At 38.8% G+C, this 288,358-nt stretch overlaps 1 protein-coding gene, 1 long non-coding RNA gene and 1 other non-coding gene across 6 annotated transcripts; 2 read left to right on the top strand and 1 right to left on the bottom strand.

Annotated features, from left to right (window-relative positions):
- Nucleotides 1–17,611: 17,611 nt before the first annotated feature.
- On the top strand, nucleotides 17,612–31,336 carry LOC139436624 (uncharacterized). Its single transcript, XR_011645905.1, has 2 exons — nucleotides 17,612–18,001; nucleotides 30,890–31,336. It is a non-coding gene; the product is annotated as an uncharacterized lncRNA (long non-coding RNA).
- Nucleotides 31,337–67,454: 36,118 nt separating this feature from the next.
- GAREM1 (GRB2 associated regulator of MAPK1 subtype 1) lies at nucleotides 67,455–271,442 on the top strand. 4 transcript variants are annotated; one of them, XM_004478997.4, is made up of 6 exons: nucleotides 67,455–67,985; nucleotides 136,281–136,421; nucleotides 232,796–232,926; nucleotides 249,111–250,283; nucleotides 264,746–264,912; nucleotides 266,285–271,442. In XM_004478997.4, exons 1-6 carry the CDS (start codon nucleotides 67,865–67,867, stop codon nucleotides 267,180–267,182), a joined length of 2,631 nt encoding a protein of 876 aa, XP_004479054.1. In that variant the 5' UTR covers nucleotides 67,455–67,864; the 3' UTR covers nucleotides 267,183–271,442. The 4 variants fall into 4 exon arrangements, with proteins under 4 accessions (XP_004479054.1, XP_058133582.1, XP_004479056.1 ...); XM_058277599.2 differs by lacking the exon at nucleotides 67,455–67,985 and adding an exon at nucleotides 99,012–99,263; XM_004478999.3 differs by lacking the exon at nucleotides 67,455–67,985 and adding an exon at nucleotides 227,288–227,347 and having other exon boundaries at nucleotides 136,330–136,421.
- Nucleotides 72,073–72,178, bottom strand: LOC111760657 (U6 spliceosomal RNA). Its single transcript, XR_002794284.1, has one exon. It is a non-coding gene; the product is annotated as a U6 spliceosomal RNA (small nuclear RNA).
- Nucleotides 271,443–288,358: the final 16,916 nt, after the last annotated feature.

Genomic DNA, 288,358 nt, shown 5'->3' with positions numbered 1-288,358 from the left:
TCTGATTTTATTTGCATCATCTCTCTTTTTTTTTCTTTGTCACTCTAGCTAAGGTTTTGTTGAACTTCTCAAAGAAACAACTTTTGATTTTGTTGATTCTATTGATTTTTGTTCTCTATTTCATTTATTTCTGCTCTAAACTTTACTATTTCTTTCCTTCAGCTTGAGATTAGTTTGCTGTTCTTTTTCTAGTTCCTCCAGGTGTGAAATTAGATCTTCAATTTTAGCTCTTTGTTCTTTTTAATGTAAGTATTGAGGGCTATGAATTTCCCTCTCAACACTGCCTTTTTGGTGTCCCATAGATTTGATATGTTGCTTTCTCATTTCCATTTGTCTCAAGATATTTGCTGAATTCTTTTGCAATTTCTTCTTTGATCCATTGATTATTGAAGAGTGTTGTTTAATCTTCATGTATTTATTAATTTTCCCTTTTTCTATGCATTATTATTTCCAGCTTCATTCTGTTATGATCAGAGAAAGTGTTTTATATAATTTCAATCTTTTAAAATTTATTGATACTTGTCTTGTGACCCAACAATGGTTTATCTTGGAGAAGGTTCCATGAGCACTTGAAAAGAATGTATATCCTGCTGTTTGGGGTGAAATACTCTATAAATATCTGTTAAGTCTAGTTTATTTATCATATTATTCAAACTCTCTGTTTCTTTATTTATCCTCTGTCCAGATGTTCTATCCAATACTGACGGTGGTGTATTGGAGTCTCAAACTCTCATTGGAGAGATCCTATTTCTCCCTTCAGCTTTGCCAGTGAGTGCCTCATGTGGGCACTCAGGTTAGGTGCAAAAATATTTAGTATAGTTATTTCTTATTGGTAAATTGCATCTTTTATTAATACGTAATGACCTTCTTCATCCCTTAAAACAGTTTTGCATTTAAAATCTATTTGGTCTGATATTAGGATCACTACTCCTGTTCTTTTTTGGTAACTATTTGCATGGGATATCTTTTTCCAACCTTCCAGTTTTTTTAAAAAAGGATTTATTTTATTTATTTATTTATTTCTCCCCTCCTCCTCATGTTGTCTGCCCTCTGTGTCTGTTCATTGTGTGCTCTCTGTGTCTGCTCATCTTCTTTTTAGGAGGCACTGGCTAGGAGCCACTGGGAATCAAACCTGGGACTATGTGGTATGTGTGTGTCCAACTGCTTCCCACCTTTCACTTTTAATCTGGTTGCAATCTTACATCTGAAGTGAGTTTCTTGTAGACAATATATAGATGGCTCATCTTTTTTTATCCATTCTCTCAGTCTATGTCCTTTGATTGAAGAATTCAAGCCATTAACATTCAATGTTACTATTTTTTTTACTTCATCCATTTTGTCTTTTGGCTTTTGGTTGTCATATCGTACTATTTAGTGAGTCTTTTTACCCTTTAATTTACCATTCCTAATAATCTTCATTTCTATACTCTTATCCAAGTCTCTTGCCCTTGTTTTTTCCTTTCAGGCTGCAGCATTCCCCTTAGTATCTCTTGTAATTCCAGTCTTTTGGTAACATATTCTATCAATTTTTGTTTGTCTGTGAAGACTTTGAACTCACCCTCATTTTTGAAGGACAGCTTTGCTGGATATAGAATTCTTGTCTGGAAGTTTTTCTCTTTTAGTGCCTTAAACACATCATACCACTTTCTTCTCTCCTCCGTGGTTTCTGATGAGAAGTTGGCACTCAGTCTTATTGAGGTTCCCTTGTATGTGATGCTTTGCTTTTCTCTTGCTGCTTTCAGAATCCTCTTAATCTCTAGAATTTATCATTCTGAATAGTAGATGTTCTGGGGTTTATTCTGTTTGGGATATGTTGTCTTGGGTATTGATATTCATGTCTTTCATAAGGGCTGGGAAGTTTTCAGTCATTATTTCCTCAAATATTCTTTCTGCCCCTCTTCCATTATCTTTTCCTTCCAGGACACAGATAATGCATATATTTGTGCATTTTGCATTGTCATTCAATTCCCTGACATCCTGTTTCACTTTTTCAATGCTCTTTTCTTTCTGTCCTCCTGTCTTTTCTAGTCCAGATATTCTGTTTTCAAAGTCACTAATTCTGTCTTTGAGCAATTCAAATCTCCTCTTATGTGCCTCTAATGTATTTTTAATCTCATCCATTGTGTCTTTCATTCCCATAAGTTACTTTTCTTTGTAGACTTTCAAATTTATCTTTATCCTCACCCAGTGTCTTCTTAATATCCTTTATCTCTTTAGTCAAATTTTCTTTTAATTCTTTAAATTGATTTAGGAAAGCTGTGTGCGTATCTTTGATTAGTTGTCTTAAATCCTGTATCTCTTCAGGATATTTGGTTTGTTCCTTTAGCTGGGCCATTTCTTCCTGTTTCCTAATATGACTTGTAATTTTTTGGCAATGTCTAGGCATTTGGATATGTCAGTGAATTTACTCTGATGGCCAATTTCTCTCTCTTACCTACTGGTTTTTTTTCTCTCTCTCACACAGCTTTTCTTTGATATTTGGCTCAATTTATTCTCAGTCTTTAAAATTGCCCAGCTTAAGTTATCAGAATCATGCCAGAGTCTCACTAATGGTGTACAGATTTTCTCCCAGGAGTACGGAGAGAACCAAAATCAGGTTTTGTCCATGCAGTTTCCAGATGGACCAGTAGATGGTGCTCATCTGTCCTTTTCCATGGAGGTGTTTCTTTCAATCTCTGTTTTCCTGTGTTTTGGTCTGGCCAGAACAAGATTCAAAGCAGGCTCTGCTGGCCACATTCACTGAAGAAAAACTCCCCTCCCTTTTCCCTTGTAATAGCCAACAGGGCAGAAGATGTCTGTTCCCCTCTCAGTCAGCTGCAGTGAGCCAAGGATTCTACCCAAGCATAGTACCTTGGAGTGGGGGAGGGGAGCTCTTCCCTGCTGCCATGGTTGCTTAGTAACTCATGTTTGTTGTTTCAGGTTCTTCATCTCTCTATCCCTCACCCTCTTGGGAATTGTGAAGCACTGTCCTGATCTGCTGATCCTTAAAGCAGGTTCCCTCAGATAGCTTTTGGTTCTTTCTTCATTGTTTTTGTGAAAGAGTTGAGCCCTACCTGTCTCATCCAACACTATCTTCTCACAATTCCCATAATTTATCATTTGTGATGTATCTGACTGATTCCTTTTTCATTTCTGTTTCTGTATATACTTTCTTTGTGGTTAGCCTTGGGTTTATATTACACAACCTATATCTATAACCTACTAATTTGAAAAGATAACAACTTAGCTTCAGTAGCCTACATGTTCTCTGGTTCCATATTCTCTGTTTCCCATCCGTATGTTGTTTTTGTCCCACTTTACCACTTCATATTTTGCATGTCTATTATCAGGAAATATGCCTTTTTCTTGTTAAATTGTATTCTGGCTCTTCCAGGAATAAAAGAGTAGAGTTGAATATTGAGGATACAACCCTATTGCATTTTGCATTTACCCTTTTAGTTACCTTTGTAGATGATCTTCATTTCTTCACCCTACTCCAAGCCACTTTGTCCTTCTTTTTCTTTCAACGTACAGAACTTCCTTTAGTAATTCTTAAAGGGGAGGTCTTTTGTTAATGAATTCTCTCAGTTTCTGTTTATCTGTGAATATTTTAAACTCTACCTCATTTTTGAAGGATAGCTTTGCCAGATAAAGAATTTTGACTGCCAGTTTTCCTCTTTCAGTACTTCAAATATATCATAACACTGCCTTCTTGCCTCCATGTTTTCTTATGAGAAATCAGCTCTTAGTCTTTTTGATGATCCCTTGCATGTGATGAATCACTTTTTCTTGCTGTTTTTAGAATTCTCTCTTTATCTATGGCATTTGGCATTGTGATTAGTATGTGTCTTGGGGTAGGTCTATTAAGATTAATTTGTTTGGAGTATGTTGTGCTTCCTGGACATGTATATTTATGTCTTCCTTCAAAGTTGGGAAATGTTTGGCCATTATTTCCTCAAATAGTCTTTGCCTCTTTTCCCTTCTCTTCTCTTTGTGGGACACCATGAAGTATATGTTTGTGTGTTTTGTGCTGTCATTCAAATCCTTGAAATACTGCTCTATTTCTATTTCTATTTCTATTTCTATTTCTATTTCTATTTCTATTTCTATTCTTTTCTCTATCTATTCTTCTGACTGGATGATTTTGATTGTTCTGTCATCTTTGCTGATTCTTTCTTCTGCCTGTTCAAATCCATTGTTGAATATCTTTAGTGTATTTTTAATCTCTACTATTTGCCTTTTATCACCATAATTTCTGTTATGTTTCTTTTTATGCTTTCAAATTCATCTTTATGCTCACAAATTGTCTTCTTAATATCCTTTATGTCTTTATACATAGTTTGTTTCATCTCCTTGAATTGATTTAGGAGATTCATTTGAACCTTGATTAGTTGTTCCAAATTCTGTGTCTCCTCTAAAGTTTTCATTTGTTCCCTTGACTGAGTCATATCTTCATGTTTCTTAGTATAGCTTGTAATTTTTTGCTGATGTCTAGGCACCTGATTATCTTGATGAGTTAACTCTGAAAGTCGGTTTCTTTCTCTTGTCTAGGGCTTTATTGTTCATTGGTTTTGTGTTAAATTTCTTCTTGGATGCTTGGTCCAACCTATTCTAAACCTTTAGAATAGCCTGTGTTTATTGATAAGATTTTCTCAGCTCTTCTTCATCTTGCCTTGGAAATGTGGTACAATTTTTAATGTTGTACTTTTTCTGTAATTGTTTCACCTTCTCTGTTATTTCTCTGGGTATCTTGATCTGTTCTATTTGTTTTTATGCACATACTGCCCCCCCCCCCCCCCGCCCCAGCTCCTGTGATTTGTTTAAATTCTCTCGCTTACTCAGTGCCCCATTTTGCTTACTCCTTTCAGTTCTGGGAGCCTCCTGTCTTACAGCAGTTTAATTTACCACCCCACCCCCACCCCACCCCTGCCCGTTTTTTCCTCTGTGAGGCTTTTCTGCATCTAGTTTCTTCTTCATTAGGACATCCCTCCTCAGGAAGCCAGGTGGAGTCAATCCAGAAAAGTGGGTCAGTACAGAAAAGTCCATTTTGTACTTAGATGGCCCCACCAACAGAAACCGGACTGAGTGAGTATAGCACCTGCCAACCCCAGTTCCACCATGGTCTCTCACTCTTTTTTTTTTTTTTTCCCTCTGAGAGCCCTTTTGCATGTAGCACTTCTCAGCAGCTTGTGTCCCACTCTCGGTCTCCACAGACTTGGGCTCCAGTGCTTGGATATGAGTGGAACTGCAACTCACTGCTGTGAGTAACTGTACAATCTCTGTCACCAGTCAGAGGTGTGGGAGCTGGAAGGGATCTGGGTTGCTGCCTCTAAGCACCACCCAAGCTGCATAGGACTGAGTGATGGGGAGGAAAGTGCATCAACAGTCCAGGATGGAAATTCCTTACCTGACATTTTCTTTTTTCTTTGATTCAGTGTTTGTGGAGTCCTTCTCCAGCTCCCAGACTTCTAAGTAAAAGGGGTTTGTCCTTTTATTTGCTGAATCTCTGGTGAGGTTTTTTTCAGAGTCTTATGTCACTTTGTCAATGATGTTCCTAATCCTTCTTTTTTTTTTCAGTGATGCAGATTTTTTTTTAAATTTATTTTCCCCTTTCCCTCCCCCTGCCTTGCTGTTTTGCTGATTGTGCCCATTTGCTGTGTGATCTTCTGTATCTATTTCTCTTTTTGGTCTTCTCTTCTCATTTTTTCTCCTCAAGTATTCATCAGGATTTGATCCTGGGAAACTCTGGTGTGGAGAGAAGTTCCCTGTCAGCTGCACCACCTCAGATCCTGGTTTCTGCTGTGCTTCACCTTGACTCTCCCCTTCATCTTTCTTTTGTTGCCTCATCATCTTGCTGCATGACTTACTTGTGTGGGCACTGGCCCATCGCATGGGCACTAGGCTTGCAGCATGGGCACCGGCTTGCCATGTGGGCACTGGCTCACCATGCAGGCACACTTTCTTTTCTTTTTCACCAGGAAGCCCCAGGGATTGAACCCAGTTCCACCCATATGGTAGGCAGAAGCCCTATCACTTGAGCCACATCCACTTCCCCCTAGCACTCCTTGACACTCTCATTTAAAGAGTTCTCCGCCCTCAGATTATTCTGACGAATCTATTGAGGACTTTGGTGGTGGTAACTTAGATTTCATGCCACCCCAGCTTTTATATTTGGAAAACCATGCAACATCCTAACTTAATATAGTTTCTTATTTTTTCTATTCCAGTGACCTTTACTTCCTCTTCACTTCAGTCACATAGTCATACAGACATTCCTTAGATCTTGTTTCCTTGCCAAATGCATGACCTCTTCTACCCTCTTTGTGGCTCCCCTATTATCCTATTGATAACCCTTCTATGAGGAAAGAGGGGACTTTCTTTTGGTCCTTTCAGGAGAGTCTGGACCATAAAAGGGAAAAATAATAATGCCCTGTTACATAAGTGTTATCACTAGTTAGGCACCAAATATCCATGGACTCTCTTACCTTGGTGATCTTGGCTGAACCATTTTGGAGAACCAGTTTGCCTGTCTATATTTAGGTCAAGATTAAAGCAAATTTCAGCAGATTCCATCCACCTTTCTTTTCCTTAGACTCCATACAGATTGCTATGTTTTGGGAAGTTGTTTCCTCTCAAGGGCTCTTTGCTGTGCTAGAAACATTAAAGAATCACCAGATTGGTAGCAAGGGATAATAGAAAACAACACCCAAAGGAAAGCAACCCAAAGACAGAGAACTCTCCCAAAGAAGAAGAACATTCCAGTTCTATCTTTGGTCTTTACATAAGAATGGCTTTGGGAAACAGACTTTGGCCCAGTGGTTAGGGCGTCCGTCTACCACATGGGAGGTCCGCGGTTCAAGCTCCGGGCCTCCTTGACCCACGTGGAGCTGGCCCATGCGCAGTGCTGAGGTGCGTAAGGAGTGCCGTGCCACACAGGGGTGTCCCCCGCGTAGGGGAGCCCCACACGCAAGGAGTGCACCCATAAGGAGAGCCGCCCAGCGCGAAGGAGGGGGCAGCCTGCCCAGGAATGGCGCCGCCCACACTTCCCATGCCGCAGAGGACAACAGAAGCGGACAAAGAAACAAGACGCAGCAAAAAGACACAGAAAATAGACAACCGGGGGAGGGGATGGGAATTAAAATAAATAAATAAATAAAAAATCTTTAAAAAAAAAAAAAAGAATGGCTTTTACATGGGGGTGGAGTAGCATGGATGAGAGAAAGGGCTTATACTTCCAGGGTTGAAAGTGTATCACTAACTTTCTCTGAATATTGTTCCTTCTTCTGTAACCCCAGTGGACCTAACAGCTAGTTCTAAGGTGAGCTGCAGATGTTAAGGTTCCTATCAAGGGAGAAGAATAGTGGAAGTAAAACCCTACCTGCCCCTTTGTTGCAGTTACACTATTTCCATTCTGGACCAATGAAATAGATGCAAGGATCCTCACTGGCCTCCTACCTCCAGGTTTCTGCCTCCCAGTCCACCACTCTCACTGATACTCCTTCTATGGTTTCCTTCTCTGTACTTTTATTTCTGTCTTCTCTGCTTTCATTGCCCTTCCTCTCACCATTCTCTTCATCACCTGACATAAATTCTTTTGTTATTCATTTTTTGAACCATTCCTGACCCCCATGAGTTTGGGTTAGTAACTTAAAATTTCGGTGCCCATAGTATTTATATATATATATATAATTATCATTTTCACCACTACATTATATAGAAAGTATCTGTTCAGAATTACTTCTTTTTCTTTGGACCTTGAGTTATTTGATACAAACAGACATCCTATTAGTTTTTTATACCCTGCATTGTACCTGGTGTATAGTATGCACTTAAAAATGTTTAACCGAATTACCTAAAGACAGTGTTATTTTAAGAGAACTTTAACATATGTTCACTATTTCAATCATTGATTGGACACATGTTCTTTGAGTTTCCACCAAGTACTTGGTATATGAAAAGACACTCAATTATATTCTTCTCTTCTTTATAGAAATGCTTTCCCCTCCATGTATTAAATTTGACCTTTGCAAATATTTAGCACAAGACTATTCTATTGCAGTTAAAATAAAACCTAAAATATTCCCCTACAATCAGCTGTGCATTAGCATGTACTAGCCTAATTAAAAAGCAAGAACTGTAACAAGAGAGAGGAGATGGGCCATACATGGATTGCAAAGAATTTAAAAAAGAAAAAAACTAAGTTGCATAATAAAGAGGAAACATTCTAGATTACAGATTTAAGCAGACATCTCATAAAGGTGTCTCAGCAAATCAAGGTTATTATTTGATTATCACATCATCTTCCTTTTGTCACTCATTTACCCTATTATATCTCTGTGAAGACACCATGATAGAGGTATAAAAAGTTGTGAAAATATAGTTTCAGACATTGAAGAACTTATGATCTAATAAGGGATACAGACCAATCAAAAATTCCAAAACAAATAATGAAAACCAGGAAATTCTCAAATAATTCAATCTCATGACCCCTTATACCCTTAAAAACTATTAATGTTCCCCAAAGCACTTTTTAAATTTGAGCTACATCTACCACTGTTAAATAGTATAAGAAATTAAAGTTGAGAAAATTTTAATGCCCAAGAATACAAAGTACACATTCCATTAGTGATGAAATCATCACATCACATTACCTCTGACAAACTCCACTGTATACTCATCAAAGAATGTGAGTGAAGAGGTTAATAACATCTTAGAATTACTCTGACAGTAGTTTGACCTCATAGACTCCCTGAAAGGGTCACAGACATTCTCAAGAGTCCCCAGACCAATTTTGAGAATCTCTGACATAAACACACCATCATGTCTATCATCAGCTACGGCTCTGAAAGAGCTATATCCAAACTCAGCATATAAATGCATTACCTTCCCCCCAGCATGGGACATAACTCCCAAGGATTAGCCTCCCTGGCACCAAGGGATTACTACCAAGCATCAGCTGGTAATGCAGTGGGAAAAGACCTTGAATAAAGGGGGGGGGGGGGGGAGAATGTAAAGACCAATGAATTTATATGGCTAGGAGACTTCAAAGTGAGTTGGGAGATCATCAGAGAGTTAATGTTTATGCACATCTCAGCAGGATCTCATAGACTGCCCAAGTAGATACTATCCCAAATAGTGAGGCTCTTGACAGCTCTGGAAACACCCAGGTCCTATGGTCTTGGCAAATAGCTCCAGAGTTTTGTGCCTTGCCAGTGGGTCCTACTTTGGAGTTTGTGCCCCCAAGTGTGACAGAGTTGGTTTCACTTGTGACTTCTCTATGCATGCCTCTTTTGTTCCTTCTATTTGAACCTATTGTTGGTGCTGGAGTTGGTAGGTATACATCCAGAAGTCTTGAATCTTTGGGCTGTCCATGTGCCAGCTGGGCCTTGGGTCTCAGTGGAGTTGCAATACCTACTCTCCAGTTCATTGGACTCACCCAGGACAACTAAAAAGGAGGTGAAGATGGACAACCACCACACCAAGGAACCAAAAGAGTCTACAACTACAAACAAGAGAGTCCCATCTATCAGCCATATGGGATTGAAGTTTCCTCTTAATTAGAGGTGGAACGGGCATCACCATCCCAGAATCTTCAGGATTGGGGAATAAAATATGGATTAGAGTGGACTTACTGGTATTCTACTATAGACTTCTTGTGATACTAGCAATGGAAGAAATTATATCATTGATGTGGAGACAGTGGCCCCTGGAGGTGTTGAAGTCAGGGAGAGGGGAAAGAGATGTAATAAGGGGGGATTTGGGATTTTGGACCTGGAATCATCCTGAATGACATTGCAAAGACAGATACAGGCCATTATATATCCTGCCCTAACTTACAGAATGGAGTGAGAGAGAGTGTAAACTACAATGTAAACTACAATCCATGCTGTGTGGCAATGTTCCAAAATATGTTTATCAATTGTAGTGAATGTACCACACTAATGAAAGCAGTTGTTAATTTGGGGAAAAGTGAGAGGTGTAGAAAGTGGGGTATATAGGAATCCCTTATATTTTTTATGTAACATTTTATGTAATCTAAGTATCTTTTAAAAAAAATAAACATTTTTAAAAAGTAAGAGCTAAAAAAAGAATAATGTGAATTTTATATTGAGTAAAAATAAAGAGATCTTAGGGACAGAGTCAGAATTCAGAAGTGTACAGAGCAAATGCCATTTGGAGTGATGTTAGCAGCCTTAATAAATATGCCAATCTTTCTGTTACACTTCAGGTTTATTGCTTTTCTCCATGGCTTATATTTGAAGCAAATCCCATGTAATAAATTTCCATATTTTGCAACAAATATTTCCTTTTAAAAAGTAACTTTGGGAAGAATTAGCTTATCAAAAGTTAGTGATAAACTATGAGCCTTTAGATAAAGACGAAGTCAGGATTTGTTTGTGTGGTTAAACCAAGTGTGTCCCACTTGTCTCTTTTGGTGAGTTTCATTCTACTTTTCATGCACAAGCAAGAAAGAGAAATGACTTACCAAGCCTGTCCTCTCCCTCCTGAATTCTTTCCTATTTTTTAACTTAAGTGGAATAACCAATAAAATGAAACAACCCATTAGTTTTAACCCTTCTCCATTTATTTTATGCTTTTTCCCTCTTCATAGCATCCCCTTACCCTCCCAAGTACCCGGCCTTAAGTTTTTACCTCTTTTGTATCTATACTTAGTCCCAGGAAAGGAATTAGTCAGCTGTATTAGTCACCCAAAAGCATAAATTTTCAGACATAACTCAAAGCATAAATAATAGGCATGACATTCGTATTTTAAGATAAGATCAAAGCCTTAATCTTCATTGTGGAATGTCAAGTGTCAGTGAAAACAATAGGGGCATAATTTCTGAATGGAAGTTTTAGAAGGGTGTTAGCATCTCAGAATTAGAAGTGGTTTCAGGGAAGTGGGTGTGGCTCAAGAAATTGGGCTCCTGTCTACCAGGTGGGAGGTCCAGGGTTCAATTTCCCGGGCCTCCTGGTGAAGGCAAGCTGACACATGCAGCAAACTGGCCTGAGCAGAGAGCTAGCCTGAGTGGAGTGCTGGCTCCCTTCATCATACTTTCTTCTAAATATTCTAGACAGACAATGTAATGTAGGTATCAAGCACACAGGCTTTGGAATAAGACACTCCAAATTTAATCTCTCTCTCACACATTAATTTTGTGTCCATGTAAAGACACATACTAAGCTCTAAGACTCAGATTAATTTATAAATGGAGATCCTAATAACCTCTTCCTTACGGGATTGCTAAAATGAAATTAGATGATATACGTAAAGATCTAAACACATGTGCTCAATAAATATAAGCTATTATTATCTGTATTATGCTCAAATCCAGATTTTCTTTTATTTGGGGCCCAGAAATGAATCCAATACTTAGGTAAACTGAAGAGATTAGACCCAGAAAAAGATTCTACCATAGACCTTACTTTTAGTAATTGTGATCTGATGTAGGTTAATCTAAGTAATCAAGACAAATAATTTAAATAAGCGATATCTATGCATGATTATTCTGTGGATTATTTAAAATGATATAAACTGACATGTTTCTATAGTATATTAAACAGGACAATAAATATATTTTGAATATCATTATTCAATATATCCGTCATCAGCATAAATAAATACATCTTTGTAAATAATCCTAGATGCATCTTCTTACAATTTAAGGTTGTTTCAGCTACATTGAAAATCTATTGCTTAGTGTTTTAGTGTATAAAGCCACCTTCATCAGTTATCTTAGTTAGATCTTCTGGATAGCTTGCCGCAGCTTCTACATCAGCATTTGCTGCTTCACCTTGCACTATTATGTTATGGAGGCAGTTTCTTTCCTTAAACCTTATGAATCAATCTCTGCTAGCTTCAGACTTTCCTTCTGCAGCTTCCTCACCTCTCTCAGACTTCACAGAATTAAAGAGAGTTTGTGTCTTGCCTGCATTAGGCTCTGACTTAAGAGAATGTTGTAGCTGGTTTGATCTATCCAGACCACTAGTATCAGCAATAAGTCTACTTTGCTTTCTTGTAACTTATGTGTTCACTGGAGTAGCACTTTTAATTTCCTTCAATAAACTTTTCCTTTGCATTCACAGCTTGGCCAACTGGTATAAAAGGCCCAGCTTTTGGCATATCTCAGCTTTCAATATGCCTTCCTCACTAAGTTAATCAGTTCTAGCTTTTGATTTAAAGTGAGAGATATGCAAATCTTCTTTTCACTTGAACACTTAGAGGCCATTGTAGGATTATTAATTGGCCTAATTCCAATATTGTTGTGTCTTAGGGAATAGGGAGGCCCGAGTAGAGGGAGATAGACAAGGGAACTGCTGGTCGGTGGAATAGTCAGAAGACACAACATCCATTAGTTAAGTTCACCATCTTATATATCTGCATATATACCATCTGCATATATACCATCTTATATAACTGCATATATCGGTGCAGTTTATGACGTCCCAAAACAATTGCAATAATAATATCACTGATCATAGATCATCATAACAGATATAATAATAAGGAAAATTTTTGAAATATTGTAAGCATCACCAAATTTTGACACAGAGGAACAAAGTGAGCACTTGCTGTTGGAAAAATGGTGCCCATAGATTTGATTGATGCGGGGTTGCCACAAACTTTCAATTGTAAAAAACACAATATTTGTGAAGGAAAGTAAAGCAAAGTGCAATGAAATGTGACATGCCTATACATTTATCAACGAAACTGTATTCTCATCATGGACATGGATACCAAAACAATGATTCTCTATATATCAAAGCAATGATACGTTTGCACTCTGATAATCGATTTATGTTTTCTCTGACAATGTACTTCTGCGGCCAGATTTATCTTTTTGAGATTTAATTTCTAATAGTTTACAATTCATTAGGGTGTGACTGAGACTTCTCAAGATTTACTCTATAGATAAGAGTATATAACTTATCTGTAAAGTATAGACTAGGGTCATAAATTCATGGATATACCATAATATTCAAAGGTACAGGTATTTTCTGAAATACCTCACGTGACAGTTCGAATTTTGTGAATCCCAGAAAAGATTGTTTTTGAACTAATTCATTCCCATGGGTGTGGAGCCATTTGACTGCATTCCTTGTTCAACTAGATGGCTTTAGGGTTTTTGATTGGATTATGTCAGTGAGGCATGGCCCAAGTTGGGTCTCCGCCCTCTTGCTGACTCCCATAAACTAAGGACACTCAGAGAGAAAGATACACAGAAAAGGGAGATCTGCTATTTTGGCCAGCCCATGTGAGAGAGAGGACTCCAGTTTCACTTACAGGTGAGAAAGATAGAGAAGCCGCAAGAGGCTCAAAGACAGGAGGCCAAGGTAGAGATGCCTGATCACCCACAGCTGAGCTCCAGGGAAAAAGTAGGGAGAGACTTGCAGATCTGCCATCTTGTCACCATGTGGCAGGAATCCAGGGTCTGCTAGCTGCTGATCTTTGCCAAGAAAGCATCTCTGCTGACACCCTCATTTGGACATTTTCACAGCCTCAGAACTGTAAGCTTTTATCCCAAATAAATCCCCTTTATAAAAGCCAACCCATTTCTGGTATTTTGCATAGGCAGTTTCTGGCAAACTAAGACACTTCAGCTCCTCCAAAACTGTGTACTAAATATAGCAAGGTGTATGGGGTAGAATGGAATTAGGAGAGAAAAGTTAAAACTTAGTAATCAGAGAACTAATGAGATCAATAGCAATCTTTAAAAACATTACACAGTTCACAAGACATGCTAAAATCTTAATAAGTGAAGTATTACTACAGACTACAGACTACATAGCATATTACCTTTAAAAAATTATTGCAGTTTGAGGAAGTGGATTATAGAGACAAGGGAAAATTGCACAAAGATCCAAGAAAAACACTCTCAGAAAGCAATTCCAAGACAGAACAGGTGACCAAATGAACAAGAGGAAAACTTGGTGTGAGTGTCCAAAACTGGGTTCCTCTGTGGTTTGCTGCTTTCAACCGTCTTACTTTATATTTAGCTGCAGTTTCTTGGGAGCACAAAGCATTAATGTGCTCAGAAAATCGATAAATCATGGATACCTCAGCATTTTACTGACACAATTCCCCAATTAACCCATCCCAAATAAACTAATTGAGCTAAATCTCATTTCAAAAACACACATTTTAGCAAAACAAACTGGACTTAAAGAGATTGACTTTCCTTAGCCCTGACTCATTTCTAGACTAGTGAATATTTAAACAAGCCAGTTCAGTAATTATTTATTAACTTTTAATCATTTTTAAAAATTCTAATCAAAGAATAAAACCTTATTATATGGAATCTTACTTCATTTCAGCCTCAACATATATATATATTTTAATTATTAGAGTAAGCTATCTCATTGATTTTCAATCCTCGATTACCTAGTATATACAGCACAGGCACTCAGGCACTGAGCTACACCAGCTCTGCTCAACATATATTTTAATATTAGGTTTGGGGAAACAGGAGGACCATTTGAGTGTTCCATCTCCTAGTGGTTTCTCATGCTATTGAGTTGTGTTTTTTTTAATTTTTGAAAAATACTTAGACAAACAGATATACCCCATCTTAGTCTAGAACTTCAGGTTTATCCGAATAACTTTTGAATCATAATAAACATGGATTTAAAACAAAAGACTTTAACATTTCATTGATCCTTTTCTGTGCTGCAATAGATAACAATCTTCATTTCACAGAAATCAAAATTTTACATGAAACAAAAATGAAATTGTTATATGGTTATTTTTAACTTTTTAATGTGTTTTCACACCTCTCATTTTGTCAAAGTAACTACTCTCTGGAGGATCTGAAATACAATCCAGATCTAGTTCTGCTACAATTTTTCTAATAATTAGTCCTTCAATCCTCAGTATGAAAATCACTTGCTCCAACATGTGAAAATAGACTGCTGAGGTATGTAACTTAGGCTTTATGGCCTAGTGTCTGTAAGCTCCTACCCCAAATAAATACCCTGTATAGAAACAAACAAATTAAAAAAAAAAAGAAAATCACTTTTTCAATGTCCTATGATTCTTTATGGCAACATTTTTCTTTAAATAATTTTATACTGAACTAATTTTTTTTTTAACTTTAAGTGACTTTAAGAGTTCAAAGTTATCTTTTTGGGCTTGGTTTCTAAGTTCCTTGACCTTTTAAAGTTGTTTGTTTTTTAATTCCCCAGACAGGTATACTTCTTTTCAACTCTTTAATCTCTTCTTCTCCGGAAATCCACTTCTCTGCTTCATTAAGCCTCCCTGTAATATCCAGAATTGAATCGCATACCTCATTTATTGTTGTGATGTGGATTGCCTTTTTTAAATGCAGCACTGGAAATGACTTTGAAAGGAATGACCTGCAGTTTTTATCATTCAATTTATTTTATTCTTTACTTCTGAATAATTGTGGTATAAGAAGTTGTTACCTAAAAAAAGGAGGAAATTGTTGAAAGTATTGGAAGGGGGAATGGAAAGGGCAATGATGGCTCTCTTCCAGTCGTTGAGGAGGGTTATCATATGAAAAAAGAAAGGCTTTTTTCTGTATAGGAAAAGACAGAACCAGGAACAAACAGAGTAAGTTATACAGAAATAGATGTCTAATCAGGCTGTTTTTGAGGCTGTGAATTATTCCCTTCTGGAAGTATTTTACTTTGGGGATTCCTGAAGTGAATAAAATATTTGATCAAATGAATTTATATATCTGTAATCATATCAAAACTTCTGTGAGCCTTTGGTTTAAGGCTGCTTATAGCAAAACAGTATCCAGTAGATGTTTTTGGGGATAAACTGTCTGGGTTCACGTCCCAGCTCTCCTATAGGGAACCTGTGTAATATTGGACAAGATCTTTAACCTCTCCTTGCCTCAGTTTCATCATCTATAAATTGGGAATGGAAGTAATGTCATGGAATTTTTTTGTGAGTATTAAATACATTTATGTAAGGTATGCCTGGAACTTATAAGCATTATGTAAGTGTTAGCTGCAAATAGTAAGGTATTTTGTATGGATTTCTTCTGTGCTCCTTTCAATTCTTTTGAAATAGAAAATAAAATTTAGGGTAGTCCATTGTTTTGAAAAGTTGTCCCTTTGGTTATTTATCTGTATGTACAGAATACAGTTTTATGAAAATGCATAAGCTCCACAAGGGCAGAGATCATTGATTTGTTCATTGATGATTCCCAAGTGTTAGGAACAGCTAGCATATAAAAGGTGCTCAATACATATATATTGAACAAAGGAATGAAAATATCCAAATGTCTCATATTTTGAAGAACAAATAGATAGATGCATTTAAAATGATTATATTAAGATAAATCCATTCAGTCATAAATGAAGACTTTGGCATAGCTAAGACATTCAAAAAAAATTCAGGAAACATGTTTAATTTCTCTTTGTTTTGTTTCTTAAAATCTGCATTAATAAGCATCAATGACACTTTCCTATTCTAGCAGTTTTAAACATGGGATGGTTCTTCCTGGTAGGTACTGCAAGCCTTAGTGGACATAAAAAGGTGCAGAGCTGTCCCACGGTAAGGAGAATTGTTATTTAAATGGAAGCAAAAGAGATCAGTATATAATCTGAACTCTCCAAACCATGTGTCTGCTAACAAATGGTCAAGGTGTAACCCTTTTAAGTGCATTGATGCCTTGGTGGATCCAGGCACAAGCCTAAGATACATGGTTTTCAATTTGATTCCTCCATCGAAATCTGTTCCAACTGGAATTATTACTGTTTCTCCTTTACCTTCCATTCCTTACTGAATGTGGGTTTCTCAACCACCTCCCTGACCCATGACAAAGGAATTATTCACTTCCAAACAAAAGTTAAATAATTAATTTGACATATCAAATTGTGTGGACTTTCTCCAACTAAAGCTTTCAAAATTCATACATAATACCACAACATTGCACTAAATGTTATCTTTTTTACTCTTATGGGACCAAACATGTTAACGTAGGTAACACTCAGATGTTTGTCCCTGAGCAAGGCTCAAGATGATGAATGGGATGACTTAGAAAATATCAGAAAACCACTCAAAATTTTTCCTAGTGTCTTAACTAAATTTTGTTAGCCCTGTGGGTTTCTGTAGGAACCCATCATTATCTAGGCATTATAGTATAATGGTTTAGAGAATATATGCTTTGGAATAAAAGAGAGCTGGGTTCGCTCTTTCGTTACTGTGACTTTGAACCAATTACTTATATTCTCTAGGTTTCATTCTACTTCTCTGTAAAATGAGATTTAATCCCCACCTTGTACAATTATTGTGAGGGGTAAATTAGATAATGTCTGTAAGAAAACTGCCACATAGAGAATGTTTTAGAAAAACATGTTAGTTGTCATAAATAATACTAACCATGTATGATTTATTCAAAATATATTTGCTGAGGAACAAAAAAGTGTTAGACACTTTGTTTGACCCTGGTGATACAAGAAAGATTCCTTTGACTCTAGAAAGAAATAAACTTTCAAATAAACAGTGCACTCAAATATGCCAGGTCATGTGGTATAAGACTTCAATGGGTACAGTGAGATCACAGAACAATTCTGCTCCCAGAGGTGGTGTCATAAAGAGCCTAACTGTATTAGTCAGTGAGCCAGCAAGAGACCAATGGCTCACTCAAAGCCATAAGTGAGAAGAGCTTACAGAGATGCAGGCTGAGATGGTGAAGCTCCTAAGGACTGACAAGTTAGTGGAGACATTAACACCCTGATACAGGGAAGGACAGGGAAGGTTTGTTACCAGTGGCTCTGGGAACCATAATCTTGGTTGGAGGAACAAAGTCACAGCCAAACCAAAATCCAGCAGAGATGAAAGTGAAGAGTGGAGGGAGCATATACCCATATCTCTCTCTTCCTGCCCTCCAGCCTTCTGCTAATGTCTCCTCCAGCCAAACACAGTTGCAAGTCAGTGGTCAGGGGAACACGGAGATGGGGAGACCTCCAACATCAGTCCATGGGACACAGAGTGGGATGGGGAAGAATGAAGAGCAGAAGGAGAAGGACAAATGGAGAGTCATACCTGGTGAGCCTTGAAATATGAGAGGGTGTGTTTCAGATGGGTAAAGGGCATTTCAAGCAGATAGCACAACAAAAACAAAAACACAGAGATTGAATAAAAACATGGCACATGTGGAACTGGAGTGTGGGATACAAGGCAAGAGGTAAAGTAGAAGTCAGATCGCAGAGGGCCAAGAACATCATGCCAAGGGATTTGGACCATACCCAACACAAGCACTGGCAGCCTGTGGCAGCCCCCAAAATGACAAAGAGTCTGTTGCTAATTAAGTCTGTATGTATATGAGTGTGTGTGAGAATGTGCGGTTGAGAATAGAACATCACATTGAGAAAATAGCTTACCCATTTCCCTAAAAATCTTCTGAACCAAGGCTGCTAATATAAATCACATATGTTAGAGAAGACGCTGTACCATTCCTAATTATTTTAGGGTAATGTATTTAGTTACACACTAAATTAACACTAATTGAACTTGGAAGAGATTCAAAAAGCAATTAAATATTACTTGGAATGGAATGGTGAAGTAGGATATTCTGTTCTCCCAATACAGAATTCTAGTTGAATGATTATACTGAGCTAAATTGACATTTCCCCCTGAACTCCCGTAAGTGATTCAGTCTCATTCACTCTTCTAAATCACATGGAAACAAGGAAAAAGATGCTAATGTAAGTATATTTCAATAACTTAAATTGCCCTTATATTAGGTATTTTGACTAAAAAGTCAAATTAGCCTTACAATGAAGCTTGCAAACTCCAGTTTTGCTTCTTGCCTATTGAAATACAAGGGAGGTGTTTGGATGTTTGCTCAAAGAGCAATTTGAAAAATAATTATTAAAAATATCTGTTATATCCTGTACCTTTCTCTTTTTTTTTTTGATCCTGTTTGTGTCTTTTGTGTGAAAAAGAACTATAGAAAATCTACAAATTTTCTCTACATTCATCCTCTCATCTGTTTATAGTTAGGGAACAACCTGGGGTCAGAGAGCAGAATGGTCCACTTTATGAAACTATAGGAATTAAACTCTTTATTCTAGTTTCTTTGACTACTAAATCCTGAACTGAAAATTGAACTGGTTTGTGCATTTTTCTGTGATGTTATGTTTCATAACGTAAAGGATTACAAAATCAAAATGATTATTTTGTCATTTTGGCCTAAATCAGGTTTAGAGTATTAAAAACAGCAGATTAGCTTGACTCATAAGAAATATGGGATGATATGTCATATTTGGATAAAATCAATGTTTAATTGATTCGCTGCATATTAAAAAGAGTTTATAGTTTAAAACACCCAGCTGGTCATTTATTTGCTGAGTAACTTCTTGAAAGTTTGACTGGAATCAGAGGACAAATGAAGTTACTGTGGATCTCTACTGTACAATAACAATTAGTAAACCCTGAGGAAGATTTGTTTGCTCTGATAAGTGAGACTTTGTATAGGAAAAGAATTAGGAATAAAACTTAGAGGAAATTGCTGTATCAAAGGGGAGAAGGAAAGGTTTTACCTCAAAAGCAGGATGATTTTCCTGAAGACTAAGGCTTTCCTGAAGCCTAAGGAAGAAACAGAGCATAGATATTAAATAACTCGGTGCTTGTTTAAAAAACAACAAAAAAATTGTTTTTAATGAAGAAAGGGGAATTCTTAAGAATTTGAAAAAAATAAACAGAAAACCTTCGTAGAATTATCTCCTGAAGTTAGGTAGAAAGTAGAACTTATAAGTGATGAACTTAGACATTTAGGTGAGGAGACAAAGTGTTGAAGACATTTCTTTTTTAAAGATTGATTGATTGATTTTTATTTCTCTCCCCTTCCCTGCCCCACCGTTGTCTGCTCTCTGTGTCCGTTCGCTGTGTGTGCTTCCTTGTCCGCTTGTATTCTTGTCAGGGGCATGGGAGATCTGTTTCTCTTTTTGCTGTGTCACCTTGCTGTGTCAGCTCTCCCTGTGTGCAGCACCATTCCTTGGCAGGCTGTACTTTCTTTCACACTGGGCGGCTCTCCTTATGGTGGCACTCCTTGCGTGTGGGGATCCCCTATGTGGGGGACACCCTTGCATGGCACAGCACTCCTTACGCACATCAGCACTGCGCATGGGCCAGGTCACCACACAGGTCAGGAGGCCCTGGGTTTGAACCTTGGACCTCTCATATGGTACATGGATGCCCTATCTGTTAGGCCAAATCTGCTTCCCAAGACATACATTTCTTTTTGATGCTTCCTTGGCTAGGTAGCTCCTGTTTAGAAATCCTTCCTCTATAAACCATGGGTCTTCTTGTTCCAACAGGAAGATGAGTTCTGGTTTTGTAAAGCAGTACCCCACCAAGAGAAGGCGGCTGTACTCTCCAGCATCACATCTCTGCACAGCACCCTCTGAGCAGGCCCAGGTGCCGTCCCTCCTACTAGGTGAACTCCACAGGCACATTCCTGAATGACTCCCAGACCTTAGATATTTTCACTTTCTGTGGCTCTTAGGAGAATGCAGAGAATTGTGACAGTTCAGCTCACCCTTCTCAAACCCCGCCCAAACCCTCCCACTGTCACACAGTTATAAAATACTTACTGTGTTTTATACAAAAGGGATATTTCTATCCCTTAAAGACTACTGAGTCTATTGAAAGCAGTCAAATAAATAGTTTTAAAATGTGTTAAATTTTAAAATAAAATTTGTACATCATCCTGTGTGAACAAAGAGTAATGTGCTAGGAGTAGTATGAGAAGAAGTTTGCATAGAAGAGATGACACTTAGATCTGAGTCTCGAAAGACAAGAGTTAGTTGGCAAAGCAAAGGGAAGAAACAGCTGCGGTAAAGGGGCAGCCATGTGCCAAGGCCGGGAAGCAAGGAGAGAATCTTTTCCTCTGGGGAAGTCAAAGTCGTTGAGTGTTGCTGGAAGGTGGAATGCTTAGGGGAAAGCAGAATCAGATAAGGCTGGAGCCTGGACTTTGTGCAGCCTGCCAAAGCATTTAAACTTCATTCTGTGGATGCTTGATGAAAGGGTGTGAGCCAGGAAGAATATTAGTAAATGATAAACAAAAGTTGAAAACAGTAATCAATTTGGAATATTCACCATGAACCAATTACTATTAAGGAATAATTACAAAATCCTCAAACTTGAGTACACCAGGCTCAGAATAATGAGAAGGCGATTTTATAAATTAGAGTTGCAACACAACCAAAGGTACACACTAATTTGGATAATTGAAGGAAGGTTTAGCAAAAGGACTACTTACAAAGTCATAGAGTAGGAAAATCGGAAAATCGAAAGTAGCTGCTACCACCCTTAGGTCTGAAAGGATGAGGGGAGATAGCAGTTACTGGAAATGGGAAGGAGAGTATTGTGTAGAGGGCAGCACCATGAGAAGAGCAGTAACCTTGGGTTGAGGGTCATGGCCAATCAAAAGCAAACCTGGAGGGAGAAAGCTAAAAGATGCATACCCTCACCTCCCTCTCTTTTCTGCCCCCAACCTCTTGCCTGTTCTTATCATTGGCCAAACCCAATCAGAAGCCAGAAGGGAAGAGAGATTTTTTAATGTAGTCCGTACAGAACTGCCTACAGGAGCAGAGACCGTGGGAAAATTTGGAGAATAGATCTGGATCTGGAGAAATAAATGGAAGATATCCAAAATAATTCACCTTTTATTTTTATTTTTTTGCCCCTTAGCATCTCCTCTTCTTCATCCATTCGAAAAGTTTGTCCCCAAGCCACAGCACAAATGATATCCCATCATCTACTAAATCAAAGTAGGGTGTGATCAATCTGTCATTCCCAACTGAACCTAAAACATTAGCCACTAGTAATGTTTTTAAAAAAAGATAGCAGTAAGAAATGGAAGAAAAAACAATAGCATAAGCATAACTGCCATTGTTTGGGGGATATTTTGTGTGTCTCTGAAGTCTCAGCTGGTAATCAGAAATGCCTTCCTCTATCACCTGTTCCATGTGCCCTTACTCTCTGCCAGTGCCTTGGTTGAATGGGGTGCTTTACCTGTTAGGGTGACCCAAACCTTCATTTCTGTAGGAGATGGGTTTATGGTGTTCTTGTTTTTATTAACCTTCTATTTTCCATTGATAAGTCTAGTGGAAAAAGGAGTACTAAGCAAGACTTCCCCCAAAAGTAAATCTTCTGGGTTCTAGACATGGTCCTCCTAGTTCCATGGTATAGTAACAAACCAACGTTTCCCCTGGTAATCAGTTGCCCAGGCAGCACTGAGGAATCTGTTTCCAGGTCAAATCCTATGTGTGATTTTTCAGGCCTGACCATAGGCTATGACAAAGGGCCTTTACCTGGTAGGCCTCATAAAAGAAAGCTGCCCTCCCCACACCAGATTTGGTACACAGCCGAGGAACTGCGGTCTCTGGAGTTACAGTCAAGGAGTCAGGCCCTCCTGGCTTGTGGTGCTCTTACCAGGCTCCTCCTTATCAGGAGAGGCCCTGCCTGAGACACTGTCTAGGTGCCTCTGCAGAAATCTCCTAAGATAGGAGTCTTGAAAACCTTTTCTCCTCTCTCAGTACTTTTCCACTCCTAGCCCTTCTCACTTCCTCTTCCTCAATGAGACGAACCACCCCCATCTGTGCTGATACATCTGATTCTCACCCAGTGCTAATCTGTGAAGAAAAAATAGACCATTAAGGAAGCTAGCACTCTTTACTGTTTAGTCTCTTACTTATACCATCACAGTAAGTGAATAAAGTCTCAATTAATTGTTACTTTCAGTTTAGCTCATTGTCTTAATTGACCACCTCAACTCCTGGTAACTCTGACAATAAGGATCTCGTGTCCTATTTAGTTGCCTGGGGAGGCTAAAGAGATCGGGGATAATCTCTGCTTCCAATTTTACCTCCAACCTCTGCCAAGATGGTAAACCAGAAACAATATCACATCCTGAGTAGAATGGGAGAGATTAGTGCCACAATTTTGTTCCCATTTATTTTACCAGTCTGGCCCTTGGAAAAACTGGAGCAATCATGACAGATGATAGTAGATTACCACAAACTTAACTAAAAGGAAGACTCAGGTACTGAATACACTAGAGAATGCATATTTTTCTATACCGTGAGGAAGGAGAATCAGAATCGATTTGGATTTTACTAAGATGGTCAACAGCTTACCTTCACTCTTATCCTACAGCTCTTCTGTTCTTTATCATGACATGGTCCAAATGGCCCTGGGCCATCTGAACATTCCAGAGACCATCACATTGATTCACTATATTGTAGATATTAGGGCAACCAGATTTGATAAGCAAAAAGCAGTAAGTAGAACAGAAGAGCAGTGAGTCAAGATGAGAGTTCAGCTGCCGCAGCAGCAGGAAACTCTTTGGGCCAGAATTTGAGTGAAATCAAGGTTGAAAGAGCTTCTTGAACTCCTGCTGATCAGGATTCTTAGGCCTCTTGGCAAAGAGTGTGGCAGACAACCAGTGATGAAAGATTTCCACACATGTGTGCGCTGAACTGGAAAAGTAAGAAGAGCTTTCCTGCCTTTTAAATTACCAAACTGCTCTCACTTTTCAATGAATCAGTTCAAAGAAAGAATGTTGTCTTTCTGTGCCTGGTAAATAGTTTATGCTAATAAAAAAGCTATTAATTCATTAGCCTCTGGTTTTTAAAAAAAGCAATAAGTAGTCTGTCCAGATAAAATGTAAGTACTCCAGAGTGTTTTAGTTTCCTAGGCTACTCCAGCAAATACCATGAAATGGGTTGGCTTAAACAATGGAAATGTATTAGTTTACAGTTTAGAGGTCAGCAAAATGTCCAAATCAAGGTATCATCAAGGCAATGCTTTCTCCCTGAAGACCGACTACTTCTGTGCCACATGGTAAGGCACATGGTGGCATCTGCTGGTATCTTCCTTCTCTTCTGGGTTTTGTTGATTTCACCTTCTTCCTTCTGTGGCTTTCTCCTTCTTTGCCTGAATTTCATTCTTTTATAAAGGACTTCAGTAATAGGATTAAGACCCATCCTGGAATGATGTGGGTCACATCTTTACTGAAGTAGCCTCGTCAAAACTTACAATAGGTTTACACCCACAAGAATGGATTTGATTTAAGAACATGTTTTTCTGGGGTACATACAGCTTCAAACCACCAAATAGAGGGTGGAGATAAGCCCTACAAAAATTTAAGGGCTGCCACATCCATGAAGTTTTTAGGGGTCAATGGTCTGGGGCATGTTATAACTGTGCCTCCAAGGTAAAGGGCAAGTTATTGCATTTAACACCTTCTATATTATGGACCATAGCATTCAGTAAGCCTCTTCAGATTTTGAAGGCAATGTATCACACTTGGGAATACTTTCTTATTCATTCATCATGTGATGCAGAAGGCTGCCATTTTAGAGAGAGACAGAATGAATCCAGGCTACAGAACAAATAATTCTGTTGCTGACACCATATGACAAGGTAGACCTCATGGTATTAGAAACCATGAAGAGTATTTGGCAAGCCCCAATAGAAAAGTGCTTCCCAAACCCCTAAAAATCTGAACCAAGATTCGGTACTTGGCAGTATCGAAGCATATACCATTCCAAATGCAACTCCTGGTGTGGTACTGGATCCTAATAACTAACAGAGCTATGACCACAGGTCATCAAACAACTGTGTGATTAGAGGCACCCGTCATAAACTAGTTGTAAGATTGAGCAGGTCCACCAGCGATATATCATACAATCAAAATGATTCAGCTTGTATCAAGCCCAAGCAGATCCAAAGGGGATAAATAAGCTACACAATTAAGTGGCCCAGACCAGCATGTAACTCATGACCATTACATAGACATTTAGCCTTTCCTTTAAAAATTCATATGGCCTCATGGGAGTTCCCTATAACTAGTAAATAAAGGAGGAAATTCTCAGGACAGTTTTGTAGATGGGATGGCTCCATATTCTGGAATGAGCCAAGAATGGACTGCTATTGCACTACAACCCCACTAGTTGCTTTTAAAAGACAGCGATAAAGGGAAATCCTTCTGGTAGGTAGAGCTTTGCATGGAGAGTGAAATCGCCAAGGTAAGAATAAATATGGGGAAACAAATGTGGCTCAAGTGATTGAGCACCTGCTTCCCACATAGGAGTTCCAGGGTTTGGTTCCTGGTGCCTTATAAAAACAAACAAACAGAAAAAACAACAACAAGCAATCAAATGGAAAAAAGCAACGAGGGGAGCCAATGTGGCTCAGTGGTTGAATGCTAGCTTCCTACATACAAGGTCCTAGGTTCATTCCCTGGCTCTGGTACCTCAAAAATACATACATACATACATACATACATACATACATATGGACCCAAGGGCAGTGCTGAATGGTTTGGCTATTTGGTCAGGGACTGAAAGCTTGGAGACAAATAGGTTTGGGTGAAGAGATATTATAAGCTGGACCCATGGGAAAGGGCACATATTAAATACCCATAAGGGTACATCCACTGCAAGTGAAGCACAAAACAACTAAATGGACAGGAAGACTAGCTGTAGAAGCCAGCAGCCTCTGTGCTTAACTACCCAAATGTTTGCACAATGAATTGCACAGTTGTAGCAATGGTGGCAGAAGATGGCTGCTATGCATAGGTCTAATAGTTTGGGCTCCCTCTTCCTGAGGCTGATCTACTACTTCTGCTGCTAAATCTCTAGCCTGTTGGCAATAGATAAAATACTGAACCTCTACTACAGTGTATCCCTCAGAGAGACTGATCAGTGCCAGTTGCTGACAAGTTGATAATAGGACACCTTTGAAACTAGTAACCCAGAGAGGGATTGACATGTTTTCCAGGCATAAGTTTGGCTCATTTCAACCAGTACTCAATGCTTCATATAACTTTGTATCAGGGACACTTTCTGGCAAAGGAGGTTGGTGAGTGAGCTCATGACAATGGATTCCACTGGTCTTACCATATACATTATTATTCAGAGCCTGCCAGCCTCATAAAGGTGAACCTGAGGTACCAACTTAGAGATGGCATCCTTCAAGGATGATGCATGTTCTTTAGGATACAGTATGTGACTTAATCTAATGCCATTATATTATGCTATGTCCCTACTGAAATATATGGGTCAGGAAATCAGGGAGGTAAAACACATGTGCTCTGTTCACCATTACTCCTGATGAATTTGGAGAATATATGCTTCCCATCTCTGCAATGCTAGGTTCTGTGGGTCTAGAGGTCCTGGTTTTCAAGGAGGGTAGGTTACATGTTAAAAGTCCCATTAAATTTAAAGTTCTAGCTGGCACCTGGTCTCTTGGGGATTCTAGGGCCAGGAGAGTAGTAGGCACAAATGGATTAACATACATTCATCATGATGATATATGGTTGCTATTATGTAATTTTGACAGGGAAGAATATATTTGTCACTCAAATGATCTGCTATGCCATCTCTTGCTTTTCCCTTGTCCACTTTTAACCATTAATAGGTAAGTACAGGAGCCAAACTCTAATAAAGCCATGGATAGTCCACAAGCAGCAGTAGTCAAATCAACTCTGAAAAGGGTTAGGCCATGTTAGTAAGCCCATGCACAACCACTATTCTTGCTATCATGGCCTATTAAGCATGCACTGGGTAGCTGGAGAAAGAGGGTAACTGACATTGATTGAGTGAAATTCTTGTCCATTATTGAGGGCCTGTTCCACTATGAATGACCTCCAGTTGGCTTTATTACATGGGACACAAATACAAAAAAAAAAATTCACACTGTCCATTTCAAAAGTCCATCCACATACATCTCCTTGCTTCCACCTGTAATTGCATATAATCCACTTGTAATCTTTCTGAGTTCCTAAATGTAAAAACATATTATCACCTGCTCTTTACTGAAAGTACATCAACTTCTCAGGACATTTCTCCTTCAACAGAAAGTGGACAACATATTTACTGCTCCAAGTTTAGCCCACTGCAGTGGGATTGTGGTACAGCAGCCACCCATGTCCTGCTATTGCCAGCATACATGCAGATCTATCTAGATACTGAAAGCACACCTTTTTCTCTTCTCTTCAATCACCAGAGGACTAAAGGAGAGTAGGCACCATGGGAGTCTCTGTTTAGGCAATTTGTTGTGTCTGGTTTTACATATCCCAGGGGTTGGCAAATGACAGCCCATGGGCCAAATCCAGCCTATCAACTGTTTTGTAGTTTGAATTCTTTGCAAACTAAGAATGGTTACAATTTTTAAATGGCTGGAAAAATCAAAAGAAGAACAATATTTCATGATTCATGAAAAAATACGAAATTCAAATTTTGGTATCAGTAAATAACGCTTTATTGGAATACAGCCATATTCATTCATTTACATATTGTTTATGGCCACTTTTGTGCTACAGCAGCAGAGTTGAATAGTTGCAACAGAAACCATATGGCCCACAAACCCTAAATTAATACTATCTGGGCCTTTATAGATTAAATTTGCTGATCCCTGATATATACCGCTTCTATTTTATAATGGAACGCACTGTGCACATCTAATTTTATGGTTCAATGGGTCAGAAAACACAAGTTTGGCAATTTGGGTATTCTATGGTCAAGATTGAAATCTGTTCCAAGACCAGCAGCCAGTCAGAATATTCTTTTCTAATTAATAGCTGTTGGCAGAGTAGGACATAGCCTTATTACAAAGCTCCAGGGTGTCTATGTTGTGATTCTTCCATTGGGGCTTGCCAGATGCGATGTATAGCATTTCTGTCTACTGCAGACAGAGTAGACCATTGGTTCTGCTTGGCCAGAGGATCCACGTCATAAGTCTGCCTGAACTGCAGCCAGAATGGTTTCAGAGCTCTGTCTTGTTTAAGATCCCACTAAAAATTGTCAACTTTATGGGTTCACCCAGTAAATGGGTTGGTACAGCATGCCTAATTACAGTACATTTTGCCTCCAAAATCCAAAGAGGATCACGAGGCATTGAGTGCTACAAGGTATAGCAGATTTTCTCTCACTTTAGAAGGAATGTTCCAATATGCCTCAAACCACTGATGTCCCATTAACATCACTGATAAAGGCCCATGAACTTTCACAAAGTTTCTGTTTCAACTTCCGGCAAGCATATATCTTACTAAGGAATCTAGGATGCTCATTGTTTCCTGATCACCAGGTCCAAGTAACATATGTTTTTAATGTAATGGGTTAAGTGTAATGTTATTTGGGACAACAAGAAAATCAGTCTCTACGAACTTTATCATGACAGAGAACAAAAGAGTCAAAAGAGCTTGTGAAATGGACATAGAGTTGTACCATACAGATACACGTCAAGGAAGCGTTTGTTACCAGAGTTGCTTGGAATGATGTCTACAGTAAGTCTTGAGCTGTCAGCCCCTTTTACAGATTGCCTCGGCTGCTGAGAGCCACCACACCCAAAGTTATACTCTTCCCAGCTCAATGTGTAGCTCACATTCAATGACAGATCAAGAGAGAATATAAAAGCCTGGCTATTTCATCCTAATGTTGGATCTTGACAGGCTATTTTAATTCCATAACTCACCATGGGGTTGGCTCAAGCCTGCTGCTTCCATCGGTATAGATTCCTAATTCATACCCTGAACACCAAACTCTTTCTCTGAGTGTGCTTCCCAGAGAACCCAACCTGTGATTCCTTGGAGCAAGACTGTAATGGTTGTTCCCATTACAAAAAGGTAAGCTGTTTTTGGTTTTATCTTAGTAATGGAAATGGAAAAGAAGGTATTTTCATACAAGGAGCCAGGGACTCTGTGCGACTTGCACTAATAAAGATACTACAGTACCACACCTGCAACCACAGCTGTGCTAGGTATCAGTGTGATTAAATTTACAATTCACTGTCATTCTCCATGACATACTTATAACCCAGAAAGAAAGAGTCATGTAAAGGCTGCCTTGAAGAAGTGATCTTCATTTAAGGGACAAAGACAGCTGAAGGGGACACAACAGGGAGGAAGCTGGGAGAAGAAAGAGACATTCACTTCTCTTCCTTTTATCTCCCATTGGAGCTTCCCATTGGCTCAAACCAACCAAAAGCGAGGGAAAAAGAATCACTTAGTACAATAAATGCAGCCTCCAAAGGCAAAGAGCAGGATAAAGAAGGGTAGAAAGTGCATTCAGAAAAGGCAAATGGAATATATCTCATGCAAGGATTAAATAGGAGTTCCCATACTGAATGGCAGGTCCCTATCTCCCTTCCTTTGTCACAGTCCCAGAACACTGGTAGGATTCTTCTTAAAATTGAATATCCCCAAAGAAAACATCTATAGATAACGACTTTGGAAATCTCCCAGTGGACAATGTCGGTACATTACCCACAGCAAATCTATCGGTGGAAAAACCTTGTCCATGTAAAGAAAATGTCACTGAAAGTTTTTCAGTGTCTTTATCATAAATATTAAAGTACAGTAACAAAAGGTTACAACATGAACAATGAATCAAACAATCATACATAAAAAAAATACTTAGATGATTTAGAGACAAAACAGGTAATAGAAGAAAACTTCTAAATTTCTAGTATCCTCAGAGTATATTATCCTCAGACAATATCTAATATCTTCAGAGGACTAAGAGAAAGAAATTGCATCCATGAAAAAATAAATAGCTATAAAAAGCAACAATGATTAAAAAAAAGAGTTCAAAATTTAAAATTCAGTAGAAGGATTGGAAGATAATATCAAGGAAATAACAAAAAAAAGTAGAATTGAAAGACAAAGCTATGGACCAGAGAAATGATAAAACTGATAAATGAATCCAGAATGTACAATATGCCACTAATAGGAGTTCCTGGAGGAAAAAGGACCACAGGAAATTATAAAATAATAATAATAATAAGGGGGTGAAAAGTCTTGAATTTCCATTTTCACTATAATAATAGGCGGGAGGAATCATTACCAAGGCACATTGTTGCAAAATTTCTAAACACTGGTAATAAAGAGTAGATCCCTTCAGAGTGTACAATTAGCTCACATACACAGGTTCTGAAATGACCCTGGTATTGAACTTTTCAACTACAACACTGGAAGCTAAAAGACATTTTGAACAGCAATGCCTTCAAAACAATTGTGAAGAAATAATAGACATTCTCATATGTGAAAAGAATCAAATTTATTTCATTTGCACCCTTCCTCATGAAGGGATGGACAGTAAGTATACATCTAAAAAGCAAGGAAAGACAAAACAAGGCATTGGATTCAGAAGATAGAGCTCCAACACTAGAAAGCAATAAAGGAAATTCTCAGAATAATAGCTATACAGCAGACCCAGAGAGTAACTAGTCCAGACTGGAGTTGGAAAATGAGGTCTCTGGGAGGAGTGGCTCCTAAAAATAATAAGTGGAACTAATAAATCATCTCTGTCTTTGACTATATGGAAATTATTTTGAGAACTATTTTTATAAATCTGTTGAATTTGAGAATAATTATTTATAAGTGCATTGAAAACTAAGCAAAAGAAAAATGAGTCAATAATTCATGAGGAAAATTTTTTTTCAAATAGGGAGATGTAACCATCATATGTTAGTTATTTTATCAGGGGACAGTATTTACATAGTTAAAATAATGTAAACATTGAATATTAATTTAACATAATTAGAAGAATGTGTGAGAGGAAGTGCGAGAGTAAGATAACTAAAATTAATAAAGCAAGAAATAACAGTGTGTATATAGTATTTGTTACTTCCTGTGACTGTGTCCTCTGCCAACCCAAACCAGGCCAGACTCTAATCCTCGCATTGTTTTCTGCTAGTCCAGGCCAATCTTATCATGTCAGAATAGGTGGCATGGGGCAGTGGTGAGCTGGTGAACATCTAACAGCTGCCCTTACAGGAGGAAAAAGCCCTGATCTCTAGCATTTGCCCATTTTGACATGTAAATGCTCTCATCATAGCCAGTTTCAAGATACCATCATAATGGCATCAAACGTGGAGTTGGGAAGAGATGTGTGTTGTGCACTCTCATTGCATGTGTCTTTCCAGAATCTGCTGATCAACCGATTTGGGTTCCTGCATGGCTCGTCCGACCTGCTCCAGTTCAAGCCGATGACTATCAACACCACACCAACCAACGCCACGTCGACTCCTCCAACTCAGCAGCCGGCAGCGCTGACGCTCAACGACACCATGAGGAGGCCCTATCCGACGACGCAGACGCCCAACCCACACAAGGACTCTGAGCACTGTTGAAACACCCACCACTTTTCCTCCCAGTGCCCCAAACCGCCTCACAATTCCCCGCAACCTGGGTCTCCAATTGTTCCTTCAATCTTCCTTGTTACCCCTTCAATTCGTCTTCAACGCGTATCAACATCACCCTTAATCACACTCGAGTAGATCAAATAACTATCCCGGACTGAAGTTTTGTCCAACGAGCCTTAGCGAAATTTGTTAGTATGTTCCACCCTGAAACCCTAGCCAGTTATCTCATCATTGGTGCCTTGATTATCTTAGTAATTGCGGCAGCTCGCTCGGTCGGTAGAGGTGGGGTCTGGCTGCGGACGAGGGGTCGGTCCAGCTCAGGACGAGGGGTCAGTCCCGCTTGGGACGAGGGGTCGGTCCCGCTCGGGACGAGGGGTCGGTCCGGCAGCAGACGAGGGGTCGGTCTCACAGGGGTTGCGCGGTTCGGCTGACGGGGTCGCCCGGCGAAGCCGGCGACGAGGGGGTCACCCGGAGAAGCAGGCAACGGACTGGGGACAAGGGAGGCCAGGCCCTTGTTGGCGGCTCTCAGGACTGGAGGGCGCACGGCAGAAGAACTACCGCGGAGACAAGGTAAACACGCAAGTCTACTTTATTGAGGGAGAGGCAACAGTTTTATAGGGGCTGGGGAAGGCTGATTGGTCGAAGCCACGCCCTGTTCTGATTGGTTGCCGGAGAAAGGTCAGTGGGCGGTACTGGACGGGGGAGGGGTGGTGATTAGGGATTGGCTGTTGCTGTTGCTGGGGGAAGTGGCAGGGTTTAGTGATTGGTGGCTGCTGTTGCTGGGGTAGAGGGCAGACTGGAGTTTCCCGCCCACGCCTGGCTGTTGCTGCTGTCAGGAGGAGGGAAAAGGGCAGACTGGATTTTTCCGCCCACGCCTGGCTGTTGCTGCTGTCGGGGGGAGGGAAAAGGGCAGACTGGATTTTTCCGCCCTGTGCCTGTGCAGGGAGAAAGAAGAAGGGTGCCGCCCCACAAGGCATTGTGTGGCGCCATCCGGGAGGAGGGGCGGCCACGGAAGCATGGCTGCCGAGAAGGGGAGACCCGAGGGCACTCTGCGCCCATGCCGAGCTTCCTTCAGGGGTGGCGGTGGGCCCGACCAACCACCCTATTATGGGGGCAGCGGTTTGGAATAGGTCTACCACGGCCGCCACCCCTCGCCAGGCCAGCAAACCACACTTCAGCCCGAGGGGTGACCGCAAGTAATTATCGTATGGAGATACTCCCACAAAAAATAAAAAACTCTCCACACCTCCCTCACCAAAATACAACTAATTCAACTTGCTTTATTCAATAAAAAGGGGGGAGATGAGGGAAGGCCTGGCAGTGCAGCCGTCCAAGCCAGGAGACTTGCGCTACAAGACACGGGACTATGAGTAAACTCTAGCCCCCACATGCCCTTGAGTAAACTCAGGGATGGTCTTTAAAGTGCTGAGTCACGGGGCAAGGACAGTGCGCATGCGCCGCGCTGCCATTTCATCTCCTTCCGCCATTTTTTGTCTAGTAAATCTATAGTTACCATATATAGACATATTGCTTTCCCAACCAATCAGATAATGTTTCCACGTTCACCCTATATAACTCCCGTCCACTACCCCTTCCCCAGACTCGCTCGCAGATCGCGCATAAGCCCGCGCACCCTGGCTCCCCAGCTTCTGCCAATAAAGCTGTCTACTTCTCCTGGCCAGTGACTTGCATGAGTTTGTAGCGCGGTCCCCCATCACTGACTAGCAGCCCCAGCCAGCAGTCCCCGGCGCACGGCTGGTGAGGTGTGTGGACACCCCGTGAAGGTGGTGCGAGGAAGGCTTCCAGCAGCCACCCCAGCAGCGGCGACGGAGAAAGCGAAACCAACATCTGTGCCGGCGGCGCGACTCCCCGCCGACACCCATGAGCTGGCATGAGCTGGAAAATAAAGAGAAAAAATCAAGCATTAGCTTGCCTTTTTTATACAAACTATACTTTAAGGTAACAAAATAGCTGATACAGTTAGTTTTGGGAACATCAAGATGCAGCCCCTTAGATATGGACAATGGTATTCTTTTTATAGCACCATTATTATTAATTATTATTACAATAGAAATAAAAAGTCACCCTAGAAATGCATTGGGAAGAAAGGACTTTGTTGAAGGGGAGCCTAAGCAGAAGAGAAAATATATGGATGTCACTCGCCATTGTAGCTAACAGAATCACTCACTCATGGGCACAACTTAAAACTTTTTATCGTGGAAAATTTCAAACATATACAAAAAATAGGGAAGAGAATGTGGCTCAAACAGCTGAGCTCCTGCCTACCACAGGGGAGGTCCCTGGTTCAGTTTCTGGTGCTTCTTAAATAAAACAGCGACCTGGTGCAACAGGCAGTTATGGCAAGGTGATGTAACAAGAGACACAAGAGGAAAAACATAAGGGGAGCACAACACAGCCGGGAGCAGAGGTCCTGGTGCCTCCTAAAGAAGATGAGCAAGACAGTGAGCTGATACGATGGGCAGTTGCAGCAAGCTGATGCAACAAGAGATGCAAAAAGAAAAATGTAATGAGAGACACAACAAAGCAGGGAACGGGAGGTGGCTCCAAGGATTAGGTGCCTCCCTCCCATATCGGAGGTTCCAGACTCAGCTCCCAGTGCCTCCTAAAGAAACAAGGAAGACAAATAGACACAGCAAGTGCAAACAATGAGGGGGTGGAAATTAATAAATAAATAAATCTTTTTTAAAAATAGAGAAAGTAGTATAATGAACTTCCACATATGCATAACCCAACTTTATCAACTTGTGGCCGACCAATCTTGTTTAATCCATAGCCACATCTACTACCTCTTCCCAGACTTTTTTCAAAGCAAGTCTCAAACATCATATCACATCATTTGTAAAATTTTCATTATTTATCTGTAAAGGTAGGGACTTTCTTCAAGCAAAACCACAGTACATCATCAGACCTAAAAATTAATCATAATTAACATCAAAAATATAAAGTAAAAAAATCAATCTTCTCACAATTTTTTTCAAAAGTTTGGTTAAATCAGGATCAAAATAAAATCCATGTATAGCCATTGAGCAATTTGTCTTTGAATCCCTTTTCATCTTTAAGTTTCCCACCCCAACTCTTGGCTGTTTTGTTTTTTCTTGAAATTTTTTTATTGAAGGAACCAGGTCCCAGGGTCTAGATTGATTGATTGGATCCTCATGATGTCATTAAAATGTTCCTCTTTCTTTTTTTTTTTTTTTTTACTATTATTCACATTTATTTATTTATTTTATTGATTTTGTAAAAATATTACATTAAAAAAATATATGAGGTCCCATTCAACCCCACCACCCCCACCCCACCACTCCCCCACCAGCAACACTCATTCCCTGCACCATGTCACATCCATTGCATTTGGTAAGTACATCTCTGGGCATCTCTGTACCTCATGGTCAATGGTCCACATCATGGTCCATACTCTCCCACATTCCATCCAGTGGGCCCTGGGAGGATTTACAATGTCCACTGATTGCCCTTGAAGCACCATCCAGGGCAACTCCAAGTCCCAAAGGCGCCTCCACATCTCATCTCTTCCTGCCATTCCCCATACCCATCAGCCACCATGTCCATTTTTCCCACTCCAATGCCACCTTTTCTCTGTGGACCTTGGATTGGTTGTGTCTGTTGCACCTCTATGTCAAGAGGAGGCTCAGATTCCACATGGATACTGGATGCAATCCTCCTGCTTTCAGTTGTAGGCACTCTAGGCTCCATGGTGTGGTGGTTGTCCTTCTTCAACTCCATCTTAGCTGAGTGCGGTGAGTCCAATAAATCAGATTGTAGGAGCTGGAGTCTGTTGACGCTCAGGGCCTGGCTATCATATTGTCAGTCCAGAGATTCAAATCCCCTAAATATATCTTAAACCCCAACACCAACTACAATTCCAGTAAAGTAGCATGAAAGTCTTATGAAAAGAGATCCCATTTGAGTCCAGTTCCATCACGCAGGAACATCAGCTCCAAAGAAGGGCCATCTGACATGGCAGTGAACCCTGTCTGCCATGACTATAGAGCCCGTGGGTCTCTTTAGCCCTCAAAGGAACCAATACCTGGGGTTTGTATCTACTTGATCTGTCTCTTAGACTCTGCTCAGTTGTGCATAAGGGCAATCCTTCTGACAGCCTCCAGACTCTTTTTTAGAGACTCGTAGCCATATAGACTCATTTCTCCTTTCCATTTCCCCCTTACATTAGGTCAAACAGCATTTTAAAGTCATGTTATTATATGTAGACAGGTATATTCTGCTGATCCGCATTGAACCTTCACTTCAAGGTCATTTTCCAGTTGCATCATCAGTTAGTAGTTGATAGTGATCCCTCGGTGCCAGGGAGGCTCATCCCTAGGTGTCATGTCCCACGCTGGGGGGAAGGCATTGCATTTACATGCTGAGTTTCACTTCGAGACTGGCCACATTTGAGTAACATGAAGGCTGTCAGGAGGAAATTCCCAGGCACAGTGCTGCTCTAGGCCTCGTTCTTATTTCAGGCATATAGGTTCACAAGCATAGTCATTAGTATCATGCTTTCATTGTTGGACCCTCATTCCTTCCTGGTCCTTACCTTTGCACCTGGGAGACTGCCACTGTTCCTCTAGGGACCACGACAGAGCACCCCCGGCCAGGAACTCAGTACCCCCCCCATCTGTAGATTTTAATTGTTGTCCCTATGAGTATATCCAAACATTACCATGCACCCTGGACATATGCCCTGTACAGCTCCCTGTCAGCCATATATCTCCTGTCAATAGTATCCTGTACCAGTATTCCTCTGCTGCCATTGTTGAACCACTCTGTGATCCAAAACTTCCTGAAACTTGAAGCCCAATATAATGTCAGGGTCCCTTACTCGTAAAATGGCATATAGCGATGGGTATAAAGGTTATATATAGAATATGTGTTGACTTGGAAAAATTCTACATCATATCTTTTTCTTTTTCTTTTCTTTTTTTCCCCTAATTATTGAACTTCTCTTCACAAGAGCCCTAGACCACAGTAATTCATATATACAATATACAGTACTCCCACACATCTACCATTAACCTTTTCCCTTCCATAGCAATATTCTTATAACTTATTGATATCATATTTACTTAAAGTGATGTACAGACTCTGAGACAATAGCTTTCAAACAAGGTGACATCTGTGCTTACATTGTGTTCCATATTTTAGGATATACAGTTTTCTAAATTTTTAGTTATCCTAAGTTTTACATTATGGTTTACATTATTAGTCTGTCATCCCCTATATGTTTATGGTGTAATATTGCATGTTTTGTTTCCCTCCTTGTGTACTCGCGCAAAACTCCTCTCTTACCCCACATTCACTTTGGTTCCACACATTCAACATCCATTTTCCCATCCCCTTGGTGCCCACAGTGACAGCCAACCTCCGTTTCCCGAGGAGCCGCGTCCAGAGATACTTGTAACAGTGTTCAGGGCCTAACTTGCTCAACTTCCCCAATGCCCTGGGAGCCACCCTTTCTCTCGAGGGATACAGTTCCCTCTATCTGATGGCATTAGTCCTCCCCAGGATGTGGGTCCACCCCCACTCTCACTACTTGGGTCTCTACCCAATGGTACCACCCACTCTGGCAAAATGAGCATTCAGACATTCCCCAGAAGCCCGTCCCGCATCCGACCATCCCCTCCGAGCATCCTAAACAGGTAACCCTCTTAATTATATTTTGATATGATTTTCTCAGCATTTTACTCTCAACCAACATCTGACACTCTCCTATGTTCATATGCTACCCCTCCCTCCTCCCACTTTTTGGGCAATATTACCCATCCGCCCATCCCCAGCCCCCCTCAAACCCGCAAAGCCCCACCCAAAGGCAACCCCTTGCCCCCATTTTATCTCTTCTTTGTGTTCATACTTACCACCAGCTCATCATAAATTCCACCCCTGCAGACATCAGCTCACTTCCTTCCTCCACCCCCCGATTGCCTGTAAGCCTATTGTTCAGTCTCTAGCTCTCTGAGGCAGCTTTCTTATTTCATATCACTGAGTTCATGTAGTATTTGTCCTTCAATGCCTGGGTTGCTTCACTCAACATAAGGTTCTCAAGATTCATCCATGTTATCACGTGTGTTTGTAGTGTATTTGTTCTTACAGTCGAGTAGTATTCCATTGTGTGTATATACCACATTTTATTGATCCATTCATCTGCTGATGGGCTTTTGGGTTGATTCCAACTTTTGGCGATAGTGAAAAATGCTGCTATGAACATTGGTGTACATATATCGGTTTGTGTCCTTGTTTTCAGTTCTGCTGGGTATATACCCAGCAGTGGTATTGCTGGGTCATATGGCAAATCTATGGTTAGTTTTTTGAGAAACTGCCAAACTGTCCTCCAGAATGGTTGGATCCTTCTTCATTCCCACCAGCAGTGGATGAGTGTTCCCCTTTCTTGACATCCTTTCCAGCATTTGTATTCTTCTGTTTTTTTCATAGCTGCTAATCTTATGGGGGTAAGATGGTATCTCATTGTAGTTTTGATTTGCATTTCCCTGATAACTAGAGATTTGGAGCATTTTTTCATGTGCTTTTTAGCCATTTGTATTTCTTCTGTGGAGAAGTGTCTGTTTAAATCTTTTTCCCATTTTTTAAATGGGTTGTTTATCTTTTTATTTTCAAGATATAGGAGTTCCTTATATATGTAAGTTATAAGTTTCTTATCAGATATATGGTTGCCAAATATTTTCTCCCACTGTGTGGGCTCCCTTTTTACTTTCTTGACAAACTCCTTTGAGGTGCAGAAGGCTTTAATTTTGAGGAAGTCCCATTTATCTATTAGTTCTTTTGCTGCTCGTGCTTTTGGTGTGATATTCATGAATCCATTTCCTATTACAAGGTCCTGTAGATGTTTCCCTACACTGCTTTCCAAGGTTTGTATGGTCTTGGCTCTTATATTAGGTCTTTGATCCATCTTGAGTTGATCTTTGTATAAGGTGTGAGATGGTAATCCTCTTTCATTCTTCTACATATGGCTATCCAGTTCTCCAGGCACCATTTGTTGAATAGGCCATTCTCTCCCAGTTGAGAGGGTTTGATGGCTTTATTGAATATTATATGGCTATATATGTGAGGTTCTATATCAGAGCTTTCAATTCGATTCCATTGGTCTGTGTGTCTCTCCTTATGCCAATACCATGCTGTTTTCACTACTGTAGCTTTGTAGTATGTTTTGAAGTCAGGTAGTGTGATTCCTCCAATTTCGTTTTTCTTTTTCAATATGTCTTTGGCTGTTCGGGGACTCTTTCCTTTCCAAATAAATTTCATAGTTAGTTTTTCTAGTTCCTTAAAGAAGGCTGTGCTGATTTTTATTGGGATTGGATTGAATGGTAGATCAGTTTTGGTAGGATAGACATCTTAATGATATTCAGTCTTCCTATCCATGAACAAGGAATATTCTTCCATTTATTTAGGTCTTCTTTGATTTCCTTGAACAGTCTTGTATAGTTCTTGGTGTATAAGTTTTTTTACATCTTTAGTTAAAGTTATTCCTAAGTATTTGATTTTTTTATTTACTATTGTGAATGGTATTTGTTTCTTGATTTCCTCCTGATCTTGCTCATTATTGGTGTACAGAAATGCTACTGATTTTTGCGCATTGATCTTATAACATGCGACTTTACTAAACTCATTTATGAGTTCTAGAATCTTTGTTGTAGATCTCTCAGGGTTTTCTATGTATAGGATCATGTCATCTGCAAATAATGAAATTTTGACTTCTTCCTTTCCAATTCGAATGCCTTTTATATCTGGTTCTTGCCTCAGTGCTCGAGCAAGTACTTCTAAGACAATGTTAAATAGGAGCGGAGACAATGGCATCCTTGTCTTGTTCCTGAGGTTAGAGGGAAAGATTTTAGGATTTCTCCATTATAAACAATGTTGGCTTTAGGTTTTTCGTATATACTCTTTATCATGTTCAAAAAATTTCCTTGTATTCCGATCTTTTGGAGTGTTTTTATCAAGAAAGGGTGCTGTATTTTGTCAAATGCTTTTTCTGCATCTATAATCATGTGATTTTTTTTCCTTCATTCTGTTTATATGGTGTATTACATTGATTGATTTTCTTATGTTGAACCATCCTTGCATACCTGGAATGAATCCCACTTGGTCGTTGTGTATAATTCATTTAATGTGTTGTTGAATACGATTAGCAAGTATTTTGTTAAGTATTTTTGCGTCTAGGTTCATTAGAGAAATTGGTCTGTAATTTTCCTTTCCTGTGGTGTCTTTGTTTGGCTTTGGTACTAGGGTAATGTTGGCATCATAGAATGAGTTAGGCAATGTTCCTTCTGTTTCGATTTTTTGGAATAGTTTCAGCAGGATTGGTGTTAGTTCTTTCCGGAATGTTTTGTAGAATTCACCTGTGAAGCCGTCTGGCCCTGGGCTCTTCTTAGTTGGTAGATTTTTAATGACTGATTCTATCTCTCTGCTTGTGATTGGTTTGTTAAGATCATCAATTTCTTCTTTCATCAATATGGCTTGCTTATCTGTTTCTAGGAATTTGTCCATTTCCTCTAAATTGTCATTTTTGTTGGAATATAGTTTTTCAAAGTATCCTCTTATGATAGTCTTTATTTCTGTGGGGTCAGTGGTGATATCACCTTTCTCATTTCTTATTTTGTGTATTTGCATCTTCTCTCTTTTTTTCTTTGTTAGTCTCACTAAAGGTTTGTCAATTTTGTTGATCTTCTCAAAAAACCAGCTCTTGGTCTTGTTTATCTTTTCAAGTGCTTTCTTATTTTCTATTTCATTTAGTTCTGCTCTTATCTTTGTTATTTCCTTCCTTCTTCTTCCTGTTGGGTTACTTTGTTGTTGTTTTTCTAATTCCTTCAAATGTGCAGTTAGTTCTTCAATATTTGCTCTTTCTTCTTTTTTGATATATGAATTTATGGCTATACATTTCCCTCTCAGTACTGCTTTTGCTGCATCCCATAAATTTTGGTATGTTGTGCTATCATTATCATTTGTTTCAAGGTAGTCATTGATTTCTTTTGAGATTTCCTCTTTGACCCACTGTTTTTCTAAGATTGTGCTGTTTAATTTCCAAATCGTGGTGTGAAACCTGGGCCTCTGTCCCTTGCAAATTTCCAGCTTAACCCCACTGTGATCAGAGATATTGTTTTGTATGATTTCAATCTTTCTGAATTCATTGAGCCTTTCTTTGTGGCCTAGCATATGGTCTATCTTGGAGAATGATCCATGTGCGCTTGAGAAAAATGTATATCCTGCTGTGTTTGGGTGTAATGTTCTGTATATGTCTATTAGATCCAGCTCCTCTAATATACTGTTCAAATGCTTTGTTTCTTTGGTGATTCTCTTTTGAGATGTTCTGTCCAAGGTAGATAGTGGTGTATTAAAACCCCTCACTATAATTGTAGAGGCATCTATTGTTTCACTTAGTTTTTTCCAATGTTTCCCTCACGTATTTAGAGGCACCCTTGTTAGGAGCATAAATATTTATGATTGTTCGATCTTCTTGACAGATTTTCCCTTTCACTAAAATGTAGTATCCTTCTTTGTCTCTCACAATTGTTTCACATTTAAAGTCTATTTTGTCTGATATTAATATAGCTACTCCTGCCTTTTTTTGGTTATTGTTTGCTTGTATGATTGTTTTCCAGCCATTGACTTTCAATCTCCATGTGTCTCTGGGTCTAAGATGTGTCTCTTGTAGACAGCATACAGATGGGTCATATTTCCTTATCCAATGTCCCAGTCTGAATCTTTTGATAGGTGAGTTTAATCCGTTGACATTCAGTGTTATTACTTTCAAGGAATTATTTGTGTTAGCCATATTTTGATTGGATTTGTGTTTGTCATATTTTGTTTGTATTTTTTTTCCTTCTATTTTTGTCTTTTTTTGTTGCTCTTATACTCTCCTCCAACTCTGCCTGTCCCGTTTTTTCCTTTCTTCCTGCAGAAGTCCCTTTAGAATTTCTTGAAGGGGAGGTTTCTTGTTGGTATACTCTTTCAGTTTCTGTTTATCTGCGAATATTTTGAACTCTCCATCATGTTTGAATGCTAGTTTAGCTGGATAGAGTATTCTTGGTTGGAAATTTTTTTCCTTTAGTACTTTGATTATATCATACCATTGCCTTCTTGCCTCCATGGTTTCAGATGAGAAATCCGCACTTAATCTTATGGAGCTTCCCTTGTATGTGATGGTTTTCTTTTCTCTTGCTGCTTTTAGGATTTTCTCTTTGTCTTGAGCATTGGATAATTTGACAGGTATATGTCTTGGGGTGGGCCTGTTGGGGTTTATGACTAGTGGAGTGTGCTGTGCTTCTTGGATATGTACATCTGTCTCTTTCAGTAGATTTGGGAAGTTTTCAGCCATTATTTCCTGCAACACTCCTTCTGACCCCTTTCCCTTCTCTTCTCCTTCTGGAATGCCTATAATACGTATGTTTGAGCGTTTTGCATTGTCATTGAGGTCCCTAAGTCCTAGCTGGATTTTTTCTATCTTTTTATCAACCCCTTCTACTATCTGTTTGATATCTGATGTACTGTCTTCCACATCACTAATTCTCTGCTCTGCCTCTTCTAGTCTGCTGATATTTGCTGCAAGTGTATTTTTTATTTCTTGAACTGTGGTGTTCATTCACATCATATCTGTTATCTTTTTGCGTATGTCTGCAATTTTCCCTCCAAGTGTTGCCTTCATGTTGTTAACCTCTTTCATTACTTCATCAAATTTGTCGGTGATAAATGCTCTGAAATCTTTCATTGCTTGAGCGAAGTTCTGCTCCCCTTCCTGATTTTTAGTTTGTTGATTGGATTCAGCCATGTTTTCCTGACTACTGGTTTGGTTTGTAGGTTTTTGTTGCTGTCTGGTCATCATTTTATCTTGATGGATTTAATCAGTTCCTTAGCTTCTTTGTCTACTCTTGGAGATTAATTAGCTGTTGTTTTTGTGTAAGTGTTATATCTTCTCTTTGTCACTTTGTTCTTCTTATTCTAATTTCTTGTTGGTGGTTAAGTTCACGTTAAAGGAAAGTATTAGTGCCGGGAAAGGCAATTGTGTAAGCAAGGAAAAAAGTGTAAAGTAGTAATTGTTGATATATGTTAACAAAGCAAGAATATGAGATCTGGGAGGATGGAGGTTAGATTCATGTAAGATTGTGTGGAGTTATAGCAGTAGGTAGAGTACCTATTATGAGGTAGATGACTGAATATGGGAGGAATATGGTATGAGCTAAAAAGCTATTGTTTTCGTGAGAGAGGGAAAGGGGAAAGAAAGGTAATAGTTTCAAGAGTGGATAACAGGCAGAAAACAAGACAAGGGTATTAGAAATTAAGAGTTAGACACTTTGTGGATCAAAGAAAGGGAGGTGGGAGGTGGAATATAGGAGAGACGGTAGGTGATGGCGGGTATCAAGATGTAGGGGAAAGGGGATAGTGTAGGTAGTCTAAATCAGTTCAAACAGAAATGAGGCAGTGGAGGATGAGAAACGCCCAGCACTTGTGAGATGTTCCCTGCAGCACCTATTGTATAATTGAGTTAAAATAAAATAAGTAGTAAATGAGGGACAAGAGGGAGAGTGAAAACAGAGAAAGAAAAAATAAAAAATGAAAAAGAATAAAAAGGGGGGGAAGAAGAGAAGAAAGGAAAAAAGAAAAAGGGGGTGGGCAAAGGGTGGGGAACAGGTAGGAGAAAGAAAAAAACAGATATACACAAACCACAATTGCAACACCAATTACAGCAACAACAACAAAAAATCCCTAAATAACTGAATAATAATAATTTAAAAAAAGACTTTGGGGGATACGCTGGGAGAAAAGACTAGGGGATAATGCAATATTAGCACTCAGGACATTTAAAAAAGTAAAAAATAAAATAAAATGAAAATAAAAAACAAAACAAAATGAAACGATAAAGAAAAAATGCAAACATTGAAGGCTAGGGCATTCAAGGACCTCAGATGGACCTCAGGGCGTGATGGATTCAGGGGTGGAAAGTCTGAGATATTGAAGACTCAAGAGGTGTGAGTCTCTGGGGTGTGGGCCACCAGAGTTTAGGGGATTCAGACCTGGCAACCTCAAATCTGGTCAACAGGAAGCCTAGGGGCCCCGCAGTTCAACCCAGCCCTCAGGTATCCCGCAGCTGGGTGCCAGCCCTATGGCGGAAGTCAGATCTGCATATTCTATATTATGTCTGAACCCTGCAATTCACTTACTCACTAGGGTTTATTTATGTGGATATTTTGTCAATTCAGCTTTTGGATGGCTTCCACCACCCTATGATCCCACAAATCGGCCACCTGAGGACGCCTCTACACCACAGCCAATTTACTGGCGCAGGTCTGAAGCCCGGCGAGTGGGCTGGGCTCCAGTTGGAAACGCCAAAAACAGATTCCAAAACCGGAGTTCCCAAGCTTTGCAAAATATTCCCCAATCGGCTTCCAGACGTGTCCCCCTCCCTCGCTGCACCCTGTAACAACCTCCCAATTACGTCCCTTTGTTGCCAACAATCTAATTCCATTGCAGATCCGCAGCCAGGCCTGTGGGGGCGGGGCTCCAGGTGGAAGCGCTATTATTTGTGTCCGCAATCAAAAATTCCCGCGCTTCACAACAAAACACTGTCTGTCTCCCCAAATCGATCCGCAAAGGCGTCCCATCTCATCAACCCCCCAACAGCCCGCCCAGGACTCGAGAATTCCCCAGCACCGCAGAGCCACCAAAAGGCATGGCCGCAGTGTGGGTTCCGCAGCTCCACCCACCCTCAAGGAGGGAGCAACCGTGTGCAGGTCTCACCTCTGGGCAATAGAACCCAAATTATATCTTATAGACCAATCCTCTCCGTTACCTTCCCACCAAATCAATGTCCAGACACTTCCTGCCCTGCAAAAATCCCGAAAAAGCCTGGTCCCAGAGAACCTCCAGCGGCGCCCAGCTGCCTCTTCCCAGGAGAGACGGCAAGGCAAGCCTACTCAGCCACCATCTTGCCGGCTGCTCCTCTTTCTTTTGTCTTCTTGTAAATAGGTAGTTCGATCTAGAATCTTAATCAGTTTCAGGTTCAATTATTTTGTCTCGATTACTTCAAAGATGATGTTGGAAGCTTCCATAAGGAAGCACAGAATGACTGGTAGTCTCTTTTTATGATATAAGCAGATGTTTATCATTGCCTAGATGAATTAATTTATTAGGTGTTTTTATTAGGTGTTACATAACAGTGATATTACAAGTGCGTGCTCATTGATTAATTGGAATACTTGTATTAAGGGAAACTTTTCCACACCAACTATTTTGTTACCCTAAAGTATAGTTTGTATAAGAAAGGCAAGCTAATGTTTGATTTTTTTACTCTTTATTTACCAATTTTCAAAAGATTAAATTGGTTCTCTGGCATCTTCTAATGTTGACCAATGAGTTTTTTTGTGAATTTATTTGATGTATTCATTCCATTTCAGATAATAATGCTCAAAATGGCTAATGAGAGACTACTAGGTTGGCTCCTAGGTTCTTTTGACACATCAACTCATCCTTGGTAGTCTTTGATTGCTTATGTGCTTTCTGGTATGACAATATGTTCTAGGCTCATCTGTATAATTCCTGCCCCAGACCTGTAATCAGGCATTTCTACAAGTAGATATGGTGCCTTTTCTTGGGAAATTGTGTTTTGATCCCACAATCTAAGTGCTAAGGATAGTTATTGCTACTAAATAACCATTATTTCTCAAACTTCTCAGGGAGCAGAATTAGAAAATTTGTTTTTTAAAAATTCATATTCATACTTCCTGTTAAGATCGAGACTATAGAATTTCTAACTTAACCTCTTTAACCTTACTAATGTATTTCCTTTGTCCTGTTCCAGACCAAATAATTAAAATAAGCCTGTATAATTACCTGTTGGATTTATCCCATGATAGGCATCAATAGAATCAGAATATATTATCAACATTTAAAGAATTATTTGGTGACTTCCATAAAAAAGTTGAGGGAAAGGGTCTTTAGGGAGCTTAATATTCTGTCTAAACAGGTGAGGATATAGGAGCTGTCTGAAGTGAACCCTGGGACATGTGGGTTATAAACGCATTAGACATATTGTGAGTCAAGGGCCTTAACCACAAATAATGCACTATATATTTCCATGGAAAAAGAAAGTTCTTAACAATATTCAAATGCTTTTTAAGAGTAAAATGAATTCATCAATAGAGAACTTACTGAAAATTTTCTTTTCCTAATATATGAATTATTTTATATTTATAATATTATAATATTTATATTTATAATATAATTCATAATATTATGAATTAAACAAATCAGCTACATAGTGTTTATTTCAAAAACACTAAAGTCGGAATATTTATTTTGGGTCTCTAATTGCATAATTCTAAGTCATAAAGATAAACTATTGATAGACTAAGCAATACCAGTTTACTTGGTGGCTCGGGACAAACAGTAGACTCTGGGTCAGGAAGAGAACTAATGTGTCTTTTTTCATGCACCCCAACCTTTGATGGTAACTATGATGTCAAAGTGGATGCTCCCCAAGAGAAAAGGCAAAAATACTGTTCAAGCAGGCCCCTCCCTAATGGGATACTCACAAAAGACAGGGCTTCTCTACTGAAAGGATCTCTCTTCCACAGTGAGCACTTAGGGGGCAATTTCAGAATTTGCTCTCATTTTTATCCCAGGATTTAGAGGAATTTTTCTAGCATCATACAAACTGATGTCCAGTATGTGTAACTTATGAATTCCAATCCCTGTCATTTAAACAACTCGCCCATTTCCTTTCTTTCAGTACTTTTTCCTACAGGACTGAATGTTCAACAGTAATTTTTGAAGGAAATTTGTGAACAAAAACATTCATAGCCACATGACTTGAAGGTTACCTTCAAAATATTTATCTTCATTAGTTTGCTGAAAGGCCATGTTTCCTTAACTTTCTATCATGCTTTTTCCTCTGCTAGTTAAATTTGGTCTGAGTCTGTATTAAGGGCTGCATTATTGTCTGCTGGCTTCCAGGGAAACTGCCAAGCACCAGGAGAGAAAGCACTTAGCTGCTTTTAGTTACGATCAACAGTTTGCTTATAAGAGCCTGGAAGTATCTGAAGTAGTTGGGAAAGGATAGAGAAAACCTCTTACATATCACCAAAGGACTTCTGAGCTTGTTTATAAGAGAACATCAGTAATAGAGACTGGCAGTTAAAAACCGATGTTGTGATTCTAGATGGGGTGTATTATCTATATCTAATGTATGCTACCTTTTAACACTCATGTCACATTCTATTCCAATGTCCTTACATACTGCTGCACAGGAATAAAAGGAAATGGCAGCCATGTTCTTTTTAATCTCTGCCTGGGGGACTTTTCTACCCATTTGTCTCTATATTGGTTTGGGAGTAGCACCAAAACCAGTAGGTATTGGCTAGAGACATTTAACTTATATAGACAAATAAAACTTGTCCATTGTTTTTGGAGAACATGCTCCTTGGGGTAATAAGAATAATAATGCCTATCATGTATAGAGTAGGCATTATTTTATTTGACCCAAAAGGTAGGCATCTTCAACCTTGTTTTACAGTTGAGGAAATTGTAACCTGAAGAGGTTAAGCAAATGCCCAAGATAATTCAGCTAGTAAGGAATTAGAACAAAGTTTCAAGCCCAGGTATATCTGACCACAAAGCTGAAAGATGTGAAGTATGCCCTTTACCTTTAGCAGTAGCAGCAGCAACAGCAGTAGCAGCAGGTACCTTAATAATCATTATCAGCCTTGAATTTTCCTTAAATTCTTTCATAGACTATAAGCATACAGAGGGGAGATTTGTAGCCTAAGTACCATATCAAGGGATATTCTTAAAAACTGATTTGGAGATCATTTAGTATAAATAAGCATAATCTATAATTTCTAGGTGTTTGGACCCCAAAAAGAATTCCTGTTCCAGAGGTGAGTATGCCTCACATAAAAACAATGTACATTCTGAGGTTAATAGTATGACCCCCCCAAAACCTTCAGTGGCAAATAAGTGATATCTTATTTTTAATATGATGTGTTTTCAGAGGCTGATGGAGTGAAACATGTTTAGACTTCATTACAAGCTCAGTTTGGTTCTAGGTGTAGGTTAGAGGTAGCATGATTAGGCGGAAGGAGCATGTGGGCTAGTCTTACCTCCTTCACTTACTGAATGCCTGGCCTGGGATGGCTAGCCTAACCTCTCTGCCCTTGTTTTTTTTTTATATAATAAAAGATATACGTATAATACTAATACATATTTCACATGATTATTATAACAACCAAAGGGAAAACTTCTTTAAAAGGTATCCTTGCACAGGGTCTAAAATATAATAGACACTCAGCAAGTATATTGACTTTTAAATTTTACTTAGTTTTCAAAAGACATTTGCTGAGCCGTCTACTATAGATCATGCAACAATCATAAAAACAGATTTTAAAAATGATTAAGAAACAATCTCCCGTAAGTTAGAATGGGCACAAAGATGGAAAAAAGCTACCTGCAGTATTATAGAAAAGGTACTATCATAACAGAATGGACAAAGTGGAATCACAAAGAAAGGAACAATTAATTCCTCCTTGGGATGTCAGAAATCTTTTGTAGAAATTATAGAATTTCAACTTCTATATGAAGATAAGAAAAGAAAAGGTATTAATGTGGATGTTTTCAATGGAGGTTATGAATACATATTGCATGACATCCATTCATCCACTCATTCAAACATTTATTGTAAGCCCACTATATGCCAAGTGCTGTGTGACATGCTAGGATTACAAAAATGAAAAGACATGGTACTCCCTTTAAGGAACTTACAGTGTAATAATTTATACAAGGCAGTACTTTACATTTTTATTCTGAAATTTCATATCACTTATTCTTTTGAAACTTATTAATAAAATACTTGGGTATTTTTGAAAAAGTTGTCGTTGAAGCCATAATTCAGACCAGTAATAAAGCACAATAGAATCTCTACACTGTTGCCAATCTGTCACAGTAATTTATGTCACAAAGAAAAGGAAATCACGTTGCAAATGTCCACTGTTTTTTTCCTCCTCCTTTCTTCAAAAAATTAAGATTTCAGTGTAAGAAATCTTTTGAGTTTCAATTGCATGAAGTAGCTATCTAAAGATGAAGAAAAGATATCTGCCTTTGAAGAGTTAACAATTTAGTGAAAATATGAAATCATCTTACTGCATTGATTATGGCAAAATACCTTCCAAATACTTCTCTTCCATGAAAACTTAAGGGGAAAACAGTAGATAGCAAAGTAAAATTTATTATATTGTTCTTTTAGTGTACCTGCAGAACCATTTCTATCCTAATTTCCGCAGGCACACAAGAAAACCAAATTAACTCTTGGATTTATTGCCAGCTTTGGGCATCTTGACATGCTGCTATATAAATTTTAGTCTCTGTTTCCTTGTAACTGTTGGACAGAGGCATCTTGTATTTCTCACTGAAAATTTTATAATAAATTGGTAAAGAAAATTAAGGCAATAAACAAATTGGAATGTCTTAAGTAGACCTGACATTCTGCCACAATAAGATAGATCTTTTGTTTCTCAAGCCAGATTATATATATAAAAAATCCAGTTTATACAATGGTTTTTTTTGTTTGTTTGTTTCTGTTTTTATTTGTTTGTTTGTTAGGAGGTACTGGGAAATGAATCCTGAGCCTCATACATGAGAAGCAGGCACTCAAACCACCAAGCTATATCCCTACATTCTTTTTAAGAGAGACACCTAAAACATAATGGTACAGAAATGTATAAAGAAAAATAATGGAAATAATTTATTAGATGAATACCATCCAAATAAAATCTGGTATAAATATCAGACAAGAGAATGAGAGACAAATAAAAATGGACAACATAATAGTAAAAGGAATAATCCACCAAAAAGATATGACCATCATAAACTTTTATGGGTATAACAAAAATATACCATAGCAATTACAAGTAGAAATGGATAAATCCACAATCAAAATAGGTGATTTTAAAATATCTCTGTTAGAAACAGACATATCAAGCAAACAAAAACAGGGGAGTAGGATAGAGAAGACTTCAACAATAAAATTAATAATTTTTTACTGATGGATGGCTGTAGCAACCTGTACTGAACAAATAGAAAATACGCACACTTTCAGGTATACATGAAACATTTACAAAAATTTATTTCAAATTAGCACACAAGAAGTCCAATAAAAAACGATCTACTGAACTGACTACAAAGCAACAAAGTTAGAAAGGATTAATTGGAAAAAAACCCACAGATTTTTATAAACTTTAAAATATCTTTCTAATAACTCGTCATATTGTGTGTTAAAGAGGAACACACAATAGAAATAACAAAATATTTAGAATTGAATGATAATGAGGTACACTGTATTAAAATGTGTGGGATGAAGCCAAATTGGGCCTTAAAGGGAAATTTAGAGCCTATAGCTACACGCAGCTATAAAAAAGAGAAAAAAAGGAAAAGATTGCAAATAAATGAATTAAGAATTCAACTCAAGAAGTCAGAAAAGGACAAGAGAGTAAACTAAAAGAGAGAAAAATAGAGTATCAGAAATTATTAAAATAGAAAATTTTAAAAATTAATCACCCAAACCAAAAACTAGTTGTCTCACACACTCAAAAATAAATAAAACTAACACATTCATAACACTTTAACAACACTTACCAAGACAAAAGAGAAAAATATAATTAATTTAAAAAGGATACAAACCTTGAGATAGAGTATTTTTTAACATAAGGAGGCAGAAAAAATAATGGTCACTGCAGAATTAAAAACAAACTAAAATCCCTGTCAATGGAGAATTGTGGATTATGCAATGAAATATATAATAGCTAAAAAGAAAGAATATGTGATCAATGATCAGTATGGGTAAATCTTAAAAACAATGGTTATCTCACAAAAGTAATTTGCAGAATGTGTAGGTGTCATTTATATAACATAATATTTCTGTAAGTTTTAAAAACATGCAGAAGAACATATATATATTTTTTATGGACAGGTACAAATGTTGTAAAATATGGAAACATCCATGGGATAACAAATATCAAATTCAGGATAAATTCTACTTCGAGGGAAAGAAGAGACAAAAGGAATAGGATTGGGAATGGGGATAGAGAAGCTTTGTCTATCTCTGTAAGAATTTTTCTCTTTAAATACATCTGAAGTAAACAAAGCAAGAAAGTTAAAAAGTTAATATTTGTTTAAGCTGTGTTGTGGGTGCACAAGTACTTATTAAGTTATTTTCCCTACTTTTCTATATGTTTGAAACACTTCATAATAAAATTTTTAAAATAAATCTTTTTCAACTGTTCAATCTTTAATTCCTTTTAAATTCCCCTCCCTTACCCCACAGCTATGACTCCAACGTCCCAGGCTTACCAGCCTATGTACTTGTGAAGTTAACATAAATATGAATATATTTCACCCCCACCAAGAAGTCTCAAATCCTCCTCAGGTTTCGCAAAAAGTTCTCAGAGACATTTTGCCCCCTATTCAAGTCGCTGACACAAGCCTTGGAGGGAGGCTCAGTTAACCGAAGGAGGGGACCTGAAAGACCCAGAACTACCTTAGTTAGGAGGGGATTTCAGATTGTGATAAACAAATGGCAACTCAAGTATCTTCCAGTTTGACTATCAAGGCCACTATCTAATGGACTAACCCCTGTTTTTTCTTTCAACCCATCTTACTCAAGGAATAATAAAAGTAGATTCTGCTGGGATCGTTGACATTGGTTCTGCTTCCACTACCTCTTACCACCACGCTCCACAGTTCTCTGAAGCCATTTCATCACTTGACCCATAGCCTGCAGTTCCTGAGCCCAATCCAAACACAACTCAACCTTTTGAAGTAGAAGATACTGTTTCCGGAAATCCTGCTTGAAACAGGTTTTTCTTCTGAGACAAGGAGTTTCAATACAATTGGATTCAAGAGTCACCAAAACGATTAATCACGTTACCAAAAAATAAAATATGACAATATCTGCTTTTAGATAATTCTTTGCAAGTATTCAAATTGAACTCTCATATTTCTTAAAATGTCATAAAACGTTCATGTCCAAAGTTGAGATAAATTTACTCTGCCTTTATATAAAGCTGTTATTACACTTAACAACTATAATAATACTCTTTTAATTATCCATGCTAAAACAGAAAATGAAGCAAAAAAAAAAAAGGCTGGAGGAATGGATTTTATAGTCATCTCATAAACTGAACAATGTTTTATAAAGAAATGCTGACCAAAATTTGCTCAGGATTGTAGTCCAATAAAAATTTCCATTTAACACCAAAGCAAAAATGTGAAATGTTTGTACTTGACTAATTAAAATGGAATATTTATTGGCTTAAATTAGCTTCTATATATGCTTAAAGCAATAGTCCCACTGGTGTATATTACAGGTGATTGCAATAAATTTGGCAGGGGGTCTTGGAAACCAAAAATGTATTTCTAAGGATGAAGGGAATTTTACAGTCCTGCCCCCACTTTCATGTCAGGAAAAGAAAAGAAAACTTACTGGCATAAATTTAATTTTCTCTTACGATTTCACCTTTCCCCTTCTCCTCCCTCTCTCCCTTCCTCACACAAACCCCTGCTCCCTCCTTGCTAACCCTTGAGATTTCTGTTTATCATTCATTGGCCCCCATTACCCCCAGAACACAGGCCTTCCCCCTTCCACAACTCAGTCATTTTCAATAGATTTTTTCCTCAGGAACTCCACAGTTCTCCATCTCCTTTGTTCCATCTTTACCTTCTCTTTCCACATTCCCACTTTCAGGCTTTCCCTCTGTTCTTATCCTTTCTTATCTACTATCTTCTCTATCACTTTAGTTAGAAACGTAACAGAAAGGATAATTCTCTTCTTTCCTTTCCAAGGAGCCCAAGGTGGATTCATTCCAGAGGATAATACTATTTCCTTTGTCAATGTTTTGTTTTATGTTTTGATGACATAAATGTAAAGAAAGCAATAAAACCAATATTGGCTGACTGCAGTCCTCTACATGTTTCTTTAATCCTGAGAAAGTTGATAAACTGCTTATAGAAAGGGTTCCCAGAAAATCAAAGGCACTAAATCTCACATGTGCATCATTGAGACCCAAGACTGCTTTTGTAAAGTAGAAGTAAATTAAATACATCAATGTATATCTTGGCATCAAAGAGATTTACTAATAGAAAGAATTCTATTAACTTTTTTCTGGATGGAACTGCGACTTTATCAAAAGGTCAAATGCTTTATTAAATTACTCCAGATGTGGGATTTGCTTTTTAAATTGCACAAACCCAGTGGCAATATTGAATTTAACAAAATTCTGAAAGCTCCAAGTGGACTTATCAGGATTTTTGTTTTTACATGAAATCAGTTCTAAGTAAGCACCCAATGTCCTCTTTCTTCCAGTTCTTGATTTGATCTGACCTGCTGATCCTATTTTTTTGGCAAAATAATTACAATATGAAAGGATCCCATTTGATTACCTCCATGTTTTTGAGTAAATACAAATAAAATCAGATGACTCTAATTTAAAATAAAATTTAAGAAGCAAGTTTCTAGATGCTGAAACAGGTTTGTTTTTTGTTTTTCAGTACCGGGGCCAAACCTGGGACCTCATTTGCAGGAAACTGGCTCTCAGCCACCAAGCACATTGGCTTCCCTGAGTTGGTTTTTTCGTTTCTTTGCTTGTTTGTTTTTATTTTTTTAGGCGGTACCAGGACCAAATTGGGGATCTCCCATGTAGGAAGCAGAAGCTCAACCGCTTGAACCGCATCTGCTCCCTGAAACAGTTTTGAAGTCATTACCTTCCTGCACAATTAGAAATGTAAAATATTCCCTCTCTTTATAGACAGGTACCAACAATATAACCTAGAGTAAGAAACAGAAGAGACCTTGGAAAGACTCATGGCACCAATATTTAAAATGTCTAAGAATAGGAAAAGTTTATTTTTCTTAAAGATGTCCAAAGAAGAGAACTTGGCAACTTCTTTCCATGGTCCATGCAGTGATTTATCACTTCATGGTTGAATTCTGTAAGGTCAATAAGAATCTTCAAAGTCTATGCTATTACAAACACACTGCTAGGTTTAACATATTTGTGCACAAAACTTCTCTCCAGTAGTTAGGTTACTTTCTTTAGAGTAGTTTCTTCAAAATTGAATTTCTGGGTAGACATTTAAAACCTCATTGAAAATAACCAAATGTATATATAAAGATCATACCAGTTTACATTTCCACCGAGGTGTGAGAAAGCCCATTTCATCATATCTTTAACAGACAACCTGCTCCTGATGTTTAAAAAAACGCCTTGTACAGGAGTAATCTACCAATTTACTAGATTTAGCAGGAATTGGTGTTATCATCCTTTCTCTGGATGGTTTGGAGGATATAAAAACTGCTAGCATTGTTACCAAGGAGGATTGAAAGTGCTGAAGAAGGGCAAAGAGTTTACTTCATACTTCTGCATCATTTGAATCTGTGTGATTCTCCACATGTCCCAGTTTAACGCAAATTTGTTGAGTAGTTATTAAGTCTTGGGTTCTGTTTTAGACTTGAAACAAAAAAGTTTAAGACATACTGTTTTCTTAAGGAGCTTACAATTATAACTGAATTGTTTATCTAGATAACATATAGCAGAAATTTAAAGCAAGCTTTACAGTGGCCTATTATAAATAATTCAGGGAGGTGGAAGTGGCTCGAGTGGTGGGGTTTCTGCCTACCAGGTGGGGGGCCCAGGTTCTGTCTCTAGGGTCTCCTGGTGAGAGGGAGGAAGAGAGGGTGTGCCTGTGTGGCGAACCAGTGCTTGTATGGTGAGCTGAGTGCCCACATGGCAAGCCGAGTGCCCGAGTGAGTGGCCGTGTGGTGAGCCGAGTGCCTGCTTGGCAAGCCAGTGCCTGTGTGGCAAGCCGAGTGTTCACACAGTGAGCTGACTGCCCATGCAAATGAGTCACGCAGCAACATGATGACACAACAAAAGAAAGATGAAGAGGAGAGTCAAGGTGAAGCGCAGCAGAAACCAGGAACTGAGGTGGCGCAGCTGACAGGGAAACTCTCTCCACATCAGAGGTCCCCAGGATTGAATCCTGGTGAATCCTAGAGGAGAAAAAATAAGAAGAGAAGACAAAAAGAGAAATAGATAAAAAAGATCACACAGCAAATGGACACAGATAGCAAAAACAGCGGGGGGGGGGGGGGGGGAGGGGAGGAAAATACATAAATCTTTAAAAAATAATAATTCTAGGAAAATGTCTTCAAAACTATCTCTATTGTTGATGTTATTTCTAAATCACCATTTCAACAAATATTTATTAGTATCTGCCATATGCAAGGCCCAAACCTGGGAGATGCAAGTGGCACATAAAGATATACAGGACATTATGTGTGCCTATCAGGAGATAAATATCCATGTATTTCTTGTGTTTTTGACATCCTGTGGCAGAGGCACAGTAGTTTTTGTTCTGGATCATCTTTTTAAGAATGTTTGTAAAACAAACAGCCTTAGAAGATAAAGATACTGCTGCTTTTAGATTAGAAGGATATTTTCTATACTGCCCAGTATAATAAAGATGATGTCTCCTTGTGAAAAGGCAGGTCAGGTTTGCTTGATAAAATATTCAGGTTCTCTAAACCCAGAATTCCTTAGCTGTAAGGCAAATCCACTGTGGGCACAGCATCCACCTGAGCCACTCTGAGTACCCCCATGAGACTTGGGGGACAATAGAAACTGATGTGAACCTGCAGTTCCTGCTATCTCTTGTGCAAAGAGTAATAACTCCTTTGTCTCTGATCCAGGAGTCTCATGTCTTCTGACAATACTCATGAAATGGTAGCAGGTTAACTTTTTGGCTTACAAGTAGGTAAAATTTCAGATATTCCCAGTATTTGGCAATGCAATCAAAACATTTACTATTTAATAAGGTGGTTAAGAAATGCACGTAAATAACCACAATGTGTATATTTGTGTTAATAGCTAATCAATACCCTGTAGAGGACAAAATTGATTCTGTCCAAGAGACAATTTCATATAGAAAGTTAAAGGTGAGCTTTGAAGAATGGGAAGATTTTCAAGGCATAGGAAAGGAACTTGTATGGGAAAAGGAAAGCACAAAAAATTGTATTTCTATTTCAATTTTTTGACCTTTCTTTCTCAGTGTCTTCTGTTGGCTCCTCCCTTCTCAGTGTCCCTTAAGTATTGGTAGCCTCCAGGATTCTGTTATGTTCCCACTTCTCACTGCACCAGATTGTCCCTTCCCTGGGGAATTTTGTTCATTACTATGACTTCACCTACTGAATATGCATTTCTGTCTCCAATTCTTTCCAAGCTCCAGCTCTTTCCAAATGTCTACTTTACATCTGAATATTTTACAGGTGGCTCAAATTTAGTATCTCCAAAATGGAACTTATTTTCTCTCTTCCCCTGACATACTCACTATTCTCTTCCTCTCCCTAATTGTTAATGGAATAATCAATCCCAGGACCCCAAGCAAGAAATCCATAAAGGAATTCTCACTGCTTGGCGGGTATGTTGTGAGAACAAAGAAAGTCAGCTTAATAATTGCTGGTGAAGTCCTTGGTCCATGGAACCAATTTGGATGTAAACTCTTGATATTTGCCCTTGGATTCTCCATATTCCATGTTTCCCTGCTGATTATCCCTTCTTTCCACTTCTCCCTACCCTCACAGACTTTTTTTTTCTTTCTGTTTTAGTGTTTTGAACACCTTTCCCCCTAATATTTTATTAAGAAATTTCCCACCTCCACTCACCTGATAGTCTCTTTTTATATTTGGAATACCCTTCTGCCAACATTTTATTACGGAACATTTACAAACATATAGCAAAGTTACAAGAATTTTATAGTGAATACTTACAAATCTTCCACCTGTTTTCTACATTAACATGTTACTATATTTGTTTACTATATATAATTACTACGCATCTATCCATTTTATTTTTACATATTTCAAGGTAAACCATAATGCTCGATATTATTCTGTCTGGAAGGTATCAGAAACTGTTGATATTTTCAGTAAAGACTGGCTTTGACCTGGGAGCTGTCTTGACCATTTAAAGTGATTTTGAATTATTTCTATTCTGATCCACTATGGATTGACTTGTTTGATATCATTGTTCTAATTTCCAAGATCCATTTGATGCTTCACAATTTTCCCTATGCACTAACTATATGCCTGTCTGTACTAAATTCCCCACAATTAGATCTTCTTGGTGTCCAATTGATAAAAAGGGAAATTTTAGGTTGTATTTAAGTTACCACAAATACAAATGCACATGCACACACACAAAACCCATAGAACTGTACAACACAGAGTGAACCCTAATCTAAACAGTGAGCTACAGTTAGCAAAGTAATTAAAACATTGTTTTATCAATTGTAACAAAAATACTACACTAACGCAAAATGCTAATAATAGGGAAACTGTACATATGAGAGGGATATATATGGCAAGCCTGTACTTCCTACATGATTTTTCTGTAAACTTACAACTGAAGGAAGGAAGGAAGGAAGGAAGGGGAAAATAAACATTGGCTTCTTGGAAATATCTTAAAAAAGGCAATTTCTTTGAAATTGAACAAATGCATGTTAAGACTACAAGATGTTAATATGAGGCAAAAACAAAAACAAAACAACCACAACACATTATGCTAAGTGAAAGAAACCAGGCACAAAGTGCTACATATTGTGTAATTTCATTTATATAAAATGTAAATATAACATAAATCAATTTATAAAGATGGGGAGTGAATGTGGCTCAAGTGATTGGGCTTCTGCCTACCACATGGGAGAGCCCAGGTTCAGTTCCTGATGCCTCCTGGAGAAGGCAAGCGGGAAGGATGGGCATGCACTACAAGCTGTCACAACAAGATGACTCAGCAAAAGAGACACAAAGAGGAAAGACAATGAAACACACTACAAACCAGGATGCTGAGGTGGCTCAAGTGATTGAGCACCTCTCTTCTACTTGGGAGGTCCCGGGTTCAGTTTCCCATGCCTCCTAAAGAGAAAATGAGCACATAGCAAATGGGCACTGAGAGCATACAGCGACTGCAAACAAATTTATAAATTTTTTAAAAATTTATAAAGAAGAAGTAGAGTAGTGGTTATGTAGGGCTGGGGAAGACTGCCAAAGGGTGTGGAGTTTTTCTTTTTGGAGTAATGAAATTGTTCTAAAATTTTTTGTGGTGATGAATACAGAGCATTGTGATTATACTAAAAGTCATTGATTATACACTTTGGATAGATCATGCAGTATATGAATATATCTCAATAAATCTGCTTGATAAATAAATAATTGTGCAAGAATAGCCAAAAATAGCGGCTATGTACAGCAGGAGAGCAGCATAGAGAGATCAAAGAGTGAAAAATTTTCCTGTTAGTTTGCTTTTGTTTATTATTATTATTGAAATAATGGAAATGCTCTAATGATGATTGAGGTGATGAATGCACAACTATGCAATTATACTAAATACCATTGATTGTACATTTTGGATAAATTATATGCTTTAGTAATATGTATCAATAAAATTGATTTGTTAAAAAAAAAATGAGAAAAGACTTGAGTCTTTGGAGAAGACTGATGTTCCAAGTTCAGGTGTGACTCTGAAGTGTGTAGTAGGAAAAGGAAAAATAAACAAAGAGCACAGATAATACACAATGATAAAATAACTATTTGGAAAATAATATATAGGACTTTAAGTTGTACAAATTAAGTAGTGAAAAAATAACGGTGTTTTAATCATGTGAGATATAAAAATAGTGCTAGATAAATACATTTCAAAATAGATTTTGGGTGGAGTTTAGGAAGGAAAGTAGAGTGTTTTTTTTAATGAGTTCAGAGTCAGTACCTTTGAGAGACCTATAAGGTTTGACATAATCATTCTAATGATACCATCTTACACTGTATTAGCTTGCATAGTTCAGTGCAAAATGGAAATCAATGGTCTTTTCTCCTCATGACTCCCCAATGGCTATTTAAATGTAGTGTGATTTTGAAGGTAGATCAACCTAAGCTAGATATTTTCTTATAAGTATGCTTACCTTTCACTTAGGTCCAATGGCAAGAATGAAAAAAAGAATTAAAAGTACTTATTTATCTGCAATAATCAAGTCAAGAAGTAGAAAAAATTTACCAACAGCCTCATTTTGTAGAGGAAATACAAAGGTAGATCTGGAAGAGAAGCATAAAAATAACCTAATTATCTTCATAATTATGTTTATATGATGGAAACTGCGCAGTAATTAAATCACATTCTGGAATACATATCAACATGGGAAAATGTTCATGATATATTATTGAGAAAAGGTATGCTACAAAATCAGATTATAATTTGATTCAAATTAAATAGATCCACATGCATACATACACACAAAAGTAGAAGAAAATATAGCAAATATGAAAAACGATGAATAGTTAACTCAGGGTGATAGGATTATAGGTTTTTTTTTTCTTTGTTGGATTTTTCTTTATCTTAAAAAGCTTATAAAAATAGACATTTTAAACAATGCTTATGGGGAATTTATAATTCATTTCTGAGGTGGGGGAAGGGCATAAGCTCTTTTTTTTCTAAAACCTGTTCTAATTTACTAATGGGAAATCACAAGTATGAATGATTTTATTGATTCTATAGCAAATTATCAAAAATGGAAGCAATGTTTAAAAATTATGATTCGTATACAGTCATTAAAAAGAATGAAGATCAGAGTGATTACAACTGAAAATGGGAGGATTGCATCCAGCATCCATGTGGAATCTGAGCCTCCTCTTGACATAGAGGGGCAATGGACACAACCAATCCAACGTCCACATAGAAGAGGTGGCATTGGATTGGGAAAAGTGGACATGGTGGACAATGGGTATGGGGAAAGGCAGGAAGAGATGAGAGGTGGAGGCGAGGCGTCTTTGGGACATGGAGCTGCCCTGGATGGTGCTTCAGAGGTAATCACCGGACATTGTAAATCCTCACAGGGCCCACTGGATGGAATGGAGGAGAGTATGGGCCATGATGTGAACCATTGTCTATGAGGTGCAGAGGTGCCCAAAGATGTACTTACCAAATCCAATGGATGTGTCATGATGATGGGAACGAGTGTTGTTGGGGGGGGGGAGAAGGGGGGGTGGGGGGGTGGGGTTGAATGGGACCTCACATATATATTTTTAATGTAATATTATTACAAAGTCAAAAAAAAAAAAAAAAAAAAAAGAATGAAGATCATCCAGGATATAATTTTTAAAAACTCCTAAAGTCAACAGAAAAAAAAAAATCAAACCATCCAATCAGAAAATGAGCAAAAGGCATGAATACATTTCACCAAAGAGGATATACAGTGGCAAATAAGCACACAAAAAGATTTTCTTCATTAGTCATCGGGGAAATGCAAATTAAACCCATAGAGATAGCACTACACACTTATCAGAATGGCAAAATAAAAACAGTGACAATACCAAAAGCTGATGAGGATGCAGAGAAAATGTATCAGTCCTACACTGTTGGTAAAAATGTAAAATGGTACAGCCACTCTGCAAACAGCTTGACAAATTCTTTAAAAATTAAACATGCAATTACCACATGAGCCATCAATTGCTCTCTTGGGCATTTATCTGAAATAAATGAAGACTTATGTTCACATAGAAACCTTGTACACGAATGTTCATAATAGCTTTATTGGTAATAGCCAAAAGCTAGAATCAGTCCCAAATCCTTCAACAAGTGAATGATTAAACAACTTGTGGTATATACATACTGTGGAACATTTCTCAATAATTAAGAGACACAAATTCCTGATATGGTTAACAACTTGGACAACTCTCCAGGGAATTATGCCAAGTAAAAAGCCAATCCCAAAATGTTACATATTGTATGATTCCATTTATATAGCATTTTTGATATGACAAAATTTTAGAAACAGAGGACAGATTAATGGTTGGCAGAGACTGGGAAGAGGGGAGTTTGCCGAAGGATATGGTCATGGTTATAATTAAGCATGATCTTAAGCACTTCTCAGTAAATTAATGTGGCACTCTCTAGCCTACATAGACCAGGAATTTGAAAAATGAGAGCAATCAGAGAAGACAAATGTGTCCAGTTTGGACAGGGTAGTCCCTTGTACCATAGAGGCATTCAGACTGATCACAATCTTCCTTTTCTTTTTCTTTTCATTCCTTATATACAAGACAGGGGCTAAGAATGTACAACTTAGGAAACATATATGATGACATTTCTTTAGAGGATTTGTCAGCAGGGAGCTAAAATCTCATTATCTTTCTAGGGAGAAGTTTAAAAACAGAAGCTATCTGTAACTGCCATTGACACTAAATCTACTTTGAAGCTTCAAAAGAATCATAAGAATAATGACAACAACAACAAAAATATTGTACACATCCTGGGGAGATTTTTTACACTAATAAATAATAATTTTAATTATTATATCCATTAATAAAAACAAAATGAAAAGCTGCCTACCTATGCTTTGCTGGATTACATAGATAAACTCATTGAGAAAAATCTAAATTATATCATGAACCATAGACTCTTTCAGGTGGAAAGAATTTTAGCTTACCTACTTTATGTTATATAGTCAATTAATTAAGGTAAATAATTTTTAACCAATATTTTAAGTTTATCATTGAACACATTTTATTAATATTTTATAAATGAATCATTAGTGATTAGTTAACAGTTGTGCTTTATTGGAGTAAAGGGTTTCTTGAAAGTGCATAATTGTATAGATGATCTATGAGTCATTTTACTTCTTTGGGAAGTTTTATACATAGTTTTTAAAGCTATACCAGATCCAGGACCATGCTGAACTATTGGCAGCTTCTCAAACTGAAGCCTTGTGTTGAATGGAAAGGCATGTCTACAAAGAGCTAACTTCTTCTAGACCAGGGGTTTTTAACCAGGGGTTTGTGAGCTTGAATTGAAATTTAAAACAAAACAAAACAAAACAAAACACATTATTCTTGTGGGGACATGTTGGTGCAGGTGTGATATATTTATTAAATAATACAAAGTATAGTGTGGACTTAGTAAGGGGACCGTGGCTTTCACCTGACTGGCAAAGGGGTTCATGGAACAAAAGAGATTAAGAACCCCTGTTCTAGACCACAATTTATAAAGTAATATATATATCATAAGAGAATATCCTATTATGTTTGTGTATGTGTATGTACTGTGTAAATACTTATAATATTCCAATAAATTGAACATATTTACTTTTTCATTTCTGAATATCATTGAATTTCAGCACCTCCTATAACTTCATCCATAGTTCTCTTTTTAAACACTTGATGTACAAAAGGAATTGCTATTTAAAATAGGTGTGGGAAGCGGACTTGGCCCAATGGGTGTCCGCCTACCACATGGGAGGTCCGTGGTTCAAACCCTGGACCTCCTTGACCTGTGAGGAGATGGCCCATGCGCAGCGCGATGCACACAAGGAGTGCCATGCCACACAGGGGTGTCCCCCGTGTAGGGGAACCCCACGTGCAAGGTGTGTGCCCCGTAAGGAGAGCCGCCCAGCACGAAAGAAAGTGCAACCTGCCCAAGAATGGCACCGCACACACCGAGAGCTGACACAACAAGATGATGCAACAAAAAAGACACAGATTCCTGGTGCTGCGGATAAGGATAGAAGTGGTCACAGAAGAACACACAGCGAATGGACACAGAGAGCAGACAACCGGGGGAGGGGGGGGGAAGGGGAGAGAAATAAATAAAAAATAAGTCTTAAAAAAAAAATAGGGGTTGTAACCCATTGTTGTGAAGTATCATTAGTAGGCTATGAGTAGTGTTAACAAAAAATTAAACTTAAAAGAACAGATTAAAAGATTAGAACGCAGTTTACATTATAACTATAGAAAAAGTATTATTTTGTAAAACTTTTACTTCAGGTATATATGTGGGTATATGCTGGATTGAAATGATGATATGTAGTTTTAATGGGAATTTGTTGTCTATTGTTTTGAAAAGCAAAGACGCCCCATGAAATCCAGTTTGCCACTTGGGATATTTTCCCTTAATATTTGTTTATTTGCACTATAATATCTCTGTTATCTGGCTGTCTTGTTTTAAGAAAGGTATATTCCATATCAAAAGAAGTCAAGAACAAGATGACAAAATATATTTCTAATTATGTGTTTAAAGTCTTTCTGAAAGTCCCATATGGGGGATATGCTTCATTTATGCACTCACTCTATGTGTATTTATTGAGTGCTTACTGTGTGCCGAGTGCTGGGAATGCAAAAATAATAGAATAAGCCTCTCTGAGGGAAAGGGAGATCACTAATAAACTAACAAACAATAAAGCTAACAAATATTTCAATAGTTTTAATAAGTGTAGTAACTGCTGGTCTATAGGTATACCTCCATTTCATCAACAAAAGTACAAATCTCAAATTCAAAGAAAGTCCAATTTTCAGATGAATGGAAAGAATTGGGGCCAAATCTGACAGGAAAATTAATGTAATGTATGGGCTATAGTTAATAACAACATTGTAATGTTTTTGAAGCAAAAGCAAAGTTGGTACTATATTAATTCTAAAGGTTAAAAAAAGAATATGGGGTTAGTTATAAATACAATTAAGCATTTTTTCTCTTCATTTTTTTTTTCATTAAGGAGACTTTGACTATGTCATTTAATCTGTGTTCATCTGCATATCTTTCTGAATTTTGGAAGAACAATTCAATTAGTGGTTGGAATTAGATGAGGTAAAAGCGACTGGACAGAACTTTTTGGAGTAATGTCTCCATAACTTGTTTAGCTGCCTTTTTCTGTTCTTTTATTTTTGTGAATTTGAAATAAAGTTAAGAAGAAAAAAAAAACAAAAGAATTAGGACCCTGTCTGCCCTGTCTGATAGGAAAATTTGTATGGGATTGGAATCTTAAACTTACCTTGAAATTTTCTCCACTTGATGAATATAAATTTAGTTTATACTCAGTGACCTACAAAATAATATAGAATGAGAGGATGATTCAGTTCATTGCTCACTCAATTCAACAAACATTAATTGAGTACTTTCCGTGTGCCAGGCATGGGAACAGGAGCTGGAAAATCAATGGTGAATAAGAAACACTTATGGTGGCCACAGTTAATTTTTGTCTCATAAGGCAAGCAGACATAAAAACAGATAATATAATCATAATGTGATTAGCACTATTAGAAGTTGGTATTGCCATGTAGGTTGGTAATGCAGAAAAAGGAGTGATCAGCTCTTTTGGGGCAGGAGACAAAGCATTTCACAGGGTCAAAATCCAAGTGTCTGAGCTAGAACTGGGAGTTTCACAGGAAGAGAAAGGGGAAGGCATTTCAACCTCTGTAAGCATATACAACTACAATGGCAAGTTTGGGCAACTGCAAGAAAGTCCTTCTACTGGATGATAGGGTGTCAGAAAGCAGCCAACAGAAAGGAGGCTGGAAGGCAGGCCTGGTCAGAGAACGGAAGAACATTTTACACCATGTGAAGAGCTTTACACTTCATTCCATAGACAGTGAGGGTAGAAAAACAAGGTTTCAGCCAGAGAGTGGCTTTTGAATTAACTCTGGTGACAGGGTGAAAATTGACTGAAAGGGAAAAGAGCGTGGGGACCGAAAAAACCACCAGGGCTGTGAACTTTGATATCACACTTGATTGTTAGCATATTATGTGACCCAGGACAGTCTGACATGAGGAAAACCAACATATAATTTTTTAACTTGCTAAGCTGATAAGGTGGAAAATGAACAAATTGTATATACATAAACAGCAGACTCAAGAAACTGAAGTGTATGATAGGCCTGATTCACCCTTGGTAATCAACACCATGAGATCACCTTATCAGGTGGATCTGCTGAAAAGCAGGGCTGGCTCGCACACCAGTGGCTGTGGAGTATGTCAGCCCCGCAGGCTCTACATTTGGGGAGTGGTTCCACTGCTAGAAGAAGACACCTGGGTTCTCCATTTGAGGAATATTCACCTACATCTTGCCTGGTATAACTATTTGTCCAGAATAATCATTTCCTCGCATCTGTATTTGTCTCCTTGCCTTTTCTCTAAGTTTTGTTCCTCCAAAGCCAATGCTTTGTTTTGTAATAATACAATGCTTCTTTTGTAATAATAATAGCAAATACTTCCATAGTACTTCCTATGTGTCATGCACTATTCTAAATGCTCAACATATATTAAATGATTTATTCCTAATATCAACCCTGTAAGGATATTTTTATTATCCTAGTTTTTCAGATCAGGAAACAAGAGTTGCCCAAGATCTTAAGTAGGGGAAGAGTTACAAACCAAACCCAAGCCATCTGGGTCTGTAGTTCATGATTTTAACCACCTTGATATGCTGACTGAATTTTGCCTAACAGAAAGCTTTTCTTAGGTGTGCCTTTTTCATAAACTGAAAAATCCTGTAAGTTTTGTCCCTTCTACACAGTTGCTAAGCATTTAGAGACATGGTTTGTATTAGTTCAACAATCTCAAGAAAAACATCTCCTGATATTGAGTTTGTCAACGCAGTTTGGCAGACTGGAAAACTATCCTTCTTAGCTAAAATGTTAACTGTTCATGCCCCACATGTATCATTAAAAGAAACAAAGGAGGGAAGCAGATTTGGCTCAACTGAGCAAAAAGATTTGGCTCAACTGAGCATCCACCTACCACATGGGAGGTCCAGGGTCCTGGGTTCAAACCCAGGGCCTCTTGACCCGTGTGGTGAGCTGGCCCAAGCACTGTGCTGATGTGCGCAAGGAGTGCGTGCCATGCAGGGGTGTCCCCTGCATAGGGGAGCCCCATGTGCAAGGAGTGTGCCCCGTAAGGAGAGCTGCCCAGTGTGAAAAAAGTGCAGCCTCCCAAAAGAGACACAGATCCCCAGTGCTGCTGACAAGAATACAAGCAGACACAGAATGCACAGCAAATGGACACAGAGAGCAGACGACTGGGGAAGGGGGGGGGGGGCAGGGGGGAAGGGGGGAAAGGGGAGAGAAATAAATTTAAAAAAAGAAACAAAGGAATTCCACGGAAATTTATGTTGTAGATGAGAACTTTCAGTTCATTAAAATTTCTTCCCTTTGATAGTCAGGATTGAAATAAAGCCTTTTCTGCAAGATCAGCAATAAGAGCAAATTTAATGTATGTCCTTTATTGATTAAAAAAAAAGTTGACCGTATTAATGTTTTACTTTTTTGTCTTTAGGTTATAGGTCACCAATTCTTTGGTGAGAGGGAAATAGTTCTCATATTCCCTGAAGCTTTTAAAGGGGATATAATAGTAGCAGAATGTTATTTTTTTAAAGCCAGTCTACTTACTGGTTGAAAGACCTCTGACCTTGTCCAATCTTAAATGTTTCCTATGTTGTTTTTGGAGTCTGAGCTTTATTTCCAGAGATGATTAATTATTTAGAAAGAAAAAAAGTAGCGGATGCTTAGCTCCTACGGCTTTTTTTTTAGTTTTATTTATTTATTTATTTATTTATTTATTTATTTAGTCTTCCCTTACGGCTTTTTAAAAACGTTGGGTGAGCAAATCTTAGCACTTAATGAATTTCTGATTCTGAGTAAAATATTTCCTCAATGGAAGAAATTATATCACTGATGTGGAGACAGTGGTCACTGGATTTGCTGAAGGCAGGGAGAGGGAAAAAGAGGTGTAATATGTGGGCATTTTTGGGACTTGAATTATCCTGAGTGACATTGCAAAGAAAGATACCAGACCTTATATATCCTGCCATATCCTACAGAATGGAGTGGGCCAGAGAGTAAACTACAGTGTAAACAAACTATACCCTATGCTGTGTGGGAATGCTCCAAAATGTGTTTATCAATTACAATGAATGTACCACGCTAATGAAAGTTGTTGTTAATGTGGGGAAAGTGGGAGGTGTGGGGAGTAGGGCATATGGGAATCTCTTATATTTGTTTAAGTAACATTTTATGTTATCTAAGTATCTTTTTAAAAATAAATATATTTTAAAAAATACTTCCTACTTTTTCCCAGTATTTTCTCCCCAATACCACGAATGACAGAAGGTCAGAATTTTCAGCTGATGATTTTGTGGAAATTATAGCTGATACTTGCAAGTGAGAAGACAAGGAAGTTGTGTATTTTTCCTCAAATGCTAATGGAGTGGTTTACTCATTGGCACATACCTTTTAAGGCAGGCAGATGTTTTCAAGTCCTTTTGGGGCAAGGGAAGCAGGATGCTTGCTGAGCCTTATGCAATGAACACTGAACTTGTACTGCAAATATAGAGTTGATATGCAACCCTTTCACCTCTGTTAGTACAGCATTAGTGTTAACAAAGGATTAGCAAACAAAGAGTCAGGATGTGCCAAAGAAACAGAATATTACAGCCACCTTTATATATTCTAAATTCTGACTGCAGGGCCGCAGGCTGTGCTAAATATTGGGGGAAACAGGTTTATTACTGAAAAAGCCAACCGTAGCTTTGGATTCTAGCAGGAGCATCCAATCTTGTGTAATCTTTCCAAACTACCTAATTGTATAATTCTGCCAAACTTCCTAATATTTTACGTTTTGGAAGATAGTTTTGAGAAGAAAGCACATGAACTAGCTGACCCAGTAGGCTCTTATAAACTAGTTTTCCCCTCGCTGAGCGTGTCTATGGCGGTTGGTGGCATGTTCACAAAATGAAGGTACCCAGCAGGGCGGTCACCTTCCCGCAGGTAGGTGCTGGTCATCCACCACCTTTCTGCTTCTCGGTTCATAGGTGTTTTTCATCCTTCCTAGCAGGCAGAGTCTCTCTAGGTTTGTAGGAGTAACTTTCAGCTCCGATCATAGAGTTGTAGGGTTGGGGAGAAACGCCAAGGAATGCTCCCCTCTTTGACTTTCTCAGTCTCGTCTGGTGAAATCTCCTGGCCTAGCTCCTTAAAGGTCTGGGCCACCCGGAAGAGAAGAGCACCAAACAGGTACCTTTTGTCCCCCTTATTAGCCACTCCAGCGCCACGATGGGGAGCGGGAGGGGACGGTGGGGGCCACCACGACTGAGAGAGTCGGGGGCTCGCCCCATTCCTCCGGGTCTCCGGGAAGGGTCCTGGCAGGGAGGAGTCCGAGCTGCCTCCCTGGGCGCGGAGTGGCGCCGCGCGAGGCTGCAGGGCGCCGCCGCGGTCGGACGGGGGAGCGAGAGCTAAAGCTTGAGAGCCGCGAGCCCGCGTCGCCGGCAGCCGGGCCACCGCGCCGCCGCCGCGCCACCGCGCCGCCGCCGCGCCCCGCGTTCCAGCCCCGCCGCAGGGCGGGGGCGGGGCGGGGCCGGGAGGCGGGGCGGCGGGCGCCGGGGAGGCGGGGGAGGGGGCGGTGTCTCTCCGCGCTGCGCAGGCGTTGCTTGCACCTTGGTGATTAGTCAGTGCTGGGGGCGCTGCTATGGCGTTCCTCAGACCCGCGGCTCCTCCTCACACGCGCGAGGCGGAGGGAAGGAGGGGTGAGGGGAGGAGGCGGCGAGCGGGCGGCCGCCGCAGCTGCAGACCCGCGGCCAGAGGAGGAGGCGGAGTGGGAGTCGCCGCAGCCACCCGGGCCGTCTCCGCCCGCAGCAGCAGCGCTGCCCCGAGTCTCCCCCGGGCTTGAGGGCTCGCGGGGCGCCCGGCCATGCCCCGCCGCGGCAGCTGAGCGGGCCCCCTGCCTCCGCGCCGGCTCGGCCGCGGCGCCCGGGGGCTCCCCGCCGTCTCCCGCGCGCCCCAGCCAGCGAGCGCGAGCAGCGGCGGCCGAGGCGCGGGGGTGCCGGCGGCGGCCGAGGGAGCGAGGGCAGGAGGCGGCGGGGAAGATGGACCCGGCGCCCTCGCTGGGCTGCAGCCTCAAGGATGTCAAGTGGAGCTCGGTGGCCGTTCCGCTCGACCTGCTGGTCAGCACTTACCGGCTGCCCCAGATCGCGCGGCTGGACAGCGGTGAGTCGCCGGTTGGGGGTGGGGGGACGGGGGTCCGGCGCGGACCGCAGTCTCGGCGCTGGGGTGTGCGCGTGTACCCCAGCGGGGGACCTTGTGGGGGAGTGGGCTGCCCGCCCCCAGAACGCTGAACTTGGCCCGAGCGGCTGCCGCAGCCCTGGCGCGTTGCTCTCAACTCCCCCCAGTAGTCAGAGGTGTGGAAATCAGAGCCGGTGCGGGTTAATTAAAAAGGACGCTTCAAAGAAAAAAATAGGAAAAGCCTCTGCAGATGATAGTAAGCTTGGAGGACTGCTGTCCCTCTTCAGCTGCCTGCAAGAATTACTCGACCCTGGAAACCCTGCGGAGTTATCCTAGGCAACTTTCTTACAGAAATTGTGCTCTGGGTGGCATCTTTATTTTGGGGGTCCTCGCTTCCAAGAAGCAGCAGATTTAAGAGGAAAAGCTCCTGGGTGACCAGTGAAAGGGATCACATTTCTCAGAGACCTTTTTATTACAGCGTGTCTGTTTCGTTTAACCCAACAAAGTAATTTAGGGCTGTGTGGCGAAAACGTTGGGAGCTGAAGTGGTGGTATGCTTAACGTTAATTATTAGCTTAACTCAATTGAAGTCACACACACGAAAATACGTTGACTTGGAACCTGAGCTCAAGGCGGAGAAACGCTTGTATTTCCTGAAATTGACCTCGGGAAACCGAAGAACCAGCCCCGGGCTGTGTTACTGCATTGGGAGATCTGCAAACAGGTTGATAGTTGTGTAGACTGTCAAAACAAGGAGATACATTTCAGTTTGAGAGTTGTGACAGGTAACAGTTCAGGTGTGTTTTGCCTTCTCTTGTGTTTTCAGGATAACTTCAGTTGATTCTGGCTTCCTACAATTCCAGGCCATTTTCAGAAAGAAGCCCTGGCTGGCAGATAGAGCTGTGGACACACAGGCCAAGTCAGAAAAGCACCGCGCAGAAAGATGTCATTTCAAGTCCCAGGGACTTGGGTTACTCTTTGTTTTCTGGAGTAAAAGAGTGTGTAACATGAGATGTGTAAATATCCAAAGGAATTTTTATTCCGCTTCTTATCTGTGGGTTTGTGTTAAACATTTGAAGCACTGATGTAAAAAGAAAAAATGCAGGGAAGTTCATGAAACCTGGAAAACAGTCTTGGCATGCTTGCTCTTGTTTGGATGATGGTGGTATTGGTGGGCAATGGGAAAACTAGGATTTTTAAAACTAGTAATGAAGTGAAGATGGCAGTAGCTTTTCAGTCCAGGGGGCAGACAGGTGGCATGTAAGGCATTCTGCTCCAAGTGGGATAAGAAAGTATTTTGTTCTTTAAATATGTATCTGGAGATCTCAGTCCAAATAAATATATACACACACACATATACACAGACATACACATAATGTAAAATCACAGTATTTCATTTCCTTCTCCTTGGTGCATGTTGAAAGGTGGTGAGTCCTCACCTTTTCTGACTTTCCCTCAGCTTTGCACACTCTGTCAGAAATTCTTACCTAGGCAGAGAGCATTGGTAGAAGTGATGTAAAAGTCACCCAAAAGCTTCGTTAAACTGAAATTTTAAGAGGCTGAATATTGGTTTCAGATGTAATTTTTAGTTTTATTGTCCACTTTCCTCTCACAGCCATTCATAAAAAGGATCTGAATCAGCAGTGTACTCATCCCACACTTCTTTTTAAAATTAGGACGTGGGTAGCATTTCTTAACACTGTTCCCTTTCAAGCCTCGGACTGGATTGCGATTACTATGTGTAATTCCAATTCTTTATTGTAAATTTCTCTCTCTCTCTTTTTAAATGACCATTTGGGAACCACAGTGGCACACACAAATTTGGAATCATAGTAAAATACTGCTTTATACTTTGCTTCTTTCATTTAATCCCCTATTTAAATATGTTTTAGTTAATATGGTTTTATATAGCTGTGTAATAGTCCATGGGATGGCTATGCCATAAAACCCAGTCCTCTACTGTGGACATTAGGTCGTTTCAGTTCTTTGCACATCGGAATAGTGATATGAAGACTCTTGGACATAAATTTGTTTGGGTTAGGATATGTTCCTAATTTGCTGAATAAGCATGTGAATCTTTTTAAAGGTCCTTGAGTGGTACCAAGAAAGTGCCACTTTCCCTACACTCTTAAAATATTGAGAATCTTTTTAAAACATCTTTGTTTGGGTTAAGTGTTATCTTACCATTATTATTTGGGTAACTTTGAAGAGCCAGTCACAGATTCTGTGCTTTATTTTTAAACATGTTTCACGACAGTGTTTAGAACATGTTAAGGAAATGTTGACATATTTATAAATGCTGAATGTGAAATCTTGAATTTAGTGCAGTTCTCATCCTGTGTTCCTTTTGCCAGTTTTAGTACTGCAGGTACATTTTACACATGTGCGCACACACGAACACACACTGTGCTTAGACATGAGATGTAGTCATTTTACAAATCACTTGTTTTAAATGATATTAGAGACTAGAAAGAAATTGAAAAGACTGCCATTTGTTGACATGGTCAAGAGGAAATTGTTGACTATTTTTGAACAATTGTTAGAGAACAATAAAAATCTGGTTTCTTAATTGTTAATTATTGAATGCCTACTGTGTGCAGGTACATTTCTAGGTGCTTTATGCATATTGTCTTAATACTTCAGCCTCCCCATTTTAAGGACTCTGGAAACCTGAAATTCAGTAGAAGTTAGATTGCCTGAAGACTCCTACCTAGTAGATGGTGGGGGAGGGATTTGAAGCAAACTTTCTGGCTCAGAAGACTGCGTTATCACAAATTGTACTACCTCCTTGTACTAAATAGGAATAGGTTTAGGGTAGGTCTAAAATTTGCTCTCTGAATAGCCCCACTGTCTCTCTGAGAGCTTGAGGACCTGAAAGTCAATATTTTTTAAAACAGTGTGGACACCGAGTTCAGTGCTGGCCTTGTCTGTCATATTTAGACGACTTTCTACTTCCCAGTGAACTGGCTCAAAGGAGATGAGAGGCAACAGAGAAGAGGAGAAGTTAAAGGATCAGAGAAAGAAAGATAAAAGTGAAGTCTGGGGGCTTAGTGTATATAGAGGCATCTATTGAGATTATTCCTTAGTACATTTGCCATATCTAAGATGTTAACTCCAGAGTAAGTAAAGAACTCTCTGGTTCTTTGCATTATGTATATCACTCAGATTGATGCTTTCGACATTAGATACCCCAACGGGACAATTTGTCTTTGTATGGTAAGATAAAAGAAATAAAGAATTAGGGAGCATTCACTGGAGTTGCTCTCTAGTCTTTCTCGAGAACCTTATCGATTCTCCTGGGGTTGAGATACATCTCAACAGGGTCTGACCCCAGTCAGCACTAAAATTGAAATCAGATATTTAAACTGACTTAATGATCAGTCTTATAAATTGTTGACTGTAGAACCAGGTTCAACAAATGTGTTTAGAACTAGGAAGAGGGAACAGAGAATACTAATTAATCCCTACCCAGTCCCGCAACCCATCTGCACTCAAAACTAGGTAGGTAGAATATTGTTCTTTCTGTCTCCTTAGAATTATTTCTTCCTGGGAAGTTTCTGCAGGCTTGGTGTATATTCTTCCAACTTTTTTTCCTTTGTCACTCTTAAAAGACTCTGTAAAACTCTGTATCCTAAGCACATTTTTAAATTAATGGCTGAAACTCTTCATTCGAAGTTTATTTTTTTTATATTTCACACTTTTATGCAGGAACCGCCAGAGTTTTAGTATTTAATATTTAATGGCACAACTGGCCAGGATTCAAGATATGAAGTTACCATGTTCAAGAAAATGGAGGGAAAGTCACTCTGAAGACTAACAATGTAGTATACAATAAGAATGCACACTTTGTAATATAAAACCTGTGTACATGTAGTAGTTGCAGAAAGCCATTCTACAGAGTATTCTTTTGGCTTGTAAAAACCAGATTTTAATGTAAATTAGCAACCCTTCAACTCTTCTGTGTGGCAGGAATCTTTTCACCTTCCATTTCTCTCCCACCCCAGCCTGTGCCATGAGGTATGCAGTGATTTTCTCCAGATTGCCAGTGTGACTACTCATATCATCAGTTCTTCAAAAATATGGCATGCTTCATGGATTTGCATGTCATCCTTGCACAGGGCCATGCTAATCTTCTCTGTATCGTTCCAATTTTAGTGTATGTGCTGCCAAAGCAAGCACCATTCAAAATGTAAATAGTTGCAAAGGATATAATTTTTCAGCATTTTGCAGACATCAATATTTTAAAATGCGTTCCAACATCATTTAAAAAACTATAATAGGATTTATTTTTGAGTCCCAATATCATTCATTAAAAGAATAAATGAACAAATTCTTTTAACAGAAATTATACACCTTTTTCTCTTTAGCTTCATATTTCCATTTCCCTTCCCCTATAGAATTTATACTAATGTAATAAATTTTGTGCGTGGAAGTGTTTTATTAATCACTCTGTCCTACTTTTTGAAACAAAATCATGAATATAGATTGAAATGTAATATTTTGTATTTCTTCTGACCAAGAGATTTTACATATTTAAATATCTCAGGTTGTTTAAAACAAAGAAATGTGAATTCCCTGACTTACAAAAGGATTTGTTACCCAAATAATGGAAGCTCTCGCCCCTCTACAAGCATCAACACTTTTGTCTCTTTGGAGCCCTGAGGGCATGGGCATCTCAGAAAGATCTCCGGTATGGAATGCAAATACATTGTTTATGTCAAAAGGGAAAAGGTCTTCTGTGAAGGGAAAGTAATGAAGGGCTACTTCCCTGTTTCTTCATAGAGGATGGGTTGCAGGCAGATGAATTTTAGACACTAGTGCATTTGAAGTTGGGAATCTGGGAATTTCCTTTCGGTTGTGATGGTGAACCCCTGGGGTGGAATATGTTGGCTTTGCCTGAAACATATACTCTCGTTTGAAGGAGAATCATTGGCCCTGTTGCTGTAAGGAAAAAGAAGACCAAGGCTGTTTAGACTGACAGGGAGATAAAACATGATAGGATTTGGAGGCTCCTAAGGAGATGGAATGGTTGCTTTTCCTTCCTAATTCTGTAGAATAATCAGATCTGTCTGTAAGCCTTCTTTGGGATGGGGCTATGGGAACTTTTTAGTTCTTGCTTTGTGCTTAGGTGTTTCTTCGTCTTGAGGGGCTGAAAGGGCAAAAGCAGTTTGTAAATGTCAAATGGCTTTCAAGAGCCATGCTTTGTCTTTGAAATTAATATAAATTCTCAAAACCTACTCATTGATTGATGTTATTTTAATTACACACATGCTTCTTTTTTTAAGCTAAAGTATTAGTAGAAAGTCTTGCTCCAGGAAAATGTGCTATGCTGTATTGTGGCTTAATTTTTCCTTGGTATTCTCTTTTTTAAGAGGATTCGGGTGTCTAGGGTGGCAGAAATAGTTTAAAGGATTGCTGGATTCAGAGCCAAGACTACAATTTAGTTACGGGCATTGCCATTTAATAGCCATGTGATGTTGGTCAGATTTCTTAACCCCTTTGATTCGTAATTTTCTCATGGAAAAAATATGCATGTCTCATATTTACATTGATTACTTCATTCAGTCAGCTATATTTACTGGGACTACACAACTAAACCAATCAGGCAAAACCCCTTTCCTCATGGAGCTTACATTGTAGCATATTTACTGAATATGAGAATTAAATGCAGTAATACATGTTAAATACATTTATACTGCAAAGCAGTACATTTATATAACATGGGCATATTGGCAGTGCAGACCACTTGAGGAGGAGGCATCAGATTATACCATTATATCTTAAGGCACCAGAGGTAAACTAAATAATAGATTTCATTATCCTTTTATGGATAAAGAAACTCAAGAGAAATGATCTGGGTGACTTTAGTCTATTTCCTTTTGAGTATTCCAGTAATTTACAGGTTATGAAAAAGGTGGTGTAAGGTCTTTTTCCGAAAAAAAGTATTATACATTAACTGAAGATTGGGTTTGGGAGAGATCAGAGCAGAAAGTCAGTAAAGCAGCTTTTCACTGTTTGCAAATCCAGACTCATGTTGAGTCTGACCAAATGATACCAAACAGTGTTTAGACACTTGAATCTTCTTTAAATATGTACTCTTCACCACTTACACTGGCTTTCTGGCCATTTTTCTGAGCAGCTATAGTAATATAACTGTTTGCAGCAAAGTAGTGCCCAGTATAATGTAATATACAAAATGAGTGATGAACAAAGTTTTTTTCATATTCTTTCATATACTCTATCCTTCTACTGTCCTCCAGTTATCACCTATTCTGACTAATTGCCATGCCTAAAAATTAGGAAGAATAGGAGACAACCTTTTGGCTTGCAGCGGGCAATGAACAGTGATAAACGTTTAGACCTATGAGACTTAACCATAGCTCCTTCAGGGTGCAAGTAAGGTTTCAAGTAAGACAGCTGTTTTGAAAGTCTTTAATTAAATGTGTTTCCACATTACTAGTAAGAATCTTAAGATATTTAGTTCATCTGCAAAAGGAAAACTGGTTTGACCTTTGTGATCTACTGTATCATAATTGAAAGGAGGAGTATTTTAGTCTCCTTTGGTCATTTGACCACCTTATTGAAATAGCAAGTTCTTGTAGACCAGCTTGTAAACTCGTTTATTTTTGTTTGAGATTCCTGAGGTATCTGTCTTTTCATTTACCAAGCTGCAGTTCTAAGAAGTCTCATAAACTCCCCTTGTCTTCAGCAGGAGTATCAATCTTAATAACACCAGCTTTTATATGCAACTTGAAAAATAATGTTTATTACTGCTTTATGTATTGTTTTGTCTTACTTGACAAAATATAAAATACCTGTCAAAATGTTTTAAATCTCATGGGATTAATTCTTCTTTTAGAAGACAATTCCACATGAAGATCCTCCCCCATCTTTTCTCCCCCACCCTTGTGCTCCATTTCACAAGAATGTTTACTTGAATTTCAGGTTAAATATATCTAAAATTATTTTTTACTATTTCTAGCTCTTAGTGTAATACCTGGCTAGTAGGAGGCACTTAATAAGTATTTAATAATATATGAATGAGCAAATCTCACAATTACAAATTATAAGGTCCAAAAATGTGTATTTATCACAGCTGTCTGTGAACTCTGCAAATCTGAAGTGGAATTTCACTTTTTCTTAAATTGATTTAGACTTCATATTTGTCAGTTGGAGACTAAAATGGTAGATCCTACTATTAGCAGCAGGAAAAGTAGATACTGGTAGACCATTGTGATTTATAAAATAATGGTTCTTAGGGTCAGTAGTTATCAATATGTTACATAAAGTATTTCCAGAAATTACAAGTCATTTTTTGATTTGTAGAACATGCTAGCTCTTTCATTCTGATATTAAGATGCCTTTTTTTATATAATACATGTCCTTATGTCATTTAATCTTTGCTGTCATCAAGCTGTTCATGACTCACAAGTCTATGAACCAGAATGTCATAAATCCTAGAAACTAGTTAACTCTTATTACAGTAAAGAAAAGGGCTGCTTGGATAGTCAACTATCCCTTTACCCATTGTCTTTTCTTTGGTCACTAGTGATTTTACTTCTAAGCAAAGCAAGCTACTTGGTTCCATTAGTGTTAAAAAACTACAACTACTAATTTAGTACAGTTGTCATCTCCCTAGAATAGTCCCAAGATTGAGGAGAAACCATAGTGTCTTAATTCCAGACAGTGAGTTTCCTTTTATGCCACTGCAGGGGAAGAAGGGGAAAAAACAGTGTTCCCAGGCCCTCTTCCAGCTCTGTGTGTGAATTAACTTTACAATTATAAGGCAAATCATTTTAATTGATTCTGCTAATTCTTAACCTACTTTGAAGTATTTAAATACCACTTGGGCTTTGATGACTTAATGGTTGTTTAATAAATATGAAGTTAATGAATTTAAAGTACAATATGAAGTCCTTTTATAATAGTTAAGAAGATATTTGTTTTTCAGGTTAATATTTAACATGTATAGTAAATTATTATGGTTAGGCTTGGCTATAGCTTTGAGAGAAATATAAATGTCTAAGAGCAGTGCTTATGTATGTATCTCTGTGAAGATTGAAAATAAGTTTCTTTTTTATTTTTAATTTTCCATTTAGTAGGGAAAAATTTCCTTAGATGCTTTTTTTTTAGTGGTTTTCTCAATTTAAGACTTTGGGATATTAGAAATGAAAATTTACCCTTGGTAATTAGTTCACATTGACAGTATCTTTCTTCTTTCAGGGAACTAGATTCAAATACTTAAAAGGAACAGAAAAAGACTAAATGTTTATTTTCTTTTTTAAACAAATCTGTTAACTTGTAGGTAATTAATAGTGCTGGTTATAGAATATTATGCAGTCTGTTAAAAAAAGGTTAATGGTATGCTAACAAAAGTCCTCTTGAATAATTCCTGGACAGGTACCTGTGCGGAATGCTGTATTCCATAATTCATATTCACTTTGAATTGTCACTGTCTCCTTTAGTAATAATAGGCAAGTAAGGAATGGAAGATATTAAAAAGTTGACATGGACTTCATGGTCATTTTTGGCCCTTAGTAGCATATGCTCAGAGTTCTTATCTTTTAATCTGTTTCAGAGTGTTAACATTTAAAATAAGATTGAGGATCCATTTTTACCTTGGACCACTGACCCTCAAAATTAATCAAGCTCTAGTCTAGACCCAAGTTTTAAAAGCAATTTAATTAGTTTTGTTTAGAGAGAGAACTCTAGAAGGTTCAAATTACCTACTTAAAAATAAATAACAAGCAACATAAAACTTTATTGAGATATTATCCTATTATTTTTCTGGTTATTTTGGTCCCATATTTTGACCAGTTAAGAGGCAATGAAAGTAAACAAGATTAGGAGATATCTTTACGAACTTATCATGGCCAGGTGCATCAGTTAAAGTTAATTTTCAATTGTATGTAACAGGGACCAAATGTGTATGTACCACACACACACACATGCATACAAGATGGGAATTTCTTTTTCACATAAAAGAAATCTGAAATTACACAGGAGACAGATAATAGCAATTCTAGAGAATGAAGGCCTTAGGCTCCTTCTGTCTTTCTGCTCTGTCATCCTCAGTGCATAGCTTTTACTTCTAGGGTGTCCTTTGCAGGACTTCGTTCACCTCTCATGCTCAGGAGACTTGGAAAGGAAGTCTTCTAACCAATACCCACGAGTTCTTCCTGCAGGAGCAGCATGGGGATTGGGTATTGGGAGCTGCCTGGCAGTCTCTACCATCTCAATTTTTGCTTTGATGCCTTTTCTTCACTTTTTCTCTTATTCAAGAACTTACCAAAACAGCCATGCCTTGTCCCCTAGCTCCTTGAAGTCTCCTTCTTTCAGGTTCTTCCACAGCTTAACTTAGTGCACAGTGTGAACTTCTTGCCCCAACTTCTTGTTCTCTTTTTATCCTTGAGCCTGAGCTAATATCTTGATATAGGCTTTATATTCGTAACTACATATGCCTCAAGACTTTTCTATTTAAGAAGCCCATTATTGGAGGTGAAAGTGCTTTATGAGCTGCAAAGAGTTATAAGAAACTGTTGTTATAAGGCACTCATCGCTTTCTTTTTTCAGCTTGCATGCTTTCTAATGTTCACTCTGGATCTGATCCACACAATGGGGGTTGTTGTCTAATTTTTTAAAGGTACATTTTTCCCACTCTATTCCTTAGCAGCTTGGTGGTTGTGTTCTTAAAAGTATTTACTGTTAGTAAAAATAGTAAAAGTATTCACTGTCTTTCTTAGATATTATTATTATAGAAAATTTGGAAAATATAGACAGGAAAAAGACTAAAGAATATGATTTAAAAAGAAAAGATTTATTTATTTTTTTGTATCTCTCCCCTTCCCCCCCAACCCCATTGTCTGCTCTCTGTGTCCATTCGCTGTGTGTTCTTCTGTGACCGCTTCCATCCTTATCAGCGGCACCAGGAATCTGTGTTTCTTCTTGTTGCGTCATCTTGTAGTGTCAGCTCTCCTTGTGTGCGGCGCCATTCTTGGGCAGGCTGCACTTTCTTTCGTGCTGGGCGGCTCTCCTTAAGGGGCGCACTCCTTGCGCATGGGGCTTCCCTATGCAGGGGATGCCCCTGCGTGGCATGGCACTCCTTGCGTGCATCAGCACTGCACATGAGCCAGCTGCACACGGGTCAGGGAGGCCCGGGGTTTGAACCGTGGACCTCCCATGTAGTAGGCGGCCGCCCTATCCATTGTGCCAAGTCTGCTTCCCAGAATATGATTTTTAATTCCAGAAATTATATAACTTATTAACATTTTGCTGTTATGCAGATAAATGGAAAATATGTAAAATTGGGAACAAGCTGTATATAAAATTGCCTTTTTAATTTTACATTAGATCCATTAAAATTATTTTCATATTTGAAAAATAAAAATCCATGACAGAATGGGAGTCTTATTATCAATATACATCATTTATTTGATCATTTTTCAGTTGCTAGACATTTAGTTGTTGTGAATGTGATGTTTTTGAAGATGTCTTTGTATTGAAATTTATTGATTTTACACCATTGCTATTTGAGATTCCTAGAAATGGGAATATTCAAAATTTATTAATTTTAGATTATTAATATTGCTAAACCGCATTCAGGAAAATTTGTACTATCAGCAAATGACTAAGCCCATCTCTTTATTCAACACTGAATATTATAGGTGATTTTTAGTCTGCTAATGTAGATTAAAAACTAACAACTTCACTAATTTTATCATTTCCTTTGTCATCATTTTTTGGGTAGTTTTCTCAAAGCTTTTGTGGTTTAAAGAAATTTTAGTATATGTTTATTCTTGTTTTCTATAGAATGTTTATAAATAATCTCCCAAGTTTCATGTGGGTTAGTCACTTTCAAAACTTCCTTTTAAATTTTCCTCAGTGTTCACTTGTAGGCCTTCTCTCTGTTTCTGAAATGGAAAAATTGTGATTAATTCAGTTTTCTTTATCAACTTGGATATTGGCTTTAAATATACCATGTTCACTCTTGCGTTATGGCTGGTGCTCTAAAGAAAGAACCACCTCCCATTGTTTAGAATAATCATGTGAAAATCTTGGTAAAACACGTATATTCACAACTATGATTAAATTTGAGTTTGTAGAGTTCTCCACTTCCTTGTTCTTAAATTCCTATACATTGCATGAAACAAAAAAACTAGGTTCATCATTAACTGGTTTAAAAGACTAAGAATTACATCGATAAGTAAATAAAAATAATTTTTTTACAAGTAACTCATAACAAACTGAAAGACATTTTAGGCAGAGGGTGTTCTGCTGTAGCTCCTGTTCTTCCTCTTGTAAAAGATAGACTGCAGCAGCTTGAGAATCTGTTGAAACTTAGAATCTGAGTAATGACACTAGGGAATAAATGACAGAAATTCACAGCTTCAAGATCCTGAGAGAAGCAAATGTGGTTGGCTATTTCGTTTTTTCTGTTGACTGTGCAGATTTCCAACTTCATGATAATGACTGAGGAAGGGAAACAGATAAGAAGGAAAAAACCAACTTAGCTCTCTCTGTACATATAACCAGTGATTGATGGAGAATGAAATACTTATCAGTCTGCCACTTTAGCTTGCCTTTTTAGCACTGAGGAATAAATAGTTGTATTTATTAAATAATAAATAATATTTAATAAATAGCTGTACTTATCAAATAGTTTATTAAATACATATTAATGTGTAATAAGCAGTTGTACTAAAGAGTTGAGGTAACAACTGATAAAAGTGAAGTACCATATAACTTTTTTTTTGAACATTTATTATTTATTTCTCTTCTCTCCCCCTTCCCCCCCCCCCATTGTCTGCTCTCTCTGCTCGTTTGCTGTGTGTTCTTCTGTGTCCACTTGCATTCTTGTCAGCAGCACCGGGAATTTGTGTCTCTTTTTGTTGCATCATCTTGCTGTGTCAACTCTGTGTGTGTGTGTTGCCATTCCTGGGCAGGCTGTGCTTTTTTTCATGTGGGGCGGCTCTCCTTGCAGGACACACTTCTTGTACATGGGGCTCCCCTATGTGAGGGACACCCCTGCGTGGCACGGCGCTCCTTGTGTTCATCAGCACTACATGTGGGCCAGCTCACCACATGGGTCAGGAGGCCCTGGGTTTGAAACCTGGACCTCCATTTGGTAGATGGACACTCTATCAGTTGAGCCAAATCCACTTCCCACAGGAGAATCTTTTAATGCTAGTCTTGAATTAACTTTAAAGTAGATTAGGTAGCTGGTGAATTGTGCTTGCTCCTCTCCCCAGTCTTCTCATTTTCCCCTGATTCAATTGGGAAAATACAAACCTGAGTAGATTATATACAGTTGAATGCTGTGTGACATCAGAGGAAAATTTCATACTAAGTGGAGATGAGAGGAAAGGCAAGGAGTAAATGTATGAAGTAAGTATAAATACCATTTTCAATTTTTTAAAATTGTCACAATGAGGCAAAACTTTCCACAATTATAAACATAATATATTCATTATAAAGAATTTGAACAAAACATAAAAATATAAAGAAAATTCTAGAGGTTGTTTGAAATCCCACCACCATGAAATAACTACCATCAATGTTTTGGGGATTGTCCTTTCATGCATCTTCTATTTACACACACACACACATTGACAATGTTACTTAAATGTGCTGTCCCATCTACTGTTTTAAGTTTTTTGTTCTTTTACCTTCTCTTTTCTTCCCTTTACATTAACCCTTACTCTTCCAAGCCTGTTGACTCACGTAATCCATGTTAATAATCTGGTGCATATCCTTCATATTTTCTCTAGGTATATAATCTTGCATCAGCATTATATATACACATACACATACATAATGCTGTCACTATTTGCTACTTATTTTTTTTGCCTCATATATTACTCATGGAAATCTAAAAATAATGCTGTCATTCTTTGCTACATGTTTTTGGCCTTTTGTATCACTCATGGAAATCTTTCTAAATCACTTGGTGTAGCACCAATTCATTCTTTATTAGCAGTTGCATAATATTCCATGGTGTGGGACTGCTACAGCTCATTCAGTCATTCTTTTATTGATTGCCTTTCAGTTTCCTGATTCTTCTTAATGTCACATCCTAGGGACTTGGCCCCATGGATAGGGCGTCTGCCTACCATATGGGAGGTCCACGGTTCAAACCCTGGGTCTCCTTGACCTGTGTGGAGCTTGCCCACACGCAGTGCTGATGCGCTGCCATGCCATGCAGGGGTGTCCACCTCGTAGGGGAGCCCCACATGCAAAGAGTGTGCCCTGTAAGGAGAGCCACCCAGTGTGAAAGAAAGTGCAGCCTGCCCAGGAGTGGCGCTGCACACACACAGAGCTGATGCAACAAGATGACGCAACAAAAAGAAACACAGATTACCATTGCCGCTGATAAGGATGGAAGCAGTCACAGAAGAACACACAGCGAATGGACAGAGAGAGCAGACAACTGGGGGGGAGGGGAGAGAAATAAATAAATAAATACATCTTTTTAAAAAATTTTCACATCCTAGGACCACAATGAAATCGTTTTAGAAAGAATGTAGGAATAAAGTGGATCCTATATCCCAATATCACAACCCATTTTACAGAAGTGCAGTTGATTTCGTTGATATTGCCAAAATGGCTATCCAAAAAGTCCATAACAGTGCTCATTTCTATCATCAATATTTGAGAATACCATTTCTCCAAATACATACAAGCATTAGGTATTATAAGGCTTTTAAAAACCATTTGCTAGCCTAATACGTTTAAAGAAATAGTTCATTGCTATGTTAATTTGCATTTCCCCCACTATTAGTGACTTTGTGCTACCTTCTGTATATCTCTTTACCACTTGGACTTGCTCTTCTGTAATTTGAAGTCATACTTTCTATTGATTTGTCTGTTGTTGACTTGTTCTTGCTGATTTCTTTATGTTATTTGTATATTATAGAAATATTTTTCCTTATTTATTTTGTCTTTTGGCTTTTTTATGTTGTATTTACCCATTTAAGAGTTTTTAATTTTTACAAGGTCAAACAGTCTCTTTTTTTTCTTGTTTTCTATCATGGCTAAGAAAGATCTCTTTTTCCCCTAAATTGTACATGTAGTCTCTTAGATATTCTGAGAAGATATCTAATTTCTTGTATTTAAACCTCTAATCCATATGGAACAAATTTATGCATATGGTGTAAGTTTTGAATTTTCTTCCAAACTGCTGTTCATTAAAATGCCAGTCCATTAAAAAAAATCTGTTTATTACTGAATTGAACTATTTTTGTCTGATTTCTTTTGCTCTTTAACAGTAGAAAAACACACTTCAGCCACACCTGTCTTTCAGAGAATGCCTTGGGCTATAATCCAAGAACACATAGGTTAATGAAATATGAAAACAATCCTTTAATTCCCCAAGGAAGAAAAGATATGTCTAGAGCTTTCCCTAATCTTGATTTACTCTCCTTTTCCAGTGGCTGTGGAAGGCCTGAGATTTTTTTCAAAAGAAAATTCTAATTCATTTTAAAGTCAGTGTGAGTCAGGGAAATGATGGTAACTTGTTAAATGCCTTCTGGGGAAGTATCACCTAGGTGCTTTGGCAATAAGTTTTCTCCAGGGAAGAATTTGCTTTAAAAAGATGTTTTACTAATCTGTGTGTGCGTTTGAGAGAGAAAGAGAGAGAGAGCTTTAGAATTTAAGAAGCATTTGCAAGTTGCACTTGAGACAATTAATCACAAGTGTATTTCCCCCATTGTCTTTTGTACAGGGATACACTATCATATACTATTTGATGAATATGTATGTCTATTTCTTTAAAAATCCCTTAATTCTCCTTATCTATTTAGAAAGACTTAAGATTCATTTTTTTTCTTACATTCTACTCCCTCCCCCATAAGACTTCTTTTTTTTTAAAGATTTATTTATTTATCCACCCCCCTCCCAGTTGTCTGTTCTCTGTGTCTGTTTGCTGCATGTTCTTTGTCTGCTTCTGTTGTTGTCAGTGGCATGGGAATCTGTCTTTTTTTTCCTTGGGTCATCTTGTTGGGTCAGCTCTCCGCGTGTGTGGCACCATTCTTGGGCAGGCTGCACTTTCCTTCTCCCTGGGCGGCTCTCCTTACGGGGCACACTCCTTGCGCATGGGGCTCCCCTACGCGGGGACACCCCTGCGTGGCACCCCTGCGTGGCACGGCACTCCTTGCGTGCATCGCACTGCGCAAGGGCCAGCTCCACACGAGTTAAGGAGGCCCCAGAGCTTGAATCGCGGACCTCCCATGTGGTAGACGGACGCCCTAACCACTGGGCCAAGTCCGCTTCCCCCTCATAAGACTTTGATAATATTGTCTTCCTGATTCCTCTTAATCTCATATGCAAGAACCAAAATTAAATCTTTTTAGGAAAAATGTGGACCTTATATCCCGATATCAAAACCCAGGTTTTCTGGAGAAAGAGAAATGTGTGTGCAAAGAGAACTCTTAGATGTCCCTCTGCAACTTTATCTGCTACACGTACTTCAACCTTGGGTTCCATGAGGAGTTTTTATTAACTTGGGGTCATGTATATTTAAAAGTATTATTACTTCTCTTTTTAGATATCTAAGCTGTCTCAGTACAGGAATCCTGTCTTCTCTTTCTGTTGTACATTTCACAGAGTCTACTGTGATACTCTACCAGATGGACCAGAAATCTTGTCTGCATGACTCCACAACGGGTTGTCAGAATTCTCCAGCATATCCCTAAAATGTCTGTAAGGATGTGGTGAAGCACCAAAATAAAATGTTCTCACATCCTGTGTAGACTGTAAAGCCTTATGGGTTTATAATATCGTGGCATGATCTGTAATGGTTTTGCCTAGTGCATCCAACTGAGGATGTGTTAATGAAGTTAAAAGTGTGAATTCCTGAAACATATCCTGCTGACCTACTTCAATCCCCATAGTTTATAAAGTATCTTTCTAACTATTGTCTTAATTGGATCATCTTCCCTCCTCTCAAATTGGGGATTCTGATTTTATAGACAATGACACTGGTGAGGATTTGGTGGAGTTGATGACTGCAAACCAGTTGGTGGAGCCCCGGTGTGGATGCTAACCCATGCATGGTTTCTTTCATGTACTGCCTTCTTCGTGCAGGTGCTGCACAGCTGTCACAAAGAGGAATCATTTTAAAACTGTGTACCACCAGAGAGGAAAACAAGATATGTACTGTCCTCTAATAAATCATCCAGTCGTTATCTTCTTCCTCCAGCACGAGATGGGAGCCTTAGGATCACATTTTTAAAATCGATAAATTCCTTCACTGGTTAATCTCTGTTAAGACACCACCCCCCTCAGCTTTTTTCTCTTAAGCTGGTCTGAATTGGGAAAGAAGTGATGATTCTAGCATCCTGCTTCAGTTCAGGGATTTTAAAATTCCTTTTCAGGCTCTGATTTCTCCAAGATCTCAATCCTAGAGGAGACATGGTATATGAGTATGTGTCTTACTTTGGACTTGGATTATATGTACATATATTAAACTGATTGAAAGAAGTTGAAAACTATTCTGAGGCTGGGTGAAACCAATGTAGCATTAAAATTTTGCTGGTAATATTTAATCAAAAGATGTTTAATTTGTTCTGATGTGTTGTGAGAATATATTTAAAAATGGAAATTAACGTATTTCATCAATGCTAAGATGCACATTTTAAAATCTGAAACTAGGATCTGTCTTATAATTAATGTTGTGTCATAGTTTAATTGGCAGTGTTTACTCTTTCTTGGTTACCAAAGAAAATAAGACCAAAAATATTCATCTAATAATTAACGGTGTTGTAAATTAGATGAATTGTGGTAGATCCATGAAATATTGTTTAGTGCAATAATTCATGTGACTAAAGAACTTACAGTGAATGTCCCAATATGGGGTGGGAGATAAATCTATATGGAAAAATCAAGGAGTATTCTCTGAACCACGCATGCCTGATAAATTGTCAGGGTTATTCAGTTAACAACAGATAAGGTGAGGCTCCCTGTCTTATACAACCATGGTGTAATTTTCACTCATGTAACATTTTATAACTTTTGAGTAATTATAGAATGAATTATTTAATTTCCATATCTCCTATTAGACTCTAACCTCTTTGAGGGCAAAGACCATGTCCATCATGTTCATCATTATATCCCCAGCATGTAACTCAGTGCCTTGATTCTTGTTTGGAAAAGTACACACACACACGCGCATTGCAGTAGTTTGAATGGTAGTTCTCCAAAAGATAGCTCCACAACTACGACCCTGGAACCTATGAATGCGACATAATTTGAAAAAGGGTTTTTGCAAGTATAAAATTAAGGATCTTGAGATAAATCCAGTGACAAGGACTTCATGAGAGAAAGGCGGAGGGAGGTTTGAAAGAGGAGGAGAAGGCATTGTAACCATGGGAGCAGAGTTTGGAGTGATGCAGCCCCAAACCAGGGTGTCCCTAGAGACATCAGAAGCTGGAAGAAGCAAGAAACAGAATCTCAACTAGAGCCTTTGGAGAAAGTACAGCCTTGCTGATGCTTTGATTTTGGACTTCTGGCATCCAGAACCTTGAGAGAATGAATTTCTGTTGCTTTAAGCTACCCAGTTTGTGATAATTTGTTATGGCAGCCACAGAAGATTAATACTCACACACTGTCTGTATGTGGAAGCATATATATAAGTTTTACTAATCTGTAGTTAAAGAATATACCAGATAATTTTTTTTTTAAAGATCTATTTATTTATTTAATCCTCCCCCCCCCCCCCCCCCCCCCCCCCCGTTGTCTGTTCTCTGTGTCTATTTGCTGCGTCTTGTTTCTTTGTCCGCTTCTGTTGTCATCACCTGCACGGGAAGTGTGGGCGGCGCTATTCCTAGGCAGGCTGCACTTTCTTTCGCGCTGGGCGGCTCTCCTTACGGGGCGCACTCCTTGCGCGTGGGGCTCCCCTACGCGGGGTACACCCCTCCGTGGCAGGGCACTCCTTGCGTGCATCAGCACTGCGCATGGGCCAGCTCCACACGGGTCAAGGAGGCCCGGGGTTTGAACCGCGGACCTCCCATGTGGTAGACGGACTCCGTAACCACTGGGCCAAGTCCGTTTCCCAGATAATTTTTTCTTGAAGTTTTTATTTTGAAATAGTTTCAAACTTATGGGACAGTTGCAGAAATAATACGAAACCCATACAGAGAACTGTAACATACCCCTCCTTGCCAGATACCCAGGTATACCAGTTTTAACATTTTGTCACATTTGCTGTATCATTTCTGTCTATCTATTCATCTATCAGTCCATCTATCTGCTGAATATTTGAGAGGGTGTGTACATCATGTTTCGCAAGCATATAAAATTTGAAAGTACCTTTCCTAAGAGCAAAGATACTTATATAACTACCTTAAGTACAGTTATCAAGTTCAAGAACTTTTAACCTTGATCTAAACTTTGCAGTCTCTCGTCCAGTATTTTGCATATCTCCCAATAATCTTCTTTTGGTCCTTTTCTCCAGTTAGATTCATTCCAGGATCACGTATTGCATTTAATTCTCATTGTCTAATTATTAAAAGTTCGAAGTTGTAAATATCTAACTTTCTCTAGATTTTCAAAATAATAGCGTTTACCCTAACAGCCATCATTAGGCTGATGGGTAAATGGGAATATGGTATGTAGTTTTCACAATTTTATTCATTTAAGAACTATGGATCCCATGTGTGCTATCGAACAAGCACAATTCCAAGAAGTTGGAATACAAAAGTGAATAAATGTAGCCCTGGTCCTCAAGGAGTTCATTGATCCACTAAGTAGGTAGATTCTTAATTATTCTTGCTTGATAAACATAGAATACTTCATCCCAGAGGTCAGTCAATACTGCTGTGAGGTCTAGGGCAGGTTTTACAGAAAACAGTTGAATGTTTAAGCTAGTCCTTAAAGAGTAGGCAGGGTTTCCTGGGTGGAGAAGAGGAAGAATGGTATTCCTTATGGAGTTTACGAACATCCCAAACCGAGGAATGTGAGGAGGGTGTTAGCAGATGAGGCCTGAAAGGCAAGTTGGAAGCAGATTTTGAAGAGCCATAACATGTTGAAGTTTAAACTTTATCCTTTGGCTAAACTGGTAGCTCTTAACCTTTCCCCCTCTTTCCAGGATGCAAATAACGGCTGGTGTTGTAATAGAACAGATTTCAACAAAATCCACTAAGGTCCCAAATTTTGATGAAATCCAATATCAAAATTAGTAAATAATGACCTGCAATAATATGTGTTCTAATAATATGTGTAAGCTATGAATGTTACATCAGCAGCAGAGTCCCAGGAGGCTCTGTGTAGACTCTTGGGCTGTGGGCACTTCCTTGACCAGCTGATAAGCTTCCATCCTTTTTTCTTATTCTCAAGAAAGTATGTTAGAATATGAGCGAAAGCTATTTATGTGTTCAGAGAGAAACTTGAATCCACTTCACCTTATATTTTAAGAATAAATGATTTCATAAGCTTTCATATTTTACTCTGAGTACTGGGCAACCCATTCCACAGCTTGCCATGTCACTGCATCACATTTGAAATCATGTATGGGCAAATGGTACATCTTGTAGTGCTGATCACAGTGCCTGTTACAAAAGTGCTCCACAGGTGTCTGTGTATATGAACTGTGGGAGAACAGTGTAGGCTTTTAGATATAGAAGAGGCCCAACCAGGTTTATGTTTTGGGAGGATTGTTCTGGTGTCGTTGTGGAAGATCATTTAGCGCAGGAACAATTTGGAATTAGAAGGACAATATTTGGAAGTTATATAGTTATCATCAAGGAGAAAGATGACCTTTAGCCAAAGCTAGATAACAGGGGATGTAGAAGAGGGGTGTATTGGGAATATTTTAAAGATAAGATTTCCAGGATTTAATGGTTGGATATAGTATATGAGGGGAAATGAAGCAGTACATAGTTCTGAGGTCACTGGCTTGGATGCTAATGACCTTATTAGAGCTAAGAACGTAGATGGAGAAACAGATTGTAGATGGGTGTATTATTCAGGATAGGCTAAGTTAGGCTGTCGTAACTAACAACTACTCCTGTTTCTCACTCATGCTACATGTTTATCTTGAGTTGCCTGGGGGTGCAGCATAATGTCATCTCTTCTGTAGGACTCAGGCAGACAGGTTCCATCTTTATGTTTCCACATTTGTACAGGCGGGAGAGAGAATGTGGCAAATTGTACACTAACTCTTAAAGTTGCTGCTCAGAGCTATGCACCCCATTTCCTTCTCCCACTTCATTGTTAATGACAAGTCACCTCTCCACACCTAATTCTCAAAAGGGTAAGAATGTGCAGTCTTTCCATACGCTGGGAATATGACTCTAATGACTATTTTAGTGGGAAGTGTAGGAAAGCAGTTTGATAATTTGTGGGTATGTTAAGCTTGAGTTATTTAATGGAAATTCAGTTCATTTGAAGTGGGAAATTTGCAAGAGTTCAGGGTTGGAGAAATAGTATTGGGGAACTTTAAGATAATGGTAAAAAAATCAAGCCATAAGAGTGAATATCATTGATCAGGAGGAAATGGAGCCAGTGCTAATGATAGTAAAAGATCAAGGTTAATAAATTGTGGTTACAAATGTTGCAGCCCTTAAGCCATATATTTTTTTAGCAGCTTGTTATAACTTTTAAATAATTTTAAGTGACTCTTGGCATAGGGGTTGTATTAATCACTTAGATGGAATTCAGCTTTTCTAAGACTCCAAAGTTGGTGACCTGCACTTAGTAATTTAAAAGGTGTTTTTAGATTTTATAGTAGGACATCAGCCAATTTTCTGGCCCAGCAGGAAAGAAAAAGTATTGCAAAAGATAGCCATTGTAGTTTGAAGATCAGTTATAAGTTGATTGCTGCTGAGTTTGCTGAGCACTCAGAAAATTGGAATACCTTTTAAAATCTTTCTGACTGGTTGTTCCTGAGACTGCAAGGTATGGCTTAACCTTCCTGTGGTGATATTCTTTTTATAGCTCTAGTTACTGGCATTGAGAGGTCGTTGGTAGCACTTTTCCTCATTAAATAGTATATACACATGAGACTTGCTTTTTTTTCTATCCTTCATTCTTTTAAGAGGGTCTTAGGCATTTTTGTGCCTGAACTACCATAGGGGTCTATACCTAAATTACCCGCTTTTTAAACTTTTCATTTACACACGTGATTAGCCAAATAATACTCTTCCCTTCAGGATTATGTATTTGTCAGGACGTTGAAACCAACCAACCAACCAACCAACCAACCAACCTGGTTTAATGTATATCACAATTAACTCTTTGAAGGAAATTTGAAGAATTACACTATATGCAATTATTGGTAACAGTTATAATCCTGGTATTCATAGTACAAATAAGCAAGTATTTAAGTTTTCATCTATTTTTTTTTTATAGCACTATACTGTGAGTGACTTTTTAAAAATTAAGAAGGAAAGCTGTATAGCTTTTACTTTCTTGACACAGACACATAAAAACTATTAAGAGTAACAGTTCTGTATTCCTCAAACAAGGAAGGCCACCAGTGTTTACTCCTAGATGGTAATTATGGTTAGCATTTTTTGAGGTTTACTATGGTGCCGGCTGTTGTACATCACTTTATATTTTCACAATACTCTGACTAAGGCTACATACAAGGAACAGAGGCTGAGAGAAAGGAAATGATTTGCTCAAGGTCTCATGACTGAAAAGCAGAGAAGGGGGATGAGGGGTACAGCTCAGACCAACAAGGGCTCTTTTCTCACTCATCTTGTGCATTACAAAATGAGAGAATCTTTTGTTGATCATCTTTATTAAAAATTAAACCTGATTGACATAGTGCCAAGGATGTGCATGCTTCTACTAATTGAAGTTAAGAACTAGGAGGGCCCCATAGAATTGTAATAGAGGATGGGAATCAACTGAATTCTGGGGATTGCTAATTGAGATAGGTTTTCTATTTTAAATATTTGTTGTCTTCCTAGATATCTTCCCTCATAAGAAAGAAAGACCTATGGCAGACAGTGGCATGTAAAAATAACTCCTTTGACCTCCTTGTTGGCACTTAAAATGCATGTTGCCAAATTATCTTCAATGCAACATAAATACACATGTATGAAATGACTGTACATAAGCACACATAATAATACCCTTCGGTTACCTTGGGGTGGGACTTGAAGGAACTCCATCCTTCTTTCCAGAGAGCCTCTGCTTCTAATGTATGTCAGTCACAAAACCCAAACTTACCATCAAATCTATTTCTCTGCTGCAAACCTAACCCACCCTCCAAGACACATCTGTACAGGACGATATTTTGTGCATTGATCCAATCACCTTTAGCAGTAATTCTTATTTAACTTTTGGAGATCTGATGTAAGCTACAAATAGACATAAGCATAAACGCAATGTTTTTCACATAATTCCAAAGTGTTCAAGGACCACACTTACCCCTTACTCCTAGCCAAGGACTCAGAACCCTGGGTTCATGTATTCTAACACTGTATATAGTATTTGGACTCTATCTCATGGGCCACATAGCCTTGCAGTGCAGTCCAATCACTGGTGTCATTAAGAATTGAAGGCCATACCCCATTATAGTAAAAAAAAAAAAAAAAAATATATATATATATATATATATTTACACACACAATCAATTTACTTGACAACATTCAACAGGTAATGATTTTCTGGTTGTGGGAGTGGGGGAAGTTTTCTCTAATTTAGAAATATGTGATATTCTTTGCACAAATCTGATTTAGCTTTGCTTGAGTCCCATGCTCCCCACCAAATAACAGTGAGTTTACCCTAAGCCAGGAGTTGACAGGTTGTGTCCCATGGGTCTGCAGCCTGTTGTATTTATTTTTGGTTTGAATAAAGTTTTATTAGAATACGGCCATGCCCATTTATTTACATATTGTCTATAGTGGCAGAGTTGAGTAGTATGACAGATTATATAGGTCACAAACCCTAAAATATTTGCTATTTATCTGGTACCTCACAGAAAAAGTTTGCTGATCCTAGCCCTAACTGAACTAGTTTTCGTTGAGACCAGTGTTAGTCATTTACACAAGTGAAAGTAGAGAACTCTGTGGATTCTGCAAAACTAGTGTGGCTATAGATGAGACCATGTGCACTTATTTAATAATGGTTTAGTTCTTAGTGGTTGTCTCTTAAAATATGGAGTAAGAGTTATCCCAAAACAAGCCCCTTTAGAAATAAATACAGAATAGGTGATTTTAAAATTACCTGTATCCATATTATCTACTTTATGAAATGGCATAATTTTCATGCTAGGCTAGGTTTTCCAATGACCTTCCACAGTATACTCAGCCAGTACAAACTACATTATTTAATGTAACACTATGCATGATATAATCAGGAAAGCAAAACCATGTCAGTAATAACATATCATGAATTTCAACCTAACTTCTCACTTATGTGGTTTCTTAGAGAATTATCCATATTGCCTACTTTAATTAATGTGACTAAACTGTCTATAAAAATACCAGTTTTGTGAACATTCCTGTAACATGTAAGCAAGGAGGAGGATCAGAGAAGTATAAAATAAAGCCCCTACCCTTAAGAATTTTACAATTAAGTTCTTTGTCTTTTATACTAGATTGATATCATAGTTTACAATTGTTAGAGTAGATTTTGGAAGATTTCGGAAAAAGAACTGAATCTATACCAATCTTGAGAAATAGTTTATTCATCATTTATTGCTTTCCTATAAAATAAATATATTACAGTTTCCTAGGATTTACCACTATATTGATATAAGAAAAAATAATTCCTTCAATATATCTGTATTTCCTCTTCTAAAAAGTTTACTTTTCTATAAAGCCTAAGAAATTTGTTCGTAATTTAGGCAAATGAGATATATAGTCAAAACACCAGTAAGACTATAACTTAGAAATTTATTTGTGGAATGGCTTTTTAAAAATATGCTTTTGTATATGCAGACATAAACTTTGAAAATAGGGAATTTAGTTGAATGTTTTGATGAATAGCTAAGTTAACTGGTTTCTTATTAGAGCTATATATAATAAATTCCAATGAGAAAAAAATAAAATGTGTCTTAAATTCAGTAAAATATTTCATTCAGCGATTCCTTGGCTTAAAAACATTTGAGGAATAATTTGTGTAGTAAATGTAAATGAATTATTAGGAATCCAGGCACAGCTTGCTACTGAATGTGAATTATTTGGTGACTGCTGCCGTTACGTATGTGTGAAACAGTTGTAGTTGCTGCTCCTGCATGAGAGCAATAAGGATATCATATCTTAGTTTTAAAAGCAACAAAATTGCATGTAAGTAAGTGTTCTCTATATGTACAGTACAATCAGAGCCATTGATGGCTTGTGGCAGTTGAGCCTGCTAGGATGATCTATACAGTAAACTTCCCTTAATAAGATATTGTATCCAGTTACTATTTGGAAGTTGTGTCATACTCAACCAAAGATAGATTTTTCTGGTCCTACTCTGCATGCATAAATAGCTTCACCATCAGTATCCTGAAAATTTAAATCCTACATTTACTTACTTAACATAATTATAGGAATTGCAAGGGGATTTGAGAACAGGTTCTTGGAAGCGACATTAAGCAGCTCAAGAAGCCTTGCAAAAGTCCTATTGATGAGGACACACAGCAGAATGTTACCTACAGAAGCACTGGTTGGTACTGGATCTATCAACTTCTGTTTTTTGTTTGGGGGGTTGTTCTAACCCTAGAACTTATAGTAGACATGGATTTCAATCCCAATTTCCTCATGTCTCTGTATGTAAATTTGGGAAATTAAGAAACTTTTCTGAATTTGTTACCTTAGATGGAAAATCTCAATATCCCCATTTCCCCAGGATAATCTCAATTTCCACTTCTTGTCGTAGCATAATTATTAATAGCATCTTCTTTCACTTTTAAAAGTATCCTGCTTTGGACAATATGTCATATGGACCCTATTTGTAGGTGAAGTAAAGGGTGATACTTTCCTTCTAGTCTTGTGACGATTAAATGAGATTATGTGAAAATGAGCAGCACAGTTCTTTTAGTTTACAAATATGAAATTTTTGTTATAGCAGATAACCTTGAATTCTGTAATAATGGTGATTCGACTATTTGTAATATGGAGAAGTTGCTATTTTTTTGAGAAATGGAGAGATTATTTTGGTAATCATTTACTGTATACTGATAATTAACATTCCCTGTATTTTGAAAGGAATAATTACTACTGTATCTAGTCATTAGAGATTTCTACTGCACAGCTCTGTGTATTCGTTGTCTCAGTGTCCCCATCTCTTATTTGAATTAATTTAAAGGCTGTGGTATCTTTGTGGCAAAGCATCATTTAAAATTTAGAGCCAATCTCCTGATGAGCAAAATACATCTTTCCCTTTATTAGAGAAGTTTTGGGTTTACAGAAAAATCATGCACAAAATTATGGTATTTCCATGTACACAACCCATGACCATCACCTTGCACTGGTGGGAAACATTTGTTATAGCTGATGATGTACTTTTTAATAATTGTGCTATTAATTAAAGTCTGTGGTTTAACTTAAGGTTCACTGTTTGTGTAGTGTAATTCCATGGTTTCTTTTTTAAAATTTTTATTCTGTTACCATGTGTGCACTCTAACATTTTCCATTTTAATCATATACAGATATGTATATTCACTGTTGTTAATTGTGTTCCTACTGTTGTGCTGCCATCACCACCATCCATTACTAAAACATTCCCATCATTCCAAATAGGAATCTTAAGCCTTAACTTCCCATTCCCTATCCCCACCCCATCCTCTGGTAACTTATATTCTAGATTCTGACTCTGTGAGTTTGTTTATTCTAATTGTTTCAAATCAATGAGATCATACAATATTTGTTCTTTTGTTCCTGGCTTATTTCACTCGACGTGATGTCTTCAAAGTTCATTGATGTTGTTGCATGTGTCAGGACTTCATTTCTCTTTTCGGCTGAATTTCCATTGTATGTATATACCACATTTTATTTATCCATCGGTTGATGGGCACTTGGGTTGCTTCTAACTTTTGGCATTTGTGCATTGCTGCTGTGATCCGAAGTCACTAATCAAAAGCCATGGTCAGTGATGGGATGTGTGCACTCTGTTCTTGGGGAAGAGGATTTTTGTGCCCCTTTCTTTCAGCAGCAGCTAGCCAGGGACTAGACCCCGGGGTGGCCTGCCATGAGAGTGGGGCTGGGTTCCAGTAGCTCCTGTGTCGAGAGAGCGATTTACTGTTCTTTACCATAATTTATCAGCCTGTTCCTCCCACTCTTCCCTGGATGCTCTACAGTGTTCTTCTGGCCTCCGGAGTTTCAAAGTAATTGTTTCAGACAGCTCCTGCCTGTTTAATAGTTGTTTTGGTGGAAGGACTGAGTCCTGGCACTCCCTGCTCTGCCATCTTCCCTGGAAGCCCCTGTCCAAAGTGCATTTTAACTCAACATTACATTTCCTGGAATAACACAGTTCTGTTACTAAAATAATAACTTGTGAGAATAATATCTCTCATGCTCATATTGTTTTTATATATTTTTTGCTACAAAAATGAATTTAGTTTCATATTTTGTGTTTTGATTATGGGATTATGATAAATGCTAATTAAATGTTTGGATTTACTATGGGGAATCCAAAGTATTTTTTAGGAAGTGGGAATAATTTGTTATGCTGTAGTAAGATGACTGAGTATTAGAATCCTAAGAAACAAACTAAAACATATATACAGGTAGAACTTTGGCTACTTATCTAGGCATTACTAACTTTAGCCATTCAGCTTGACTTAGGCTTCACTCATTTGAAGATTTCTGGTTTATATTCAAAGACAAGAAACAATATTCATGAATTCTGAATATTAGCATATGCACAGATTTTGACAAGAGTCTTTATTTACACCAAATAACAATGTCAGTGGTGCTCTGGGAGAATATACACTGCTGTTAAGCAGTTCTGATGAATTGTCCTACACATAGATAATAAGAATTGTAATTTATTCTCTTCCTGTTCATGAACGAATCTTAGAAGGACTGTAGTAATTCCCTGGCCTTTTATGGTCATTCTGGATGAAAACTTTGTATCTTTTTAAAAAATTCTATAATTCACCCCTTTTTGCTAAGGCCTGTAGATTTTTCCACTTGCGTCCTTTCAGCACTATAGATGGTGAATTTCTTCAAATTAAGGAACAAAAACACAACTTTAAGAGTAGGTAGTGAAGAGTCAAGGTGATGAGGTCAGATGTTGGACATAATGAGCTTGGGTTGTCAGTGAGACACCCAGGTGGACATGTCCCATTGTGTTTTTTGTTTGTTTGTTTTTTAAACCACACGTGTTCTGGGATCTCATAGAGGTGACAGATCCAGACTGATGGTTGGGGAGAGAAATAGGAGAGGCCTTTGGGAAGAAGTGTTGCCTGTACTGACTATTGAAGGACAGGGGAAACTAGCCAGCTGAAGAGGGTCTGCTCTGGCTTCCTTTAACTGTCAGACACCTCTCAGATCCAGATGTGGCCTTCTGTTCATCTTTGAAAGTCACATTCCTTTAAGTGTTTGTACCGTAAGAACATATGCATTCAATATAGAATTCGCTGAACCAGCCTATCTAGGAAAAGAGACATAAAAACTTTTTCCCTGACTCATAGGAGATATTTGCTAATGTTGGTTAATTTGTTAGGGCAGGTTGGAAAGAACCCAGGTGTGGAGCAGATGTGGCTTAAGTGGTTGAGTGCCTGCTTCCCACCTGGAGGTCCCAGGTTCGATCCCGGTTTTCCTCTACAAACTAAAACAAACAGCAAGCAAACAAATGAAAAAACCAATTCAGGGGAGCTGATGTAGCTCAGTGGTTGAACATCAGCTTCCCACATATGAGGTCCGAGGTTTAACCCCTGTCCCGGGACCTAAAAAAAGAAAAAAAAGAAAAAAAAAAAGAGACACTTTGGGGTGGTTTTACTATGATTCCCTTTATTTTTGGGCTCTATTAACTCGCTTGACAGTTGTCCCTTCTGTGTATCCAAATCAGAATAGACTGTGAAATTTGTAGTGACTACCAAATACACAGTGGATTTGCCACTGTGTTCTTAGATCTCCTGACATGATCATTGGAGCCCGAGAAGGCCTTCTGCCCTCAAGTATAATCTAATCATTCACATAGGCAGACTAGAGCCCAAAAAATGTCTGGGCTTCAGTGGGCATAAGCAGAGCCAGGACTTGAGGCTCTGAATTCTGAGCCCCATGGTTTTTGTACATAGTAGATTACTTATTTTTTTCCCAACAACTTTATTGAGGTGTAATTCACATACCATAAAATTCACCCCTTCAAAACTGTGCAATTTAGTGGTTTTTAGTTTATTCATAGAGTTGTACAACCATTGCTACTGTCTAATTCCAGCACATTTTATCACCCCAAAAAGTAAGCCTGTACCTATTAGCAGTACATTTCCCCTTGCCTTCAGCCCCTTGGAGCCAACAGCCTACTTTCTTTCTGTATAGATTTGCCTTTGCTGGAGTCCTCTATATATGGAGTCATACAGCCTGTGGCCTTTTTTGTCTGGTTTTCTTCACATAATGTTTTCAAGGTTCAACCATGTTGTAGCATGAATCATGACATCAGTTCTGTTCATATCTGAATAATAGTCCATTGTATGGGTATACCACATTTTGTTTAGCCATTCATCAGTTAATGAGCATTTGGGTCATTTCTACTTTTGGCTATTATAAATAATGCTGCTGTGAACATTTGTTTGCAAGTTTTGTGTGGACATGATTTAATTTCTCTTAGGAATATACTTAGGAGTAGAATTAAATTTTAAGCAATTGCCAGCCTGTTTTCCAAAAGTGTCTATACCATTTTACATCCCCAGCAGCAAAGAATGAGGCTGCCAGTTTCTCTATATTTGTCAATCCTGTTATTGTCTGTCTTTATGATTATAGCCATTCTAGTGTGTCTTAACTTCCCAGACTGCTAAAATGAATGCCACACAGTGGGTTGGCTTTAGAGCAGACACTTAATTGGCTCATGAGTCAGAGGTTAGAAGGCTTGCTTCCTCCCAGAGTTGGTAGCATTCTGCCTGGCCAGAATCTTGGGTTCCTTGGCTTTCCCATCACATCATCACATGATGATATCCTCTTCTTTCTGTTCGTAAGTATTCCAGTAATCTGGATTAAGACCCAACCTTGTTCATTTGGGCCACACATTAACAAATCTGATTTACTGTGGGTTCACACACCCACACAAATGCAGATTATGCAAGAACATGTTTAAATTTGGAGTACGAAACTCAAGATACCACATAGTGAGTGTGAAGTGGTACCTCTATGGATTTGAGATATATTCCCTTAATGAGTTATGATGTTGGGTATGCTTTCATGTGCTTGCTGGCCTTTTGTGTTTCTCTTCTGGGGAAATGTCTATTCAAATCCTTTGCCCATTTTTAAACTGGATTATCTTTTTTTTTTTTCGTTGAGTCGCACAAGTTCCTTATGTATTCTGGATACAAGTCTCTTGTCAAACATAGGATTTGCAGATATTTTCTCTCATTCTGTTGGTTATCTTTTCAATTTTAAAGATAATATTCTTTCAAGCACAAAAGTTTTTGTTCTTATGTTTTTGTTTTTGTTGCTTGTGTTTTACTTTCATATCTAAGAAACCATTGCCTGACTTAAGGCTACAAAAATTTAGCCTTATGCTTTCTTCTAAGAGTTTTGTAGCTTAGTTCTTACATTTGGGGATTTGATTCGAGTTTATTTTTGTATAGATTATTTTTTAATGAAGGCTAATTTGTGTTTTTCTGCTGTTTTAACTTTGTTTCTGGTGTTTCAACTCACATTAAATTACATCAAAAGTTTTAAGAAACTACATTTTTCATCTTCTGTTTGTTATGCTCGATCACTTGGGGACTCTACTTACATACAGATATTAATTTCAGTTTTTTCTTTTTAACCTAATACTATTGTGAGTTGAAGAATATACATGTTCTCTTTTACAGAGGCAAATGCAAGTCATGTAGTACTGAAAGCTTTTGCTCTGTTAACCTGAACAGTTGGTCTCTGTTCTAGAACAGTATCTTCATTTTCTGAGAACATTTGTTTGGGACCTTTCATTGAAAGCATCTCTCTTCCCATCAGCCTCTTATCTGCACAATGAACAGAGCTACTAAGTAGAGGGCAAAAGCTTAAAACATGCAGGTGACTTGGAAACTGCCACAGCCCATCTGCTCTAAGTGCTGAAAATTACCTTCAATATCACATTAGAGCTTGGGAAACTTAATCTATTCTACTCCTCAAACAAGATGTTATAATGTTTTATTATAAAATCATCCATTATTAATTAGAAGAGTATGCTTTTCTAGTTCTTTAATATATTTGCTTTTGCATCAGTGATGTTGCCCTTTCTGTAAATAACATGTAAGGGTGTCCGTATCTCTTGAATTAACGTGCTTTATGTTTGAAAGTGTTTCTACCCTAAAATATCACACATTGAGTTAAAAAGCTGAAATTGAATTTATACAATGAATTCACAAAAAGTGATTTCTATTCTTTAGTTATATTTTGGTATAATTAGCTTTTCAGTATTTTGTTACAGCTAGCTTAGTTTCATAATTTATGGTAACAAATGTAAAAATTGAGAATTATCTGATTAATACTGTCATAGCTGTGATATAAAATGTCATGAGCATTGTTTAAGACCATGAAATAAATTTATTTAACAGTATAAAATAGAACAATAGATTTTCAATAGTGATTTTTATTTCTAAATGATAGATAACTAATGATTTTTCAGGTCACGGCCGAGGAATTGAGTTTAGGATTTGGCAAAGATGTTTTCAGCCCGTTGAGAGGGATTTCCTCTGCAGAAAGGAATCACACCTTGCACCTGCCTTAAAGTAATATGTGCAGAATGAGCCTTCAGCCACGCAGGGTTGCTTTCTGGGCTGGTGGGTGAATTGCTTCTAGTGCCGTGCATGACCTTCCCGAGGAACTGAGTGGGCTCTCCCAGGGACAGGAAGTTTGCTGTATTTTGGAATGCAAGCAAAAATATTGGCACATTGTTTCTCCAGATGACTTTGAGAGCACTTTTCTTTCTGTGCGGGGTTGGGAGGGTGTGCTATGGATGGAGAGATTTGCCATGTGGGTTGGCTTGTGCTCTGAAGAAGGAGCCCTTTCAGATTCGGGTCTGATTACAGAAACGGGGAAATAAAAGTGCAGTAGGAGCTGCTTTTGTTTCTGGATATAAGGGAGGCCTTCTGTGTGTTTAAAAAATGCTTCTGTCTGGCTGAACAGCCATTAAATAGAGACCATGATCCTGGGAAAAATCTGAGTAATGTGCGTGAGTACAACAGGTAGCTACTTTATTCTCTGTCTTTAATTTTCTTTAGAAGCTGTGTTTTTTTGATTGGTGATTACTACTAACAACTAACATTTATTGAGTATTTACTCGCCGTGTGCTTTCTTTACATGGGTTTTTTAAGTACCATTGTTATCCTCCTATTACAGAGGAAAACACTAATGGTTGCTGATGGAGTCAGGCTGCCAGTTCTCACAGAGGCCAACTTGAATGTTGGGAAAAATCGAGCTTATTCTTAGTTAAAATATATACTAAGTTTTCCATATCTTTAAATACATATGAGAACTTGCTTCTGTACCGCTAGGCTTCCTCAGAGAATCTTTTAAAAATTCAGGAACTTCAGTTCTGATGTTTCTAGAGTCTAAGGCAGCTTTTGCTACTTCAAAATGCTACATTTTATGAAATCTAAGAAAGTGTCAGTTGTAAGATGCACTATTATTTTATATGTAGCTAAGAAAGGAAAAAAAAAATGTCAAGTGGGACAGTGCCTTCTATCACCTAAAATTTTATACTTGTTAAATAAGCTCTTTGAGACTTATTTAGACATAGATTTTCACTCTCGGGCAAGAAAATGTATGTGAAATAAGTTAGGGTATTTCTAAGCCGTCTTTACATTTACATTCTCATTATCCTTCCACTCAGCCATAGGTGGCTGTGTTTCCACACACAGTACAGCCCTCTGTGTCGTCCGAGGTGGTGCTGCTACAGCATTTCTTAGGAACGCTCCACTGCTGTCTCCAGGATTTTCTTCCATGCTCACCCCTTCTACAAGTTCTAATGTACAGGTACCTGCACAGGTACCTTCATTACCTGGGCCATTACCTGCACAGGTAATGAAGATGGGTCACAACTGCCCCCTGGCCAGCAGAGATTGTAAGATGCACCCCAATTTCAGAGATGCATCTTAGAATCAAAATATGGTATTCTAATATTAGAGGAAGAAACAATCTGAACTTTATCACCTTTGAATGATGCTCATCATTATATCACTTGAGTATGCTTATGCTAATTATTAGTAATAGCAAGTACAGACAATGTGCTGTTTACAGTATTATATGCAGGGCCGACTGGTTAATTCTCTCTTGATAACTAAAACTAGGAAATATAAGTAATCCTGGGACCTGAAGCTAAAATGTTATGGTGTGGAGAGGTACTAGAAACCCCTAATGGCCAGTATGGAAGCTGTGTGATCTTGAGCAAGTCACTTAACCTATCTGTTCCTCATTTTCCTTATGAAACAAAAATAAGGATAATGGTAGTTTTCACTTTAGGGTTGTTTTATTTAATGAGTTAATACAGAGAGAACCTTAACAATACTGCCTAATACAGTGGTACGTGTTATTTGTGTTAAATTACCTAACAAATAAAAGAGTGACATCATCAGGAGTAGGGAACAAGGTGTAAGCAGAAGAGGCCAGCCAGAGGAGAGAGAGAGGGAAATGGAGCAGTTGTGCCAAATAGCATGAGTTTCTGGAGCTGCCTCCTTGTGTACCAGTGGAGCCTAACAGTGGGAATCCCATGGTGGTGGTAGTCATCTGGGAGGAATGGGAGGATGGAAAGTGGGCCAGAAATGGCCCAGCATAAGGCCCAACCATCAGGGCCTCCTCCTGAAAATCTGCTGCTCGACCCTCGTAAGGTGGAGAGACTTTATAGGACTAGAGAAACCTTGCTATTTACCCTATCAGAGGCATCACCAGAAGTGAATTTGCCTGTGTAGTCAGAGCAAGTTTCTTCTCACACAAATGGTTTTCCTGCTTTGGGTTCTTGATCTGTCAGCCAATTCCTTGCTTCTCCAGGGTCAGGACCCAGCTCTTATTCTCACATAGTTCTGCTTTTCTCCTCGGTATTCCTTTGGGGAAGAACTCTCCTTTGACTTCTCTACAGCTCCTCGTGTCAAATAACAAAAGTTTTAACTGTTGGGGGCAAAGTCAGTGGGCTTTAGAATTCTGTGGGCCTGCCTGGCCCTGGTCTATCAAATAGGGATACTAGTACCTACTTCAGAGCTATTGGGAAGAAGCCCTGCAGTCTTATGGTTTAAGTGCTTGCAAATAATAGTACCAATTAGGTAAAATCTGGTGACAATAAAATATTCCACCTTTGTATGAAAAAGTGGGGGTGAGAATGGGACTGGGGGTCATGTGGGGACCTTTTCCAAACAAGCACACTCTCCCCTCACCACCAGGAGTCATTGCTGAAATTACCCACTTCTACTCATGGGAGTATGGGCTGGGGACAGAAAATACAGAAAACTGTGCTGTGTCTCTACATCCCTTCCCCTCTTCCTCCCACCCTGGCGCTCTTGCGCAGGGAAGACCATGCCGCTGTGCCTCCAAATTGGTCACCTTGAGAAAGTGAAAACTGCTTTGACAGTCATAGTACTCTTGAAGGCCACCTTGAAAGATTGTGTTATTGTAGTTTTTGTTTTACAAATAAGAAAACTGAGATTCAGCAGTTAGGATTGTCGAAAGATAAAAGATGAGTTCCACTATAAACTTAAAAATCAAAGCCAGTTCCTTGTTTTCCTCTTTAAAGGTAGTTTATCAGGATGAGAATTTGACACTTTTGTACCTTACACTCTTTTGTCAGAGGGTCAGGAAAGAATGAAGGACCCTCAGGTCTCTAACCCCAGTTAGAACTGCAGTTGGAACCTTAGCAGCAGTTTCTGTGATTCATAGCTCCCCAAGGGGAAGAGTCAATTTGATAACTGGGGTTCGGCTGCCTCAAGGGCAGAAGGGGCCATTTGGAGGAGGCTAGCTGTCATCACAGAAGCCAGGCAAGCAGCCAAGGTGAGGAAAGTGTGAGGGCTTAGCGAGACCTCCTGGAAGGAAGTTCAGGGGATTGAAGCCATAAATTCACATGGCCGGGGGGATCCCAGGGCTTATAGCTTGCCTGTGAGCCTAGGTTTAGATCAAAGCAAACAAATGCTCTCTGCCAGATAAGGAGTGTTTGTTTGTTTTTGTCTTTTATTTATTGTATATTTTAGGCTTTCTCTCTTCCTTTTTTTTTCCCCCTGAGAGTAGAAATGACAGAATATAGAGATGGGAGTTTGGGGTAAAGGTATACGTTTAGTTCCTAATATTTTTGGCAGGAACAGTAGTTTTTCAATAAATTATATTTATTCTAGGCTTTAATAGTGCTAGAATTTGGTTATTTTGAGCACTGGGTATTATTTTACCATTTTAGAGACCAGTCCAATTGTTTTTAGAAGAAACGTCATCAGAGTCATGAACACTACATAAAGGTCAGTGCAGTTTGCCTAATCTAAGAAAGTGAAGAGCCCATGAACTGAATAAAAGCACATTTCTAAGTAATTTAAAATGGAAACATTCTTTAAAACATGCGTTGGATTATTTGCATGGGATTTTTTTTTCCTTCTATCTGGTTGCATCATCTTTTTTTTTTTTTTTGCCCATCATTTTGCTGCGTGGGGGCCTGCGCCTCTTCACGCTGTGCAGTCCTGGGACGCCTTTTTTCTTTTTTTACCAGGAGGTCCTGGGGATCAAACCCTGGTCCTCCATATGGTAAACGGGAGATCAAGTGCTTGAGCCACAGCTGCTTTCCCTGCATTGGATTTTTAAGAAGGTAGTAGATAACAGTGTCTAAAGTATCAGTCTTTCTCCACAATTTTTTTTTTTAAAGATTTATTTTTATTTATCTCTCTCCTCCCCTCCCCACCCCAGTTGTCTGTTCTCTGTGTCCATTTGCTGTGTGTTCTTCTGTGTCCACTTGTATCCTTGTCAGCAGCACTGGGAATCTGTGTCTCTTTTTTGTTGTTGTTGCGTCATCTCGCTGTGTCAGCTCTCCGTGTGTGCGGCGCGACTCCTGGGCAGGCAGGACTTTGTTTTGCGCTGGGCGGCTCTCCTTACGGGGCACACTCCTTGCGCATGGGGCTCCCCTATGTGGGGGACACCCCTGCTTGGCAGGGCACTCCTTGCACACATCAGCACTGTGCGTGAGCCAGCTCCACACATGTCAAGGTGGCCCTGGGTTTGAACCGCGGACCTCCCATGTGGTAGGTGGATGCTCTAACTGTTGAACCAAGTCTGCTTCCCTTTCTCCACAATTTCTTGTGTTTAAAGTCCTATTGGCTTCCTGTCTCTCAGTACGTAAATCTGTACCTACATCCAGAGTTGGGACTGCTCTTGTCTTTCTTGGGGACATTCAGCTTGGCACTCTGTTCCAGGGTTTAACCATCATCCTTGACATCCATCATCCATGAAGCTCACTCCTTTCCTTAATGTCTGCTCACTCTAGAAAGTCACTTTCTACTGGCATCTCTACTCGTGGGGTTCTAGACACTAAGGTTAGGATAACCCATCAGATGTTTGCATGCAGGCAAATTGTTTTCCCCATCTTCTTTTCTATGTAGAACTAATTCAACCACAGTTTTGTGCCTTTACAGTTTTTCTCATTCAGCTCTTTTTCAAGCATCTAGTACAGTGTTGCCTGCTATGCTTTAATTTTGGAGCTGGAAGGGAGCCCCAATGTTATCCCACCCTCTTCCTTTCAAATGATGGGAGAGGGAGCAGGAGGAAGCAAGTGCAAGAGGTTGTAGATTCTTTTCAAGGTCACTGGCTGGATAACAGTAGAAATACAGCTAAAGCCCATGTCTTCCAGCTCTGTCTGTTGCTATTTTCACTATAACCGGTTGCTTTGGATGGGTTAAACTTGTATATTGCCCAGCTGTCACTTTTATTTTAATAACTATGTATCATTATAATGATTTGAAATCCATGTGTGAAATAAAGAACCATGTGCTATGGTTACTTTCCTTCAACACATATATTAAAGGCTCACTACATGGTTGAAAGGGAAAGTCTACGGTCATGTATATTATTAGAAGGAAAGCTAAGAAAACATAACATGGGACTGTATAACAGTAAAACCTCATGTGAAATACGAATATGGGTGATACCACATATATAAGACTTTTTACAAAATATAAATACAAATAAACTAGAGAGACAAACAGAATAGCAGGGGAAGCATAGAGAGATTGAGAGGTGATGAGGTTTTTGTCTGTTTTGTTTATTATTATTATTATTGGAATAATGAAAATGCACTAATAATGATTCAAGTGACGAATGCACAACTATATGATTATACCAAATACTATTGATAATACAGTTTGAATAGATTTATGCTTTATTAATATGTATCAATACAGTTGATTTGTTTAAAAAAAAAGGCTCATTCCATGCAGATGCTGAGTTGTAGTTCTCATTCAATATATGAGAAAATGCATTTTCATTTAATTCCTTGTTAACCTTTAACGTAGGTTTTCATATCTGTTGATTCAAAAGATATGGCTGCTTATGGTCCTGCAGCTAGTAAGTAAGGGAGCTAGGTTTTGAACAGTTTCACTGTCTTCAAAATCACTGCCCTTTTCAGTACCTCAGTTACAGTCCTCTCTCACACGAGATTTATTTATTTTTAAAGATTTATTTATTTTTATTTATCTCTCCCCTCCCCCACCCCCATCCCCATGGTCTGCTCTCTCTGTCCATTCGCTGTGTGTTCTTCTGTGTCTGCTTGCATTCTTGCCAGCAGCACCAGGAATCTGTGTCACTTTTTGTGCGTCATCTTGCTGCATCAGCTCTCTCTGCGTGCAGTACCATTCCTGGGCAGGCTGCGCTTTTTTCACGCGGGGCAGCTCTCCTTGCGGGCGCACTCCTTGCGTGTGGGGCTTCCCTATGCGGGGGACACCCCTGCATGGCACAGCACTCCTTGCACACATCAGCAATGCGTGTGGGCCAGCTTACCACATGGGTCAGGAGGCCCTGGGTTTGAACCTGGACCCTCCATATGGTATGCCGACACTCTTATCATTTGAGCCAAATCCGCTTCCCTAGATTTTATTAGTTTTAAATTTGACAAATTCTAATCAGAAGAATGTATTGTTATTAAACTATTAGTCTGCTTTAATTTAAAAATAAAATTCAAGGGAAACTGTTGGAATGAATAGGGCAAAGCATTTAAACATAAGCATAATAATGAAGCTGTTCAAAGTTACAGAAATGATGTTTGATATTCATGCCTTCATCTGGTTAATTCATTGAGTAAGAAAGGACATTAATATTTGGTTACAAAAAGAGGCCTTGTTTTTACTTTTGTGATCTTTCACTCAGAATTTTTGTCCAGCTGTTAATTTGAAATTTTTATTTTGGGTTAGACAAATATAATTAAATGTATGTCCTCTTTGTAATGTAATAGTTATTTTTCTTACTTGTGGATCACTCGGTTTCATATGTTTTAAGTTCCCTGTATATGCATTTTTAAACCACTAGTAAAGCAGAGTCCCAGTAATTACGAGAGAGTAAAGTTGGAATGGCTCTCTGTTATTCTACTTGGCTTACCTCACCTTCAGGGGAGCTCTGTAGGACTACTCTCTTATACAGGCTGGTGTGGTGCTTTACTCCCCTTCCCGTCCTTTACTCCACGGCCCTGAAGTTCAGCGTGCAGAATGCTAATCTAAACCTTCCTTCCCCAGCATCTTTCCCTCACCGCTCAACAGCTTAGTTCTCTCTCACACTGTCTTTATTCTTACAGCCTTGTCATCCCTTCTAGTGCCTTTCACTCTTCCTCTCAGCCTCTAAAGTTTTTCCCTTTATCTGAGGAAAATTACTCTCAACTTTCTATCAAATGCAGTAAATAGAGAGGAGAAATAGACATTGAAATTTGTCAGGCCTGAGTTTGAAACTTGGTTCTACCACTTAACTAGCCTCATGTGTAGTTTTCTCACTTGTAAGATAGAGCAGGAAATAGCTTCCTCACACAGTGATGAAAAATATTAGATAGATCTTATCTAAGATTAACGTATGATCATGTGTGAAAATCTGTAAAACTATGTCTGGCACACTCTAGGAATGCAAACTTGAATACCACACATCCCTGCCCTTCACACTCCTTCCAGGTTCTACATATGAAATTAGCCATCGTAACTCTTTAAGGATTTCATGAAATTTTATGTCTACAAAAACATATTTTACCTCCTTTAATGCATTCCTTTTCCTTACATAGTAATTAAAAAAATCCTTTCAATTCCGTGTCTTCATTGATTTTGTTTAATTACCATTATAACAGCATTTATTTTTCCCATTTAAAAAAAATTCCATTTTTGATTAGACGATTGTCTAATCCTGAAATCTAAACAATATGTGTAATGTTTCTATAGACAAATGTAGTCCAATATTCAGACAGGCAATTTAAATGTTAGAATGACAACTTTTGTTTTGTTTTAATTTTTTGTTTTGAAATAATCTTAGATCTCCAGAAGTTACAAAAATTGTACAGAGTTCCCATATACTTTTCACCCATCTTCCTCTGATATTAATCTCTTATTTAACTACAGTACAATTGTCAAAACTAAGAAACTAACATTAGTAGAATACTATTAATTAAACTGTAAACTTACTTTGGATTTCACCAGTGTTTTTACTTATGTCCTTTTTGTATTACAGGATTCAATCTAAGATTCTAAATTGCATTTCATTGTCTAGTCTTCTTAGTCTTCTCCAATTTTTGACAGTTTCTCAGTCTTTCCTTGTCTTTGATCATCTTGAGACTTTTGAAGGATACTGGTCAGTATTTGGTAGACTGTCCTTCAATTGGGTTTGGTTGATATTTTCTCCTGATCAGATTAAGGTTGTACATTATTGGGAAGGACACTGCCAGGTGAAATGCTCTTCTCAATGCTTTCTTTCTGGGATACATGATGTTGATATGTCTTATTACTGGTGATTTTAACTAAAAATTAATTATTTTATTAGAACACTTGTTGATTTATAGAATAATCATACCGAAAGTACAGAGCTCTCATATACCCCCTCTCTCATACATGATTTTCACTGTTATTTACATTTTGCATTGGTAAGATACCTTTGTTAGAATTGATGAAATATTGCAATCGTAATTATTATACTATTAATTGTAACCCATTGTATATATTAGTGTTCACTCTCTGTGTTGAACATTGCGATGATTTTTTTTCTGATAATTTGTATACCAGATTTATCATTTTATCCACTTTCAATTATGCAATTCAGTGGTATTGATTTCATTCACAAGTTGTGCCTCTGTCATCAACTATTGCCACCACTTTTGAGGGTGATGTTAATCTTGCTCACTTGAGAGAGGTGGTCTCTATCGTTCCCATTGTAATTAATCAGTATTTGGGAGGAGATCCTTTAAGACTATGCAAATATCCTCTTTGTCCTTAAATGCTTGCCGCTTGTTTTGCATCCCTGAATCTTGCTTGTGACTTTTATTACTGTAGTATTCAAATGGTGATTTTCTATTTCCCTGATTCCTTCTATAGATAGTAAGAATTATTTTGTAAGGTGATTATATCTTTATGGACTCATGGATATCTATTTTATACTTTGGGTTATTTAGTTAATTTATTTAGCACTTTGTTACTTTATGAGGCCACAAGATAATCCAGGCTTATCATCTGTTTTCCCTGAGCCAGCCCTGAAATCAACCACTTCTTCAAGGAGCCCTGATTCTTATTATTGGAGAATCGGTATTTAGAAACCAAGATCTGGGTTCTAGGTGTGCTCATTGCTACTGGAGTGTCACTGCTGTAGGCCTTTTAGCAGACAGAATTAGGAGATATATGTATGTATACTAACAACTGTGCACACACATCTCTCTATATAGTTTTGTATCCATTCTTCTCTATATGTGGAACTCAGAAATTCATATTGAATCACATCCTATTCATACCTAGCACCACAAGGTTCATTTTTGTATTCTTTCTTTGCTTGTTTGTAACTTCTTTTTCTAACAGTGAGAAACTGGCTTACATTATCTAAAATGAAGTGACCTATGTTGTGGTTCTATTTCTTAATTCACTATTCTTTACTAATGATATTTGCGTCTCTCTATTCACCAGTATCACACAGTCTTGTTTATGGTAGCTTTATATAAGATTTCACATTGGGTAATGTGAGTTCTACAGCTTTATTTTTCTTATTAAAATTGTTTTGGCTATTCTAGTTCCTTTGCCTTCCCCTGTAAATATTATAGAATCAGCTTATCTATATATCCAAAAAGTCCTGGAAATTTATTTGGAATTTATTAAACCTGTGGTTCATTTTGGGAAGGATTGATCCCTTAAGCATGGAATGTCTCTTATTTATGTTTTCCTTTGATTAATCAGTTTTGTAATTTTCAACATATAGATCTTTGTTTTTTGTTTTTAAAGATTTATTTTATTTATTTCTCTCCCTTTCCCCCCACCCCTGCCAGTTATCTGCTCTCTGTGTCCATTCACTGTGTGTTCTTCTGTGTTTGCTTGTATTCTTGTCAGCAGTACTGGGAAACTGTGTCTCTTTTTGTTGCGTATCTTGCTGCATCAGCTCTCCATGTGTGCGGCGCCACTCCTGGGCAGGCTGTGCTTTTTTCATGCTGGGTGGCTCTCCTTATGGGGTGCACTCCTTGCCTGTGGGGCTCCCCTACATGGGGGACACCCCTGCATGGCATGGCACTCTTTGCGTTCATCAGCACTAGCCTCTTTGGGCTTTGTGTTTAAGCAGTCCTCTAGTCCCCTCACTTACATAGCAGGATCAAACATGGTGGCTTCCTTTTCCTTTGTCTGTCTGAGTGAGTCTCTGTTTCCCTTTATATCAGACCCAGCAAGGGGCTGAAGACTCAACCTGAGTCATGCCAAACTGAGTGTGGCAGTTTGAAATTATCTTTTTCAAAAAGAGAAATATTACATTTGTAAACTATTCCTTTGGGTGTGATACTCTTTGATTGCATTAAATTCAGTTGAGACAGCTTTGATTAGATTACTTGATGAGATCGATTTAGGGCTTTTTGAATGGGCTGTGTCATTGAGATATGACTTCCATTGAGTCTTTGCCCCGTTGCTGTGTCTGATAGAAACACAGAGAGAGACTCATTCAGATGCAGGAAAAGGAAGCCACTATGTTTGATCCTGCCATGTAAGGGAGAGGACTGCAGGATTGCTTAAGCACAAAGCCCCAAGATGCTGAATGCACAGAGCAGATCAGGAAGAGATGGTGAGCCCAGAGGGGAAGGATGAAACTTTGACAGAGATGGGTGGCCATCTTGTTTCACCATGTGGCAACACACAGGATCAACAACAGCTGGCTTTGGTGAGAAGGCATCTCTGATGGTGCCTTGGTTTGGGCTTTTCATGGCCTTGGAATAGTAAGCTTTTACCTCAAATAAATGCCCTGTATAAAAGCCAACACGTTTCTGGTACTTTGCATCAGTGCTCCTTTGGCAAATTAAAACAGTGTGGTAGATTACACTAAACGATATTCAAATATTGAACCAGCCTTAAATTCCCAGGATAAACTTCACTTGAAAATGCTGCTTTATTTTTATATGTAGTATTGTTGGTAATATTTTTTGAGGATTTTTATGTTTATAAGGAATATTGGTATAATTTTCTTTTTCTGTACTGTCTTTTTCTGGTTTTGGTATCACAATACTGCTAACCCCATAAAATGAGTTAGGAAATATTTCTTTCTCTTCTGTTTTCTAGAAAAGATTAGATAAAATTGGGGTTATTTCTTCTTTAAATGTTTAGTAGAATTTGCAGTGAAACCACATGGTCTAGGAGATTTCTTTTTTGAAAGGTTTTTAGCTACAAACTTAACTTATTTAATAAAGGGCTCTTCAGGTTTTCGTTTCTATTGTGAGTTTTGGTAGTTTGTTATTTTTGAGAAATTGCTCCATTTAATTGAAATTGTTGAATTTATATGTGCAGAGTTGGTATTACACATCTGTTCTTAGTGTGGCATCAAGGATATTATCTCTGGATGTAGGATTATGGGTTGACAATTCTTTGCTTTCAGGACTTGAAAAATGTTCTACTTCTTTCTGCCCTACATGGTATTTGGTAAAAAGTTGGCAGTCATTTGAGTCATTGTTTCCCTATAGGTAGGGCGTTATTTTAATTGGACTGTTTTCAGGATTTTTTCTTTTGTTTTTCAACAATTTCTTTTGTTTGTTCAACAATTTGATTGTGATGTGCCAGGGCATAGAATTCTTTGAGTTTTTCCTGTTTGGTGTTTGCTAAGCTTCTTGGCTCTGTAAGTTTATATCTTTCACCAGATTTCAAAAGTTTTCAGCTATTATTTCTTCAAATATTTTTTAGTACCAACTCTTTCTCCCCTTCTTCTGAGACTTGGATGGCATGAATATTAGACCCTTTGGTATTGTCCCACAGTTATCCTGAGACCCTGCTTATTTTATTTTTTCTGTTCATAATGGTTAACGTCTGTTTTTCTATCTTAAAATTTACTGACTTTTCCCTCTGCTATGTCCATATGAGTTAATAGTTTTTTTCAGTTATTGTACTTTTCAGTTCTAAAATTTCCATTTGGTCCTTCTTTACATTTTCTATTTCTTTTGCAGAGACTCTCTTTCTATATGTTTCATAAGTGTTCATTTGTTACTTCTGAAACGATGGTTATAATAGCGGTTTTAAAGTCTTTGTTTCGTAATCCCAACATGTGTTTCATGTTTTGGTTGGTGTCTGATCCTTGTTTTTTCCTTGCAGGTTGAGATTTTTCTTGTTGTTTGTATTCCAATTAACTCTGGATTTTAACCTTGACGTTTTGAATATGTTGTTATGAGTCTCTGGATCTTGTTTAAATTCTAAGGAGAATTTTAATTTTTTTGTTGTATTTTGTGTTAGTAGGCAATTGAGCAGGTTAGATTGAGGCCAAAAGTTTCAGCCAGTCTTTTGTAGGCTGTGGTTCCATTCAATTCAGTCTTCAAAGCTTTTGCCATGACAGTGGGATCTGATCTCCATGTACACTACCCAGTGGCCAGTCTTGGTCCTGAGCAGTGGTCTACACTATAGTTCAATTCTCAAAGTGTCCAGTAGGTTCTTTAAGGTCAGATCCATGCATACACGGCTCTGAGGTGAGCACAGGAGTTCATACATAACTTTATGGGATTGCTTTCTTGAGCTCTCTCTTCTCTGTGATCTCCCTGACATTTTCTGGCTGCCTAGAGATCCTTTCCTGTTCTCTGGTTAAAAAGTCAAACCTTTAGTTTTTCCATATTTTTGGCATGCTTCCTTAGGTTGCATTTGTGCCCAGGACCAAGTGTCAGAGGACAGAGAGGAAATAAAACCACTCATCTCCACACTCTGGAGACCACAAAATCACGTGGTCCAAGAGAATGCCCTTCCTGTAGTCTTAGGCACCTGCTTGCTGCTGCTGCCATCCAGCCCCTTGGAAGCTCAGGTGTGGTGCTACTTCAGATTCCCCAGTCTGCCTGCTGCTACTTGTTTTTCAGAGTCCTCAGAATGCTGCTCCATGCATTTTGTAAGGAGTTTATAATTGCATTCAGAGGAGAAACAAGAGTGAACTGTTTTTACTCTGTCTTACCGGGAACCTCAGGAGAATCTTGGAAAGGCTGTCACCCCCTTGACTTTCATTTATTCAGCTTTTGTGTGTGTGTGTGTGTGTAGTACAAGAGGTGGTCAAGTGTTGGTTTTGCTATCAGGAAAGGGTGAGCAGGAAAGGCTGTTCATTTAGAATTAAAGTTCACCTCTAGTTGGATCAGGTGCTTTTTATTAAACAAGTAAAGTGTCCTTTATCAGTATAGATTAAAATGTTATCAGGAACCTTAGCGGAAACACAGCCGTAGGACTGAGAAACTTTCTGGCTTCTCTCAACTCATATTTTTACAGCTTGAATTCACTTTTAGAATTTGATGGTACTGACTTGTGGTGGCAGCAGCATTCAGATTGTCACACATCCAGCTTCTCCTTTGAGGAGTATCTATGGCTACCTCTGAAGAAAGCATTTGTTTTATTAGAGGGGAAAATGTTTAGGCTTGGTTATTGAGTGCCAGTACTAGGCCAGGAGTTGACAGTAATTCTGGGAGGTGGACATTATTATCCAGATGTTAAAGCTACTTGGTGAACTATTTGTATTTGGTTCTCATGATGGAAATAACCCTAAGTTGCAGATCAATTGGCTCCAAAGTCACTAAAACAATTTAGACTATCACTGGGGAGGCCTAGGAAGAATAATTTTTAGTAGGTAGTATATGATATGTATTATTAAGTTGATTATTTATTGATATAAATTAAGCCTATATGATACATTTTTTTTAAGATTTAAAAAAAATTTTTTCTCCCCCTCCCCCACCCCACTTGTCTCTCTCTGTGTCCATTTGCAGCGTGTTCTTCTTTTGTCCGCTTCTGTTGTTGTCAGCTGCATGGAAATCTGTGTCTCTTTTTTTTTGCTGCGTCATCTTGTTGTCAGCTCTCTCTGTGTGCGGCGCCATTCCTGGGCAGGCTGAACTTTCTTTCGCACTGGGTGGCTCTCCTTACGGGGCACACTTCTTGCGCGTGGGGCTCCCCTACACGGGGGACACCCCTGCATGGCACGGCACTCCTTGCGCGCATCAGCACTGCGCGTGGGCCAGCTCCACACTGTTCAAGGAGGCCCGGGGTTTGAAGCGCGGACCTCCCATGTGGTAGACGGACACCCTATCCACTGGGCCAAGTCCGCTTCCCGATACATGGTTTTAAATAATTTTATTACTGATACAATTCTGAAATCTCCAGAATTGACCTTGTCTTCTTCCCCCCACCCCCCCACTAATAAAAGGAGGTTGTTATTGTAGTCTTCATTTGTAGAAGGTTGTGGTTTTTTTGTCTTTTTTAAGGGGAGAGAATAGTACATAAGAAATACAAAATTTATTGTAAAATGCTTTTGAAAATGTAAACTTTTGTTAGGGTTCTGCAAATGATAAAAACTGCTTAATCAGAAAAGGAGCATACAGAAGTATTGTGGAATTCAAGGACTAAAACAAACTGAAAAGATGGAAGATGGTCAAGAGACCAGTCTATCCACCGCAAAGATCTAGTTCAAATTCTGGTAGAGGAGAATTCTAACTGCATCAGCCTAGATCATGCTTCAGTCCTTGAGCCCTGTACTATGTCTAGAAAGGTGGAATTGTAGTAGCCCGTGTTCTATGTGGGATTCCTCCTCTGTGTGTCAAAACTGACATTTAGTGGTTAGGGGTTAAACTAGATCAAGATCCCAAAGTTTACCTATTATAATATCATGTTTAAATTAGCCAGCTTATTATAATTAAAGCCTGTAATGGTATGTGGCCTTGGAGAGATTATAAAATTTATCAAACTTGCAAATATATTAAGTTTTTCAACCATTTTCACTCAGAAGCTAGCATACTATTCTAACAATTTTCTTCCAAGTGGTTGCTCTGTATCTCCAAGTTCACTGCATTTCTAATGGTATTATATTTTTTAAAGAAATTTCTTTTCCCACTTATATAACCCATCACCATTTTTAGAGCTCTCTGTATAATACATTTTTCCTCCATATTTAGTTATCTTCTTCTATGCAGTTTTACTTCAGTTTCATGATACTGCTCCCCATCCCTTTACTCACGCCGTTGTATGCTGGAACTTTTTGTAACTTTCAAATTTAGAAAATAGAGCTTTAAAGTATCAGTAAATGATGTGGCATGTTTGAAAGGTCACATTTTTTATGGTTGGAAGGAAAATAGGAAATATTTGTGAGTCATTTTAGTTGTCCAAATATTAATGCCAGTTTTTCTCTCCAAGGTTAGAAGATGCTTATTTTAAACCAAAGTATCATTTATTTCTGTGTATGTGTATATGTGTGACGTGACAGAATATAATAATACAGTCCCCTTGGAGTAGAAGTTTTCACATGCAGTTGTGGGTGGTAAGCATTTTGCTGTTATCAGCTTTTCTGTTCATCCTGTGATCTAGTGCTGCCACACCCACAGCATATCTACATACATGTCACTGTTGTCACCATTTCAGAATTGAGCTCCTGATCTCCACATTAAACTAAGGGAGGCAGACATTCCTGGTTTTCTTCCCAGCTCTATTGTTTATTGACAGGGTGGCTTTGGACTAGTTATTTCACCTCTTTGAGCCTTAGTGGTTTTTCATCTGTAGAATTGGGGAAAAGCGCTCATGAAGATCTTGACTTTTAAAACAGTACTTACTACAGTTCATGGAAAATAATTGCCACTCAGTAAATGGTACTACCATTAATTTTTAGTCAATAATGTATGTGTTTCCTATCCAATCACCAATGAAAAGGTCCAACCCTAGTTAATTGGAGATCTGCTTTGTTGCTTTGCAGTGGCGATTGTTTATGGCTCTCCAAAAGTTGGATCTCCCAGAAGCTGTAATGGCAAGTTGGCAGTGAGGGTAATACAGACTTCGGAGTGAATTGATGAAATAAGTGGTGAGCTCATTAGCTGTTCAGGTAGCATTAAATTAATTGAATTGTTTAACTTATGAAAGCTTGAAGTAGACCTAAAAGAGGAATTTGTATAGAATAAAGAAAATGGTAGTGATGCATTTGGTGACTCAAACTCAAATACACGAAGTAAAAGATGGTAACTGAAATAACAAACCCATATATAGTAAAGCAAAGCATAAGTTGAAGCCAGAATTGCTTTTTGTGTGTGTGTGTATTTTACCTTGTGTTCTGGGATTCATATTTTAATGGAGGTAAAAGCATTTGATCTTTAAAAACAGTAAAATAATCCTGCTTTGACCATTGTTGGTCAGTAGAGCATTGAATTCCTCTTTTGGACTCTAAAATTAAAGGAAGAATACTGGGAAGGGTCCAAAGAAGAGCAATAAAAATCATCAGAGGATTATTAAAATTAGGGCCCATGAGGAAAGAGTAAAGGAGTTGTGAATTTTTACCTTGAATAGTCTTAAGAGGCAGTTAATAACCCTCTTCCGGAATCTAAAGGGTTGTCATGAAAAGGATGCTGAGCAGTTGTTTCTTTTCTCACTACTAAGAAATGAAGAAAGGAAAACTGGTTCAGGAAGGACTTAGATAAACAGAAGTACTTCTTCTCCAAGACAGAAAAGGATGAAATATGTAGCCGATGCTGTTCTACAGATATTTGACTGGAAGCCTTGGGTCCTTGACTGTTTGGATATGTTCTCATGCGGTGGGCTACGTGCCTCATGGAACTTCTGCTGGCTTGCACTCAAGACCACAAAATTAGCACTTTATTTTATACTATCTTGTAAGTCTTGATTCTTTCGTGCATCTTAGTTCTCTCAGATTCTTTTGTTCTCCAACTCCCCTCAACAAAATGGCTTCTCGTCACCTCTAGAAGATACTTTCCTAAGCCTGATCATGTTTCTGAGGCTGATTCCCGTCCCCTCCCCCCAGTGTTGGTCGATGTATTTGAAATTACTATTTACTTCAAATGATAATACATTGTACTTAAAAATAGAAACAGCTTTCCTAGGGAAAATTTCAATTAGTGGAAAAAGTCCCCAAATAAAATTTTGTGCCGCAATGGTAGGTAGTTTAATGAAATTAGCTAAGTAAATGGGTATTTTATAACTGTAAATATGGGAAAGGTATTTTGAAAGAGTAGAAGTTGCTGAGTCAGTAGAGTTTAAAAGCTACCTGCATAGACCAAACATACAGAAAATGCTGAGCACATTTCCAGTGAGTGATAATTAATTAATGCATGTCAAACCATTGGGATAAAAATAGCAGAGGGGAGGAGCCCAGTGATCATTGGGTTGACACTTTACACAATCACAAACACTAAATCGGGACTGGTACAGAATTTTAAGTGCCTTTTTCTTGGGTCTTACTGTTGTGATCTTTTTTAGAACTGTTCTGATACACACTTTGGAAGGCTGGTCTCTGTGGATATCGTCTGTGCCAAATTATAGCACAAAACAAGGAACTTCTTTGTTTTACTTACTGAGAATAGTGCTCAATAAGTACCATTTGCCAATATGCTGAATTAAGAGAATGTTATAAGGATGTTTCACAAAGGAACGTGGACAAAACGTCTGATGTTTACAAGTTCTATTTATATGTAAGTTGATAGCATATAAAGCCATGCTTAAAGCTTTATTTTTAATGCTTCATTCAATACATATGAATATTTACGCTGTGAGAAGATGATTTCATCTGGTTCCAAATATATACTATATCTCAATATAGTTAGTGCTATTTCAGAATCCAGTTTTTGACTTTGTTGATCACGCCCTGGGAAATTAATTTTTATTAACCAAACTCCTGCAGTACTGATTGGTAACCTGAGACATAACCATGATAATTTTCTTTTTTTTGCCTTTGACTTTTATTTCATCCTGGTATCTTGGTTTAGAGTCATAAGTAACTATGCTTTCCTTCCTAAAAATGGGATCCCAAGTGGGAATTATAGTGTGTATTCATGTATGTATGCCAGTATAATTAAGGCCAGTGAGGTTTAATCTCCAAAGGGAGACCTGTCAGAAAACATCATTATACTTCTATTTATATATCAGTGCCACAAACTGTTTATCTCAAGTTTGATACATCATAGATTTTATGTGGAAGTACTCCTGTAGGGCATTCAAACATAGCTCTATTTATTAATAGATGCATATAATCTATAGTCAGGTGCTGCCTATGAAATAATTAACCCTTGTGTTGAAGTACAAAGTAGTAAAATTTGTGATTTTTTTCCTAGCTACATTTCTTACTTAAATATGTTTTCAAAAAATGTTAGATGATCCTTTTTTTTTTAAGATTTATTTATTTCTTCCATCCCTGTTTCCCCCATCCCCCCTGTTGTCTGCCCTCTGTGTCCATTCGCTGTGTGTTCTTCTGTGTCTGCTTGTATTCTCATTAAGTGGCTCCAGGAACTGATCCTGGGACCTTTCAGAGTGGGAGAGAGTGATTACTCTCTCATGCCACCTCAACTCCCTGTTCTGCTACGTCTTATTTTCTCTCCTCTGCTGCGCCAGCTCTCTGCATCAGTCGGCACTCCTGCTCAGGGTGACGTTCCCACGTGGGCTGGCACTCCATGTGGGCCAGCTTGCTGCATGGGCCAGCTTACCTTCACCAGAAGGCCTGGGCATCAAACCCTGGACCTTCCATATGGTAGGCGGGAGCCCAATTGGTTGAGCCACATCCATTTCCCATAGATGACCCCTAATGTCCCTTGCAACTTGGAGATTTTGTGTTTCACTGACATTATGCTTATATGAGACATGTAGTCTGTCCGAATATATGTGTAATTTGCAATCTGTTACACAGGCATAGGATGATAATATCCTTGTGACCTTATTTTAAAGAAACAAAGCCTAAAGAAAGCCTGAATTATTGCCCATTCAAATGATACCTTTCTTTCCTTTCCTTATTTAATTGCTGGTATGATTCTAATGAGCAGTGCAAGGGCCAGAGTTAAAAAAAAAAAAAAAAGAGAGAGAGAAAATTATTAGAATATACAGAACAGTCAACTAGTGACTCATTTTTCACTGCTAAAAAATACAGTGTAAAGTAATACTTACCTTATATTTTATTTTATTAATAGCTGGCACCTGTGTGGCATTTATAATGCACGTAATGCACTCACTGACACTCTCTTTGAATCTCACAACAATTTATGGAAGAGGTACTGTTCTTCTCACATATCTGATTAGAAAGCTACCTCTAAGATATTATGACTTAACCAGGATTGCAAGCTAGTGTCAACCTGGAATTCAATCTCTGCACTTAGACTTCAAGCTAGCTGTCTTTTAATATCCTTCAGTGTTTACCTGGGCTGACTTTGCTCTGGTAGTGCATGGAGATGTATGATTTAGGTGAACTTTTTATGTGCTTGTATGAAATTTGAATATATATTTTATAAAATAGGCAATTTTGTTTTTCTTCTTAGGTTGCATATTGGAGAATAAGTTGCAGGAAGCTTTGATGCTTCGTTGAAACATATGATTAAGGAAAACTGTGCTTGTATGAAATCTGAGTATATAATTTACTTTATAGAATAGACTGTTTAGTTTGCCTTCTCAGGTGGTATAATGTGATGGAGTAGTATAAGACTAAAAAGCAGAAGACTGGGTTCTAGTCTTGCTGTTGCCACTAAATGATCTGGGACCTTGTGCACATTTCCTCAAGTATAAAATAAAGTCAGTTGACCTTTAGATTCTTTAGTTCTCAAATTCTGTGATTCCAATTTTAATTCTTACTGTTCCATTCAAAGTTGTTGCTTTTAAAAAATCATCTGCCTCATATCATTAGCTTAAATTCTTATATAGGTATCTTCATAGACCATTGTAATGATCTATGCCAGGAGATTGTGAACCTTTTAGTTTTGGATAGTGTAATAACAAAACCCTTGTGGTAACCCTGAGAAAATCTTTCTTACTCCAAATTCTATTTTGAAAGAAATAGTTAATTGGTGAAACTCTTATCCTGAATTTGAGGATTGGAGAATGACAGCAGAATAAAAGTTACACAAGAGTTTCTTTAGCAAATGTAAACTGAGCATCATCACTGCTAAGTACTTGGGCTGCCAAGACTTTGAGTTCCCAGACTAGTATGAAAGGCAGACACACAGATGTGAAATTTCATTACAATTACAAGGACTCTGGGAAAGATGTGTACATGAGAGTGAAGAGAGGAAAACTGGTCCATCTCAGGAACGGAAGATAGAAGAGTTGTGCCAGTGTTGACTTTACCAGACAGAGAAAGGATGATAGAACATCCTAGGCAGATGAAGTATGTTCAGAGGAAAAGAGCCCCGGAGGAATTGCTTCAGAAAATCTCAGGTAGTTTGGGCCACTTGCTGAGGATGACATGCTGGGAAGGTAACTTGCATCTGGCTTGGGGAGGTTGTGGATGGAACTGAAACTATATGAGGCATTAAGGAGATTTTTTAAGATGGTATGAAAGAACAGATCTCTGCAAAGATAACAGGAGGCAGTGTTAAAAACTGAAATCGCTAGCTTGGGCAGGGAAGCTGCAGAGGGAAGGATATACTAGGCAACAGGATAAGATCGAGAGAGAGAAAAACAAGGAAACCTGAGCTAGCACATGGGGCTGTGCTATTTTTCGTCTGTAGACCATCTTTGGCCATGCCTTCCCTATACTTTGCCAGTCTAATAGCTGTGGTCAAGTCAAGAAGGGTTTTGTACTGCATCTCATGGAATTTGGACATTTTTCCGTGAGCAATGAAGAGCCATTGGAGATTTTCACACAGGGTAATAATGCAAGCAGATTTGCCTTTGGAAGACTCTAATAGTAGCAAAATGGAAATTAGATTAGAGAGCTGTCAGAATGAAGACAGGAAGACCATCACAATATTTCTGCTAAGAGCTATTGGAACCCTACATTGAGCCAAGAGCAGAGGGAATGTAGAGAAGGGGGAAAGTCCAGAGATATTGAGTAATAATAATAATAATAATAGCATTTATTGAGTACTTACTGAATACCAGGTTTTTTACATTTACTAACTCTTAAATGTAAACAATAAACGATTGTTTATTGTCTGCATTTCACAGATGAGGAAACTGAGTCACGGGGGTGTTCAGTAAGTAACTTGCTGAAGTACCATAGTGAGTAAATCGCAGTTTTGGGGTACAAACTGAAACCATTTGTTTCCAGAGTTCACCCTATTACTTACTACAGTCTGTTGCCTCTGAATCTGCATTAGAAATGAGGAAAGAAAAGTTGAAGCAAGTTTCCTGACTTGGTTGTCAGGGTGGGTGTTGAAACCATTCACAGATCTAGAAGGAGGATGGACTTTTAGAAGAAAGCTAGTAAGTCTGTTTGGTTTATATCAAGTTCTTAAGTTCTTTTTGGATGTTCAGTGGTGGTATCCAGAAAGTAATTGGATAGAAAGACCTGAAGTTCAAGAGGATTTGTGCATGATAGTTATGTATAACTCTAAATACAACTGCTAGGAGGACAAACTAAGAAATGGTGAAACTGAGTATAATTTTGGTGACCTTTTCAGAATTGCTCCCTATCTGAGGGACTCTGAATGAAACTTTACTTTATGCCCTCCGTGTATTTTCCCAGAAGTATGATTTCTCTAAATAAGTGGATGCAGTGGAAATACAGTGGAGGGAATCCAGCTTCAGCCTAAATGGGTGCAGTCTGGTAACCTTAAGGTTGCTGGGTTCTCTGTAATAAAGACAGTTCCACAGCAGAAAAAAGCTCCTGTTTATGAAACCTTTTCCATATTAAGTACTTAATGTTAATTTACTTACATGTTGAGTACTATGTAGGTCTCAGATCCAGTTTTGGTTTCCATTCTTTGCTATTTAAATGGAAATGTTCTTTACACACCTCCCAGCAGGTATGCTGGTTTCCTGATGGTCCTGAGGGAGCCAGAGGGAGACTCTGGGCCTCCCCTGCAACCAAGTTGGTGGGCTTAATTCCAGCCAGGGCTGCAGTCCAGGGTCAGGAATCTAGGACCCAGAGTTGGGGATTTGGTGTTCAGCCATAGGATAGACTCCTAGACAGATCCTAAGAGGTAGAGATGCCTAGGAGTCCCTATGTCAGTGGCCAACACTTTCTTTTCAGGTTCCTTAATATTCTTTGGAACCTGATATAGTCCTTATTTCTAACCTCGGCTTGAAAGCACAGTCACAGGAGCATAGCAAAGAAATACTTTTGAATCCTAAATGTGATATATAGGTAATAATTTTGGAACTATTTAAAACTCTGGTAATTATGCTCAATTAACTTTTAAAAGCCAAGTACAATCATTGAAAATTATTTAAAACTTCATTCTTAAATATAGACTAATAGGTTTTGGCTGTATTCATTTCTCAATTCAATTTATCTGGTTTTAAGATTCTGTTTGTCTCCAGTATCTTAAGAGACCTACATCAGGCCTAGTCAACATGTTAAAAATAGAATTGTACTCTTAACTGGCTATTCCATTCACCTTGGGCAAGGCAACAACTTTTTAAATATCTTAGTGTCTCAAAATATAAAATGAGTTTGTTTATACTCATAAAGTCTCTTTGAAAGTTACTATTTAAACACAGAGTTTTCCCACAATACACTGTTAAATTCTGCACATCTGCTCTGTACTGGATTAACTGGCTTTCTTCCTGTACCACTGCCTGTTGTTGGCAGAATCAAGGTGGCCGCCATCATCTCTTTGTCCTGGCACTATGTCTGCTTACATTACATTCTATGGCAGAAGGGGTTTGCATATATCATTAAGGTCCCTAATCAGTTGACTTTAGGACAAGGGGATTATCCTTAGTGGGCGTAACCAAATCAGGCAAGCTCTTTAAAAGCAGTTTTCTCCAAAGGATCCTGAAAGGAAGTCAGAGAGACTCAAAGTATGAGAGGGAACCTCAAGGGAAGTTCTTCATTTCTGAGGCAGATGGGACCATGAGGCAAGGACTTTAGAGCGGCTTAAGAGTTGAGAATGGTTCCTGGTCAACAGCCAGTAAGAAAACGGGGACTTCGGTCATAACCGCAAGGAACTGAATTCTGTCAACAACAAGAAGAGACTTGGAAAAGGTCTTTGAATTCCAGATGAGAATCTTGCCAGCTGACACCTTGAGTTCAGTGTGAGCAGAGATCTTGTCATGCCAAGCTGGACTTCTGACCTGTAGAACTGTGAAATGAGAAAGAGGTGCTGTTTAAGCTGCTGAAGTTGTGATGATTTGTTATGCAGCAGTAGAAAACTATTGTACTGTCTATCTCTCCATTTTTCTCTAGTAATCCTGATTATTCATCTTCAGAACTGCAGTGTTAGCATCTCTCAAGATTAGTGTTTTTTTTTTAATTTATTTATTTTTGTTTTCGTTTTTTAATTAAAAAATTTTTACAGTGTGTTTTCTTCATTCTATTACCTTAATAGCCGCTGTTGCATTAAATTAAGGAGAGTCCCATTACTTTTCTCTTTTAAAACCCTGAGCCCAACCTTATTGCTTCTTTTTTTTTTTTTAATCACCCCCCCCCCTTGCAGCTTGCTTGCTGTCTGCTCTCCGTGTCCATTTGCTGCGTGCTCTTCTGTGTTTTTACTTGTCTCCCTTTTTTATTGCATCACCTAGCTGAGTCGGCTCTCTGCGGCACCCGGGCCAGCAGTTCTCCGCAGCATGTGGGCAAGCCTGCCTTCACAAGGACGCCCCGGGACGCCTTCCATATGGTAGAGGGGAGCGCAACTGATTGAGCCACAGCTGCTTCCCCTTGCTAGTTCTTTCTTGTTGTGGTGCTTTGGATAGTAGGGCAGTAGGCAGGCAAGACCTTAACCTCTCCATGTTATATTGTTAAAGTATTACCATGCATAAAGTGATTTGAGGATGCTGTTGTCTTTCCTTTTTACTTTACTTTACCTTAGTTCTTAGCAACATTATATCACACTGTATAGCTGTTTCTTACATTATCCCCTGCAGTGGGTCTGTTATTGCCATTTCACATGAAGAAAGCAAGCAGGAGCGCAGTATGTAGCTATTCCATTCCATGCTAGATCAGAGCTGTGTGAGATGGGATTGAAGGGTGTTTATAGTACACAGCAACAAGGAGCAGTTGACCTTTCATGTGGGCACGGTGGACATCCAAGTCCCACCAGTGAAATCTATAAGATGAAAGTATCCATTTTGATTTTTTCACTTGGGGAAAGAGACCACAGGCTGTTAGTTCTATTATATGTGTGTGGTTGTTCTATTTCAGTCTCCTTGGTTTTATTTCAGACCTTCTATTTGGTATTTCTCTTTCATCTAGAAAAATAAATAAATATTGAAATGAAAGAAAATATTCTCTCCCTCTCTTTATTTAATTAATGGAAAACCATTCTAGACACTGGTCCATTGGGTAATTTGTAAATTGGATTCTTTCATTATTAGACCTGAAAAGGGAAATCTGTTGGGATGGGAAGTTTTCCATATTCATTTGGAATGTATCCACATTGTTCAGGTTAACTTCTTTAAGTAGGTTTGCCCTCCTCTGAAAAGGTCTAGTATATTTGTATATACTTAGGCATATTCCACCCATCTGTCCGTGCATCTATCCACTCACCTATCCATTTATCATCTGTCCATATCTTTCTGTCTTTAGGCTCAGAACAATTTGAGTCATTTGGTGGTCAAGTTCATAGTTTCTAACTGATGGATATTTGTGGGTAAAACCACTACATTTATTGAGCTAGACTATACTATCCCTTATTTTATCAATTTCTGAGAAAACTTTAAAAAATTTAAAATTTAACATAATTTAAACTTTGCAAATAGTGATCTTTCATCTGTAATTGCTAATATAATTTTCATTCACTAAAGTAGGTTTTTAATTAAAAAAATAGGTTTATGTGCACATACATAATTGGGAGTGCTTGCAGATATATCTTGCTTCCCCTCAACAGTTAAATATTCCATGTCTCAGATTACTTATTTAGGAAATGGGTCTCCATATGTAGGATTAAGTGAAGTGACTTTTTTTCTTGTCACTTTTTGCCCCACAAAATTGTACTAATAATTTATATATAGGCTATCATAGCTGGTTATGAGCTGTAACTAACCACAGTTCCAATTTAATTGATGATATCTTTTAGTCAATATCCATAAACTCCTTTTTAAAAATAAAGATATTAGGGAAAAAAAGAATGGTTTTCTATTTTGTTTTCTAATTTTAATTTAAGAAGTTGCACCCTGCTTATCAGAGACACTTTATACTTCTTTAAGGGCTACTATATCTTTATACACCAGTCTATAAAATTTGGTACTCTGATTTTCTTTAAAGTTCTTGAATATTTTTTTCCCCAGTATTTTAATATAGTGTTCTTTCATGTTAAACTTTTAAATTGTACCTTATTTGAAGTCATAAAGATAAAGCTTTGTTTGGCAGCTCCTGTCATGCAACCCATCTGGCAAAATCAAAAACTTCAAGCATTATTTAGCACCTGCATTTTTCTTATTAACCCTGTGTGTGTTTAAACAGAGAACACTGTAAATGTCATTAAATTTTCTACAGTGGCATATGCCTCAGTCTTGAGTCTTTTGGGTGGTTTTGAGTTTGTTTCTTTTGCTTTGTTTTAAGTACGCAGGAATTTTGGAAATCTGCTTATCATGAGAAAATTCTAAAAACTAACAAATATATGATTCAGTTTCTTAAGTATGTGGGTATAACTTCTATAGCAGTGCATTATGTTTTAAAATTTTATTTAATATTTTATGTTTGTTTTGTCACATAATAAAGTTCAAGGGAGGCTAAACCCAATTTGAAAGTGAATGACACTGAGGATCATTTAAATTTGAACTGTGACTCAGATTATCTTCTTGAAATAAAATTGTTTTGTTTAACGTAATATTTATAGCAGATGCAATTCTTTATTTTGCTAGTCGAACTGTAAGATATAGTGCATTATAGCAGATGTAACACTCTGTTAGTTGAACTGTAAGAATACAGCATTGCACACTAGAAGAGTGTTTTCTCGATGGACTAGGAAACCATATTGTGTACCTGAGCCAGGCTGTTTGGGGGACAGGGAACTAATGGAGGAAGAAAACACAGGCACTTTTTTTTTAATGCACCTACTATCTACATGATACTGTACTGCATCCTTTATATTTATTCTCATTCAGTGGAAACTGAAGGTGGGGTGGGAGAGTCGGGGTAGGAAAGACTTCGGAAACTTGCATTCAGATTTGACCTTTGCCTGCTTTCCCTTCTCAAGGAGCTTGTGCCTGGAGGAGCCTGAGTTGATGTCTGTCTGCTTATGTGGTTCTCTCCATTGCTCACAGTCCTTGCGTTCCTTTTATGGCGTGAAGTTCTCTTCACATGATGTGATAAGTACACACATCATGCACACCATTCCCTTACGTTCTCTGTCTATCACTGAAGGAAAAACTGGATGTGTTAGACATATTGAGATAAGACTGTCTGTATTACTGGATTTTCTGAGTAATTTCCCTATGTGAACCTGCGCTTCCTCCTTCACCTGCATGAAATGAGATAATCACATGTTATGTCAGGCACTTTACTAGGAGATGTATTATATTTTGAATGATGTAAAAATACTAATACTACAATTACCTGTTTTTCTAAAAAACAAAAACAAAAACAAAAAAATACTTGACACAGAATTCTTGTCTTTTCATATTAGGTATAGTTCAGTATTTCAGAACATAAAATTTCAGATTTGACTTAAGTAGACATACTTGTGTTTTTTACAGCAGGAATCTATTATATAAAATCACCAATCAGTCTGTTGAAAAAGAAGTCCTTTGTCTCAGGGTCATTTGAAAGGAGGTAACAATGGATCTCTAGTCCTTTGTAAAAAAATAAAAATAAAAAACAAACTTCTTCTTTTGTTACAAACATTCTTTTTGCTTAGATTTCACCATGAATTCCTTTGGCTTCATTACCACTTAATGCTTTGTCTAATTTAATCTGTTTCCTTCTTTCTTTTCTTACTGGGATTTCACAGTAAACCATTGCATACCCATAAAAACGAAACAACTCTTTTTACTTGCTTAGAACCCAAGATTTTTGGCCTTTAAATAAAGTATTTGGACCTTTGAATAAAGTATTCAACCAAAGAAGGGATCTTAGATAATGTCGATTTTTAAATATTTACTTAGGGTAGGGAGAGTTCAGTTGAAGATCCTTTAAAAAAATAGCCTTTTCTAAATACTTTCCTTTCCTTGAGGAGTTTAAAGGTTGACTAAGACTTGAATGCTTAATTTGTATCTACACCAGGTGAATGTTCATCAATTTGTATCCAAAATTACTCTTTCAGAATGCATTTACTCCATACCTACTCTATGCCCAGGAGGTAGATGAAATGCAGACAGCAGAAAAAAAGAGATGATGTTGGCCTAAAGTACTGATGACCTAGTTGGGACTATGAGAGGGTTTCTAGTTGTGTCCTGTCTGTGCAATCCAGAGTAAAGATAAGTGCTATGGGGGTTTTAGATACTTCCTTAGCATTTATTTTACCTTTTCTTTCTAAACTTTTGCTACTTTTAATCAATAATGGAACTGGAAATCTCTTTTAGATTAGAGAACATTCTATAGCAGCAGGTGTTTAATCAGAATATTTTCTAAGCAGAGAACTATCCTGGCAGTCACAAATGAAGAAAAACCTTCCAGATTTGGTTGGCTTTATTATTAAATATACTATTCCAATTAATTATGTTGCTTTCCTTTAAATTCTTGCAGTTTTTCAGAAAACAGGAAGCTCTTGATCATGGGCTATACTAGAATTTCTGTGCTTTCAGTCTCAGAGTCAAAGTGAGTAGAGAAGAGAGCTGTTGAGAACTGGTTACGGTATCTTTATTCCTAGAAATGGTCAAAATGGATGCATTAGCCCACTCGTAGTCTATAGAGAGACTTTGTTTCTGTGGTGCTCACTGTGTGCTATCATTGAGGTACTTAATTGTGACATTAAATTCTCCTGTTGATAGAAAATTCTAGCTAGGACCCCTTTTGTTGTCAATAATATAAAAACACTTTTTTTGTCTCTATGTTTGTTATACTTGATATCACTAATTTAGAGCCTTGCTCCAACATGGTTTCATAAATAAGCTAGAGCCAAAACTTAAATATATTTGAATTTACCCATTCAAATTCTGGATTAACAACTTCTATTCATTATTACACTCAAGTAAATACGTTTTTAAGATGTGAGACAATATTTTTAGTAATTTTAAGGTAATATTGTGGTTTTTATGAATTAATGAGCTGGTAAACATAATGTATCTTCTACAATCACAAACTGGGAAGCTTCAAAAAATATGTCATAAACATAATGGTTATGAATGCTGTTTCCTATAAACTTTGTGGAGTTATTTTGAAGTGAAAAAAAAAAAACCGTAGATAACAGACAAATTTTACAACTGGGAGCCACATTTAAACTGCTTTCTTAGCAAGGACTTTTAATAAAATTGGTTTAAAAAAAGAACCTCTAGTTTTCTGTGTTGAAGCTGGTTTATCTATTTTGATTGAATAATGCAGGTACCTCAGTTCTTCAACTATATTTCCAAGCCGCTGTCTATCAGTTTAGGCTTATGTTTGACTGCAAGTTATAGAAACCCAAAAGACAAAAATTCAGGTAGGAGATTTGAAGTTGGTGTTGCCCAAGGTAGCAGGGACCCTGGATTAACTGGCTTCAATTCTAGGTCCAGTTTCCCTCACGCTCCAAAACTGTTGCTCAAGTCCACCTATTACATCCACATTCCACATTAGGAAGAATAAAAGAAAGGCCTAATCCTCTCTCATCAGAGATACATCTTATTTGGTGTTTCTATTCAGCATTACACTGGAGGTTCTAGCCAGGGTAATAGGCAATCAAAAGGGAAAAATGCATCCAGAATAAAAAGGGGAAATAAACTTCTCTATTTGCAGGTGAATTGATCTAGTATATACAAAATCCTAAGTGCACACACACACAAAACATTAGTATATATATAAACAAGTTCAGTAGCATTGCAGTATACAAGTTCAATATACAAAATCAATTGTTTCTCTACCCTAGCAATGACCATGCTGAAAATGAAATTAAGAATATTTTTACAGAATTCCCATTTATAAAAGAAATGCAAGACTTGTAACCTGAAAACTACAAAACATTGTTGAAAGAAATTAAAGAGGACCTAAATAAATGGAAAGATATCCTGTGTTCTTGGATTGGATGATTTAATATTGTTAAGATGACAGTACTCCCCAAGTTGATTTATAGATTCAACCCAATTGCCATCAAAATATCAGCTTGCATTCCTACAGAAATTGGCAAGCTGATCCTAAAATTTATGTGGAAATGCAAGGGTCCCGAAATAGCCAAAACAATCTTGAAAAAGAGCAGTGTTGTAGGGCTCATATTTCCTGATTTCAAAATTAATTACAGAGCTACAGTAATCAAGACAAAGTGGTATTCACATAAGGATAGCTATATGGATCATTGCAGTAGCATTGTGAGACCAAATATAATCCTTTACATTTATGGTCACTTGATTTTCTACAAGGGCACTAGGCCAATTTGAGAAGGAAAAAAACAGTTTTTTCAAAAATTGTTACTGGGAAAGCTGGATATACACTTGCAAAAGAATGAAGTTGGACCCCTACCTCATACCATACACAAAAATAATCTCAAAATGGAACACGAACCTGTTTCTAAGAGCTAAACTATAAAAGTCAACAAAACATAGGTGCAAATCTTCATGATTTTGGGTTAGGCAATAGTTTCTTAGTTATGAAACCAGAAGTGCAAGTGACAAAAGAAAAAATAAATAGGATTTCATAAAAACTTAAAACTTTTATGCTACAATGGGCATCATCAAGAAAGTGAAAAGATAATCCGTGGAGTAGACAAAATATTTGCAAATGGTATATCTGATAAGGGATTTTTATATCAAATATAAAGAACTCTTACTGCCCAATAATAAAAAGACAATCCAATTTAAAGGTGGGCAAAGAATTAGAATAAACATTTCTCCAAAGGAGATATACAGATGGCCAATAAGTATGTGAAAAGATGCTCAACATCTGTAATCATCAGGGAAATGCAAATCAAAATCACAGTGTGATACCACTTCACACCCACTAGGATGTCTATAATTTAAAATATTCCTCATTCAATTTTCTAACAAACATTTATTGTAATTTAAATTCTGTACTTTATACACAAGGCAATGTGGGAAATGGGCTAAAATATAAATCAGACTTGGCCCCTGCATTCCAGGTGTTGACATACTCATTGGTGAAAGGTATTCATATGTAATTTTATAGAGGGAAGGATAGACTAGTGCTATCTATAGAGGATGAATAGGGAATCAAGAGTGGGGATGGGGACATAGAGTAAAGAAGAAAACTTGGAAAGGGAATATATACCATTTGAGCTGGTCCTTCCTCTCCAAGCTGGGCTTAGATGGAGAGGAGGCAATGGGGAGCCAGTGAAGGAAGGATTTTGGATAAGAAAATGCTCAAAGCACTGCTTTAGGAAAATTAATTTGGCAGTACAGTATAGAAGATGCATCAGAGGAGGCGAGAAACTGGAGCCATGGGGTATAGGCAGGGAATGACATGGGCAGTTGGATAATGCCGGCTACCGTGATCCCAGATCATCCCCTGACACTGAAGATATTCAAAAACAAAAGATAAATCATAAGAGAAATGCAGTGGTTTTGTAGCCGCATTTTCTCTAGGTTCTTGGCTAAGCCACAGAAAATGAATTTTGAGAGCAAGCTGGGTTAGTTAGACCAGTGATTTTTTTAGGAAGGGAGGGAAGAGAAATGAGAGAAAATAACAGATCATGGGTCCCAGGTAGAGAGGGAAGAGGCTGAAAAGTGATAAAGAGGGCTGATTTATAGACTGCAGTTCCCCATTATAGATTATAAATGCCCAGGTTTTATGTGTTTTGTTCTAGGCAGGGAGCAAAGAAGGCCAGAATAGGGGGCAAAAGGCAGGAACAGGGGTCAAAGGCAAGAGAGAGCCAGTTCGGCCTTTGTGCTTGCTTTTTGAATCATTAATTATTCTGCCCCTTTGCTGATGATGGGAGGATTCCTGTTTGCTGTTTTGGTTGATTACCCCACCCATCAATCCCCCAGGAAGGCCCAATGATAAGGCCCATGGAGAATATCCGGGGCTTCTCCTGGCTTCCGGAGGAAATCTCGTTCCAAATGGGGGAACTTCACGGGACTTCCAGCAGCCATCTTGGAGGTACCGAAGTGCATGTGGGCTTTCCTACCAGGTTTCAGAACTGTCTATTGATTCCCTAACCAGCCTGCTTCATTTTCAGTATTTAGTTGGGTTAGTAGGATTTCTTTCCACATAAGAAAGGACTGTAAGGTCAAGTAAATGCATAATTAAAATTAAGCAACACCATTTATTACCGTGAGGAAGTATTATGTTATCCGGTGACCAGCTTGACTTTTAAGATTGGTAAAATAACACACAGCCGTTAAATTAGATTTGTAGTAAGTGTCAACACAGAAATCACATAATCTATTCATTTGCCCATTGTTGATAGATTTAGCTATGACATAAGGAACGGTTTATGTCCATAGCTGAGGAGTTCAGTTCATCTCATTCTCGTTATACATATATTAACAAATAATTTCAGTAGCGCTTTATTGGTCAGCCAGCAAATTACTGAATAGCCACCTTAGACAAGGTCCTATGAAGATTCTGAGAAGAAACCAAGCTTATTGGGAATAAAAGCATACTTTAAAAAAGAATAAGTCAGCAGTATAATATATATTTGTATGCAAAGTGGAAAGTCAGGTATTCTAGGAGCTGAACGGTTTAAAAGCACAAGCCTTCCTTAATGCTACAGTACTGAGAACAAAGAGATACAAGTATGGAAAATCAAATATATTTTAATTTACTGCTTGCTAAAATCCCATCCTAAAGAGAAGTATGTAAAATCACATAATCTTTTTCTTTTCTCTGTTTTTTAACTAGGGTTTGTGACATGAGAATAGCAAAACAAACATCGGTATGTTTCTTTTGTTCTTTGAGTCATTTCCAACCTTAATAGCATACTCAGCAGTAAGCCAACAGATAGAACAAAACACTATTAATTATCACTCTAAATTCCCACCTGAGTACACCTGTACTTCATTTTCACGTTTTTAGGGAAAAACAAGCAGTTAATAGACACAAGTTCTGTAAGAAATGCCGTATAACTAAATAGTTAAGTAATTCGTACACAGGAGCCCTACAGTTACTGCAGTAACTCAGTTATATTCAATTGTAATGATAATTGTAATGAATTAAGGTCAGTTCAGGCAAAGCTAAAATAGTTACAAACAGTATTAAAAACAGAAGATTCGATGTCTTGGGGTGAAATCTTCTAAATAAAGATTAACATATTGTATTAAAATATTAAAAAAGAAAACAAAAACCTGAGGCTGTCTGAACTGTTCCATTGCATTACTGGGGGCACTAGCGATGAATGGTTTAGAGAGGATCTCGTCCAACAGCATTTATTGTCCTGAATATTTGGCTTCCTAAACGCTATAGCCATGTTTCTCAAACTCAGTGATATATAGGCCAGTTTTAAATGGAAAGAATGCTGCAACTCCCACAGTGTTCAATTATTTTTATTATAATGTCATTTTAAATATGTATAAACATAAAAATTCAATCTAAGTTCCCTGTGCTCATAGCTCTAAGACAAATTTACAAATTATGTATAGAATATAAACAAAACTACAAAATCAATATAGTTTAAGTGACCAGTATTAGGATTAGGATCAGGAAAAATCTTCATGACTGTAGCATTTCAGTTAGCCTTTCAAGAGTGAATAGTGTTAGGACCTGAGTAGATGGATCAAGAGAAACCAGAAGGGCCCAGATGCATATATGTGGATCAGGGAATTGTTCCTTTGGGCTCTGGTGTAGGGTGTAGGGAAGAGAAGGTTCTCTCTGGAACTAGGTCATGGGGGCATTGAGCATTGGGCCAAGGAATCGAGGCCTCATTTTTATGAATGGGAACCAGAAGGCATGTGAGCAAAGGAATAAGATGCAGTGTGGTATTTTTGAAAAGAATTATTTGTTAGCAATATTTAAATAAATTGGAAGAGTAAAAAACTGGAGACTGAAAATCTGGCTAAGAGATCAGCTTCATGAGGGTAGGTACTTGGTCCACGGCTATGTTGCCAAATCCTAGAACAGTTAGTCCTCAGTGTGTTTGTTGAATGATATATGATGCTTGAATGAATGGCAGGGAGACATCTAGGTAGAAATAAACAGAAGGTAGTTAGAAGTCAGGAAGCAGAGCTCGGAATAGAAGTTAGCAACTTGTAGCATGGATTTGGGAATTGTCCATAACTAGTTGAATGCTTGAAAAGCCTAGAAAATTGTGAATGAGAGAGGAAGGGTAAATCAGCTAAGGCAGGAACCTTGATTAACTCCTACAGTATCAGCTAGTGTAAAGTGGAGGGAAAAACAAAGAAGGTAACAAGGGGAGATCAGCGAGATGAATTAGGAGAATGCATTGGCCCAAAGCCAAGGAAGGAGAAAGGAAAGTTATTTGTACGTGTCCAGACTATAAATATTTATTTTAAATTTTGAAATTGATTTTTTAAAAAGATTTATTTTATCTATTCCCCCTCACCATTACCACTTATTGTTACTCTTACTGTCTGCTTTCTGTATCCATTTGCTGTGTACTCTCTGTGTCTTCTCGTTTTCTCTTTGGGAGGCCCTGGCACCCAAACCTGGGACACCTCCCATGTAGGAGAGAGGCTCTTGATCGTTTAAGCCACCTCAGTTCCCTGCTTTGTTGTCTCTCATTGTGTTTCCTCTTTGTGTCTTCTTGTTGTGTCAGCTCACCATGCCTGCCCTGAAACTGATTTTTGAGGCAGATTTACTTTAATGGTTTTGTGGGTTCTGGTTACACTTGTGCAGGGGTTCTTAACCTTTTTTGTTCTGTGGACCCATTTGTCAGTCAGGTGAAATGAATACTACTGTAATTTATTTATTGCATACAGTCATAAGTGAAGGAAATGCTAGATTTCAGTTAGAGGTCAGAGAAAATAAAGATGTGTTGATTGTTTTCAATTCAAGTGCATGGACTGCCTAAAATCTTCCATGCAGGGCCCTTGGTTAAGAACCCCTGTGTGTGTTGAAACCAATTTTTACAAAGGATGTATCACTTAATGTTGAGGGGTCAAGGTCAAACCAGGTAAGTAAATATCCCTGAAACTTGCTAGATGTGGGAAAATTTCAGGATGACATTAATGTATTTTGGAATTTAACACACAGTTCTCTTAAGACTTCTTAGTTGCTATATCCCTGAGCTAAATTTATACATTTTAGTGTGTTATACATTAAAAAGTATTTATTTTATGGATTCATTTAACATAGTGTCTCTATTGGTGACTGACCCTAGGATATTTTAAGTGATTACATTTAAGTTTTATTTCTTGACAGTTTTTGTGAAATTCTTTAACCTAAAGCAGGTACACAGTTATGAACAACAATAACAACAAAAGCATAGGTTAAAAATAGGCATTGGTTTCTTACTATTTTATGGCTTTGAAAATCGCTCTGAATCCTCTTGCTAGTATTTACTACACCAGCTAGCAATAGAATAGAACGTTAAATTTTCATTTTGATGAACTTGACTGCGATTGTTTCTTGGCTGTGTCTTTAGAGCCCACTATGGAATAAAATTAAAACAGCTTTTATGATGTAACCAGTTAGTTGCAGAAAACCACATTTTTCTCTTTTCTCTGAATGTGTGTTTCACCTCTGAGTTCCCTGCATATGCCCCATGGCTCCAGTTTCTCCCTCCTCCAATCCATCTTCTATATTGTATTGCCAGATTAATTTTCCTAAATGCTTTGAGCATTTTCTTATCCACAACTCTTCAGTGGCTCCCCATTGCCTCCTCTCAACTAAGTACAACTTAGATGGAAAGGAAGGACCAGCTCAAATGCTATATATTCCCTTTACCAGTTTTCTTCCCCACTGCATGTCCCCATCCCTACTCTAGAGTCCCTATTCTTCCTGTATAGATAGCACTAGTCATACTATAAAATTACATCTGAATGACTACATCTCACCAATGAGAATTCCAGCTTTTTGAATGCATCGGTCAAGTCTGATTTATATTTTTGTCCATTCCCCATTGCCTTGTGTATAAAAGATAGAATTTAAATCCCAATAAATGTTGGTTAGATAAATAAATGAGGGATATTTAAAAAGGATAAATTTGTAAACTGCCTCCCTCTGCTATATATTCCTGATCTTCTTACCCTTTGTTTTTTCTTATTCCTATAGTATCTTTCATCTTCTAATTCTTAGTTTTCCATTTGTCTGTGTCCTCCCTATTATATAGTAAGTTTCCTGGAGCACACATCTTTGTTTTGTTCACTGACATATCTCAAGTGTTCAGAACAGTTGGTGCTTGCTGTATTGGTTGAGTGGATGAGTGAACCTTGAAGCAGAAGACCATCCTCTCCTGGATTCTTGCATTACTGTTGGTGGTTTTCAAGATATGGGGTGGGGAGGTGTTGGAAGATCAGAGAAACATAGAAAGATTTGAGGTTCAATCAGTTCCTGTCAGTTATTAGCTTTGTGGCTTGGCAAGTTTCTTGACTGCTCTGAAAGTCATTTCCTCAGCTGTAAAAGGATAATACACCCAAATACAGTTGTTCATAGAAGGATTAAATTCGAGAATGTATATAAAGCATGCAATAAAACTAAAAGCTGAAGTTTCCTGATGACTCCTAAAATGCTAGACTTGGTGCCAGGCATGCCATTCCCTGTTACTGTCTTCACAACCACTCTGCGAAGCAGGGACTATTGTTACCCCCACTTGACAGGAGAAGAGAAGATGGTTCTCAAGACCACGTGGTGGTGGGTAGTTGAACAATGACTCAGGCCGGGCCTGCTTGACCCTAAAGTCCGTGCTTATAATAAACTCCTCAGCCGCAGTGTATACCTGCCCTTCCCACCCTCCTGCCCCACTGCTGGCTGGGGGCTGTATGCTTTCACTTTTGGAGAAGTGATTCTAGATTTTTTTTCTCTGCCCTAACACACTTGAGGGATACAAAAGGCTCTTAAGTACCAGTGGCCCATAGAAGGTGTCTGTGAAAAAACTAGTGAAGAGCAGGGGAGTTTGATTTGAAAAATCTCTTCATCTTCCTCTTCATTCTCGCCCCTACCCTCCTCCAGTGAATCAAATCCACCCCCACTCGCTGTTGAAGATATATCAGGGTCTGTTTTTTTCCTCCCAGTCCCCTACAAAAATACAGCTTTTGACCTACAGCAGAGATAAGGGTATCCACTGCATTGCTTTACAGGTGGGTGTTATTGGTTTGGAAACAAATTAGATGGTTTATGGTTGTGATAACCAAATTCATCATTTTAGCCTCCTAGTATATTTATTTTAAAAGTAGTAAAACTTGAAAGAATTTTTGAGGAATCTATAAATGCCACTTCAAAACACAGCCAAGGGAAGCAGATTTGGCCCGATGGATAGGATGTCCACCTACCACATGGGAGGTCCAGGGTTCAAACCCAGGGCCTCCTAACCCATGTGATGAGCTGGCCCACGGGCAGTGCTGATGCTCGCAAGGAGTGCCCTGCCACACAGGGGTGTCCCCCACCTGTGCGCAAGGAGTACGCCCCATAAGGAGAACCGCCCAGTGCAAAAAAAGTGCAGCCTGCCCAGCAATGGTGCCACACACATGGAATGCTGACACAGCAAGATGACGCAACAAAATGAGAAGATTCTGGGTGCCGCTGACAAGAACACAAGTGGACACAGAAGAACACACAGCAAATGGACCCAGAGAGCAGACAACAGGGTGTGGGGGGAGGAAGGGGAGAGAAATAAATAAAAAATAAATCTTAAAAAAAAAAAAACAAAAACAAAACACCACAACCAAGTCACTAGTAACTCTTAATTATTGTAATATAATAAACATCGAAACAGGGGAAGACTAATTGTTTTCTGGATAAAGGAATTAAGCCTTTTCCGGTATCTTCTTTGAGCTTTTAAAATTACTAAACTAGGATTAGTGGAATGGATTTCTCTTTTCAAGTAGTTTCTCAGTTCAAATGCTAAAAAGTTACTTCACAAAATATTAAAATGAAAAATACTTTCATTTGTATTCTACAAAGTTTTACTATTTTTAATTGACTGGGAGGTTTTGTAGGAGGCCAAACAGAACAGGCAAAACATAAATATTTAAAAGGAACTGTGGGGCTTAATTTCAGATACTCTTTTAACAGAGAGATGAGATTATTACTTATCTTTGGTAGTTATAATGCAGTGATTAAGAGCATAAGCGTAGGCATCAGTCTGACCTAGGTTTGAATTCTCCGTTATTTGTTTATTAAGTCTCTGAGCTTAGACAAGTTATTTAGCACTCTACACCTTGATCTTTCTCACCTGCAAAGAAGGAAAAATACCTATCTCATAAAGTTATCATATTACATGAAAAAGTATCTGAAAAGCACCTATACAGTGCTTAATCCATTGTTGGCACTCAATAAATGACTTATAATCGCTGAAGTATGATCATTTAGCTATAATAAGGTATTTGAAAAATCTGCTTGCATATAAATGGAAGACACTTGATAAAATCCTGTGTACATTGTCACCTTGGTATAGAATATATATTTTATTGCTAGTTCAGAGGTGAACTTTATTTCATTTTAGATTGAGCTATCAACTTCTGCATTAGTGAACTTAACTAATGGAAATTCAGTGTAGGGTATCGAGTAAATAGATGGCTAATTCTAAGTGTCTTATATAAAATTCTGTTTTCCAGGAGAATGCGTAGAAGGGCTGCGAGAAAACGACTATCTTCTGATTCATTCGTGCCGCCAGTGGACAACCATCACTGCCCATAGCTTGGAAGAGGGGCACTATGTCATTGGGCCAAAGATAGAGATTCCAGTACATTATGCTGGTAAGACTCTTCTCAAGGGGCAAGAAAAGGCAGAGAGAAGGAGATATGAGTATACTATTCTTTTTCACTCTACAATGGAAAAATAGGAATTGCCTATAAACCAAAGAGTAGAAAAACTTAGAGAAGAATCAAAACCCTTTTGTATGGTTATTTTGTTGACCAATGAAAGCTCAAATTAATATTTCATAGTAATTCTAATTAACACATGTAGTTAAACTCAAATTCTTATATAGTTATAAGTATATTATAAATATCTTATAATTACAATATTTATTTATAACATTTATAAGATGAAAATTCCACAACATGATGAATGTCTCTGTAGTCTTAATATTAAAAAATCAGTACATGTAGCCAGTTCAAATGGCTGTGTAAAACTTGCAAATTGTTTTGTGAAGTTTGATGTAATGTTTTCATAAGAGATTCTGAATGGGCATTGTGGTTTTAGTTTTCAAAAATATTGCATTGAAAGTTCAGATATACTATACATGTCTCTCTTTTCAACTAGGCCTTTTGAGCACAGGCAACTGAGATGACTTTATAGCCTTAGTTAAATAAAGATCATACTACTTTCTCACCTCTCTTTGAACTCTCTTCATTTCAACAAATGCCGTTCAAAAAGTTTTACTGAGCACTGTTGTAGGAGTTTGGGTTACACCTGGTGGCTTGAAATTTTTTTTTCTGTAGTGGTGACTTATAAATGCACTTATAAATTCTGGACAGGGAGGCAAATTTACTAACCTGGATACTATAGTAACCTGATGATTGTACTGCCTCTTAGAAGTTAGACAAGTGTTCTTTTTAAATGAAGAACTAGCTTTGTTGCTTATTTATCAAGGCTTTGGGTGTGGTGGAGGACTGAGCCTCTCCAGATTTTAACTTTGTAATGAAGGCATTTTTAAAATAAAAATTTGCATATTTTAAAAAATACAGATTTTTAAAAAAGCTTATATTCCTCTATACTTTCTTCTACTTATAGTTTCTTATACACACAATCTTGATCATTCCTCTGTTATTGTTCAATTTTTAAAAAGTCAGTAGCAGTACTCTTTAATCAGTTAGCTATCAGTTAGTTAGTTCTAGACTCCCATTGTGTTTTTGAGAGAAACCTCTAAATGCCCAGGGAGTTTTCCTTGTGGAAAAGAGAATTTGCTATATTCTCACTGTCTAAAGCAGTAGCGGATGGTGGGTTTTTAATTCATACATATTGAATGAATGAATGAATGGTTTGGTACACTTTGGTTTTTAGGCATCTTTTCCTACTACCTTTGTGACCTGAGGGAATACTGAGCTTCTCAAAAGCCTCTTTTCCTGCTTAAGAAAAATTAAAAGAAAAATAATTTCTCTCTTCTGGAATATATTACCTAGTGCTCAGAGGGTAGCCTTCAAGAAGAAGGAGGATATATAGTTACAGTTAAGTATTACACCATGAATTTGGGAGCCAAGCTAAAGAAGGGCAGCTTTCCTAGGGGCAGAGAATAATATAACCTTGACCTGCCCAGACTGTCCTGAGAGTAGTTCCTGTAATAGGTGAGATCTGGACTTTTTAAATTTAATTTTATTTTTTTGAGGTACCAGGGTTTTGAACCCAGGACCTTGTACATGGGAAACAGGCACTCAGTCACTGAGCCACATCTGCTCTCCATGTGCTATTTTTAGTAAACCTTTAAAACTGATAATAACCCGAATTTATAAAAACTTATAAAAAGACTTTCATCATATATACAATTTTATTTAATCTGCTGTATTCTTCAGTTGGTAGATTTTTTTAGTCTTTCCCTCATGACCATTCTGAATAGCCCTGTCAAGTCAGTCTTCCATTAAGAATACTTTGATTTTTATCATTTCCTCAGATTCCTTCAGAGAGTCTGTGCTGCCCTGGATTCTTTGAATTCTTATTGAAAGCTCTTGACAGGCCAGTTCTAGCCTATTTCTCCAGATTCACCTTCTCTACTCTCAAAAGTGGATCTTTCACGCTAACTAGTTATCCCACTGTTCCCAAGCATAATGGACAATTTCTCCTTTATAACACCTCCTGCTGAGTGTCGTTTCCTAGCCATGCTGCTTCTGAGACCCTGCCACTGCATCAAGAAACAGCAGATGTCCCCTACTGTCCCAGCGTGGTCTCTGGTGTATTTATCATGTACCACTTTCTTTGGCACATGTCCTTAGTCGTTGCTTAGGTACCTTTTCTTATGTATGCACATCTTTTCACCATCCAATTGGACTATCCATTCCTTAATAAGAAAGATCAATTCTAAACAATCTCTGTGAATCCTTTAGCTTTATGCACAAAGAATAACATTCTCTGTGGCTGTGCATGTTCGATCTACGCAGTGGTTGTCAAATGTGGCTACACATTGAAATCACTTGGGGACCTTTAAAAATAACGGATGCCTGGGATCCACAGCCTAACTTAATTGGTCTGGAATGTATGCTGGTCATCAAGATTTTAAAGGCTCCCAGACTGGTTCCAGTAGGTGGCCAAGGTTGGAAACACATCTTTCTGGAGTGGACAGCCACAGTGTCAGATGGTTAGAGGGTGCGTAAGATTTCCTCAAAACACCTATAGGTACTTGCAGATGTCTTAGTGCTTTGAATATATCTTTACTGACAGCTGTTCACCTTTCCCTGGGAAGAAACTTACTCTTTATCTGCAAGGGAGATGACAGTACACTTGACCGGGAAACCAGGCATCATGTTGTGAATACTAACATTCTTTTAAAAAGTGAATTCAGGTTCGAAGACTAAAAGGAAACATGTACACTAAGATCACACAACTTTACATAAAATGAGAGAAAATATATTAGAGGAAGAAGTACATGAAACAGGACCAAATGGTTTGTGAGGTCATTTGCTATTAAGCAAAATAGAATGGATGTTCATGAGTGCCAGTCTCAGTGTTGTAAGTATTCTTCCTGAATTGCTTCGCCAAGAAGCTTAGGCATTTTGAGGTAAAACTAGATGTAGTTAATCATTTTGTTTTGGGCACACAGCACCAAGAAACTTGCTTTACAAACGAAGACCAATTGAATGACTTATTGGTTTAAAAATAATAATCCTGTAGGTTAACAGGTAAACAAGAAGGCGATGCATTTTGGCTTTTGGTGTAAAATGGAGACTCGAGAATCCTGATAAGATCTTTTCAGAAGTTTTAGTGGGATATATTTTCTTTTTAAGAATATATTTATTAGACTTTGGAAGAAAGAGCATAAAGTAAACATTGGACAGCAGAAATATCAATTATGTCTCTAGTTTATTTGTGGTCTAAGTTTAATTAGTAGAGGAAACCCTGTATCATGCATATTTTACTAATTTATAGAATCTTATATGGAGTTTTTGTTTGCTAAAGGGCTGCTGATGCAAAGTACCAGAAATGTGTTGACTTTTATAATGGGGATTTATTTGAGGTAAAAGCTTACAGTTCTGAGGCTGTGAAATGTCCAAATTAAGGAATCAGCAGAGATGCTTTCTCACCAAAGTCACCTGCCACATGGTGAAGCAAGATGGCCACAGATCTCGGCCGAGGTCTCTGCCTTGCCCTCCAGTATCTCGTCTTCTGGAGCTCAGCTGAGGGCAACCAGGCTTGTCTCTTTCTGGGTTTTCTTTTTTTTTTTTTTTTGTTTTGTTTTGTTTTGTTTTTTGTTTTTTTTTTTTTGGTTTTTTTTTTTTTTCATTTTTTTTTTCTTCATTTTTTTATTTTTTATTGACTTTGTAATAATATTACATTAAAAATATATATGTGAGGTCCCATTCAACCCCACCCCCCCACCCCCCCTCTCCCCCCCCCCCCACCCCCCCCTCTCCCCCCCCCCAACAACACTCGTTCCCATCATCATGACACATCCATTGGATTTGGTAAGTACATCTTTGGGCACCTCTGCACCTCATATACATTGGTTCACATCATGGCCCATACTCTCCTCTATTCCATCATGTAGGCCCTGTGAGGATTTACAATGTCCGGTGATTACCTCTGAAGCACCATCCAGGGCAGCTCCATGTCCCGAAGACGCCTCCACCTCTCATCTCTTCCTGCCTTTCCCCATACCCTTTGTCCATTATGTCCACTTTTCCCAATCCAATGCCACCTCTTCTATGTGGACACTGGATTGGTTGTGTCCATTGCACCTTTATGTCAAGAGGAGGCTCAGATTCCACCTGGATGCTGGATGCAATCCTCCCATTTTTAGTTGTAATCACTCTAGGCTCCATGGTGTGGTGGTTGTCCTTCTTCAACTCCATCTTAGCTGAGTGTGGTAAGTCCAATAAATCAGATTGTAGGTGCTGGAGTCTGTTGAGGCTCAGGATCTGGCTATCACATTGTCAGTCCAGAGATTCAAATCCCCTAAATATATCTTAAACCCCAACATTAACTGCACCTCCAGCACATTAGCATGAAAGTCTTATGAAGGGAGATCCCATCTGAGTCCAGATTCATCACACATAAACACCATTTCCAAAGAGGGGCCATCTGCCCTGGTAGTTAACCCCATCGGCCATGACCATAACTCCCATGGGTCTCTTTAGCCCTCAAAGGAACCAATATCTGGGGGTTGTATCTGCTTTATCTGTCTCTCTGACTCTGCTCAGTTGTGCATGAGGGCAAACCTTCTGCCAGCCTCCAGACTCTTTTTTAGAAACTCGTAGCCATATAAACTCATTTCTCCTTTCCATTTCCCCCTTACTTTAGGTCAAACAGCATTTTAAAGTCATGGTATTTTATGTAGACATGGATATTCTGCTGATCCGCATTGAACCTTCCGTATAAGGTCATTTTCCAGTTGCATCATCAGTTGGTAGTTGATAGTGGTCCCTCGTTGCCAGGGAGGCTCATCCCCGGGTGTCATGTCCCACGCTGGGGGGAAGGCATTGCATTTACATGCTGAGTTTGGCTTCGAGACTGGCCACATTTGAGTAACATGAAGGCTGACAGAAGGAAATTCCCAGGCACAAAGTTGCTCTAGGCCTTGTTATTATTTTGGGTTTATCAGCTCACAAGCATAGTCATTAGTATCAGGGGCTCACTGTTGAACCCTCACTCCCTCCCGGTCCCCACCACTGTACCTGGGAGACTGTCGCTGCTCCCCTAGGGACCACGACAGAGCACCACTGGCCAGGAACCCAGTACCCCCCCTACTGTGGTTTTTAATTGTTGCCACTATGAGTATATCCAAACATTACCATGCACCCTGGACATATGTTCTGTACAGCTCCCTGTCAGTCATATATCACCTGTCATTGGTATCCCATACCAGTATCCCTCCATTGCCATTGTTGAAACACTCTGTGATCCAGAACTCCCCGAAATTTGAAGCCCAATATAATGTCATGGTCCCTTACTAGGGAATGGCATATAGCGATGAGTTTAAAGGATAGATAAAGAACTTGGATAAAGTTAGATAAAGAACTTAGATAAAGAATGTTGACTTGAAAAAATTCCACATCCTATTTTTTTCTTTTTTTTTTTTTTTCCCCCCCCCCCCCCCCTAATTATTCAGCTTTTCTTCACAGGAGTCCTAGACCACAGCAATGTATATATATAATATACAGCACTCCCACACATCCACCAGAAAACCTTTTCCCTTCCACAGTGATACTCTTACGCCCTATTCATATCATATTTACTTAAAGTGATGTACAGAGTCTGAGACATTAGCTTTCTAACAAGGTGACATCTGTGTTTACATTATGGTGCATACTTTAGGATACACAGTTCTTTACATTTTTAGTTATCCTATGTTTTACATTATGGTTTACATTATCAGTCTGTCATCTCTTATATGTTATGGTGTAATATTACATGTTTTATATCCATCCTTGTGTACTCTCAAGAAACTCCTCTCTTACCCCCCATTTACTTTGGTTCCACACATTTAACGTCCATTTTCCCTTCCACCTTGGTGCCCTTCTTTCTGGGTTTTCTATATCAGTCTTGCTTTCTTCCAGAGTTCAGCTGCAAGCTATCAAGCATGTGGCTTAACTCTCCCTGGGCCTCAGCCCTTTGAGCCTATTGGGGCTTCTCTCCTTACAGTTCAGCTGTGGGTGAAACTGGAGTCTTTTCTCTCACATGGCAAAATCAAATATGGCAGCTCCCTTTTCCTATGTGTGTCTTTGTGTGTGTCTCTGTTTTTATCAGACTCAGCAAGCTGGTGGAATCTCAACCTAAGTCACGGCTTACTGAGGTAGTCCAGTCAAAAAGGGTCCCACACCTATAGAAATGGATTCGTTTCTATTTGGGATTTATAAAAGTGTTTCAAACTGTCACATATGGGTTGAAATTAATCTCATGCTCTTTGAGTAAAAATATTCAACAATTAATAATGAAATAAGTTTAACATAGTGATAGTAATAAGCCCACTGGCTGTATTATCAAATGACTAAGTTTGCTTCCTGGTTCTGCCATTTACTATCTGTATTACCTTGGGCAAGTTATGAAATCTCTCTAAATCTTAATTTCCTCATCTATAAAATTGCTGTTATTATAATGCATTTTTCTTAGGGTCGTGGTGAAAATTAAAAGAGGTAATGGAAGTGAAACACCTTTCAGAGTACTTGCCATTTAATAAGTGCCCTATAAATGTTAATGGTGATGGTTACAGTAAAATGTTTCTAAGGAGTTAATTCTTTATTTTGCACTAATAATTTCAAATTGAATTACTTTGCTGCTCATTAAAAAAGGCTAAACACTGACTCTCAAAATATTTTTGGCAGCTTTTCTTTTTTTTTTTTTTTTTAACTCTCTGAGATTTCAATAGTATCATGTATTCCCTTATATACCATTTACCCTGGTCTAGACATTTTTAACATTTTGTCACTTTTTATATCATTTATTCTATTTCTTGCTCTCTTGCTCTATTCCTCCCTTTCCCCTCTCTTTCTCTCCCGGTACACACACAACACACTATTTTTTCTGACCCATTTGAGAGAAAGTGGCATATAACTCCCTAATCCTTCAATGTCTCCTTCAAGCTGGCAGAGTCCCTCAACCTTTCTTGTGTTTTGTCATATAGACATTTTTTGAAGAACCCAGGTAAGTTTTATAGAACAGGTCTCTGTCTCCTTACGATTAGATTCCAGATTCCAGTTTTGCATTTTGGGCTGGATAGCAGTGGTGTGTTCTCAGGGAGTCACATCTGGAGGCATGGGAGGTTTGCATGCCCTTTGTTGGTGATGTTAATTTTTGATAATATGGAGAAGATGGTTACCTGGTTTCCCTGCTATATCATTACCATTTTCTTTTGTGATTAATAGGAAATTGAGATGAGACTATACGTCACTTATTCCTTCTCTCTTTCCCTGCCACCCTGCCCAGATTGAATAGCCATTGAGGATTTCTGTCTGATTTGGTTTTTATTAGGAAATTGGTGCTTTTTTACCTCCACCTATTCCTTCTTTAGATGTGTTGTCATTCTATTGTAAAGAAGTTCTTTTCCTTTTCACCCATTTATTTATTTACTTACCTGTTGTTATTATGAATTTATGGATTTTTACTTTGTGCAAGGGTTATATTACTGTTCTTTTTTTATTTTAATGCTTCAAATTGTCCCAGATTTGCCCATTTGGGTACAAGCTGACACAGATGTCTCTCTGACATGTCCCCTTCACTTGTTCAAGCGTGTCCTTATTTTCTGGCACAGCTGGCCATTCCTTCCCGTCAGTAGACCGTTTCCAGTCAGTGCTGCTGGACTGTCCTGCGCCAGGTAATGCCCCTCACTTCGTGATCTCTGTAAATGGTGTTCCGTGGAGTTGTGCATTGCACAGCCTAGGCAGCTTGCGCAGCTGTACCCACGCGTATTCAGTTTTTAAGAACTCACAATTCAGAGTGCCTTTTTCATATTTTACATCAAAGATATTCATGAAATTTCTCATGTGAAAAGAAAGAATTTCAGTAAACTGAAAAAAAAAAATAACATAAGTTCGTATCAGAATTGCACTTTGAATTGCGGGTAAAAAGATTCCCCTTACTCTGAATTCTAACGTCAACTGTGCTCTGGGAAAATAAAATCTTTCCTTATTCTGGCAAAATAAGTTTTCAATTTTGGGTAAAAGAAGTTTTCTTGGTGTAATAAATAATCGATTCTAAGAAAAAGAATGTGTTCAGTCAGCATCACCTATTTTGCTAACAGCAAAGAAGCCCCTTGAAAAAATTGGCATACTATTTAGAACAGTGATCATTGCTTTTCCGCAAGCTTTATTCAAAATGTATCACAGATAAATTTTATCTCAACTTTCTAACTTCTCACTGCTACCAGAAGGGCAGAGATTTCCATGGAAAGTACAGTAAAGAACTCAGAATTTTTTTTTGTATTCTGCATATTCAGAACATCTAAGTTACTGTCTGGTACTTTTTCACACATTGCTAGCTCATTCTTTACTCCCATCCCTCTCTTCTATGCTAACTTATGAAACAAAAAATTTATTTATAATATTTTTTTAAAATTAAAGGTAAACAAACCTTGTGCAACTTAATTGTAGCCAAGAATGTCTGTAGATGGAAACACCAAGTTGGTTCTCCCTAAAGCTCATGCTTTGGAGTTCCTTGTATTTATACAGGCCCCTTTTGGGGCCTTAACCTGATTTTTTTATTCATAACTTGATTTTTTCTCTTTAAAAATAATACAAGCTATAATCCCCTCCAAAACGTGGATTTGCCTTTGCCTCTGGAATGTTATTTAACCACCTGAACTCCACGTTTCTAATGTATAAAATAGAGATTTACCTTAGAAAATGTTTGTTATGAAGATTCTATTAAATCTAACTTGTGTAAGTGACTCAGCACTATAATTGGCACATGATGGGTACTAAATAAATGTTAGCTGCTCATTGTCTCCTGTGTCATAAAAATCATATGAAAGACAGCCTACCAACAGACAAGACCCTCTGAATAGCAAGGGTTCTTAACCAGGGGTCCATGTGCTTGAATTGAAATTCAAAAAACATGATTCTTGTGGGAACGTGTTGGTGTGGGTGTGATATATTTATTAAATAACACTCAGTATAGTGTGGACTTAGGGGTCTGTGGTTTTCACCTGACTGGCAAAGGAGTCCGTGGAACAAAAAAGGTTAATTAAGAATCCCTGCTCTGGAGACAAAGCTTTGATCAGAATGTCAGGTGTCTGTGTATCTGTGGTCCTACCAATTTAGGAAATAATGGAATTCTGCCTGGGTTTATGAAACTTTCCCCATTCAGTGTCATCATGAATGAGCAGATAACTGTCATCATGGATGCACAAATTGCTACTTGAACATAAGCATATCTGAGATAAACTCCAGCCACGTTTGGCTTCTATTTTTAAATTGTCATCCTCCTGCAAATCCGGTGAATCTTTAACAAGCTAAAATGATCTCAGTACTTTCCCTTCTAGTTGCAGTATATACAGAAATAAGTGACACTTGAGCATAATGTTGGTAAAAAATTGCTTATATAGTCTGGAAGGCCCTTGATTCAGCAGACACCTGGATTTATATCGGCAGTGCCTGTCTTTAAAAATGTGGGATGTACAATGTCTGTCTCTTGGGCAAAATTATAGTAATGTGGTCTGTAACATAACCTTGAATTGTAATTACTGAACAAAAGGAAATGTTGAAACAAGCTAATTTTATTCTCCTGGGTTGCAAGTTTAATTAGCATGAATCATCATTCATTTACAAAAGTAACTACTAGTGTTGAGCAACACTTTGAGTACTTTTTCTGTTGTATGGGTTAAAATGTATGTGATAAAATGGAAAATAACCCAACTTTCTTTTAAAAAGTTCTAAGAACTATTATATTATGTCAAGGAACATTATCTCAGCTGTGGGTTTACCATTAATAAATATTAGATATTCAACAACCACTTTTCCAGTAGTTGAATTTTTTGGGTTACAGTTAACAAAAAGCTAAAATTTACTTAGTACTTACTATTTCCAAGGCACTTCGATAAATAGGCATTTTACTTTAATTTCTTTACTTAACTTTCACAACCATCCTGTCAGGTGGGTTATATATTATTGTGCATTCTGCAGAGACAGAAACTGAGATTCAGAGGTGTTTAGTATCTCTTGATCTTATACACCTAAAAAGTGAAATTTAAGTCTAGAATTAATGGTTCCAGAGCCTGCCTTCCTCCCTCTTATTTTGTAGAAAGGCTAGATTCAAGGAAGAAGTTCTAATTCTCCTAGAGAAGAGAGATTTGTTAGGATTAGCCAGTAGGTTGAGTAAAGTTTTTGCTTTTCTCACATTTCAAATGCAGCTCCCTGCTTATATTCTTCTGACCCTAGGGAGACTGAAATGGATGTATATAGGTCTTTAACTTTCCAAATTTACAACTCATCTGCATAGAGGTGATATTCCCATCTCTGAATAAATTACCAGGAAGAAAGTAAAGACAGAAAGATGATCTTTCAGGAGCGCCTTAGGCAGTGGAGAGGGTGATTGCCTGGCTACCTTTGGGTGAAGGGAGATTATCACTATAAGGCTGCTCTCTGGGAAAAGTGTCTCTTTAGTGGTCACTAAGACGAAGTTGATGATCTTCAAAAAAGCATTCTCAATGAATAAAAGGGAGGGAAATTAGATTGCAAAAGAGGATTTAAAAATGGGTGGAAGGTAAAATAGCAAGCAAGGATCAAATTGTTTTTGTCAAAACCTTCCATATTACAGGAACACTGTAAGAGATGACAGAGGAATGAAAGGTTTTTGAATGTTTCATTTCTAAGAATAATGGAAGCTGGGGCATTTTTCTAGACCCAGGAGTGATTCAGAAGAGAAAAGAGAGAGAAACTAATTGATTAATATAATAACCTGGTGTCTGAGAAATTATGCCAGCCATTTTTTCCTTAGGATACTTTTCCCCTCTCTCCTTCTTTACTTAATGGTTTAATATTTCTGGTGCTATAGCAGTATTTGTGGCCATATATAAGGTGGATGAATATTTTGAGCATGGATATTTTTCCTGATATGTTAACTCCATGCAAGAATAAGGAAATTATGTAAGTATCTTCCTTTGATAGAAAAACAGATTGAGTGTTGTGACCAGTCTTTGGTGTAACTTCCTATTCTCAGTTCTAATTGCTTAAGATTATTTTACTTTATTTCTTTTTAAAGATTTATTTTATTTATCCCCTGCCCCCCGTTGTCTGCTCACTTGTGTCCATTCACTGTGTGTTCTCCTGTGTCTGCTTACCTTCTCGGTGGCACCAGGAATCTCTTTGTTGCGTCATCTTGCTGTGCCAGCTCTCTGTGTGCAGCGCCACTCCTGGGCAGGCTACGCTTTTTTCGTGCAGGGCAGCTATCCTTGTAGGGTACCCTGCTTGCATGTGGGGCTCTCCTACGTGGGGGACACCACTGCGTGGCATGGTACTCCTTGCGCAGCCGCACTGTGTGTGTGTGGGCCAGGTCACTACACGGGCCGGGAGGCCCTGGGTTTGAATCCTGGAATCTCCTATATGCTAGGTGGACACTCTATAAGTTGAACCACATCTGCTTCCCTGCTTAAGATTATTAACCCAAAGGAATTTGAATATGAACTGGGTATTAAATGATATTAGGGAATTACTTTTATTTTGTTAGCTGTGATAATGGTATGCTACAGTCATGAGGAAAACTAGCCTTATCATTTTAGAGATTCAAATTGATTTATTTAGAGAGGAAATGTGATTATAATATACTATGAAATACTTCAGCAAAAACAAGCAGATAAAAACACATGAATATATGACAAAATGTTCAGAATTGTAAATGTAGATGAAGGGTCTGTGCTCATTATATCCTTCTCTACTTTCCTATATGTTTGAATATTTTTGTAATTAAAAGGAAAAAGTTGCCTCTGTGACATAGCAACCAATGGTAAAGTTAGTTTTATTGCAGAACATTTAAATGGTATTCTTACCAAACCACTCTGCCCCTATCCTGAGTCCTATTTATAGTCTTAAGTAAGATCTATAAGGGTGAAAGTCACCTTCATTGGGTCATTTTGTGCCAGTGTTAAGTGTTTATGAAAACAACCTAGTGAAAGTGAACTATAGGAGAAATGATTCTTTTTTTAAGTTGTGGAACCACCCCAGCTAGTGACTTCCTATGAAAATTTGTTTACTGATAGCTGTGGCAAGTTTCCAGGGGCTGACCCAGTTGTTGGTAATGATTTAAGTATAAAAGGGGGAAAGTTGTGTATAATTTTATGTGTGTTGGAATTGTGAAGGAAAGAATTTTTTTTCATTATTCTTAAAATAAGAGTTTTATGGGAGATATGGGATGGGGAAATAGAAGCATATACAGTGGAAAGTTACTTGGTGTTACTGTGTCACTTTTTTTTGATTTCTGTTTTCACATTTCAACCTATTTACTCCCAGATTCCTTGCAAATTATATACTGAATCAACAAAGAAAAAAATCTAGGCTAAAACAAACCAACAAATAAGAACAAGCCGGCACAAAACAGGGATAGCATTTGGGATTCAAAGCTTCCTGTATTGTAGTTTCTGACTCTATAGAAAGGAAGGAGTATTTAGGTTGTTGTTTACTATTTCTTTTCTACTTGTATTTAGGTACTTAATGGAAAGTTGGTACTTGAACAGGATAGCTTCAGTGCAAGTATAATTTAACCTATGAGATAATGTGATTAACATCAGGTAGAAAGTTTGAACAAGCAGCCTGTGACCACACTGTTAATGGAGTGTTTACAGCATGGGTGGGAAGGTGCTTGTCTCACTTCATAATTTGATTTCCTTATTGGATTTATACTTCTAAGAAGTATTATGACATTTTAGAAGGTTTCCTTTTAGCTTTTAGAAATTGCTTTTAGCTTTTTTTCTTTTCAGCAAACAGACTCAATGATGAGTTCCAAAACTGATCACATGGCTTGAGAAACTTCTTGAAGTCACTCTAAGCTGCTGCTTAGGTTTGGAATCGCTTCCTTTATGACTCACTAACCAGTGAAATTGTGGGCTGGCTTTCTGTTACACTGACTCACCTGTTTGGGTCGTTGCCTGGTGTACCTGTACACAGGAAAAACGACAAACCATATGTGTCATGTGAACTTTTCTGACATCTAGAGCAACAGGATCAACGTTTCCGACATTTCCATGTTGGTTTGGTAAGGTATACATTACACAGTAGCTCCTACTTGTTAGAACATGTTTACAGAAGGTTATGTGGTTTGTCAAGCTGATGAGTGAGTGTGACATAAGCAATATAAATTGGAGCTTTTATTTTCTAGACATTAAAAATCATTGTAGAAAAAACAACAAATAAAAATTTTAAGAATTAAAACAAAAAATAAATAAAACATAGAAAAGAAAATGAAAAAAAAGAAAGGGGAGCAGATGTGGCTCAAGCAGTTGAGTGCCTGCTTCCCACATGAGAAGCCCACAGGTTTGGTTCCCAGTGCCTCCTAAAAACAAACAAAACAAACAGACCAACTCAGGAGAGCTGATGTGGCTCAGTGGTTGAGCGCCAGCTTTCCACATACGAGGTCCTGGGTTTAATCTCTGGCCACTGGTGCCTCAAAAAAAAAAAAAATTGTTGTAGTTGAGTTGAATGCAGTGGGCATTTACACATTTGAAATATATTCCATTTCTTCCTTCATATCTTTTATGTTCTGAAAGTTTAATACTTAGTGACAGTTAAGTTTTTCCTCACCCACCTTCACACCATTCCTTTGCTGTAGCTTTCTTGCTTCCCTTAATGAAACTAGTCACCTTGTGTGGGATCCCAGTTCTCTGTCAACCCTTGCCTCTTGCTTTCCGAGGTATTTGTGAGTGAGTTGTTGATTCTACATCACCATCATTTGCAAGGCTGCTCTTCCTTCCAATCTGCCCCCTTTGGGTCTCACCTAAATGGTGTCTTGCCTCATCTATGCTGCCAGATTATTTTTTCTCAGTACAGCTGTTATTTTACCGCAGGCTAGAATTTTTCAGGGGCGTTCCCTGCGTGAGTGCAGATACAGGGTCCCTCTGAGGCTTAGCATTTGCTCTGGCTCCAGCATTGAAAGTATTGCTCTGCACAGAGCCCCCAGCCCTGGGCAGCCAGCCCCACCAGGCTGCTTGTTGTTCCCAGGTGGGCCCCGCCCTGCCTTACCCCAGGATGTGTCTTGTGCTTGCAGGGCTCACACATCACAGGCAATACCTACTTGCAAATCCTACCTCAGACACAACCTTTCTCTAGAGGCTGTTCCTATTCTTCCACCCCATAAAGCTTCCAAATCCCTGTAACAAGACAGTTTGTATATTGTCCTTATCTTTCCACTGTTAAAAGCTCCCTGAAGGCAGTCCTATCTCTTACAGCATCTAGCACGGCTTGAATTGTTTAAGGGTTCAGTAAATATTTTTGCGGGAAATCGATTTATCTTTAAAGGAGGTATAATTTAAATTACACATGTTTTTTAAAGTGGTTTACAAAGATGCCCAAGGACTACCTGGAGGACAAATCAGACCTTTGAAGCTCTAAGCCTCTAGGAAGAAGGTTAGTAAGAGAGCCAGTTGTGAGTGCTCTAAACAAAATTCTTTGGACTTTGACTATGCCACAGTTAATTCCGCCTGAGAGTAGGAGGTGCGATTTAAATCAGGCTTTCTAGTGAAGATGGGACGAATGAGCATTCTAGGCAGGGGAATTGCCTACAGAGTTTGGGTTGTGGGTAATAGCCAAGGTAACATACATGGTTTGTGGAATAGAAAGGAAGGAGCATTTAGGAAATAGGGCTCCAAACTTAGTTTAGGGCGAATGGTGAAGTTATCTGAATTCTAGGCTGAATAGTGGAAACTATAATCTCTGTGCCTTGGGTAGTCCCACATAGCCTGTGTAAGTATGTTAAACTCTTCAGGATGGTAGAGGGTGAAAAGAATGGGAGAAACTGAAGGTAGGCACTAGTTAGGAAGCAGTTGAAATAGACCTAATGAGAGAGCATAAAGCTGAAGGCCGGATGGGGTTAACTACCAGGGCAGATGGCCCCTCTTTGGAAATGGTGTTTATGTGTGATGAATCTGGACTCAGATGGGATCTCCCTTCATAAGACTTTCATGCCAATGTGCTGGAGGTGCAGTTAATGTTGGGGTTTAAGATATATTTAGGGGATTTGAATCTCTGGACTGACAATGTGATAGCCAGATCCTGAGCCTCAACAGACTCCAGCACCTACAATCTGATTTATTGGACTTACCACACTCAGCTAAGATGGAGTTGAAGAAGGACAACCACCACACCATGGAGCCTAGAGTGATTACAACTGAAAATGGGAGGATTGCATCCAGCATCCAGGTGGAATCTGACCCTCCTCTTGACATAGAGGTGCAATGGACACAACCAATCCAATGTCCACATAGAAGAGGTGGCATTGGAATGGGAAAAGTGGACATAGTGGACGAAGGGTATGGGGAAAGGCAGGAAGAGATGAGAGGTGGAGGCGTCTTTGGGACATGGAGCTGCCCTGGATGGTACTTCAGAGGCAACCACCGGACATTGTAAATCCTCACAGGGCCCACTGGATGGAATGGAGGAGAGTATGGGCTATGATGTGAACCAATGTATATGAGGTGCAGAGGTGCCCAAAGATGTACTTACCAAATCCAATGGATGTGTCATGATGATGGGAACAAGTGTTGTTGGGGGGGGGAGAGGGGGGGTGGGGGGATGGGGTTGAATGGGACCTCACATATATATTTTTAATGTAATATTATTACAAAGTCAATAAAAAATAAAAAAATTAAAAAAAAAAAAAAAAAAAAGCTGAAGGCCTGAAGGTCTGAGGAGATCTTGATGAGTGAAAGTTGATAAGTTATCTTGATAAAGGAACCTAGGAAAAGGGCATGACAAATATTTGAGGGTTTTTTTTTGTTTTCGTGTTTTTTTTTTTTACAAAAACAGGTTTTTTCCTTTTTAGTCTCCTATGCATAAGCTTGTGCTCAAGCATATTTTTTTCCTAATGGCTTTGATTTATTTCTAACATTTTCTTTGTTCCTGAAACACTTTTCCCACTTACAATAAATTTTGTTGACAAAATAGGATCTTTCAAGTTCTTACTTAAAACAAAGCAAGAAAGTAAAGACTTCTATTTCTTTTTAAAACCCTTGGGGAGTGGATGTGGCTCAATTGGTTGAGTGCCTGCTTCCCATATGGGAGGGCCCAGGTTCAGTTCCCAGTACCTCCCAAAACAACAACAACAATCAAAACAAATGAAAAAACCAACTCCGGGGAGCTGACAGTGGCTTAGTGGTTGAGCGCCGGCTTCCCACGTACAGGTCCCCTGTTCAATCCCTGGGCCCTGGTACCTCAAAAATAAACAAAAAACACCCATTGTGATCTGTTAGGACACTCAATTCCTTGTAGTAGGAGTCCCCCTTTGTCTCAGATACATCTAAACCAGGAATTTTTAACAAGGAGTCTGTGAGGCCTGAATTGAAATAAAAAAAAAATTCTTGTGGGGATGTGTTCGTGCGGATGTGATATATTTATTAAATAATATACAATATAGTGTAGACTTAGTAAGAGGTCCGTGGTTTTTACCTGACTGGCAAAGGGGTCCATGGAACAAAAAGTGATAAGAACCCCTGATCTGGACTGTCAAGAATGCTCATCCTTTTCATTCTTGGACCTGCCAGGTACATAAGAGTAAAGACTTCTACAAAGAAGCATGTTTGGAGTAATGGATCAGGAGATAGAGAAAAACACAATGCACAAAAATCTCAGGCTTTAAAGGATCAATACCATAGGGGTTGCTAGTTTTACCTATATTTGGCAATTACTCATTGACTACTTATTTGTTCTCATGTGGAAATCAGGGAAAGTTTAATGAGTTGAATAAAATATAATTCTGGTCAATATTTTCAATGTATGGTAAGTGAATTCATCTGGAAAAGGATTATCTGTATCAGTAAGTTGATTTGTTATAATCAAAATGCCTGGGAAGCAGATGTGGCTCAAGTGATTGGGCTCCCATCTACCATATGGGAAGTCCAGGATTCTATTCTCGGGGCCTCCTGGTGAAGACAAACTGGCCCATGCGGGAGTGCTGGCCCATGCACGAGTGCTGGCCCATGCGCGAGTGCTGGCCCATGCAGCAAGCTAGCCCAAGCAGAGAGCTGGTGCAGCAAGATGATGCAACAAAAAAAGACACAGAGGAGAGACAATAAGAGACATGACAGACCAGGGTGCTGAGGTGGCACAAGGGATTGAGCGCCTCTCTCCTACTCCAGAATGTACCAGGATCGGTTCCTGGTGCTGCTTAAAGAGAAGACAAACAGACACAGAAGAATGCACAGCAAATGGACACAGAGCGATTGAAAAAAAATTTCTTTTTAAGCCTGTCATGGAATTTGTTCACAGTTCTTAGTAACTCTTTTACTTCTGTATTTAAGAAAAAGAATGATTGTTTTCTCTCTCTACTATAGACCAATGGTTCCCATCTGGGGTGAGTTTGCCCTTCACCCCTGGGACATTTGATGCAGTGTCTGGAGACAGTTTGTCGTTACAGCTAGGGAAATGCTGCTGTAATCAACTGGGCAGAGAACATGGATATTACTAAATATCCTACAGTCCCCCACAACAAAGAATTATTCAGCCCAAAATGCCAGTAGTGCCAAAACGACGAAACACTGGTATAGACTCTTTATTACTATTTGTATTCAGTTTATTTTTATTTATTTTTATTTTTTATTAGAGAAGTTTTAGTTTATAGAAAAATCATGCAGAAAATACAGAGTTCCCATAAATCTCTCCCCTGCAACATGCACGAGCTTAACTTTATTAACACTTTCCATTAATGTCGTATCTTTGAATTGAAGTAAAATTATAATAATTATACTATCAATTATAGTCCATTACATTCGGGTTCATTGTGTTGAACAGTCCTGTGATTTTTCTTGACATTTTTATTCTAGCAACAGGTTATAACCTAAAATTTCCCTTTTTAACCACATTCAAATATGTAGTTTGTTGGTGTTAATTGCATTGACAAATGTTATGCTATGATCACTACCATCCATCACTGAAACTATTCCATTACCCCAAACGGACACTCTGAACCCAGTAAGCATTAACTCCCCATTCCCTACCCCATCCCCAGCCCCTGGTAAGCTGTATGGTATTTGCATAGTCTAATCATTTATTATAAGTAAGATCATACAAATTTGTCCTTTTGTGTCTGGCTTATTTCACTCAGCATACTGTCTTCCAGGTTCATCAGTGTTGTGACCATCAATGTTGTCACATATATCATAACTCCATTCCTTTTTACAGCTGAATTACATTCCATTGTACATATATATCACATTTTGTTTATACATTCATTTGTTGATGGACACTTGAGCTGCTTCCACTTTTTGGCAATTATGAATAATGCTGCTATGAACATCAGTGTGCAAATATATGTTTGAGTCCCTGCTTTCAATTCTTTGGGGCATATACTTTGTGATTAGATTGCTGGATCATATGGTAGTTTTATAATTAGCTTGAACTACACTTAGCTTACTGAGGAACCACCAAACTATCTTCCACGGCAGCTGCACCATTTTACATTGCTGCCAGCAGGAAATGAGTGTTCTTATTTCTCCACATCCTCTGCAACACTTACTTCCTTTCCTTTTTTTTCTTTTTTTAAGCCATTCTAATGGGTGTGAAATGATATTTCATTTTGGTTTTGATTTGCATTTCTCTGATGGCTAATGCTGTTCAGCATCTTTTCAAGTGCTTATTAGCCATTTGTATAGCTTCTTTGAAGAAATATCTTTTCATGTCTTCTGCCCATTTTTAATTGACTTGTCTGCTTTTCATTGGGGAACTACTTTATATATTCTGGATATTAAACCTTTATTGCATAGGAGGTTTCCAAATATTTTCTCCCAATCTGTAGGTTATCCTTTTACTTTCACGATGAAGTCCTTTAAGGCACAAAAGTTTTTAATTTTGGTGAAGTCCCATTTATCTGTTTTTTCTTTTATGGCTCATACTTTGACTTGACTATAAAGTATATGAAACCTCTACCTAACACAAGGTCCTTGAGATCCTTCCCCATGTTTTCTTCTAGGAGTTTTATACTTTTGGTTCTTAAATTTAGAACTTTGTTCCATTTTGAGTTAATTTTTATATATGTTGTGTTCCATATTCTTTTGCTTATTGATATCCAGTTTTCCCAGAACCATTTGTTGAAGAGACTGTACATTTCCCATTGAATGGAGAAGGCATCCTCGTCAAAATTGAATCGGCCATTGTTATAAGGGTTTATTTCTGAACTCTCATTTTGACTCTATTGGTATGTCCTTGTGCTAGTACTGTGCTGTTTTGATTACTGTGGCTTTGTAATAAATTTTAAGATTGAGAAGTATTGATGTGGGCTATGGGTGGGAAGCTCTTTGTCTCTTCGGAGATAACCTTAACCTAAGCTGTCTGTCCTGACTTGTGGGTGTGGGACGGTGAGATGCCACATCCCTGCCCCTGGTAACCATGGCAACGACTCCAGTCCCAGGAAACAGTTTATCAATGCAAACTCTATAAACTTTAAATGTTCAGGGAAATTGCAAACCAAATGTGCTAAAAACTTATCTAGAATATCTAAAAGCTTACCTAGGATGTGGAAGATATATATGCTAATTCAAACCTATTGAGCACTGAAACAAAGAACGATTTAGCCCTACCTCTGTCTAAAAGGAACTCAAAATTCTTGTTCGGGGCTCAGGTTTGAAACAGAAAGCTCCCGAGTCCAGCTGGCAGTCAATAAACCATTTTTCCTTCTCAAAATCATTCCTGAGTCCTGGCCTTTCTATACACAAATAATTGAACCTCTCTCAAATTCTACAACAGTATGAATCCTCCATTTCAAGATATCTTTGGCTATTTGTTGCACACTATATATTTTCATGTTTTAATCCTGGGATTTAATTTCTGAGCTTTCTGTTCCTTAGTTTTGTATCCACCTAGTGTTATGACAGAGATTTCCTTGAGTGCCAGGAGCTAACAAAGCCAACCAAACCAATGCAGAAACAATGACAACAACAACAAAAAAACTACCTTTCACAGTCTGCAAATTGGCTCTGTGTTAGCTGGTGTTCTCTTTCAGAGTTCAGCTTCCCTATCAAGAATATCAGCCGGAGGCAAGGGCTTCTCTCTTTCTGAACCTGTGTGGTGTCCAGGGCTGGTGCTAGTTTATGGCCTTAGGAATTCCTCCTGCTTGCAGGAATGTCTGTGCTCCCTCTACTAACTATGAAACAGATCTTCTCCCTCACCAGAATACTTTATTATATGACTTAAGGCAGATAATTCTTTGCCCCAGGCCCTTTAGACTTCATTTGTATTTTACACTACTTTAGCTGTGTGGAAGTTGCTTCTGCCTGCAGGGCAAGTCCTGGGAAGGTGAGCCAGAGGTTAGTTTCCTGGTTCCTCAGGCGGCTACTGAATAGATTGGCACCAACATACAAGTACCACAGTATGCAGTAAGAGTTACTCTGCTCCTTGGGGAACAGGGCTAGGGACCCATTATGGGAGTGCACGGTGGTCTACACCACACTGGGCAGAGTCGGGGAAGGGCGGGAGCAGGGTTACCAGGAGCTTCTACAGACCTTAAAGGTGTGTTTTCTTGATTCACCACTTGCCCATTTATGGCAACCCTTTAACTGTTTCCTGGAGTTCTAAGGAGGATGGCACCGCCAGTTTTTTGCTAGCTGTTTAAAGATTCTGAGGGAGAATAGCACACTGGAGTGTCTTACCCTACCATCTTGGGCTAGTTGCCATCCAGTATTCAGTTTTTATTTATTTTTATTTATCAGAAATCCCTGCTGTTGGAATGGAGGCTGACTGACATCCATTGTCTAAAAAATCAATGTCAGAGCTGATTTCTAAAACATAACTAGCCGTTGCCAAGACTGAAAAAAAAAAAAGTTGAACAGGTTGTGCATCAATATTACTTTCCACACACGCTCTACGAGAGTGACAGTAACCATGTATTAGGGCAGAAATATTCAGGGGCAGCAAAGAAGCAGCTCCTTTGATTGTAAAGCTTTGTTTATTCCCCAGAACTGTCCTAGCTCTTTTCTTCTCTACTTATATGGAGGGGAAAAAAGGGTATATCTGTAAATGCCTAGAATATAATACACAGATTTAAAAATAATTTCATCATTGCAAACCCAGTCTCAGATTGCACTATACAGCTACGTAACATATGGTTCTCAAAATGCTGCTGAAATTAAGAATTTCAGTATATTATATATGTGTAATGTCAGGATCTCTAATCCCTTCCCCACAAAAAAATAGAAGTGTATCACATTTTCTTCTATTCTCCCTTCACAAAATTTTAACAACAGCGTTTTGTTTTGCTTTGTTTTTCTGTTAAGTGCAGGCAATTGCATAGAGTCCAAATTTAGGAACAAGATAATACATTGAAGGGATGTTCTGCGGGTCCATGGATATATTCAGATTTTTAATTGAGTAGCTACTGGATGCTGGGCAGTAGGTGAAAGGGCATGGGGCAGTTGAGGAGGTGGAAATGGTAGTCATTTAAGACCCAAAATAGTAGTGGCTGGGCTGCGTGCTTTAAACATAGCCATTATCTCCTTTAATTATAGAAACTCTATTTTTCTAAATGAGGAGACTGAGGGTTCGGGATCTTAGCTATGGTCTTAGAGTCAACATATGATGAGGCTGAGATTCAAACCCAGAGTTGTCCAACATCAAAGCCTGAGCATTCAACTTCTACCCTATACATGGGTGGCCAGTTCACAAAGTTCTTACAAGCTTTCTGGGTTCAGATTTTATCCTGAATTTCACTCCCATGCCATGATATTTGTGTTTTATAAATAACCATTTGGCAGAAGGTAGGAGGCCTTTGATGACTATGAAATTGCTAAGTTAGATGAAAATAGCAAATAATGCATCCCCTTGTTCCTTTGCATGCTCCAGAGCCTGTTACAGGCAGGCTATGTGAATTACGAATAAAAGGATATAATCTTAGGTATAAAAAAATATTTTGATTGAGGCGGAAATTGATCTTTTGTTTTCCTGCCTGTCCTTTGTCAGCCAGTATATGTGTGGTGGTCTTAGATGAGAGCTCTTCTAGCAGGTAAAGCTCCTTGTTCCTCCTCCCTCTCCACAGAGCTGCTTGTGGAAAGGTCCTTTATGTGTTCCTAAGGTGAAAACAGGCTTGGAAAAGAGCAGACTTTTTTTATTTGAGCAAAAATCCCATGTCTGGCCTAAAATCCTCGTCAGCCACGACAGCAGGCAACTATAGAAACTTAAAGAATAAAGGCATTTGAACAGAACTACAGAATACCTGGCTAAATGTAACTTACATTGTTAGATAGCAAGCGAGCAATCTCTTTACGAGGAGGTAGAAGGGAAGTCAGATGATGCCTTTTATTTGTTGCAGGAGCTATTAAAGTATTTTCTCTTTCCTGTTATGGTTCTGATGAGTTCCCACATGGTAGGACTGAACCACCAACCACGGTGCTGCTTAGCGGGGTGTTGCCCACTAGTGCTGCTGGTGTCCAGTCACCACTGGACCTTGGTCTGCACCACCCCGGCAGAGCTGCCCACACTGGCCCGTTTGGTAACTCTAGACCAGGGGTTTTTAACAAGGGGTCCATGTGCTTGAATTGAAATTTAAAAAAAAACATGACTCCTTTGGGGAGGTTGGTGTGGATGTGATATATTTATTAAATAATACACGGTATAGTGTGGACTTAGTAAGGGGTCCGTGGAACAAAAAAGGTTAAGAACCCCTGCTCTAGACCTTGAATGCTAAGCACCATGTAAGTATTCCCTGCTGCGATTGCTATTACTATTTTGTAGTTGTTGAACTAAGGCAAAAAAAAAAAAAAAAAGGAAATAAGAGTTTTAAACATTGGAAAGGAAAAGAAAATATCACTTGCCAGTCGTATGATTATCTCATGAGAAAATCCAAATGAATCAACTAAAAACTAAAAATAGATCGTAATTAATATCAGAATTGAGTGACCAGATATACAATTAGGATACAGAAATCAATAGTTTCTAATATACTGGAGGTAACAAAGTGAAAATGCAATTTTTAAAAAGAAAGTGAATCAGAACAGCATCCAGAACACATTTGTGTTTACCTTGTCCCTCTAAGGAGACAGTTAAATCTTGAGCTGTTGACACGCTAATTATTAGTAGCACAAGTGATTCTTTGTTGTCATGTGAAAACATGTTAGATATTATGTAGAGATTTCTTTAACTATTTAAAAGTGTTCTTCCTACCTTTAAGTTAGAGGATCTTATTAACAGGTTTCCTCCAAAAATCTATTTTGAGATATGCTGATGAGCCTGTACCATACTTTTAGTTCAACCATTTGCTTGAACATGGTGAGATATGATGAGACAGATATTTTTTCAAATCTTACTAAATACATGCAGATTTCCCTGTTAGAAACTAAGTGCCTGGCAATCCATGTGTGTCTACACAGGCAGCATTGAGGTAGTGGAAATCTGAGATGGAATAAGTAATGCTCAAACCTTTTGTGAAGATCCTTGCTTCAATCAAGTTCTTGCTCTGGAATGATCTTATAAAGTCAGTATTGAATCTATCTGATCATTTCCATACCAAGTAGATCTAGATTGGATTGCGTGTATCATCCTCTTTGATAATCTATTCAATATTGGAATCGGTTCCAAATCACTGTACCTTACCTTCCAACCACTGCCTTTACTCAGATGTTATCCAGTTTTGGCTATATATGTCTCAGGTTCCTTGAGACATAATTCAGAGAAAAGATCCCTTCAGTTGGCAGCTTTTGAATGGATTGGGTTTCTCAGGTGATGCTTGATTTGTCAGTCACATGAGAACATTGCACTAGTGACATGTGGAAGTTCCCTGAACTCAGACAATCCTGTAAAAACAAAAACCCATGTAGCTTGGGATTTGCAGTCCCACTAGTACTTAGAATTGCTCTTTTCAGCATGTAGACTCCAGAGTGGCTGTGGTAGGTTGGTAGGGGTGTTAGAAGTCATAGATTCTTGTGCTAGCCTCTGCAGTTTGCATTACCAACTGTGACCCTCTGTGCCTTTATCCTTTCTAAATGTCTCTTCCCCAGATTCTAATATAGTGATAATATCCATGTTCTCAGGAAGTTGTATTAAATATATTGACTAGAGAAGCTTTGGGAAACATAGAGAACTATCCTTTTTGCCAGGTGTTACTTTTAGTTGGTCTTGATTTTCCTGGTCCTTCATATACTTAGCATCTTCGTTAGGAACGAGTGGACCTTTTTTGTGTTTAGAATAAATGATATCTGATTGGCAAGCCATCCTAAACGCCCTCACCTTAAATACTTCCATTGGATGGGATCGTTCTTCCTGTAAGTCTTACACTTTCCTGAAACTTTGTTTGGCAATTCAGTACATAAAATGCCTTCTACATGTATTCACTACTTTATTGTAAGCTCTTGAATATAATATTTCATTTATCTTTGCATTCTTCACAGTACCTTGCACTGTGCCAGGTACATAGTAGATGCCTCAAATGGTTGACTGATTGAATTCATGAAGAAGTATTAAATTACAATGTCTTATTTACTATTTTGAATTACTCTCAAAGGTACCTATTATGCAGAACAGTTTTTATTTTTACAATCATCCAGAAATTTTCCTTTTGCTTCTCATCCACTGCTTTTCTGTCTTCTGTTATCATGTTGTCATACAATATATGTATTTCTCCAAAGAGCTACTAAAAGGTCACGTGCAATTTAATGGTTTTGTTAGAGTTACATTGTTTTGCTTGAATCTAAGAAAGGGTCTGTGCACTAGTAGTGAAAGGCGAATAACTGATTATTGTCAAATTTGGCCTAAGCTAGAGGTAGAAAATTATCATAAGGGTACATACCAACAAGGAAATACCATTTGTGGGGAAGAAGGAGTTAAGTCATAGATCCAAGAACACGTACACTTGTATCTAGAAAACTAACCTTCGATTTAAAAGAAGCACTCTTAATTACTGTACAGAGAAAGAAGTGGAGTGGTGTGTGATGATAGAACACATTGTAAAAAGTTGGCTAACTGCCCAGAAAAAAATTTTATGCCTGTGACCTCACTTTACTTCAGCAGTGTCACCTTCCTCACATTTACTTGAATGCTCCTCAGGTCATTGAAGACCATGCATGAAACATCTGCTAGGGAATATAGGGTGTGAGCGCTGGGTTCATGTTCTTCCATGGAACTGAAAGCTTTTATCATCTGAGAACTTAAACTGGTCATATCACTGTTACTAAAGCCGCTGAAATCACATACCTGCTTTTAAGCATTCAAAGCCACCAATCAGTTTATTAGGAAAATGAGAAGTGTAAGCACATTGTAGTGAACATTGTGTTCCCACAGTTTCTTTATGGTGGATGCCAACATGTTCATTTTGCTAGAAATACTTATCTGTAGCTCTGTAAGACCTTGAGGACTGATACACAAATCTAGTTATAAGAGACTTTCCCGTAAATGCACATCATTGACTGTAAATTTGGTCTGCTTTAAAGCAAATGATGGAAAATTACCAGGTTTATATACCTCTGCAGTTGGAAACAAATTAGGATGGCACATGGTAACCAACCTTAGTGATTTACTCATAGACATATGACATAGACTTATGTGGGCAGCTAAATTATATTGTGAGAGTGATTCCAGTTTGGCAGCTTCTTCTAGATGCCTTATGGTCAGGTAAGCTTTGCTTGTAGAGTATACTTAAAGACCTAAAAATTCCACTTACTTCCACTGTTTCTTGTCAGTCTTTTTTGGAAAACATTAGACTTTTTTTTTAACGATTTCCCCAAACCAAAAGAAGATATTGAGTAGGTTACTACCCAAAGAAAGAACATCCACTTTGCATTTTATGCCATTCTCTACTCGTTTCTGTGAGTAGGGAAGAAACATGGATACCTGTGTGTTCTGTTGTTCCTGGAAAACTTGGCCAAGGAGAATGCAGAGCCATGCACGGCAGCATGTGCTCAATATCCTTCTTGTCCCCTTTGATTCATCCTCTAAAGAACATGTTGACTGCCGGTGGAATGCTCTGAGTTTTGATTTCTGCACAGTATTGTCTGCTGTGTCTCAGGGTTCTGTTGCTTCGATATCTGTGTTAGTTCTATGGTGGTAGAAAAATCCCTCAATCCAAGTGGAACATAGTTTTTACCAAGTAGGTAATATTTCCTTGTATTAAAACACGTCCAGAAAGAGTTTGATGTTATAAACAAGAAGCAGAATCATCTTCAAAGTTGCTATAGTAATTTTATATGCCCCCTCTAGTGTGGCTGTTTATTTAGTTTTTTATTCTCTATTGCAAAATAAAAATTTAGATATTTTTCTACTTTATATTGAGATACAGCATTAATGCGTGTAAACCTTTCTATTGCACACAGACTAGGGAGAATGACTAATACAGAAAAGCATTATCAAACATGTTCCCATAGCTGATGGGATAATATCTTCTTTGGAGAAGAAATTGGCATAAGAGCAATGGGTATAGGATAAGGGTGAGGGAAGACTGAATTGTAACCGCACTGAAGCTGCTTGGGAAGTGCTTTGCTATCAAAACAAAAGTAAAAACTACATAACGCCCAGTTTCCTACAAAAATGACCCTTGCCCTGCTTTCTTCTCTGGAAGTCTTTGTGGGTTACTTTTTCTATGTAACAATCCTGACCTCTTACTCCACTTCCTGGTAGAGTGAGTCCAAGCCAAGTCCAGTGATCATTTTGCTGACTATGCCAGTTTAACCAGTATTCCCAGCTTTGTTGATGTTGCAACACCACACTAGAGAGCTTGTGTGTTGCTCTTTTACGTGGTGGTGAGACAGAAGGGAGGTGTGGAAGCTCCACAGGGTGGGACTTGTCCCTCTTTGATGACTCACTGGGTGGCACTCTTTGGGCATATATCATCAATACCCCTTTGCTAAGAGGTTGTTTGTCCTTGGAGGGAAGCTCTTAGGGCTCTCCTCTTAGGATTGTAGGTTTAAACCCCTGGAAACCTTCCAAGTGGATAATCGTGGTCTACTTTCTAAAAATCAATAGGATTGGCTGTGTATGTTTCCTAGGCTGACTCTTCTATGTCATGTTTCTCAGAAGATACAGACTGTCTTGACAGGGGGTGGTGTGAGTCACGTAGAGGTATTGGATTTAGATTTAGAAGAGAAACTATCCTTTTATGTATTTGTTTGTGATTCTGAGAACTTACAGGGTAGTCTAGGTGTAAAGGTAAAATTCACTTTAATTGTACTTATAATCTTGTCTATAATAAATATTGTGTATCTGTTCTATATATATATTATTATATATAATATTTATAATGCATATGCACAGAGAAAGGTATGGAAGGATGGTCACCACACTGCAAATGTTGGTTATCTCTAGGTAGCGAGATGATTTGAAAAACAAACCCACAGTCGTCCTTTAACCCTATTTCTACATTTAACTAAACATCAGCCAAACATTTCATCTATCTCACTATCTCCACTTATTGAGATCTGACTTCTATGCTCTTATCTTTACTGAAATAGCTTTTACTAAGGTCCTGAGTGCATCCTACTTTCTGTGTCTATGTACATTTTCTAGTCCTTACTGTGCTGGACTTTTCTACTGCATCGGTGACTGTTGTTTATATTCTTCTCCTTAAAATACTAGACCCCTAGGCTTCTGGGCATCACCACCTGCTTCCAATTCCTCATCTCTCACACTCAGTGTCCACCCACTCCTGAGTATTCAGTGTTGCCCAGAGGTCAATCCTTGGCCCACTCTTCTCCCTCTGCTTTTTATCCTTGGGTAAGAGAAATGCTCATGGCTTCAACTGCAAATTTAGACTTCTGGCCCTTGTTCTTTCTTCTGATGTATATATCTGAACTGCTTGTCAGGTATGTCTTCAGGAGTGTGTCCTACTCAACTCAGTGTAGCTCACTGTAAACTCACTTCCCACCCTTAAGCCTTTTCTTCTTCCTATATCCTGTTTGGTAGCAGCACCACCCAAGCTGGAAACCCAGCAGTCATCCCAAGACTTCATCCCCTGCATCCTGTGATTAAAAGTCCCACTGATTGTATCTTGTGTGCATACCACATGTGTCTTTTTTTAAACATACTTCTGCTGCCCTGATTCAAGCCCTCTAAATTTTTCACGTGGACCACCTACAACAGCCTTTTAACTGCCTCCAGTTTTGTTCCTCTCAAATTTGCCACTTGCATATTAGCCAGAGTGGTGCACAGTATTTAAAATCTACCCACTTTACTCTTGTGCTTTAAATCCTTTCATGATCCCCAGACCAACAAGGTAAAATCTAAGCTCCTCAGGAGGATGAAACAAGACACTTGTTGATTTGGGTCCTTTCTGCTTCTCCACCATCTCTTGGTAATGTCCACCTCACTCTGTACATTTCTGCAACACCTGATGTGCTTCCCTTCACATATATGTCATCCAGCGTCCTTACTCTGTGCTCATGCTGTCTCTGCCTAGAACGATTTGGAAAATTCCTGTAATAACTCTTTCTCTGATGGTTCATTTCCACAATTATAATTCTTTCTTTCCCCAGTAGACCCTGAGGTCTTTGAGGACAAGTGCAGATTTTTCTTTGTATCTCTAGTGCCTACCAGAGGCCCTGGCATGTAATGGACACTCCATAAATCTTTGGGTTAATGGCATGCTTATGTAGTTTGAATTGCTGACAAGCATTACTATATATAAAAATTTTAAGCATCAAGTAGTTTGACCATAATCTGAAAGTTAGTATTACTTTGGCTTCTGTCATTGACAGCCAACCTACAAGGCAAATGTGAAGAGAATTGAGCTTGCACAGCTTGAAATGGCACACTCTAATTAAAATTCGTTTTATGCACTATACAGTACATGTATTTCAGAATTTCAAATTACAAAAGGATATAGAAATTTGGGAATCATAGGAATATGGCTTATAAATTGAGGAATATTGTTTTAATTTCACTAAGTGATTTTAAATGTTGGGGGTTAGAGGTCTAATATAAGGATTGATATTACGGGGGGTGGGGTTGAATGGGACCTTACATATATATTTTTAATGTAATATTATTACAAAATCAATAAAAAAAAAAAGATTGATATTACATTGTTATAAGTATGTTGATATAGATTATGTGACCATGTTTACTTTTAAATTGCCATGCCATAGTGTGCAAACCACCAGGTAATGGAAACTTTTTATAATTTTCTTTGTCTAGAACCTTTATAAATAAAAGTTGGTCTAAATACTTTCATACAGTGCTATTAGCAATTTTCAGCTCAACAGCATGGGTCATCTTGTTCAGTTCCAGAACTTTGCAGTTGAAGAAATGAAGAACACATAAGCAGTTAGTAGCAGGTCTGGACTAGCAGTCAGGCCTCTGTTTGCATAGTCAGGATTCTCTGGAAAACAGAACAGGAGATATAAAATTTCTTACTATTGACAGATATCTCCTATTGATTCTGTAGTATGTGATTTTATAAGAGTCTCTCACATGACCTGGGGATGCACAAGTCCAGGTTCTGCAGGCAGGCTGCAAACCAGGGGCTCCAATGAAAGTCCATTGAAGGTCCTTGATGAGTTTTTGGAGTTGTCGGCTGTCCAAAGACCAGCTGGGAAATTCTCTCTGAATGCTGAAATCACATCCCCTTTTAAGGCATTCAACTGATTGTATAAAGCGTCACTCATTGCTGACAGCAGTCTCCCTAATTGATGTAGATGAAATCAGCTATCTGTGCAGTAAAGTCACTGGTCACTAAAATCTGTAAATGTCCTCGTATTACAGTTAGCCCAGTTCTTGCTCGACCAATCAGCTGGGCACTATTACGTGACTAAGTTGACACATTAACCTAACCATCACACCAGGGAACTAGGTTTCTCAGATCCTTGATCAAAATGCAAAGCCCATTATTGAAAATCCACATGTATACTCTGTATGCAAGAGAGAGAGAAAAGTGGAGGAAAAAGATTACGTAAAGGAATAGGAATGAGTGGCCAAGAATGAGCTAGAAAAGTCACTAGGGCCAGGTTGTGAGGTGTCTTTACAGATCCATTTCCATTCATTAAAATTAATAATTTAGCCACTTAGTACTTAGCACCAGGGTCTGTAGAGACTTTATGACCCTAATATATAAAAGATAGAGTTCCTGCTGTCTAGAGGTTATAAATAAAGCAACAGGAGCAACGATTCAGAGTAGAAAAGGGGAATGGTGTTTTTATCAACGGAAGAAATATTACGACCTCTATTTCACTTCTACTGTGCCGCTTTTTACTTGATATTTCATGAAAGTTACTTGATTGCCACCAACTGTGACACATTACTAACTGATGTGAATATTCAGAAGTGCACAGAAATTCGATAAAATTTTCAAAAGAATATATACCTCGTTTTGATCAGCGGCTCCTCCTTGGCACAGACTTGAAAAAAATTTTTAATACTTTAGATTACATAAATGTTACATAAAAAATATAGGGGATTCCTATATGCCCAGCTTCCTACGCCTTCCATACTTTCCCACATTAACAACATCCTTCATTAGTGCGGTACATTTGTTACAATTGATGAACACACATTGGAGCACTGCCACTGGCACAGACATATATTAAGCAGTTATTAAAGGGCAGTGGTGATTTGAGGAAGAAGCTAACAGGCAATGACCTAGGCTTAAACACAAGTTCAGCACAAGTCAGAGGTATCCAGGATCTACTGAGGGATACCATTGAGAATTGTAGGAGTTAGTTTTTAATGGGAGTGGGCACAGCAGCTGCAAAGGCTTCTTGTAGGATCAAGACTCTGCCTTGAGCTTGGCCTAGAAAGATGCTTGGGATGTCCGCCTGTACAAGGGAGGGGGGAGGTAAAAGGGAGAGGGGAGATACAAGGGTAGAAAGGTACATAATGATTTCAGAGAAAAGTAAATAGATCAGTTTGCCTCAAGTAGGATATTAGTTTAGGAGTGAACGTCTCAAATATGTCATGGTCTGTCTGCCAGAATCCCCTTTTCTCTGTCCTTTCCTCAAGCCCCAGATTAAATGTCACTTCCCAAAACATGACCTGGCTCCCCTCCACTGTCAGTCTTTCCCCTCCATGGCCTGGACACACTAGGTCCTCTTAGTTCCATGGAGCCTTTCATTTTGTATGGTAATCATGTGTGGTGAGTTTCTTCCGCGCTTGCTCAGGATCGGGACTGGACCCTTCTTATCATCCTGCTATGCCTAAAACCCAGGGAGAGCACCCATCTTGGAAATGCCCCAGAAATTAAATATAATTAAATGAAATAAAGTTTGGGCTTTGACTATGAGGAACTATTGCATGATTTTTGCTCTCGTGTTTGTTTTGTCAGGGAGGTAATCTCGAAACTGGATGAGGTATAAGAAATTTCTCAAAGGAGTTTATCTTCTGGACAGCAGTGGAATTTGGTTCATTCCTAGATGTTATCAAAGTAAATATCTTAGAAGAAAAAGGGGTGGTTTGAATTTAGACAACAAGTTTATTACCTCTGAAATTATAGTAAGGAAAACCAAGCTCATACACATATTAGCTGGTATAACTTGTGTATTCATGAACCTACTGAACAAAGTTTTTCTACCAATAGGAAATCAGTATCTGATGTAAACCCTAAATATTATTGCTGTGAGTGAAATGGTATCATTTGTTAATTATTGAAAATTACTGAAAACAATAATTGATCAGTTTTGCTTAAATAGAAACTATTTTCTTGGGCTTTGCAGGAAATAAAAGGATTTATATAGATTTTTTTAAAATGTGTTACCTTATGTGAAAAATAGACTCTGTTGGTATTGTTTGCAAGGTTGAGGTTCGATTTGAGGGGGGAAATATAAAATAATCCTGTTTTTATTTTATTTTTTTCCTTTTTGGTTATTGTTGTTTTTCTTTCACACAAATCAGTTTGAAAATCTGAAATAAGATTCTAAGTTAAGGGCACAGGCACTGCTATTTAGCTAGGGGAGTGTTATAAAGATTAATGTTGTGTAAGTATATTCCGAACTTACCCTGTCTATGTGGCCTAGCATCCCACCCTAGTTGTTTTAAATTTAAATGAAAAGCACTGTTAATATTCGGAGACCAAGTTTTTTGATATAAAGGATGTTCTGTGTGAAATGCAAGACCCTAATATGATGAGCCAAATATACTTGTTTTCTCAACCTTAACATTTCACCTGTTGGCAATAAAATCTGTATTACAAGGACTAAATTCCACTCTCTGGGTTTTCCATAATATTTTGTAGGGCTCTCTTAACAGCTCGGAACTGCCAGCCCAACTTTGGTATGTAGACCTCCCAGCTAGTTGGAAGCAAATTGGTTTAAAGCACTCTTCTTCATTGTGTCACTGTCGGTTGACTCTCGTGCTAAGTTTTTTAGCTAATTATTTTAACCAAAGTTTCTCTCATGTTATGAAGTGGGAGTTAGACTTTCTTGTAAAAATAGATGAGGAAGATGATTAAAAATTACATTGTCACAGCTTTCTAGTCTACCACCCCTTTAGGTTATTGAACTGGTAGACCTCAGTGAACAAGAACATTTCTCTACTATATATGGGCCCCTTTTCAATAAATGAGTGTAAATATAGTAAGCCTTAAACTCTTTTCTTTCTTGCCTTTTCCTGAAGTGGCCCTTGCACTTATCACCCATTGCTTTATTTATAAATGCATTCATTCCACAAATATTTGAGGACTTTTCTATTCCAGGCACTGAACTGAACACTGGAATATAAGAAAATCATAAGCTCTGCCTAAAAGGAGCTTACTGACTCTTACAGTGTAGCAACCTCTGCCCCTTGGCCGTTTTAAAATTAGTACAGGTAGTTAAGGGCACAGGTTTTTTGTTTTTTGTTTTTAAAGATTTATTTTTTTATATATTTCTCCCCCCCCCACCCCCACCCAGTGGTCTGCTCTCTGTGTCCATTAGCTGTGTGTTCTTCTGTGACCGATTCTATCCTTATCAGCGGCACCGGGGATCTGTGTTTCTTTTCGTTGCGTCATTTGTTTTGTCAGCTCTCCGTGTGTGTGTGTGTGTGTGTGTGTGTGTGTGTGTGTGTGTGTGTCCATTCTTGGGCAGGCTGCACTTTCTTTCCCGCTGGGTAGCTCTCCTTTCAGGGCGCACTCCTTGCGCGTGGGGCTCCCCTACGCTGGGGATACCCCTGTGAGGCACAGCACTCCTTCTGCGCATCAGAACCGCACAGGTTTTAAGTCGTCCTGGGTTTCAGTTTTTTACCCTGCCACTCACTACTCTGTGATTTCATTAAATTAGCCTCTGGACATTAATTTTCTCCACTGTTTGTTTTAGAAAATAGTATGTTGAGAGTCTTAAGAGAATAATATTTGTAAAGAGTTTGATGTTTTGTTGAATTCTTATAGGTACCTGGTATGAGGAACGCTCATTTTAAAGCTTTCAGTCTGATTATTGTCATGTCATGGTACGCTTTTTCACCTGCTTTCTCACTGCTTTTAATATTTGCCTTTTATTTATAAAATACTTTTCCTTACATCAGTGCTATGAACTAGGTTAGAAAATGTTCTGAGTGTATTTTACTAATATTAAAATACTAGCAAGATATAAAGGGGTTTGTTAATATTAACATACCAGCCTTTTATGAAGCCAATAAACGTCATTCTTGCTTTTGGATTTTACTTTTTTGCTACTTTTACTGTTTTTGTGCTGCTTGCTAGGTCTGGTCTGGCATTAGCTTCCCTGTTGTCTTTGAAAAGTTTCAGGTAGATCACCTTGAGCCCCTCCAGAACAGCCCTTCCTCTTACATGTTCAGAATTGAAAATCCACTGTTTTAGTGCCTCTAAGGTTTTGTCTCTTTGGAAAATTCAAACTTTTCCAGTGTTCCTAGAATTGAGAGGAAAGTGAGGTAACTTGTTAAGTCTTCTCTAATATTTTCATTTCTTTGCAAAATTTTCAAATCCTTTTTTTTTTTCAAAGATTTATTTTTTTATTTATTTCTCTCCCCATCATCTTCTTGTGTCAGCTCTCCATGTGTGCAGTGCCATTATTGGGCAGGCTGCACTTTTTTTTGTGCTGGGCGGCTCTCCTTACAGGGTGCACTGTTTGTGCATGGGGCTCCCCTTACGCGGGAGGCACCCCTGCGTGGCAGGGCACTCCTTGCGCGCATCAGCACTATGCATGGGCCAGCTCCAAACAGGTCAAGGAGGCCGGGGGTTTGAACCGCGGACCTTCCATGTGGTACACGGCAGACGCCCTAACCACTGGGCCAAGTCCGCTTCCCTCAAATCCTTTATTGAAACCTGATTTCTTAAGGAGGAAGAGCGAGACCCGAGTCTTCAATGCCTGGGTCAGAAAGGGCTCCCTGCTTCATAAGCTGAAAAGCTTATTGAGCCAGGAAAATATGGTGTATTTTATTTTTTCAGTGTTACCTACTATAAATAATCTATAGATGATTACTGGTAATTCCAACCAGGAGAGTTAACTATTTTTGAAAATGCAAAATCTACTGATAAATATCATTAGTTTCCACTTGTTTTTTGACAGTTCAAATATTTTGAATTTTCTTTTGAAATTGAAACTGGGATGTCAGACTGAAGTACAAATAGATGCTTAGGTTATCTCTGATGTGTCTTGTACAGTGCTAAGATACATTAAGAGAGACATTATTTGGTTGTCCTAAGTGTAAATGTATAGGAATGGAAAGGAAGTAAAAATAGTGAAGACTGATGGGATAGATGGGTGAAAAGGAGAAACTATATCCTGCAGTAAGAATTCTTGGGGCTAGAACGTCTGGTATGAGAGATACTTAAGATCATATCTGTGTAATCCAAATCCTGAATATATGCATGTCTGATGATTTTACTTCTGTTTTTTACCTTCAGTCCTTCCTCACAGACCAACTGGTAGTTTTTAGTAGCTATTGAAGATGGAGGAAGTGGTTTATAAGCTTCTATTTTTGTATCATTGTTTGAAAATAGTCGATTTTTAGCAATACTCATTTGATGATGATTATAAAGATATATACTGTATTCAACTTTCTAATTATTAACTTGACACATACGTCTTCAGTAAATGATTGAATGGATGTGTTAAGGAGAGGAATCCCATTTTAGTTTTTACCTGATAGATTTAACTTCTTGATGTTGCTTTTATATCAGGTAAACATAATACATTTTATAAACGCTTCCAAGGTATAAGAAACAAATAGTTTATAATTTTTCCCAAAATAATTAGCTCAAACAGGATATTGGGAAATTACGAAACACTGATGTAAAATCTTTCATGGAATGTCTTAATTTCATTTCCCACTAGCTTTATAGGGGGGGAAATGTCAAATTTCTAAATACTATGATTTGAAAATAATTTTCTATCTGAAATAAAAATGAGAAGAGATTTTGCGTATTTACCCATATGAGTTGGTGGTCAGTCATACTATTAAATTATAAGATCCATTTGATTCTTCCTTATCAGGTTTTGTTAAGGGGGCACAAAGAATGAATCATCCAAAAATATTTTTATTTAATTTTGTGGTACAGTATTAAAGCTTTGTTTTTGCAACAGATTTGCCTTCCTCACCACGTTTGATTGGTTCAAACATTAAAATTATCCCAGAGTCCTTAGTCTCATGCCAACAAAAAGTGAACGAGGAAGCAGACCAGGCTTACATGGTTATGGGTGGGGCTGGGAAGGTGAGGAGGCTGAGAGTTAAGGTTCTTCTGTAGATGATCCCCAAAGCAGATTGTCTGTATGCAAAGGTGTTTCTGTGTGTGGTAATAATGAAGATGGTGATTGTGATGACAAGGAGGAAAGAAAAACTCACCTGGCTAAGAATACTTGACAGGATTGTGCTGCTTTGTTTTCATATGTTTGTATGGCAGGATCTAAGGATTAGGTAAAAATCAAGTGGCTGTCATCTGTGAGAACTTTATTATTTTTAAAAGAATATTAAACAGAAGGATAGTTCTATCTAACTGGAAATCTGCCATAATAATAGTATTTCTATTTTAAAGTCTGAAGCCAAGGGAAGAATTCTTATTAACGCTGTAGATTGATCTTTATTTAATATTTGCTATCTCCCAACACTAAAAAAATGAAGTAAAAGAACCAATAGGATATAGACTTAAGAACAAATCAAGGAAAGAGGAGATGACAGAGAATGAAAGGTATTAACAGATTTCTGGGATTAAAATATGGAAATATCATTGATAATTCAAATTTTCAGTAGAATGGAGCCATAGTGGCAATGAGGTGCCAGCAGCAGAAAGAGGAATTCTGTGGAAAGAAAAAGGGCCTATAGAAACTGACATTTGGGGGTCCCCTAATGGAATAGCTGGTTCCCTGGCTGAGATCACTCTAAGGTGAAATTAACCACAAGCCCCTTTCATGCACACAAAACTTTCCATCTGAGTTTTAGTGCCTCCCTCTAGCATAAGAACTGAAGACCAAGGAGCATCATACTTGTTAGGAATGTTTGCACATGAGAAGAGCAAACTAGACACCAGAAAAAAGGAACCTCAGAAGAAATACCATCCAGTCTTCAAAAGAAAAGATCCTTAGTTTCCTGAAAGAGAAAAGAGGATAGAGGATAATTATTAAACAAAAATGCATTTGTTTCATTTTTTAAAAGAACAGAACAAGCAAACCCTTCTTTCAGAGATTAAAATTACACAAATAAATTCAGTGGAATGCATGGATCAATAAAATGTGGAACAATCCAGAAGAGTAGTAATAGGAACAGGGAGCCAGAGTGCCTACAACTGCAAGCAGGAGAATTGCATCCATCATCCAAGTGGAATCTAAGCACCCTCTCAATATAGAGGTGGAGTGGACATTACCATCCCAGGGTCCACAGAATGGAGGAATAGAGTGTGGATTAGAGTGGACTTACTGTTTTTCTATTCTGGAACTATTGTGATTAGTAATGGAAGTAAATGTAGCATTGATGTGGAGAAAGTGGCCACGGTAGCTGCTGAGGGTAGGGAGTGGGAAGAAGAGATGTGATGTGAGGGCATTTTCAGGACTTGGAGCTGTCCTGGGTGGTACTGCAGGGACAGTTACTGGACACTGTTTGTCCTCCCATGGCCCTCCGGGTGGACTGGGGGAGAGTGTAAACTATAATGTGGACCATTGACCATGTGGTGTAGCAGTGCTCAGAGATGTGTCACCAAGTGCAATGAATGTCCTGTGGTGATGGAGGAGGAGGTTGTTATGGAGGGAGTGGGGTGAGAGGGGTGGGGGGTATAAGGGGCCTCATATTTTTTTAATGTAACATTAAAAAAAAATAAAAATAAAAATAAAAAAAAAGAAAATGTTTCCATGAGGTCCAATATTTGAGTGACAGATACGCCAGAAAAGGAATGGAAAGAGACAATCTATGTTGCCTGATGTGTCTGTTTTTAAAAGGTTTTTATACTTCAGATTAACAGAAATTAATAATTATGACTGAAAAAAACAAAGCACCTGGGAAGCGGCTAGCTGAGTGGTTGAATGCCTGCTTCCCGTGTACAAGGTCCTGGGTTCAATCTCTGGTGCCTCCTAAAAATAAATAAATAAAATGCAACAGAAAAAGTAAGGCAGTTATTTATCTCAGGGGAATAAATGTTGGGCTGAAAAAGGATATGTAATCCATTTAGCTTTTCTGGGCATTGAATATTGTAAACACTAAACATTGATTATAATTCCAAAGCTGTCTAGAACCAGAGTGGGAGGACTGGGGAGAGAGATTGTGGAATGTGAGTGTATGTGGTGAAATAAGCCTCCTACATAATAGGAAATGAATAGATGTCTACAGTTCTCACATATTTAGAAACATGGAGACAAATAGTAGAAGGAGTTGTTCAAAAAGTTAAAAATGTGCACCTCTGGGGAGCAGGTGGGAGGTGTGGGGCAGGGATTGCTGGTTTTTTCCCCTTGTAGTACCATCTGACTGCTAAAACCTGTGGGCATGTTGTGCTTTAATTCAAAAATTAAAGCAGGAGGCAACATTTTTATAAAGCCTACCCAAGCAGTTTTAGAAACAGCATGTAAGTGTCGTGGGGTGAAGGATGTAAACCGAGTGCACACCTACGTGCTTGGAGGACAGCTCTGCTGTTCTAATCATGTCTGGCTTCGTGGGTGTCCTGTGCACTTGCATAGGCCCTTCATTCACTGTAGCACTCGGTTATCGCTATTACGAAATTTTTAATTTTGCACTGGACCCTGTAAATTATGTAGCCAGACCTGCTACTAACAGATACATTGTTTTTTTCCTGGGCCTGACTGAGGATTCTGCTACTTCCTTTCACCCTGACCTTCTGGTGGCCTGCATTTCTTACTAGACAGACAGCCCCATGGCCTCGAAGGTGGCTATAAACAGAAGTTCTTCACAAGGGAGTTTGAAAGTAGTATGTTGCATGACACCCCAGAAAATTGGCCTGGCATCTTTCATTGCTTGATCCTGTGTCATTCCTTTTAAAGAAGACATTTGGAGTGGGGAAAGGTTATTTTTAATGCCTATCCATATACTGAGTAATGGTTTTCATAGGAAAGAATATCACTGTTCCAGAACAGGTAAGTGGAAAGCAAAGCTTGTAGTGCCATTTGGGGATGGAAGAAACTTGCATCATTGAGTAGCTTAGGATGTTTAGGGAGGCCTTGTGGTATGAAGGGTCCTCACTGGGCAGTGAGGACAAAGACTTGAAGTCTTCACATGACTTCCCTGTAATGGGCAAAGCCCTCATCCAGCATCCTCGTTTCCTGGGTGGTTACCCCGACATGGTGTGTGAGTTCCCCTGGGGTCCCTGTGCAGGCCAGTCACGGGAAGCTTGGAAGCCGGGTGTGCTCTCCGTGGCCTGGGTGACCGCATGGACTTTAGGCTGTAACTCCTTACTCCCCTGCCCTTTTGTAAAGGCCTCTGCTTGGGAGTTGGGTGTAGATTCAAACTCAGAGGTGGGGACTGAGCTGAGTGAGTTATGTTTACGGTACAGAACAGAGCAGCCAAGGCAGGGGTTCTTAACCTTTTTTGTTCCACGGACCTCTTTGCCAGTCTGGTGAAAACCACAGACCCCTTCTCAGAATGTAGCAGCAGATAGTTTTAGGACACTCAACATTGGAGGTGAGAGAAAATAAAGATTATAAGTTTGTTTTTTCAATTCAAACTCATGGATCCCCCGAAATCTTTCGGTGGACCCCTTTGAAGGTCCATGGGCCGCTGGTTAAGAACCCCTGAGCTACGGGTTGATGACTTGTTGCTTTAAAGCAAGGAGGCAGATGTTCTTGTTTGGTGAGTAAATGGATTTTACAGGCAGTTGCCAAGGAAGAGCCTTAGAAATGTTTGTAGCAGAAGTAGTGTCACATGGCCCCTGTGGAGATCCCTGAATGATGCATTTGAAGGGCATACTAATTTGGATTTATGAGTTCTGCTGTATTTCTTAAAAGAAGTCATATTATTTATAGTTGTATCTTATTTATTGATTGATTCAAATTATTTAAAATTGCAGTGTTATAGAGATAGCTGTGTTTAGTATAAGGAAATATGTATGTCTTGTGACTTTGCATTTGCTCGTTTTGTTTTTAACATTTTGGATAAAAACATATGTAATGGGCAACTCCAGTGCAGGTGACATTAATTTAAGCATGCTTTCTGAGTGCTTAGGAAAGCTCATGAGACCATCAGATACTTCCTTTTTCCCAGCCAGCTCCTAGAGCCTCCTTAGCCTGTAATGACTCTTCTTGACATTCATTCGGGTTCCATCCCAAGGTCAAACAAGGTCTCTGTCGTCAGGAGCTCACAGTCCAGAGAGGGAGAGACATTAAACAGTCATACCAATAAATATACAGTTGCACATTGAGATAAAGGCTGTAAATTAGAACATCAGGGTGTTAGGAAGAGCTTAAAGGGACGAGCTAATTTAGCTTGAGTTCAGGAAAAACCTTTTTGAGGAAATTCATTTAGCTGAAACCTCAAATGACAGGTGAAGGAGAAAGAGCACAGGGAATGGAGTGTGCAAAGGACTTGAAGGAAGTTGAAGTTCTGTGTCTACAAAGAATTCAGAGAGGGTCATTGTCCTAGAATGCACGAACAATGGAGTTGAGTGGCAGGGGACTGAGCTGTACAGGCAGGGAAGGGCCAGACAAGTTGGTACCAAAAGCATATTAAGAATTTGCATTCCAAAATCACATGTAAAAGGGGAAGCTATTGACAAGGGAGGGGGAATTAACAGAAAAACTAGATGTCCTGGACTTTAAGATATCCTCATTTGTAACGATGGTTCTCTTGGGAGGTAGTTTTCCCATTGTCGTGGAGGTTTCTGACTTAGAAGTCTGGGTTCAGATCCTTGTTCTGCTAGTTGCTCATTGTGTGGCCTGGGCAAGTGGCTTAATTCTAGTGAGTGTCAGCTTTCTCATTTGTAAAACTGACATGATAATGCCCATATATCATAGTGGAGACTGATATATATATGTACATACTTACATACACACACATATATAAAGTCCTCAATAAATAATGGTACTGGAATTAGTAGTGGCTATTATTTATTGTATTTGAGAAATTTCAACAGGTGTAAGTAGACAGAGGAGGAAATTAATAGGTAATTAAACTACCTGGTCATTAAATAGAAAAGAGATAAATAAGGAATTCTCAGATTCAAAGAGAAGAGCCCCAAATTTGCATTTATTTCATTTTCTTTTTGATAGGAGAACTCAAAAAGCCTACCGTTAGAATTTGGATCATTTTTTCACTCCTTTCCCTTACTCTGTTTCCTTCTTCTGGACATTTTTACTTTGTGGAATTATAAAATTAAACAGATGAACAAAAGAGTTCAGAAAGCAAACATGGAAGATTAGTGCGACCAGTCATTAGACATATTTGAAAAAAATCCCTGATATATAATTATCATATCATTATCAGTGCATTTTGAACTACTCATTTTTTCAAGAAAACATTTTTTGTAGACTATAAGTTTTTTTGAAATAGGAAAAAATTGCTAGCCTGACCTGCTTCATGTTGATTCATTCTTTTCCCATTTTCCTTCTTAAATCAAACCAAGAAGTTAGATGTTTAGTTGTCTTAAGATGAAAGCCGTTTACTTAGAAATCCTGCATGGAAGGAAAAGTGCTTCTCAGGAATGATGAGGTCTGTTTAGAAGGTAATCATGACCTGGTCCAGGTAATAGGATGTGGTTGTGAGAATGTTTCTCATAGCCACAGAGGGCACTTATAGATATATTAATTTTCTAAAATAAGCCTTTCCTAGTATGGAATTTTCCTTTTCACTGTACTGAGTGTTCATTTTTTTCAATGATTGTGTTGTCCTAAATCATAGTTTAGTAGGCTTATAACTTTTTGATTACTTCCTTCTGCTTAAAACCTTCCATTTCTTTTATAGAACAGATTTTACCTATTAATGTACTCCTCTTTGTTCTTTCTGCTAATTTAAATCAAACTTTAAGGTATCAAGGTACTAGGGAAAAAAGTCCTTATAGCTATAAATAGCAAGATAGAATCAATAACATTTTTTTTTTGCAAAGATAAAAATGAAATAAGAAATTTTGAGTATGGTTGTTGAATTTGTTTACCCTATTTTTAGTGACTGGGACATAAGTGTAACTCTCTAACATGAGACTAAAGCTAGTATTTTGACCACTTATCTATTCTTGATTTTTAAAGTAAAAGTTTTGAGTGATTATCATAAATAAAAATCTAGATAAAATAGTCATATCAAAAAATTTACCAGTTTTACAATGATGTCACACTGGAAAATTTTATTTATTTATCCAAAGATAAGATTCTAGGCAGCATTACTTCGTTCTTCATCATAAGCATCTTGTTTCAAGAGATTTTTAAAAAGGGATTAGATATAAATTTGTAAGATGGTATAACCATTAAATAGTTTTGGAAAAAAATTTGTATCCACCATAATTAGACCTGAACATTACAGTGGTACAGTTATTCATAGTGATCATGAGACTGTTCTTTCTTAAAAATGTTTTTCTTCCATCTCACACTCCTAATTTTCAATCTTTTAATGGCCTGTAAAGACAGTTTTGTTTGTGGAATTCTCTGGAACAGAATTTATTGACACAACAATCTCTGTAGTAAATTTATCATCAGGCAAATACAGTAGCTCCTTTTGTTGTTCGTCTCCACTTATCTTGGTGACTTCTGGTTTCTCACAAAACATTCCTTTAAACACAGTCAGAAAAGAGTAAAACACTGAGGGAAGTCAGAGGACTAGAAATTTAATTGCTACTCTGCTGTGTGACCTCAGGCAAATCATTAAACGTCTCGGGGCCAAATTTAATAAGTCTGTTGAGGGAGCTGTACTCTGAAGTCTCATTCCTTCTGAGATAATCAAAATGTCAATGCTTTTGTGAAGAAGTTTTAGAGAGAAATAGGTTGTTTCTCTCCTAACTTAAAATATATTATTAAAGTTTTAAATTTGCAGTGTGGATAGGAAAGAAACAAATGTTCATTTGGAGGTAGTGCTGGTAGCAGTTGGAGTTAATTTTAGAATCTCCCAGATGAAAACTGCAGTTCTAGCTGCAGCCCTTTCTCCTTTGTCTTACCATTCATTCAGTCATGTAACAAATGTTTATTTAGCTAAGTGCCATGCATTCTCCTGGACATTGAAGTAGAATGCATTGTACAATACAGTTGTCTTAAATTTGCCACTGTATGTATTTTAATGATTTTTTCCACGCTTCCAAACCAAGTTATTGTTTAAAGGTGCACATGTAGCTTATGGAGCCCTTTCACATAATCGTTTCCCAATTTTGTTTTGCTTATATTATTAAATAATATTTTCACCACTAATCGGAACTTCAGTAGGGGAGACAAGAAATATAAATATAGAGTAGAAAAGACGCGACCTCTATTCTTTACTTTTTACTGCAACCTTGTAACAATAATGCTTTTGTCAGTTTAGATTATCAAGATGATTTGTACCTCACGAATGTTATCTTTGGTTCTTTTGGCTTTGCTAATATTTACCAATTCATTTCTTAATTTACACCAAAGTTGCATATTTTTTATTGGTAGTCATTAATTTCTAACAAAATAAAAGATTTTACAATCTTTCTAAGAACAGAACTTTGCTTTCTTAACTCTTGAGAGTGTTAGGTCTTCCTCCCCTCTCATCTCTTGTCCCAATCCTAGGTTCCACTACTTGCTCCTTCTAACAGTTCTAAACATAAAGGTCCAGATTCCATTTGCCAGTATTTCCAAACACTCATGGAACAGCATAGAATTGTTCCGTGATCAGAAGACAATTTAGAAACCACTTGCTAAAGGTGGTAAATGCTGTTATACTGATGAAGGATAAATAGTCATTTTTTCCTTCAGTGACTCATTGGTTTTGTGTGTGTGTGTTTAATTTTTTTAAATATTTTTTTATTACAGAAGTTGTGATTTTACAAAACAAACATGCACATGTGTGGAATTCCTATACAGCACCCATACAGCAACACAACACACCATTGTTGAACATTTATTAACACATTAAGAGACATTATCATCAGACTATTACCATTAACTGTGGTCCATAATGTACATTTGGCATATTTTTTTCATAGCCCCTATTATTAACACAGTACATCTTTGACATTGATCAAGAATGTTACAGTATTGCTGTTAATTATAGTCCATAGGTTACATTAATTGTATTTTTCCCATGCTTCTCCACATTCCCACCACCCTGCAACAGTGACATATGTCTATTCTAGCTCACAGAAGGACTTCCATTTGTACTATTCTTCTTGCAGTTGTACTGTTAACTACAGTTCTCATCGACCCCTGGTTCACTGTGTTATTCAGTCCCTGGATTGTTCTCTAGCTTTCTTTCAGTTGACATTTACATCCCTAGATCCCTACCCTTTCCAGCCACAATCCCATTTATAAACCAGCTGTTACTCACTATAATGTTTTACCATGAACTCTATCTATTTCCATACTTTTACAGTCAAGTTAATTAAAACTTCTACATACTGTACTCCTTTGTAGTCCTCCTTTTATGTTCTAATACTCTAGGTTTTAACTCCATGCATTTATTCTTCATTTAGGTCATATTAGTGAGACCGTGCAACATTTGTCTTTTGTGTCTGGCTTATTTCACTTAGCACAACGTCTTCAAGATTCAGCCAGATTATCATATATATCCCAATTTCATTTCTTCTTACAGCAATGTAGTATTCCATCACATGTATATACCACATTTTGTCTATCCATTCATCAGCTAATGGATACTTGGGTTGTTTCCATCTTTTGACAATTATGAATAATGCCACTTTGAACATCGGTGTGTTAAATGTCTGTTTTCATCAGTTTTCAGTTCTTCTGGATATATTTCTAGTAGAGGAATTACTGGATCAGATGGCATTTCTATATTTAGCTTCCTGAGGAACCGCCAAACTGTCTTCCAAAGAGGCTGTACCATTTTACATTCCCACAACACTGAAGGAGTTCCTATTTCTCCACATCTTCTCCAGCACTTGTTTTCTGTTTTTTAAATAATGGCCATTCTATGTGGTGTGTAATAATATCTCATTGTCGTTTTGATTTGTATTTCTCTAATAGCTAGTGATATGGAACATTTTTTCATATGCTTTTTGACCATTTTTATTTCATCTTTGGAGAAATGTTTAAGTCTTTTGCCCATTTATTAATTGGATTGCTTTCTCTTTTATTGTTGAGTTGTATGATCTCTTTTTAGAGAATGGAAATCAAACCCTTATTGAATATGTGGTTTCCAGATATTTTCTCCCATTGAGTAGACTGCCTTTTTACCTTCTTGACGAAGTTCTTTGAATCACAAAAGTGTTTTAAGTTTGAAGAGGTCCCATTTATTCATATTTTCTTTCATTGCTCTTGCTTTTGGTGTAAGATTTAAGAATCCACCACCTACCACAAGGTCTTAAAGATGTTTTCTGATCTGGGTAGAAAGAAGTGAGTCCCTACCATCACTGTTATTTTCAATCTGCTCAACTTCCCTCGTGCTGGGGACAGAGTTAAAATGGCAGCTACCACCCTCTTTCCAACTTGGACAGGTTCAAACTTTAGCTGTTCTTAGGGTTATACTTTAGCCAGTAGAATTTACTTACCAGTAGCTGAAGACAGTGACCAACCGTCTCTTTCTCCTACACTTTTTGGAAATGGAGCTTCCAACTCCAGCAAAGGATAGCTCCTGAGGCAGCTTGAGCCACCAGTGAAGGATGGGCACCAGCCTCTGTATCATGGAGTGCTCTTCTCATGCAGCTTCACTGCATGTGGGCAGTCTCTCCTTCCATTTATTCAAGGAGGTTGAGGGTGCTCTTCTGGTCTCCTGGTCCCCCCAAACAGTGCTTTAGATAGCTCCATTTAGATTGCTAACTGCCCTGTAGGACAAGCTGACTCATGGAATATCTTACTCAGCCACCATCTTGCCGCCATCTTCCCCATCATTGTTTTTTTATGCTTACTCTCTGTTCATAACCTTTGTTACTTTTAACATAGTCTTGCCTACTAGAACTTAGAACTTAAAGCCTATAGTTTAAAAAGGCCCTAATATTATATCATGTTATGTTACTTTATGTTACGTTATGTTATATTAGTGTCTATAATATAATAATAATAAATCTACACCAGAGGCTCTGAGGGGAGGGAGAGGGAAGCATAGGTATATAGTAGGGACATTTTCAGGACATCGAAATTGACCTCCATGGCATTGCAATGACAGATACAGGCCATTATACATTTTGTCATAATCTATAAAATTGTGTGGGACAGAGTGTAAACTATAAGATAAGCCACAGTCCATGGTTAATAACAATACTTCAATATGCATTCATCAATTTTAACAAATATACCACATCATGAAAGATGTTAATGTGGAAAGTGTGGGAGGGGGAGAGGTGGGACATATGGGAATCCCCTATATTTTTCATGTAACATTTATGTAAGTTAAAGCTACTTTAAAAATAAGAAAAAAATGAAAAAATAAAAAGACCTTAAAGTAATCAAAGTAAGAAAGTCAATACTTTGTCAGTTGACACTTATTTCAGGTCTTCTCAAAGTGTGACACATTCTTTTAACCATTATAATTGGGCAAAGATTAAAAATATATATATATATTGGCCATACACTAGAGAAATAGCTATGATGTGAATAAATAGTGGTGCTCAAAGGTTAGCTGGAAATTGAGAAGATGCTGCACTTTGTGGAAGTATGGTCAGTAAGAAACTCTGATGTGATACCAGTGTAGGAAGCATGAAAGTAGGAGTTCAGTCTGTTTTGTTCACTGCTGTATACCTTACACCAAGAAAATAACTGCCAGTGATAGGCCCTCAGAAAATATTGATTGGGGAAAAAGTGTTTCTGACTTCGTTCATATCTAATTAGGCCTTTTTGTACATTTCTTTCTGTGGGAACATTTAAAAATATTAATTTCAACACAAATGGATTAAAAGTGAAAATATGCATACAGGTTCTCATTGTAAGTAGAAAATCAGTGTAACTTTTATTTCCATATTAACGCCTTGCTCTTGGAAAAACCTAGTCCTCTGTCAAAAGGAACAGGTGATAAAGTTGGAGTATGGAAATTTATATTTGAATGATTTAGTGTGAGTTGGTCTCTTATTAATGAAACAAGGTAGTTGAACTCCTTGGAGTCGTTATGTATCCTAGTCTCAATATATAGCACATTCACAGCAGCAGCAGCAACTCCAGGACAGTCATTGGGAGCTTGCTATCCATGGCCATAACTAGGGAATTTCCTTTTCTGCAGACTCCAGACTGGCTAGGAACGCTTTCCTCTACCCTATTCTCCCAGACATTGCTTCGGTGGAGCGTCTTGCCTGCTTTCATAATCACAGCTGTTCCCAGGTCTGGTGCCTTTCATCTGACTGTGGGGAAAGAGAAAGCAGATGCAGAAAAAGGAGCAAGGTCAACTCTAGTGCCTGTCCAGTCCTCAGGAGGCTGCTCCTAAACTGCATGTCCCCTTTCTGTTCTACTTCCCATTCCTTACTCCTCTCCGTCTCCCCCAAGTTGCCTTTCAACCTGGCACCCCAAAACCTCCTAGTCCTGGTTCTCAACTCCTGAAAATGTTGACTTCGTAGAGTCCACCCCCTCCCCCAGCCTTGCCTTTAGCAGGAGGCCTCCCAGAACCCTCTACCAGTACCTGGCAGTAAAGGGATTCTGGGCTCCCATGAAGAGGAGAGGGCTCCTCACTGGTGAGCACAGGGGCAGCATGGGGAGATGGGCTCCTGTGACCCCTTATAGGGTTGGCACCTAGCACACCTTTTCTCAATGTTCTATAGAACTCTTGGCCGTATTTTGGTGGTGTTTTATTGTAAATCAGGTTTTCTGTGCTGATTTGGTAACTTAATTCCCAATTGTAATATTGTTTCTCTGGAAAAATATTAAACTTCTGAATAACTGACTTAAAAACTTTTGGAATACCATGTGTTTGTCAATTGGTGATGGTCTGTTTTCTGTGCATCCTGCAGCTGCTCAAAAGGGCTTTGGGGGATGGGGTGGCAGGGGAAGGTTGTTGGTTTGTTTTAGCATTTAGAATTTTTAGCATTAAAAGTGCTTTGTAGAAGAGCAGATGTAGCTCAGTGTCTGAGCATCTGCTTCCCTTGTATGAGGTTCTGGGTTCAATCCCTGGTACCTCCTTAAAAAACAACAACATATTTTAACTTGCATTTTAGATATAATATACATTTTAGATATAGTACACTTGTAAAGAAAAACATTTTAAATACATATATTTCAATAAATCTCTATATTAATAGCTGTGCACCTATGCTAAAGAAAAGATTCCTTTTCACAGACATTTCTTTATGGCAAAGAAACTAATATTTTAATCCATCTTTTCAAAGAATGTGCTGAGAATTGTAATGCAGGGTAGCTGGCTAGACTGGTAAATCAAGTCATTCTGAGCAAAAAAAATTTTTAATGTTATTTTTCATTTAAGTAAAAGGCTGGAAAAAGAAGGAATATTGCTAATATTCCTCTTTCAAGATATCACTCTGAATATATTAACCAGATTCTGAGGACATTGAAAACATCCTTCACCTAATTATCTACACACTTCTCTTTGTTAAACTTGATTAAATGAAATGTGTATTCAGGAATTTGTTTGAATTATGTGAAATCAGAATATGCAGTCACTTTATCCACAACTAAAGCTTTTCATAGAAAATGTTATTCAACTAAGTTAAGTTACGGCCAACAACTTTGATTATTTGTTTTCCTGCTTGCATAAATAGTTCCATGTCTTCTGCACTGATAAATTTGTGTCAAGTTAATGAGTAATAAATTTAAAGATAGCTTTATAAAGCCATTGGAAAGCCAAGAAAGTGAATATATAATTGTGATTAAAAAGTATAAGTGACTGTGGCACTCAGATGCATTTCATATGATGTTATCAGAGTTCTTTCTAGTTTATCCCAATTGAAAGAAAATTACTTCCTAGCTCCGTTAAAATAACATATTAAGTTTTTCAATTATGTAAGGAGATAAAATAGTACACCATAAAAATTTAAATGTTGAGAGAAGTGGCTGTGGCTCCATCAGTTGGACTCCTGTCTACCATATAGGAAGCCCTGGGTTCACATCCCAAGACTTCCTTGTGAAGGCAAGCTCACCCGCACACTGCAGAGCACCACCCGGCCCTCAGGTGCTGCGGAGAGCCACCCGACTGACTCAGCAAGGTGACGCAACAAGAAAGGGAGACGACAAAAACACAGAAGAATGCACAGCAAATGGACACAGAGAGCAGACAGCACGCAAGAAGCCACAAGGCGGTGGGGGTGGGGTGGGGTGGAGGAAGGGATAAAAAAAAATTAAATGTTGAGAAGACAGGAGGACCAGAAGTTTAATCAAAGGATTAAGAAATTAACTTAAGATATAGGTTCCTAGATACATTTTTGAGTCAACTTTCTTACAAACTATTTTGCTACTGTTTTCCCCCTTTCTAGTTAAAAATACCATTCAGAAACATAGTATATTTATCAAAAGGTAAAAACTTTATAATAAATTGAAATCTTATTAAAACATCATGCTTTACATTCCAGATCTACCATAAACCTCAATATGGAACAGAAATGTAAAACATTGATTGGTTAGGTTTGATGTGTGTTTTAAAACCAGAGGCCATCACTTGGTTTGTTTATATAGTTATGAACTTTGATGTTTTTCACATTATCTTTTAATTGCATAAAATAGAAAACTCTTCAACTTATGGTTTACTAACTCATGAATGACAAGCAGTGAAGTAAGAACTTTAAAGTGATTAACAACCGACAAGAGTTAAATTAGCACGTAAAGCTATTTTTAATACTACATTTAAATGCTTGTTTCTAATTTTCTAGAGAGTAGGACCTTCTGTTGTCTTTAGTTTGAAGCATTTTCAGGTAGATCACATGTATAGTCAGAAATATTGACATCCATTAGTTTGAGTAGCAATATTTGTCCTTGGACCTAATTTAAATGTCTTGGGTATATATTTAATATTAAAAAGACCCTGCTTTGTTTTTTAAAATACTATACTAGTATTAGTAAAAATCCTAATCAGTATATTACTATAGTAGTTCTAGTAAGGTTGAGCTGTTATGGCTAATCTTATTTTTTATTTTCCAAATTGTGAAGTGGTTATATTACTTTTGTAAATAGACTTTTTTATGTCTCCATGTGTGTATATATTTAGAGAGGAGAGAGACTCTGAATGACTCATTCTGAGTTTAAAAAAACGGGGGGGAGGGGACAGTTTTGCAGTTTTTAAATTTCCAAAGCTTTCTCTTCTCTTCTTCTCTTTTTCTCCATTGAAACTTGCCAATTATTGTCCATAAAAAGTGTTCCCTTTCTTTTAACTGTCTTTGCTTGTTGCCAAGGTGTAAAGTAGAAAGCCCAAGCTTCTTTCTCCCACTTCATAAACAAGACACGGTTCTGCTTCAGACACTTGGAGCCCAACCAGAGTTTCATGATGATGTCAGTTTACCAAGAATGTTCGCATTTCTCATGCTGGGTTCCACATTCCCTGGACTCAAGCAAACATCCTTTTAGAGAGCTCGTTGAAGTTTTAGGGTGAGAATTTAAAAGCATGCCATGTTTTCAGTACTTGCCCTTCGTATGCTACCTTTTCAAAATCAAGGTTTCAATTTTAACAGCATGACAGTTTGTAAACCCACGCTGTACATTTTGTATCTATTAAGAAAATGTAGGATGACCAAAAGTGTGTCAGGTGGTGAAACCAGCCAAATGTGCTAGTCTTAATAAATTGAAATTTTATTAATTTACTGGCCCCTATTAATTAGTAAATATGTATATTTATTTATATTTGTAGTAGGTTATACTTAATATATATTCTTTTTATTGATTTTTTTACAGTTTACATTTTATAAATAACAATGGCATCTACCTATTTTTGGAAAATAATTCCTATACATAGGAGAGATTATTCAGCTTAAAGAATTCTCAGATACCTTATAATGTTTCCTTGCCAACTGATTGGAACCCACTGTAATGTAGATAATCATTTGTAATTATTTAATAAAGGACTTCACTTTTTAAGCCATAAGCATTAGAAAAAATGACCGTTTTCAGAGATTATTTTTAGAAATGGCTACAGTTACAGGGAATAGTTTTAACTTTGTATGACCTGTCCTGGAAAACTTAATGGACTTCTCATTTGTGCAGAAGTTAGGAGAACATGAAGAGTTCAGTCCTTCCAACATCTAAAATGTGTGTAAGCTCAATTTTATGGGCTTCCCGAGAACAGAAGTTTAAAATAAAGCCTGTTCTATTTTATATCTGCTGTATTTGATCTAGTGGCTATCCCATGTAATTCAAAGAAATGTGTAGAATTTTAGTTTTGAGATGATCCTTGAAAAACAGATAGCCTGACTCTTATTTTATAGGCAAGACCTAGATAGGTAAGTGATTCTGTATAGTTTAACTTTATGCTAGAAAAATTGGTCTAAATATGATATTCTGTAAAATAAATTTGTCCTCAGACAGAATTCTTTGCAAATACCATACAGATAAATATGGGTGTGTTTAAATGACTTTGTTAGAGTTAACATTCATTGATGACCTAATTAACCTACAAAGTAAAATACTAATAAATAGTTGTTTATATGTAAATATACTTGATTTTTTCAATATCTTCTCATTTGAGTTGGTAAATTATATATTCACTAGGAGGGAAAAGAGAATTTTCTTAAATATTATTTTTTAATTGGAGTTTGATATTGAATATTGCCTACATTTCATTTCTCTTATGATAATGTGAGGTATATTTTCTTCTAATTACCAAGTTTTGATTCATTCAGAATAATGGAACTTCTTGAGACAGATACTAGCCAAAACAAAAAAAAATCGTAGGCAAAGCCCTGACCCCGTGCTGTTTGTTCTCATTGAATGGCATAATGACTTTGATGAGACACCAATTCATAAAGCCAATCACCGTGAATTTTGTTTTTTATCCTCCTTGCGTTGCTGTGTGGCAAAAGTCCTTTTGATAATTTTTAGAGTATTCCTTGTGGCTTTTTACAAAAGTTTCAGAACAGTTTTTAACTAGGCAAATTAAAATCTTGTTTGAATGCCGAGATTTTTGAATCTCTATTTTAAGAAATAATTGCAGATTCCAAAAGTGGTTTTCAAATTAGCAAGGAGGCTTCAGCCAATGCTTCATTCCTATCTTAGACCTCCTCATCATGTTCTCTAGAATGTGAGTTCACAGATTTGGAAAGGGACCTGCAGTCCAGCAGTGTCAGGCATCTGGATCCCACCTTCTGTGAAATTAATTCATGATAGATCAAAACAAGTGAATTGGATAATGGTGGATTGTATGATGGGATGCTATAGTGTTCTTCAAACAGGTGAGGTAGTTAGCTGACATTGAAAGGCTAGCCAAGACAAGTGCCTGCTAAGCCGCACATTTTTGTTGTACTGTTTTAGATATTATTGTGGTTTCTCTATGGACAGGAACTGTCTTATAAACCCTATTGTACCTATACTTCTACCACACATTTAAGTATTGCATTATTTGTTCTTTCTGTGATCTTGAATTAAGGCTATGTGTTTATTTTGCATATCCCGTGGCATTTCCTAATGCCTAATGCCTCCCTCTAAAAAAAGTCGTCCCTAACTGACCCAACCCATTCTTCATTATCCAGTTAGTCTACTTCCCTCAATTCACTTTTGAAAAGATTGTTTTTCTAAATATTTTTATCTATTTTACATAGAATATATTTATTTAATAGAATATATTTATATATAATATGTGTTTATTTCTGTATTTCTAAATGTTTCCCTTGTCTATTCCCAGTTTGAGTTCCATTAGGGTAGAAATTCATATTATTTACTCCTTTTGTTTATAAGCAGCCAACTAAAGTACTGGGAGGGTTCTCACTTAACAAGGACTTGAGGTTAATTTCCTTTTCTACAGAGATGCTCTCCATAGACCAGAGTTGCATTTATTTTTTTATGTTCTTGATACTAAGACTTAATTTCCTATTTTCACAACTATTTTTATCCTTAACTTTCTTAAAATTGCTTCTTTTTTATTGTTGTATGCACACAGCTAGCAATTGGGGACACTAAATATGCATATTTCCATAAACTAAAAGACTTTCAGCCTGGCTCTTTAGACCGGGTTTATATTCAGACTTCTCCAAATTCTGTTTCCAAACAGAAATGTTGCGTGAACAAAGCAGAGATGAAGATTGAACTGAACTGAAATGGAGCCAGCACAGTGCCTCCTCTCTTCTCTTTAGCCCTGATGACCGACCTCCTTCCCTTTCGTAGAAAGTTCTTTTCAGATCTGCATCATTCTGCAAGGCTGTTTCTCCCCTGCAGTTCAGCTCCCCTTTATAAATACCCTTAATGTTAAGTTTGTGTTTTTGAAACCTTATTAAATGTTCTTAAATCAGATGCTATCAAGTTCTCCAAAATCAAATGGCTTCACATCCCTTCACTTTTCAGTGTGTGTATTCAAGAGTAAGGAGTTGGCTATTTTTCTAATTTCTAAAACATGATTTCACTGAAAAAAAAAAAAACTGAACTGGAACAATAAACCACATCTTCCCCCACAACCAAAGGAGACCCAAAATTATTGGTTGCATTGAAAGTTTATTTTTATATAAGGCCTGAAATAAAAGCACCATCAACCAGGGCTTGGCCACTTTTTTGAGTGTTTTGCAGTTTACCTCTAATAATACTTCTCATAAGAAGATTCACTTTATATTGAATATTGCCTAATTTTCATTTGCAAAATTTGCAAAATTACTTAAAGATTCCTATAAAAAGATGGTCCACTTGTATTGGTAATTTTTCTTGGTAGATCAAAATCAGTAAAGGTCAATTTTATTTTATGCGAGAGTATCCCTAAATATTGTGTCTAATTCTTGCATTTAAAACTCTGTTTGCTTGACTCTCCTTTTTCAGTTATAATTACAGTTAAGCAATATGTTGATTTTGATATTGTCAGCTCTTGATAAACTTGGCAATTTATATGGGAACTCCTAGACTTTAACTCAAGTCAGAGGTAAAACAGGTCTGCAGTATAGTATAAAATAGGCATTATAATCATAGTGGAAAGCACATCCACAAGTGATCTGCTTTTGGCAGGCCTGGAAATGAGTTTCTGGTGAAATTTGTCCAAACAAGCACTAATTTGACTGTCAGGATGAAAAGTAACTGATGAATTTTTGTCTAAGATTCATATAACCAAGTTGATGAAAATGACATTAAAGGGCAACTTGACCTGGGTTTGAAAACCAGGCAGTATTGAAACATGGAAGCAGGCAGTAACATTTCCTGTGCTCATTGCCAATTTAATCAAATTAGCATTGCCTTGTCAAAGTTATAGTGAGAGAACGTCTTAAAGGTTTTTCTATTTTTTAATCCACTTGAACCCAATGAAGATTAAAATGGAATTAATTTGTCCATTATCTTTTTTTCTCCCACCTGAGATGGCTCTCTTGTCTGTTTCTTGTTTTCGCTTGTTGTTTTTGTTTTGTTTTTTTTGTTTTGCTCGTTGTCTGCTTGTTTTCCCTTTAGGAGTCACCAGGAACTGAACCCAGGACCTCCCATGTGGGATGCGGGACGCTCAACTGCTTGAACCACATCCACTCCCTGCTTGTTTGGTTTTACTCATTATCTGCTTTTTTCCGCTCTCTTTCTCATTGTCTGCCCATTATTTGGTTGTCTTCTTTAGTAGGTACTGGGAACAGAACCCAGAACCTCCCATGTGGAAGGCAGGTGCTCAACTGCTTAAGCCACATCTGCTCCCAGCCATTATCTTTTTTACATCATAAATTCTTTGTTCTACTAGTTTGTTATTGAATGGTATTTCTATTACCACTTAAAATTTTTGCCAAATTTTAGTTTGGGCTTAGAGACCAACAGTTTAATTTGATGAAATATGATCGATGAAGAAGAGATGATTCCCTATGCTATGGTGGTAATACTAATTCCTGAGCAATGTCTTCTAGTACATAGACATTTTCACTAATTTGTAGTCATTTCAACCTTTTCACAAATGTCATAGCTTTTGGTTAATCTGTCCCCTAGACACTCAGGAGTTAACTGTTCTGTGTGCATGTGTTTGATTTACCATATATTTTACTTCTCTGGTTTGTTTATAGACTATTTTATTATATACTGTTTATCACTTTCTGACCTGTCACTTAATTATTATCAATTTACATGTAAATATATGCATATGTCTTCTAATTTGATGGTATTTCACTTTAAAAGTGTTTAGGATTTTTGTATTGAAAATCTTTAAGCTTAATATTTACCTGTATAATTTAATTTCCAAAAAAATTATCCAAGCAATTAGGCATTTCTAGAAATAGTAAATTGCAGTTTGCTCAGTATAGTGAGCAGTGAATTTTTTCCCATTTAGCATGATTAGACATAATTGTCGATAATTCCCATATTTATAGTGTGTTTTGCACCTTAAAAATCTGAACATCAGTGCACCAACTTGAGCTTCTTTTATGTGCCCTGTTTGTCCACACCAGCTCCCAGCTGAAAGGTGGTGTGCATTGCAAAGCCTAAGAGGGAATGAAGTTGCTAGTCAGTGGTTGCCCCAATTTCAAGGAACTTTCAGAGCTGCTAAATTTTGGGAAAAGATTAACAGTGCAGAACTAAGCTTAAGGAAGAATGCAGCTGATTTTGCATCTATGTCCAGTTGGGTGTTTGGTTCCAAAAAGAGATTAAGTCAAAGACAGGTAGGCATTGAGGATAGGAAGGGAAGGTAGCACAGGCTGTGACTATAATGAATGTGGAGGTAGATATTAATACAGTTAACAAAGTGGGATTTCAAGACTTCCATCAAGGTAGGATGGGAAGAGACCAGAGTAGGATGCAGAAGGCCCCTGAGAGCTAGGCCATGGCAGAAATAAAGTGGGGGATGGTCTGAAGGATCAGTGTCCAGGCTGGGATTGCAGAAAATCAGCCCCCGTGTTTGGGTGGAGGAGAGTCATGCAGCTCCGTTGCCTGTGAAGGGCCTGGACTGCTGCCCGCAGCAGGCTGCAAGGGAGTGAAGCTCATTCCGACCACTGAGTACAGAAGATGGCATCTGCAATTCCCTGTAAAGCCAGTGCAGATGCATGTCAGGTAAATGGTACTAAGTTAGTCTAAAATATCTACTAATCAGTGATGTATGAGCTGGAATATATGAAATAAAGATTTGGTTTGGTTTTCTTTTACCTAGCTTGGTGTCTTTTCAGAAATCACCCGATGACTCTCATAGTGGTCAACCTACCCCCGCTCCTGTTCGTATCTTTTTTTTTTTTGCCAACCTCTCTTTTTTTCTAGATCTTGTACCTTCTGAAAGATAGGGGTTGTGTAGCAGAAAATTCACTAATAAACTTCAGATTTTGGTTTGGGAGATTTGGGGATATCACAGTTGAGAAAATGTGGGGTGTCTTCTAAAGATACACGGCTGGACTCTGAACCTCAACTGGGCTGTTCTTACCAGCTACAAGGCTGGGAGCAAATACCCTGGTTTGAGCTCAGGTTACCTCATCTACAAATTGGGGATAATAATATCTACCAAATAGATTATGATGAAAATAAAACCTTGGCACATTGTAGGCAGGCAGTAATATTAATTTTCTTCCTCTTCCTCTCCTCAAAAGATAGGATTTACATTAATACCATTATGAGAAAATACTAGGTCAACTTTCAGAATCTAGTTATACTTTGTGACATCGTATGCTATTTCTTTTCTGTTGAGATAAAATTAGCCATTTTAAAGAATTCAATTCCGTGGCATTTAGTACATTCACAGTGTTGTGCAACCATCACCTCCATCTAATTCCAGAACATTCTGATCACCCCAAAAAGGACACCCTGTACCCACTTAGCAGACAATCTCCGTTGCTTCTTTCCTGAGCCCCTGGCAATTGTTAATATGCTTTCTGTCTATGAATTTGCCTATTCTGGATATTTCATATAAATGGAATAATACAATATGTGACCTTTTGTGTCTGACTTCTTTCACTTAGCGTACTGTTTTTGAGGTCCATCCCTGTTGTAGCATGTGTCAGAACTTCATTTTTATGGCTGAATAACAGTCTATTGTATGGATATCTTACATTTTGTTTGCCCATTCATCAGGTAAAGGACATTTGCGAATATTTCCACTTTTTGACTATTGTGAATAGTGTCACTATGGACATTATTGTACAAGTTTTTATTTGAATACCCATTTTCTGTTCTTTGGGGTACATTCCTCGAAATGGAATTCCTGGGTTATTTTTTCTTTTTTAAAGCAGAGTTGCATAATTTGTTTCATCTCTCTTGTAGTGAACATCCAGTAATAAACTTCAGAAACATGAATTCAGTGTTACTAAATATTATCTGTCAGACTCAGAGTGTCTGTACCCACATCTGTGATAACTGCCCACCTTTGTCTTAAGCTGTCTTAACATACAGTTTTTTGTATTGTGTAGAAATTCAGTTATGCTCCAGATGCTTCCAATATCCTCCGTATATTCTTTTTTTTTTTTTTAGGAGGTACCAGGGGTTGAACCCAGGACCTCATACATAAGAAGCATGCGTTCAACCACTGAATTACACCTGCTCCCCCATATATTTTGTCTCCCAGTTATTCTTCATATACAGTTATGTTCCCACTGTTACTTCAATTTGCGTCATAATAACCACACTCCACCTGTTTGCAGGTGAGTTAGTCTTTGGAAATTGCACAGCCTGTGCTCTTCAGAGTGTTCCTTGTGTCTGTCCTTTGAGTAAAGAACTGAACGAGATATTTTACCACAATCCTTGAGGAATATGTTTATATTCTGAGAACACTAGGTCCAAATTGCTGAAGGGAGAGCAAGGATGGAATGAGAGGCAGGGGAAGAGGTGGAAACCACTTGTTGCCTCCTGTTCATCTTAGAATTTTGTGGTTGACAGCATGCACTCATATTACACAGAATCTCAGATTTCCTCAAAGAAGTCAGCCTTTGGGGATAATTTAAATAAGGAAGAAATGAATTTCTTTCCAGGCGAATTTGAGGAAAAAATAATTCTAGAAATAAGAAGGAAGCATGGAAAAATATTTAGACAGGATAAAGGAAAATGCAGATGGAGAGGCTTGGCTGTCATTGTAAAGTAAAAGGTAGAATCTACTTTTTTGCCACAGACTCTCCTGAGCTCTTATTCATGCAGTATCTTCCCCCTTCATTTACTGAACAGACATTCTGAAGTGCCTATTATTCAATTATTAATCTTCCTTTCAATTAATAATTTACTACTCAGCATTGGGGATTCAAGACAAAGAGACACCATTCTGCCCTCAAGGAACTTACGTTCTACTGGAGAGGCAATCAGACAAAACCATTTTTTTTTATTTTTAAAAATTACATTCAAAAAATATGAGGTCCCATTTAACCCCACCGCCCCCACCCCCCACTCCCCCCACAGCAACACTTGCTCCCATCATCGTGACACATCCATTGCACCTGGTAAGAACATCTCTGAGCATCACTGCACCCCATAGTCAATGATCCACATCATAGCCCACACTCTCCCACGTTCCATCCAGTGGGCCCTGGGGGGATCTACAATGTCCCGTAGTTGTCCGTGAAACACCACCCAGGACAACTCGATGTCCCGTAACCGGCTCCACCTCTCATCTCTTCCTCCCATTCCCCAAACCCAGCAGCCACCATGGCTACCCTTCCCACACCCATTCCACATTTTCTCTGTGGACATTGGATTGGTTGTGTCCATTGCACATCTATGTCAAGTGGGGGCTTAGATTCCACATGGATACTGGATGCACTCCTCCTCCTTTCAGTTGTAGACACTCTAGGCTCCATGGTGTGGTGGTTGACCTTCTTCAACTCCATGTTAGCTGAGTGGGGTAAGTCCAATAAATCAAAGTGTAGGAGCTGAAGTCTTTTGAGGCTCTGGGCCTGGGTGTCATATTATCAGTCCAGAGATTCAAATCCCCTAAATATATCTTAAACCCCAGCACCTATTACAATTCCTATAAAGTAGCATGGAAGTCTTGTGAAAAGAGATCCCCTCTGAGTCCAATTCCATCATGCAGAAACACAGGCTCCGAAGAAGGGCCATCTGCCATGACAGTGAACCCCATCTGCCATGACCATAGAACCCGTGGGTCTCTTTATCCCTCAAAAGAACCAATACCTGGAGTTGTATCTACTTTGTCTCTCAGACTCTGCTCAGTTGTGCACAAGGGGATCCTTCTGACAACCTCCAGACTCTTTTTTTAGAGACTCACAGCCTTATAATCTCATTTCTCCTTTCCATTTCCCCCTTACATTAGGTCAATCAGCATTTTGAAGTCATGTTATTATATGTAGACAGGGATATTCTGCTGATCCGTATTGAACCTTTAATTCAAGGTCATTTTCTAGTTGTATCTTCAGCTGGTATGTGGTAGTGGTCCCTCGGTGCCAGGGAGGCTCATCCCCGGGTGTCATGTCCCTCGCTGGGGGGAATGCACTGCATCTACATGATGCATTTGGCTGTGAGAGTGGCCACATTTGAGTAACATGAAGGCTGTCAGGAGGAAACTCCCAAGCACAGTGCTACTCTAGGCCTTGTTCTTATTGCAGATGTACAGGCTCAAAAGCATAGCCATTAGTATCAGGAGCCCACTGTTGGGCCCTCCTTCCTTCCTGGTTCTTGCCGTTGCACCTGGGGGACTGCTGCTGCTCCTCCAGGGTCCACGACAGTGACCCCCCGGCCAGGGGCCCGGTACCCCCCCAGCTGTTGTTTTTAATTGTTTCCACTATGAGTATATCTAGGCATTACTATATACCCTGGGCATATGCCCTGTATAACTCCCTGTTAACCCTATATATCTTGTCAATAACATCCTATATCAGTATTCCTCCACTGCCATTGTTGAACCACTCTGTGATCCAAAACTTCCTGTAAAGTCAATCCCAACAAATTGTCAGCTTCACAAGAGTCTTAGATCACCGAAATTCATATATACAATATACAGTACTTCCCCAGATCCACCATAAAACCTTTTCCCTTCTGCAGCGATAATCTTTTAACTTATTCATATCATATTTCCTGAAACTGATGTAGAGATTCCAAGACAATAGCTTTCAAACAAGGTGACAGCTGTATTTACTATGTGGTCCATACTTTAGATTGTACAGTTTTCTAAATTTTTTAGTTATCCTATGTTTTGCCTTATGGTTTACATTATTAGTCTGTCGTCCCCTATATGTTTTTGGTGTAATATTACATGTTTTATATTCATCCTCGTGTACTCTCACAAAACTCCTCTCTTGCCCCCATATTTACCTTGGTTCCATCCCATTTTGATAGAGTAAATTGCTACAGTGAAATAGGGTGGAGCATATTTACAGGTACATAAGAGACAGTCCTCTCTTTCTTTCTAGGAGGATGGGGGTCTGCTATGAGCTGCAGTGTTTAGTAAGCATAAGTGGACAAGCAGAGGGCTGATGTCCCAGGCATAGGAGAGAGCTCCACTCGTTCTGGGAGGCTCACATGTTGGAGCATTACTGCAAAAAATCTTAGGAGAGGTCAGCAGAGCCTGGGTCCCAAAAGGCTCTGTGTGCCATGCCAAAGTGGGGTCCAGCAGAGCCTTTGAAGGTTTGAGGGTGAGGAGAGACATTACCAGGTGAGCTTCTTAGAATGCACTTCCAGCAGCCCGTGCAGGATGGACTGAGCCAGCCTGAAGACATGTGAGGATTTTGGAGTCAGTGGAATGACCCAGGAGAGTCGCTGGACAGGTGGAAGAAGCTGATAAGAAGCTGGGAGACCCATGAGCTGTGAGACCTCAGGCAAGTTGCTAAACCTGAGCCCCATTTTCCTCATCTGTAAAATGGACATAATGGGAGTATCAGCTTCAAAAAGACCTTTGGGTAGTTAGAGACCATGCTTATGCAATTCTGGGTCCATAGTGGCTCTCTGTAAATAGTAGTCATTCTTATAATGCCAGATTTCAAAGCATCTTCAAACCCAACTTATCTAAAACAAACTGTATCTTTACTGCCTCCCCAAATCCGTGTTCTCCATCTCGCTGCTGTCTTCCACCCAGCTGTACAGCTAGGGACTCAGGATCACCCTTTTTAAAAATTAATTTTCTTCCCTTCCCCCCAACCCCCGCCCCAGTTATCTGTTCTCCGTGCCCATTCACTGTGTGTTCTTCTGTGTCGGCTTCTGTTCTCATCAGTGTCTCTTTTTGTTGCATCATCTTGCTGCGTCAGCTCTCTGTGTGTGTGAACACCACTCCTGGCCAGGCTGAACTATCTTTTCGCCCTGGGCGGCTCTCCTTATGTGGCGCACTCCTTGCGTGTGGGGCTCCCCTATGCCGGGTACCCCCCTGCATGGCAGGGCACTCCTTGCGCGCATCAGCACTGCGTGTGGGCCTGCTCCACATGAGTCAAGGGGGCCCTGGGTTTGAACTGTGGACTTCCCATGTGGTAGGCAGATGCTCTATCCGTTGAGCCAAGTCTGCTTCCCTTAGGATCACCCTTGACAAGTCCCCGTGCCTCCCATTATAGGTACTTTATCTTAACCAGTTCCTAATGATTTCATCCTCTACATAGGTCTGGAACCCATTCACTTCTCCACGTCCCTCCAGCTGTCGCAGCCCGGGTTTCTGTCTCTTCTAGCATAGAGAATTGATTGCAACAGGCTCCTCACAGGTCACTGGGCATCTCTTCTTCTCTACTCCCCGTCTCCTGGTCCATTATTCCTATCCCATTGTTCATCCCAGAGCCAGAGAGCAAAAGCTCTTAAAAACACAAATGTGATAGCATTACTGCCACGTTAAAAACAAAAGAAAACTTACTCTTTGCTCTTAAGATAAATATCAGTATTTCTCTTATGGAAAAATAAAATTCCAATATATGTCAGTTGCCTTTTTGCTCAGTTGTTTTTAAGTATTTGAGCACAGAGAAACCTATACAAGGGTGTGTAGCACATTCTACATAGTCCTTCAGGGGGTGGGGCCAGAGATAGCCAATAGGAGGGCTCAGCATGGTGGCTAGGAGACAGACTCCAGGACACTTGCCACTTGTTAGCTGCATGGCCTGGGCAGGTTAGTTAGCATAACCTTTGCACCTAACTACAGAGGACAGATAGCAATAGCAGGAAAGCACTTAGAATGTGCCTAGCGCTTAGTAAGCGTTTGCTGTAGTTGTTTCCCTCTCTTTAATTGATTCATTACCTAAGCATGCTTTACTTACACAATATTTTTGAGAGTTTAAAATAAAATTTTAAAGAAGAGAGGAGAAAGGGGCCCAGGGCTATCAGGGAAGGGCAGGCGGGAGCTGTGCTCATCACAGCCTGCAAGGCTTTGTGTGTGATATGTCCTGTCTGTCAGCACCTTCATCTTGTGCCCTCTTCCCCCCTCCCTCCTCCACTGCCCCGTGCACCCCAGCCACACATGCCAACCTTCTCTAGGTTTTCTGCAGCAGTTTGCCTGACCTCTGCTCTTCTTTCAGGTCTCAGGTCAGTTACTTCCTCAGGGGATCCTTTCCTGGACCCCTAGACAGGGTCAGAACTCCCTGCATTCACAGCACCTTTTCTTTAGAGCATTGATCCCAGTTGTTATTACATATTTCCTTATGTGGCTCTTTAATAACTAATACCCCACACCTCCCAGCATTTGGCTAGAACCTCTAAAGAGGCCAAGACCAGGTGTGTTTCACACACACACACACACACACACACACGTACACAGTGCCTAACAGCAAACTGAGAAAGAAGGTGTGTTCCACATGGAACTGAGAGCAAAGGCAGGGGAGAGAAAGCATGGGCTCTCTGACGACATGGCAGAAGTAGCCGTGGGAGAGGAGGGTGGTGGCTACGTTCAGAAGAATATTGTAATGTCTGCCAAGGGCTTGAATTGTATCCAGACATCTTTGAGGAGCTGCGGAGGGATCGGAGCCAGGGGCATAATTATAGGATTAGGTTGTACTTTGAGCAGTTTCTCCAACACCAGTGTGGTGGACAGGTGGGGTGTCGAGCCAGTTTAGAGGAGAAAATTGTCAAGGGCCAGGATTTAAGCAGCAGGGATAGAGCATAAGGAATAGATTTGAGAAATGTTTGGATGGAAGAATTATAATACTAAGTGACTGAGTGGATGGGAGTGCTGCAGTGATAGTGAAGATGGCTTCAGTGCTTCTAGTTTATATTACTGCATGGATTTTCATCTGGGGAGTTAAGAAATGGGGGCTACTCTCTCAATTTGAGGTAGAGTGGGCACCACCATCCCCAGATCCTCATAATTGAGGAATGAACAAACATAAGGGAGGAATGCAACCATGGACAAAGTAAACTTATTAATATTATAATAATGAACGTGTAACACCGGTATAAAAATAGTGGTCAGGAACCAGATTTGGCTCAATGGATAGAGAATCTGCCTACCACATGGGAGGTCCAGGGTTCAAACCCAGGACCTCCTGACCCATGTGATGAGCTGGCCCATGTGCAGTGCTGATGTGTGCAAGGAGTGCCCTGCCATGCAGGGGTGTCCCCCATGTAGGGGAGCCCAATGCACAAGGAGGGCATCTCGTAAGGAAAGCTGCCCAGCGCAAAAAAAGTGCAGCCTGCCCAGGAGTGGCGCCGCACACATGGAGAGCTGACACAGCAAGATGACGCAACAAAAAGAAACACAGATTCCCGGTCCCGCTGACAAGAATACAAGTGGACACAGAAGAACACACAGCTAATGGATACAGAGAGCAGACAACTGCGGGGGTGGGGGCGGGGATGCAGGGAAGGGGAGAGAAATAAATTAAAAAACAAATAAATAAAATAAATCTTAAAAAAAAAAAAGTGAAAGAAGTCTTCAAAAAAAATTGTGGTCACCAGAGGTTCTGAGGGGAAGGAGAGGGAATAATCGGTGGAACATAGGACATTTTTAGGGCACTGGAATTAAGTATAAACTACAATGTAAACTATAGACCGTGGTTAGTTCTAGTGCTTCAGTATTTATTCATCAATTTTAACAAATCTACCACACAATTGTAATATGTTAGGGAAAGATGTGGGAGGGGGTGGGGTATATGGGAATCCTGTATACTTTCGATGTAACTTTTCCTTATTCTAAAACCTCTTTAAAAATGAAATTTATTATATTAAATAAAGAAACGGGATAAAGGTGAGGTTTAGGGAGACACATCATGAAATGAGATTTGATTATGTTGATTGCCTCATAGGCGTCTATGGTGGTTTGGAACTGTACGTACCCCAGAAAAATCATGTTCTTAAAGCTAATCCATTCCTTGGGGTATAAACCTATTTTAAGTAGGACTTCTTGAATGGGTTACTTCTCTTAAGGCATGGCCCAGGGTGAGTCTTAACCCACTTACTGTAGTCCTTTAGAAACAGAAAGAATACAGAGAGAGAGAGCAACAGAAGCAAGAAGCTGAAAGCAGTGAAACTCAGAAGAGAATGGAGAGACCAGCAGATGCTGCCATGTGCTTTGCCAGTTTTCAGGAAGGAATGCATTGCCTGATGACTCCTTCATTTGGACATTTTTCTCGGCCTCAAAACTGTAAACTTGTAAGCTAATAAATTCCCATTGTTAAAAGCCAGCCCATTTTGGAGTGTCTGCTTTAAGCAGCTGAGAAAACTACAACAATATCCTGGAGGGATTGTCTGCACTAGAGAGAGCTTTGAGAGATACAGGTGGGTACAAGATGTTGGCTGCTGTAGGTATGGATAGGGTGGTCCAGACAGGAATCCCTCCCATAGGCCCAGCTTGAGCCCATCTTCTTTTATAAAGAAAATTCTGTCCAGAGTGATTCTAATTCTTCTGCAAGTTTTGTCTAAGCTACACAGTTGTGTACCTTATAAAATACTAATTTTGACTATAGATGTTTTATATTTGTAAATTTTATTTATCCCAAAAGAAAGCTTCTCAGGGGCTTTTTGCCTCCTAAGGTTTCCTTGGAGGCCTGCAGGAAAGGTCATAATATATATAGAAATGTCATTTCTGCCCTTTAAGATCTTCCCACAGAGTCAGGACCAAGTTTTACTTGCAAGAAATGTACCTTTAGTCATCCATCAGTGAGCCAATAATATTAATAGTGGACTACTAATACCATTCACACCAGCAATTGCAGTGGAAGCAAAGAACAATATGAAATAAGTTTTCATGGTTTAATGTTTAAAGAAAATAAAGAAGATGCAACCCAGTAAACGCTTTTGTCTATGTCCCTAGTCTGCTCCAAGCAAGTTTTGGAATGCCACAGGCCTGTAAAGATGATCTTGGGTAAGTTTCAGATTTTAGTCTGACCATCTGGTGCTTAAAGTCCCCAGAATTTGGGGAGCCTTAAAGAACCAGAGGCTTTGGATGGTGCTTTGGAAGTATTTAAGCATCATGGGTTTTTTTGTTTGGTTTTGCAATTTGCATTACCATTCAAAAGCAAAGCACAAGTACTTCTACCCAGAAATCAGCATTTTATGGTTCTTTTCCATTTCATAGATGAAGAAACTAAGACTAGGCAACATTAAGTTCCTTGTCAAATTCATGGCCAGTAAGTAGCTGGAAATTGAACCTAGCTCTCCCCACTTTAAATTGCACCTTCTCCCCTCCAAACACCTTATTTCTAAAGGAAAAGTGAGGGGGTAAGTATAGTGGGCATACACCAGTGAGAGAGAAAATACTTACAGTGGGGTTCCTATCTGAATTCAGGAGAAATAAAAAATGTTAACAGATTATAATGTCTTAATTGATCCCTCTGGAGCTGTGGGTGTTTCAAGCTACTTGGAAGTTAAAGAAATTTAGGTTTTGAGGCCATTCCATTCTAGCCTGTATGTTTGGTGACTATATTTGTGGATGAATAAGTATTGAAGCTTTAAAGAAATCACCTCCTTCATCCTCTCTCTGGCTCACCATCCCCACCGCCCCATAGCATTTGAGTGTTTTCATTGTCGTAGAGTCTGCCAGGTTTGGGTCTTGTGGTATACCTCCTTCCAGTTTGTTTGGTTAGTTAGCTAATGTTCTTTGCATTCAACCAAGGAAGTTCAAAATACTGTCTCTGAGAGCCAGCTCCAGCAGAAAAGCCTTCCAAGTTACGAGTGGCAGGCTGGCTGAGTTCTCTGGGTGATGATTGAGCAAACCACCCACTAATTTTAGGCTGGGTAGTCTTGCAGCACAAATTGAGTTTTCAATAGAAGATAATATCCTGCTAAGACATTTTGTAGCCATTGGAAATATCTTCTGGCCCTCTAGCTCTTGGTCATTTTGAAGGTTCATATCCCTACTCATTATCATATTAATACTAAATGTTGTGAAGATTTTAGTCAATTTTTAATGCTGTACCTTAGAATATCTAGATCGCAAAGGTCATGAAAACATAGCTTGTCCTTCTTTCCTATGACTAATGTAGATGGGAAGCAATAAGCCTCAGGCAGGAATCTCACTCTTAAGTGGATAAGCTTGTAATAGCACGCCCGGCCTCAGAATTTTCCTGTGTTTCCACTTTCAAGCTTGTTAAATATTGAATTGTAATGTGTGTTAATTAACCACACTTGCATGCATATTGTTACTAGTTGAAAATTTTTTCCTTTGTCCATCAGATAGTGTCATCTGCCTTGGTTTGTGTGGATGAAGTTTTAAGTTTATAGCCAAAGCTCTATTTGGTCTTTCACAAGGAAATTGCATATGGCTTTGTTAGTCCCAATTCTGACATCTTTTTGAACTTTTTAGTGCTAGTAATAAAGCCACGCCATTAAAAATAAAACATATGCTTTCCAGGGATTAACTTCCCAAAGATAATACCAACATACAGTGTATTTTTGCCTTGAATATCTAAGCACCAATGTCTAATACATTATACTTTTGAAAGGGCTTTCCCCTATATTATCTCATAGGATTTTCGTAACAAATCTGTGCAATAGGTAGAAGAGCTGATGTCATTACTACAGATGACATATTTTTAGCAATTGCCTTTTATCAGTCACTTACCGTTGAGTCAAGTTTTATGCTAGCTATTTTAGCGTGCATCTGCTAGTATTATTTAATTTTCATAACAATCTGTAAAGACTTTGATAGGATTCTCACTTTATAGATGAGGACAGTGAGTTTGATGGAAGTTAAATCTATCCAAGGGATCATGGCTGGTACATAGAGCTCATCTGATTTGCAGCCCATGCTTTTTCTAGTTTTCAAGCTTGATTGTTCACTACATTCCAGTGTCCAGATTGATATTAAGTGGTTTAGCCATTTATGACCCATATATGATTTCTAGTCCATCAGAGTATTTTAATGGGAACTAGGTCAGAACCAATGCAAATTTGATTTGTTGAACCCTGCCTTCACTATTTGTTGGCTTCAATACTGAAATGCTATAAATCCCTGCATTTTAGAGCACCAGTATCTTTTAGGTGCTGTGATTGGTGCTTTCATCCATAATATTTAGTATGATTTTTACAACATCTCTAGAGGTCTTGATATTGCATGTTTACAGTAAGGAAACAGGCTCAGGAAGAATTAAATTACCTGTGGAAGGACGCACAGCCAGCAGTAGAGCTGGATAGGAACTGGGATCTTTTCATGTCCATTACTCTTTCTGCCAGTGCAGAGGCTCACTGTTTGCAATGTGCTAGTGTGGTCATTCTGCTCTTCCTTAACCTACCCAACTGCCCAGCCGTTCATTACTATTTGTATCTCCTTACATGTAAATTTCAGATAATTTAGGCATCAACCCAGAAGGCATTTCCTGGATTGTAACTGGAATTGTCTGTGGGAAATCATGCATCTAAAGAAGGTATTATATTATGCAGTCATTAGCATCTTGTTTAGGAATCTGCTTTTCAGAATTAATTTCACAAAAAGCAGTGGCGTTATCTATCAAGCATTTCTGAGGAACAAATACAAGAGTTGGTACATGTAGTTCAAATCAGGACAACTCACTGCTTCTGCAATTGGTATTTAAGGAGTCCTGAGGTAATTGAACATGATAATTGTGCTGTTGAATCAGAGGGGTTTCACTGACACTTGTTTTGTTTGTTTTGCCTGAGCCCATAATTGCAGAAATATTCTCCCATGGTGATTAGTTCCCAGTTTAAGTAGACTGTTTCATTAAGGTAACTGCTATAATGAGACCAGTGAGGACCCAAGCTGTGTCCTATAACAGCCTCTTAGCTTGCAGCTTGACCATGTGCACATGTAATGTCTGAGTTAAAACCTCGGATTTAAGTCCTGCTTGAACTGTGAGAAAAGAAGAGGTTGAATTGCATTGCATTTAAGGTCCCTTCCAGCTTTAGTATTCTGTGATTCTTTGGAATATTCTCCAAATAGAGGTTCAAAAATTGATTCTGCTTTCACACTGAGAGGAAAGAATGCCCACAATTGAATAAAAGATTAGAAGCTGTGGAGAGGAAATAGTTGTCTTGAGTTCTTTTATTGGAAATCAGCCTTGTACTACAGGACAGGAAATTAAGTTCTTGCCTGGGTCATTAATCATTGTGCTGATTTGAGAATTGGCAGTGGTGGGGGAGGTGGCTATATTTGAGGAGGAAGGAAGGAGTGGGAGGAAAGAGGGCTCCTAAAAGCTTACCAGTGCAAGTAGGCACTAGTGGTAAAAGAGCGATAACAACCACCCTTTCAATTGCAGGAGACTCCCATATTTTTGTCAGCTCCCCCTGATGGAACCCACACATTTCCTACTCAAACCACTTCTACCAAAGGGAGGGAAATAGAATAAAAAATTTTCACTAAGAAAGAGCAAAGAAGTAGTAAGCCAGTGGAGGTCATATTTCCCTCTTAAGCCCAAGAAAGAAGACACTGAGATTAGGTTAGTCTTAATTTTTGTCAAAGTTAATATCAGTTAGAGGGAAAAAACCAGCAGAAGCACAAATTGTTAAGTTATGCCATATCAAAACAGCCCATACCCCTCAGAAATGTCCCATCTTTTACCATCTCCTACCTCTTCTCAAGCAGAGCCCTGCTTTCGGAAAACTGTCTTCTGCCTCCTAAAGTTCAAGTTTTCACTGCATGTGTCAATTGGGCTAGAAAAATATCACGACCATTCTTGGTTTTACTTTTCCACCCACCCTACTCCCAAATATGACTGTTGTAGAGTATATGCAATTTTCTGTTTATTTTTCCTTTAAGGTGAAAAGTTTTGGTAAATAAAGACTTGACAGCAGATTTCATTTCCACAAAAATAAGAATTTTGACATCTCAAGGTGTTATCTCTTTCAAAGCTGTTCCGGTGGAGTCTAAATATATCACCAGGTTTCTCACTGCCCATTAGAAGCATGACTGAAATTTGCACTCCTAGAGCTATGATTGACTAAGCCTTCTATAAATCTTCTTCTCTTTCAGATTTTTCTGATGGGAACATGGCTAAAATTAGGTTGGAAATTGAGGTAGTTGGCTCTGTTACAGTTTATGTGGGCTTTTTGTTCTATCTCCTTCTCCCCAGATACCTGCCTCTTTCTGACTAACTTCCCAATGTTCTTAACTTCAAAGCGCAGTCCAGTCCTTCACATTCCTGACAAATCCCACCCTGAATCATTCTCCCAAGCACAAGCACTCCAGGACTAGGCTTCCACGCTTAGGTAGAACAGAAGTAGACTTTGCTCTTCTCTCGGCAGATCTCATAGCAGCCTGTTCAGAGGTCTGAGTCTTCTTTCCAAACTAGTCACGGCTACTGTTGCTCGCATTACATGCAGTCATGATGAGCACCTGGAGATAATTTCCCAAATTAAAAAAGTAAAATCAACAACAGGCTAAGTGCCATTGTCAGCCCAGGAAGAGCTTCAGGAGCAACTGATTTTGCAGAGGATGAAATCTACTGCCATGAGCCGCCTCTTTACAGAAAATCCCACAGACTTGGAATATTGGAGGTTCTTTTGAATTAAAAAGAGTGGGTGGGGTGTACATTTTATTAGAGTTTATGTACCTAGATTAAAAAGTCTATCTTGGCGTTCTGGATTGCAGCAATGCCAGTAGGGCACTTGATCTCCTCACATGGCCTCCTGGCTTGAAACCTGGCTTAATGACTTCTAATCATCAGACCCATGTTCTTTTCCATCTTGACTTTCTTCAACACAGGACAATAATGGGACCTGCCCTTGAAATGCTTCTTCCTGCTCTTCCTGGCTTCCCTCCATTTTCTTTATTCTTTCTTTGTCTTAATTTGTTCATCCAACTGTGTTGATTATAAGACTTAATGTCTCTTCTGTCTCTCCCTTTCTCCTTCTTTTCTCCTTCTCACTCCATCTCCCCAAAAAACCTAACCCTTTGTCTTAGTTTGCCAGGCTGCTTTGACAATGGGATGGCTTAAACAACAGCCTTTTATTAGCTTGCAGCTCTGAAGGCTAGAAGTCCTAAATGAAGGTAACAGCAAGGCCCTGCTCTCTTCCTGAGGTCTGTTGTCTTCTGATGCTGAATTCCTGAAATCCTTGGTATTCTCTGACTTGCATCTCTGCCTCCCATCACATGGTGATCTCTCTTTCCTTGCCACTGCTCTTCCTGTTTCCCCTGACTTCTGCCTCCCAGCCCCTCTCTAGATCCAAGTGTTTTCTCTTTATCTGCTCATCAGGGAGTCCAGTCATACAAATTAACATCGTCAAAAAGTCCTGTTTGTAGATGGATTCACACCCACAGGAACACGGAGTAAGACGTGCCCTTTGTTGGGGTACATAATTCAATATATCACCCCCTAACAGTTACCATAGTTACCTCCTAGTGATTTTGCTCTGTAATCTTGACTTCCCCCATTTCTATGTTCAGTTGCCTGATGACTACTGTTTTAGTTTCCTAGGTTACTTCCATGAAACAGGTCAGGTTAAACAGTGAGAATGTACTCAACAGTTTTTTGGCCAGGAAAATGTTCAAATCAGGGCATCATGAAGGGGATGCCTTCTTAAAGACTGGCATTCTAGGACTGGCTTCCGTGTTCCTCTGTCACATGGCAGGGCACATGGTGGTATCTCCTGGTCTCTTCTTTTCTGGGTCCATTTCAGCTTCTTGCTTCCTGTGGCTTTCTATTTGTCTGAATTTCATTCCCCTTGTAAATGACACCAGTGAAAATTAAGACCCATCCCAACTGAACTGGGTTACACCTTCACTGAAGTAACCTCATCAAAAGGTCCTACGTCCGATGGGTTTACACCCACCAGAATGGATTAAGTTTAAGAACATGTTTTTCTGGGGTACGTATAGCTTCAGACCACAACTACATTTCCACTTCCTTAATTTTATCATCTCAGCCTCAACTTCTCTAAAGAAAAAAAAAAAACCTTTTCTTACCTCAACTAGGTCCTCCTCAAAGAGCTCTGTCATTTTGAATCTTGTCTTAGACCATCATGTTGGTCCCTCCTCCTATTTCTCCTTCATGCCAGTGTTCTTGGGGATGAAACTAAGCAGGCTTCCAGGGCACATATGAGGGACCAGCAGTAAAAGCTTAGACATAGTAGGTTCCATCTGTGAAGCTCTGAGAAAGGGCCAGGTGCTGTGCTAAACTCTTTTAGGCTTAGTCCATTTAGTCCTCACAGCATCCTGTCAGATGAGAAAGGAGTGCAACCATGTTAACCCCACCCCTCCCCCACCCAAGGAGGCTAGGAATAGGCCTAGCTCTTGACCCTCCTCTCCACACATCACCCTGACTGTATTTATTTTAGGGAGAGTAAATGGATTATAAATCCAGGTTGCTTTGTGGGGGCAACTCCCTTGGGGACTTTGTGGTTGGAAAGAGGACTTGAGTGCCTTCCTGTCCACCACTCTCCTTCCCTTTTGGAGTGGTAAGACTTGGTTCTGGTGTATCTATCCTTTGGCATTCTCCTTTGGCTCTACTTAGGGGAGAAGTGAGAAATGTGTGGCTTAGGTTAGGCTTTGGCAGTAGGTTTTTAAAGAGAGGGATGACAGGAGGCAGGCAGAGTTCATTGTGCTCTGACTAGCTTGGGTCTGAAGTCATGCATTCTGGCACTCATTTATTCGGTAAATATTTGTTGTGCAGAGCCACTCTGGGTTGACACTAGAGACAGAGCACAGCCCAGCTCTCATGATGCTTGCATATATGACTGGGAGAAACAGGCTCTATAAAACTAATTTTACGGTTATTATTTCACTGAAATTGTGATAAACTCTTTAGAGATGTCCTGGTACTGGCAAACAGAAGCCCATGTTGGTAGGGGCATTTAGCTCTACTGTCTCCCAGGCTTTATATCTAAGGAATCTTAAGCATGGGTGGCAGTTGGACAGGGTGCGGATCCAATGGACGGGGGCTGTTCATGGCAGCAGTTAGTTCGTGTCAGTCCTCTGCTCACAAAATTTCAATAGGTCTCTTCCACTTGAGAATTGAGTCCAGACTTCTTAGTCTTCTACCTCCCACCAACCCATCAGGCTGTCCCTGCTGCTTGCCTTTCCCACTCACAGTTCTGCCTGTGCTCAATTATTCTCACTGCTACCATTTTTTCCCTCCTCCTCCTTCAATCACCACCTCTTCTCATTATCCAAAGTCCAACCCATCTTCAGCATCTCCCCAATGTCCCAATTTCTTTTTTGCCCAGATAATGCCATTGAGAGCTATTAGTCAGTCCTATAATTGTGTATTCCCAAATTCTCAAAGGGTGGCCCTCAAGCCAGCAGCATCAGCATCACTTAGGAACTTGTGAGAAATGCAATCTCAACCCCCCTCACCCTCACACTGGGCCCAGCAATCTGCATTTTAACAAGCCCTCCAAGGTGATTGTGATGCCTGCTAAATTTGAGAACCACTAATATATGCTCCTTCCTTAGAATTTAACTATGTGTTCTCTTATTTCATACTTCATATATTAGTAATTTGCTTCCACAGTGAGATGGGAGTCCACTCTGTTGCCCATAGTGATTCATGTTTTCACACCGTGTTACACGTGATAATTTAATGTACATTTGAATTAAGTGTGGAAAGCTGTTCTAGTCGATTTTTACCTGCTTCCATATGACTAATAATTTCATCTTGTTCTGATTAGGAGTCTATAATATAAGTAGAAAAATGCTCAGCTCTTCTCAACTTCTGAAAACACGCAAAAAGTTCTTATTGCTGTAGAGTGTAATGTGTAACACAGTAAGAGTTATAACTCCAAAACCACACTTTGTGGGGTTTTTGTTGTTGTTTCTTTTAATGCAGGGAGAAAATGTTCTTGAGATGATAGATCTTTGCTACCCCAAAAATGAATGATAAGATAATTGAAAAGGGAAAAAAACTATCTGTGCTATCAATTTGGTGGAAATGATAAAATGAAGGAAATAGAAACAGATTTTTCTGTGAGTTAAAGAGCTTGGTTAGAATGTAAGGTATTTTCCATTCACTTCAAAGGTTAAGGTGTGATTATATCAGCGTGTATCTGTGTAGGGGCCTCTCTGGGGCTTTGAAAAGAGTGCTGGAAGTTAGCTGTTGTTTCAAGAAGGAATAATTTGTTGAACAAACCTAATATTTGGCTCTAAGACTCTCATACTGTTCCCTTCTTACCTCCTTACTTTTTTCTCTTTTCATCTTTCCTTTTTTCCTTTCTTCTATGGACTAATATTTTTAAATACTTATTAAATAAGTATTTTCTCTTTAGAAATAAAAGTGTGGGGGAAGATTTCCCTTTTATCCTAATATTACAACCTTGTCATATCCTCTCCTATGCAGCCATTGAATATGTGTTTGTTGTACACATTTCCTTTGCATGTATTTTTATACAGTGTTTCATGTGCAGATATTTTAATTTATATAAATTGTATTGTGTTTTAAACCTGTATGATGGTTGTTTTTTGTTTTCATTTTTGTTTTTTTTTACCTAGCATTGTGTTTTAAAGATCTACCATGTCTTTAATATCTTGTCTTTCAAGGATGACATCCTCAAGCATTCCCCTGGTTGGCCTGTGTGAACATTTATTTGAGATACATGCACAGGAGTGGAATTGTGCTGGGTGTTAGAGGATATTTAGAGTTAATTTGATGAAATGATGCTAGTGAGAACTCGAGAATGGCCCAGCCTCACTCACCGGAGCCCCACAGGACTCCTCACCCACATCAGGAATTTCTACTTTGGAAGTCTACTAGGTGTGAAATAATAGCTCTTAATTTGCATTATTTGATTACTTCAGCTTCTCATCAGTGCCTTGCCACTTTTTAGGATAGCCTCCCTAGTAAATTGCCTTTTCATATCCTTTGCCCAATGTTGTTTCCTGGTGATGTCTTCTTTTTTTTGGTAATTCAGCAGAGATTTCCTTAACTCTTTCAGATGTCAATCCCTTTTCAGTTTTAGGCTTTGCAGACATTTTCTGTTCTTTCTCCTGTCAGTGTTTCCCATGGAATCCTGCATTAAACAGAAATCTTTCATTTTAATGTAATCCTAATTTGGCCTTATACTTTATGTTTTTAAAGTTGTATGTAAGAAATACTTCCCTGCCCTTAGGTGGGGTCAGGTGGGACTCATTTTTAGTGTGGCTCCCTATAGTGAGCCAGTTTTCCCAGCATCAAAGACCAAACAACAAATCTTGTTCCAGTTGGTTTGTGATGCTATCTTTATAATATAATATACAGATTTTTTTCTATTTTCTTAACCCTTGCTCATTTCATTGATTCCACAAAAATGCTTTTACAAGTTGAAATGAGTCAAAAGGCTGGAAGAATAAGCTGCCTCCAGATGATAAGTAAGAATAACACCTATGAAAACAGTGTCAACATGCCCTTAACCAGGTCCCAGAAAGTTTCAGCTGGACTCTAGATGGAAATGGAGTATAATTGCTGAGAGAAACATTTACTGGTTGACATTGTCTCTTCTACCTTCAAAGTTATCAATCACATCAGCCAGCTCTAATTCAGTTCTCATCCTACCTTTTGTGATTTTGTTTATAAACTATCTAAACATTTTAGATCTATGTATTTTGATAGGGCATGGAAAATAAACATGCTACTCTAAATCATCCATCACTTTACACCTGGATAGACATTGGAAAGATTCAAGTATGTATGTAAGTTAAAGGGAAAGAAACACCAAAATTTCTAAGTATTTTTTCCATCCAGTGATCCCCCAGTACCTTGAAATCACCTTAGCACTTTGCACACTACCTTGAACAGAGGAATAAATAAATATTCTTTGAATTGTTATATTATGTCGACTGGTGGTTACAAAAGGAAAGGAAGAATAAATCAGTCCTAATTTTTAATTCTCTTATTGAATTTTAAAACTAAAAAATAATGCTGCAAGATATATAGGAGATGAAAACAGATTGAGACCACTACAGTAATTTCTCTTTTTAGGAGCTTGAATAGATAAGAACTCTTTATTCTTGATTATTAGCAATTTCTTCAAAGCCCAGCTGAACATCCACATACTTTAAGAAGTCTCTATCACCATGAAATAATGCCATTTTACATGTTATTGCAATACTATAATTTTAGGAGGATTTTTACATTTCAGTAGATCCCTGGTCAATAATTACTACTTAGTCCTTCCTTGAGTTTCTGTACCACTTTTAGTTTGGATAGCAGTACCTGTCAGTAAAATCTATAATGTCATTTTACTGATTAATGTTTTAAAGCCTTGACTTTTAAGATTGTAAACTTGAGAAAATAAAATTTTACCTTATTTGCTGAAAAACAAACAAAATCCTCATGCTAATCATGCCACTGTTAGCCAGGTGCTTATTGTGCAGTCCCTTTGCTGAGTATTGTACATACACAAGCTCATTAATTGCAACAGTCTCATGAAAGATGCATCATTATTCCCATTTTGTAGATGAGGAAACTGAAGTCCAGAAAGGTCACAAAGCTACTAAGGGCTGAGATGCAAACCCAGGTCTACTTGCCCCAAATAGGGCTCTACTTAACACTGCCTCCTATTGGCAAGAATTAGATTTAAGTGGTGTCTCACTAAATGAGGATGTAGTTTATGTTTATACAAAGGTACTTGAATATCCCACCATATGATTTCACTTCAGGAACTCAGGCTCAGAACTGTAATATCCAGTTACATGATATGTTTTACAGTAAAATTGTAAACAAAGCCCTAACTCACAAACTTTCTAGTCATTTTTTCCTGGTCACATATATTAGCTGATGTCCACTTTCAGTACTGCAGCCTAGGAATTCAGTATTTGCAATTATTATTGGTTCTAATTAATACCTGTTTTCTTCATTATGCACCTATTACCTTAGTATAGTGAATTTGCTAAAAGAAACTTATTTTCATATTTCCACTTTTGTGGAAATGCTGCATTTTACCATTCTGTATCCCAAATATTAAGACAGTGATAAACCACCGTATCAACACCATCGACGTGAATACAATCTACTAATATCCTGATGATTATGTATCTCATTTAATGGCATTATTCCCACTCAACATCTATGTACATTACTAGATGTTATAAGTTCTTGAAGTATCTTTCTAATATCCCCAGCATTTAAAATGCTTTTGGTTTTTTATTTTTAAAGAAATAAAAAGTTAAAACATGAAAATGAAAAAAAGTTGGTGTTTGTTTCTTAGTACAGTATCAGAAACTATGGTTGCTGATTCAGTCATTATTGTACTATTTAAATTCTTCCTAGTGATTTAGGTTTATAAAAAGCCCTGGTCTTACATTAGATACAAGAGTATTTTCATCTGAAATGCATCTCTGTTCCCTGACAAAGTCACTACTCTCTAAAAGTACTTTTTCTCCAGCCTTGTTTATCCCATCAGACGTCTGTGCCAGAAGCAGCCCTGTTTACATAACTGCCCTTGTTGGACGGAATGTTTTACTGAGCATAGTCCTACGCTTGCACCGCAGCCTGTTTAACATGGAATAGGGTCAAAACCTGAAAGGCACTAGAGAGTGCTCAATAAGCATGATCCACAGTGAATAAAACTGGAGGCATTTGGAGGAAAATGAAGTATTGGGAGAAAGGAGCAAGATCAGGAGCATTTTGTCAGCAAAGACTGAGGACAACAAAGGAAGAAAGAGTAGTTGAGTTGTGAGGGGTGGTTCTGGAGTAGGACAGTTACGTACTTAAAATTTGAAATCATGTCAGTCTTTAACAACAGTAGACCTAGAAAAAGACATGGCTATTTGCATCTCTACTTTTTTAATTAAAAGAGAAGTCTTTGGCAAGAATGAGGGGCTTTCTGTAGGATTGGCCTTTTCATTTTTCTGGAGTTTCGGTTTTTTGCTGCAGTTTTGATTGATTGCTAAAAAGCGTAGGACTCTAGTCTACTGTCAGTGTGGTCACAAATATATTAAAATAAATATATTTTAAGACTAAGACATTTTATTGGAATTGCTCTGCAGTCGAGCAGAGGGTTCAGTAGGCATCTTGTGATAGGAAAGATGGTAGTCGTTCTCTCCCACTCACCATCTCTCTCAGAACTTGGGTCTCCAGCCAGGAGGCAGGACACCACCCAGTCTCAGACTACATACCTGTCTTCCATATTTCTCACTCCTCTTTTCTTCCCATCTACCCAGCTATTGAGTGTGCCACTTATTTATGTCAAATTTAAATCGTCTTTAATGTCACATCTTCTGGAGGAGTTTTTCTAGGGTTAATAAAAGGAGCTAACAGCTTTCTCTTATCCAGGAAGAAAATCAGAATAACACCATGATTATACTTCTTTTCAGTGATAAGTGTATCTTTTTCTCACACTTTGACTCATAGATATATATTCATTGAGTCCTTATCATGTGCCACTTACTATGTTAAGCCCTTTATATATGTTTACTCTTCCCAATAACTATCATGTTGGTATCATTGTTCTTATGTAATAGAATGATGGAAAGCAAACTGAGGTGTAGAAAGAAAAGTTAGGATTTGAACTCCAGAAGTTCTTGCACTTAACTGCTGTGCAAAGATTTGGAAACAAAATGGTAATCAGTGAGTACATTTAGAATCAAGGGTAACAATTGTGCTGAGCCGTGAGAAGGTGGGGGGCCAGGGGAGGGGGCACCGTGCCTGACCCTGGGTGTATCATAATTTAACTCTGCTCTTGTATCAAGTGCCAACCTTAAAGGAGTTGCCTTGCTTTTTGTAGCAAAAGAATTTGAAGGAAATGTATCCCTAACCTTTACCGAAATGCAATTTAGGACCTGTACAATATGTTTTTATTATGTGCCTTTGCTAGCTTTCCCATATCCAAGTCAATGCACCAAGCCAGGATGGATATTAAAATTTGGACTGTTAGTGCTAAGTATGCTCTGTATTATACTTTAAGAAACCATCCATGTTTCTTTACATGGAGTTTTAATCACTTCGGTCTTGGCACAAAGGTTAAAAACCAAATCTCTTATAATCAAGGCATTTTTCCCCCTAATGAAAACCACAGCTTGAGCAGCTGCTTGTATTCTTTTCTCTCCTCTGTGGTCCCACTGGTGTGTGGGAGTTTACTGTTGGGCTGTGGAAAAGGGAGCAAATAAGCAGCCAAGAATGGGTCATGTTTCAATAGAGAAATAATAGCAGAATGTTAAAATCCTTGAGTGTTTTCCTCACCCACCCAACACTTTGGACAGGCAGTTTGACTTTCCTTTTTCCTTTTTAAGTACTTCCATAAGGCATGAAAGAGAAGGATGTATCATAAGACTTAGAGTATTGAAAACTCCTAAACTTTGATTCTACTTGCTTCTATCCAGTATACCTTCCTTTTTGACTGTAGTTGTAAAATTGCACCATAGGTTTGAAGTCTGTCTGTTTTGCAAACATTCCACATTTTTTCTATCTATATTGGTGTGATCTTCCTTCCCTTAGTCTGGGCCCAAATCATGTTTATCTGTGTGTAATGTTCTTCTCTTGTGTATATTTCTAAGTTTGTTTCATTTTCTTTTTATATCTGCTTCCCTATCTCCCTTTCTCCACATTTTATCTTCCCTACTCCTTTTTTTTTCCATTTTCACCTTTGTTTTCCCCTTAATTTTTCCTAATATACAATTTTTAAATTCTAAAAATGAAAATAAAATTTTATTTTTGTTCCTAATTTTTAAAGTAAACAGATATTTCATGTTCTCTGAAAGAACCCAATCTCATTTTATGTATTGAAACCTTGATTTTTTAAATGTAGTTTTTGAATCTTAATAGAAGCAGGTGGTTCATCCCAGATTTTAGCTACAATGCCAGACAGTATAAAAGAGTGGCTGGGTTCTTATTCCACTGCATAGGGTAAATTAGTCAATGAAGTCATGTACAATCCATGCTTGAGTCACCCTAAGGAGCACTTAAATGAAGATATAAGTTTAATAATTGAACCAATTACCAGGGTTATTTGGAAGATTAAATGAAACCATCTGAATAATGCTTCAGTTCCCTTGAAAGAAAACTTCATTGCATATATAAATGTTAACTTGCTCTTCTTCCTAATAACTTTTGGATACATTTTTAGTGTCAGGTAAGGCATAGCTGGCTTCATCCTTTTGTTTTACTAAGAAGGAGGTGTTGGTATTTGAGGGAAGCAACATAATAAAAGTAAGAACACAGAATTACAGTACTGGATTTGCTACTGACTCACTGTGACAAAAGGCAAATGCCTTCATCTCTTTGAGCTTTAGTTTCCTCATCCATAAAATCTCTAATAATCCCCACCCATCTCCGTGGGTTGAATGAGGTAACACATGTGGGAAACCTCTAAAGGCTGGAAATCATGCTGTGATTTTAAAGTATCATTCCAAGATGCCTCTCTAGTCCAGAGGGTCAGGCTCTTCTTTCTTTTCCAAATTATTTTGTTCTCCAAATCTGATGCAGTCTCTTTCTTAAGCAACATAATATTTGTTATATGATTCTCTCTCCCAACTCTTTATCAGTGCTGATATTTAACATATCCTGGCTTCAAAGTCAGGCAGGATCTAGATCCTTTATTACCTTTTTTTTTTTCCCAATTGAAAATATTTGGCAGAGCAATTGAAGTAGAAGGGAGTCCTAGATACATTGCAGACCAATCACTGTCCATAGTATAGGGTTTAAATTACCTTGCTGGGAATGCTTATCCTAGCAGTTATAAACAAAGGCCTTCTACTCGAGGTCCATGGCTTCAAGTAAGAGAGAGTGAACCACACGTGCTGCTACCCCATAGTTCCTGAACTTTTCTTGGTGATGTTTACCCACACACATCCAGCATCAGCTCTTGGTCAAACTGTACCTCTGCCCCAGAAATGCAAAGTGGTCCTTGGGCTAGATGAGCCAACCACTGAAAATCATAAAAAATTAGATACATTTATGTAAAAACCCAGATTTCCTGCCTCTGGAAATTAGCAAGTACTGGAGCTTTGAGGGATCCATGTCCATCTAACGTCATTTACTAATTTGCCAAGTCTTTCTTGGCCCCATAAGTATTTGCATTTTAGACTTCTAAACTATATATTTTTTCTGCTCTAAACTCCTCTTCAGAGCAAACATTTAATAAGTTTTTAGTATGGGCTCAAAAGCATAAGACATGACTCCTGTTTTCAAGGCACTGTAGCGTTAACAAAATGGGACATAAGAAGGAAATAATTAAATGTTAAACTCTGGAAATATTAATGAAGATGAGTTTGGATGCTAAAGTTACCAAAGAAAGCTTCAGGGATGAAGCTGAATTTGAGCTAATGTTTGAATTCATTGCCTTGCTTGGCCATCATTTATTGAGTACTTCTATGTCTCTTGTACAGTGCTGGGTGTAGGGAATAAAAAGATGATTAACACATCCTCAGCTATTTTGGGGGGGGGGGAGGGGAAGAGTTAACTCTTTAGTTTACAAAGACAGAAGTATAAACATGTGAGGATAATAAAATAATATAGATACCTAGATAGAAATCTGTAGGTAAGATAAGACCATAAAGGAGGGTGTGTTCAGTTATGTATGTGGGAAAAGGAAATTTTGGTATACAGTTGGTGATGACTGAATTGATTTTGGAAGATAGAGTGGCCAAACCTGTGGGTAGAGGAGAGGCATTCCAAATAGCATGGGTTTCCACATGAGAAGAGGCACAGTTCACCCTGGATGCATCAAGGTGGACTGGAGCATGGTGAGGTAGATTGAGGGCTAATTGTGTATTTGCTAAAAAGTTTAAACTTCATAGGAAATGAAAAACCACCAAAGTCTTGTAATGAGAGGATGTAGGGTAAGATCTCCCATGTCCTCCCCACCAACTCTCTACTACCACTTCCTTCTGTTTTCCAGTGAGGTTCAGCCAGTGTGAAGCCCAGAAGGAGATGGGTGGTAAGAGTGAAGTTGAGGTCTTTATTCCCTTGAAAGATCAGCTGAGAGATGGTGCCTCTCCCCTTTCTCATGGCGATTTTATTTTAAATATGTTCTCCTCCTGTAACCAGTCCCAACCTTGTTCCTTCATGCCCATGGTAGCCATATCTTTTTCTCCTCTGATACCAGCCCTAGGTTACCGCTAATGCTTTCCCTTCATGCTACCATTATCATTATAAATTGTAAATAAATCCTGTGCAAGTTATCCTGATTTGAAATGTGATTAGGTCTTTATTTTGAGCAATAGCATAAAGGCTGACTTCTTTAGGTGGAAGTCTATAGGCAAGGCAAGCAACTGAGAAAACTGGCCTAAGTGAGAGATGATTGATGGGAAATGGGAAAGAATAGATGGATACAGGACATTTAATAGAGTTGAATTGATACCAGTTGGATGTGAAAGGTTATAGGAAGGGAGGAGTCAGTGATGACTACTAGGTTTCTGATCTGGGCCACTGAATGATTCAAGAAGAAAGATGAGTCCAATTTTGCACATGGCTGTGTGAGATCTTTGTGTGAGAGCCATTGGAGCCATGCACCACATGTGGGTCACATCGGCATGGAGTCCAAGAGAGATCCAGGAGAGATCTGATTGGAGGGGAAAACTGGGGACTTGTCAGCTAAGCTAAGATGATGATAGAAGGAGGTCGCTAGGAGAACTGAGAGAGTGGAAAAAGAAGAGGAGTAAAAGATAAGATGGTTGTGAGCAGAACTTAAGACTGTCACTAATAGAACTGTCATTTTGCACAGACAGAGAAAAAAGCATGAGCAAAGGCAGAGCGGAGAGAATGAGTGTTGCGCATGTGGTAGAGGAAACATTTGCCTAAATAGAGTGGAGCCAGATTATGGAAGGACTTGAAAGCCAAGGCAGAGGAGCCATGCTTTGTGGTTAGAGATTAAAGAACTGTCACTTGCTTATTCATTCATTGCACAAGTGATTATTGAGCACTTAGATTCTTGAGTAAGATGGTTTGTTTTTAGGTTACTATTTTAGGTCGGTAATGTGCTAATAGAGGGGCACGTATGGAGATGGGCTTAAAATCTGAAGCAGTAATTACCGTTGTGAAATGATCCCAATGTAAAGCAAATCTGGAAGAGTAGCAATAGACACTGAAGGCAAAGAGACTTCAAAGATTTCTCAGATGGTCTTAGGGGAAAAAATGTATATAGAAGAAGAAAGTTGGTGACTCCTATATTACCAGCATAAAATATTAGCATATAAGCTCAAATTTGAAACTCTTAGGTTCTGTTGCTTTGGTGATAAATTCACCCTACAATATTTCTAATAATTCTGAAAGGTACAACTGACTAGTAAATTCCATAAAAAATACAATTTTCCCCTTTTCACAAAAAAATAGGGAAATCATTTATGTGGTATAAAGTAGCTCAGTTGGTAAGGACACATATCCCACAATGACTCCATTTTCAGTCCAGGTAGTCTAATTAAGTTTCAGAATGGAGTTTCAGAATTGGAAGCAATGTTCTGACAACTAGTTTTGAACAATCTCAAATAGAATAATAAATAGCAATACTCATAAGTGATTTATGATAAAGTTCCTTGTTTTTTAGCAGGCATTTCCCCTTCTGTTCTTTGACTTATTTCCTACTCTCTAGGGTTCTGTGTTTTAGTCTTCTTCTTTATTGAGCTATGTTCTTTATCTCACTTTTCCCACAATACCACTTCCACTGTCACCTGCATCACCCATATATCATAATTTCAGGAACTGACCAGAAGTGATATAGGGAATCAGATTTCAGAATAGGGAATGCTGTCTGTAGTATTTCAAGGTTTATGTTTTTATTTTTAAAACCATGCTTCAGGTTAGCAGAATTTTTAAAGATTGCTACTAAGAAATTGAACAGAAATTTCACAGAATATGAAATAAATTACTTAATTCTGTTTTAAGAAGAATCTTAACCACACTTATAAGAAAAGCTCAATTAAATCCCAATGAGATAGTATATTTTTCACCTATCAGATTGGCAATGATAAAAAAAAATGGCAATAAACTGTTAGGAAAAGTACAGGGAAGCACATTGTTGGTAGGAATTTAAGTGCATACAACCTCTGTGAAGGATAATTTGACAGCACCAATCAAAAATAAAACTGCACTTGACCTCTGACCCAGCAATTCCACATTTAGGCATCCCCACCACCCCAGCAATATACTTGCATTAAGTACACAAAGCTTTAGATGTGCAGATGATAATTTTAGTGTCACTTGTATCTGTAAAAGATTAGAATAGATCTGAATGCCCATCAGCAGAGGACTGGTTAAGTTAGTTGTGGAATATCAATGTGGTAGAATACTATGCAGTTCTGAAAAGGAATGAGACAGATTTATATATCATGGTGAAATAACTGTATGAAACACTGCCATCTTTTTTAAAAGGGCAGCATTATGTGTGCACGTAGACTACATTCGTCACTTACTGTCTCTGGATAGATGCACAAGAATGTGATATTGTGACTGTCTCTGTGAGGGGATCCGAAGATGAGATCGGGAGTCTTAATTTTCACACTATACCCTCTAGTAGTATATTGTTTTTTTGGCAATTACATATATTTTGTTAATTTTTTAAATACTGAAATTACCCAAGAAAAGGGAAGCTAAGTAGTATTTAGTGTTGGTAAAAGGTGGAGGTAAATGAGTTTTCAGACACTGTTAGTGGAAGTGAACATTTAGATAAACATTTTGAAAGACGGTGGGGTATAGTTAGTGCTGTTCAAAGTAACGAGGTGCCTATCTTCTACATTTAGTCCTGTAGAAACCTTCCCATGCCATGCTTGCATAAACATATTAGTACAAGAGCATTCTGAAGTTAAATCTTGATTAGAAGTCCAAATTCCTACCCAGTTTGTCTACTATGCCCTGTAAACTCCCGGAGCTCTCTGGATCTAGCTGAAGCACCTGTTTGTGGACTCCAGGAGACCAGAAGAGCATCCTGCAATGTCCTTGGGGAAGTGGAAAGAGGAGACTGCCTATCTGTAGAGAAGACTCATAAATAGAGCACTACATGCCATGCAGGCAGGTGCCCATCCTCCACTGGAGGCACAATTTCCCAAAAACAGAGGAGGAAGAGACGGTTGGGCACCAACTTCCAGCTATTGATGAGTAAATTCAACGGGCCAAAGTATAACCCTAAGAACAGCTAAAGTTTGAACCTGTCCAAGTCAGAAAGAGGCCGGTAGCCACCATCTTAACTCAGCACCCGGCACGAGGTGAAGTAGGGTGAACTGAAAATCACAGTACTGGTGGGGACTGGCTTCTTTCCATCCAGATCAGATTGCAGTTCTAGCCAGGCCCCAGCCCCACCTCCAACAGCAGGGAAGGTAGAGGGACCTGTGCCAGCCTCTCCCAGAGATTACTGGCCAAGCCATGGAGGCTGGTGATTATCCTACTCGGACCATGCAAGCCACCTCAGAAGCTATTCTGTGACTGGAATTGGAGGCTCCACTTGCCAAAAACAGGGGAGGAGGAGACAGTTGGCCACCAATTTCACCTACTGATTAGTATACTCAGCTGGCAAAAGTATAACCCTAGGAACAGCTGGGTTGTGAATCTGTGTGAGTTGGAAAGAGGCTAGCGACTGCCATTTTTACTCCACCCCCAGCCTGAGGGGAAGCCAGGCTGATGGAAAATCACAGTGATAGTAAGAACTGGTATCTTCCACCCAGATCAGCCTGCAGCTCTAGACTAGACTTCAGCCCCACCTCTGGCAGGGAGGAGGCTGGCAAGCCCTGCAGCAGCCTATCCAGGTAACTGCAGGTACCTTTTGGCTGGCACAGACTGAAAATTGGAAGTCTGCTGGGGCAACCGCAGTCACCTTGGGCCTGCACTGCATAGATTGCTACCCACACCTGTAGCTCCGTCCTCACCCCAGGCAGGGGAAAAAGGGGAGTGAAGCTTCATCAGTCTCTAGGCAACTACAGTCTAGGCCTGCATGACTTGGATTATTCCACACAGTTGTGACTCTGTCCCTATCCCTGGCGAAGGAGAAAGTTGGGAGAAGCTTCACTGGTCCCTGGCACAATGAGGGCAGCTTGAGCCTCCACAACTTATAGCACCAATTACAACGTTGGCTCCTACTGCACAACCAGGAATGGAGAAAGGGCACGAAGCCCTTAACTAAAGAGAAAAACTGCACACAGAATAAATAGTAAGCCAGATGCCAAAACACCAACAAAAAATTACAATCCACACCAAGAAACAGGGAGCTATGGCCCATTTTAAGGAATAAGATAAGCCTCCAGATGATATAAAGGAGTTGAGACAACTAATCATAGATGTTCAAACAAATCTCCTTAATAAATTAAATGAGATGGCTAAAGAGATTAAAGATATTAAGAAGACACTGAATGAGCACAAAGAAGAATTTGAAAGCATACATAGAAAAAGAGCCAATCTTATGGGAATGAAAGGTGCAAAAAATGAAACTAAAAAAACATTGGAATCATAAAGTAGCAGATTTGAGGAGGTAGAAGAAAGGATTGGTGAGCTTGAAGACATGGCCTCTGAAAGTGAACATACAGAAGAACAGATGAAGAAAAAAATTGAACAAGGTCTCAGGGAACTATACGTCAGCAAAAGGCGTGCAAACATACATGTTATGGGTGTCCCAGAAGGAGAAGAGGAGGGAAAAGGGGCAGGTGGAATATTTGATGAAATAATGGTAGAAAATTTCCCATTTCTATTGATGGACATAGATATCCATGTCCAAGAAGCACAACATATTCCCATCTGAAAAAATTCTAAATAGACCAACTCCGAGACAAATACTAATCAGAATGTTGAATACCAAAGACAAAGAGAGGATTCTGAGAACAGCAAGAGAAAAGCAACACATAACATATAAGGGATACCAATAAGATTTAAGTGCTGATTTCTCACCAGAAACCATGGAGGCAAGAAGACAATAGTCTGATATATTTAAGATACTACAAGAGAAAAACTTCCAGCCAAGAATCTTATATCCAGCAAGATTATCTTTCAAAAATGAGGGTGAAATTAGAATTTTCACAAATAAACAGAAACTGAGAGAATTTCTAAGCAGGAAACCAGATTTTCAGGAAATACTAAAGGGTGTGCTAGAGCCTGAAAAGAAAAGACAGGAGAGAGAGGCCTGAAAGACAGTCTAGAAATGAAGATTATATCAAAGTAACTAAAAATGTGAAAAGGAGTGGTGAAAATAAAATATGACAGATAAAACTCAAATAGAAATAAACTTAACTAATGATGTAAAGCGTTTGTATTCAGAAAACTGCAACTCAGTGCTAAAAGAAATCAAAAAAGTCCTAAATAGCTGGAAGAACATTCCATGTTCATGGATTGGAAAACTAAATGTCATTAAGATGTCAATTCTACTAAAATTGGTACACAGATTCAATGCAATCCTGATAAAAAATTCCACTAGCATTTTTTTTTAATTGGAAAAACAATTATCAAATTTATTTGGAAGGGTAAGGGGTCCTGAATAGCCAGAAACATCATAAAAAGGAAAAGCGAACACTTACCTCCAGACTTTAAATCATATTACCTAGCTATAGTGGTAAAAGCAGCACATGATACTGGCATAAAGACAGACACGTAGACCAATGGAACTAAATTGATGGTTCAGAAACATTCCCTCATAGGTATGGTCAAGTCATTTTTGACTAGCCTGTCAAACCCACACAGCTTGGGCAGAACAGTCCATTCAACAAATTGTGCTGAAAGAAGGAAAGAGGACCCCTATCTCACACCTTATCCAAAAATTAACTCAAAATGAATCAAAAACCTAAAAATAAAAGCAAGAACCATAAAACTTTTAGAAGAAATTGTAGGAAAATATCTTCAAGATCTGGTGGTAGGTGGTGGATTCTTAAAGGAGATAAGAGGAGGACTTAGACTACTGATGTTCGATGCATATAGAAGTTTTAATTAGCTTTACTGTAAAAGTGTGGAAATGTATAGAGTGGACCGTAACAAATAGTGGTTAACAGCATTTTATTTTAATATTTTTTAAATTTTTATTAAAGTTAATAGATCACGTAGAATGTTACATTAAAAAAAAAATAAGAGGTTCCCATATAAAGCATACCCCACCCAGCCACCCCCATCATTTTTGTAAATTGTATTTTTTTGAGGATACATACATCACAAAAAAGGTTACATTATAAAAAACATGAGGTTCCTGTATACCCCCCATCCCCCCACCCCACTTCTCCCATACTAACAACCTCCCCTGTCATTGTGGCACACTTATTGCACTCGGTGAACACATTTTGGAGCATTGCTGCACCACATGGATGGTAGTTTACTCTGTAGTTCACACTCTTCCCTGGTACATTCAGTGGGTTATGGCAGGATATATAATATCCAGCATCTGACCCTGCAATATCATTTAGGACAACTCCAAAGCCCCCAAAATGCCCCCTCTTCACATCTCTTTTTCCCTCTCCCTGCCTTCAGCAACTACTGTGGTCACTTTGTCCCCATCAGTGATACAATTTCTTCTATTAGTAGTCACAAAAGATTTATAGTAGAGTATCAGTATGTCCACTCAAATCCATATTTTATTCCTCCATTCTGTGGGCCCTGGGATGGTGATGTCCACTCCACCTCTATATCGAGAGGGGGCTAGCAGCATTTTATAAACGAGGATGTGGCTGAAAATGGTAGTCTAGGGATGTAAATGCCAATTGAGAAAAAGAGAATGGTAGAGAATAATCTAGCATCTGAATAGCACAGTAAATCAAGAGGTGGATGAGAATTGTGATTGATGGTACAGTTGTAAGAGTGTCCTTTGTGAGCTAGAGCTAATGTACATCACTACTGTAGGGTGTTGGAAATGTGGAGAAACATGGGAAAAATACAACTGGCATGGCTTTGGACAGTGGTTAGCAGTAATAATATAATATTCTTGTATCTATGCCAAAGATGTACTGTGTTGATAATGGGGAGTGTGGAAAAAGTGTGCCAAATGTACGCTATGGATGTGGTAACAATCAGATAATATTATCTTATCTATAACAAGTGTTCCATCACAGTGTGGTGTGTTGATAGAGGGGTATTGGTTGGGAATTCTGCACATGTACATGATCATTTTATAAGTTCACAATTTCTGTCATAAAAAAACATATTTAAAGATACAACCCCCAGATATTGGTTCCTTTGAGGGCTAAAGAGACCCATGGGAGTTATGGTCATGGCCGATGGGGTTAACTACCAGGTCAGATGGCCCCTCTTTGGAAATGGTGTTTATGTGTGATGAATCTGGACTCAGATGGGATCTTCCTTCATAAGACTTTCATGCTAATGTGCTGGAGGTGCAGTTAATGTTGGGGTTTAAGATATATTTAGGGGATTTGAATCTCTGGACTGGCAAGGTGATAGCCAGGTCCTGAGCCTCAACAGACTCCAGCACCTACAATCTGATTTATTGGACTTACCACACTCAGCTAAGATGGAGTTGAAGAAGGACAACCACCACACCATGGAGCCTAGAGTGATTACAACTGAAAGTGGGAGGATTGCATCCAGCATCCATGTGGAATCTGAGCCTCCTCTTGACATAGAGGTGCAATGGACACAACCAATCCAATGTCCACATAGAAGAGGTGGCATTGGATTGGGAAAAGTGGACATGGTGGCTGATGGGTATGGGGAAAGGCAGGAAGAGATGAGAGGTGGAGGCATCTTTGGGACATGGAGCGGCCCTGGATGGTGCTTCAGAGGCAATCACCGGACATTGTAAATCCTCACAGGGCCCACTGGATGGAATGGAGGAGAGTATGGGCCATGATGTGGACCATTGACTATGAGGTGCAGAGGTGCCCAAAGATGTACTTACCAAATCCAATGGATGTGTCATGATGATGGGAACGAGTGTTGCTGGGGGGGTGGGGTTGAATGGGACCTCACATATATATTTTTAATGTAATATTATTACAAAGTCAATAAAAAAAAAAAGAAAACAAAAAAACAAAAAAAAACATTTAAATAATAATAATAGGGTGGGTTGGGGGGAAACACACAAAATGTAAGATAAGGACTATAATTAGTAGTGAGATTTTAAGAATATTCTTTCATAATTTGTAACAAATTCTCATGACAATGCAAGATATTGGTGGAGCGTTGATGTATGGGACCCCTGTATGATGTTATGCATGTTTGCTTTGTAAGTTCACAACTTTTACTATACACTTAATTATTTATGTATGTTCATATATAAATGATATAAAGATAATAGGGTGGTTTGGGGGGAAATACTTTGGTTAGTAATAACATTTTGACAATGCTCTTTGATCATTAGTTAAAAATGTTTAACAACAATGCAAGGAATTGGTGGTAGGATGAGTTATGAGAGTCCTGTATGATGTTATATATGTTTGTTTTGTAAGTTCACAACATTACTATACACTTATTGTCCGTGTATGTTTACGTATGAGTGATATACTTCAGTAAATATTTTTAAAAGTTTTTTTAAAAATAGCAACTCTTTGTTGTTTCTGTCGCTTAAGAATTGTTCATTTCTTCACATTTGAAAATGGCCCAGTGGTTTTATGATCCAGTTTTTTTATGCCATTTAGAATGTATTTCATCTGCACCACTGGAAACCATCTAACTTAATGCCTGTGACCAGCCTCTGAAAGAGGTAAGGGAGGGAAATGTGAGAATTAATTCATTCAATAGCTGTTTATTAAGCAGCGATGTTATGTCATGCAGGGCGTGAAGCTGGGGGTACCACAGTGAATAGCACAGGCCAGTCTCTCTCCTTATGGAGTTTTCAACATTCCAAGGTTCCCTTTTCTTGATGTTTTGGCTCATTTTACATTCTTGTCTTGCTTTAGTATTCTGGTGCTGCGGTTGTTGTTGTTGTTGTTGTTGCTTTCTTTTCTATTTTATTATTTTGTGTTAGTTTATGCAACCTGCTTTTGTTCCTGGCATCCAAGGAAACGTCGATAGAATGTAGTTGTTCTCTTGAGTTATGGTCCCACAGATGGATACTGGAGGCCTCAGCTCTCATTCTGTTTCTTTATATTTACGTACATAAGGTAGACCTCTGTGCTGAAGGGATGGCGCACAGTAAACCATAACGATAAAAGAGGATTTACACAGGCAGTGCTCGTTACCAGCAGTGATGGTGACTAGGGAAGCACCAGTCACCAGATGCCCCATCTTTGTCATTGACACAGAACTTGTTGACCATAACTTTCCAGCCAATAGCAAAATTGACAGGCTTGAACTTGACATCTTCACTCTTTCCCTCTTATTTCTATACTTAGCAATGTTGTGCTCTTCTTAATTAACAAAAATTTGTTTCCATTTTTCATTTCTGAGAAGTGACTTTTGTCCTTTAAATCAAGGAAAGTATGTTGTAATACAGTCCCTTCATCATTGTACAGGTGCTTGATGCATCATCCATGTTGAGGTAAATCACTGTGATGAACTTGAGGGGTACAACAAATTGATCTTTACTAGGTGACAGTTATTTGTCAACATTCTAATTATATAGTACAGTTTTAGAACCATATCTGGAAATCAATGAAATATGAACATCAATCTTTGCTTTTTTAAAAAAAAAAATTACTTTAAATTCATTTTAAACTGTAATTCATGAGCATGTCTTTGGTGGTGAGTTAGTTCCTGGAAGTTTCAGGGACATTTTAAGAAACCATCAGGACTGTTGAAAGACAGCGCAGAATGGAGTTTGACAGTAACATCTCAGAACAGATGTTTCGACAGTCTCCAAATGTTTTTATTTGGTGGCACAAAGACTCTGTTATTCATTAAATGGTCTGTTTAAAAAATTGGTTCCTCCATGTGGGGGTTGTGGGAATGTGTTATGTAAATTGGTTTCACATTTGGCAGGGGACTTGCCCTTAACTCTTTAGATAATCTCTGAGGTTTGACTCCGACAATTTTAGTTTTCCAGACTACAGCAATCGCAGAGAATTTGGTAATACAGCCACTCAGCATCTTTTCCAGAATACGTAAAGTTGACTCATCTGATAGTGTCAGATTCTTTTTTATATATATAAAAGAATAGAAGCTAATCAAAAGTTCTTAGCTATTTAGTCCTGAAGAACCAATGAATGAAGGTGGGCATCCATGTTCGCTGGCTATTTGTGTTATTTTCCTTATACAAGTCAATTTCTATGACTTAAACTTGTTTAATTTGAACCCTTATTTAAGGGAAAAATGCTGTTCTAAGATAAATATAGGATAGCATGAGATGTGGTTTCATATATCCTATAGAGATCTGGGTGTAACTATTTAGTAGCATGGGCTAAGAACACAAGGGTCATCCACACTTCCTATGTCTTGTCCTCTTGCCACCACCCTCATCTACACCTCACCCTCCTTCCAACAGGCCGGGGGCCAGCCACCTGTATGTAGCCCAAGAGCCAAATATGACCTGCTACCAGTTTTTGTAAGTAAAGTTTGATTGGAGTATAGCCATGCCTGTTCACTTGCTTATTGTCTGTGGCTGCTTTTGCACTACATTGCTAGAGTTGAGTTGTTGTGATGGACATCACATAGCACACAAAGCCCAAAATATTTACAGAAAATGTTTGCCAACTTCCACAATAGGAGGTCACTTATGCACCATGATCCAGTGTTTACAACATTACATTAGAAGGCATTTGATAGGTTTTAGCTATTTAGATTTTAAAGGCATTTGTGGTCTTAGTAAATGTAAAATAATTGTTTGTTTTTAGGTAATTAGATATACCACAGGGAAATATAATAAATGCTTAACAGATGAAAGAATGTTTTTTTTTCAGATGAGCAATATGTTCAAATATTTAAAGTAACATTTGGTGATAGCTGTTAACCCTCACCTGAGCGTTACGTATGTTCATCATTCTCTGCATAAGTTCTTGAGAGTGATGTCATGTGTATGTGATTCTGAAGTCTTCCTTTCCAAAAACATGGCAAACACAGGTAAAACTCTAGAAGTTTAGAAATTAATGCAGCTTATTATCAATGCCATGGAATACCAAATAGAATTTTTCGTTTGGTCCATATGCCAAAACATATTTGAAGCTGCAAGTAGTAAAAGATTACAAACATAATAGAAAAATAAACAGGAACCCAAATTGCAAGAGAGGAAAAGTGGTATTAAGGAGATAGAAGCAGTTCCATCAACAAACCAAGGCTCTGTTATTTGAACTGAAATATCAGCAATCATGGCAAATAGGGCAAAAGAGAAAATAAGAGTTCTAACGCTCTTAATTTCATGAGAGGAAACATTCTAATGTTAGGAGATACATTTTTTCCCCCTCACACCCTAAGAGGACTCTCTGAAATACCTTTATTTAAAGACTTGAACTGTGTCTGCAGTCGCAATTTTAAGGGAATGCAGAGTTTTTAGACCTACCCTGGCCAATTGGCTACCACTAGCCACTTGTAGCTATTGAGCACTTGAAATGTCTAAACTGAGATGTCTGAACTGAGATGTAGCATAAGTGTAAAACATACATGAGATTTAGAAGACTTAATATAAAAGAAGAGTATAAAATACCTCATTAAGAACTTTTAAATGTACTGGTTTAAATAAAATATTATTTAAAATGAATTTTACTTGTTTCTTTTTACTTCTTTTAATGTGACCACTAGAATATATAAAATTGCATATGTGGCTCACACTGTATTTCTATTAGACAGCATGTTCTATCAGGTAATGTCTCATTTGACATAGAAGTATTGGGATGGAATGATACATCCTTGGCCTGTGAATGCATCTCTGAAGGGAGGAAATGGGATGCAGCATAGGGGTGTTGCTTTCAGTTAATCTCTTAACTCAGAGATTGAGCATCTACGGACCCTTTCTGAATGTTTGGCATTCTCCCTCATCTTGGGAAAATGTTTTTAAAAGTTACACTGCATTTTGTAAAAAAAATATAGACTCTAACATGTTTCTGCTGTATTTATGTTTTATTCATACCCCTGCTTATTTCCAAAAGATACATGAGCTATTACATCATTATGTCTTGGGACATTGTCTGTTTTATCCTCACCATCAATCCCCAACTAAGAAAAGTCCTCCCTTGTGGTTCATCAGCAGCACAGGAGTTTATATAAATCCTTAAACTCTTCTCTAAAATTACTTTTATCTTGATACCCAAAACTCAGTTACGCCCTAAGAATGCTCTGTCCCTTCAAGCCCTCTCAGGTGGCAGCAGTATTTTTTTTTTTAAGTTTTTTTATTTATTTATTTATTTCTCCCCACCCCTTCATTGTTTGCACTTGCTGTGTCTGTTCATCTTCCTTGTTTAGGAGGCACCAGGAACTGAATCCAGGACCTCTGATGTGAAATGGAGGCACCTAATCACTTGAGCCACCTCCATTCCCTGTTTTGTTTTGTCTCATTATGTTTTTCCTCTTGTGTCTCTTGTTGCATCATCTTATTGTGTCAGCTTGCCACACCTGCCGGTAGCACCAGCTCACTATCTTCTTTAGGAGGCACCAGGAATCAAACCACAGGCCTCCCATGTGGTCGATGGGAGCTCAGTTGCTTGAGCCACATCCACTTCCAGGCAGCTGTATTTTTTGCCCCAGAATTGAAGGGATCTGGGTGATCTCTTTGTTCTTCATGCTACTTTGACCATTCTACTTTTCTCTTCCCTACTTTTCTCAGCTTTAAATCTTGTATATTGCCCACTACTCCTCATTGTCTCAGTCACCTACCAAGCGTGGAACCCCTCCCTCATTTCTCCATCTGTCTAGCTCCTGGCTCAGTCACTTTCTCCAGCAAAACTCCTGTTCTAATCCTGGAGTTTCAGTGCTCACATATGTGATCCCTTTAATACTCCTAGCTTCTCAGTTCCTTTCATTTACTTCCTCCATAGACTTTGTCCTCCAGCCTGCTCAGTCCCTCACTACCATGGTCACTCCCTAGCCACATCATCCCAGTAACTAAACCCTCCGTTATCTCAATTGCATGCATGCCATCTCTGACCATCCCCTCCACCCGGCCTTCCAGCTCACTCCCTTCAGGATCCAGTGAGCCTTCAGCTCCACCTGGGCCTCCAACCCAGTCCTACTACTTCTTCACTATCCTTCCCGGCCCAAGATCCTGTGTCCCTCTTAAAATCCCACAGATAGTTATAACTTGCACACACCCTGACTCCTTTGTCTTCCAGTTTTCATACTCACTTGGCCATGTCACAACCCTGGCCAAATTAAAATCTCTACCTGCTAGGCACCTGCCCCTGTATACATACAGATGACTGTGAAGCTCAGGTGGGAACTTAATGCTACCTAGCCGATGATGACTCTTACTGGACTTTTTACAATCTCAGAGCCTCTGGTGGCTCTCCATGCCACTCAGAAGGAGAGCTGCAGTTCTTACCAAAGTCAGGCATGATCTGACCACCTGTTACCACTCTGACTTCCCCTCAGCCCTCCAGTACCTCTGTTGACTTTATTCTCAACCGATGTCTTCTGTCTGATCTTTGCTGCAAAGTCGAAGCAATCAAAAGAAAGATTCCACCAGGTCCCACTGCTGCCTCTCTTGCAGCCAGCTTTGTGCTTCTGTCTGAAGGCCCTTCCATCTTCTGTCAGCTGCCATCCCCCTGCCTACTCAGGGATTCCAGCAATTCCTCCATCATCAAATTGTCTCCCTCTATTTCTCATTCCCTTCACTATCCAAATGTTCTGTTATTTCTCCCATTATATCCCACTTCCACTTCCTGCCTTTATTCACACCTCCAAATCTCTCAGTGCTCATCTCACTGTCCTGGTTGCAGCACTTTGCACCATTATCACCATTATGACTTCTTGAAGCTCTTGATTCACCTGGCTTCTAGGATGCATCCTCTTGGTTTTCTTCTTAATCCCCTGGCCAATCCATTTTAGTCTCCCAGGAGTCAAAACCTAGACTTTTTTCTCTCTACTCAACTAACCTTTGGTCATCATCAGTAAAGCGTCATGGCTTTAAATATCATGTGTATGCTGGGGTGATGCCCGGATTTATTATTTCTAGCCAGACTGCTCTTGTGAGCTCCACACTCATATGTCCTTCTGGGAACTTTCTAGATAATCTCTGTTTGTATGTCGAACAGACATCTCAGAATTAACAGGTCCAAACTGAACTCCTGATCCTACCCTCACCCCCCTCCCCAACCTATCCAATCCCATTCCTTTCCTTCTCTTAATCAAACCAAAGCGCCGTCCAGATTCCTCACACTGTCATACCACCTCCACGCCACAGACATCTGGTACCTGGAACATCTAACTGATGTGTCTGCCTCTGTGCCCTGTACCTTTACAGTCATTCCTCAGCATGGCAACCAGAGTGAGCCTTCTGTAGCCTTGGGCAGGTCACCTTGTCTCTGTTCAGACCTTCCAGCAGCTCCCTGTGCCACTCAGATGAAGAGCTACAGTTCTTATCAAAGGAGCATGTGCTGACCACCTGTTACCTCTCTGACCACACCTCTTCTTGCTCACTTGACTCCAGCCACACTCGCCTCTGCCAGCATGCCAGATGGGTGCCCGCCTGCCTGAGGACCTGTGCTTAGCATACTGAGAGTCCCATCCAGCCACCCAGCTGAGCTTACCACTCCCTCACTTGCATCCAGGGTCACCTACTTGGACAACTCTACACCCTCCGTCTCCCTTGCCATGCCATGTTTTCAATAGCCCTTCTCACCTGCTAACATAGTATGTGCTCTATTCATTTATTGTTCTTATTGTCCTTCTCCTGACAGAATGTAAGCTTCAGGAGGACAGAGAGTCTCATCTCTTCTATGCATTGATGTACTTCCAGCAACTAGAGCAGTGCCTCCACCTAGTAGATACTAAAAGATGAGTTGAGTATGAATGAAATTCTATTTCCACCCATGCCCCATAGACATGCTGAGAGATCTGCTTCATAATAGCTTTTAATTCCTATTTAAGATTCTCAAGTGATACGTTGTAAACAGGATTCAGAAAATAACTACTAGGAGATACTAAATCCTTGGCTTGATGAAACATGGCCTTTTTTTCTACACTGAAAACAAAAATTTCTGTAGACTATAGCAACAGTATCACCTATATTCTGTAGAATATAGCAACAGTATGTACCTATGTTGAAACAATGTAATAGATCTTTGACATTTTCAGGAATATGTTCAGTCTTCCCCCACCCCAGTTTTGGATACCATGGCAGTATATCCTTTTGTCCTGAATTTCATCCACAGTTATAAGGAAAGAATGAAGCCTCATGGAGCTCCCGATGCCTCATGAGTCTCCCTTATTAGCAGGCTCACCCCCACAGCCCAGCCCCTCTGTGTTCAGGCTTCACACAGGTGCCTTAGCAACATTGCAAAGCATAGCTGCTCATGAGCCCTCAGCATCACCCACATATTATTAAAACTAGGAATAACCATTCTGTGATAGCCAAGGGTCCACTATACTATTTTATTACAGTTGCAAAAATTTTTTTATGTTTATTTTAAAAACTTAGTTCTCCCAGGCCCCCAGGCCTTGGTTATAGAAATGTAAATATCTGTGGGTATTATTACAGCTAAATGGCAAGAGAACTTACTGTTAAAACAAAAGGAGCAGCCATTTATAACAAAGTAAGTTTTCACTTTGAGATAAAACTACAAGTAAGCATCCATTCGGTTTGATTTTAGACCTCTGGTAATAAAATGCAAAAAATAAATAAGAAAGAAAGAGAAAAACTATATGTCTTTTTTTTTCATTTTTAAGCTGATTTTTAATACATATTCTAGTTTAAGAAAACCTGCTGTGGTAACTTCTTTAAAATGGTGGCGATCAGAGGTCTTTGACAAAGAATGGTGGGAGTAAGGAAGGGTGATGCTGTCACTATGGTAACAGCTGTCCAGCATAAACATCTCACGTCTCTTCCATTTATCATGTGTTTTAGGGCAATTCAAGCTGCTGGAACAAGACCGAGATATAAAGGAGCCAGTGCAATATTTTAACAGTGTGGAGGAGGTGGCTAAAGCATTTCCTGAGCGTGTGTACGTCATGGAGGAAATAACATTCAACGTGAAGGTAGCTCTTGAAGAACCAAATATTTATCCTCATTAAAATAATTTAGTTTTCAAGTCTTTATGTACACAGTAAGTGCACATTTGTGCCTCATAGGAAAATTCCTTCTTCTTAGTGTGTTAGTGTCAGTGGCCAAACTAGTCTTTAAGAACTTTATATACTTAGCTGACCAAACTCCCTAACAGCTTACTACATTTAATTATCTTTTACTAAAATTTAAAACTGGTGTCTGAGTTCAAAAATATATCTAAGGCAAGTCAAGAGAGTTTTTTTTAATTTGTCCTTTATTCCCTAATATGTAACAGTTGTTTGGTTTCTGTGAGGCTGAGTGCCTCCATTTTTAGGAGCAGAGGAATATATGATAAAACTAATAAGAAACACCTCATTTTATTAAATAAAGGGACTTCCAGAGCATGCCCTAAGTCATTATATATTCATTCCAGTCTTCTGTGTAGACTATATATTTCAGTATACATCGGGAAAATTGATGTAAGGAATGTTGCCCAATAGGTATTTATAGGGATCTATTCATCAAAGAAAAGCTAATTAGTGTCCTTTGTGCTGCATTGTTTTTGCTTTCCTGAAGGGACAGTTTAGACTCTTTCTGCATGCTGAGCGGGCTCCACTGACTAAACTTGCTGTTGAAGAGGAACTAACCAAAGAATCAGTGCCACCATCTAGTTCTAACCTTACGCTTACAAACCCACTGCATTTTCTTCAGCAATGCCCCAAATGACAATGAAACACTCTAGAAAGTGTTTACATTGAAAGTGTTTTCTGATTAACTTCATTTCAGTAGGAAGTCCAACCAAGTCACATTCTCTGAACATTTCAAAAATCAAGGTTTGATTTTAGGAGGCAAGATTCCTGTTTCTCAGAAATCTACGCTATGGGGAAGACAGGCTGCTTGGTATCTTAGCCCAAGAATGCAACAGTGTCTTTGTGGGTGAGTCACTCCACCCACACTCCTCAGGAAGGGCTGTCCAAACAGAATCCTATTTGGAGAAGTGGTTCTGTTCATTTTATTAGCTAAGCTAAGTCAATCTTTCTTCCACTACTAAAACACAGCTGATGGGAGTGGGTGTAGCTCAGTGGTTAAACACCTGCTTCCCATGTATGAAGTCCCAGGTTCAATCCCAGGTACCCCCTGAAAAACAAAAAAAAACAAAAAAACCCAGGGCAGCTATAGTTAACTTTCCTTAGTTTTATCAGAATGGATGAGATTTTGTTTTGCAAAGTCTTTACTAAGTAAATTATGGTTATACCAAAAATATTTACAATTTTTAACTACTTCAGTATATTGGTCAAGACAACTTCTATTCACTTACAGTGAAAATTTGTGAGAATGTGTTCATTTTTAAGCTTATCAAGGCCCACTGGCCAGAAGTTAATCAAATCTTTTTCCAATAGTCCTTTGATATGATTTAAGAGTTCAAAAGCACAGATAAGTATATGAAATGTGAGCTTATAGCATCCATAGTGCAAACTGGATATGTACTGTCTCCATATTACTTATAACATTTTAAGATGCCATCACATCCAGTTTACACCGTTCATTAAGACATTACTAAGTGCTAGTCAAAGAGGGTTTGTTATAAGAACTTAAGAAAATTTGCATCAAGAAATAAACAAGAATCTGTATGCTTGATGAATTAAGCACCCAAATAAATAAACTGAGGAAGTATGTGGCAAAGATGGCTAGATACTACTTACCCTCAAAACGTTGAAATTCATGGTCTTCTTTAATTAAAGGTAGAATTGATTATAGTATGTATGTGGCTATACGCAGTACTTAATGTGAGAACTAAGTGAAAATAAGGAAGTGGAAATGGGGTGCTTGGTTATTACTTCCCATGGAGATGGAGGAAAAAAGAGAAAGAAAAAAAGTCAGTATTCACAAATATAACTATTATCCGGGAAATAATTTTTTAGGAGGTAGCAATTTTTAAATCTCCTTAGAAAATTTCACCTTTTACTCTGCACTTCAAATGCTACATAAACTAGACCAATGGGATAAATCACTGAAGAAACAACTTGCAGTTAAGAATTGATAGGAAAGCGGATTTGGCCCAACAGATAGGGCATCTGCCTACCACATAGGAGGTCCAAGGTTCGAACCCAGGGCCTCCTGACTTGTGTGGAGCTGGCGCATGCCCAGTGCTGATGCGCGCAAGGAGTGCCCTGCCATGCAGAGGTGTGCCCCACATAGGGGAGCCCCACACGCAAGGAGTGCACCCTGTAAGGAGGGCCCCCAAGCGTGAAAAAAGTGCAGCCTGCCCAGGAATGGCCCCGCACACACAAAGAGCTGACGCAACAAAAAGAGAAGAAGATTCCCCGTGCTGCTGACAATTATACAAACAGACACAGAACACACAGCAAATGGGCACAGAGCAGACAACTGGGGGGTGAGAGTGGGGGGTGGGGAAGGGGAGAGAAATAAATAAATCTTTAAAAAAAAAAAGAATTGATAGATGACCGGCATCACAGTAATCAAAAGATACAATTATTATTTGAAAGAAATATATGTGTGTGTCTCTCTATATATAATACATATCTGCAAGTACAAATCGATCATGATAAGAATATGTAGTAGAGGAAAAGTGTTTAAAGAATGTGAACTCTAGTTCTGTTTTTTCAAAACTTGTAAATTTTAACTAAATCTAGTGAAGGGTATTAAAACTATTTGCAAGTTTATTTTAAAATGAGGCATTCTTTTAGCTTGAAATTAAGTGAATTATTTTTAAAAGATGCTTTGATGTGTTTTAGAATAGTGTCTGTCTGATTGCCCCATCATTGATTAATTGCATGAAATAAATTAATGTATCCTAAGTGTTTCATCCTTTAACCAGCAAATATATTTTGAGCTCTTACTATATACCTAGGCCATTTTAGGCACCGGAAATAAATAATGAATACATAGATCCCTACCCCATGAAGATTATACTCTAGTAAGTGCTACTAGCCAGTGGGTAAAGGCCAGGGATGCTATTACACATCCTCATTGTACAGCGCAACCCCGCACAACAAAGAATTCTCTGGCCAAAAATGTGAGTAGTACCGAGATTGAGAAGTCCTAACCTAGAGGCTAGAAAAAGAAGAGACAAGACTTGGGGTGCCTTAGCAGTTAGGGGTCTGGAAGAGGAGATTCCAGTGAGGACAGAAGGACAGCCAGGAACATGTGGCTTCCCAGAAACCAACTGACAAAATTGTTTCAAGGCAGAACGAGCAACTTATCCAATGCTACTTAGTGATTGAATGAGATGTGAGATTGCTCAGCTTTAGCTTTTTTTTTTTTCTTCCAGCCATGTTGAGCTACCTGGATTCAGGTATAGAACAGAGAGAGAGCTGGGTTTAATCGGAGTTGGGTTCCACCACGTGAGTGTCACAGAAAGGGACAAAGACTTTAATGGAGTATGCACTGGAGTGACAGGTAGCGATGAGCCGTAGAATATCCCCTGGCTAAGGGGGTGTGTCTGTGAGAAGAGTAACCTCAGTTAGAAACCGGAGATCCTGGTGGGAGTCAAGGAACTTTTGGAGTGGATGTGTTTGAGGACATGAGGTACAAAATAAAGGTGATGGCAGAGTATGAAATGCTTGAAACTGAACATCAGCCAGTAATATAGGAAATGACAGGAGGAGCTTTTTTTTTTTCAAGTCTGGTATGTCCGTTTGAACGGGCAGCTGAGATGGCATGACCCAGATCATGGGAGATGAGAAGGTCAAGAAAACGAAAAGTCAGGGTGTTGAAAGGATACTTGAATAAGGAATGGCTTACTGATCAATTGTTTTTATTTCCTCCGATCCTAGCAAAGCTAATGGCATTTTAGACAGTTGTCACCTATCTCACATTTTTTATCGGTACAGTTTTGGGTCTACTTGGTGAAAATTTCTATTTCGTTTTATTTGCTTTCCTGCCTGTTTGTTTTTAACTATAATAAGCATGTTCTTTCTTAATTATCTCCTTCAGTTTGTTCATCAACTCTATTTTCATGTTTGCTTCCAAAGTCAGATATCCTGCCTCTGAGTTGGCTATCCCAACTGAAGATTCATTCATTTACTTTTTATAATAATAACAGCAATTTTCAGGCCATACATCCTTCTTTAAACAAACTGCCCTGATCTAAAGAGCATGTAGTAGCTTATGGTTCCAAGAAGGGACTGTGGCTCTGGGAAAGGCACGTGACCCCTTAAGCCCATGGTGTCTTTGCCATTAAGATGGGGGTAGTTACTGACCTCATAGAGGTATTGTGAGAATTAAATGACATAATGCTTTAAAATTCTTTGCAGTGCCTTGTACTGGGTTTGACGAACTGTGGCCTGTGGACCAGCTACCTGTCTTTATAAATAAAGTTTTACTGGAACTTGGCCACCCCCCTACATATACGTAGTATCTATGGCTGCTTTCACACTACACAGAGTTGAGTAGCTGCAGCAGAGACCGTAGGACCCACAAAGCCTGAAATACTCTCTGGCCCCTGACAGAAAAAGCTTGCCAACCCCTGATGCAATACATACCATCAGACTAAATTAAAGTTACAAATACTTTGAAAATTCCCCACCACAGATTATTTCACTTTTTATTTTTTATATCCAGTGTCCTAATATTGAGAACTCTGTACCATAATAGCTGATATTGGGGGGCTGAGGGGTTTTCCCCCAAAACACACCTCAAATACTTTATCGAATACTTAGTACAGCAGTACCTAGTGAATTATTTTTAATGTCTTCTGGCATTTCAAATCCAGCCCAAATGATGAGACATTTTCCCACATATATATTTTCTGCCATCAAAATAATAACCAACATTGTAACTAACTCTGTCTTTCCTGTGATGGTTGTGGAGAGAGTGGGAGCAGAGGGCAACCTTAGCTTTGGCCTTGGCTAGCTTGGAGCTTTGAGTGGGTAAGAACATGTCCTGCTTTCACTTTTGTAGCCCAAAAGCTTTCTACGTTAAAATCACTGCTCTCCAGTCAAGTACCCTAATCTGGATATTATAATGCTACTATTTTAGTTCCAGCTAGTGTGGTCCATGCTTTCAGCTGTTCCAGCATTTCCCAGAGGCAAAATAACAGGTTGGCTTTGTTTCAACTAGGGAAAGTGACCCCCTCAGGAATGATGAGCTTACAGTCGTATGCGGAATATAGTGAGTGCCTCTGCCGGCACAGGTCTCCCAGGAGCCATTCCCTCAGCACATGGCCCAGGGCAGGAGCCGAGCTGTCAGCCCTCTCGCCTGACTGCTCTGCATGCTGCCAGCTTTTGGCTGGGATGTCAGTGCCTCTCAACAGAGCTGCTGTAGCCTACAGAGAAGGATTTCAGAAGACTTTCTTTGTAAATAGGAAAAAAGTCATGTGTAAGATTCAGAGAACTTACGTAGTAGCTGAGCTTCTCAACACTGAAAAAAGTGACCAAGAATAAAGTCATAAAATGCTATAAATAATCCAGCAGAACTAGGAAGGTCACTGATGTTGAGTTTTTATAAATCATAACCTTTTATATCTGTAAAGGTCCTTAGGCGTGATCTAGTCCTACTCCTTCTTTTAACAAATTTGAAAAAAAAAAAACACCGAAGATGCGGATATGTTAGCTGACTTAATTGATTCACAGGAAGCCACAAACCTGCTCAGCAGAGCCTGGTGTAGATGGAGCCCAGGTCTCCTAATGCAATCAGTTATCTTTCTGCTCCATCACATTCTATTTGTGGGTTCAGAATAAGGCTCAAGATGGTAATCAGAATGTTCTTTAACACTGGTGCAGTAATTTGTACAGTTTATTCATTTTCTTATTTAAAAAATCTAAATAAACACGTTCAATGATTGCATGGTGTACAATGCTGAGCCAACATCCTTCTGTCTTTTATATTTCTGAAACACTTAGAGTCTGACACACAGGATATGGCAGCTTTGATGAATATTAAACATGCAGATTTTTAGATCTTATTTCATACCAGAGTACAATGCCAAGTATTTAAAAAATAAAATCCTACAAGTTAACTTGATATTTTCCTTTCTTTAAAGCATCAGTGTAGTTTCTAATTAGATATGTGCCAAAATAAACCACTTCAAAAATATCTTTGTAACATATTAACACACAAGAGGAGAAGCAAGACAAGAGTTGGGTTCCTGAACTGTTTTCTTGAAGCATTTTAATAAGGTGCACTGAATTGGCTAAAATGCATTGATGAATAAATCAGCAAGAGCTCTAACTAAAGTTAATATGATTTGTGTAGCTTAACACTGAACCTGGAATTTTTTCCAAGGCTTGCAAGTTACTAAAAGTCAATCATTTGCTTTTTTCCCCCACCCATAGATTTGCCGCAGTCCATAGGCCTTTTATCTTAACATATTAGTTACCCTTGCTAAAATTACCTTCTGAAAAAGTGCTTAGGAAATAAAGATCTTTGCCTTCTGCCACCCAGCAAGACTGCATCTTATTGCCATGGATAAAATAAGTAGTTGAATTAAATATGCATCATGTTACTTGCTTTACTTATTTTAACAGAACAAACTGCAAACAAAACCTTGAAAGTGCATCAATGGGGAGAGGTTTTGAGCTGCTGGTAATTTTGTATATGTCATAGCTATTTTATTCTCTTTGATCTTTCTGATCATACTTGTCTTTTAAAATGCAAAAGAAGCTTATTAAGAGATTTAGTTTTGTAAACATTGTTCATCTCATGGCTGGTGGTGAAATGTTAGCGATCTTTGCTTTTTTGTTCAGCGTAGTGAAATCATAGCTACCTTTTCTACTTTAAACTACTTTCCTCCTTTCTGTCTTGACAATTCAGTAAAGGAGTTTATGACAGTATCATAAACTTGTGTTGCAAATTTTCCTGTGGTTTTGCAGAATGGATAGGGATCATTTGTCTGCTGTTCTACCTCTCCATTCTGGAATCTTTAGAGCGTAAGTACTTCTGCATAGCTTTTTGGGCTCTCTGTGAATTTTAACAACATTGTCCCAAATGATTAATTTATAAAATGTATTGTACGTTTCTTCAATCTTAGAGTATAAAATTTAAACTAACCTCATCTCCTCTTTAATTCATTGAGAAAAGGTATACCTCTTGAGATGTGTATAACTTTTGCCTTAATCTGGGGAGACCTTTTACAACACTAAGAGTTTGGTGTTTTACAGCCACATTACTTTTTTTTCATTTCTTGCCATTTGTGACTGTTAGAAGGTCCATCTTAATAGTCCCAATTTACAGCTGAAATTTCTACTTCTATTCTGCTATGGGCTGGGAACTGGTAATCAAGTTTCATAAAGTTTTATTCAGATAAAAGTAAATTTACCAAGTTAAGACCCTTAAAGATTTAGCCTGTAAGCCCTAACATCATCAGCATCACATCTTTTGAGCTGCCTGGGGGCCTTTGGGCCCATTACCTTGTTCTTGGCTATATTCCAGAGAGATGAGAAATTATAGATTACGTATCACCTGAATTATGTCAGATTTAAGAAGGCATTTTAAAAATGAAGCTTGAGTGAGCCTAGAATTTAGATAGCTAGTTTTTCTAAAATTGCATGCTTCCCTTACAATGAGGCAAATGTCATTTATTTTTCAAGATCCAGTCAATTCCTTTGAATTTATCAATTCAATGGTAAATTGAATACAATTGTGAGGTTAATTATTTCAGTGTTTGAAGACAGCTCAGTGCTTTTTTGTCATCTGAGGTTTTGTGACCTCCTTGAAAAAACTACCAATTGCTAAACCTTCTGCTGTACCATCCCAGATTAAATCAATGCCACCATACTTGTCATCCTTACCCTATTTCCTGATTTTTAAAAATGTAGCTCAGGGAATCGGATGTGGCTCAAGCAACTGGGCTCCTGTCTACCATATGGGAGGTCCAGTGTCCGATTTCTGAGGCCTCCTGTTGAAGGCAAGCTGGCCCATGCGGTGAACTGGCCCAAGCGGAGTGCTGACCTGCGCAGCAAGCTGGTCCGAGTGTAGAGCTGGCGTAGCAAGATGACGCATCAAAAAGAGACACAGAGGATAGATAATAAAAGATACAGCAGACCAGGGAGCTGAGGTGGCGCAAGAGACTGAGCACCTCTCTCCCACTCCAGAAGACCCCAGGATCAGTTCCCAGTGCTGCCTAAAGAAAAGACAAGCAGACACAGAAGAATGCATAACAAATGGACACAGAGAGCAGACAATGGGGGGGGGGGGCGATAAATAAATTCTTTAAAAACAAAAATAAAATGTTGCTCAGTGGTTGAGTACCTGTGCCCCATGTACGACATCCCAGGTTCAATCCCCAGTACCTCCTTAAGAAAAAAAAAAATCAGGAATTTTTTTTTTGTTTTGAGGTACCGGGCCTGGGGATTGAATCCAGGACCTTGTATGTGGGAAGCTGGCAGCCCAAACACTGAGCCACATCAGCTCCCCTGAGTTGGTTTTTATGTTCGTTTTCTTGTTTGTTTGTTTTTTAGGCGGCACCAGGAACAACCTGGGACCTTCCATGTGAGAAGCAGATACTCAGCAGCTTGAGCTACATCTGCTCCTCTCAGGAATGCCATTTATCTTAATTCTTAATGCCCTTTCATTCTCATTTTTGACAATTTTCCAAAAGAGAAGAATTACAAAAATTAAAGTTTGAAGAAGCGGATGTGGTTTAAGCAGTTGGGTGCCTGCCTCCCACATGGAAGGTCCTGGGCTTAGTTCCCAGTGCCTCCTAAAGAAGACAAGCTGATTCAACAAGCAGACACAGTGAGCAGGGAATGGATGTGACTCAAGCAGGTGGACACCCATTTCCTACATGGGAGGTCCTGAGTTTGGTCCCCAGTGCCTCCTAAAGAAGACACGTGGACACAATGAGCAGAAGCAACAAACAGACAGACGAGGGAGCCATCTCATGGGGAGGGAATTGAAGTTTGAGAAAAGTTATGTAATATTAATCAAATATTGTCTTTATATAATCAAAGTATTTATCAGATCATTCCAGATTTTTATTCCAAGAGTTGGAATGTTAATCTTCAATAAATGTTTGGTTTTTAGAACAAATGATCTTAGAGAACAGATTTCCAATTGCCAGCACATCAGGTGTGTGTGTGTGCATGTGTGTATGTGTGTGTAAAATTTTACATCACTATCTTAAAATGCTGCCTGACCATGGGATATTAATTCTGAATGGGGTTAGGAACAGTAAAACCCTGATAGTTTCCTGGATTAGACCTATTAGAGTTGTTTAGATAACACACTTTGAAGTACTTCCTCTCAGGAAATATTGAAACTGAAAATGTTAACCAGGCACACATACTGAAGCACTTAGAATGCATTGTTTCTTTTGCTATTAAAAAAATAAAGGAAAGAAATTATGCAAATAAATCACATCTGTAGAAACCTGAGGAGACTGGCTCAATTGCCAAAGGAAGAACATTTATTTAGGAGATCCTTCGTCTGTCATTGACAGTGACCTCAAAATTGGTCAGTATATTAGCCTCCTAACTTATGCAGGGCTAATTGCAAGCATTAATGATGTCATCAGAGTTGGAAGCATGGAATTACAGTTTGTACTCATATATATTATGCATTTTTGTGTATAGCAATAGGGACAACTTATTTTAGAAGTACAGACAATGAATTTAAATTTAGAAAGGATGGTTTTGATTTATTTAATCTGTGCACATACTGTCTGATTTGTGTCTAGCTTCTGAAGCTATAAAAGTTCTCAAGCTAGATGGACATTCTCTTTCAGTTCATTCATTGTGCAATATTTCAGTAGACAATAATTTCGGTGTGGAAGGTGTATGTTTATTAAGGTAAACTAGGGAAAATAGGGTAAGTATAGGTTTAAGAGATAGAAAGAAACATGTATTTTGTTATCCCTTCATCCTTTAGGGGGAAAAAAGCAGTTCTCATATGTTCCGAATATTGTTTATAAATGATTTTACTGGCTTTAAAGAAAAAAAATCCTGAGCTGTACTCTTCAGAACTGTTAAGGTAATGAAAGACAAGGAAAGGCAGAGAAAAACAGTGAAGGAATAAATGCAATGTGTTGTTTTGGTTTGATTCTGAAACAGAAAAGGGCATTGGTGGTGAAATCCAAATAAAAGTTGTCATTTAGTTGGTAGTATTATGCCAGTGTTATTTTCTTAGTTTTGATAAATGCACCATGGACATGAGCAGGGAAGCTGGGTGACGAGTATATAAGAACTGTACTGCCTTTACAACCATTCTGTAAATCTGAAATTATTTCAAAATTTAAAAAGAAAAGTTATGCTTAATTACCTTACCTAATTAAATTCCCTTTTATAGTATTTCAGTGTAGAATTCTGGGATCCATGATAGGTGAAGGGGAATGTTCAGTGTGAAAGTAAACAACTAAGTTTGAAGTCTTGTTAAAAAATTAGTAGTAATTTATGGAAGTCACCTAAAATGGACTTTAAACTTTGACAACCTCAGTGGCTATTAAGATAGTATTGTGCTGCAATTTATGTACTTAAAATGTCTCCTGCAGAGAAATTCACTTCACTATAGAGACAACAGAAGTGTTTGCTTTTTATAGCACTAATATTGAGTGGCAAATTGCTTATTCCAAAGACTAAAATTATATTGATGACAGCACAACTCTGTGAGGAAACTGAGAGCCACTGAGTGTATACTTTGTATGGATTGTACAAGGCATGGGACTGTAAAACACAGTGAACCCTAAGGTGGGAAATAGACTGTGGTTAACAGCACAAATGTGAGAATGTGCTCTCATGAACTAAAACAAATATACATTACTAATACATGGTACTAGCAATTGAATGGTTTATGGAAAACATACCAAGTGTAAGCTATGGTCTATAGTTAGCAGTAATATTTTGATGATATTCTTTCCTCATATGTGACAAATGTTCCACAACAGTGCAAGGTGTTGGTGGTAGAGTGATGTGTGGGTATGCATGATTGTTTTGAAAATTCAGAAATTATCTAATAAAAAAAAATACAGAGATGACCTGGAATAGTAAGAGATTATTTACAAAGATTGTTTCTACCTAGTTTTCTAAAGACATACTGAAGATTACTACTCAGTAAGTAAGATGATCTATATGACATTATTACTTTACCCAGACTCTTTTATTGACAAAAGAAATGGTCATGCCGTTTGGGCTGAGGTGCTACCTAGGTGAGGTGGTGAACTTCTCATGGAATCACATGTGGAAGCACAGGATGTTGGTTTTTCCCACGTCAGTAATAGTAAATTTGATCAAGGTGTTGTCCAGTTTTACTTTTTCTCCCTTGTAATTAGTATACATTCTGGGGAAAGATACTTTAAACCAAACCATACAGGTAACCTGCTTCTAAAACTTTCCCCTATAAATAAAGCATCCATTGGTAATTCTTGTATAAACTAAGTTTTACTCTAATGGTTGCAAATGATTTCTTTTCCATTCTCACTACTCTTCCACATTTATTTTATTATCTGTATGGCCTCACAGGTGCCTATTTTATTCAGCGAATTATAATCTATCATTGTCTTTATTGTAATGTTCAAATTGTCCCAGAGGGGGAGCCCATTCAGAGTAGAGCCCATTCAGAATCGCTCTCTGTCCTTTTGATAACAACATCTGAGCGCTTCTTTGCTTTCTGACACATGGTGTTCCAGGCTCATCTCACACCTTTTCTGCTCCAGAGCTAGAATCAGTGATTTTTCCAGAGATGGACTCTTTTCAGTGTAAAATGACATTTAAAAACTAAAGGTTGGGCACTATTAAGTTTCTTGATCCTGGGAGTTTTTGTAGCTAGCTCCTTGAAAAGGGACTAGAACTATGTGTGTGTGCATGTTCCCTTTTCTTTAAATTGTAAGTGGATACTCATACCTCCAATTCCAGTTTAACCTCATGGGGTTCTTTCTTGTACCTCCTTTCATGTTTCTGTCTCATTTCTTTCACAAGGAGAATTCAGGCTCCCAAAATACCAACACATTTACTCATTTGCTCAATCCTATAATATGCATAAAGTTGTTTCAGAATCATAGCCTATATCCATACAAAGAAACAAATCTAAAAAGAATACAATATTTGTTGTGCTTTTTTTTTTTCCCCTCCCTGGACTGATAATATAGTTAAAATATGGTATTCCACAGTTACTTGGATTTTCTGCTCTCTCCCCAGAAAACTTGTTTATTCATTTGAAATACGGTTGAATTTGTTTCCATTTATGATCAGTTTTCAGTTTCTTAAAATTCTTGACTTCATTTTATTTTTTGGAATATGTAAGACATTTAGCATACTTACAAAAAGTCAAAATTCTGTGGAAAGGTATATACCCGGTGCCTCCTTCTCCTGCCTCCTGTACGTAGCCAATTTCATTATTTCCTAGTTTATTTTTCCTGTGTTCCTTTTTTTTTATAAAAAATGAGAAGAAAATGTATACACTAATTTTCCCTTTTTTATACAAAAAGATAGTATGCCATGTAAACTTCTTTGCAGTCTGCTTTTTTTCCCACTTAACTGTATATCCTATAATTTACTCCATTTCAGTTCGTTGAAATTATCCTCATTCTTTTTCACTTAGTAACATTATGTGTACATCCCAAAGTTTACTCAGTCAATCTCCCATGTTGGGTGTTTAAGTCACTTACACTATTTTGCAAATATAAATAATGCTTCAGTGAATAACCTTGTACATATGTATTTTCATACTGTTAGAATAATGTCTTCCATGTGAATTTCTAGAAATAGGATTGTGGATGGAGAGATAAATGAACAAGTAGTTTAGTTAATTATTGCCAAATTCCTTTCCACAAGGTTGTATCATTTTACCATCTCATCAGCTATGTACAAAAGTGTCTATTTCTTCACATTCTAACCAATAGAATGTGATGTCAAGCTTTTGAATTTCTTCCACCTACTTAGGTAAGAAATATTATTTCAGTGTAGTTTTAATTTTCATTTGTCTTTCCATGAGTGAAGTTAAACAGTTTTTGATAGGCTTTGAAGACCTTTGTGCTTTTTTTTTTTTTAGTGAATTTGTTTTTATGTCTTCTGCCTATTTTTCTATAAGATTTCCTCACTTTTTATATGTTAAGGATAATAGCCCTTTATCTGTGATATATTGCAAAGCTTTTCTCTTAATCTGTCATTTGACTTTTGGCTTTGATTTTGTTGTTTCAGCCATCCAAACCTTTTTGACTCAAAATATCCACAAGTACAGGCTTTTGTTATCAGATCTGAAAATGTAAGGTAAAGCTATAGTAATTAAAACCAGTATAGTTATAATGGAAAAAAGAAAGATCACTAGGATAAATGGCCCCCAAATAGATGCAAATACATATGTTCATTTTGTAAGTAGGTATAAATTTTAGTATATGATAAAAGTGGCATTTTAAGTCAATGATGAAAGGAATGATTCTTTAGAAAAATGTTCCAGGGAAACGGACTTTGGCCCAGTGGTTAGGGCGTCCGTCTACCACATGGGAGGTCCGCGGTTCAAACCCCGGGCCTCCTTGACCCGTGTGGAGCTGGCCATGCGCAGTGCTGATGCGCGCAAGGAGTGCCGTACCACGCAAGGGTGTCCCCCGCGTGGGGGAGCCCCACGCGCAAGGAGTGCGCCCGTGAGGAAAGCCGCCCAGCGTGAAAAGAAAGTGCAGCCTGCCCAGGAATGGCGCCGCCCACACTTCCCGTGCAGCTGAGGACAACAGAAGCGGACAAAGAAACAAGATGCAGCAAATAGACACCAAGAACAGACAACCAGGGGAGGGGGGGGGAATTAAATAAATAAATAAATTTTTTAAAAAAGAAAAGAAAAGAAAAATGTTCCAAACTTGCAGTTAAGTGTTTGAAAAAAACAAAAGTTATATCCCTACATCAGATAATTCACAAAGAAATTTCAGTTAAATAAGTTAAATATTTAACAAGCTGTTAAAAGACTAGAAGAAAAAAATATTGATAATTATAGCAGGATTTCTCAAACACTACTGTTATATGTCTTGGATTGTACTTTGTTATAGGGAGCTGTTCTATGAATTGCAGGTTGTTTAACAACATTCCCAGTCTTTATCCCCTAGCTGCAAGTAGCATTCCCAGTTGTAACAATTAAATATGCCTCCAGACATTGTCAAATGTTCCTGGTTGCAGGGGGAGGCTATCATTCCAGGTTCAGAACCATTAAACTAGAAGACCATAACACCCAAGAATTAAGTAACAAAGAAGCATTTTTAAAAGGTTGACTACATAGAAAAAATAAGAACTTTAGTACTTAAAGAAGCTACAACATTGAAATCCAAGCAACAAATTAACAAATATATATATAGCACTAATTGCCTTCTTATTATATAAAAGATCTCAATAAGATGACCATCCAAAAGAAAAATGGGCAAAGGACATAAACAATTCACAGAAGAAGAGATCTAAATAGCCAGATAAATAAATACCAAAAAAATCCAATCACACAAATAGTCAAAGATATTTAAGATAAAACCTGAATGAGTAAATTCAGGATGCATGCTTTACCTTTCAGATGAACAATCATGAAATAACTTGTCACTTTAGGTATAAGGAGATAGGACTTTCAAAAAGTGCTGATAGAAGTATAAATACATATCACATTGATGAAGCACAATGGGCCATACATATTAGACCTTCCAAATACATGCATAAATTTTATCCATGCAGTTCTGCTTCTGGAACTTTATCCTAATGAAATAATTGAACTATAAAAAAATATTTATGCAGTACTATTTATAATTGCTAAGCTTAGGGAAAGCAGGTGTCTAACAATAAAGATCTGGTCAAATAAATTATGGCACATTCATATATAACAGCACATTAGGTCATCATCAGTGACAAAGTATATACACAGGGGAAGATGAATAAATTATATTCAGGTATCAAAATTGTGTGTATGAATTTGTCTTTCTGAGATAGATTGATGGATCCCATTCCTTTTTTTCTTCTTTCTATTGATACAAAGCTGTTAAAGAGATTATCTTTAGTGCTAAGATTGAATAGAATTTTCTCATTTTTACATTTGTATTTTTAATAGTTCTTCCAATGAACATTAATTATTTTTACAATAAAGTAAAAAATAATTTTAGAAAGTTAGTCTAAACTAATATCTCAGACAAAAATTTGTTATTGTTAGCTGCTTAAATATTATAAAAGAAATGGAGTATCTAAATTTACTACTAAAACTCAAAGTGCTGTTTTTGTCTGTGTGTGTATGTGTCTTAATAGCAAGCTTTTCTTTAAGTTAGTGCTTAATTTGTATAGAATTTCTACTTAGGTTGATGATAAGGTTTTGGTGACAGTAGCACAAAGTTGTGAGTGTCATTAACACTGAATTATATACGTGACTGTGGGTAAAAGGGGCAATCTTAGATCATATATATGTTACTAGAATAAAAATTAGAAGATAAAACATAGGACTGTACAACACAATGAACCCTATTGTAAATGATGGACTGTAGTTAATAGTAGAATTTTAAAAATCATCTTTCATGAATTATAACAAATGTACCACACTTATGCAAGATGTTAATAGGGTGGTATATGGGGAAAAAAATACATCCTAATGTAAACTGTGGACTATAGTTAATAGTATAATTATAATATTCTTTCATCAATTGTAACAGATACCACACTAATGCAAAGTATTAGTAATAGGGAGGGAGATTTATGGGAATGTTGTAAAAAAATTTTTACATGATTTATCTGTAAACTTGCAACTTCTCTAATTTAAAAAATTTTTTAGTAATTCTTTGTCCCAATTACAATTGTAGAAAATTAAGTAAAATATAAAAATAAAGAATTTTCTGTGGTGATGTTTATAAAGGCATTATTTATAACTGAAAAGGTAATAATGTTCAAAAATAATTATCCATGTAATAAACTATCCTAATATAGGGGGAAAGTTGGAAGGATCTTTATAAAACTATTAACAGTGACTATTGCTTAATAAGGCTCTTGGACGTTATTTTCTTTATGTGTTTTTTTCTGTATATTTCCCAGATTTTTATTAATGAACGTATAATACTTTGTCTTCATGGAAAAGAAAAACATGTTTTTTAAAGCCTAAATTAATACCTCATCAAAAATTTGTTGTTAGCTACTTAAATATTACAAAAGAAATGGTGTGTCTAAATTTACTACTAAAACCCAGTACAGCAATTTCCTCTGGATATGTGTATCTTAATAGCAAGCTCTTTTTCATGTGACTAGACTGAGGAGATTAAACTAAACTATGATTTATTATATTGTAGGTCGCTTCAGGTGAATGCAATGAAGACACAGAAGTTTACAACATCACCCTCTGTACTGGGGATGAGCTCACTCTAATGGGGCAGGCAGAGATCCTTTATGCGAAGACTTTCAAGGAAAAGTCACGACTCAACACAATCTTCAAAAAGATTGGGAAGCTCAATTCCATCAGCAAGCTTGGGAAAGGCAAAATGCCTTGCCTCATCTGCATGAACCACCGGACCAATGAAAGCATTAGCCTTCCATTCCAGTGCAAGGGCAGATTTAGCACCCGAAGCCCCTTGGAACTTCAGATGCAGGAGGGTGAACACACCATCCGCAACATTGTCGAGAAAACCCGGCTTCCTGTGAATGTGACCGTGCCAAGTCCTCCACCGAGAAACCCATACGACCTCCACTTCATCCGCGAAGGGCACCGCTACAAGTTTGTGAACATCCAGACCAAGACGGTGGTGGTCTGCTGTGTGCTGCGGAACAACAAGGTCCTCCCCATGCACTTCCCTTTGCACTTGACCGTTCCCAAGTTCAGCCTCCCAGAACACCTGGTCAAGGGGGAGATGTGGCCCGAAACCCTGGTCCATCACTGGCTGGGAATCTGCCAAGAGCAGTTCGACATTGACGAGTATTCACGGGCTGTCCGTGACGTGAAAACCGACTGGAGTGAGGACTGCAAGAGCCCCAAGAAGGGCCGGTGCTCTGGCCACAACCACGTGCCCAGTTCCCTTAGCTACGCCCGGGACGAACTCACCCAGTCCTTCCACCGGCTCTCGGTCTGCGTGTACGGCAACAATCTCCATGGCAACAGCGAGGTGAACCTCCACGGCTGCAGAGACCTGGGGGGAGAGTGGGCCCCCTTTCCTCATGACATCCTGCCCTATCAGGACTCTGGAGATGGTGGGAGCGACTACCTTTTTCCAGAGGCTAATGAAGAATCGGCAGGCATCCTGGGGAAGTCAGAACTTCCTTACGAAGAGCTGTGGCTGGATGAAGGCAAGCCCAGCCATCAGCCTCTCACTCGCTCCCTGAGTGAGAAAAGCCGATGCGATAATTTCAGAAGTTCCCTCCGATCCAAATGTGGAGCTTCTCCTCTTCCTGTCCCTGGGACTCTGGAAGCAGCAGTGAAGCCTTCAGCTATTGCCCTACCTCCACCTCCAGTGCCTCCCAAATCTGAAGCCGTAAGTTATTTCTATTTCTTTTAGATGCCAGGTTTATGTCTATCTGCTCAGTCATCCTCTCTCTTCTTTCTTAAAGGAAAACTCCCCAAATGAAGGTTATTAGAACAAGCAAATTTGTTTAATTTGGAGTGAAATATAAATGCTAGCTACATGGTTTTTTCCAGTTAGGAGTTAAAGAGTTTTCTTCTGTGTTTCATGAGAAACTCTTTGGGAGTTTTAACATGTGAGGTTTAAACCCCAGTTCTGCTGCTGCCCAGACAAGTGATTCTAGAAGGCCAGAGACCAGCTAGGAGGCTGTCTCAGTAATGCAGATATGAGACGGATAATGCCTTGGGCCACAGCCATTGGGAGCAGTGCGTGGTGGAGAGAAACGGCTGCTTCAGAGTATGTGTTAGAGGTAGACCCAGCAGCATTTATGGTGACTTGAATGTGAGGAGTGAAGCAAAGAGAGAAATCAAGGATAACTCCTGGATTTTGAGCCCCAGGGAAGATGTCCGTTCCACTTATGGAAAAGACTGAAGGTAGAGTATATTGATCAAGGGGAAGGAGGAAAGGGATGAAGAGGCATCAGCACACTCGTAACTTTCTCCTGCATCCCTGAAGTTATGTTCAGGGCCTGCTCACGTACACACAGCGGGACCAGGTGCCAGGGCAATTCCGTTTAACACCTTACAATTGACTAACTCGGCACTTGAAGGGGCTTCTATAAAATTTTAATGTAAGGCGCTCAATAATTAATAACAGTTAATATTTTATTAATAGTATATATAAGAATGTTCTTTTACTACCAGGTGTTAAGAATATGATTATAACTAATGTAATCTGTAGACCAGTACTAATAATATTGTCATTTTTTTGTAGCAAAAGCAAAGAAATTACTATATTAATGCTAAAGGTCAAAAACGAAAAAAAAGACTATGGGGTTTGGTTTTGTGAGCATTTTTTTCTCTTCATTTTTTTCATTAATAAGGAGACCTTGACTATGTCATTTAACTAATCTTTGTTCTTCCATGTATCTTTCTGAACATTAGAAGAACAATTGAATTAATAGTTGGAGTTAGATGAGATGAAAGTGCCTAGACAGAATGTTGTAAGAACAATGCTTCCATAACTTGTTGAGCTGCCTTTTTCTGTTCTTTTTTTTTTAATTTGAAGTAAAGTTAAAAAGAAAGAAAGAAGCTCAGTAAGGAACAGGGAAAAGGACCCTCCGTTTTGGCCATGTTCTTTGATTATCAGCCGCTCTGAACCTTGGCTACTCATTTTTTGATGATTAGATTTCATTGTATCAATATCTGAAGGAAGAAAATGCTAGAGGCATTGAGTTGAATTCTCTCGTTTATCTGACAGTATTACAGAGATTTCCTTTTGGTCTTCATCCATCAGAAAGCCTTAAAAACAATAACAATCTTGGATAAGTTTCTAATATATAGAAGAGTAAAAATGAAACTAATCTAACTGAAGCACAAAGTGGGGGTGCCCACTCTTTGCCCCCACCAGGTATTCTGAAGACCCCTCTTGGGAACCCTGCAGCTGCGCAGAACTGTTTCCAAACAATGAAATTACACTAGAGGCTGGAAATGTCACCTTCAGTGAGATGGTCTAATAAGTCTGGACCCTAGACTCTAGTGCCTTTCATTTACAGAGAAAGTAGCGAGTGAAAAGAGATGACTGTTATACAAGTTAAAAGGTGATAAACAATGTAATAGTGGTACAGATAGAAAATGTGTGTGGGAATTCAGAGGAAAAAGAGGTACTTCTAGTTGTGGGATCAGTAAGAGAAGCCTTCATTCATGGGAATTATGACATTTTAAATTAGCTTAGAGAATATATGAGAGATGAGAAAGGAGGGCATTCCAGACAGAGAATAGCATAAGCAAAGATCTAGAAGCTGGGACAGCTTTAAGCACAGTTGATGAAGAACAAGGAGTTCTGATGGGCTGATTGAAAGGGTATTACACAGGGCAGTGGTAGCTAAAAGCTGGGGCCAGATCATGCATGGCCCTAAAAGCCAGGCCAGCAGAGTTTGAGCCAAGTCCCATCCTGAGCTGTCCAGAAAGTGCCCTCATTGCTGCAAAGCTGTCCTGGAGAAGACCCACCTCTGACTCTTTGTTCCAGGACATAGGTACTCCTGAGCAATTGCGTGTCGAGGACTTTCTCCAGCTTCTTTCAGGATATTCCAGGGACTTTAAGGCACAAACCCAGAGATTATCATAGCCAGGAGGTGCTGTGAATATTTGGGGGAGAGCTCGATGAAGCCAGAGCTCTTGGGCCTTGTTTTCATCACAGAGGATGCTCTTAGCATTCCTAGAAAAGCCAGGTAAAAAGTGAGGGGTCACTTCTAGCAAATACTTTAGGCAATTTTAAGGAGGTCGCATTTCAGTCAAGCATTTGACGTTACATGAAAGTGGAGGCCCTGATCTCCCTTCAGAACATGGGGTCAGCTTTGCCTATAGAACTTTGATCCTAGCTGGCACATAGTAGGAACTTACTTAGGTTGGTTTTTTTAAAAGATTTATTATTTATTTATTTCTGTCCCCTCCCCCACCCCCCGCCCCAGTTGTTTGTTCTCTGTGTCCATTCACTGTGTGTTCTCCTGTGTCCGCTTCTATTGTACTGTTGTCAGCGGCACCAGGAACCTGTGTCTATTCTTGTTGCGTCATCTTGCTGTGTCAGCTCTCCGTGTGTGCGGCACCATTCCTGGGCAGGCTGCACTTTCTTTGGCGCTGGGCGGCTCTCCTTACGGGGCACACTCCTTGCGCGTGGGGCTCCCCTACACGGGGACACCCCTGCGTGGCAGGGCACTCCTTGCGTGCATCAGCACTGCGTGTGGGCCAACTCCACATGGGTTGAGGAGGCCCGGGGTTTGAACCGAGTACCTCCCATGTGGTAGGTGGACGCCTTATCCATTGGGCCAAGTTTGCTTCCCAACTTAGGTTTGTTGACTGACTGACTGACGCATCCAAGATGGTCACTCCTAGGGCCCACCAAGTCTAGAGGTGGGAAACTTAGCATTGCTTGTTTTTTCCTGTAACTAATGAAAATTGAATAAGAACATAAATATTACGAAATCTAATCTTGACCCTGGTACTAAAAAATAAAAGATGCTAGAATTAAATTTGAAACTAAAAGCAAACCTCACAGGAAAAGAAAAAATTTTTGGCCTCCAGTCTAAGCTGTAATTTCTTATGATGTAAAAGAATCTTCAGAGCATATCCAGTGTTTACGGAATGCTATAGACATAAATATTTTTTATAAACACCTGAAATCATTTAATTTACTTAAAGAAAAAGTAGGCATTTCATATGAAGTCATATTTTTTATTGGTTCCATAACCATGAAATGAATTTTCCATTTTTAGCATGTGTGTGGGATCCAGAGAACGTCATAATTCTTAGATGTGGCTTCAGCTTGTAATTTTCAAAGGGGAACTTTAATGGGGCATAAATTCAAGTGCTTCCACAGAATTAAGTAAAGCTACTTCTTTGGTTAATTAGAGTGGAATGAGTCGTGGGAAAGAGACTCCATGTGTCTAACAGTTTTCCTACCAGATCATTAAAGATGGTGCTGAGCTTTCATGTGAGGCCAGCTGGATGTTATCTGGGAAGGTGACAACTCCCACCAGGTCCTTAGGAACAGAAGGTTCTTGAACAATGGAAAAGAAAGGAAAGCAGAGCTGGAAACTGGCAAATAAACTCTGTTGTGCCACAGTGTATGGCCCAGAGTCACTTTAAGGTCTAGACGTAAAAGCTGCATCTCAGCCTGTCCTTTTCTTTCTTTTCTTTTTTTTTAAAGATGTATTTATTTATTTTTCTGCTCTCCCTCCACTGTCTGCTCTCTGTGTCCATTCACTGTGTTCTTCTGTGCCTGCTTATATTCTCATTAGGTTGCTCTGGAAACCGATCCTGTGACCTTCTGGAGTGGAAGAGAGGTGATCATTCTCTTGCGCCACCTCAGCTCCCTGGTCTGCTGTGTCTCTTTTTGTTGCATCATCATGCTGCGCCAGCTCTCTGCATGGGGCAGCACTCCTGTGCGTACTCCATGCCGGCCAGCACTCCACATGGGCCAGCTTGCCTTCACCAAGAGGCTCTGGGCATCGAACCCTGTACCTCCTATGTGGTAGGCGGGAGCCCAATTGCTTGAGCCACATGCTCTTCCCTCTGCCTGTCCTTTTCCTTCTAATTCTTCTATTCTTCACTTCTGCATCCTAAGTTGTGACATTTGTTTGTGCTCTCACCAGCAAATGTTGATGGTCCTTGTTTCTCTGTTTAAAAAGTGAGCATACCTCTTTCCCACTGTTATAATGCTTGCTGTGTTTCCCATGTTGTGCTGCAGTTCTAGCATCATTGGGGTTTGTGCTTGTCATTACTTTCCTACCCATCCTAAATAGGTAATATACTTGGGACTTGATGTGGCTATTTAGAATTATGCTCAAGTCATCTTTCATTTTAAGAATTATCTAATACAATATTTCTTAAACAAAAGTTTGCCACTTCTCTCTCCTGAGAGGCTATTCCCTCCCTAATGGAATGACTCAGGGAAAAGCATGCCATTCCTAGTTCCAGGAACACAGCCACTAGTTTCCCTTAGAATTGAACGGATGAGCCCAAGCTGAAGGAACATGCTCAGCAAACAGAGTGGTGACATTTCCACTTTTTAAAATTGTACGTGGTGCCCCCAGATCAAAATGACCTGCCAGTCCCTCTTTAAGTGAATTATCTTCTTGTTCCTTATCCTTATTTTTAAATAGGTCCTCTATTTCATAACTTTATGGGTCTCTCTCCATAATCTTAATTTTCTGAATATTGGTTATCATGTCTAAAATATTTCCCTAGATACACTCTGCAAATGATCATCTTCAAGAGCTATCTTTTTTTCTGTCTTTCTATTTAGAAGATGCCATTTTGGAAAGCAATGATGGGAAGAATTTATATTGTATGAAAATCTGTAAATAGAATATTTTGGCTTCCAGGCTATTCTGGCCTATGCAGTAAATTATAAATCATTATCAAAGCTGCAGGGTTTTCTGAGACCACTTATGCATCAATATCCTACTTTGGGACTCCAGAACCTAGTGATCAGTGTCCTCCATCTGTCTTTAGTAATAGAAACAAAAAATGCACTCATTCTTGGTTAGTTGTTGACATCCCAGCAATTCCTGGGATTCATGGAAGGAAAATAATAAAAAGCACTCTAGGTTGTGAGCCATTGGTTTAAACCAAGTTCTCTGTGCCATATTGAAGGTTAAATGGTGAATACTTTGTTAACCTTTCCGATACACAGGAATGCCCCATGGCTTATAAGACACAGGGTATAGGAACTGAGTTATAAACTGGATTTTATAGCATATACTCATTGTTGTAGGCCAGGAAACCCATCACAAATAAAGTTCCATAAATGAAGTACACCTCCTTGTTGATATTTGTGAAAAATAAGACTTACTGGATGAATTTAATGCCAGATTGACTGGGCCTAGTCCAATATGCACTTGACAAAAAAAAAAAAAAACTGTGGAGAAGTATATTGGTGTGTTTGAACCTACCTCAGATAGACTGGAGAGTTGAGAAAATGGAAGGAAATGCCAAGCATCCTAGGGGTGTTCGTTCCTTTCCCAAGTAGAATTCATTGAAAGCAGGGAGAGAAGTGGTCTGCCCCATTACTGAATAAACAGTTAAAGGCTGCGTGGCAGAGCCTGTAGGACCCACGCTCTTTGAATCCTCTTGGTACGATGAGCAAAATACTGAGTCAGTGCCTGTGGGAATAATAACTTCTTCATTACATTATTGTATTGTAGTACAGAGTGCTTGGCACTTTTCCCTGGCACTTGGTAAGCATTCAATAAATAGTAGCAGTAACCTAATACAGGATGTATTCCGATTTAGGGTCAGATAGAAAGTGAGTTGGGGTGGGGGATAGTTTCCTCTCTCTCTCTCCTTGGTCCAGGAACGGGAAGGGAAGGTCATCCTTGCCAGCTGATGCACGGCCCGAGAGGCAGAGTGGCTGATGGGCACAGGCATACACACACACCTTGGCTGCCGGATCAGCAGGCAGCCCTGGCACAGGGAGGGGCCCATTGTCTCGCATCACAAAGGGTGTGCAATGGTTTCATTTTACTGGATCTCTAAGATATTACAAAAGCCTAATTTAATGTGACTAGGAAAATGCCTGCTTGAGAAGACAGGTATGTTTTTACAGTTCCTAAGCTATGAAGCCAAAGATCTGTGATCATCATAAACCAGAAGACTTTCAGAAATGCTCAGCATCCTGTACATCCTTCTACTTTATAACCCTTTAATGGAGTAATTAAAAGTTTTATAGAAGTATGGGCTGCCTGTGAAAAAAGCCCCAAGTATTCTTTATGACTCTAAAGCTGCAGCAAGGATCCAAAAATAAATATTCCCAGACAAATCTACATAAAAATATTAAAGCTGGGAAGTAGCGCTGAGTATTCCATTCTTCAGGACTAACCCCATACGTGCCTGCCCCCAGAAATAAGGGGTTTCATGTGACTGCCAAAGTTAAGAAATCACTCAAAAGGTATGTTTGTTTATAAACTGACGGAAGTGGCCATGAGAATTAAATTCTCTGAATTTATTTTATTTTGTCTCTGGGCTTTTTCCTGCTTTTAAATATTTATATTAGAAAAGACATTAAAGGACAGGCTGTCTTAAATAGACTTGATGTTTTAATATTCAAGTTTAGGTACTAAAAAGATTAATCTGGCAGTGATTATTTACTTTTCAAAATAATTCCTCTATAAAAAATTCTCTTGAGGATTCCACTAATTAATGAGGTCTCCTAGGGCATTTAACATTTAATTCATTTTAATTACAGCTTTTGAGGAGTACTCTATAAGCAAGGCATACCTGTGTTGCCATTTATTAATTGATATAAGAACTTAATTACTATTCTGTTTGGGTAATTTTGCAGCTACTCTTCTTATCTTTGGTTTCATGAAAGTTATTTGTTTTTAAATGACATCTAGGCCAAGAATTTTCTCCCTTTTCTGTGTCCATTGAAATTCTCACTGATCGGAATGTTAAGAAAGATAATTATAATATTCTGTTGGATAGACTGTGTTTCAGATCTGCACTCTTAGGTCCCATTTGTGCAAAATCATGTTTATAGGAAATTATCAACTATTTAAATGTATCAGAAAAGGTTTTTACTTTATGCCCCAATGGCATATTCTTTCTTCCGTGGACACACCCTAGCATTTAAACAAGCACTTCTTTTTAGAACCAGTTGTCCTTCTCTCCTCCTGGAGAATGCCGCCTGCTCCCTCCCCCTTGCCTGCCCTGTCTGAGGCTTGGATACTGGAGGCCATTTCAGAAACAGGTCTGTTTTAAGTCCTTCTTGTTAATATATAAAACTGGGGGAAGGGAAGAAAACCATTCATCTGAGAATCAGAATTTTGACTGTGAATCCCAGCTGCCCTCCCATAATTAATCAAATAAAGGTTCATTGTATTACCCTTATGTCCTGATAAAACTTTTAATTTCTGTTTGGCTGAAAATATCCGCTGATGGCTACATGGCAAGGTTATGAACTCTTTGTATAAAAGCCTCTTTATAAGTAAGATTTCTTAAGGCTGTAATGATTTTGTTCTCTGGGAGAGAGGGAGTGTGGGAAGAAATGTAAAACAGGGCAGAGCATGCAGGGAAGGCAAAGTGACAAAGTTCAGGAAGCTTGGTTACAAAACTCTTTACTTTAGATTACTGACATTATGCTAAATGAGCTCTTCAGATAAGAAAATTAACAAAAGTGAATCCAATTTTCAGAGCAAGCTCCTCTGTAGTATATTCCTTTTCTAAATGATTGTCAATGTTGCAACAAAATGATCCTTACCCTACCTGAATGTTCCAAAATCTCTTTAGAGAGCACCCACAATTCCAAGCAGCATGATCTTTGAGATGGGTGATTTTCAGTCATGTAACAGGAGATTTTAAACTGTAAGCTGAGGAAATATGGCTCTTGACCGTCTTGTGCTTAAGAGTTGAGCAAGTACTACTATGAAATTGATTTCTTTTTCTAAAAGGATATCTGAAGGCAGTTAAGCAAAGACTTTGTTCACCTTTCTTAAATTGTCTTTTTGGCTCCGCTTCATTTCTTCCTTAGAAGAAAAGCAGGGAGTACCAAGAAACCAAGACTTTCCATACGTTTTCATCCCCAAAAGATCCCTTTCCCACCATGATGTTGTTTCTTAAATACTGGGTGGGTCTTTTGTTTCTTCTATTCTTTTAATCCCTAAGAAACATCACAGAAAGATATGTACTAGAGGAAAGTTAGAAATAAGTTCATAGGTAATGTGTATAAAAAATTCTCAAGATGTATGTGGTATTTAAATATTTGTCTGTAAACAGCTATCTGTAACCGTTTACCAACCATGCAATAACTCTTGAGCTTTGTACTGTTAACAAATCCTCATATGCTATTTTTTCAAACCTGGCTAATTAGGGAGAAGACCTTGTCCTCATTTTCACAAATAACTGGTGCTTTCCCATGTGCTCTGTTTCCTCCTAACTCACCAGAGTAAAGGCAGTAAGGAGTGGGAAGGGGAAAGGAAGGTTAAATGCCTCCTCCACTTAGACTTCTGGACAATATTCTGAAAATAAAGAAAATAGTCCCATTCTGTGATGACATTTGACTTTGATCAAATATTGGAGCTGTGTTTTGACTTTGTTGGCTCCCTTACTGCGTAACAGGAAGCTTTCCAGTGTCATGTGTTCCATTAGGTGCCTGTCGTCTTTGATCGGTTAGATGGTAAGCTGCCACTAATTAGTTTTCTAGCTTTATGTGGCCCTTGATGGCAGGACTAAGGCAGAGAGCAGTGCAAAAATATATGTCTTCCCCTCCATTGTCTTGAATGAAAGGAGAGAACGGGTCCTAGCAATCAAAGCTTACTTAACCTCCAAGTTATGTGAATTGCATGTATATTCCCAGGCACATTTTTCAAGTTTCTTCCAAGTTTAAAAAAAAGGGGGGAGGTGGAGGGGAGAATGCATACTGCCCTCAATCTAGTATCTCTTTCTAACAACTGTCTCACTCCTTCCTTTGCAGCCAGTATTCTTGAAAAGAATGGCCTGCCCTCACTAACTGCCCTCTCACCCCCCCGTTCTAGCTTTGACTCATTGAGGTGTCTTGACTCCCCTCACTAGACGCACCTGCTACGATCACCAGCGACCTGCTAATTGTCAAATTTCATATACTTCTTTGAGACCTTCTAGACTCCCCATGTCTTTGATGTTCTTGTTCTCTTTCAGTCCTCCCCTCCCTTGGCTTCCTTGATGCCATTCGTCCATGACCTCCTGCTCAGCTGTCAAATGCAATGACTTGTTTTTCTCCTCTTCTGCTTTCATCTCTGCCGGCCTCTTAAGAGATTCTTGGGAATTCATTCAGCCTTCTTCATTTCTCATTTGGGGACCTCAGTGACTTCAGATTCTATCAGGTCAAACTCAGTATTTTCAAAACTGAACTTGGTTTCTCTCAAACCCTGTTGCTCCTTGTAAATTGCGATCTGATAAATGGCTTCAGTAGTTGCCTCGCCATTTAAGCCCCAGACCAGAGCATCATTCTGTGTGTTCTTTCTTGCCTCTGTGCCTTCTGTACATGCCACTTAGTCTCAACTATAATTCCCTCTCCCCCAGTGCTTTCTCAGGAGAATTTCCTATGAGGATATTCTTTTCCTGCCACACTGGGTAAATGCACGGTGCTCCCACGAACCCATGTACATATTTCTGTTATTACACTTACCAATGTGTATTTTAGTCACATAGCTCCCTCACAACTAATTCCATGAGTTACTCATTTTTGTATATCAGCAGCAGCTCAACGAGCATATGATAGGCAGGAAGTAGGGGAAGTGTTCTTCAGATTGTTAGGGCCAGTGGATGTGGACAGTACCTGTTATCCTGGCTGTAAGCTCTCAGGACAGACTTCAACCCCCCACTCTTACATTATCTCAGTGTGCTAAATGGCAGTCACTTGATATGTGAATATGCCTCTTAGGCAACAGAAAAGTGGCACTTACAGAAAGGGCAGAACTCATGATTTCCACCTTTTGGGAAATTAGCTTGATCTTTAGTCCCGGGGTAGCAATCTGTTGCATGTATACCAAGAATAGTTGGATTAACACCAGGTAGTGTTGTCCTATATTTGATGAGAATCAACTCACTGAACATTTAGAAAAGGGAAGGACTTGTCATAAAGGAGCAAGGATGAAAGAACTGTGCCAGCAGTGTGACGGCTGGAAAGCAAAACTCAGACCAGAATATTGCTAATGAAGCAAAACTTGGCTACAAATTGGAGTTGACTCCCCCTGGTGCCATCTGAGTCTATATTATCCTCATTGACCTGTCATAAACAGTAGGCTTTTGATGCCAGGAGCTTCTCTATGAACACCCAACTATTATAACCAGAAATTACCCACAAATAGAATCTGGATTGGATGGTAATACCCTCCCCAATGCAAAATGCCAGCTCCATTGCTTAGCACCAATGCTAGAGGCTTCTTCTTGATAATGCAGGTTCCTGTCTCTCCTTGTATTGCTGTGCTTGAAATGAAGAGGAGGGCTCTAGTTTATGGGCATAATATATTTTATTATATTCGCATTTTAGAATTGTAATTAAGGGGCAGTGGAAATTAAAGCCACAGACATATACCAGTTTGAAATAGAATTGTCATTTTTATTCTAATACTATGTCAATTTATGGTGGTAGTGATAGAGTTGATGTGGCTATATGTGCCAATAAGGTCTGCTGACACTTTTTCTCCCCTAGATTGACATTATTATGGGAACATTTAAAATCATTAACATCCCAGTCCAAGTGACTTGTCAGTAACAAGTTCCACATAAAAATATAAAGAGCTTTCTTACAATATATGCCTTTTTTGTTGTTGTATTTTTTGTGACATCTGTTAACCTCTCTACCTGGCGTTCTGTATGGCATATTTGTGCCTGAGGTGATAAATCCCCAAAGTCTGCCATTAATAACCACAATGATGGTGACAGCATCTACCTACCATTTTAGCTTTGAGGTTAATTAAATATGCTTGTAAAGAAAGGAGATATAACCAGTGTGTTGGCAGAGTTTGAGAAGCAGTGAGCATGCCTGGTGGCTGCTTGAATAGTCTCAGAACATGTGAAATTTGGGACTGGCTTTAGGAGTTGCATTTAGGTAGGGATGGGGATAGAAACTAAAGCAGAGGGAGGGGCAGAATAGCACAGGTAGTTTAGGTGAAACTGAGTCCTGCTCTTTGGATGGAGCTGTGTGTTTGTGTAGAGGAGTAGGGCAAGAAATGGCTGGAAAGATGGGTTAGAACCAGATTGCAGAGGGCCAGAGTAGAAGGTGAGCAAAGCTCATCTTTGTCCAGTAACCCGAGGGGGCCATTGGAGATGGGAAGTAACATGATGACAGCCAGAATGTGCTGGAAATAAAGCACCTAAAAGTGAAATTGAGTATGAGGACAAACTGAAAGTAGGGTGACTAGCCATCCAGTGTTGGAAATTGCCGTTTATTTTCAGATAAGATTCATTTAAAGCGCAGCTACATTCCTCTTGCATGTAAATGGCCATCTTGAATCAAATTAAGAAGCAAAAGTAGAATGATGACTGTTAGAAGAATGTAGAAGAATAGGAAGCTAAGATGGCACAATAAACCCTCACTGTGTATAACTTCTGAATCCCCAAATGTTTACATTCACTAAAACATAATTTTTCACATAAAATGCAGTGAAATCCAGCCTGACATGAGCCACCTCATGAGCAGCAACAAGTTGAAAATAACAGAGCCACACGGAAATGTGCGTGCAGAGTCGGCAGCTCTGCTCCCTGCCAGGGCTGCCCACCGGTGCAGTGCCAGCCACTCGCTTGGTACATCCACAGAATTACAGTTTGCCTCCTTGCATTGGACTTTAAAACCCTTGAAAGGAGGTGTTTTTTTTTTTCAACTACCTTTTTTCCAAAATGAGTTTCAAATAAGCCTCATTTTTTCACTTTGAACTCAAATGATCATACGCAAACTGCCTCTCTCATCACAGCGAAAGAAAAATCTTTCTCTGACCTCATATTCATATCTCTTCACTGACCACATCCCATCTCCTGAAAAGTAAGAAAAACTCCCTAAGCATGCACGCACGCACACACACACTCTCTCTCTCTCTGAACTCCATTCAAGAGTCATGTAGCCACCCCAAAGCTTTCTGTATGTCAAATTCTCTTTTGAAGGTTAGCTGTAAACACTCCCACTTGGCCATAGCTCACTCCTCACCAGGCCCTGTGGCCTGCAGATGCCTGTAGGTCACCTCCTTTTCCTCCTACGTCCTCCCATGTGGGAAGCCAGTTCAGAGCTATCCAGTTACAGAGGAGGTGGCAGAATCCAGCTCTAAGTGACTTTGAGTATCTCTGCTTGGTTTAAGGGCAGGAAGAGAGGACTTTCTCATAGGTCAAATCCAACTACAAATGACTCTTTTTCCAACTTTTTCAAGACCTTGGTCATCCGATCATTTTAAATTAAAAAGCATTTTGTAATTGTCACTCTGGGTAAGTTGTCTCTAGTAAAATATCATATTTAATGACTAATTCCAAAATTTAGGAAGTTCTACATCAACTTCAGCATTGACCATGTTTTCCTCATGACCCACCTACCCCAGGATTTGCGAAGTGACTAAGCATTCATTTTATAAATTAAAAAGTTAAGTGACAGACTCCTAACCATCTCAGGTTTTCCATGATTCCTGTAGGATAAATAAACCAAACCAAGCACATCTGTGATAAAGTTATACCTGTTCATCCTAGACTCAGTGGACATTCCTTGAAGAAAATGAGAAATACAATTGGCTACTGCACAATTCACTAAATGACAGAAGGGAGATGACCACTTTGTAACCAATGCATACCCCCAAAAGCCAGGGACTGGGGTGACCTGGCCAGAGGCCCAGCATCCTCACTTGTCCTCAGCTGCTAAGGAAAGGACCCCAGAGTGGTACCTGAGCCTCTCCCTGGGCCTCCCTGCTCTCTCTCCCTTAGCCAAACCTCTTTTCCACCTGGATTTTCTCTCAGCAGTCACCTACACCACCATAACCACCTATTTAAAATTCAAAAGAGCTCCTTTCAGTTCTCCCATCGGTGATGTCAAAATAATATTAGCCAGAAATTTTCAACAGGGAAAGCCTGCAGCTGTTGGGAAGGAAATCCGGCTGCTCCAAGTATTTTGTTTTAGCTCAGAAAGGACTTCTCCAGATGTAAAACTGCCCTCTTACTAACCCAGTGAGGCCCAGTACCAAGAAGTAATGCAGCAGGGAGAGGCCCAGGGCTGTTGGCGGTAAAAGATATAATGTACTGTGAACCCCGTTTTATTTCCTTTTATGTAGACTCAGTACCAAAGCTAACGGGAGCTTGCTGTTTTGTTGTCTTTATTATTCCAGAGCTTCTTGGACAGGAAGGTGTTAAAGGCCAAGAAGATGCAAAGATTGATGCCCTAAATGCAGGCGAGGGTGTTTCAAAGCACAGCATCTTTGACGGAGTCAGGATGTGCTGTATTTTTACCTATAGTTTAGAGTAGACTAGCAGAACCAGGTATAACCTGCCCCCTGCTGCACGGCACAGAGAAGTACGTACGAAGTGTGCACTTCGTTAAAAAGAATTTTCGTCTAAAGGCTTGCAGCAAACGGGAACCAAACTAGAAATGGAAGGCAGAGGTGAGGAAGCAGAAAGGACGCAGAGGTCACTTTCCTAAGTCCACGCCAATGTGAGCATGAGTAGGAGGGGTGAGGGGGTGGGAGGTGCTTATCGAAAGGACTATTTTTAGATTCGGAGAGCTGTGTGGCCTGAGGACCGGCAGCATCAAGGCCATTTGGGAGTTTATTGGAAATGCACAATTCAGGCCCCACCTTTGACCTACTAAATGAGAATCTGCATTTTAACAAGGTTCCCAGGGAGCTGGCACACATATTTACATTTGAGTTCTGAATATGACTTCAGAAGGAGCATTTAATGCCAGAGCACCAAAGAACAGTCCATTTCCTAAGGTGTGGATCAAATTGAATTGAATTGACACAGTGAATAAATACATCTCAGTAGGAGCCCCTCATCTCATCCTACAAAGACTGTTGCTTATGTCCTTTTTTTCTCTATGTTTTTTATAAGTCCTCTCATTTCACTGGCTCTTTAACTAAAAGACACTTTAAACACGCCCGTTATTTATTACATTTCAGCAATCTGGCCATTGCCAAGCAGGTTCTTTCGAAATCAGGCCATCCCAGCAAGTATTTGACAAGCTCCAGAGTTTTTCCCCATGGCAGCCTCTGGTGTTGACCATCGTTCTTGTTTGCTCCAGTCTCCTCATTCCCTTCCTTGCTCCCTTTCCAGTATCGTTTATGTAGTGACTTGACCCTACAGAATCGAGCTGGCCACCGGTGGCATTGTCAGGCTGTTGCTAACCCGGAGTATTCTTTTCTGCGCCAGGTCAGGGAAGAGTGCCGGCTCCTGAACGCCCCACCGGTTCCACCCCGAAGTGCAAAGCCTTTGTCCACAAGTCCTTCCATTCCTCCTCGCACAGTCAAGCCAGCGCGGCCTCAGACGCGTTCTCCCAGCCCCACCTTGTCCTACTATTCTTCAGGGCTGCACAACATGTAAGTCTTCGTGCCAGGTCCCACTTCAACAGGATGTTTCTCAGCAGCCAGTTCACAGGTTCTCAAGAACAACATCTTCATGGTAGCCAGAACCTAGGCAGGGTGGTGGGGAAGGAACTTTTTTTTTTTTTTTCATTTCTAAAAGAATTTTACTACAAGAGCATGATGGTTTTGAGCTGGCAGCCTGAGATTCTTAAGAAGAAAAGATTTCTCAGCAATCTGAGAAATTTGGTGATAAAGAGCAACTAAATTCTCTTGGAAGGAACCCATGGACAGCCATCAGTTCTCACAAATTAGCATCTCCTCTTTCAGATAGCACCTTCAGACAGGACCCAGAATGGGAAAGGTCCTTGTTGGCTATCTGCTGTGAGTTTCCACCCAGTCCCTTCTTGACCATCATTGGTGGGATGGCATTCACTTCTGTCTGGATTCTTCTGGTACTGTGAGCTCATTCTTCAGCAATACCATGCATGCCATTGTTGGCAAATGCTTCTGATTTTTTAGAAATCTTTCATAATATTAAGTTGAACTCTATCTCCATGTAACTTTCAACTATGTCTTCTGTCTAGAAATGCAAAATAAGTCCACCCCACTTCTCTTTGTCTGCCCATGAAAATTTCAAGTCAACTATAATATGCCTTGTCTTCTCCAAAAAAAGCAACCTCAGTTCCATCCATTGTTTCCCCTGGCATTGCTGCCGAGTCCCTCATTAGCCTGGTTACCCATCTTTTAGCACACTCCAGTTTCACTGTCACTCTTAAAATGCCACATCCAGAGCTGAATGCATTATTCTAGCTGTGATCCTTATAGTATTTTTTGTTTGTTTGTTCTCTTGCTAATGTTACTTAGTTGTACATAAACCAGGGCAAGCATAACAAGCATCCTACCTCAGGCTTTTTGATAGAAATGGAGTAATGGGTAGTGGTGATGTAGTCATGTCACTGTGGCAAGTGGATGGCAAGCAGGAGGAACCCTTTCACTCAATACTTGCCCACTGCAAGCATCACCAGTTGTGATGCCTGTTGGTACTAAGCCCAAATAATATAGCTTAAGAATTTTTCTTTCCACAGATCCAGGCATTAATAATTAGTTAATAGATACATGATGTATTTATATATTTGCTATCTCCACTGTAGCATTTTAAATCATTACATACATATCCATAATTACCAATGTATCCTATTACTATTAAAGATTCTTTGAAAAAACACAAACCAGTGAGGTTAATGGGTACTTTATTCATGATAGGGAATTTATATTTCTTCCTAACTACCTTGTTCTATTCAGAAATAATATATGTGGATAAATGAAAGGCTTGGGGTTATAACTTTTATTTATTTTACTAATCTCCCTCTCTGTGTTTGCTTTTAAGCAACGTTACTAAAAGTGACACCAGTCCTTCTGAAAGTGCTCCTGTTTCCTGCTATCCGTGTAACCGAGTGAAAGCTGATTCTGTGGATCTGAAATCCCCCTTTGGAAGTCCTTCTGCTGAAGCGCTGTCCTCCAGGCTCTCGTGGCCCAATCATTACTCGGGAACATCTGAAAGCCAGACCAGGAGTGATTTCCTACTGGATCCAAGCAGGAGTTACAGCTATCCTAGACAAAAGACACCAGGCACACCAAAGAGAAACTGCCCAGCGCCTTTTGACTTTGATGGCTGTGAGCTCCTGGCCAGCCCCCCCAGCTCAGTCGCTGCAGAATTCAGCAGCAGCATCTCTGGTTGTCCCAAATCAGCAAGCTATTCTCTGGAGAACACAGATGAGAAAACTCTCGCAGCTAGCACCACAAAGCAGAGTATTTCCTGCCCTGCCTTACCCCCAAGGGCCCCAAAGCCCGCGGAAGAGAAAGCCGCCTCTGAAACATCTCCTTTGCCTCTGAAAATCGATGGTGCTGAGGAAGACCTCAAATCTGGCTCACCAGACCTCTCCGAGGACCAGTATTTTGTTAAAAAGGGCTTGCAGGACATCTTCCCTGTCTCCTGTCCTTTCTCATCTCCACTCCACCTCCAGCTGGCCCCCAGGTCCTGTGGTGATGGATCACCCTGGCAGCCGCCTGCTGACCTTTCGGGACTCTCGATAGAAGAAGTGTCCAAGTCGTTACGGTTCATTGGTTTGTCCGAAGATGTCATATCATTTTTTGTTACTGAAAAGATTGATGGGAATTTGCTTGTTCAGCTAACAGAAGAAATCCTCTCAGAGGATTTCAAACTGAGCAAACTGCAGGTGAAGAAAATCATGCAATTCATTAATGGCTGGAGGCCCAAAATATAGCCAAATAACCCCAACTAGCAATGAACAAAACTGATCCATTTGCGTGCTAGATGGGGTGGGCTGGGACATAATTTCATGTGTTTTGCACTAAAAACCTTCTCTGTACATAAGGATAAGAGAAACACTTACTATGCAGATTACATTTTTGAATGGTGAACAGGCTATTTTGTACATCAATAAAAATGCTGTACAGAACCCTTAGAGGTGTGCCTTGTACATCACTCAATGCTCAACAGCTGCTAAAAGAAATAAAGGCATGTCCAGAAAAATCATCCTTGCCTGAATAGGTTTGTGTGAGAAGGTATATTTATTACAAAATAGCCAAAGCCAAAAGACGTAAGAATCTTTAAAAAAACACTTTTGAGCAACGATTCCCTTCTTTGGGGGGCTGGGGGGGTGGGCTGACTTCAGGCAGTTAACTGTATTCTGTGCTCTGTTGTCTGGATTGCTTAATGCTAATTGTTTTACTCTTGTGCCTGAACGTGTTAGTGATATGAAATGACACTTTAATGTTACATGCTTGGTGGAGATCTTTTTATCAAAAGGTATTTTCCAAAAGTCATGTGTTGACAGAGGATATGCGATGTCCTTAGAAATAGTGCAAATTGTGACCACGATAATTTATCTGTAACTGCTGCTAATTTTATTGAGCAGAGAAAAGAACAATTATGTACATTTATATGTATATTAGTGTATGCACAATAGACACGTATGTTTTGAAACATCATTATGATAACATTTGCTCACTTTCCAATCTCCATTGAGGTTTTAGGGCAGTTAACAAAGTTGTCTTTCTTAGGAATCGTGGGCAGAAGAGTCAAGAGCCCTGTCACACGGAGCTGAATCATGTTAGGCTTCATAGTAGAAAGCTTGGAACAAACCATTGGAGAGACTGCATTGAAGAATCAAATTTTATTTAAGCCCATTATAGGGCTGGTTTTTACTTATCCTACTCTCATGCTGACATCTGGGGAAATAACAGTTTCTGTATAATGAGAATTCTCTGGTTTGAGGGTCTTACTCCCCTGTGTTAAGAGAATTTTACAGGTCATTAGGTATTCTCATCATGCTTTGGACTTTAAGAGAGCCCAGAAATCAGACAAATCTACTTCTATTAGTATATATGCTATGTCTGTTGAATAATTTCTAAAATATCATTAAGAGAACTTAGGTCACAAACCTCTTCTTTCCTTTCTTCCAAAGAAAGTACTTATTACCCTATTTTTTATTCCAAGAATTCCAGGACATTGATCTAAACATGATGAAATATTCCAAAATATAATGGCATTGTCATCACTCTTGACTTTTTGAAAGAATGTAAATCTTAGAAAAGTTCTAGCTCTCTGAGCAAGGCATCCTTCAAATAGCCTGTTCCCCAGAGTCGTCTCCAGATTCTGGATATACAGATAGCTGCTGATAGAGGTGTACTCTGTGACCTCTTGGATGGGATAGGTCAGCCAACAAAGTGTCACTGTGACCTACAAGCATAGATTACATTTTATTATCTTCTGGGTCTTCCTGCTCAGCCAAAAAAAAAAAAATTTTAAAGACAAGATACTGCAACACTCTGTCCCCTGGAACTTCTATCTTCACACCAGTATAGTTTTGCTGACCTTTTTTTTTGTTCTTTGCAATATGTTATTATGTCTTGGCATGAAGAATATATTTTATAAATCATCTCCTGATTAGTGTTGAAGTGAATTGATACCTATTCTTGTTTTCCCATCTTTGATAGCCTTTTCTAAAAATAGCATTTTTTCCCTAACATATCTTTGAAAATGTAAATACTACACCCTAGGTAAAAAGTGTACCCTGTAAAATTTGGCAAACTAGAGCACACCTTAAAAAGTAACTGACAAATCTATTAAGTTTCTGGTACAGTTGCATGACATGAGATCCCTCATTTACTTTAATGTTTCAGAGGTGTCCTTTTGTTGAGTGGGAATTCCTTAGTCAAGTTAAACTCTCAGAACTTTAGTTTAAAGTGAAAACAGACCAGATGCCATTGAAAAGCTGGAAATTTTCATTGGCAAACCCTCACTGAATCAGTTTTAAAACCCTTGGCACTTGGACACAAATTCAGGAGGAGGAACAGGTTGGTTTTGCTTTACTGTAAAGGTCCTACATGAAAACTAACTTCTTATCCTTTTCCTTTTTTCTTTTGTTGTTTCTTTTGCAAAAACATCACACAAAATAGTTTGTCTTAGCTTATGTCAAGTTTATGTTATGTGGCAATATGGAGACACCTTGGAGGTGGAGACTGGTCTTTCATTCATACGTTCATTCATTTATTTATTAAACACTCATCAAGCACCTTTTGTGTGCCAGGCACATTGCCAGCGCCAAAAAAAGACACAGCTCCTTCCATCGTGGAGCTCATGACGTTCATATTACTTATATTTGATATCACAGTACCTGGTACCTTTTAAGCTTCTGTAAGGAACATGAAATCTCCTTTATGTGTTGTTCTGTCTTTAAAGAATCCACGAATGGGGGAAATGGCAGCCTCTTTTAAAGGTATAAAGCAAATGCCACCAAACCATTGAAACCTGCCTTCTCACCAGTCATTGCTTTGTTTTCTTTAACTTGGAATTTTTTTTAATTGTAATATCTTCTGTCGTCTCCAAAGCTACAAATAAATATAATTGCAATAGACCATTTCTGAGCTGAACACCTTTCCATACCTTGTCACCTGGATGAGACAAGGTATTCTCAGCCTGGAGAGAATCATGACAAGAGGTAAGAAGGAAGTAGCCCTTCCCTTCTGAGAGCTGCTGTTTTGCAGCATAAAGCAATGTGCAAAGATTCTTACAAGCAGAACCTCTGCTAACCAACCAGTTCAAGACTGAGCACATCTGGCAGGATCCTGCAGTCGATGTGGTGACCACAGTGCTTTGGATCCTTAAATTCATGACTAAAATCATCATGGCCCTCATCAGAAAAGAACATTAGAACAATCAGCAATAAACCAAGCCCAGTAGCTAAAATCTCAAATGTGGGCACAACTTATGTTGGGAAAGAACTCAGACGCTCCCAGATCAGTACCTTCTTAGAACCTTGTAAATGCCTACAATTCTCTCTTCTTTAAGTTGAGCTGCTTAGCTTAATGAACTGTGAAATTTACTCTTGGACTCTTTCACCCCACGTGAGCCATTCAAGTTTTGTGAAGTTTCACCAAACTGCCCATTTGGCTAAATTGTAGTATTTTTTCTTGTCTCATGTAAAGATAAAACCGCAGTCTCTGGGGAAAGATTTTGACAATTTGTTCTGACTGCAGACACAGGCTTAAGCACCCCTCTCAAGTTCTAGACCCGCAGCTCCTCAGAGAAGTTCCAGGGGTGGGCATGGATGGAACAAGGCTCTATCTTGCAAACACTTTGTAGAGCAAATCACTACTCACCATGAGATTAACATTTTGGATAATAAACTGGAAAACAAAACAGTTCTCCAAAGAACTTAGTGGATGGTTCAGAGGAAATTGCACTTTCAGTCTACCAGAAACGGAAGATCTGCAGTCTGCACATGAGGCTTTCAAAAATGTTATGTTTATTCTGTCAGTTCCCACTCTTTTCTTAGTAAATATAGACACACTAGGCTGCTAGGACAACAGGAATGAAAGGCCCAGAATGCCAGTGGTGGAAAGTAGGACTAATGTGGGGGTGGAATATTGTAGGATTCTTATGGCCACATCTTGTAAATCTCATCACTTAATCTTAGAAGCTCTAGTGTTAAATTTTGTCTTGTGAAAGCCAGAAACAAGTGGTAAACGTGATTTTGGTTAAAACTGTATACAAATACCTTCTGTAATTTTGCTGCTCTCTAATTTTTAAGCTATGGGTTTTGTAGTAGAGCTTATCAGATTATGAAATTCTTTTGTTTACAATTCCATGGTAAGTAGTAAGGCTCAGATAATTTCTTAACTGTAAGCCTTTTCTGTCATTTTCATATTAGGTTCCATTTAAAATATTGTTTAAGCTAATAGCCTAAAAATTGAACTCAAAAATTGGGGAAGTTCTCCTCGGTTTTGATGGAAATGGTGTATTCTTTTCAAAGAATCCTGTAGCCATCTTTACAGTTTCTTTGCTTAGAAAATATGGGTGATAAACTACCAATTAACAGTTGCATTTCTCTCCAGAGCATTATATAGTGGGCCCAATGTGTACCTCAAGGTAAACATGGTATGTTACGTCTAAAAGTTTTTCATTGTCTATTGATTTAAATGGTTCCAAAACGTCTATGAATAAAGAAATTTAAAAAGTTGCTCTTCTTGCATTTTTTTCCTCAATGTGTGGTTTTTAAGAAGCTCTCATCCCCATCTGCCTTTGACATCTCTAAAAAATGTTATCTCAGCCTTGAGTTTGAATCTAGTTTGGAAGAATTCTTGTACTGCAGGCCCATTCTCTATTAATAAGAGATTGAAGACTAGGGGTATGGTACATAATGAGAAGAGGCCATGAACCAGGTTACCTGATGGCATTCAAAGAGAATCCAGTTATGGTCAGAAGTTAGGGGAAAAGGCAAATGTAGAAGAACTGGTGAGCTTTAAAAGAAAAAAAATGTACATGCTTGGGGAAAAGAAAGACAATTCAATTTCTTATCTCCTTGGCTTAGTTTATGTTACTACACCTCGCAGAGAGCTACTCAAGAAAAGGCATGAGCATTCAGCCCACTGAGGCATCAATTAGTAAGAATTACAGAAAAGTTGGAGAATGACAAGTAGGGGTTGGTGAAGAGTTTTTATTGTGCCCGAAATAGCTTCCCAATAGTTTTTGTGTTAAATCTTCATGTCTTACTTTACTCACCTAAGCACTTTCTTTTTTTTAAAAAGATTTTATTTCTCCCCCCTTCCCTCACCCACCCATCCCAGTTGTCTGTTTTCTGTGTTTATTTGCTGCGTCTTCTTTGTCCGCTTCTGTTGTTGTCAGCGACACGGGAATCTCTTTCTTTTTTTTGTTGTTGCATCATCTTGCTGTGTCAGCTCTCCGTGTGTGCGGCACCATTCCTGGGCAGGCTGCACTTTCTTTCATGCTGGGCGGCTCTCCTTACGGGGCGCACTCCTTGTGCGTGGGGCTCCCCTACGCGGGGGACACCCCTGCGTGGCAGGGCACTCCTTGCGCGCATCAGCACTGCGCATGGGCCAGCTCCACACGGGTCAAGGAGGCCCGGGGTTTGAACCGTGGACCTCCCATATGGTAGACGGACGCCCTAACCACTGGGCCAAGTCTGCCGCTGAGTACTTTCATTCCATCTTCTACTTCAGCCTTTTTTGCAGAGATAAAACCTGTGAGTAAATTGACTCTTGGCCACTTTCCTGGGTTTCAGAGATTTGCACTGGGAGAGCCTATAGGAGTGACATAGGTTGCCTGTAACTTCCAAGGATCTACTCTAGTGGCCTATGAGCACTTAAACATCAGATACACCCTGGGACATTTGATTCCCCAGATTGGAGATTGCAAAACAAATTTGAGTTTAGAAATAAAGTGGCTTATTGTCAAATATCCTCTAGTTCCTACATAGTTGAGGCTAGAAAAAGCCAAATAATGGAAAATAATGAGTAAGTAAGGAATAAATGCTTATTTGACTGAAATGAATTTTCCCTCAAATGGCGCTGCTGACCTCAGTTCTTAACTAAATCATTCACCCTGAGAATTTACCAAGTATCACCCCCCAGGATAATTACTTTTCACTCTACCACCATAGCATGTCTGTCACGTTGTCAACTGTAAGCTTGGTTATCAGAGATTGTCTTCATTGTCTAAGCTTCAAAAGTAGATGCAGCTTGAGGTTCTACTATCAAATTCTCTTTTTTCAATGTTTTTTAATTTTTATTTTTAAAGAAGCTTTAGATTATATAAATGTTGCATCAAAAATATAGGGAATTGCCATATGCCCCACCCCTTCCCTTTCCTACACTGTCCCACATTAACATCTTTCATTAGTGTGGTACATTTTTTACAATTGATAAACACATATTGAAGCATTGCTACTAATCATGGAATATAGTTTACACTCTGCCCCACACCATTTTATAGGTTTTGACAAAATGTATCATGGCCTGTATCTGTCATTGCGATGTCATGAAGGACAATTTCAATGTCCCGAAAATGCCCCCATGTGACACCTATTCTTCCCTCTTCCTCCCCTCAGAACCTCTGGTGACCACTGCATTTATATGAATGATACAAGTTCTTTCATTGCTAGAAGAATAATAACTGTAATATACTGATAATTCTACTTTAATCCATTGTTCATTCCCCAATCTTGAGGATTTTGGGGTGGTGATGCCCACTCTGTTTCTAATTGAGAGGGGGCTTAGATCCCATGGGAGAGATGGATGGAACCGTCTTGCTTGAAGTTACACATACGCTCTGTTCCCTGGGATTGGCATTGTCTGTCATCATCTCCTTGTTGACCTGAGTGAGTTCAATGAACTGGAGAGTAGGTGTTGCAACTCTGCTGAGATTCTGGGCTCACAGGCACAGGAACAGACCAAAGGTTTAAGTCTCTAGGACGTATTTAACAAGTATAGTGCTAATTATAGGTTCAAATAAAAGGGGCAGAAGAACCTTATGTAGGGAAACTATAAATGAGTCTAACTCTGTTACACTGAGGAACATAAATTCCAAAGTAAGGCCACTGACAGGGTGCCAAATTCCTGAGCTATCAGCCCTGTTTATTGTATCTAGATGTTTCTAGAGCCTCAGGAGCCCTGCTGTTTTAGGCACTGTTTACTGTGGCCATCAATGAAATCCTGCTGAAAGGTGCATAAGCATAACCTCTGGAATGACCTCCTGACTCACTTTGAAAACTCTCAACCATAAAAACTCATTTGTATTTAACATTTTCCCCTTCTGGTCTAAGTCTTTTTCCAAATGCATCACTAGTAGGTGCTTGGTAATAATCCCTCAGTGCCAGGGAAGTTCATCCCCAGGAGTCATGTCCCACCCTGGAGTGGGGGGAGGGGGGAAGGGAGATAGTAAATTTATATGCTGACTTTGTCTTAGAGAGAGGTCACATTTGAACAATAAGGAGGCTTTCAGGAGGTAACTCTTAGGCAATATATAACACTAGGATAAGTTTCAGTTTCACAAGAAAGGGTTCATAAGCACAAATATCAATATCAGTGGTCTGTCTGCCTTCACTCTGCACTGCCCATGTACTTAGGGAATTCCTGGCATTCTATTAGAGAATGTAGCAGGACTCCCCAGAATGGGGATTCAGTATTCTTTTGGTGGTTGTGTGGGTCTCCATTCACCAAGATAGTGCCCCATGAACACTTAAACATATTCATATGACTTAGAGGCATGCCTCACATTCACCCCTCCCCATATATCCTCCCATCACTGACACCCTGCACCAGTGATCTTTCCCTGCCACAGTTGTGACCCTTCTGTGATCCAAACCTCTCCAAAAATGAAGCCAAAAAAATAACCAAATAAAATTAATAAGAAAATTAAATAATGTTAAAAATAACAAATGAAATACAAAAATAGAAAAATAAAATTTTGAAATAAATTTTTATACGTTGTGTCTCTTATCACTGTAAGTTCTGTTACCTTGTATATACAGTGACAATTTCTTCTGTATGTTCCTTTAGTGTCTTTTTTTTTTTCATTTTCAAAGAAGCCTTAGTTACAGAAAAGTCACGTAGAAATATAGAGGATTCTCATATACCCCACGCCATCCCCTTTTTCCACTCTCCCCTATTAAAAACATTTTACATGTGGATAGTATATTTGTTACAATTGATGTACAAATATTGAAGCATTGCTACTAAGCATGGTCAATGGTTTACATTATAGTTTACATTTTGCACCATACACTTTTATAGGTTTTGACAAAACAAAATGGCCAATATCCATTATTGCAAGATCATGCAGAACAATTCTAATGCCCTAAAAATGCCAGATGTTCCATCTATTCTATTATTTCCTCTCCCTCTCCTTGGAAACTATGGTAACCATTAAGTTTCAATTTTTGAAGAATAAGGTTCATAGTTACTTGCAATAATATTGAGAACTTGACATATTGGTCTGTTTGCTTTTATTAGGCACTACCTATTTTCTTGAAAGATTCTTGCCCCTCTAATTGAGAACATAGCAGTACTCGCCAGGATGGGAGTTTAATGTTTTCTTGTTCATTGTATGGGTCTCCACCCACTGAGATAATGCACTATGACGAGATGAACACTTACATATTCCATAGCATCTGCCCTCTCATTCTGATGGCTGCCATTCTTGGTCATCAAGACCAAACTTTTGCTTCTGTAAGACATTGTAGAGGCATCATAGCAAGTGAAATAATGTCCAACAAATGATGCCAAACTTATTCATCATAAAATATCTCATTAAACTTTTAAGTAAGATGAAGATATGAATTTGTTTAGAGATCCTAGAATAAGTTGGTTACTTGCCAGTTAATAAAATTGTCTTTTGACAGTTTAAATTAAGCCAAAGGTTTCATTTCTGCAAAATGAAAGCTAAAAAAATCAATATGTTGCCTTAGATTTTAATATTGGCTCTAAAAAAAAAAAATAGGCAATTGGGAAGTAGACATAATGGTTGGATGATCTGAGCAAAGAGTCATCTCAGAGCCAGAGGCAATAAAGTGTGAAGACAAGAAAGAAATTATCAGTTCAGAAGCACAACTAGCCAGGAGTCATTGTGCAGGGAGAATCACATGAAGTTAAGAGCCAGAGAGACCAGCGAGGTGACCTGGTCCAACTTCTTAATTTAGGATGAATGAACCCCATGGTAGGGAAATTACTCCCACCCAGACCACATATGGCTAGAACCAAAGGTAGAAGGAAATAAAAGTCTCCTCGTTCCCCCAGTCCATTACAACACTATTTCCCAATTTCTTTGCTTTAAATATTACAAATAACTTTTAGTGGTATTTTAGTGCAAAGAACGCCCTATCCTGTTCCTCCAACCTCTATTTCTTCTCAGGCTGAAAAATCGGAGACAATCCCCAATCATTGCTATGTTGAAATTAAGATAAACCTCTCCTGCTCATTAAAAGGAGAATCTGAGCACATCATCTCCTTTTGGTCAAAAGGGTGATGACTCAGTGGAGATACTGAATGAGACAGGAGTAAGAGGAAGAGATGTAAAAGATTCACACACAGCACAGACACCTTTCAGCTCCCTGAATCCATTGTAGCAGCTAGGAAGAGTACGAATTTACAGCTGCACCTAGAGAACCAGCTGTAGTACTGAACTTTGCCACAGGGTGTCAGGCTTTTCCAACCAGCTAATGATTACCCAAGGATTTGTCCAGGGAATGCTGATGGAGTACAATGGTGAGTCAAAGACTAGTACAAAGTTTAAGCCCAACTGTAATGGAAGTCTTTATCTTCCCAGCAGCCACTTTTACATTTTCCTCAGTTAGCCAACGGTATTAGAATTCTGATGCTGTGGGGAAAAACAAAAACAAAAACAAAGAAGGTGGGTCAAGAAAGATTTGAAAAGTAGGGCACGCAATAGACCCTACTTTGGAGTTTATGCTCCCCAGTGTGGAAGAGCTGGACTAAGTTGTGGTTTCCCTACACATGGCTCTTCTGACCCTTTTATTTGAACCTATAATTAGTACTAGAGTTGGTAGGTGTACGTACAAGAGACTTAAATCTTTGGGCTGTCCATGTACCAGCGGGGCCCTAATCTCAACAGAGTTGCATCACCTACTCTCCAGTTCATTGGACTCATCCAGGACAACTAACAAGGAGATGATGGTGGACAACAACCATCCCAAGGAGCCGAGAGAGTCTACAACTGCAAGCAAGAGAATCCCATCCATCTGCCCTATGGGATTGAAGCCCACTTTCAATTAGAGGTGGAGTGGGCATCCCCATCCCAGAATCCTCAGAATCAGGGAATGAACTATGGACTAAAGCAGACTTCCTGGTATTCTACTATAGACTTATTGTGATTCTAGCAATGGAATAACTTATGTTATTGATGTGGAGGCAGTGACCACTGGAGGTTCTGAGGGCAGGAAGAGGGAAAACAGGTGTAATATGGGAGCATTTTAGGGACTTGGGAATTGTCCTGAATGACGTTGCAATGACAGATACAGGTCATTATATCTGTGGCATTATCTTGCCATAACCCACAAATTGTGCAGGAAAGAGTGTAAACTACAATGTAAACCATAATCCATGCTTAGTGGCTATGCTCCAAAAGGTATTCATCAATTGTACAAAGCACAACACTAATGAAGGATGTTGTTAATGTGGGAGGGGTAAGTAGGGGGGCATCTGGGAATCCCCTATATTTTTTATGTAACATTTATATAACCTATGTATCTTTTTTTTAAGTATTAAAAAGAAAGAAAGAAAGTAGGACATGGAGCAGTTTTTCAATCCAGGTGGCCATGGGAGGAGGGTGAGGAGGGTAGAGAGGCCCTGTGATGGATTTTCAAAGTGCAAAATTGACCTGTCAATGCCTTTCCACTTCTCAGTTCTGAGTTGCCTGTGGAATTTTGAAGGTAAATAGTGAGTAAAAGAAGTTGTACTTCATTTGTTTTTATTCCAGTGGTTGTTATTGAACAACAGAACCCTCAATCTGAAACAAACCAGTAACATTACACTACAGGTGGTTTTCAAGTGAGGACTGAGAAAGCCCATCTCCCCCCATCCTTCTCCTTTACCTGAAAAATTAAACCATGAACCTACTAACTGATCATAGAAGGAAAGACAAAGAAAAGATTAACCCTAACTAAGAAAAAGAGAGTTATGTCAAACTTCAGTTTTGGCTTACATGTGTTTATGCTTCATTTCCCTTCATTTATGCGTTTCCCACACAGTTATTGACAAAGAAAAGGAAATCTAATTTTCAATTTAACTTTTAAGGAGATGACTGACACTTACAAAATCTATTATAGTAAACTACTAATGATTTCAGTTTTCATAGTTTGGGCTGCCTTCTTGAAACAGTGGAATCACCATTTAAGGTTTTCATGTTATCTACTTAGCTGTGTTGATCATACCTCAGTGGTTCTGGAATAAGGGTCATGGCAAATGTGATTGTCCTGAGAATGGACCACAGTTCTCAACCACTGCTCTTTTTTTAATTTTTTCTTTACAGATTTCTTTTACTTATCCTATCCCCTCACCCCACTTTTTCTCACTGTCTGCTCTCTGTGTCCATTCGCTGTACATTCTTCTGTGTCTGGTTGTCTTCTCTTCTTGTCTTCTCTTTAGGAGGCACCAGGAACTGATCCTGGGACCTTCCAATGTGGGAGACACACATTCAATCACCTGAGCCACCTCAGCTCCCTGGTTTGTTGTGTATCTCTCAATTATCTTTCCTCTGTGTCTCTTTTTTGTTGTTGTTGCATCATCTTGTTGCATAAGCTTGCTGCTCAGGCCAGCTCACCTTCACCAGGAGGTTCTGAGAACTGGACCCAAGACCTCCCATATGGTAGATAGGAGCCCAATCACTTGAGCCACATCTGCTTCCCAACCATTGTTCTTCACTTTATAAAATGTCCACTGGTTTCATATATCTTTTTATGTTTCTGCTGTCCTACACACTAAGGCCCTTGCTTTTGGTTTCTTGTCTACATAAAGAATGTAGAATTATGCTAGTTCTTCATATGCATCCTATTTTCCCCTCTAAAGTTGAAAAAGTGTAATGATGTAAGTTATATTACCAGTGACACCAATGGAATTTTCACTGGTCATCAGATAGCTCTCCTGTCCTTGACATGGGCTCACTCATAAACCCACTTAACCTCAAAACCTGTGTCCTGGGTAAGACTTTATAAACCCTCTTGGGGAGCAGATGTAGTTCAAGTGGTTGAGTTCCTGCTTCCCATAGACGAGGTCCCAGGTTAGACCCCTGGTACCTCCTAAAATCAAAGACAAAACAAACAAACAAACAAATGAGAAAACCAACTCGGGGAAGCTGGGATAGCTCAGTGGTTGAGCACTGGCTTCCCATATTAGGTCCAGTCCCCAACCCTGGTACTTGAACGAACAATCAAAGACCCACCTCTCACCCAGCAGCGATGTGTTCCTGTATTTGAAAATCCCTGGAGTAGATGTTTATTCTTACATTGAACAGATCTCAGTTCTTCCTTGTGTACCTTGTTTTGCAACTTTAAATAGTTCATGTGATACTGATGTAGGCTATGGGTGGAAGGCTCTTTGTCTCTTCAGAGATAACTAAGCTGTTTGACTTGTGGGTGTGTGGAACGGTAAGAGGCTGCAGTCCTGCCCTTAGGGACAGTGGCAACGGCTCCAGTCCCAGGAAACAGTTTAACAATGCAAGGGCTATAAACTTTAAGTATTTAGGGGAAATGCAAAAACCAAATATGCTAAAAGCTTATCTAGAATATCTGGAGTCCATGCTAAAAGCTTACCTAAGATGTGGAAGATATATATGCTAATTGAAGCCTATTGAACTGAAACAAAGCGACCATTTGGCCTTTCCTCGCGGTATAAAAGACATTTGAAAATCTTGTTCAGGGCTCGGGATTCAAACAGAAAGCTCCCGAGTCCGGCCGGCCGTCAATAAACCATTTTTCCTTCTCAAAATCATTCCTGAGTCCTGGCCTCTCTATACTCAAATAATTGAACTTCTCTCAAATTCTACAACAATACTATGGTATGTGAATTATATAGCTCAATTTTTAAAATGTTCACCTATTTCTCCAGGGAGATGAAGAAATTGTGAATCAGGTCATTTTCCTCATGTTCTTTCTCAGGCCCAAAGACTTAATTTTCTTTCTGGTTTTCCAATTATATAAGAATGATGCTTGGGAAGCAGATATGGCTCAATAGATAGAGCTTCCACCTGCCATGTAGGAGGTCCAGGGCTTGACACCCAGGGCCTCCTGGCCCATGTGGCAAGCTGGCCCATGTGTAGTGCTGCACACAAGGAGTGTCACCCCGCACAGGGGTGCCCCCCCACAAGAAGTGGCCCCTGCACATGGAGTGCAGCCCCGCGCAGGAGGGCAGACTGCCCGGGAGTGGTGCAGTCCTCGTGGATTGCTGGCGCAGCAAGAAGACGCAACGAGAAAGAGAGACACAGAGAAGAGACAATGTGAGATACAGCAGTTATCTTAGACATGCTTCAGATAACTAAGATGTCCCTTTATGAATCACCCTGGATGATAGAGATGGAAGTTATGTTTTCTGGTAGAAGGAAAAGGTGACTTACAGAGATACTATTTTAGTAATTTATAGAGTACTGGAATCCATGATTCAGTTAATCATTGATAGTTTGTTACTTGGAAGACAGTAACTAACTTATCTTAGAGAAAGAGCTAACTTTAAAAGAAAAATGGGAAATCAAAGTACTCCTTATTCAGTTATCTATTAGGTATATGGCACCAGATATAATGCTCAGGGAAAAACATGCTGTTGTTTAACCTTTGTCAGATTCTTTGAGAGATATTTTATTTACTTTTTGCCTTACCCTCTTGCCAATATTGCCCATTTTCAGAGCATTCATCTTCCATCCATCAGCTTTGTCTTCTCCTGACTGTTAGGCAGCATCAGGGCGTGATTTGGCTTTAGAGGGAGTATTAAAGGAGAAGTCAGCAGTTATTGCTAAAGGAGGGGATCTGATACACAGCAAGCACTCAGTGATTCCAACACCCATTACCTACATCACCCCATTACCAGACTTCCAAATTTATCTCCTCACGTTGCTCAACTGCATTCCTAACTGACCACTGCAGATCTTACTACGCTCTGATATAAAGGACCCCATCTACTATGCCTTCCCCATTCAAATCTCTTCTCAAATCTCTTTCCCTGGGATTTCATAAGTCTTTTGCCCAGACTTAGTCCAAATTTCACACCTCCCTGAATTCCCTTTTGCTCTCTCATTCTATCTCTAATGGCTCTAAATATTCTCTAAATCTTATTTTCATAAATGTGTCCATACTCACAGCCAAAGGGATCCATCAGGCAAACAGAATGGGAGAAACCTTATAGATCTCATAGGCAGATGGGAGAAGGAAGGGCAGCTGGTGTGCAGTTGTATGGAATCAGTAATTGAAGTCATTTGGCAGAAATACCTCCTGAACAATAAAAATAGACCTTTTCAATAAGTCGTAGATGAATAAATGCAAAAGACAGGTTAGAAATTACTTCTAGTGTCAATGAAATACTTAGTAGTCAGCTCCCACCTGGAGCATACCGCTGAGAGACATTCCCAATATGTTTAGGGAAAAGTATGTCTTGCTTGCTCCTGGGTTGGTTATCAGAGTTATTCTTGGTTTCCTAGCCCTGGCCACTGCTCCCAGGCTTGCCATAGCCATGGCTCACTTCCCGCTGGTCGTGACTACCTGGAGCCCGTGGACACAGCCCCGGGTTCGACAGCTGCCTCTCCACACAGGCACCACGTTTTATGTGCCTGTGGGCATCTCCTCTACTGCCCTGTCCGTTCCCCTCCCCAGAACCCCTGTACAAGCTTTGTGTGGCTGCTCTACCGCCATGAGTCACAGGTGTGCTTGCTGATACTCCCACGGCCCCAGCAGTATATACGTGTGCACCCAGGACGAATGTTTTCTCAAAGCCTCACAGTCTAATGCCATCGGGAGGAATAAGAAATGGGTCCAATAGTAAACCACAGGTCTCTTCACAACTGCACTCTTAACTATGCAAATGCCTGGCCAGAGCTTTGAAATGCCACCCATGGGCATGTTTGGAGCCGTGCTTCAGATGTGCCTTGAATTATCTATTGACAATAATTTAACATCTTTGGAGTCAGCTAGTCCTAAATTCCCATCAGAGTTCTGCTCCTTATTATCCATGTGTCTATGGGCCTCATTTTCTTATCTACAAAATGAGAATAACAACACCTACCTCTCAGGGTAGTGTGAAAATAAAATGAATTGATATATATAAAGTTCCTAGCACCCCACTTAGTTCAAAGTAAGATATCATTCTGTTTTGAAATAAAATTTTAAATCCCTTTAGAAATGGGGGGTAAAGAGAAATAACGTACATATTCCTTCTAGCCATACATTCATTCAGCAAATATTTATTGAGCATATATTCAGTTTTCAGCATAGCTAAGTTTTTAAGAGCTAAAGCTGTGCTAATGAATAAAACACATTCTCTGTCTAAAGCTGAAGGTTTACAGATCATTAACATAGTAATATGTAACATTTATTGCATGTTTAGTGTCCTATTTGCTGGAATATAATAAATCGCATACATTATCTCATTTTATTCACCCAGCGACAATAAGTAGTTACTGCTTACCCCCACTTTCGTAGAAGAGAAAGCTCAGTGTAAAGAGGGTAATAGATCCAAGATCACATAGCAAGTGATCAATCCTGGAGTCAAGCCCAACTCTTTCTGACCCAGAGTCCTTACTCTTTGGAGAGGAATACGTATGAGATGCTCAGGGGCTCGTGGTGGAGCTGCACTGAGTCTTGGAACTCAGAGAAGGCCATCTGAAGGCAGTGACGTCTAGACAGGAATTGGTGGATAAGGAAGAAGAGGACTCCAAAGGTGGAGGGAGAAGGTAGAGTCTATTCACAGAGAGAAACCAGCATTTGCGAAGTCCTGGAGCTAGTAGAGCCACGGCATCATTTGCAGACATAGCTCCGTAGGACTGGAGTCTATTGAGTAAAAAGAACACTGGTGAGGAGTAAAGTCAAAGAAGTAGAGAGAGAGCAGGTCAGAAAAGTCATTGTCAAGCAGCTTAGGGAGGCTGGACTGCATCCTGCAAGCAATGGGGTAACTGTGTCCTCGTAAGTAGGTGTTGACATGAGTAGATAGGACTGTTCTCGATACAGACTGAAAAATGGACTGAAAGAAGGAAAACCCAGGCGCTGAGAGACCAATTAGGAGGCCACATAAATTCATGAAAGGGATTAGGTAGCCTGGATCGGGCAGAATCCATGGGGACACAGAGAAATGGACCAGTTGGAGCAGTGATTTGGAGGTAAACCTGAAAAGACTTGGTAATTGATCAAACCTGGCAGCCAGTATTTACCTTTCAAAGCATGTTCCTAAAGCCGGCCAAAACCCCAATGCCTAATACAATATGCATAAGTGAGAGTAAGAGATTAATATTATGATAGTATTTTGGGAGCTGCTATATATGAGAAGAGACAATAAAGTATGGATTTTATGACAAATTGTGATGCTTAAGCCAGAATCCCTGCCAGACCCTCTCCTGCTTTGAAGGATGAAACTGGAGCTGTCACAGAGAACCCATCACTGTCTGAACTCCCCATGGAATTCATTGGGATCTACAAAAGGGATATCCCTCAATTAGAAGATCCCTCTGCTGCCACCAGTCACCCTGGGCTCTGCAGCATTCAAACACAGTGAGCATGGGATTTCCCCAGAATCAGAAAGCTACTGTGATTTACTCACAAGAGCTTTCAAAGCTACACGTCAGCTCGTCAGTGACAATAAAGGAGAAATTGGTTCCCAGAGCAGCTTCAGTAACAGCAGTAAAACAGGCTGTCACAGCTTACAGGCAGTGAGGCCAAAGAGGGTTTGAGGATGGTGCCCAGGTTGTCCACTTAGGCAACCAGATAGAAAAGAAACAGAGAAACAGGGAATGAAGAAGACGATGACTGCAGCGGGTGAGTTACATTGCGGCATCCATCGGTTATGATTGTATGTGTCCGCATAGAATCAAAACCCAACTTCAGTGGCTTAGTCAAGAAGGGGTTGTTTTATTCAAGTAACAAAAAGCCCAAAGAAGGCAGTTTAGGCCCAGTGCAGTTGCTCAAGAAAGTCATCCAGGACTCAGGAGCCTTCAGATCTCCTGCCCTACTGCCTTTGCCGGTGGCTTTCCTCCTTGGGATCATAACATGGGTGCTGTACCTTCTAGCATTTTTCCTAACTTCCAAGCTTAAAGAAAGGTTGGACTTGTGAAGAGCCAAAGACACAGGCCTACTGAGTCTGTGCCTTCTTAATCAGGAAATATATTTCCCAGACGCTCTACTCCAGAAATGTCTACTTGGCCAAAATTAGGTCATAAAATCATCCCAAAGGTAAAAGTTGCATTCTAACCGTCAACAAATTAGGGCTCTATGAGCAAAGAAGAAGAGGTCAGACATTGGCTTGGCAATCAGCAGAGTCTGACATGGACATGCAATAAGTATTCATTGCCTCAATTATCTGTTTTCAGTAGTCTCAATCCCATCAAAAAGTTTGAGAAATGTGGCAATATTATATTACACCTTTTGGAAATTCACAATATATATTAATATATTGAAGGCTTGGAGAAATGCTCAATAAAAATCTGTTTGAATATATATTTAACCCAACATTTTTCTGACATTCCCCAGACAATGCTTTAAGAAATGCTAGTATAGGGCGGTACCTTGAGATCATCTAGTTTAGTTCTTACTGTCCATGTGGTTCAATAAGAATTTAGCTGTGCCAGGTGCAAAAGAAAGATGGTGCCTCCACCCCATTATAATGGTAACTTTGGAGCCAAATTCCTATGCGGTCACACGGAGACCCACGCTTAGGATCCCACATTTAGATTAATGCTCTACTGTCACCACTTGAAATTCTTAATAATTTTGAACAAGAGGCTTTGCATTTTCATCCTGCACTCGCTCCTGCAAATTGTGTACCAGTCCTGGGTAAACAGGGTAAAGATTAGCTATACATGCTACACATTTTTACCTTTTTCCTATTTCAGAAGAAGCAGTGGCCTGCTAGGTTAAATAAGTTTGTCCTTCTCACTGAAATATAAAAACATATATGAAAATGCTGGAATGTAGAAGTGTTCTCTTATTTCAACATCCCTTATGCACTCCTTGTTTATTTAGGTTAGTTTTGTTTTGTTTTGGGGGGTGGGCAGGAACTCATGTTTATATCAAACATTGTGAAAAAAGAATTGAACCAATGAACTCTACTTCGTTATCATCTTAACCAGATAGGAAGAGGAATTTAAAGTAAACTTTTTTTAAAAATTGTAGAACAATTAAAGCCACTGGACTATGAGTGACTTAAAGATAGGAATTGTGATTTCTTAATTTACGTATGTTCAACATACACCACAGTACATTGGTGAGTGAATGATTTGACAAGGCCCGTCTACAGAGAACCTCTTCAGTCTGCCAGAGCTGCGACCCAGTCACCCACAGCAGGCTCTGGTGGAGCTGGGATCTATTTTTCTAGTGCCAGTCAATCCTTTAGTCAAGTTTTCTGGGGCTATGGAACTTAAATGTGTGCCAGTGAATAGAAGCTAGTCTTATGGACCACAGAGCTCCTCTCCCACCTCTTAATACATACGGGCATCTACCACAAACCTCTTTGTTTCTCCACATTCAGTGAAATACCTAAAAATAGGAACAAAACTTTCTTAACTGGAACTAGGCTAAAGATTCTTTCAGTGTAGAAGCTTCTGTAAGTGAAAAGGTTGTAAACAGACTTACCAATAAGACTTACCAAGAAAACTAGGCAAATATCATTCAGAACTTTAAATTTCTTTCTTCACTGTTCTACCACTTCCATCCTAAAATTTATTTATACAAATGACCCTTTTCACCACAGTTCCCATGAATGATATACAAGAAGGCATCACAGCAAAAAATAAATGGTGTTTTCTGCAAAGGATAGTTTATGAATCTCTATGCCTCTCAGTCTAGGATAACCCATGTCTAACTTTCTTTGACTTTGAAAAGCTTGGGAGCAGTTTTGAAGAAATAAAATTGCCCTTAGGAAACAAGAGTCAGGTTTTCATTTCTTTGTAAGGAGAAAGTTAAGGCCAAAGGGAAAACAATATTGTAAAAATGTGACAAGGCTTATCTATAAGCAGAAGGAAAGGAGATTCTTTTTCATTATTTGTCATGTAAAATGGCAAAATAATGAACCAACAAGGGTTAACTTTTTCACTGGAAGTATAGAGTTGGCCTTTGGGCTCCTTTTTTTGTGAGGAGGAACTGGGTTTTGCTCATCTTTATATCTCCCCCACAGCAACCAATACAGGGATTTGGCCTTAGCGGGTGCTCAGCAATATCTGTTTGTTATTTGATGGGTGAGTAGGTGGGTAAGTACGTGAGTTTGTTGGTGGATTTAAATTCAGTAAATTCCTCTTTTCTTCTCCTACCTTCTATCAGCCTTTTCCTCATTCTCTTTGTCTCCATCCCTTGATGCCTTGCCCTGCCACTGTCCTCGATGTCATTTAAACCAGTGTGCATATCATCACACTGGTTCCCTAAAGGCCAGTCCTCTCCAGAAGGGAAATTGGGGTCTAAGCTTCTCATTTTGTCAATGGATGTTGACCTCCTACGTCTAATTTTTTTTTAAAAGATTTATTTATTTATTTCTCCCCCCTCCACCCCCGCCCCAGTTGTCTGTTCTCTGTGTCTATTCACCGCGTGTTCTTCTTTGTCCACTTCTGTTGTTGTCAGTGGCGCGGGAATCTGTGTTTCTTTTTATCGCATCATCTTGTGTCAGCTTTCCGTGTGGACGGCGCCATTCCTGGGCAGGCTGCACTTTCTTTCGCGCTGGGCGGCTCTCTCGGGCGCACTCCTTGCGCGTGGGGCTCCCCCATACAGGGACACCCCTGCGTGGCATGGCATGGCACTCCTTGAGCACATCAGCCCTGCGCATGGGCCAGCTCTATACAGGCCAGGGAGGCCTGGGCTTTGAACCGCAGACCTCCCATGTGGTAGACAGACGCCCTAACCACTGGGCCAAGTCCGCTTCCCTCCCACATCTTATTTATCTTAGTCCAGGCTCCCAATCTCTCCACAGCCTTCCTCTCAGCATTGTCCCTGCCAGGCTATGTTCCATAAATATTTTGCCTTCTTGGTTTGGTCAATTTAAACACTTTGAATCTTTACTGCTTTTTGAAAATATTCTCTTCTTTTATATAGCGTTTTTTAAAAAGGAAGATCATTGCCAAAAATGCTAAATGTCTTAAAATGTTTGTGTTTGCCTAACTATTTAAGAAAAATTTTTTTGAAGTCTGCATTTAGTTGCTGTCTAATGAAATAATCTGTCAGAGCTTTAAAAAATACATCGGGCACCCAAGTTTCCTAGTTTTGTTTTGTTCTTTTTTTTAGTTTTTCTTTTTTTTTCTCCAAAGTATTAAAAATGTTTTCCATTAATACTTCAAGTGTGTCTTTCCAAATTATCAAGCAGTTTACTTCCTATAGTTTGAAACATTTGCCTCTAGCAGGAATTCCCTCTCTTCCTATGTGAACAACTAGATGCATTGTGCCAGATTTTACCTCAAAGCAGCGAGAACATCGATAATCATTTGAAACATCTTTAATTCTCACAGGCCATTTCATAGCAAGGATCTCTTACTAATTCCTTATTTCAAAAGTTTTATTAGAGCACAAGTCTGAAAAAGTACACAACATAGTGTCCTGTCTGAGATTTAGCAAAGACAGGGAAAGGTTAACAAAAATCAAAGGGAAAAAAAAAAAGAAATTTAACTCATTCCATTTTATTGAAAGCAATTTCAAAGTAGCTTATCTGTTATGAAGATAACTTCATCCTAGCATTTATTTAATAGTTAATTAGCAGCATCTCTTAAAAGATTTCTGCAGCCTAGAAAACACAAGGCCATAATCTTAGCTAATAATATCAAACTGATGAGCAAAGACACAGCACCTACGTTTTCAGCTGACGATATGGCAAAGATCATGAAATTCTGCAAAACTCAATCTAAAGTGAGTTATAAATCGCCCAAATACCAGCTAATGGATAATGAGATTCTATTCTAATGTTGATAATGTGCAATGTAAGTGTTTCCTGTTTCTTAAATAGGATATCTTTGACCATTTAAACAAGTCTTTAGCACCAAGCATCCACAGGCACAAGTATATTAAAAAAGTCATTTTGTGTATGCCGCTTGGAGGTAATGAGAAAGTGCTTCTCGATGGGACACGCATAAGAGGAGACATCAATGTCTTATTAATAGGTAAGAGCACGCAGAGTTAATAGTGCATTGATAACTTATTTTTATTGTCCCCTCCTCACCACGCTTGTATAATTCGGTGATGTAATATTAGCAAGAAAACAAAAAGGCAAACCAGCACAATTACTGTGTCATCATTTTCTTGTATAAAAATGTGCTTGCCTTTATTGGAAACATTTTTTATCCTTGAAAACATCATTTGACCTTTTTCACAAATGCTCATGTGCAATAATACTTCACCCCCCCCCCCCATCTACCCACCCCAAATTCCCCACTTATCTCCTTACTCCCACCCTATTTTCTGGC

Source organism: Dasypus novemcinctus, chromosome 16, assembly GCF_030445035.2.
Source record: "Dasypus novemcinctus isolate mDasNov1 chromosome 16, mDasNov1.1.hap2, whole genome shotgun sequence".
In the NCBI taxonomy this organism is placed as follows: Eukaryota; Metazoa; Chordata; class Mammalia; order Cingulata; family Dasypodidae; genus Dasypus; species Dasypus novemcinctus.
Note: the sequence above shows the minus strand (reverse complement) of the source record. Positions and strands in the feature narration are given on the sequence as shown.

What these genes read in the sequence shown, in the direction of transcription:
- GAREM1 (XM_004478997.4), top strand. Translation starts at nt 67,865, where the DNA reads ATGGACCCGGCGCCCTCGCTGGGCTGCAGCCTCAAGGATGTCAAGTGG. An exon ending in GATTCCAGTACATTATGCTG is followed by an intron (nt 136,422 to 232,795) that starts GTAAGACTCTTC and finishes CATGTGTTTTAG; the next exon opens with GGCAATTCAAGCTGCTGGAA. An exon ending in AAATAACATTCAACGTGAAG is followed by an intron (nt 232,927 to 249,110) that starts GTAGCTCTTGAA and finishes ATTATATTGTAG; the next exon opens with GTCGCTTCAGGTGAATGCAA.